At 43.3% G+C, this 243,793-nt stretch overlaps 6 protein-coding genes, 2 non-coding genes and 2 pseudogenes across 18 annotated transcripts in view; 4 read left to right on the forward strand and 6 right to left on the reverse strand.

Moving 5' to 3' along the window:
- Positions 1–7,861, reverse strand: part of EEF2K (eukaryotic elongation factor 2 kinase) — a 71,797-nt gene extending 63,936 nt beyond the window's left edge. Inside the window, exon 1 of one of the 5 annotated variants that reach the window (XM_070362660.1) lies at positions 7,565–7,859. The gene's annotated coding sequence lies outside the window, so the exon portion shown is untranslated. Of the gene's footprint in view, positions 1–6,823; positions 6,847–7,564 lie in introns of those variants that run through there. The other 4 variants (XM_070362657.1, XM_070362661.1, XM_070362659.1 and 1 more) reach the window with 4 other exon arrangements.
- Positions 7,862–20,953: 13,092 nt separating this feature from the next.
- LOC106700929 (large ribosomal subunit protein eL22 pseudogene) lies at positions 20,954–21,344 on the reverse strand (annotated as a pseudogene).
- A 711-nt stretch (positions 21,345–22,055) lies between these two features.
- On the forward strand, positions 22,056–22,137 carry TRNAL-UAG (transfer RNA leucine (anticodon UAG)). Its single transcript has one exon. It is a non-coding gene; the product is annotated as a tRNA-Leu (tRNA).
- Positions 22,138–27,538: 5,401 nt separating this feature from the next.
- SDR42E2 (short chain dehydrogenase/reductase family 42E, member 2) lies at positions 27,539–47,029 on the reverse strand. Its single transcript, XM_005898134.2, has 12 exons — positions 46,958–47,029; positions 46,208–46,384; positions 45,628–45,723; positions 44,341–44,398; positions 43,543–43,661; positions 42,800–42,875; positions 38,714–38,796; positions 36,764–36,901; positions 36,171–36,236; positions 34,354–34,417; positions 32,258–32,331; positions 27,539–28,036 (listed from the first exon to the last, which is right to left on the reverse strand). The coding sequence occupies exons 1-12, from the start codon at positions 47,027–47,029 to the stop codon at positions 27,797–27,799; spliced, it is 1,263 nt and encodes a 420-aa protein (XP_005898196.1). The 3' UTR covers positions 27,539–27,796.
- A 6,426-nt stretch (positions 47,030–53,455) lies between these two features.
- On the reverse strand, positions 53,456–109,722 carry VWA3A (von Willebrand factor A domain containing 3A). 6 transcript variants are annotated; one of them, XM_070362413.1, is made up of 36 exons: positions 109,586–109,663; positions 108,776–108,836; positions 103,580–103,667; positions 103,127–103,250; positions 100,703–100,801; positions 99,048–99,172; positions 98,877–98,954; positions 96,890–96,944; positions 93,863–93,961; positions 91,713–91,819; positions 89,399–89,524; positions 89,036–89,144; positions 88,758–88,823; positions 85,975–86,100; positions 82,710–82,845; positions 82,498–82,601; positions 81,038–81,118; positions 80,168–80,262; positions 77,831–77,950; positions 72,526–72,600; positions 72,160–72,304; positions 71,542–71,737; positions 69,964–70,034; positions 66,976–67,128; positions 65,435–65,522; positions 64,644–64,754; positions 63,984–64,081; positions 63,051–63,188; positions 62,019–62,127; positions 59,143–59,287; positions 58,039–58,183; positions 57,475–57,626; positions 56,600–56,723; positions 55,248–55,345; positions 55,032–55,097; positions 53,456–54,766 (listed from the first exon to the last, which is right to left on the reverse strand). In XM_070362413.1, exons 3-35 carry the CDS (start codon positions 103,639–103,641, stop codon positions 55,046–55,048), a joined length of 3,612 nt encoding a protein of 1,203 aa, XP_070218514.1. In that variant the 5' UTR covers positions 103,642–103,667; positions 108,776–108,836; positions 109,586–109,663; the 3' UTR covers positions 53,456–54,766; positions 55,032–55,045. The 6 variants fall into 6 exon arrangements, with proteins under 6 accessions (XP_070218514.1, XP_070218513.1, XP_070218517.1 ...); XM_070362412.1 differs by having other exon boundaries at positions 53,456–54,902; XM_070362411.1 differs by having other exon boundaries at positions 53,457–54,944.
- On the forward strand, positions 74,443–74,550 carry LOC138985664 (U6 spliceosomal RNA). Its single transcript, XR_011462709.1, has one exon. It is a non-coding gene; the product is annotated as a U6 spliceosomal RNA (small nuclear RNA).
- Positions 109,723–120,483: 10,761 nt separating the features above from the next.
- Positions 120,484–196,286, reverse strand: MOSMO (modulator of smoothened). 2 transcript variants are annotated; one of them, XR_011462677.1, is made up of 4 exons: positions 196,019–196,286; positions 156,357–156,456; positions 152,587–152,967; positions 121,383–126,097 (listed from the first exon to the last, which is right to left on the reverse strand). XR_011462677.1 is itself a non-coding variant. In XM_070362966.1 (3 exons), the coding sequence occupies exons 1-3, from the start codon at positions 196,122–196,124 to the stop codon at positions 121,135–121,137; spliced, it is 504 nt and encodes a 167-aa protein (XP_070219067.1). In that variant the 5' UTR covers positions 196,125–196,188; the 3' UTR covers positions 120,484–121,134. The 2 variants fall into 2 exon arrangements, 1 of the variants encoding a protein (XP_070219067.1); XM_070362966.1 differs by lacking the exons at positions 152,587–152,967; positions 156,357–156,456 and adding an exon at positions 120,484–121,319 and having other exon boundaries at positions 125,885–126,097; positions 196,019–196,188.
- LOC102282183 (large ribosomal subunit protein uL30 pseudogene) lies at positions 171,590–172,964 on the forward strand (annotated as a pseudogene).
- An 8,033-nt stretch (positions 196,287–204,319) lies between the features above and the next one.
- Positions 204,320–216,548, forward strand: PDZD9 (PDZ domain containing 9). Its single transcript, XM_005898131.3, has 3 exons — positions 204,320–204,483; positions 211,925–212,114; positions 215,748–216,548. The coding sequence occupies exons 1-3, from the start codon at positions 204,384–204,386 to the stop codon at positions 216,136–216,138; spliced, it is 681 nt and encodes a 226-aa protein (XP_005898193.3). The 5' UTR covers positions 204,320–204,383; the 3' UTR covers positions 216,139–216,548.
- Positions 216,549–216,646: 98 nt separating this feature from the next.
- On the reverse strand, positions 216,647–242,916 carry UQCRC2 (ubiquinol-cytochrome c reductase core protein 2). Its single transcript, XM_005898130.3, has 14 exons — positions 242,763–242,916; positions 239,397–239,480; positions 239,151–239,300; positions 238,027–238,091; positions 236,638–236,694; positions 236,290–236,414; positions 234,670–234,767; positions 233,016–233,073; positions 229,535–229,630; positions 229,013–229,212; positions 224,345–224,425; positions 222,441–222,517; positions 220,264–220,417; positions 216,647–216,914 (listed from the first exon to the last, which is right to left on the reverse strand). The coding sequence occupies exons 1-14, from the start codon at positions 242,793–242,795 to the stop codon at positions 216,831–216,833; spliced, it is 1,362 nt and encodes a 453-aa protein (XP_005898192.1). The 5' UTR covers positions 242,796–242,916; the 3' UTR covers positions 216,647–216,830.
- Between the last annotated feature and the right edge of the window lie 877 nt (positions 242,917–243,793).

Raw genomic sequence — 243,793 nt, forward strand, 5'->3', positions numbered from 1 at the left:
TACCTAGGTGTCTGACACATGAATGGATAAAGAAAATGTGGTATATCTATTTGTTGTTGTTGTTCAGTCATTAAGTCATACCTGGCTCTTTGCAACCCCACGGACTACAGCATGTCAGGCCTCCCTGTCCCTCACTAGCTCCTGGAGTTTGCCTAAGTTCATGTATTATGTACACAATGGGATATTACTCAGTCTTAAAAAAGAAGGAAATCCTGTCATTTGCAATAACATGGATAACCAGGAGGACATTATGTTAAGTGAAACAAGCCAGACACACAAAAATATTGTATGATCTCACTTACACGTGGAGTCTGTAAAAAGCCAAACTCAGAGAAGCGGAGAGTAGAGTGGTGGTTGCCAGGGGCTGGGGGTGGGGTGGAGGAAATGGAGAGAGAATGCCAAGGAGTACAAAGTTTCAGTTATACGATGAATTGAGGCCTGGAGATCTAGTGTACAGCCTGGTGACTATAGGTAATAATACTGAACTGTGTACTTGAAATTTGCTTAAGAGAGTAAATCTTAACTGTTCTCTCATACACACACACACACACAAAACCAAAATAAAACGAATGGTAACTATATGAGATTATGGATGCATTAATTAGGTTGATTGTGGTAACCATTTCACAAATACATGTATATCAATTCATCACATTGTATACCTTAAATATGTACAATTTTTATTTGTTAATTATACCTCATAAAGCTGGTGAAAAGGCACATAGGGTGCTCAACATCACTAATTGTTGGAGTGTGTGTGTTTAGTCACTCAGTCGTGTCCAACCCTTTGCAACCCTATGGACTGTAGCCCACCAGGCTCCTCTGCCCATGGGATTCTCCAGGCAAGAATACTGGAGTGGGTTGCCATGCCGTCTTTCAGGGGATCTTCCCAGCCCAGGGATGAACTCGCATCTGCCAGGTCTCCTACACTGCAGGCGGATTCTTTACCCACTGAGCTACCTGAGAAGCCCAATCGCTGGAGAAACGCAAATAAAAACAACGAGGGACTTTTCCAGTGGTCCAGTGGATAAGAATCCACCTCCAATGCGGGGAACGTGGGTTTGATCCCCGGTCAGAGAACCAAGATCCCACGTGCCACAGGGCAACACAGCTCACCAGCCACAACTAAGACCCAACACAGACAAATACATAAATAAATACATTTTTTAAAACCCATGATGAGATACCACCTCACACCTGTCAGGAGGGCTATCATCAAAAAGCCTACAGATAAAAATGTTGGCAAGGATGTGGAGAAAAGGTCCACTTTTGTGTGGGAATTTAATTGGTGAAGCCACCAATTACAAATTTGTAAGTATGTAACACAGTATAGGCTGTATAAATATGGAATATAGTATAAAAGCTAAAAATGGAACTGTAATAGGATCTAGCAATTCCACTCCTGGGTATATATCCAAAAAAAAAAAGAAAACAATTCAAAAAGATACAAGGATCCAATGTTCAACATTCATAGCAGCACTGTTTACAACAGCCTAGATACGGAAGCAACCTGTGTCCATCAACAGATGAACTGATAAATAAGATGGTGTGTGTGTGTGTGTGTGTGTGTGTGTGTGTGTGTGGTGGTGCTGGTTTAGTTTCTAAGTCAAGTCCAATTCTTGTGATTCCATGGATTGTAGCCCACCAGGCTCCTCTGTCCAGAGGATTTTCCAGGCAAGCATACTGGAGTGGGTTGCCACTTCCTTCTCCTGGGAATCTTTTCCACCCAGGGATCAAACCCAGGTCTCCTGCATGGCAGGTGGATTCTTTACTACTGAGCTATCAGGGAAGCCTATATAAATATATAAAAACATACACATATATACATACATATATACAATGGAATATTACCCAGCCACCAAAAAGTAAGGAAATTCTGCCATTTGCAATAATGTGGATGGACCTAGATATCATTATGCTTAGTGAACAAGTCAGAGAATACTGTATGTTAGCACTTATTTGTGGAATCTAAAAATATAACAAATGAATGTTTATAGCAAAACAGAAACAGACTCACAGACACAGAAAACATAGCGGGGAGAGGGTTAAAATGGAGAGGCACGTTAAAAGATCCAGACTACTATGTATAAACTAGAGAAACAACAAGGATATATTTACAGCACAGGGAATTATAGCCATTATCCTATAATAACTTTCAATAGAGTATAGTCTATAAAAAACATTCAATTACTAGGCTGTACACTTTAAACTAATATAATACTGTAAATCAACTATACTTCAATTTTAAAATAGTTGGGGAAAAAACAAAGCTCAGTGTTGTGCCCAAGACCCTGCATTCTGCAGTCACAGGACCCAGCTTGAATGCTGGCTCCCCAGCTAGGAGCCCGAAGTGCTCATCAAATGCCTTTCCAGGCTGCATTTCATTTATTTGCTGGGGGTGGGGATGATAACAAAAGTGTCGTATCAGGAGTTACTAAGTCAAGCCTCCAGCTAAAAATTCAGGTCAGTGTCTACCGTATCCCCGGCATACGGGTGGTATTCATAAATAAACATTTATTAAAACCATCTCAAGAAAGAATACAGTTCATGTCAGAATGCCAGAGTAAAAGGACTGATTTACAGATGTCTCCACCCAAGAACCACTCACTATTCATGACCAAGTCCTCATGTCCCTGCCCCTGCACCTGAAGGACCCTCTTTCTGGAATGCCTCTCCCAACTGCTGCCAAATCCTTCTGTTCCCTTCAAAATCCAGCTCAAATTTTTACCCCCTTGAGAAAGACTTCTCTGGGTTTCCATTATATCCAGAAACCCAAAAGTCTATGTGGTGGGCAGACTAATGCCCGCCTCCAACAAAGATATCCACACCCTAATTTCCAAAGCCTGCAAATATACTCCCTTATGTGGCAAAATCAACTTTGCAGGTAGGACTAAATGAAGGGTCTTGAGATGAAAGATTATCTGGGATCATCAAGTGAGTCTTTATAAAAAGGAGGCAGGAGTCAGAGCAAGAGACATGACAATGAAAAAGGAGTCATAGAGAAAGATTTGAAGATGCTACGCAGCTGGCCTGGAAGACAGGCGAAGGGACGAGAGGGGAAGTTATGCCATGCGGGAGGCCTGTAGAAGCTGGAAAAGGCAGAGAAACAGATTTTCCCTGCAGCCTCCAGACAGAACATAGCCCTGCTTTTGAACTTGACTACCCTGGCTTTTGAATTTCTCACCTCCAGAACCATAAGGAAAGAAATCTGTTGTTTTAAGGCACTAAATCTGTGGCAATTTGTTACAATAGCAACAGGAAACAAATACAGTCTAGACAGTAGGGCAATTTTGCCCTCACAGGGGATACTTGGCAATGACTGGAGACACCTCTGGCTGTCACAAGATAGCTCCCACAACAAAGAGCTATCCAGCCAAACTGTCAATAGTCCTGAGGCTGAGAAACCCCACTCTAGAATGACTCTGGTGGCATTCCAAGGAGATGTCCCCATCCACCTTCCCTCCTCTTCTCTTTTAAAAACACATCTCCATGCATACCAGAAAGAGACAGAGAAATCAGCTTACTCACTGACAAGAGCAGCAACCCACAGCTGAACCCAGGAAGACAAGTCAACATTCACTCTGCTAAGGCTCATAAAAACATCACTGCAGTTCACTGTGCTTCGTTCATATGAAGCCATTATGATTCAAAGGTTATTGTTTTAAAAACCAAAAATATGCCTTTTAGAATACAAAGCACAATATTGTAGGTATAGCTTCAATGAACAGAATGCACAAGAGGGCCTGAATTTTAATTTTTAATTATTTGCACCCTTCTCATGTTCCCAGGACACTCTGTACTCTTGGTGGCTCAGACCAGAGAGACAGCGTGTCTCACTTCTCAGGGCAACTCTGTGTTTACATAGCCTCTCGGTGCCCAGACCATGTGAGTGTCTGGAACAAAAGGGGCCGTGTCTTAGTCCTTCTAGTTCCTAGCCCAGAGTACAATGTCTGGCACACACGAGGTTCCCTAGAAATGCAGAGTGCATGAACGAATGAGTAACTGGAGAAAAGTGGGCCATTTTTGCAGATATAATGGGCATTGTAGGCATGGAGGAACAGAGAGACTATCAGGTTACAATTACAAGGCATCTAGGGGTTACTTAGCCAGGAGACACAGCTGAGTATGTGGGAAAACCTGAGTGGGAAAGCCTGGATCACGGGGAGGCCCTCAAAAAGCAGCCAAGACCAGGACTGGGCCCAACAAGCTTTGGAGATGAATGGATCTGGGTTCAAGTCTGGGCTATGCCACTACTAGCCGAGTGCAGTTGGGCAAATTACCTAACCTCTCTGAAACTCGGCTTTCTCATCTGCATAATTCACTCATCTATCAAGGTGGGGCAGTGTGAGCAAGGTGGAGAAGAGGTGAGAGAGCTGGTCTGTGGCACAGAAGCCAGCTGTCCACTGTGTTTTGCGCTCCCCTGCCCAAATCCTTTTGCATCTAGGTGAGGCCAGGGGGCTACGTGTGAGCCGGTGGAATGCGGACAGAAGTAACTTGCGCTGCAATCAGGCCCATCCCATCCCCGAGGCCCGTTTTCGGCACCCTGGTCAGCCTCCCCTGCACTGCATTCCTGTCCTGAGACACGTAGCCCAGAACAGAGTCACAGCTTTCCATCACCACGCACAAAGCTCCTGCTCCATCACTCCTCTCAGCCCCCTGGAGAGCAAGGGTTCCCGCTCCTGGGCTCACCCACACGGTGCCATCTGTTTGGCACACGGCCTAGCCTGCTCTCCCTACCCATCCCCGAGCCAATTCTGCTCATCCCTCAGGTCTCAGGTTAGATAGATGTCACCTCCTCCAGGAAGCCTCGCTGGAGCTCCAGGAGTTTGGCACCATTAGCTTCATCCTACAGATGAGGAAACTGAGGAACAGAGAGGTGAACTGACTTGCCCCAAATCATGTGGCTAGAAGGCAGGGGAGGGGGGTTTGCAGCCAGTGCAGATCCATCCAGGGTTTCGCTCAGCCCTGACTTGCTAAACCACTTTTAAACTGTGATTCCTGGGACAACTAGCAGGTCCCACTTTGTGCTTGTCACACGTGCAAATTCTGGGGCCCCCTCCCAGTCCTACTCAAGTAAACTCTGGGGGTGGGCCCGGCAAGCCGTGTTTAAACAATTCCTCCAGGTGATGTGGATATGCACCGAAATTCAAGAACCACTGACCCAGAGACATGTTCTCAGTTGAGCCTCCTGCATTTTGGCCACTCCCTGTGGAATCCTTGTGAGGTCTAGAAAGTGTCCCAGCTGGAGAACTGAACATTGTCTGCCCTCTGATTTTCTAGCCATCTGAAATGCTCCTCTGGGTGTTCCACAACCCTGGGTCTTTGGGGAACAAGAGACTGTCTTCTCCTTTATCATCAAGCCTGTTAGTGACTCACTTCTTTCTTTGTTTGAAGCCTGCTTCTTGTGCCCATGAGCCTTGGTGGCAGGAGTATAATTCAGCAACACTTGAAGGGCCAAGCCACTTTTATCCTACAGTGAGCACTACAGCCACTTTCTTCTAGAACATTCTCAGTTCACTGGGGTTACATCTGCAGCTTCTTGATCAGCAGAACTGATCTCCCCAGCACAAAAATGTTTATTTTTAAATCAGTCCAGCAAGCCACTATTACATTGAATGCGGTCCTGGTCATCAATACTTTCTGTATCAGCTTTAAGAATCAGACCAGAAAGAGTAAATCTTAAGAGAATGAGCCTGAACAAATCCAAGTTTCTGCTGTGACCCTCAGCTTTCTTCCACATTGCTCTGTGTCCTGGCACCTGGATGTCAACCCTACCAAAGACTGGACCAGATTTCTTTGGGGAATCTGATCAGTGTGAGAAAAAGGGCCTAAAGACACTCTCCCCTGTGGAACACCAGATCACCTGGAGGGAAAAGCCGCAACCAAGAAGCCCCTCTGATACCCACAGACTTTTCATAGGGCTTCCTGGAGCCCCAGTTTCTTCAGCAGATAGTCACAGACCACCAGAGAGGTGAAAGGAGAGCTCCCGTCAATCAGAGGCCCAGCCTCCTTCCAGGCTGTGGCTCTGCCCTCCACCAGGCCCTCACAGTCCTCTCAACTCTGCGGGTAAATGGGAGAATGGGGGAGGTTTTTAGGGTCCAGCCTTTGGGGAGACACACACTATTTCTGCTCACATTCCAACAAGCCAAAACTTAGTCATGTGGCCCAACAAATTGTAAGGGAGCCCACGAAATGCAACCAGGATGATATCCTAGGAAGAAGAGGACATGGTGACCAACAGCCATCTCTGCCACATAAAACATTAAAAATGTTTAAAGATCACATCAGTGATACATCCTTAGTCAGCCAGAAAGTACTGTCCTGTCACCCAAAGCACGCACACACACATGCACACACACACACACAATACCCTGCTGCAAATCACAGAATGTACACAAGTGATCATATGTAAACAGATCATTTCAAGGGATCCTCAGACCCTGACTTCCTCTCTCCCCACCCCCTACAAAAGATAATTTGGGACAGCAGCCCACATCCCTTCTTGAAGAAGAATAGGAGAGGAGCTGGGATGGCAATCCCAACCATCATGTTACCCCTGAAATCCCAGTAGCTTTATTGTATTTGTTGAATAAATGCCTGGAGTGAAAAATGAAAGGTGCTGTGGAGGCCAGGGAGAAGGACAGCTAGGAAACTCTAAATCTCACTTCCTCCCACAGGCATCCTTTCCATCACCACCTCCAGGAAGCCTTCCCCAATGACCCACCAAAAGACCTCCCCACTCCCCACGCCACACACACGGCATTATCAGCTCCCACCTGCTTGCTCTGTATTCCTTCACTTAGCCCACCTTGCTCATTAGTACCTGCTGTTAAGATTATCCTGGGCCTCAATTTCCTTCTCTGTAAAATCAGAGGGGTAGACAATTTCCTGGTTGAGCGGCCCCCAGGCAGCAGCTTCCAGGGCAGAGGACCCAGAAGTCAGGCTCCCACAGAACTTCCCCTCCGGCAGACTAGCCACCCTCCTCCCAGCAGCCCATGTGTCTCACCCGGGGCGCAGCTGGGCGGGTTCCCCGCAACCCCCGAGGCCGGCGCAGCGGATCTAGGCCGGGACTCACCCGGGGAGGCCCCCGCCCCGCCACTCCGCATACTGATGCCCGGCCCCTTGGCGCACTTGTCCACTGGGCCTGCCAACACCCGAAACTCTCGCAGTCAACAGTGCAGCAAGGGTGCGTCGACACTGTCCTTGAGGTTCCTGGAACTGGGGCCTCTTGTTTGGGGGCCCAGGTGGGGGATGAGGCTTCGGGCCCCGCGGGAAAGGAAGGCAGCCCTCCCCCACCTCTGCGGGCACCGAGGCGCCCCAGACGGAGGCCCCCAAGCTGCCTCCCCTACACCATCGAGTGCCAAGTATTTTCCCAATGGGCTCTGCCGTTAATCGGCACGACGCTCCCATTTTACAGAAGCAAACAGTGAAAGCCGAAGAGCTGAACCCTCACATTCTCCTTCCGCCTCGAGCCCCGCTTTTAAGCACCGGACCCTTGAGCGCTCCGGGCGCCGACGGCACCGGGGCGCGGAGGTTTGCAGCGCCGGATCCCTGCCCCACCTACCTGCCTCGGGCGGACCGGCGCGGCAGCCGCTGCCCACGGCCGCGAGGATCCAGAGGAGCTGGCAGAGGCTCGTGGCCCGGTGCTCCAGGGTGCAGGGCGGGCGGGCCCCCCGAAAATGCCGGGGAGCGGCGAGCCGGGCGCGCGGGCCGGCGCTCCGGGGAGGCGGCGGTGGCCGCAGGAACGATCCCGGGGCGCGAGGGGTGCGCGGAGCCGCTGGAATGACCCCGGGGCGCTAGGGGAGCGTTCCGAGGGCGACCATCAGCGGAGCTGGGGCAGCTGCAGCGGCAGCGCGGCTTGCGGGAGGCGGATCCCCACACTGGCAGAGCTGGGGCTGGGGCTGGAGGCGGCGGGCCGGGGCGGGGCCGCGGCGCTCACGTGGCCGCCCCCAGTGGCCGCCCGGACTCCTTCTGCCGCCGCGTGGACCTCCCGGCGCTGCGTCTGCGGCTCACTAGCCCGCTGAATACAGAGCTTCCGGATCTAACGCCTGGGGCGGGCCTGGCCACCTACTGGCAAAGGGGCCCCCCTCCCAGCGGGTAATTTGAGAGGGGGCAGCTAACCCCTTGCTCTCGTACCGCACCCTCCGGTTCTCCATCCGCTGCCTGTCTAGTTCCTGTATTCGAATCCTTTCCAAAATCAGTAATGATCTGATCTCATTGTACGTCTCTTAAAATATTTTTTTAATCAGAAATCGCTTTTTTTTTTTCCTGATCTCTGCTTTGCAAAAACTTAGGCATGTATGACTATGGCAATTATTTGTGTAATGATTTGTATAGTACGTTGCTGTAGTCCTCTTAGCAAGAGGCATCTGCGTGCGTGCTAAGTTGCTTCAGTTATGTCCGACTCTGTGTGACCCTGTGGACTGTAGCCCGCCAGGCTCCTATGTCCATGGGATTCTCCAGGCAAGAATACAGGCGTGGGTTGTCATGCTCTCCACCAGGGGATCCTTCCCGGCCTGGCATCTAGCAAGTGCTTAATAAATACCTGGGAAATGAACGAATAAATATGGAAAAGTATAACGAAAAAAAAGGAAATAAAACTAATGATAACCACTGTGAACAAGTTCATATTATATTCTTCCTATTTTTCTAGTGAAATTTTAGAATTTTATAACTCTTAAATTTAGAAATAAAAGACTTCGCTGGTTGTCCAGTGGTTCAGACTCTGGGCTTCCACTGCAGGGAGCACAGAAAAAAAGATAAAACAGTGATATGTATCAAGCGTTTTTTCTCGTACTATCTTCATGTCAACCTTTGTAGCTGTACTGTACAGATCATAAAACTGAGGCTTATAGAGATACACTTGCCCAGAAGATTTCCAAGGTAGGGACCCCAGGCAAACACAGAGAAACAAGTGCATGCAGGCAGGCCAGAAACAGAGAGACAGGGTTATCTAGGTATGATTGTGGGAGTGTTTACATTTTTCCTAACAAGAGTGGACTCTTACCTGTTTCTCCTATCCATTCAACACTAGGTTGTAAACATGTTCCTGTGGTCAAGGGCTACCTGTCATTTGCAATGCCTTTTTGATGAGCCTTTTTGGAGTTGTGATCAGATCAGATGAGATCAGATCAGTCGCTCAGTCGTGTCCGACTCTTTGCCACCCCGTGAATAGCAGCACGCCAGGCCTCCCTGTCCATCACCAACTCCCGGAGTTCACTCAGACTCACGTCCATCGAGTCAGCGATGCCATCCAGCCATCTCATCCTCTGTCGTCCCCTTCTCCTCCTGCCCCCAGTCCCTCCCAGCATCAGAGTCTTTTCCAATGAGTCAACTCTTCGCATGAGGTGGCCAAAGTACTGGAGTTTCAGCTTTAGCATCATTCCTTCCAAAGAAATCCCAGGGCTGATCTCCTTCAGAATGGACTGGTTGGATCTCCTTGCAGTCCAAGGGACTCTCAAGAGTCTTCTCCAACACCACAGTTCAAAAGCATCAATTCTTCGGCACTCAACCTTCTTCACAGTCCAACTGTCACACCCATACATGACCACAGGAAAAACCATAGCCTTGACTAGACGGACCTTTGTTGGCAAAGTAATGTCTCTGCTTTTGAATATACTATCTAGGTTGGTCATAACTTTCCTTCCAAGGAGTAAGCGTCTTTTAATTTCACGGCTGCAGTCAGCATCTGTAGTGATTTTGGAGCCCAGAAAAATAAAGTCTGACACTGTTTTCACTGTTTCCCCATCTATTTCCCATGAAGTGATGGGACCAGATGCCATGATCTTCGTTTTCTGAATGTTGAGCTTTAAGCCAACTTTTTCACTCTCTACTTTCACTTTCATCAAGAGGCTTTTGAGTTCCTCTTCACTTTCTGCCATAAGGGTAGTGTCATCTGCATATCTGAGGTTATTGATATTTCTCCCGGCAATCTTGATTCCAGTTTGTGTTTCTTCCAGTCCAGCATTTCTCATGATGTATTCTGCATATAAGTTAAATAAGCCCGGTGACAATATACAGCCTTAATGTACTCCTTTTCCTATTTGGAACCAGTCTGTTGTTCCATGTCCAGTTCTAACTGTTGCTTCCTGACCTGCATACAAATTTCTCAAGAGGCAGATCACGTGGTCTGGTATTCCCATCTCTTTCAGAATTTTCCACAGTTTATTGTGATCCACACAGTCAAAGGCTTTGGCATAGTCAATAAAGCAGAAATAGATGTTTTTCTGGAACTCTCTTGCTTTTTCCATGATCCAGAGGATGTTGGCAATTTGATCTCTGGTTCCTCTGCCTTTTCTAAAACCAGCTTGAACATCAGGAAGTTCACAGTTCACATATTGCTGAAGCCTGGCTTGGAGAATTTTGAGCATTACTTTACTAGCGTCTGAGATGAGAGCAATTGTGCGGTAGTTTGAGCATTCTTTGGCATTGCCTTTCTTTGGGATTGGAATGAAAACTGACCTTTTCCAGTCCTGTGGCCACTGCTGAGTTTTCCAAATTTGCTGCTTTATAGACATTATCTTTTTAGATTCTGGTCATAATCCTCTTATTGTCCCCACTTCATACACAGGGAGACTAAGGCAGGTTAAGTGACTCTCCCAAATTTACATAGGAAGTTGCACATTTTGACCCAGGTCTCGGTATATATTGACCAACCCCTAGAGTGTCCTGTCCATAAGTCTTGACTCTTCAGTTTTGTGTGTGTGCTCAGTTGCTTGACATGTCCAACTCTTTGCAACCCTATGGACTATAGCCTGCCAGGCTCCTCTTTCCATGGGATTTCCCAGGCAAGAATACTGGAGTGGGTTGCCATTTCCTATTTTAGGGGATCTTCCCAACCCAGGGATCAAACCCCTGTCTCTTGTGTCTCCTGCATTGGCATGAGGATTCTTTATCATTGTACCACCCGGGAAGGCCACTTCAGTTTTTGTGGCCCCTGAAAATTCAGATTCTGTTGGGAAAGTGAAGTCCTTCAACTTACCAGCTGCAGTGGTCTCTGTAGGGAGTAGTACAAGTTTATGAGGCTTGGGGAGAGGGTGACATTCAGGCAGTACCTCATAAGGTGGTGAAGGGAATGAAAAAAAAAGAAATGGTCCTGAAACCATTGGTCATCGAGTGTTTTACCCTTTGGCCTAAATACTACAAGTTTCAGAAAATGCAAGATCTAGAAGATATATATCATTTTTGTTTGAAATATTGGTTCCAGTAGTCACCCAAAACACTTTAGCTTTCAGCATAAAAAAATCATACCTGGAAATTTTAACCACGAGAAAGCTGAACAAGAACAGAGTCTGAGCTAGTCTGTTCAAGCCCAAAGAAAGGCCAAAAAAAAAAAAAAAAGACTGCTCTACTTATAGCTCTGTGGCTCTGGACAAAATTTGGCTTCTTTTTTCCTCTCTTTGGTGTATGAGCATCTTTTGTCTTTAAGGAATCAGTACACCCTATTCTCAGTTCATGAGAACAGCCCTCTCCACTCTCCTGGCTCTAAGATTGGACACATGACTAGACCTGGTCAGTCAGTATATTCCATCCCTTTTGCCCCGTTCATTGGTTCTGGGAAGAGAATGTGACCCAAGTCAAGCCAATGAGATACTAATTTGGGTTTTTTATAGCAGCCATTTTAAAAGAGAATCTCTTTGAAGTAATCTAAGTGTCCATCAGCAGATGAATGGATAAAGAAGATGTGGTGTGTGTATACGTACACACACATATGGGCTTTCCTGGTGGCTCAGATGGTAAAGAATCCTCCTGCAATGCCAGAGACCCGGGTTCCATCCCCGGGTCTTGTCTGGAAGATCCTCTGAAGGAGGGAATGGCTACCTACTCCAGTGTACTTGTCTGGAGAATTGCATGGACAGAGAAGCCTGGTGGGCTACAGTCCATGGGGTCACAAAGAGTTGAACAAGACTGAGTGAGTAACACTTTCACTTTTCATATATATACATATGTAATGGATTATTACTCAGCCATAATAAAGAATGAAATAATGCCATTTGAAGCAATATGGATGGATCTGGAGATTATCATACTAAGTGAAGTAAGTCAGAGAAAGACAAACATATGATATCACTTACATGTTGAACCTAAAAAAAAAAAAATTGTACAAACGAACTTATTTACAAAACAGAAATAGACACACAAACATAGAAAACATATCTAAGGTTCAGTTCAGTTCAGTTCAGTCGCTCAGTCGTGTCCGACTCTTTGTGACCCAATGAACCGCAGCACGCCAGGCCTCCCTGTCCATCACCAACTCCCGGAGTTTACCCAAACTCATGTCCATTGAGTCAGTGATGCCATCCATCCATCTCATCCTCTGTCGTCCCCTTCTCCTCCTGCCCCCAGTCCCTCCCAGCATCAGGGTCTTTTCCAAAGAGTCAGCTTTTCGCATGAAGTGGCCAAAGTATTGCAGTTTCAGCTTCAGCATCAGTCCTTCCAATGAACACCCAGGACTGATCTCCTTTAGCATGGACTGGTTGGATCTCCTTGCAGTCCAAGGGACTCTCAAGAGTCTTCTCCAACACCACAGTTCAAAAGCATCAATTCTTCAGCGCTCAGCCTTCTTCACAGTCCAATTCTCACATCCATACATGACCACTGGAAAAACCATAGCCTTGACTAAACAGACCTTTGTTGGCAAAGTAGTCTCTGCTTTTGAATATGCTATCTAGGTTGGTCATAACTTTCCTTCCAAGGAGTAAGCGTCTTTTAATTTCATGGCTGCAGTCACCATCTGCAGTGATTTTGGAGCCCCCCAAAATAAAGTCTGACACTGTTTTCACTGTTTCCCCATCTATTTGCTATGAAGTGATGGGACCAGATGCCATGATCTTTGTTTTCTGAATGTTGAGCTTTAAGCCAACTTTTTCACTCTCCACTTTCACTTTCATCAAGAGGCTTTTGAGTTCCTCTTCACTTTCTGCCATAAGGGTAGTGTCATCTGCATATCTGAGGTTATTGATATTTCTCCTGGCAATCTTGATTCCAGCTTGTGCTTCTTCTAGCACAGCGTTTCTCATGATGTACTCTGCATATAAGTTAAATAAGCAGGGTGACAATATACAGCCTTAACGTACTCCTTTTCCTATTTGGATCCAGTCTGTTGTTCCATGTCCAGTTCTAACTGTTGCTTCCTGACTTGCATATAGGTTTCTCAAGAGGCAGATCAGGTGGTCTGGTATTCCCATCTCTTGAAGAATTTTCCACAGTTTATTGTGATCCACACAGTCAAAGGCTTTGGCATAGTCAATAAAGCAGAAATAGATGTTTTTCTGGAACTCTCTTGCTTTTTCCATGATCCAGCGGATGTTGGCAATTTGATCTCTGGTTCCTCTGCCTTTTCTAAAATCAGGTTGAATATCTGGAAGTTCATGGTTCATGTATTGCTGAAGCCTGGCTTGGAGAATTTTAAGCATTACTTTACTAGCACGTGAGATGAGTGCAATTGTGCGGTAGTTTGAGCATTCTTTGGCATTGCCTTTCTTTGGGATTGGAATGAAAACTGACCTTTTCCAGTCCTGTGGCCACTGCTGAGTTTTCCAAATTTGCTAGCATATTGAGTGCAGCACTTTCAAAGCATCATCTTTCAGGATTTGAAAGAGCTCAACTGGAATTCCATCACCTCCACTAGCTTTGTTCGTAGTGATGCTTTCTAAGGCCCACTTGACTTCACATTCCAGCATGTCTGGCTCCAGGTGAGTGATCACACCATCATGATTATCTGGGTCATGAAGCTCTTTTTTGTACAGTTCTTCTGTGTATTCTTGCCACCTCTTCTTAATATCTTCTGCTTCTGTTAGGTCCATACCATTTCTGTCCTTTATCGAGCCCATCTTTGCATGAAATGTTCCCTTGGTATCTCTAATTTTCTTGAAGAGATCTCTAGTCTTTCCCATGCTGTTGTTTTCCTCTATTTCTTTGCATAGATCGCTGAAGAAGTCTTTCTTATCTCTTCTTGCTATTCTTTGGAACTCTGCATTCAGATGTTTATATCTTTCCTTTTCTCCTTTGCTTTTTGCTTCTCTTCTTTTCACAGCTATTTGTAAGGCCTCCTCAGACAGCCATTTTGCTTTTTTGCATTTCTTTTCCATGGGGATGGTCTTGATCCCTGTCTCCTGTACAATGTCACGAACCTCCGTCCAGAGTTCATCAGGCACTCTGTCTATCAGATCTAGTCCCTTAAATCTATTTCTCACTTCCACTGTATAATCATAAGGGATTTGATTTATGATATGATTTAAAACCACTGAATGGTCTAGTGGTTTTCCCTACTTTCTTCAATTTCAGTCTGAATTTGGCAGTAAGGAGTTCGTGATCTGAGCCACAGTCAGCTCCCGGTCTTGTTTTTGCTGACTGTATAGAGCTTCTCCATCTTTGGCTGCAAAGGTTATAATCAATCTGATTTCAGTGTTGACCATCTGGTGATGTCCATGTGTAGAGTCTTCTTTTGTGTTGTTGGAAGAGGGTGTTTGCTATGACCAGTGCGTTCTCTTGGCAAAACTCTATTAGCCTTTGCCCTGCTTCATTCCGTATTCCAAGGCCAAATTTGCCTGTTATTCCAGGTGTTTCTTGACTTCCTACTTTTGCATTCCAGTCCCCTATAATGAAAAGGACATCTTTTTTGGGTGTTAGTTCTAAAAGGTCTTGTAGGTCTTCATAGAGCTGTTCAACTTCAGGGTTACTGGTTGGGGCATAGGCTTGGATTACTGTGATATTGAATGGTTTGCCTTGGAAATGAACAAAGATCATTCTGTCATTTTTGAGATTGCATCCAAGTACTGCATTTCGGATTCTTTTGTTGACCACGATGGCTACTCCATTTCTTCTGAGGGATTCCTGCCCACAGTAGTAGATATAATGGTCATCTGAGTTAAATTCACTCATTCCAGTCCATTTTAGTTCACTGATTCCTAGAATGTCGATGTTCACTCTTGCTATCTCTTGTTTGACCACTTCCAGTTTGCCTTGATTCATGGACCTGACATTCTAGGTTCCTATGCAATATTGCTCTTTACAGCAATAAAAAGGAGTGAAGTACTGATAAATGCTAAAACATGGATAAAACTTAAAAACAACATGCTAAGTGAAAGAAGCCAGACACAAAAGGCAACAGATATATGATTTCATTTATATGGAATGGCCAAAATAAGGAAATCCTTTGAGATGGAAGGCAGATTAGTGGTTTCCTGGGGGGCTGGACCTTGCTTCTATCACCAGTCACATCCACAACTGGGTATTGTTTTTGCTTTTGCTCCATCCCTTCATTCTTTCTGGAGTTATTTCTCCACTGATCTCCAGTAGCATACTGGGCACTTACCTACCTGGGGAGTTCCTCTTTCAGTATCCTATCATTTTGCCTTTTCATAAAGGTTACCAAAGAGGAAAGGGATAAATTAGGAATTTACAGATATACACTACTATATATAAAATAGAGAAACAATCTGAAAAATAATATATATATGTGTGTGTAACTGAATCACTTTGTGTAACAATTGTGTTAGTTTCAAGTGTACAGCAAAGTGATATATATATATATATATATATTCTTTTTCACACTTTTCTATTATCAGTTATTATAAAATATTGAATATAGTTCTTGTGCTATCCTTGTTATTTATCTGTGGGTATTTGTTCTTAAAGCAATTAAGCAGTCATGATTCCCAATACAAACTGCAGGGTGTGCTATGAGAGAGAATTATAAGGGGCAATAAGAGATTATAAAGGCAAATGCAGTCAGAAAGGATTCTCTGATGAGATGACATTTGAGTTGCACTCTGAAGGCTTCCCAGGTGGCTCCAGCAGTGGAAAATCCAACTTTCAATGCAGAAATGCGGGTTTGATCCCCTGGAGTAGGAAGATCCCCTAGAGTAGGAAATGGCAACCCACTCCAGTATTCTTGCTTGGAGAATCCCATGGACAGAGGACCCTGGCGGGCTATAGTCCACGGGGTCGCAAAGAGTCGGCACTGAAGGTATCATTTCCATGAGCTTCAGGTGCCCGGGACCCAGAAGCAAGGTGATGAGAACCAGATCATTCTTGGTTTTAACTTGATCCTTAATCACCCCAGTTAACCACCACATAAAGCTGTTCGGACTTTACTGAAGAGTGTGGAATAACAGAATTAAACACAGGAGGATAAAAATGAAACTGTACCCTCATTTTGATAGTATCCAAGAGGAAAAATAAACCGCTCACAGTGTTTCTTGGCGCACTCTAGTTCCAAGCCTTACTCCATGTACTGAAGCCTGCCCTTTCTTCTCTCATGTGGACAAACATCTCCTCTCCAAGCACTGAAGGACAAAATCCCCACTTGTATTAGAAAAGCCCCTCTCCCTGCCCCCAGGATTTTTTTCCCCCTCTCTTTCCCTCCAGCAGAGTAATCACGGGACTCACTAACCCACAGGATGCAAAAAATATCATCAAGAAAGTAAAAAAACAATTCAGAGAATGGGAGAAAATATTCATAAATCATATATCTGATGAGGGATTTATAGCTAGAATATATAAAGAACTCATAACTCAAATAATAAAAAGATAACTCAATTTCAAAATGGGTTAAAGATTGGAACAGACAGTTCTACAAAGAAGATATACAAATGGCTAATAAGCACATGAGAACATCCTCAACATCATTAGTCATTGGAAAAATGCAACTCAAAACCTAATCTGCTAGGATGGCTATAATCAAAAGTCAGATAACAAGTGCCGCAAGGATGTGAAGAAACTGGGAAACTCATTCACTGCAAGCAGGAAAATGGAAAACCGCTTGACAGTTTCTCAAAAAAATTAAGCATGGGGTGACCATATAACGTAGGAATTCCACTCCCCAGTATATATCCAGGAGAAATGAAAATATATGTCTGCACAAAAACACCTGTAAAAATGTTCACAGCAGCATTATTCATAATAGGAGAAAGGTGAAGACAACCAAATGTCCATCAACCAATGAATGGATAATTAAAATGGGGCACATTATTCAGCAATAAAAAGGAGTGAAGTACTGATAAATGCTAAAACATGAATAAAACTTAAAAACAACATGCTAAGTGAAAGGAGCCAGACACAAAAGGCAACAGATATACGATTTCATTTATATGAAATGGCCAGAATAAGGAAATCCTTTGAGATGGAAGGCAGATTAGTGGTTGCCTGAGGGGCTGGGAAGGGAGTTTGTGGGGAATGGAGAGTGACTACTAACAGGTGTTCCTTTTTAGATGAAAATATCTTAAAATTGATTGTGGGGATGGTTGCATAATTATGTGAGTATACTTAACAATGAGCTATACACTTTAAAGAGGGGTCTTGTATGATATGTGAATTATATCATGATGAAACTGTTCGCCTTAAAAAAGGGCTCACGGTATCTTCAGGGTGCTTCAGGGTGTGACTCAGAAGAGAGCTCACCAGGAAGAGGGCTCTAGCCCAGTCTAGGTACCTGGCTGCTCCCCACTTCAAAGGATGTGAGTAATCCGCCCACAGGCTCAGGGAGGGTTGGAGAACCGCTCCAGCCACAAATGCCATGGAAACAAAATGCTTCTAAGTACAGGCTGCTCTGATTCCCTGTCCACAGGAGGCCGTGGGAGTTATAGAGCAGTTTTAGGTTCACAGTGGAACTGAATGGAAGGTACAGGAGATTTCCTGTATCCGTCCTGCCCCCACACAAGACAAGAATAGCCTCCCCCATTATCAACATCCCCCACCATGTGTTACAATTAATGAACCTACACTGACACATCACAGTCAGGTAGAGTCCACAGTTTATATTAGAATTCACTCTTGGCTGTATACCTTCTATGTGCACGAGTGCTCAGTCATGTCTGACTCTTTGCAAGTTGCAACCCCATGGACTGTAGCCTGCTGGGGCTAGCCCATCAGGCTCCTCTGTCCATGGGATTTTCCAGGCAAGAATAGTGGAGTGGGTTGCCATTTCCTACTCCAGGGGATCTTCCCAACGCATGGATGGAATCACATCTCTTGCATCTCCTGCATTGGCAGGTGGATTCTTTATCACTGTGCCACTTGGGAAGTCCCGTACATTCTATGAGTTTGGTCTAATTTACAGTGACATTCATCAAGTGTTATGTTTAGTATCATACAGAGCAGCTTCACTGTCTTAAAAACCCTTCATCTATTCATCCCCTACATCCCCCTCACCCCACCCCCCGGAACCACAATGGGATGCTTTTAAGCAGAAACTTAAAAAAAAAATCCTTGGAAGTCCTCCCTGGCTCAGGAGTTGTAGGGCCTACTGTGTACAAAGCCATCACAGGGCCATTCAATGACCTACCTGTAGCTACAGAAAGACTAGCAGAAGCTATGAAATGACTACTCTTCTATCTTTTGGACAGTGTCTTTCTTTCTCTTGCACAAGGCAAACTCCAGGACTAGGTGGGGCATGTGTGGACCTTTAGATACGTTTGCCCCGGTACTGTTACAGGCTTTCCTCGTGGTTCAGGCTGTAAAGAGTCTGCATGCAATGCAGGAGACCCAGGTTCAATCCCTGGGTTGGTCCCCTGGAGAAGTGAATGGTTACTCACTCCAGTGTTCTTGCCTGGAGAATTCCACGGACAGAGAATCCTGCTGCTACTGCTAAGTCACGTCAGTCGTGTCTGACTCTGTGTGACCCCACAGACGGCCACCCACCAGGCTCCTCCATCCCTGGGACTTTCCAGGCAAGAACACTGGAGTGGGTTGCCATTTCATTCTCCAATGCATGAGAGTGAAAAGTGAAAGTGAAGTCGCTCAGTCGTGCCCGACTCTTAGTGACCCCATGGACTGCAGCCCACCAGGCTCCTCTGTCCATGGGATTTTCCAGGCTAGAGTCCTGGAGTGGGTTGCCAGTGCCTTCTCCGCAGAGAATCCTGGTGGGCTATATAGTCCATGGAGTCACAGAAGATGGACATGACTAACACTTTTACTTTTTTCACTGCATAGGAAAAGATCTAGCAGGATACAGCTAAACTGTTACTCATTACAATGAGTTGTGGGATTTGGTTTCGAAGGAGGGACGTGGTGAGGAAGAGAACTTCCCTTTAACTTTATACAGATTTGACATTTGAAAAAAATTTACAATGAGCATGCATTACATTATATTTCACATTTAAAAAGACAAAAAAGCACCTTTCTTTACTGAAGTGTTGGCAGAGTTTAACTATGTGGAGAAATTAAAGATGATTTTATTCTTTTATTTGCGCTTTTCTTTTTTAGCCTCGAGTTTCTATAAGAAACACGTATTTATTGCTTTAGCAAAAGTTATTTTTAACTGTCACTTAAAAAAAAAAAAAGCAAAAGATAAACAGAGTCCAGTTGCCCTGGTTTCCAAGGCCTCCCCACCCTTGCCTGCCTGGGCCTGGGTTTTGCGTAGGAACTGTCCTCCCAGACTCACCCTTAAGGCAGAACTCACCAGGGAAGCTGAGTCAGCACTTCTGCGGAGGCCTGCAGGGAGTCAGGCCTGCTCACTGGAGCAGATAAGTCATGGCCTTGCTCCCACTGGATTTTTGTTCTGTTGAAGCAACTGGCATGAGGGTTCTGAGGCAGCTCTGGAAACAGCTTGTCTTCCAGAAGGCCTGATTTTTGCCTTATCTGGTCTAGGAGGTGCTGGATAAATGCTCACTTGAATTATGAGAGAGAGAGAGAGAGAGTGGGAAGGGCTAGGGGTGTGTCATGGAGTCCAAGTTCATACTGCTCACACACACAACAGGCCAATAGATCGAGAGAGGAGGTTCTGGGCCAAGGAACAGCAACTTTATTTGGAAAGCCCGCAGGCAGAGAAGACTGAAGAAGGCAATGGCACCCCACTCCAGTACTCTTGCCTGGAAAATCCCATGGATGGAGGAGCCTGGTAGGCTGCAGTCCATGGGGTCGCTGAGGGTTGGACACGACTGAGGGACTTCACTTTCACTTTTCACTTTCATGCATTGGAGAAGGAAATGGCAACCCACTCCAGTGTTCTTGCCTGGAGAATCCCAGGGACGGGGGAGCCTGGTGGGTTGCCGTCTATGGGGTCGCACAGAGTCGGCCACGACTGAAGTGACTTAGCAGTAGCAGCAGAGAAGACAGTGGACGAGTGTTCCAAAGAACCACCTTATTCGAGTTAGAATTCAGGTTTCTTTTATCCTAAAAGAGGAGGCGGGGGATGGCTGGTTGTTGCAAATTTCTTGGCACCAGAATCCTTTGTTCTTACAATTGTTCATGTGGGTCAAGTCAAAAAGTTCCCATAAACCTCCAACAGGACAAATGTTATTCTCTGTTCTGCAACTTTCTCTTGCCTTATGAATGGAAGCATGTTATACCTTTAAAGATCAGAGCCTTGAGAAGGGGATATCCTGTATATTTTGGGTTGTAGGCAGCAACCTTTTACAAAGATGCAGAGCCATTGTGACTGAGTACAAGAGACAGAACACAAAGGTTAGAGCTAAAGGAATAGATTCAATATGGAGTCAGGTTTGTTCTTCACTGCTACAGTTCCTGCTAGCAAATGGTCCAACTACTGGAGAAGACTTTGAGTCATTTGTTGGGGGATTACTCAAAGAGGGGCTTCTCTGGTGGCTCAGATGGTAAAGACTCTGCCTGCAAGGCAGGTAGACCTAGGTTGGGTCCCTAGGTCAGGATGATCCCCTGGAGAAAGGAATGGCTACCCACTCTTAATATTCTTGCCTGGAGAATTCCACGCATGGACAGAGGAGCCTGGTGGGCTACAGTCTATGGGGTCCCAAAGAGTGGGACACAACTGAGCAGCTAACACGGTCACTCACTTTACCCAAAGAGATCTCTGCTTCCTCCTTGTGGCCACACTGGGTGATCTTTCAGAAGAGTTGAACAAAATGAATTCTGGGTGGCAGGAACTGGAAGTTGATGTGTGATGTATTTGCTCTGAATTTACTGCATTTTATTTTTATAAGGAAAACCACCATTTTGGTTCCCAATATGTATTCAAGATCTTACACAAAATATTTCAGATAATTGAGTTTTGGTCCTCATCTTTCTCCTCTTCATTTTTGATTAATCTGTAAGTAGCAATTTGTAACTTCGCTTTTAGCAACTAGACATAACCAAGCACGTAGATTATTCTTCAAATATTTTTGGTGAGATATTTCAAATACCTTTTGGAAAAAGGCAGAATTACAATAATTTTGCTTTGCTTCTTCTATTGTTACAACCCCTCCACCAGGATTCCCAGCTTTCCCATTCACTTAGATTCTTTCCTGAAAAAAAACTACTCAAAATTGGCAGCATCCTTGATTCCATCTTCTCCAGGGTTGGTACAGTTCAAGGTAAATTTAGGACAGGATCTGCTACCTTTTTTTGTTGACGCGCTTCCCCACAGGCTTTTTCACCGGCTCCATGGCGGCAGTGGAGGCAGAAAAGGCTACAGTGTTTTTAATATCTCACTGAAAATAGTCTTCTACGTGGAGAACACTGGATCTTGGAAGCGTCAGGAATGCTGGCTCTACCTGGGGCAGCTAACACAAATTTTTTAGCCTCTCTGAGCCTCAGTTCCCCGTTCTGTAAAACAAAGTGGATACTCGTGATGACCGAGGGAGCCTACACAAGTCAATGATCTGTAAAAGCGTTCAGTGATATTCCTTCCTGGAATCACAGTGGCAAGTGCCAGGCCATGGGGCCGCCCAAGCCTGCAGAAGGACTAGAGAGTCCGCAGGATGGGGACCCTTAGTTCCCCGAAAACTGGGTGCCGCGCGGATCTGCAGCTCGGCCCTGAGCAAGCGCCAGTGCAACACTGCCCCCACGTGGTCGTAGGCAGTATGCCGCCTCACGGAAACCCAAACGCAAACAGATGACGATTGACTATTAACATTTTGGAACTCCTTTTTTTCCTTTTTCATGCTGCGTCTCGACTGTATTTACTACTGCGGATAACGAGAGCACTCCGATTCCGAAGCCCAGAAGGAAGCCACGAGGTGAGTACGTGGAAACTGGCGCCAGAGACGCCAGGCTGATATCTGGCAAACGTAGAACAATGGAGGCAGGGTTTGTAGAGAGCGAGGCGCCGCGTCATGAGACTAATATAGTACGTGTGGAACACCCTGTGAGCGGGAGGTAGCGTGGCCGAGTGGTCTAAGGCGCTGGATTTAGGCTCCAGTCATTTCGATGGCGTGGGTTCGAATCCCACCGCTGCCACACCTTGTGGGTTTCACTTTTTCAATTTCTGAATCATCCTCTCCCAGTTACTCTTAGCATTTTTTTGGTGTGTGTTTGTTTTTTAACCTTCTGACGCTCTTTTTTCTTTTTTAAAAATGGAATGAGGAAGGGAGGGGGAAAGGAGGAAACTGCAGCTCGGGGCACCTCACTCCGTTAGCCTAATACACAAACCCACGAATCCTGCTACCTAAAAGTACGAAAATGTCTCCCTATTTTCATAATAAAGCATCTGAGATACTTTAAGAAGCTCTCATCAGACTGCACCTTTGGTTTAAGGCTTCAAAGCCTGAGGCCCAGGGAGTGGGCATCTTTACCTTTCAGCGACAGAGATTAGGTGGGGGGGGATTTTAATCAAGACTTCACTTAGGAAGGGTCCCTTTCTGGCCTCTCTGGTCTGCAGAGAGCTCAGGCTGACTCCATAAATCCCTGTTGGTAGAAACTGTGTCAGGGGACCTTACGGAGGGTCTGGGGGCTCGAGAGCCCGCCCCAGCCGGGCTTATCAGCCTAGAGGTCCCAGCTTCACTGATCCACCTCCTGCCTAGTTTTTGTGCTTGTTTATTTACTCATTCAACAACAATTTATGAAGGGCCTACTATTAATATTTAGTCCTGGATTGGGCTTTCTAGGTGGCTCAGTGGTAAAGAATCTGCCTGCCAATGCCGGAGATGAAAGAGACACGGGTTCAATCCCTGGGTCGGGAAGATCCCATGGAGAAGGAAATGGCAACCTGCTCCAGTATTCGTGCCTGGGACACTCCATGGACAGAGGAGCCTGGCTGGGCTACAGTTCATGGGGTTGCAAAGAGTCGGACACGAAAACAGGAAGATCAACCTGAGGCTAAAGAGGAACGGGGCAGGTCTTGACACGCACGAAGTTCACAGCCACTGAACTTTCTTCTATTATACCTGATTATTAAGCAGCATGAGGAAGCTGATCCCTCAGAGATTACATTTAGTCATTATATCTCCTTTGACTTCTGTTGGCTGTGACAGCTTCTTAAACTTTCCTTGTTTTTGATGACCCCCGAGTTCTGAGTAAGACATTTTGTAGAAAGTTTCTCAATTACTTTGATTTCTTTTCATAATTAGTATTTGGGGACTTAGAATCTTAAGGGATTTTGAAAGGAAGACCGCAGAGGTAAAGCGCCATTCTCTTCCACATCAAGAGTACAGTCTATCAGGACTTCTCTGGAGGTCCAGTGGTTAGGACTCTGCCCTTCCAGTGCAGGGGGTGGCAGGCTCTATCCTTGGTGGGGAACTAATATCCCCCAAGTATGGCTAAAAAAAAAAGTACACATTATCCACATGACTTGTTCCTGTTGATGTTAACCTTGATCACCTGGCTGAGGTCTTATTTGCGGGTTTCTCCACTGGAAAGTCACCCCCCCCCAGTACTGTATGCTTTGGAATGAAGTCACTGTATACACTTAAAAAAAATTTTTTTTTATTGGAGTCTAGTTGATTTACAACGTTGTGTCACTGTTTGCTATAGGGCAAGGTGAATCAATTATACGTACACATATATCCACTCTTTTTCAGATTCTATTCCCACGTAGGTCATTGCAGAGTACTGAGTAGAGTTCCCTGTGCTATTGCAGTAGGTTCTTATTAGTTACCTATTTTATATATAGTAATGTGGAGTTGTGATATTAAGGGTGAAATGTTTACATCAGTTAATTGAAATACTATACAAAGAAATTGGTCTCTTCCCTCATTTACTAAATTTATTTATACCATTATGGACTCCTGGATATTCATTTTGGGACATAATCCAGTAATAATTTGTTCAAAGTGTTGTATCTTTAGCCACTGGGAGCTCTTACAGCTGGCTCAGGTGTCCTTTGAAATACCTCCATCATTGCGTGGTGGTTGTTTTTAAACACTTCTCACTTTGTGGCACCAAAAGATGCTCCAGGTTCATCTCACATGTTTCCTGTTCCAGAGTTTGCCGTTTATCTTAGGCGTCATGGGCCCTTTTTTGGAGAATGGTATAAGGAAACAAGATCTGGGTACAAGATGTAGTCTAGATACCAAGGTATTATTGCTTCTGCTGCTGCTGTTGCTGCTGCTAAGTCGCTTCAGTCGTGTCCGACTCTGTGCGACCCCATAGACCGCAGCCCACCAGGCTCCTCCGTCCCTCAATTGATAAAATAATGAAATTTCCCAGGTGGCTCACGGGTAAAGAACCTACCTGCAATGTAGGAGACGTGGGTTCAATCCCTGGGTCGGGAAGATCCCCCGGAGATGGAAATGGCAACTTACTCCAGTATGCTTGCCTGGGAAATTCCATGGACAGAGGAGCCTGGAGGCCTACAGTCTACGGGGTCTCAAAAAGAGCTGGTCACAATTTAGCCACTAAATAACGACAACAAATGCTTAAAAAATAAAAGGAATAGAGTCACAGATGTAGAAAACAAACTTATGGTTATTAGAGGCGAAGAGGGGAGAGATAAATTGGGAGACTGAGATTGACATACTACATATAAAATAGATAATAAGGACCTACAGTATAGCACAGGAAACTCAATACTCTAACAACTTATACAGGAAAAGAATCTTAAAAAGGTGGATATATGTATATGGATAACTAATTCACTTTGCTGTACACCTGAAACTAACACAACATTGTAAAACAACTATTCCCCAATAAAAATTTAAAATGAAATAAAATATGAAAAGTATTAAAAAAAAAAAAAGAAACTCATGAAGGGTGGGTTATCTGGGAAGCCTCTAAAACCCTCATGGGGGCTTGGTTTCTCTGCTGGGTGGAGGTGCCACCTCCTTTCCCATTGGTTAAAGACACTTGAGAGGAAGGAAGCTTTCTGATATAGTGACCTATACTGCCACCATCCGAGGGTTTAGACATTTTACTACCAGGGAAAGAGATGATTTAGAGAAACTCAGAAAACAAAGAAATTGATTTTGCTTTTGAGTTTCACAAGCTAAGGTTTGTCAGTAGAGAAAAGATTTACATTATGTCAACAGTAAAAGCCTATTTTCCTTCTGCTAAGAACAGATTTCTCAGAGAAAGTCAGAGAGGAAGGTGAATTTAAATGCAAGCATGTTACTGAGAAGAAAGAAATCCCAAGGGCTGCCAGTCCCAACTGGTCCAAGGTTTGTGGATCTGAGACTGAGATATGTCTCAGAGCTCAACCCAAGCCTTGGTCAAGGAGCAGAAAAGCAGAAATAACCTATGGGTCATGTTTAGGCCAGTGGGCCTGGGGCATCTCATCCACCTGCAGAGCAGTAACCCCCACCTTCCTCCACTCTTTCAAGTTAGACAACCCCAGTTTCTTCATTTAAAAATGAGAATAATAATAAGCCCTGTGTAAGAGTGGTCCTGAGAATTAAGTATTAGAGCATACAGATGAAAGCTCTTTCAAACTGTCAAGCATTAAGTATAAAGGATGAATCGTAAACAAAACATAAAGAATTATTGTTTTAAAAAATTATATGCACACATGCAATTCAACATAGTAAATAGGAGCACACATTTTTGAACTGCTTCACAAATTTTCTTAATTGTTCAGCAGAGAACACCCCACTAATACTCATACTGGGGCCATGTTGGCCCTAACTAACATATTTACTCCTCCCCATAACAGGTTTCTTTAGGTTTGTGATGGTTTCCTTCTCTGCTAGGATCCATAGTTTTATCAGCCAGTTCCACCTGTGTATATTATGATATATACACAGGTGTATATTATGATATATACACAGGTGTATTTACACACTAATATTTTGGTAACCACAATTGAAACCAAGATAATAGGGAGGCACTGCGTCTGTGGAGAGCAGGGCTGGATTAAGAAATATTGTGGTTTAAACATTAAAGACTATGGTGATCACTACTGGCCCCCTCAGGAACAAATAGAAGCAATACTAAATAAAAAAAGTATGACCAATTAATTTCTAAAAATGCCCATTATAATTTACTGCTATTTTCCCCAGAGATTCGATTCGTTTTTTAATTTTTTTAATTTATTTTTAATTGGAGAATAATTGCTTTACAATATTGCCTTGGTTTCTGCCATACAACAGATTCAGTTCTTTAAAAAGGGTGTGGTTTTTTTTTTTTTGAGATTTAATTGATATGTAACATTATATTAGTTTCTGGTATACAATATAATTATTTGCTATATGTATGTATTGTGAAATGGTCACAATGTGTAGTTAACTTCCATCACCACAGTTACAATTTTTCTTGTGATAAAAACTTAAGATCTACTCTCAGCAACATTCATATACACAATATAGCATTATTAGCTATAGTAACCATGCTGTATATTACACCCCCAGGATTTACTTTTAACTGGACGTTTTTATCTTTTTATCACCCTAAAAAATATATTTTTTCTTTTTGATGTCCCTCTGGTACCGAAATCTGTGCTTACTAAGCTGAATCTTCCCCAGACTTATACTCTGGAAACCCAAAAAGGCCAAGTAGGGCTAGGCAGAAGCCCGAGTCTCAGGTTTCCTTCCAACCCTGGCTATCAACACACAGGAGATCTGATGAGAGAGAGAACCCAAAACGTAAGCGTAGCAGAGGATCAAACACAGTTCTCCTAGAATGGGTCTAATCCAAGATCCCAATCTGAGGACAAGCCCAGGGAAGTTAGGGCAGCAAGGAGGCTCTGTGTCCCTAGAGAGGTAGCCACAGACAGTGAAAACTTGCAAACGTAAGCCCAGTTTACACAAGTGGCTGCAGTTCAGTTCAGTTCAGTCGCTCAGGCCCTAAGAACTCGCCTATGACATGTGACTGGAGCCAGACGGAAGGGGGCGGGGCTAGGACCGAATCTCAAGCAGAAGAGGGGAAGGACCCGACCCAGAGGGATAGGGCGTGCCTGCTTGCTCAGTCGTGTCGGACTTTTTGCGACGCTATGGACTGTAGTCCGCCAGGCTCCTCTGTCCATGGAATTCTTCAGGCAAGAATGCTGGTGTGGGTTGTCATTTCCTTCTCCAGGGGATCTTCTCGACCCGGGAATCAGACCCACTCTCTGATGTCTCCTGCATTGGCAGGCGGGTTCTTTACCACTAGCGCCACCTGGGAAGCCCCCACCCAAAGGGCTGAGCAAGGCTAATTCCCTGGGGAGAAACCAGGAGGCGGGCTCAAGCTTACTGGTAGAGCCAGGAAGAGGGCGGAACTAGAGCAGGAGAGAACCCTGGGGCGGGGCAGACCTGGGTAGGGACGGGGAAAAGGTCTGGAAGGCGGAGCAGGCTGCGAGGCTAGGACCTTCCCGTGGTATCCTCTCCAGGCCAGGGGGATCTCAAGACCAGAAGGGAGGAGCAGGGGCGTGGTCATGACCCAAGAGGCGGGGCAGGGGCGTGTCTAAACACAGGGGGCGGGGAATGGGCGGGGTCAGAACGCTGGGCCCCAGAGGATGATATTTAGTAGCTAAGTCGTGTCCAACTCTTGAGACTCCATGGACTGTGGCCCACCGGGCTCCTCTGTCCATAGAATTCTCCAGGCAAGAATACTGGAGTGGGTTGCCATTTGAGCCCCGGGCAGATCCAAGCCCAGAGGGCGTGGCAGGGGACAAGTCCAGGACTCCAGGGTGCGCCCAAGTCCGGAGGGCGGAGCAGGGTCTGGTCCGAGTCCTGAAGGCCAGGCGGGAGCAGGGATGGGCCGGCGACGACGGTCAGATGATGGACGGCTGCAGGCCTAGGAAGCGCAGGGCCAGGACGAGCAGGCCAAGGAACAGCAACAGCCCGAGCAGCAGCCGCAGGAGCGTCCGCGCGTTGGAGCCGCGGGTCCGCCCGGCTGTTGACTGCACATATCGCTCTACTGCATCCGCGAAGCTGAACTTGTCCGGCACGTAGCCAAGCTGGGCGCGGGCCTTGGCGATCTGGAAGGTGTGTGTCACGGCCACACTGCGCACCTGCGGGGAGAGCGGGACAGCCGCGGGGCGGGACTAGTGGGCGTGGGAGGCAACCTTGTTTCACTGGGACCGGAGAGGGTAGGGATTCCCCTTGCGTCGCACAGCGATTTAAAAGGACCTCCCAAAGTGTTGGATCTTGCGCCTTCCATGTCCTCATGGGGAGGACTTCCTTTCTCTCTTCCGCTCCCATTTTCTTTGAGGGCGTCGCCTCCCCGATGTCTTTTCGGCATCTCCTCACCTTACTGAATTTCTCAGTCCCCCAAAAATAAAGGCCCCACCTCTGCACTCCCTTCCTTGGCCTAGAAGATGCTGGGGCTCAGGAGAACCTTGATACATTCTGCCTATAGCCTGGGTGCAGCTCTCCGGAAACAAGTGTCTCCAGGGTATACCCTGAGCTTTTCAGCCCACAGCCCCAGATCGAGTCTGGGCAGGCAGGTCCCAGGGCACTCCCTTGCTTATTAACTGAGCTTCCCTAAGAGAGGAATTCAATTATGCAGAAGTGATGACTCTCCAGGGCCTGAGCAACCTTCCCTGCTGGCAGAAGTCCTGGGGCCCACAGGCTTCAAAGGAAGTACCGACAGCTAACAACTGCTGAGCTAGCACCCCGTGCCTGTCGGACTGAATTCTTTCTGGGCCTCCTCTCATTTAATCTTCTGAAATGCTAATACCACTGGCTCCTCTTGAAAATTGATCAGAGAGGTTAAGCGACTTGCCCAGGGTCACACAAGGGAGCTAAATTCTAGCCCATGCCTTTCCCTGCTATGTTAGGACTGGGAGGATACCCTCCCACTTAGTTCATTTCTTCTGCTTTAGTTCCTCAGCTGAACACTGGGAAGGAGTCCACTAGCTGCTTGATTCTGCTGTGGCCCTGTAACAGCCGTTGGGGTCAAGCCCCTGATCTTGGATGCTAGTGTGGGGAGAGAGGGAGAGAGGCCAGTTCTTGTCTCTTTTTGCCTCAGTTAGCAAGTTCAGGGCTTTGGGGGATACAGCTATGAAGTAGATAAACAGGGGTCCCAGATCTCAGGCTTGGATATCACCTCCTTTGGGAAACCCTCCCTAACTTCCTCAGAATTGATTTATGTGCCTCTTCTGTGTACTCTGAAGTTTCTCATCACTTCCCCCAATACAGTCTTTATCACAGTGTTTTGAGTTGCCTGATTGTTGGGCGGTCTTCCTCTTTGGATGGACTGTGAACTCGCCATTAAATGAGATAATACTCTTTTTGCCCTTCCTAACTTACCAGAGCATCAGGGACAGTCAAATCAGAGAGTGGACTGGAAGGATTTTGCATATAATACCAAACACCACTTGTTGCTTTACTGTTTGTGAAAGTGAAAGTTAGTCACTTAGTCATGTCCAACTCTTTGTGGACTGTAGCCCACCAGGCTCCTCTGTCCATGGAATTCTGTAGGCAAGAATACTGGAGTGGGTTGCCATTTCCTTCTCCAAGGGATCTTCCTGACCCAGGGATCGAACCCAGGATTCCCTCATTGCAGGTGGACTCTACTGGCTGAGCCACCAGGGATTAACAGATTATTACTGTTTATAATCTGCATTAAAACATCCTCTCTTAATAAACAACAAGGGCCTGTATAGCACAGAGAATTATATTCAATATTCTATGATATGGACATCCCTGGTGGTACAGTGGATAAGAATCCACCTGGCAATGCAGGGGACATGGGTTTGATCCCTGGTCCAGGAAGATTCCATGTGCCAAAGAGCAGCTAAAGCCTGTGGGCTCCAACTACTGAGCCCACACTCTAGGGCCCACAAGCTGCAAATACTGAAGCCTATATACCTACAGCCTGTGCTCCATAGCAAGAGAAGCCACTACAGTGAGAAGCATCAGAAAGAAGAGTAGTCCCCGCTCATTGCAATTAGAGAAAGCCTGCATGCAGCAACAAAGACCCAACACAACTCCCCCAAGATTATATATATATTTGAAAGTCGCTCAGTCGTGTCCAACTCTTTGCGACCCCATGGACTTATACAGTCCATGGAATTCTCCAGGCCAGAATATTGGAGTGGGTAGCCGTTCCCTTCTCCAGGGGATCTTCCCAACCCAGGGATCAAATCCAGGTCTCCCGCACTGCAGGCAGATTCTTTACTAGCTGAGCCACAAGGGAAGCCCCAAACCATAATGGAAAAGAATATTTAAAAAAGAATGTAAGGATATATAACAATCACTTTGCTATATAGCAGTAATTAAGACACTGTAAATCAACTATTCTTCAATAAAAAAAAAAATCCTCTTTTGAACAGTATATGTGAATAGGAAGTAAGGTCAGCCCTACCTTCATTCCTTAGAACAATGCCTGGCATACAGTAGGAGCTCAATACATGTGAAACGAATGAAAAAAGGCTAGGAAGTCAAACTAGAGGGCTGGTTAGTATGTAATAGATTGGCCAGCAGAGGGCGCCTGAGCCACGGTGCCCAGAAACTTCACAACTAACTAGGGATCCTTTGCTCCAAAATTGAACAAGGAAACCAGAGACAGACAGGGGAAAGACAGAGGAGCCAGCGCCCAGCCCGACCACAATTCAGCAGCACCTTGGCAGCTATTTTATGTGAATATGATTCCTGACATTTCACAAGCTAATGGTTAAGCTTGGAATCTTTTAGGTCTAGTCTGGGTTCAAATCTCAGTGCTGCTACATAAGTAAATAGTGATGGGCAGGTTATTTCACCCTCTCCCCCTCCCCTAACTGTGTGTTTCATTTCCTCCTCTGTACATGGAAGTGATAACAGAATCCACAGTGCGTAGTGGTTGTCAAGATTAAATGAGATAAACACAGTGCCTGGTATTTCATCATCACACAATAGATGGTCCCTATTTTTATTTTTCTCTTTTCTGTGCTAGTCCAGATGGTTAAAAGGAGAAACCATAGGGAACTGCTTCTTTTCATGGCCCATTCTTGATTCTCTGAGGTGGGGAGCACTGAGCTTTGAGTGTGAAGTCAATTCTAGGTGGGACCTTGGTATGTGTATGCATACTCAGTTGTGTCCAACTCTTTGGGACCCCATGGATGGTAGCCTACCAGGTTCCTCTGGCCATGGGATTTTCCAGGCAAAAATACAGTGTGGTTTGCCATTTCCTCCTCCAGGGGATCTTCTCGGCCCAGGGATCAAACCCACATCTCCTGCGTCTCCTGCATTGGCAGGCGGATTCTTTACCACTGAGCCACCTGGGAAGCCCTGAACCAATCAATGATTGGTTCACTCTAGTGCTCACAATTTTTCACCATTAAATGAGATACTAATCTTTTTGGCCTTCCTAACTTAGCAGTGCATCAGGGACAGTCAAGGGAGAAAGGAAGGATTTTGCAAGTAACACCGAACACCACTGTTGCTTTACTATTTACAATCTGCATTAAAACATCCTCTCTTTTAGGACTTCCCTGCTGGTACAGTGGATAAGAATGTGCCTGCTAATGCAGGGGACATGGGTTCAATCCCTGGTCTGGGAATGTTCCACATGCCTCAGAGCAACTAAAGCCCATGTGCCACAACTACTGGAGCCCATGTGCCCTAGGGTCCATGAGCCACAACTACTGAGCCTGTGTGTTGTTACTACTGAAGCCCCTGCACCTCGAGCCGATGCTCCTCAGGAAGAGTAGCCCCCGCTCATCACAACTAGAGAAAGCCTGCATATAGCGATGAAGACCTAGTGCACCTAAGAATAAAGAAAGAAATAAATGAAAAAGTAATGTTTAAATAAAAACAAAACATCTCTTTTAAACTCCATATGCAAATAGAAAATGCATCATTGTTATTTGAGAACAGTGTCGTTAACACAGTAGGTCCTTAATTAATATATACTTATTCAGTGAGCAGGAATTGTGAGCCTCAAACTGTGAGCCTTGAGTCAACAGGCGGTGTGTGCACAGTGACAGCTGTTGGGGAGTGGAGACATTCCAGAAGGTGAATGTCATGGAACCTGCCTTCGGGAGCCTCCAGTCTGGCTGGGAAGGCAAGCTGCTTATGAATGAAATGACAGTGATGAAGAATGGGCTTGGAGCTATCACCCTTCAGACCAAGAGAGCACAGCCTAAGCCAAAGCCCAGAGGCTGGGACATGATAAAAGAGCTGGCCCTAGATTTGGGCGCACATGGGAGATTCTGAGACCTCAGACAAGCATCCAGTTATGGTGTCAGAGTAGGAGTGGAGAAGGGGCAGGAAGAAGGGCACAGGGGCTCCCCTCACAGCAGCCCACTTACCTCACTCCGGGTGAGCAGCGGCGGGAGGCTGCAGATGGGCCTCAGGGCCAGATGCAAATACTCCATCACCGTGGCTGTGTGGGGAGAGAGGGACCAGTGAACAGGTGCCTGCTCTTCACAAACTCCAGGGAGGCTCTCAGGGGCAAGTCAGTTGGGGGGCATTATTTGCTTTGCTAGGAGTAGTCTTCACTTTGCCAACATTTTTCTGTCCTTGGGATTCCTTTAAATCAGTTTCTCAGCACAGCCTGGGGCACCTTGCTTGGTGATGAAATATGTCACAAGTAAGTTGTTATTAATATTAAAAGCCTGACATCTTAAAATCAATCTGAGCAGATTCAAAGTGATATCTACAATCATGTCTCTCTCACTGACTTCTATTCGGTATGCTCTCTTGAGTCAGAGAGAAAGAAGTTGGGGCAGTGATTGAACTCAACATGCGCTTTATACTGGATCACTTTTTTAAAAATATTCCAGCTTCCCCCACCCCTTTGTACCTGTAGAATGCTGAGATAATAGGTCTGGGATGTGGCTGAGGCATTTCTAGATTTTAAAAGCTCCCAGGTGATTCTACTGTGCAGCCAAGGGTAAGAAGCACTGAGTTACAGATAGCTCACTGGGAACTGGGAATTCATAGGTAATTCACTAAAACTGCCAGAACCTGCAGTTGAACTTTTCTCAGCTGGGAGTCAGGAGTGTCACTCTTGGAGATGCTGTGCAGGGGAAGCCGTTCTGTGCCGGTGCCCTGGGAGAGAGAAGTCTGCAAACCCCAGCTTTCAATGGCAAGCATGCCAGTGCTCTTAAAGAGCAACAGATCCAGCTGAGGTTTTCCAGGAACTCAATTATCTGTGACTGGAGGGCCACTTATCCCCTGGGGCTGATCACTCCATGCCTGACACACGCTCAGCATTCCAGTTGGAAGGAGGCCAGCAGAGAGACACCGGGCCGTGAGAGTAAAGACTGAGGAGGCGAAAGTGAAAGTGTTAGTCGCTCAGTCGTGTCTGACTCTTTGCAACCCTATGGACTGTAGCCTGCCAGGATCCTCTGTCCATGGAATTCTCCAAGCAAGAATACTGGAGTGGGTTGTCATTCCCTTCTCCAGGGGATCTTCCCAACCCAGGGATCAAGCCTGGGTCTCCTACACTGCAGGCAGACTTTTTTACTGTTGAGCCACCAGGAAAGGCCCAGGGTCAAAACTGAACCTCAACATGTCCCAAAGCAGCCTTAACTCCAGGTTGACCCTGGTGGATGGGGCAGCCTCTCCTCTACCTGGCTAAGCACCTTCCAGCACAGCAGAGGGGCTGGAAGTGGGCTATGGAGTCAGCCGAGCACAGTGTGAATTCTGCCTCTCCTGCTTTCTCAGCATGGCATTGTGGGCAGGCTGCTAACTTGTCGGGGCCTCAGTTGCCTCATCTTTACAATGGGCCTAATCATACCCACCTGGGAAGTGGGATAGACTTTAAACAGGGCCAGGACTAGGGTGAGGGGAGTAAGGTTCCTTGAGGGCAAATTTAAGGAGGCACTTGCTCTCAGGGCTGGGCAAGTGCAGATCAGGCTTGGAGCATTTGACTCCTGAGAGTGCGGGTTTCCTTAAATTTTGTGCCCTCATGGCCCCACTCATCCCAGCTAGGTCCTGGCTCTGGGTTTAAAATGAAGTAACGCATTGATGCTTTCTGAACTGTGGTGTTGGAGAAGATTCTTGAGAGTCCCTTAGACAGCAAGGAGATCAAACCAGTCAATCTTAAAGGAAATCAATCCTGAATATTCATTGTAAAGACTGATGCTGAAGCTGAAACTCCAATACTTTGGCCACCTGATATGAAGAGATGACTTATTAGAAAAGACCCTGATGCTGGGAAAGATTGAAGGCAGGAGGAGAAGGGGATGACAGAGGATAAGATAGTTGGATGGCATCACCAACTCGAGGGACATGAGTTTGAGCAAGCTCCGGGAGATAGTGAAGGACAGGGAAGCCTGGCGTGCTGCAGTCCATGGGTTTGCAAAGAGTCAGACACAACTGAGTGACTGAACATGGGGACGATAATGCATGTGCATCTGGCACATGGAGGGTTTTCTCACACACACACTCCCTTCCTTACCTGACAGGTAAACCCAGGAAGTAGGAACCTGGATCCACGGCTGGCTGTACCCCAGCTTCTCAAACTGCAAGGAAACATGGCTTGAGGCGAGAAAACAGAACCTGAAGGGCTAGCATGCAGAGACCACATACTGCCTTTACCCCAGAGTTATCAGAGCACCCCCTGGCCCCTCCTCAGCTGCCCACCAAAGCGGGCAGACCCCACAGCCAGCCCTACGTTTACACCAGTCTTTAAATGAAATCCATGCTATAACCTGGAAAATTAAGTGGGAGCTGGTTGCACAGAGTGGGTTTTTAAACTTGGGCTCATTCCCATCTAGTCATTTTTTACATCTGCTTCACCCAAACACACACTAAGGCACTTATATAGAATTTACGATAGCCCGCCAGGTTCCTCTGTCCATGGGGAGTCTCCAGGCAAGAATACTGGATGGGTTACCATGCCCTCCTTCAGGGGATCTTCCCGACCCAGGGATCAAACCCACATCTCTTGCCCTGGCAGGCAGATTCTTTACCACTAGCACCACCTGGGAATGTATGACCCAGGAATTCCACTCCCAGGTGTAGACCCAAGAGAAATGAGAATGTATGTCCACACAACTATTTATACACAAATGTTCATAATAGCATTACTGATAACACCCCCAAAGGGAAAACTGAAATTTCTATCAACTGATGAATGGATTAACAAAATTTGGCATATCCACTGAATGGAATATTTTTTTTTTGGTAATAAAAAAGAATGCAGCGCCGATATGACACATCCACAAGATGGATGAACCTGAAAACATTATGCTAAATGAGAGAAACTTAACACAGAGCCCAAATGTATGATTCTGTTCATAGGAAATGTCCAGAACAGGCAAGTCTATAGAAGCAGGGAGGAGGTTAGTGGTTGCCTATGGCTAGGGGTGGGGTGGGAGGAGAGGTAAACAGAAATGACAGCCAAAGAGTCTGGTTTTTGGAGGGGTTCTTTTTGGGACTTCCCTGGTGGCTCAGAAGGTAAAGCGTCTGTCTACAATGCAGGAGACCAGGGTTCAATCCCTGGGTTGGGAAGATCCCCTGGAGAAGGAAATGGCAATCCACTCTAGTACTATTGCCTAGAAAATCCCATGGACAGAGGAGCCTGGTAGGCTACAGTCCATAGTGTCACAACGAGTCGGACACGACTGAGCGACTTCACTTTCACTTTCTTTTTGGGGAAGGTGACAAAATGTTCTAAAATGTGTTTTGGTGATGGTCATACAACTCTTAAAATACTAAAAACCATTGGCTTGTATGCTTTCAATAGGTGAACTGTATGGCCTATAAATTATATCTTAATAAAGTTGTTAAAAGTTGACATGCAAAGGGCCTGAATACCCCAAAGATATATCCTCCAGTGTGGGGTTTCTGGTCGACCCCTTCAAGGAGTCTGTAGGCTGCTGGGAGAGGAGGCTGGGATTCTCAGCATGGGGGCTGTGCCTCCCTTTGTGAAGGCCAGCACCTCCCTTTGGGCTTTGTCCACCTCCTACTTACCTCTTTCAGGGCCTCCCTATATAGTACGGAGGTGGGGGGCCCACAAGGCAAACTTCACAAGACATCAACATAAATCAGGAAGCAGGCTGAGAGGGACCGTGGCAAACTCGGGGAGCTCCTGGCCTCCTAAATGGGTGGTCATGACCCAGGTCCAGTGTCTCCCAAATGGACACTGTTGCCAGAGCTGGCCTTTAATGTGAAACCTTCTGAGCTTTTGGAAGGAGGAAAAGGTGACAGGGAAAGAAGACGTGGGGATCCCGGAATTCTCACTTGAGTTGGTGGCGTTGTCTGGGCACCTACCAGTGGGGCCATCCACTCGAAGAGGTTGACGCTCTCCCCGTCATTGATGTAGTACGCCTGCCCACTCTGAGGGGACACGCGGGGAGGGGGATGTCAGGCACAGGCCATCACCTGACCCCGTCCTCTCTGACGGCTCCTAGAAGCTGCCCAACTCCCCATTCTCCCAAGCAGCCCTGGAGAAAGATCTGAACAAGTCCCTTTGGATTCCGGGGCTGCCAACTGACTAGCTGTATGACCTCGACAGAGTCACTTAAACTCTGTGCCTCAGTTTCTTCATCTGAGAAATGGGAGCATAATAATGGGATCTCCCTCTTGGGCTGCTCTAAAGGTGAACTATAACAATGTATGTAAGATGCTTAGCATTTGGTGACTGTCACTCTGGGATCAACACCACCTGCCTCCCAGGGTCATTTCAAGGAGCTAACAATGCTCTAAAAAGTATCAGCCACCCCCCAGCTTTCCTGGGCTGACAAGCCCATGAGGCAACTTGAGTTGGGGAGATCTGTTGTGTGTGAGCCAGGAATCCTGTAGGGATGGGGGGCACCTACCTGCAGCCTGGGGGGTAAGGAAGGGGAGCACTGCAGGAGACTCACAGCCACGTGGCCCTTGGCGGCAGTGAGGGCTTCGGCGGCTAGCACGTGTGCCTGCACCAGATTGCGAACATGGACCCAGTTCATCTGCGTCCGTCGGTCCCCAAATCGGAACATGAACAACCTCTTCTTAATGTAGCTCTGGTGGAGGGGGGACAGGGTAAGAAACACTGACAAAGCCTGGAATGGCTTTTAATTCCTTCTCTGTGCAGACAGCTCCCAAATTTCTAGCTTCAGGTCAGACCCCTCTGTCCCAGCCCCACTAAACCTTCCTGACAGACATCTCCACTTGGTGGCCCGTTTGGTTGCCAGATAGACAAGGCTGACTTGCCCTGTCCTGTGAGTGCCCGACCCCAACTGGCCACCCCTGCTTCCCCTCGGCCCACAGCACCCAGGGCTAAGGCCAAAGCTCTGCAGCCCACTCTGGCTGTCGCCTCCCTCCCTCCCTCTCTGCACCCAACCCATCTGCAAACCCAGTTGTCTCAGCTGTTACAATCAGTCCAGCGTCTAGCCACTGCTTACTGCCTTGACTGCCACCCCATCTCTCACCTGGACACTGAAATAGCCTCCTAACTGGTCCCCACTTCCACCCTCAGCCCCTGTGGGCTGTTCTCCATGCAGCTGGGGATCTTTTTTAATCCTAAGTCAAACCACGTCTCCTCTGCTCAGAACCTTTGAGACTCCTTTCCAGTAGGTCAGATGGCTAAGGAGACCCTTCTGCTCTGGACGCAGCTACTCTCTGACTTGTCTCCCACCAAACCCCTCGGTCTCACTCAGCTCTAGCCCTCGTCCTCCTGCCTGGAACATGCCAGCAGGTTCACACCTCAGGGCTTTGGACCTCCCGTGCCCTCTGCCTGGAAGGTTCTGCCTATCTGTGTGATACACCGGTCACCTCAAGGTGCTCAACGTCCCTGCTCGAAGAGGCTTCCTGACTGTTGGCACCCCAGCTTTCCCCCACCCCACAGCACTTTTCCTCTTTCTCCACAGTCCCCCCACCTTCGAATATTCCTTGTCATGTAAGGTGTTTATTCTGTCTCCCTTCCTGTGGGAATACAAAGCCCACAGGGAGGGGGGCAGAATTGTCTGTTTTGTTCACTGTTAGTCGCTCAGTTGTGTTCAGCTCTTTGTGACCCCATGGATTGGAGCCCACCAGGCTCCTCTGTCCATGGCATTTCCCAGGCAAGAATACTGTAATGGGTAGCCATTCTCTTCTCCAGGAATCTTCCCGACCTAGGGATTGAACCTGGGTCTCCTGCATTGCAGGCAGATTCTTTACTGTCTCACCCACCATGGAAGTACATCCCCAAACCTGGAACCGGTTTTCATTTCCAGCATTGTGCCCAAACTCTCTCCTCTATTTGGATCACCTTCTCTCCACTACCTGCTTTGCTTGGTTAGCTCATTCCCTATTCAAACAGCACAGGTGTCACTTCCTCCAGGAAGCCCTCCTGGACTCCCCCTGCCAGGCCCTCTCTGCTGTCTTCCCATCTTCTCCCTCTCACCTCAACCCATACCACCCTGAATCTGTGACTGTGGCACCTGTCTCCTTGACTAGGCTGTGAGAAATCTGAGGACAGGATCTAGAGCCCCTTGCAGCCATATCCCTGGCACCCAGCTTTGTTTGGAGAGAGGCTTTCTGTGTGGAGACCCTGGTGCCAGCAGCATGAGATGAGCCCTCTGGCCCTCAGGGAGCCCACATCTGGGCAGGGCAACAGTTTCTTCTGCCTCTCTGGGGTTGTAACTCCACGTCTTCTCTATGGGTACCAGGCCTGGCTGGAGTACCCCCAAGAACTCTGTTCCTGGTGGGCCTGGTGGGGGCAGGAGTTATCCCAGAACCGAGGGTCCCCCTCTGGGGCACTGACCCAAGACTGACATGGGGACCACGGGTCCTCATTCACACAATTCCAGCCGGGTTCCCCCCCGTGCCTCCGGCCTCAGGTGGGAACAACGTACCGCCACACGGGGCAGGTGCCTCTGCTCTTCGGGGCCGTAGATCCCTGGGGGCCGGAGCACACATGTCCTCAGAGAGCCTCCTCCTATGACACAGGGGAGCGCAGTCAGGGGCCTAGGAAGGGGTAGATGAGCAGGAAGGGGGATAGAAAGGCTGTCCACATCTCCTGGTCCTACCTGGACAGGTTAGTGGGATAGGCAGGTCCTTGGAGTTTTCTCATTCAATTAATTATTCTCTCAGTAGATCAGCTAGTCATTCAACAAACACTATTGAGAATCATCCCCCTCCCCACTCGCTCTGCACTGGGTCCTGGGATGGATGCTGTGAAGAATCCCAGGAGGACCAAGAAATGGTGCCTGAACTCACAAAACTCACAGGCCAGTAACAGAGGCAACACTTAAGTGCATGGCCCATGAGAGTTTAACCAGCTCTGATAGATGTGATCGCCTTTGACTCCCACGAGAGTCCTACTGTGCCCATTTTACAGATGTGCATGGACCCACATGCCCTCATGCCAATAGCTATAGCTCTTTCTTTCTTCTAGTCATTAGCTAAGGTCCATAGCGCTCTCAGAGAGGTTTTGCTACGTGTCTGGTGCCTTTATCTGATGCTCTGGTAAGCCTGGAATTTTCCCCTCCAGGCAGCCCTAGGAGGTGAGAGCTGTTATTATCCCTGTCTTATGGATAAAGGAGCCAAGGCTCAGAGAAGAGATGTGATTTGCCTAAGGGCACACAGCTCAACCTAGTGGAGCTGAGATGGAGATCCAGGTTCAAGCTGTTTCCACTCACACCTCTGGTGGCACAATACTAACAACTCAGCTCCCTGACCCTCAGCTCTCTCAGCCTTGGTCTCTTCACCTGGATGCTTTGTAACTAGTGGTTGCAGTTACCCTTTCCAGACAACCAGAAAGGAAGACTAGAGCCATCCGCATGAGAGCTGGAGGTCTGTCCCCCCTCTCTGCTGTGTCAGCAGAGTCTCCAGACTAAGATAGAGCTTGGTCCAGGGCTTCCCAAATTCTCTGCTGAGGGGTCCCCATTGGTGGAAGTGGGAGCCTGTCACCCTGTGGGGGGAGGTCTAGGGGTATATAGCCTGAAGAGCTGCCCCAAACATATTCAAGTCTTAAGAAAGTCTACAAAAATTTCAATTTATTCTAATTTATTTAAAATTTTTTTCAGTTACTATTTGTAAATTATTTGACTCCCAACCCCATCTCCTTAACTGAGATAGTGCCTCCTGGTAGATGTTCCACTTCCCCCAAGGCTCAGGTTCCCCAAGCAGCCTGCTCCCAGTTTGGGGAGCTGAGTGTATGCCATCCTCTGGGACCAGAAGCCCACCTTTCTTTGGAAGCTCCTTCCCCTTTGCACCAGGTTGGGGGTGGTGGAATGTCAGTGTAGATACATTTCTTTTCTCTGAGGTGGCGTTCCAAGACCCAGGCTGAGTCAATGCCATCTTCTCACCCAGGAACATAACTCTGTGCATCCCACTAACATGGATCTAAAATCCTTAGAGTGGGCTCACCCTGAGAGACTGATCACCAGATACTGCCTCCCAGCTCCCTAGAATCACCCCGACCCTGTCATTTCTAAACCCTGGTGGTCATTTTCTGGATGATATTTTCCAGAAGCTATCACATATCCTTCCAGTATAAATTCCCTTTTCTTCATAAATTAGCCAGGGACGGTATCACAGGGTCATAGCCTGCTCCTGACTGCTCTATAGCCATCCTGACTGTTCCTTCTCCAACACCCTCACTTAACAATAAAGCCCAGTGTAGTGGGTTGAATGGTGGGCCCGAAAAGTTATGTCTGTGTCCTGGAACCCATGGATGCTACCCTACTTGGAAAAGGGGTCTTTGCTGATGTAATTAAGGATCTAAACATGAAACTATCCTGGATTATCCTGCTGCCACTGCTAAGTCACTTCAGTCGCGTCCAACTCTGTGCGACCCCATAGACGGCCTCCCACCAGGCTCCTCTGTCCCTGGGATTCTCCAGGCAAGAACACTGGAGTGGGTTGCCATTTCCTTCTCCAATGCGTAAAAGTGAAAAGTGAAAGTGAAGTCGCTCAGTCGTGTCCGACTCTTAGCGACCTCATGGACTGCAGCCTACCAGGCTCCTCCGTCCACGGGATTTTCCAGGCAAGAGTACTGGAGTGGGGTCCCATTGCCTTCTCCATGGATTATCCTGTTGAGCCTTAAATCCAATGTCAGGTGGCTTTATAAGACACTCACAAAGGGAGAAGAGGAGAGGCCACATGAAGACAGAGGCGGAGACCAACGCCAAGTGATGCGGCCACATACCAAAGAAGGACCCCAAGCTCCTGGAGCCACCAGAGGCCGGAAGAGTCAAGGAAGGATTCTCCCACACACTTCTGGAGGGAGCGCAGCCCAAATGACACTTGGATTTCAGACATCTGACTGTGAACTATAGGAACTGTGAGAGAAGAAATTTCTGCTGTTTCGAGCCACCAGGTTAGTGGTGATTTGTGCTGGTGGCCCCAGGACACTCACACACCCAGAGACATAAAGACACAGAGCCTTCACATGGAGCTTGGGTCTGCAAGTCTGAAGACTCTGCTATAGGGCCCAGGCTGCTCCCTGCCAGGCTAGAGGCAGAGTCTCTCAGGGACCAGCTGGGGGAGCAGGGACTGGAAATCACCCAGGGAGACTGTGGCAGGCCTCCTGCGAGGCAGGTATCAGGTGAGCTTTTCTGTAGACAGCCTGGAGCTAATTTTAAACTCTGGGTCACCTGGGCATGGAGTGGGGGTTGGGGGAAGGCTGGTTGGGCTGCACCTGACATTGGCCAGTGGGGTACTGGGCGGCTACGTCACAGAGGGGTGGGGCCCAGGGTATCCATGACTGTCCTGACCATGGAAAGCTGGGGATGCTTGTATAAATAATTCTCAGCTGGAGGATTAGGTGTCTGACTTGTAGGAGCGCAGGTCCATCCAGGGGAGGCCCTGATAGAGAAGAGAGTTCTACTGCGCAGGCTCAAACTTCTGGGAAACACAGCTGGATATTCGTACTGGGATAAACAACTGAGGCCTGACAGGTCCAGGGTGAGGGGTGAGGTGTGGGGGATTTTAGGGGGAAGTGTTCATGCTCAGAGACCACTCAGCCACAGCTAAGTGGAGCACTAAGTGGAGCCTGGGGCTAAGTGGTTAGCCCCAGGCTCTGGTGTTAGACTCCCCTGGGGGGAGGTGCCTTTTCAAACCCTACGTCTGCCACCTAAGAGCCGTGTGACCTTGATCTAGGTCAGTTAACCTCTTAGCTTCGGTTTTCTGTCCTGTAAATTTGGGGATTATGATACCAAGCAACCTTCACCCTCTAAATCCACTTGGCTCCTGAGTGTAGACAGTGAGAGAAACCAGCTTTTCTGATTCTTTTTAGTTTCTGAATTTCAAAAAGCAAATATAATTTGGATAGCAAGGGCTTTTAATATATTTAACTCCTGAGTTTGGAAAGAAACTGGGTCTCTTGCCTTACACAGATGCTGTCAAGAGATAGGAGACTTTTGCTGAAAGGTGGTGGAGCTGGGGTTTGAACTCAGTTCAGTCTGATGCTGGTATGTGGGTGTTTAGCCACTGCACCATGCTGCCACCAGTCCTTATTCTATTATTATTCTTTATGACAATATGATAAGAAGAGGTAATCCAGTTGGGCAGCCAAGGCCAATTTTTCTGGGAGTTCCTGAAGCGTCCCTCACTTGCACAGCCCTTCCAGAGCACCACGCCTCACTGCATATTCATAAATTTGTACTCTTTTTATCTAGAAGAGGATTCCCCCATACTGGATGCCCACCTATGTGGCAGAAAAGAGGGCTAGACTTGGGCTAACCCAAGTGTCTCCCCACCAGACCATGAGCAACGTGAGGGCAGAGACTGGATCTGATGTTCTCCAGGCTGTATCCCTGTTGGGTGTGGGTGCTCAGAATGTGTTGGATGATGAATGTCCAAGGCCCTGGGGAAGTGTCCTTTAGAAGGAAGCTGGGCCTCAGAAACATACCAGCTAAAAGCGAGAATTGCTCATGTCCTTCAGGGAGGCAGTAGGGGACACGCATGTTGGCTGTGAGCAGGCCCCCAGTACTTACCTGGGAGAGGCGTCCCATTGGCCATGAGGATCAACTGGTCAGCGATGGCTTTGGTTCGGGAGTAGTGGTCCATGTGCTGTTCAAGGACAGGGAGAATAGAGCCACCAGATGGGGTCAGGGACACTGCTGATCACACCACCCAGCCCTCCTGGCCCCAGGGCTGCACTTTTGCTTCTGACCATACGGGAGTTCACTTCTGGGACCCTCACCGGAAATGGCCAAGCCCTGAGCCCTACTGCCGCTCCTCTCCCTCTGGGTGGGAGCCACGAACAGAGGAGAGAGTTCAGAGCAGTAACAATGGAGCTTCCCGTCAGCCACGTCGCCTGCACTGGGTCGTCGGCTGCGCTGGGATGTGGATGCTGGATGCATGTCAGATGGACTGTTTACATGGAATCCTTGTGCTCACGTGGCATTTTCACATAATCGTCTCATTTCCAGCTCTCCACATCCCCACAGAGTGGTGTTATCATGCCCAGGTGTAGAAGGAGAGCCTCCAAGTGAAGTGATCTGCTCAGGGTCCCACAGTAGAAAGTTGCTTTGCTGGTTCAAGGCCAGGTCGGTGTGATTTCAAAGCCCTTGCTGGCATGACTGAAGTAGGAGAGGGCTTGAACCATGCTGTTTGGGGACTTTTTGCTCCTGGGTCTCACCCTGAGTTGTGAAGTTGACCCTGGCTCTGCCCATCCCTACCCTTTGAACTGTGGGTCCCAGGTCCGCCCTGCCCACCTCTCCAGGAAGCCAGGTACCTTCTCCAGTGGGAAATATGGCACCGAGTCCTCATCGCCTTGTTCTATAGGCTTCCCGCCGAATGCGACATTGACGGTACTGGTGTAGACAAGCCTTGGAACCCGCTGGCGGACACAAACTGCAGCGACAGGTCACACAGCAACACACACACACACACACACACACACACACACAGCGCTGATGTGAGTAGGGAGTTGGCTGAGGGGTGCCCCTGGGGACCTCCTTGGATGAGTCCTCCACCCACCCTCCAGCACACATCCTGCCTCAGGAGGGAAGGGCCTCCTTCCCTTAACTTGGGGAGGGGTCAAGCCCCTGCTTTGAGAGTCCCTGGGGGCCAGGCTGCCTCACTCTTCCTTCTCAGTGTGGCCACCTTGCCAGGGACAGGTCAGAAGAAAGTCTCATTCAGTGGGGACATAAGGAAAACACACTCTAGAATCAGAGAGAAAAACAGGAGGGAGGATAAGGCAGGACATGCCCTGAGAGCCCAGAGGTGGGTCTTCTCATTTGGAACTTCAGCAGCGTTTCTTGCTCCCAACTGCTAAGCCCTCTGTGCAAACTCCACTCCTGTGTCCCCAGACACACTGAGGTCACACTGAGCCCCATGCCAGGGCCTGGGCACACCTGCAGAACAGGAAGGATGTGCTGCCCACAGACCCTCCATGGGGGAGGGCAGGGGGTGGGAGGAGGTTCCCACCTTTGTCCCCCTGCCCTGTCCCCCAGAGCTGGGCCTGCGGCAGCCCAGGTAAGAAAAGAAGCAGCAAACACACAGCGGGTCACACTCTGCTCTGAGCGCCTACCATCGATCACTAGTTTGGTGCCTCCAACGTTTATAGACTCAATCTGCTCTTTTTGTAGCTAAAAGGCAAGACGGAGGTGTGAGAGTCGAGGTGCTGTCTCAGCCCTGTAGCTGAGGGTGTGCGGCTGGGCTTGGGTGGGGCGGGGTGGGGGGCTGCAGCTCAGAGGCAGGGATTCCCAGGGGCCCCTGGTAGTGTGGGGGCCCTGGGCTCTAGTGCCCCTCTCTGCTCCCGTTTGCCTGGGCTACTGGGGATTTCCAGCCCCCATCTGGCAGTCAGCTCCCTCACCTATAAAGTGAGGGAAGAGTCCCTTGGATGGTTGGCAGGATTTAATAAGCCCCATGAGAGGACCTGATGCAGGGCTTCACACAGAAAAGAGCCTCAAATATGTTGGATTGCTTCCTGGCTCTAGAAGTTTCAGCTTCCTTATCCATAAGACAAAGACAGTAATACTGCCGTCTACCCTAGTGAGAGGGCGGGGGTGTGAAAAATAAAAACAACTGGGCCACAGTGAGAGTTGCTTGTGTGTCAGGGGCACAGCGAAGCCTTTACATCTCATTTAATCCCTACAACCACACAGGGAAGTGGGTTCCATACTGATTTTCAAGCTATATTTATTCTTGTTGCAGTTGTTTTCAATAGGTAATACAATCACAAGGTTAAAACTACTCAAACAGTAAAACTAGTATGCAACGAAGAAGAAATTTGCCTCCCATTTCTAATACAAATGTGAGTATATGCCTTTTATTTAAAAAAAAAAAAAAGTGTCAAATGCTGTTTTCCCCCACAGTACCTAGGAAATTGTTCTGTTATCAGCGCATATTGAGTTACCTCATTCTTTCGCCTTCTTTTGAATGGCTGCATAGAAGTTCATTGTTAGGCTATATCACAATTTATTTAAATAGTCCCCATTAGTTGGGCATTTTGGTTAGTTCCTGCTTTGTTATTAAAACCAATGCTGCAAATACATAAGTAAGTGTAGTTTCTGAGTCAAAGGCTGTTGCATGCGTTGACAGATACTGTTACACTGCTGTCTGGGGAGGTTGTGCCATTAGCTCTAGTTGTGTCCTCACTTAACAGATGAGGAAACAGAGGTGCAGAGAGGTTAACTTAACTTTCCTAGTCACACAGCTAGAAAATGGCAGAACTGGCACTTGGTCTCATGGGCCAAATGTAGGCTGGGTATAGCCCAAATCCTCCCTGGAATAGGTGAAGAGCATAATGAACACCCAGGGATTAGGGGGGCGGGCAGAGCCAGGACCTAAGCCCTGTGTGTGGGGGGTGTCTCACCTGCTCAGCACCAGACATTCCGTAGGAGGCCACGTGGAAAACACAGTCCACCCCTTCGAAGGTACGGTGCAGAGCCTCTGCATTGCGGACATCAGCCTGAAACAGAGGAGAAAGACACGGAGGTAGGAGGTCTGGGCCCAAGGTAATCAGACATTACAGCTGTGGCAGGTCCCAGAGCCAGCCCCCTGACCCCACCCAGGCCCAGCATCTGCAGAGCCCGGACAAGCTGTGGGGCAGGATTTACTAGATGATTCCACTGGGCGTCCGTCTTCATCATCATCAGCCCCGTCTATGGAGCTAAGTCACAGAGAACGCGCTCAGAGTTTTACACGCACTGTCTCAACTCCCCATAAGTCTCTAGTGAAGCAGATACTGTTGGTGTCCCCTTTCTGTGGATGAAGACGTGAGACTCAGAGGTGTGGGGCCCTGTGGCCGTGGCGGCTCAGCTGGGAGCTGGAGTCTGACTCTGAAGCCTGTGCTCTTCATTCACTACCAGCGACTGGTTACACATCAGACACCAACCTCTGACCTCCACCCCCACCCTGCCCCCCCGCCCATCCCCCAAGACTCATCACTGCACCTGGATGAACTCGGTCCCTGGGCACAGCTCCCACTGGGGTCTGCGGAGGTCGAGCAGGATGACAGAAGTGCCGCTCTTGGCCAGGCTGGAACCCAGGCTAAAGCCCAGGTAGCCTGCTCCTCCGGTGACCACAACCTTCTGCCTTGAGGCCTGCCCAGGGGTGGCCTGAGTCTTCTGCTGTTGAGCCGGTGTTGGGATTGTTATTGGCTCACTGGGTCTTTGCCCAGCCCCTGATCCCCGCCTGGGTCCAGGCCCTACCTCTCGGCCAGGGGAAGGTGAAGCTCCTAAAGCAGCAGTAGGCCACTGCCCAGGACCCGACATTGCTCCAGACCCTTGTCTGGGTCCCAGAACATCACTAGGCCCCTGCCCAGGACCCAACACTGCTCCAGACCCTTGTCTGGGTCCCAGAACATCACTAGGCCGCTGCCCAGGACCCAACACTGCTCCAGACCCTTGTCTGGGTCCCAGAACATCACTAGGCCCCTGCCCAGGACCCAACACTGCTCCAGACCCTTGTCTGGGTCCCAGAACATCACTAGGCCCCTGCCCAGGGCCTGACACTGCTCCAGACCCTTGTCTGGGTCCCAGAACATCACTAGGCCCCTGCCCAGGGCCTGACACTGCTCCAGTCCCTGGTCCATATTCTGTAGCAGCACCAGGCCTTGATCCACGTTCTGGAACTATACCAGGCCCCAGCCCAGGTCCAGACACATTCCCCAGGCCTGAGACCCCACCCCAGGCCTGACAGACGGGGCAGCTCTGCTGGCCCTGTCCTGCAGCTTTGCAGGCCTCTGGGGAGGAGACTGCCGGGTTGGGCTTCATCTTCTACTGAGCCATGTGGACCCGGGATCTATCCACCTGTAGGGAAAAACAGAAGAGCATATGCTCTAGAGTTGTCTTGAGTCATGTGGATTATCACACTCCTGGGGGCTTAGGGGACTTGCTGGTGGGAATTAGAGACCCTCTGAGTTCCCAAATCTATCCCTGTTGGAATCTTGAGAACTTCCAAGGTGGCTGCTGCCTTCCTCAGAGAGTCAGAGACAAAGCAGCCAAGGACTTGGGATTCACAGCTCAGGAACCCAGGGCCCAAAGCCACACCACATGGCTGAGATTTACACCAAGCATGCCTTACTTCTCTGCTGCTGCTGCTAAGTCGCTTCAGTCGTGTCCGACTCTGTGCGACCCCATAGACGGCAGCCCACCCGACTTCTCTACCAGCTCCTTAAAAGCCCAGTTCCCATGTAGTATTAGAGGGAGATGGATCAAATCATGCCACCTGATTGGGTTGGGTCGGGGGGAGGCACGGCGGTGACTGCTTTCTGATGGGGAAATGGGGAGGACTTCCTGGAGGAGGAAAGAAGGGAGGAGCCACATGGGATCCAAAGGGCCTTGGTAACTTGTCCAAGGGCTGGACCACCTCTGCCCTGGCAACTGCTGCCTCTGGTTCTCCCAGGTCCCCAGTAGTGCAGCTGGCTGACACCACAAGGCTTGCCCAACCCGCTGTGGGCTTCAGGATAAGGTCTGCGGTCCTTGGGGTCCGGCTCTGAGGATCCTGTCCTCCTCACTCAAGACTTAAAGCGAGCCAGGCTGTCAGTCACTGTCACCATCATCTCACCCCCTACCTCCTGCTCCACCTGAGGATAAGGCTGGACTACAGGCCGGATCACCATGATCATCATTAATAACAGCAGCAATGTGTACTGTGTATTCTGGGTCTACCAGAGTGTGCCAGGCCCTGCGGATACAGAGACAGGTAAACTCTGCTCCGCGTGGCACACAGTGGCTATAAAAAAAGAACAGGTGCGAGGGAGGGGACATATGTGTCCCTATGGCTGATACATGCTGCCGGATGGCAGAAACCAACACAAGGTTGTAAAGCAATTATCCTTCAATTTAAGATAAGTTAAAAAAAGAACAGGTGCAAATGTGTGACTGAGTGATGGGCGCACAGGTGTTGCTGGTGGTGGTCACAGGACAGAGTCTGGGACCGCTGTATGGTATCTTCTAGTCTCCTGTCACTGCCCTGCTGGCCATAGTTCTGAGTGAGGGATATAGTTAGGCGCCATACAAGCTCTGGCACTCACGGCTGTAACAGGGAGGGGAGACACCCCAGATCTCAGTCATCACAGAGTATGAGTCCAGTTCCCCCAGCAGGAGAGGGAAGGAACCGCAGAGTGGAACCCTTCTCTACCAGGCCTGGCACTCTGTGCTGGGAAACAGTCTGTGGCACCAGAGTATTTTTCTATCCTACGCGGATGCTTTCTGTGACAAAGGTTGGGACCCTGCCGCAGGTCGAATTTCCCGGGTGCGCCCTTGGGTAAGGTCCTTCTAACCTTACTGCACCTCAGCATCCACGTCTGCCTGATGAAACCACTAACCCTGTCCACCTTACCGATGGCAGGGCCCTCACAGGCCACCGGCACACATGCGCCAGGAGGGCTTGGATCAGGTAGTGTCCGTGGCCCCCACCCAGTCTTGTGCCTGGGACAAAGCAGGCTGTCACTAAACAGATGCTGAATGAAAGAATGAAACCCCTGGGAGCGGTTCTGCCTCTGGGAGCTTAGGGCTAAGAGAAGAGCTGGCCCCGGCACCGCCGCATTCAATCCTCCCAGCAGCCTTGTGCAGCGGAGGCTTACTGCCCCCATCATCAGGGAGGGAAACTGAGGCTCAGAGAACATTTGCGAACTCTGATAGAGTCTGAGTGAATGGCTGGCTCTGGATCCAGGTCGCTGGGGACTCAAAGCGGGGTCGGGTGAAAGGCAACAGGGAGAGGGGCAGGGACCACTCCAGACCCATCACTCACGCTGGGTGGGTAGGAGCGGGGCAACCCATCCCATGTTGAAAGCCTCCTGCTGGGCAGGTCCTGCCTGCTGCGGCTGCTGCGCGCGCCCCCTTCCCGTGCCCCGCGCCCGGCGCCCCAGCGGCGCTTACCTGGCCGGGCTCCCGCGGCGCTGAGTGATCTCGGCAGCGCCCGCGCTTCGGTTGGTCTAGATGCTGAGCCGGATGCTGCTGGGCCTCCGCCTCCACGGGGTCTCCGCCTCCAGGGGCGGAGCCGGCCGCGGCTTCGGGGACCGCCCCGCGCCCGCCCCTCGCCTGTTTCCCCTGATCCTGCTGCCCACTCCACAACCTTGGTCTCTAAGGCGGGGACACGCAGGCTCTCCCAGAGGGGAAACCGCGGCCGGTCGAGGGTGAAATGGGCCACGATGCTGGTGGGGAGAGGGCAGGAACGTCCTGCATGCTGGGCCCGATCCTGCCTGCAGAGACGTCTTGAACCCCAAGAAAGGGTGTTTCTTTCTTCCACCCACCTATCCATCCATGTCCTCTCCCACGCGGTCCCTTCTGTTCAGCCTGCCTCCTGCTTCTTTCCTCCTGCCCTCCTTCCTTCCCTCCCCGCTTCCTCTCTTTCCATCTATTCATTTCCCCACTTTTCCATCCATCTCTGTCTATTCATCCAGCCTTCTACCAATTTAAAACTGTTTTTTGTCCGTTCATCTATTCACCGACATTCTGCCTTTCCACTTAATCCATCCTGCTTTTCATCCATCCAGTTCATTCTGTATCTTTCTTTCCTCCCTTCCACCCATCTGTCTACCCTTCATTTCTTGCATCCTCCACCCAACTCTGGGTTATCCATTCTCCAATGCCATCGTTCCACATTTAATAGGTTATTCTTGTGCTGTCCTTTCCCTTGCACTGGGGACCCAGATGGATCACACCATCCCTGGAAAACTCATTCACAAGTGGCAGTGGCAGAGAGGCAAGAATGTGCCCAGGAGTGGGCACAGCTGATGAAGTGGAGCTAGGGGCGGGGCTGTACTCCAAGGCTGACCCAGAACACCAAGGGCTGCTTACTTTGGAGAGGGCTAGTGCAGAGGCTTCACCTGTATGAACCTCCTTTGTGTGCGTGGGTAGGAGCGGGGAAGAGAAAAACCTCAGCCAGCACGTGCTATGTGGCAAGTGGTAAGGTATCTTGCTCAATTCTCACAACTCTGTTTTAACGCTGCTTGCTTCATTAATCAGATTCAGAGAGATGAAAAGGGGCGTAGTGGGGGACTGTAGTGGGGCAAGGCCACTACATGGGGTCAGTTCAGTTCAGTCACTCAGTCGTGTCTGACTCTTTGTGACCCCATGGACCGCAGCATGCCAGGCCTCCCTGTCCATCACCAACTCCCGGAGTTTACCCAAACTCATGTCCATTGAGTCGGTGATGCCATCCAACCATCTCATCCTCTGTCATCCCCTTCTCCTCCTGCCCTCAATCTTTCCCAGCATCAGGGTCTTTTCAAATGAGTCAGCTCTTCATCAGGTGGCCAAAGTATTGGAGTTTCAGCTTCAACATCAGTCCTTCCAATGAACACCCAGGACTGATCTCCTTTAGGATTGACTAGTTGGATCTCCTTGCAATCCAAGGGACTCCCATGAGTCTTCTCCAACACCACAGTTCAAAAGCATCAGTTCTTTGGCACTCAGCTTTCTTTACAGTCCAGCTCTCACATCCATACATAACTATTGGAAAAACCATAGCTTTGACTAGACAGACCTTTGTTGGCAAAGTAATGTCTCTGCTTTTTAATATGTTGTCTAGGTTGGTCATAACTTTCTGTCTTCTAATTTCATGGCTGCAGTCACCAACTGCTGTGATTTTGGAGCCAAAAATAATAAAGCCAGCCACTGTTTCCACTGTTTCCCCATCTATTTGCCATGAAGTGATGGGACCAGATGCCATGATCTTAGTTTTCTGAATGTTGAATTTTAAGCTGACTTTTTCACTCTCCTCTTTCACTTTCATCAAGAGGCTTTTGAGTTCCTCTTCACTTTCTGCCATAAGGGTGGTGTTATCTGCATATCTGAGGTTATTGATATTTCTCCCAGCAATCTTGATTCCAGCTTGTGCTTCATCCAGCCCAGCATTTCTCATGATGTACTCTGCGTATAAGTTAAATAAGCAGGGTGACAATATACAGCCTTAATGTACTCCTTTTCCTATTTGGAACCAGTCTGTTGTTCCATGTCCAGTTCTAACTGTTGCTTCCTGACCTGCATACAAGTTTCTCAAGAGGCAGGTCAGATGGTCTGGTAGTCCCATCTCTTTCAGAATTTTCCACAGTTTATTGTGATCCACACAGTCAAAGGCTTTGGCATAGTCAATAAAGCAGAAATAGATGTTTTTCTGGAACTCTCTTGCTTTTTTGATGATCCAGTGGATGTTGGCAATTTGATTTCTGGTTCCTCTGCCTTTTCTAAAGCCAGCTTGAACATCTGGGGTCAGTCCTGGGTTTAAATCTTGGCTCTGTCACTTTCTCGTGTGTGTTTGGGCAGCTACAGGGCTCTGTTTCCTCATCCATAAACCAGAACTGGTGTGTATTTTACAGCTGTGGTGTTGTGAGACTTTGTGGCTAACAAGGTACCATAACAGAATGCCTAGTATCATGCCTGCCCAGTCAGCACTCAACCAATGGTAGCTGTTATCATTGTAATATGAGAGGTTGGGATTCAGTCCCAAGACCTGTGATTTGCTGCTTTGCAAACCATGCATCTGGTCTGTCCTTCCATTCGCAAAGACCAGCCTTTCCTCTCCCACCAGCAGGGCCAGAGGACTCTTGTTCTCCAGGCCTAAGTGTAGTCTCATTAGGAAAAGCATAGTTTGCAACTGTTAACAGGTGTTACAGTTGAATTGTGCCACCCTCAAGTTCATCAATTGAACACCCTTAAGTCCAACTGTGTCACCCTTGAAGTCCTAAGCCCCAGTGCCTCAGCATGTGACCTAGTTGGGAAGAGTCATTGCAGATGTAATTAAAGATGAGGTCATACTAGAGTATGGCCCTAACCCAGTATGACTGGCATCCTTGTAAAAAGGGGAAATTTGGACACAGACATGTGCACGAGGAGAGCATCATGGGAAGATTGGAAGCCTGCTGCCAGAAGCAAGGAACTGGTAGAAGCCAGGAGAGAGGCTTGTTCCAGGCCTTTCCCAGTGCCTTCGGAGGGAGCACTATACCTTGATTTCGGACTTCCAGCCTCCAGAGCTGGAGACAACACTTCAGCCCCTCAGTCTGTGGTACTTTGTCTCGACAGGCTGAGTGACATAATACAGTGACCACAGGTTGTTTTCTCTGCACGGATGGGGATGATGTGGAGGGCAGCTGTCCAAGACAGAGACCAGACTGATATCCACTGTGGCAGCAGGGACTGTAGTCACTGCTGTCTCCCTGGGCCGGTACAGAGCCTAGCCAAAGGCATGGCTTGTCAAGTTTTAGTAAACTGTGTTTTTAAACATTTTGATGAATTTTTACTTATCAGTGTAGCCACCCCCAGACTGAGATACAGCCCTGTGGCTCCAACACACACAAGGTAATCACCTCTGACTTCTATCACCAATAATAGTTTTGCCTATTTTTTTTTTTTTTGGTACATTGCACACTTTGTGGGATCCTAGCTCCCCAATCAGGGATTGAACCCAGGCCCACGGCAGTGAAAGTATTGAGTCTTAACCCCGGGACCACCAGGGAAGCCCCCAGTTTTGACTATTCTTGAACTTCATATAAATGGGATTACAGTGTATGTGCCCTTTTGTGTCCAGTTTCTTTTGCCCAATTTGTTCATAAAAGCTTGCTGAATATAGCTGTTCATTCTTTCTACATTGATGTGTAGTATTCCACTGCAAATATGTATCACAATCTATTTGTCCGTTCTACCACTGATGGGCACTTAATTAGTTTCCACATTCTGACTCTTATGAATAAAGATGTTATAAGCATTCTTATATATGTCTTTTGTCAAATGTGGGCACTTTTTTCTCTTGGAGTGGAATTGCTGGCAGAGAGGAAGCATACTTTTTAAAAACTTTATTTAACTAATTAATTTATTTTTGGCTGCACTGGGCCTTTGTTGCTACCCGCAGGACTTCTCTAGCTGCCAAGAGCAGGGGCTCCTCCCTAGTTGAGAGTGGCTACTCTCTCACTGTGGTGGCCTTCTCTTGCTGCGGGGCATGGGCTCTAGGGCGTGGGTTTCAGCAGTGGCGGTGCATGGACTTAGCTGCCCTGTGGCACGTGGCATCTTCCTGGACCAGGGATCGAACCTGTGTCCCCTCCCTTGGCAGGAGGATTTTTAACCGTTGGATCACCAGAGAAGTCCATATGTTTTACTTTAGTAAAATTTCCTTTATTCCATATGTTTTACTTTAGCAAAAATTGCCAAGCAGTTTTCCAGAGTGCTTGGATCAATTTACACTGCCCTACTTCCACCCCAGCAACATGTGAGAGTTCCAGTTGCTCCCTATCTTGATATTGTCAGTCTTTATTTTTAACCATTCTAGTGGGTGTTGTGGTGGTTCTCACTGTAGTTTTATTTTGCATTTCACTGATAGATAAGGCTGTTGAACACCTATATATATACCTATTTTCATATACATAAATTTCATTTATATTTGAAACTTTTGTCCATTAAAAAAAGTTAAGATGTTTATCTTATTGATTTGGAGTTCATATATCTAGAGATGAGTCTTTTTTTAAAGTGTGATTTTAATTTTATAGAAAAAATAAAAATTGCACACAATTTGAATATGTAAGTTTGCAATATCTAAAATAAGTTAGGTGTTACATGATATAAGAGCTAAAAGTATAAAAAATACTAGAAAGACCATGATCACAGTTTTTTTAAAGATGCAGATAAAATAAACATAGCTACATAGAAAAGCTCATATACCACTTTCTTGTAAAAAAAAAAGTTAAAACATAGATGAGTCTTTTAATAAAGTTTATCTCACCAAAAATTTACACACAGACACACACCGTAATGATCACATCAGTTTAAAAGTAGCTTTGATCCTATTAATTAAATAAAAGCAATTTTTCGTGTCTTAGAAATGACCCCCAATGATGTAATACATGACATATTCATTTCGTGTGTACACAGTGGGGCTGGCCCAGCAGATCTAGCCCAGTTTTCACAAGCTTGAGCCAAGCATTTGCTCTGGATTGGGCTCCAGAGCAGACTGCAGTCCAGTTTGGTTGAGCAGGGGTTGGGGTGGCGGTGAGACTCATTTATTTCTTCTTCCTCCAGGATGGGCTGACACTGAGTCTGTGTTGCACCCGTGGACTAAGGTGGTGGGAAAGCACAGAGCAAGAGGATCGAGGCTGAAACGATCCCATCTGGCCGGTCTCCAGAGCGGGGCTCTCATAACTAAGCTGCGAGCTCACAGTGTACCACGTGTCTGCCATGTGGCAGGTTCTGGGGACCCAGAGATGGTTAGGACACCAGCCTCGTCCTGGGGGAGCTCATGTTCAGGGAGAAGAGACGAAGAAGCCAGGAAGCATGATGTGGCATACTAAGTGTAGTAAGTGCCACCACTATAAAGAGAGATGAGGGGGCAGAATGCTTTGGGGGGAAGGCTGGAGGCTCCCAGCTCTTGATAGATCCCAGGGGCATCTTCACAGAGAACCTGATGTCATTTGCACTGTGCCTTGATGCATGAGAAGGAGTCACCAGGCAGAGGGTGGCAGAAGGATGCTCCAAACAGGGGGCTTGGTGCAGGACTTCCGGCAAGGAACAGTCTTGTGACTGAAGTACAGGGTTGTTGGGGACAAGGCAGGAACATTAGGGTGGACCCAGGGATAGACAGCTTTCCTCTTGCAGCTTCCAGGGAGTCCTGGTGTCTGATGATGCTGATCTGGGGGTTACAGCTTTCCGGAGCACCCTGTGCTCACAGCAAGATGTGGTTCTTTGTAGGATGGCCTTTCTGTGTAGAGGAATCCTTGTTTCTGATCCCTCCCCACAAAGCAGAGCATGCTGCCTGGCCCGCACAGGGTTTGTCCCCTCCCCTTACCTGAGAATGCTTCTCTAAATAAGAGTGACCTTCGGTTCTGGGTTGTTTTTCTTCTGGAGTTGGGACCTAGTGAACAGGAGATGAAGGAAGATGCCCAGATTTTTGGGCCTGGAAAGCAGGAACTCTTGGAGCAAGGGTGTCATGACTGGGGTGGTGCCCAGGGTCTGGGTGGGCTAGAGCTATGAGGCAGGGGGAGGGCCTGCTTGAAGGGCATACCTGATGGATTGGGCCTGCCAGAGGAAGCCTCTGGCCTTGGTGATCTCCTGCGCCAGTCTCCTTAAATCATCTCCTTCAAATACTGGCAGCGCAGGATCCTTGAAAGAGGGAAACGAGTCCGAAGTTAGATCCATCAAATGACTGGGTGGGACATGAAAATCCAAAATCTCAGGAGAAGAATTTTAGAGTGAACTCAGTGCCGCCTTCCTCCCAGTGCAGGAAATCTTGTGGGCCTCAGCTTGCATGTTTCCAGGGACAGAGAGCTTAATATATGTCAAGGCAGTCTTTCTGTAAAGGGGACACTTTGCAATAAGATGTCTGAGAGTCAGAGGAAACCAAGAGGGGCCCTGGACTTCACTGAAGTCAGCACTGCTCTGCCCTGTAGAACAGAAGTGGTATATACACCTTATCTCACTGTCAATCAGTAAAACCTATCCAGCCTCTTCTCTATTTCTTTTAGTAAAACAGCTCCACAGACATACCTTTTTCTTATGTCAACTATTGAAATTCCAGAGCTTAGCCTTAAAAATAAAAATTCTCACAATTAATAAGAGAATCTAAGAGAGATGAAAGTGTTCCTTCTCCCTGGAAGCAGTAGTGGGCAAAGGTCCCACTCTGCACCCAGAAACTATTCAAAGAATCTGATTTGATAAGGCATTAAACAGAGAACCTTCCCAATATCATCAAGTGTGTTTTCCTGTGTAGGATATGGATGAATATTTATTACTTTTACTTGTTCTGACCTCTATATCATTAGTAATATTTGCCCCAAAACTGTTACTTAAACAAAGAAATCATGCAAAGCACTCAACTTCAAAAATTTTGCCAAGTCCTGTGACAGTAAACTTTAATTAAAAAAAAAAAAAATCCAGAATTCTTGTTGATTGTTCTACTGGATTTGTTGGCCTGGAAATGTTATAATTCACAGCAGCACATCCCTAGAAAGTATGAATAGATACATAATCTTTCTAGCAGGTTGTAAAATCTTATTCCATATATGTGATAAAATCTTTGACTTTACTATATTTATTTTTAACAGATCACACATTTGAATATCTGTACTTTAATGAATTTATGGTGAGAAGACAGAAACATGCAGGAATTAAAGCATAGAACTTAGGAGCATGGATGTCTGGACTCCAGCTTTACCATTTACTCTGACTTTAGGTGTATTCCTAAACCTGGCTGAGCCTGTTCATTCATCTGTTAAATGAGTACAAAAATGGTTGGTAGGATTAAAAGAGGTAATTTACAAAGAGCTAATTGTTGGTTAGGAAGAAAAAACCACACCTGTTGACATTGTATTTATTGCACCGTTTCAACAGAACTCACCCAGCAGCTCTACAACCTACCCTTTGGTGGATGAAGCCCCTGGTCAGCAGGCCCTGCATTTCGAGAAGCGAGTCCTCACCAACAGGGCAGTGATAGCGCCCCCCGGTGAGGGCAGCCAGGTCTCTCAAGAAGCTAGCCGCAGTCCTGTGGGGAGGAACAGGGGGCTGGGGCCAGGCCCACCGAGCTCTCTGTGAGCCCCCAGCCCCTGGAGAAGTCACATCAGAGGGGTGATGGGTCTTGGACCCTGAGGCCGTGTGCCATTGAGACCGTGTCAGGATCACAAGCCCGCTCTCCCAGATGGTTTTTGGGTGGCAGTGGTGCTGCTGTGTGAATCGTATTCACCGTGTCAGGCTCGCCCTCTGAGCACATGGCCCCATTCCTCAATTTATCCAGGGCCGACTATGTGTCTGGCCTGGCAGGGAGACAGTGTGCCTTTTACGGAGCTCATGGTTTGGACAGAGAGATTAAATATGAATGTAAGTAATCACAGCTTTGCCAATTACATTAAATTTTTTTTTTTCAGAAGGAGCTGAATCTCTCTTGTTTAACACATGTTCTTTCTTCTATGGCGATTGTTTATGGAAATAGCCATAGCTACTTTAAACTTTTTCCCCTATTCACAAATGTGCCCCCAAGAAAGACAAAGTGGGAGAACACAGCATGTGACTGGGAACCGGTACAAGTCTGTTTCCACACTGGAGAAAGTTGGGATGCCCTGCTGACAGGTAGGCAGGGTTTCAGTGGGATTCTCCCTCTGGTGCAATGCCTGCCCAGGGGCCTCCTAGTGGCTGACCCACGGGACTTGGGCCCAGGATGGCTCAGCTCACGGCCACGTGCCCCTCAGACACGTGGTGGTAGCTAAGTGGTGCAACTCGGCCGCCTCCTCACTGCCCACCTGCAAGAGCAGTCCGGGGAGATGGTGTGCACTTTGATGTCTCTCTTCTCCTTGAGTCTCTGGACTTCACTGAGAATAAGACTACAGCTTGTGTCTGGCTTCCCGTCGGTCAGGAGATATAGTCCTTCTACATCAGGAAAACTGAAAGCTTTCTGAAAGAGCACGTAGGCGGTCTGGTTCAGAGGAGGGGCCAACCAGGATGCAGAAACCACTGACCTGCTGTCCCCAAGTCTGCTTGGATCCCACCAACTTGTCATTAAGACTGTGAGCCTCCCCTTTCACCTGATGACAGACCAGGAAGCTGTTGAAGTTTAGGAAAAAGAGTTCAGCTCACTCCAGAGCTGGTTAACCCCAAGAAAGTCACTTAACCTCTCTGAGCCTCTGTGTCGTCATTTATAAAGTCAGAAATTCGAGAAACTCATTCTCACTGGATTGTTGGAAAGATGCAATGATTGAACACTTAGTAAATTCTAAAGTGCTCTCTGTAAACTCTAAAGCATCATGCAATGTCAGGATTAGGAGTTAGGACAGTATTTCTGGGTTGGGCTTGGTGGTGGAACTTGCCAGGAGTGCTTGCAAGACTGAGGTGCTCCCCTGAGCTTGCAGGCAGGTCACCCACTGCATGGCCTTGTGACAAGCTGCGTCTGTGGTCTCCACCAGAGTGTCCTGCCACGGCTGTAGGCCCTCTGCAAAGCTGAGCAGGTTAAAACTGGGGAGCAGGGAGAAAAAGTGAGGGGTGGAGAGAGGAAAAAGAGATTTTTTAGCATGTGCCAGTCTATACTGAGGGCTTCACTGATGGCTCAGTGGTAAATCCACCTGCAATGCAGGAGACGTAGGTTCAATCGCTGGGTCAAAAAGATTCTCTGGAGGAGGAAATGGCAACCCGCTCCAGAATTTTTGCTTGAAAAACTCCATAGACAGAGGAGCCTGGCAGGCTACAGTGCATAGGGTCACAAAGTCAGACACGACTGAGCATGCACGCAGTCTATTTTGATCTTGGGGGAGTAACTTCCATGAGGACACATGCTTATCCCTGAAGACCCTACAGCAAGCCCTGGGCCCCCTGCAGACCAACCAAGTTTGAGAAGGTACACGGTGAAAATTCTAGATGCAGACAGATTTAAATCCGCACTCAGTAATTGCTACTTACTGGTTATATGACCTTGGGCAAATGCCTTAATCTCTAAGCCCTTGTTTCCTTTTCTGAAGAATGAGGATAATAACAGGATCATGGTGCAGGCTGAATGACCTCATGCATGTAAAGTGCTTGGCACAGGAAACAGCTCTATAAATGCCTGCTCATTTTAATATTAAGGCAAGAACGAGTCCCAGCCTGGGGTCTGAGTTTCCAGCTGTCCCTCCGGGGTCAACCCTTCTGGGTAGAGAGAACCAACCACACCAAAACCTCCTCTTGAAAAATCCACAATCCAAGGCGACCTGGTGGTTCCTCTGATCTGCTTGCAATTGTCACTGGGCCTGAGACGGATTTCTAAAAACCACTTTACTTCTACAGTAGAAGGCAGTGTTCCTTCCCGCTATTCAGCTGAGCAGTTAGGAACCCTCCAGGCCCTTTGGAAGCATGAGGAGGGAGTGGTCTTGGCCAGGGAAGCATCCAGAACTATCGCTTGGATCTTCCTGCCCACATCCACCCGCACCCCTGCCTCTTACCTGTCACAGTGCTTCCGCAGCTGTTCCCATATCAGCAGGGTAAGCTCCGTCTTCACCTGCTGCAGGTAGGGGCCCATGGATCCCGACGTGTCCAGCAGGATGCACACTTTGCTCTCCAAAATGACACCGAACAGTCGGCGGCTGCCTGCTCCAGGGTGGGTGGGGCAGAGGCCAGGGAGGAGCGAGGGTGGTTTTTCCCACTGCAGCTATCAAATATACCACACCCACCACCTGATCGGATGTGAACCCAGGGGGAGATAGCCTCTGTGGTGTTGCTAGAGTGGTCATCATTCAAAGGCAGAGCAGGTCGGTGGCCTGGGCTTTGGGAGGTCAAGGTTTCCTCTGTGACTTTGCCGGAGATTACCTGATTATAACCTCCCTGGGCTTGAGCTTCCTCACCTCTAATGTTAGGTGATTGAGTTAAGTGATGTCACAGCACAGTTTGGGGCTGGAAGCAATGTTACAGAACACAGGGTCTGCACGTTGGTCAACAGAAATCAAGTGGGCATCCACTGTGTGCCCGGCACTGAGCAAAGTGCAGTGGAGATGAGGAAGGGTCCCTGCCCTCACGGAGCTGCCAGTCCGTAAAGGAAAACAGATGTTATACTAACAGCTACCACTCTGCTGACGGTTCTGACAAACTTACAGGCATACACACTGGGGAGAATCTGAAACTGATGGATGTGGGGTGGGGAGCAGACAATCTACGGCTGAAGGATGAGGAGCAGTGGCCAAGGAGAGAAGGTAAGTGCGGAGCAGACAGACTGAGAAAAGCTCTGAGTGGGAGAAGAGTGTGCCATGCGTGTGGGACAGAGAGAAAGCTGGAGAGGCTGGTATAGGATTTGGGAATTATCCCAAGGGGAAACAGAGAGGGTCAGTGACTTGCCCACGGTCACACAGCCTGGCAGTGAAGCTGAGATTCACATCCAGGTCCTCTGATCTACATTTTAAGGCAACAGCTAGCCCCAGCCCTTCTGGTGCCCCAAGGCTAAATGGAAGTAACACGGAGGAAGCCAAAGAGCAGAAGATGGTGTGTCAAGCATTCCTGAATCACACCTCAGATCTCACTGGAGGCAGGAGTAGAAAAAACAGAAACCTGCTGTAAAATGGGCTCACTGCTCTCCAGGAAAAGGCGGCCTGAGCTGGCTGGACCCACCACCCAGGAATCTTCCAGGACTCACGTGGGATATTCTCTGGCCATCCTCATGGCCACATGAGGACAGGAGGGGAGCCATCCTAAAGCATGGGGGATGTTCTGTGAGGACAGCTAGCCAGCTGTCTGGGGGCCTCCCACACAAAAGGCCAGCCGATCCACCCTGGGAACCAGACAGCGGAAGAGAACACCCTGCAAGCCACTGAGCTCTGCGATTGTCTCCCTAATCTAACTCTGCTTTCTTCGTCTGTCTCCATCATCACTAACCTTCCCAGTTATCCTATTCTTATCCCCTGGATTCCTACTAGGTTCCCCTGATTGCACTCCATCCCCTCAACAATTGCTCTCCACACAGCAACCAGAGAGATTGGTTGTAACTTGATCACATTTCCCTTATTTAAAACCTCAGTGTCTTCCCATTGCTCTTAAGATAAAATCTGGACCATGGCTTCATCTTCTCGGGATGGATGCACCCTTTACTCTCAGCCAATCCAGCTTCCTTTCAGTCTTTGTACTCAGCCTGGTCCCCTGTTGAGCAGCTCAGCCACGTCCTGAGAGTCTTTCTTCTCTTTGCTCAGATGATGTCCATCCTTTAGATCACCTCCTCAGGGAAGCCCTTCATGATGTCCCTGTGCAGGCCCACTGCCCCCTCTCCCTGCACCACGCCTGTCTCCACCTTACACTCATCACTGCTGTTCTTTGGGTAACATCCTTCTCCTCTGGACCATATGCTCCATGAGCTCGGGGACCACGTGGGGTGTTTCCTCTACCACCGCCCCAGCACTGAGCAGGAGAACGACACTCTTTGCTGAATAATGAATGAGTGAATCAGCGCAGTGTCCTCTGGGTATGTTTTGAGGTGTTAGATGGTGTTGGGTGTGTAGCTGCGTGTGATGTGGAGGTGCAACTCGTACTACACCAGGAGCGACTGCACAGCTGGCCTTCACACTCTCCCGGCAGGAAGTGTGTGTCGGAGTGGGGAGTGCACACAATCTCATTGTTGCCCCACCTCAGCCTCTGACTTGACAGCTGCATCTGGGACTTTGCAGCTCCCTCCAGAGGCTTTGGAGAGCTGTGGCAGACCAAGGACTGTTTATACCAGGTTCTACTGCAGAGGACTGGACTTAATGAATCTGCACAGGAGCCCAAGCGGCCCACACTGGGATGCTTCCTCATATTGTCCCAGGAACTCTCCAGGCCCCAAAGCCTAAACACCCTCCTGTTCAGTTCTAGCCAACCACCCAGCCTTTTGGACATGATGCTTCAGACCATCCTGATTCCCACCCAAGCCGCCTCTGGGATGTGAGTCTCCCTCCCAGCCAGCCCGGCCACTGGCCTCTCCAGAGGGTCCTCAGCGCTCTCTGTAAAGAAGAACAGGAGCATCTTCTCTGCTGGAGACCCTCCTATCTCTACCTTCATGGACCAGTTCTTTGGAGCCCAATCAATGCTAAATTGAGGCTCCTGAGGGCCAGCCCCTCAGTCACACCCAGGAGGTGGGGTGTGGGAGGCCGCCTGGACAGACCTGGTTCTCTCTGATGCTCTGGTCCGTGCTCCACCTCCTTTTATCCAGCACAATGCTTGACCTCTGAACCCAGAAGTCATGTTGCCACTGGGTGACAGTTTGTGAGTGCTTAGTCTGGGAAGGAGTGATCCTGGGGTCCCTGGGGTTGTCCTCCCCCTGCCCTTCATGCCCCCCACCCTCCAGGACAGCGGGCAGTCTCACCAGACAGCAGCCACTGCAGCCTCTGGATGTAGCGGCGCATCAGCTTATCCAGGTGTATAATGTACTCCTCCATTTCCCTGGGGGTGCACTCAATGTGTCTCACTGTCCCCTGGATTAAAGCAAGCAAAGAAAAATACTCCCCTGCCAGCTCTGTCTCTTATCCCCATCACCCCCAGAGCACTTTAGTCTATTGTGGTTCACAATTTTTGCAACACTGTGAAAGCATTCATTTTTGTTTGTTTGTTTAAAAGCTTTTTTTTCTTTTATTAAACTATCAACTGCATGGGTTTAGGCAGGTGTGGGGGAATTGGTATGCTGGTTTTTGTGCCAAATGTGGTCACTGTCATAACTAAAAACTAAAATAGTCTCTCTAAATTTTAAATAGAAAACCCTTAATGGCAGAATGGGAGGTCGATAAATTTCACATTAAAAGATGACCTCGGATGGAGGAGGCAGGCAGCATGATTAAACTTCCATGAAACTTGGATGGTGGATAATTTTTAGCTTTACAGTTGACAATGTCACATTAAAGGGCAAGGAGAGAAAATGGGTTTTGTTTTTTTTTTAAAGCAGGATTAGATTTTAATTTTGTACTAAATTTACCTGTTCCAGTGTCAAAGAAATTTAAAAATCTACCTCAAAACTAAGAAGCCCCCCTGATCTCCTGCCATAACCCCTGTTTCTGGCCGTCTTAACAGAACCACCATCAGAATTGGGGTATAGAGTTCTTATTGGTGAGTATTCTAGCCACTGGTCTGTGATCTCAGCAACTGTCACTAATTCTCACCCCAGTGAGTCCCTAGAACCTTGACCATGGTCTCAGGCATTCTGAGGGGCTGGCTTCTCTTCCAACAGGGCTGTGTATCCTATTCCTTGAGGGAAGTCCCCCTTTGGAGGGTTGGGGTTCTTAGCAGGAGGAATAAAAGCTGGGGCTCATACATTCATGTGGACTTTGCCCTAACACACTCAGCCATCTGTGTCTGAGAAGAGAAAGGAGCTGGGAGTGAAAAAACAAAACCAATCTTGACTTACATTGATCTCTATGCTGGGGAAGACACTGCAGTGTTTGGCTGATGCTGACGTCTGTACTGATTTTTGATGAGTGCAGTTGGGACCAAGGTATCTGGAGACCTCCATCTTTAGTTTCTTTAGCCCATAATTTGCTACCCACTTTGGAATAAAGGAAAGAATGATTATCTTGGGTAATTTTGGCTTAATGGAATGATTGACTCATCTTTCAAAAACCTCATGTTTGAAATCTGTCATCTGAAATGTGGGGTTTCCCAGGTCCTCACTGAGATTACCTCACATGCACATTCCTGCCCTGGTGCAGGAGAGAGATGCAAAGAAATATGGGAACCAGAGAACAAAATTTACTGAGCACTTATTTACTCCCTGTCTAGTGAACCCTGTGGCTTCCTCCATTTCCATATCAGCCTCTTCCATGAAACTTGAATGGAAACCCTGATTGGTCTCAAGTTTACATCAATTAAGATATCACAATAAGAGATACAAGAATGATCAGGGTTAAAGCAATCAGAGTATGGCTTCCAGGACTGGACCAATCAGAACCAAGCTCAGACTGACTCACTGGTTGCCAGAAGAAAAGATATTCCTATCTTTGGATCCGAACAAGAAGGGGGGTTTCTGGTACTTGCATCCAAAAGGATCTGATACCACTGAGGACTTTACACAAAATATACTTCAATTAATCAGCAATCCTATTAAGTACAAGAGTCTTCATTTTATAAATGAAGACACTGAGATTGAGTGACTAGCTCAAGGTCACCCAGCTAGGAAGTGGCAGACTCAGGTTCCCACGTAGTTCTCTTTAATCCTTATCCTGACACTTGACACAGTCATTCTAAGCAGATTTGGTCTCAATTCCAAGTATGTCCACCTTCCCAGATATAACGGAAGGAATGATTGCTTGGGAGGCACGTGCTGGTACAAACAGCGTAATACCTCTTGGCTGGAGCAGACTGTATCCTTTCTGGGCAACTCAATAGACGATCTAGTCCTTCTTAGGCCCCTTCCTTGAGGGTACTTCTTGTATACCGAGCCTGGGAGAAAGAGAGCAGAGTTATCTTGTGCAATTCTCTTACCCTCTCCTCCCTTTTCCATGTCAGTTTCTGTCAGTCAAGTCAGTTGTAACATTCCTTAGGTGCAACTTGCTGAGAGATAGGAGGGACTCTTGGGGGGATCTAGGGAGGTCTTCTGGGTCCCCCTACCCAAACCCCACCCCACCCCACCCCCATGCTTCTCAATGAGTTGCTACTGGGACCTGTGCCTTTCCACAGTTATCAATCCTGCTGACTTGGGGGACTCATGCCCACTTCCTTCCCAGTCAGTCTGAGGACACTGCCCCTCGTGAACAGAGCCAAAGCGCTGTACCCAGGGACCTGGGGGAATACTGACATCACCTCTTCCCATTCTACTGCTTTGTGTCAAGACTTTGCGAGCTCACTTCCTTGGGTTGGGAGATCTGAGTGGTTTGAGGATAGGCCTGCTCTGGGGGCACTGCTGTCTGTGTCCTGGAGGGGTAACCCTCCCACGGGGCCTGATCACCTTGCAGGTCTTAAGGGGCAAGGGGCTGTCCAGACATCTGTGTAGCCGTCAACTCACCCACGTTATTCCCTGTCTCTGTGTAGAACAGTGAGAGAGCTATTTCTGCATCCCTTGATTGGGTCTTCTTCCTCCGCTCGGTAGTCCTTTCCTTCACTGGCGGGGCTGCAGCTAGAGGACATTTGGCCTGTTGTCTGGAGCAGCCTTGAGGGTTTATGCAGTGAAGCTATGCAGCTTGGCTTAGAGACTTGTCAACTTCAGCTATGTTCTGCCCTCAGAACTGGGGCTCCAAGGTGGCTTTGAGGTCCTTTGGGATGACTTGACTCTGGCCTCACTGGGATCAGCAAAGCTAGAGCTGCTATTACTTACCAGGCTTGGTGCAAGGTGCCTCCCGGTCCCTGTCTGGTTTTATCCTCACAGTCCCCCAGTTTACAGATGAGGCACAAGGGACTCAGTCAGTGAGAAGCAGAGCAAAGACTCTACCCAGGTCTTGCTGACTCCGGAACTCCAGAACTCTGCTCTGAACTGCTCTGCTCTGTTTCTGATGTTAGAAGTGAGACGCATGGTCTTAGGTTCTATGAGCTGAATACTTTCATAAAAATACCAGTGCCTTGTCATGATCGGCTGGCACTGGACACTCTCCTTAGTCGCTCTGAGCCTGAATTTCTTCATCAGTAAAACAGAGGAACTAATAGACTCCTTGCTGTATAGGATGGATGGTTACGAGCTTTAAAGGGGACAATCTTAGCAGAGGGCAGGTGCACGGTCACTGATCACTTTAGTGACTGCCATCACTCATCCATGTCTCAGCCGTGTTTGCCCGCCCCTCCCATCCCGTGGCCAGGCCTTACCTGGGGGGATGCCTGCTTTGCCACTGAGTGGACGCCATGGCAGAGCTTTCAAGGGGCTCTTCTCTCTGTCAGGGTCATCTTTAATGCTCTAGAAAACAGGCAGCCTTTCCCATCAGAGGCCTGTTGTCTGTGGTGGGCAGTACCCCCCATCACCCCAGCCCCAATATGTCAAGTAGGAGCCTTTGCATGGAGAGGCCTGAGGAAGAAGGTTTCTCATATGCTCAGCCCTCTCCTGCAGCAGATACAGAGAGGACCCTGGTGTTTGAAGTGAAAAATATGTGTGTGTGCATGTGTGTGTGTGTGCATATATATGAATGGGTAAATGCGTGTGTGTGTGTGTGTGTTATGAGAGAGGGCCTATGGAAGTTACCTGGTGATCAAGTGGTTAGGACTTGGAGCTGTCATTGCTGTGGCCTGGGTTCAATCCCTGTTCAGGGAACTGAGACCCCACAAGCCATGAAACATGGCCAGAGATAGAGAGCTTGCTAGGACAGCTGTGGGGATTTGCCTGAACCTTCTTCATCAATTACTTGCCCCTCTTCCTACTGGACTGGGATTTCTGGGCCTCCAGAATGACCAGCAACCACTCAGTAATTTCTCTGCCATGTCGGGCACCTCAGCTTTAAGGGAGGGGTTCCTTCATTACTGGGCACAACTGGAACGTGGCGACAGTTGCACGAAGTCACCCAGGCCCGGGACCAGTTGACACCCATCACCTACCCAGAGCCCCCTCCCTCGTTTCAGGAGGCCCATTAGGGGCCCTGGTGCAACCCAAACCCCCTCACACTGAAGGCCCAACCGGCAGACTCCGAGACCCTGGGGTTTCACCTCAGAATTTGGGAAGATGAGAAGGTGCTGGCTCCCGACTCCACCAGTACCCGTGTGGACAGAACCTCTCGAGAGTGCAGCCTCGGGAAGGGAGTGAGCTGGGTTCACCAGAGTCTGTCAGCTGGTGAAATGCTAAAGAGTTCACACACCTTACTGCGGCTGCTGCTCACAAGTGCTGAGGAATCTGGGGTCTTCCCCCAGGCACACCCCAGACGCCCCCTGTGTTGCTATGGTGGACACTTTATGCAGGACAGATTTTGATGGGCTGTGAACAAGGATCAATCCTGCGGAAGACCCAGGTCCAATCAGGCCCCTGTAAGCCTTGAGCTGAAGCAGCAAGAGCCCATTAGATGCCACACCACCCTTATTCCTTTGCCCCTGAGAGACCCTCCAAATGAGCCTTCCTGCCTTGTAACCAGCACGTGTAATAATGGGTGCCAGTTCCACGGAACCCTTAGTACCACGAGGTGGGGACAACCAGGCAGAGCCAAAGCTGGAGTGGACGGGGTGGCCAGAGCTGAGAAGCAGGCCCCGGGGGTCTCCTCCCTCTTGGAGGCTGGGCCACTGACCACTGAAGACGTTACCCCCGCATCCACTGGCCCTGGGATCTGGGGACCTGGCCCAGGCCACTTCACGATCTAGGAAAGACCATGAGACAAGGTGGAAACAAAATCCTCTGTGTGTTATTGGGGTGGGGGCGGGGGGAGTCAAACCATTCTGGCCACGGAGGGTGCTGTGGGCCTGGAAGGACAGAACTTCCTGGGCTGGCTTCTCGGCTTGAGCACATTCGGCTTCTCTTTCAGGAGGGCCACGCTTTGCTGTTCTTTTCCAGAGTGGTTCTTCAGGGAGGACACGAGTAAGGCACACTGCAGTGGGGATGGGGAGTCAGCCAGGTGCCTCCCCACAGGGAGTGTGTACACACACACACACACACACACACAGAGCAGGAGATGCTGAGGCCACTGGGGCCCCTGGATTTTTCTTTGAGAGTTCTATTCTCAAACCTACTAATAATAAGTACAGAGGTCCTGGGATGTATCAGGCTAGTTAGTGGGCTAGTTCGTGCCTGGGGGTCTCAAACCCTCTTGTCCACAAGGTGTGTGACTACACAGGCAGGGTAAGTGCCATCTTATCCCATTTTACAGGTGAGGAAGTAAATCTTACGAACTTAAAGGACTTGCCCAAGGCTACTATAAGTATACAGTGGATCTTCCATTCATTCTCAGGTGGACCTTGTCCCAAAGCCAGTTTCGCTCCATATGTGGACCCTGTGCCCATGGCCAACCCTGGGGGCCTGCAGAATGGTGGTGTAATACTTGGCTCCTTTGCCTACCTAGTTCTCAACTGCCTGAAAGATTCTTCAATAATTAGTCTCAATCAAAGCACTAGAAAGCACCACTCGAATGTAAATAACACCATATAAGGGTGGATTAAACCAGTATTGCCCATTAACACCTTGGGAACAAGTTTATCAAATGAGGGAGCAGGACTAATGCACACCTGAGAAGCAGTTTTTTCAAAACACCAAAAGAGGGGCCCTTTCAGGGTGGAAAGCTCAGACACATTTCGGGGAGCCACAGGTCTGCCAATCCATGGCCCCACCCTCCCAGGAGCTCACAACGTAGTTGGGGAGACAGGCAGTTTTGGCAATGGTGGAACTTGAAATGTGAGTCACCTACATGCTCTGTCCATCTCCTGGCTTCAACTGCCCGCACCTCTATGTCTGGCCCTCATCTTTATCCACCTGCCAGAAGGATGCCCCCACTTATTATCTCACAAGTCCCACAGACTCACCTTTGTTCTAGCCTCTCTGAACCCTGTCTTGATTTCTCTCTCTGGGTCTATGGCACCACTGTCTACCAGGTCCCCCAGCAAGTCACCCCAGGATTTCTTCTTCTTTCTCACCCCATGTATTCAATCAGCCACAAGTTTGGTCAATTCTTCCTTAAAAACATGATCTCAGGTTTGTTCCTTTGTTTCCATTCTCATTGTTCCTGATGCGATCTGGTCCCTCTCTCACCTCACCTTGAACTGCTCAACTCCTTCTCTGAGGAGGTGACACTCTAGTGAACCCTGAATAATACGGATGGCCTGGGAGGGGAACAGCTGGCAGAGGAAATAGCAGGTGCAAAGGCAAATTTGGGAATGAGCTTGATCTGCTCAAGGGTGTACAGGCCAGGATGCAGAGCACACAGACCCGAAACCAGTGACTTATAGGAAACCCTCACATTTCACTGGAAGCCTTTGGTGTCTGTGGATCAGCACAAAGGTGGAAAGCTGATGTGGGGGGAGTTGTGTCCTCCAAAAGACATGGTCCAAACTCCCGGTACCCGTCAACGTGACCTCACTTGGAAACATGGCCTTTGTAGATGTAATTAAGATGTAAGTTAATGAGGCTGTACTGGAAGGGTGGGCCCTTAATCCAATATGACTGATGTCCTTGGAAGAAAAGAGACACAGACACACACACAGAGGGAGGAGAGCCATGTGGAGATGGAGGCAGAAATTAGAGTGAGGCTGCCACAAGCCAAGGAATGCGAAGGAGTGCTGGTGATAAGGATGCCCTACTTGACCAAACTTTGGTCATGCTCCTCTGAGCCCTCTTCTTGACTGGATTTTGACTCCTCCAAAAACACTGCAGATGGTGATTGCAGCCATGAAATTAAAAGACACTTGCTCCTTGGAAGAAAAGTTATGACAAACCTAGACAGCATATTAAAAAGCAGAGACATTAGTGTGCCAACAAAGGTTCGTCTAGTCAAAGCTATGGTTTTTCCAGTGGTCATGTATGGATGTGAGTGATGGACTATAAAGAAAGCTTGAGTGCCCAAGAATTGATGCTTTTGAACTGTGGTGTTGGAGAAGACTCTTGAGAGTCCCTTGGACTGCAAGGAGATCCAACCAGTCCAACCAAAAGGAAATCAGTCCTGAATATTCATTGGAAGGACTGATGTTGAAGCTGAAAACTCAATACTTTGGCCACCTGATGCGAAGAGCTCACTCATTTGAAAAGACCCTGATGCTGGGAAAGATTGAAGGTGGGAGGAGAAGGGGACGACAGAGGATGAGATGGTTGGATGGCATCACTGACTCAGTGGATATGAGTTTGAGTAAACTCTGGGAGTTGGTGATGGAGACAGGGAGGCCTGGCGTGCTGCGGTTCATGGGGTCGCAAAGAGTCGGACACAACTGAGCAACTGAACTGAACTGAACTGTTGAACCTAGTTTTAGCAAAGAATCCTGTTAAGCTTGTTTAGCAAGAATCTCTCTACCCTTGACATTTAATCAACTTCATCTTAGTAACTTTCATTCCACTAACTCTCTCACTCTGCTCATTGGTTATAAATCCCCAGCTATCTTTGCTGTATAATCACAGTTGAGTTCAACCTCTCTCCCCTGATTGCAGTCATCTTGAACAGTATCTTCCTTGCCATTTTTAACAAGCATCCAGTGAAATTTCATTTCTTTAAGAGCAGTCACCACCAGAAGCTACGAAAAGGTAAAGAGAGATTCTACTCAGAGTCTTTGGGGACATGGGTCATGGCTCTTTAGACATCTTGATTTTAGGCTCTAGCCTCTGGAACTGTGAGGGAATAAATATCTGTCATTTTAAGCCACCTCTTTTGTGGTCCTTTAATGACAGCCCCAGGACTCTAACAGAAGCCAGTGTAGTCATTGATTGTCCCATACGTAAGGCATACCTTTTGGGAGTAGTTGAGAGCCTTTTCCATCTCAGACGTGATGGCATTGATATCATCACTTTCATAAATACCTGGAAACAAAGCACGTCATGAATGTGGGGGAGGGGTACAGATTCTGGCAAGTGTCCATATCTCTAAACGCAAGGGCCACGTGGAGGTGACCTCAGCCCAGGGGGCAGGCTGGGGTGTTAATAGGCTGAGCTGACCAGCCCCTACCCCACACTATCTGGTGGTAAAGGAGATGGGCGGGTACAGTGAGGGTACCAAGAGTGGAGCCAGCTTGGGACCCAGCACCCTGGCACCCAGCCAAGAGCTCTCACCCACAGAAGAGTAGGTCAGGGAAAGGTCCCGCTCCTCCAGTAAATAAGATCCACCTTGAGGTTACTTAAAGTAGCTAATGTCTGCAGTGAATAATGTCTGTAGTAACATCTCAAATATAACTCATTTGAGTGGGACTAGAGTGTGATGCCTAAGAAGTAAGACTCTGGGTTCAGCTCCTGGTTCCTTACTTACTACCTCTGTGCTCTGGGTTCTGTGTCTCAGCTTCACTAGCTGCAAAATGGGGTAATAATCATAACCCATTTCATAGGGTTATTGTGAGAAATGAATCACAACATGTTTAAAACACTTAAAACCGAGTTTAGCATATAATAACTATTTTATAAATGCTTGCTATTATCAATAATAATCACCAATAATAACTTAAATGTATGTGCCTGGCACTTTTCATGAGTTCCAGCCCCAGCTATGCCACTCATGTCCCTGAGAGTCATTTCTTCATTTGTAAATCAGAGAGATCAGTCTTGTGTCCCAAGCTTTGATCCCTCCTGAATCACGTCACAATTTTGCCTTGCCTGCATATCACCTAAACCATAATTTACTTAATCAGTTCAGTTCAGTTCAGTTGGTCAGTCGTGTCCGACTCTTTGTGACCCCATGAATTGCAGCATGCCGGGCCTCCCTGTCCATCACCATCTCCCGGAGTTCACTCAAACTCATGTCTATCAAGTCGGTGATGCCATCCAGCCATCTCATCCTCTGTCATCCCCTTCTCCTCCTGCCCTCCCAGCATCAGGGTGTTTTCCAATGAATCAACTCTTCGCATGAGGTGGCCAAAGAATTGGAGTTTCAGCTTCAGCATCAGTCCTTCCAATGAACACCCAGGAGTGATCTCCTTTAGAATGGACTGGTTGGATCTCCTTGCAGTGCAAGGGACTCTCAAGAGTCTTCTCCAACACCACAGTTCAAAAGCATCAGTTCTTCAGCGCTCAGCTTTCTTCACAGTCCAACTCTCACATCTACACATGACCACTGGAAAAACCATAGCCTTGACGAGATGGACCTTATTATGTATTTAAAAAATTTTTAATTGGAGCATAATTGCTTTACAATGAATGCTGTGTTAGTTTCTACTGTACAACAACATGAGTCAGTGATAATTATGCAAATATCCCCTCCCTTTTTCGCCTCCCTCCCCACCGCTACCCTATCCCTATGTTTATGGCATAGAGAGCTATGTCGGTACCAAGACTACCGTCTGCAAAGACAGAGGTGGAGGGACCGGCACCACTCGCTCACCTGTGTCTCCAAACCAGTGGAAGCGCCCACCAGCAGCCCGGGTGACCTCCCTGTAGGCGGCGGCCGTGTCCGTGCGGCTGGCATAGCAGGCAGGGGGCATGGTGTCCGTCTGTGACTCACCCACATAGAAGAGACACACGTTCAGATGGAAGTCGCAGCCCCCGCAGGCCTCGGCCATGTAGGCGCTGAGCATGGCCTGTGGGCAGAGAGGGAGGAGGGGCCCAGGCCTGAGGGCTTTTCCAGCTGCTGGTCTCGGGTCAGTTCAGCCCAGTCTCTTTCTTGTGGACCTACTGTGTACCGGGTCTAGTACGTGGCACTGAGGAGGGAAAGACGGAAGAGCCTGGGTCACCATTTCTCTTACTATCTTCATAGATCTTGGCGGGGAGCTGGGCCTGAGATCTTAGACCGGCAGCCTCTAATCCCCTGGGAGCTCATTAGAAATGCAGATTCTCAGGCCCCTGGGAGGCAGGTCTAACCACCTCTGCATTTGAACAACATCTCCAGGTGAGAAAGTCTAGATGGGAAAATCATGCTGGAGAAACTGGTCACTAGGCGTCCACCCAGGGGAAGATGTGGGAGTCCTAGAGGATAAAGGAGGACGTGACGAGGCTCACCCACCATGTCCTGGTCAGGGATGCCCCCCGTGAAGAGGTAGATGCCCTGTGACTGCTGTTCTTCTTTGTCCTTGAAGTCCACCTCCACAGCCTTCCGCAGGGCGCTGAGGACGTTCCTGCTGCCCTGACACTGCAGGTTCAGGACCCACCTGGGAGGCAGGGAGGCCATGCTGAGGCGGTGGGGGGGCGGGGGGCGGTGCTGCCAGGCCCCAGAGGGGAGGGTGGGGGATGGAAGGCGGATGTTTCCCGATTCACGTCTGTGCCATCTGTCGGAGGGCAAAGGTTCTAGAGAGAGCTACTTTCTGGGGGAGGGAGGGGGCCAGAAAAAGTAGCACCAGGGAGGCTGCTGTCAGACCAGCAGGTCACCTACCGCCAGGCGCTTTGTAAGTTGCTGTGGCTGGCGGCAACCATCTCGGGCCTCCAGCTTTCGATGGTGCTTCCGAACCTTGGAGGGAGGGAAAGAGGGCTTGTTCTTAGTGGGGAGATATGTGCCCCAGCTCACTGGGCTTCCCAGGATTTTAAGGGGGCAAAATTCTGGTTGAAAGTGAAAGTTGCCCAGTCATGTCCGACTCTTTGCAACCCCATGGACTATACAGTCCATGGAATTCTTTAGGCCAGAATACTGGAGTGGGTAGCTGTTTCCTTCTCCAGGGGATCTTCCCAACTCAGGGACTGAACCCAGGTCTCCCACATTGCGGGAGGATTCTTTACCAGCTGAGCCACCAGGGGAGCCCAAAATTCTGGTTACATCCCCAAAATGTTAGGATGTCACCCACGAGCTCCTTGCTGGTCAGGACACGTCCCAGCATATTTATGGTGGGAGCAGAGCAGGGGCCCTCAGTGTCAACCCGCCAGGACCGGTTTAGCCAGACCTCTCCCCTGAGGAAGGTACTCCCTCCCCTGTGTGAACTTCCCCACCTCCAGGGAAGGAGTCACTGCTCCCTTTATGGCTCCCCTAGCATGGATTCAGGGCTTCTCAGGTATCTCAGATGGTAAAGCGTCTGCCTGCAATGCGGGAGACCCAGGTTGATCCCTGGGTTGGGAAGATCTCCTGGAGAAGGAGATGGCAACCCACTCCTGTACCTTTGCCTGGAAAATCCCATGGACGGAGGAGCCTGGTAGGCTACAGTCCATGGGGTCACAAAGAGCACAGATTCATTCTCAAAGCTTTCACTCTCCACCTGTATTACAGTTTCTCTTTTATATGCATCAGCTCATTCTCTCTATGAGACAGAATTTAAATCTTTGAGAAGAAGATTTATCTCCTTTATCAAGGAAAAGCCGTCCCCTCTCTGGTTCGAGAGCAATTCCTCCTCCTGGGTTCTTGACTTGACCACCGCCAACCTGTCTGAGATGCTGCCCTGTGCTGACCTCCCTCCCACGCCCACTCCTAAATCTACTTCCCTCGTCCCCTCTGCCTCTCTTAGCTATCATTCCACCAGGGTCCACTCTGCCAGCCACTCCTCTGTCTTTCCTTTTCTCCTTCACAGACAGGCTCCCTGGAAAAACAATGTTACTACCACTTCCTCATTATCTGCTTCTCAACCCTCTGCAGTCAAGCTTCCACCCTGGGCAGTTCTCTGGCAAATATTAATGATGACCTCCTTTTCCTAATCCCATGGAAATATCTCTTATTATAGTTGGATAATAAATCCTCTATTATAGTTGAATAAAAATTCTAACAATATACAGAGAGTGAAAATTCCTTCAGTTTTATCCCTCCCTCCAAATTTCTGTTAACTCTTTGTTCTATATTCTTTTGGATTAAAAATTGTTAGATAAAGATATATTGACAGAAGTGGAATTATAGCCTTTCTTCCCACCCTGGTGACCTTGTTTTCTACCATAAATCAGTGTTACAGCCTAATGGATAGAAACTGCAAGTTTGTGAAGAGAGTTTGGAAACCTGGGGGTACTGAGAAAGAGGGTGAGCACCAGCTTAACATGGTTATTTTTTCACTTTACACAATAATTAAAAAAAAGTTTTCCAGCAAAATACAAGAAATGTAATTATATAACCTATCCTATTTATTTCCTTTCATTTGGACTTACTGAGGAAGTTTTCTAAATGTACTCACGTAACTCTCTCACATTCTTTTGAATAGTTGCATAGAATTCTACAGTCAGGTTTATTTTACCAATTCCCTCTTGTTTTTCTCCAGGTTTGACAATTATCAGAACGCTGCATTGAAAATCCCTTCAAGGCTATCTTTGCACAGTCATCTTAATATTTCCTTTGGATATTTCATAAAGGTTTAATTGAAGGAACAAAGACCATACTGATTCAGTGCTTGTTTCAGTAGCACATATACTAAAATTGGAACCATACAGAGAAGATTAGCATGGCCCCTGTGTGAAGATGATACACAAAATATTAGGCACTTGGGATTAACATATACACATTATTATACAGAAAACAAATAATCAACAAGACCTATTGTCTTGTTGACCTACTGTTTAGCACAGGGAACTATACTCAATATTTTGTAATAACTTAGAAGGGAAATGAATCTGAAAAACAATGTATGTATATATATAGAGGGGGGGGGAAGAATATAACTAAATCACTTTGCTGTACACCTGAAACTCACGTTACATTGTAAATCAACTATGTGTGTGTGTGCTCTGTTGTGTCTGATTTTTTGCCACCCTGGACTAGAGCCTGCCAGGCCCCTCTGTCCATGGGATTCTCCAGGCAAGAATACTGGAGTGGGTTGCCATTTCCTCCTCCAGGGAATCTTCTTGACAAGGGTCCAAACACACATTTCTTGTGCCTCCTGCATTGGCAGGTGGAATTTTTACCACGGAGCCACCTGGGAAGCCCAAATCAACTATGCTGCTGTGCTTAGTTGCTCAGTCGTGTCCGACTCTTTGCAACCTCGTGGACTGTAGCCCACCAGACTCCTCTGTCCATGGAGATTCTCCAGGCAAGAATACTGGAGTGGGTTGCCATGCCTTCTTTCAGGGGAACTTCCCGATCCAGGGATTGAACCCAGGTCTCCAGCACTGCAGGCAGATTCTTTACTGCCTGAGCCACCAGGGAAGCCCAAGAATACTGGAGTGGGTAGCCTATCCCTTCTCCAGGGGATCTTCCTGACCCAGAAATCAAACGGGTCTCCTGCATTGCAGGCAAACTCTTTACCAGCTGAGCTACCAGGGAAGCACCAAATCAACTATACTTCCAATTTAAAAAAATTTAATACAAGAGCTGTACCAAATTGCATTTCCAACAATACTTTCCAGGAGTGCCCTTTTCACCAAATTATCATCAGCATTGGGTACTATCAATCTTTTAAATGTTTGCTGAACTGAATTGCAAAACCATTATGTCTCATTGCTTTCCAATCAGGGAGCTCTATTGCCAGATTCGGTGAATTCCTTCTTTCTTCTTCTTCCTACTTTGCTTCTGCAGGCCCTAACTCTGTTTCTTTCCAAGATCCTCCTTCCCTTGGGAAAGGGGAAAACACCTTTCTCTCCAGGTTTTCCTCCTGCCTCTTGGACTGCTCCTCTTGTTTCTTAGGTGGTTCCCTTTCTCTGCCATCCAAATGGCAGCTTCTCCCAAATTCTCTCCTTGGTTGGCATCTCTCCAGCATCGTGTCTCCACAGGTGCAATGCATGCCCTCCTGTCTTCAACTTATGCTGATGGCTAGAGTTCCAACCAGGAGAATCTCCAAACTCTTAAGGATCTCAGACTATGTCTGTCTTCCAAACTCTGCTCCACCTGGCACACCTCTTCACCATTCCCTCGTCCCCTACAGCCAAGCAGTGACTACATTCTGCTTATGCAACTCTGTGCACCCTTCACAGGCCACCCTGTCTTTCATTCCCACTGCCTTGGCTCAGGTCTCCCCTCCAGTATTGCATCCCTTCAGCCTGTCCTTCACCTTGTAACTCAAGTGTCTCAAGATTATTATCTTGCTTAAAATCCTTCAGTACCTATATGTCCTATAGTATAAAAGCTCCTGCTTAAAGCCTCCATCAGCAGGTGTTTCCTTTCGTTTCTGGGCCATCCGGTTCTCCTTCTCACCCTTTGTTCACACTCAACTACTCACACTGCAGGTCCCCCAAGGTTGTGTGACACACCTCTGTGTGTGTGACATCACACCTCTGTGCTCTGCTCATGCTGCTCCCTGCACCAGAAGGCCATTCTCCACATTCCCTGTCTCTTCTGTGTGCTGGGAAACACCTGCTCTTTGTCAAGACTCAGCTAAGATTTCCTGACCTCACTCTTCCCAGGTGAATGGACTGACTCCACCTTTGAGTCGATATGGGACTTGCAGTCCCATATCCTGCCTTCTACTTATTTCTTCAGAAAACATTTAATAGGATTCATATTTTAACATTCCTGCTTCCTACTACTAGGTCATAAGTTCCTTAAGGACAGGTATCATGTGTGTTAACTTCTATATCCCTAATGCCTAGCATACCTACAGTACATGGCAGCCTTTCAATAAAAGTTTGTTAAATGAATGAATGGGATGAGTGAATGAAAATATTGTCCAAAATGCTTCTCTAAGCATTTTTCTGTAGAATTTATTAGGGAATGACTAGGCTCTGGTACAGTTTAATATATAATATTAACTGCTGACTTATTAGGTTTAGAACACTCCCTATATGATGTGAAGTTATGTAAAAAATATTATATATAACTACATATATTTAAATTATATATACTTTATAGATAAAAATATAAGTAACTATGTAGATAGACCTATAACTTAAATATTTATACTATTATATATAGTCATATATAATTTAAACATATGTAGTAAAACATACTACATATTATTATACTTTACTTTAAATTTACTTATAGTTAAAATTTATATACATAATTATGTATAAAATACATAATTTAAATATATAGCTATATAGTATTAATTTATATTATATATACTTATATAAGGGCTTCCCAGGTGTTCTAGTGGTTAAAAAAACCCAACTGCCATTGCAGGAGACATAAGAGACATGGGTTTGATTCTGGGATCAGGAAGATCCCTTAGAGAAGGAAATGGGGACCCATTCCAGTATTCTTGCCTGGAGAAGCCCATGGACAGAGAAGCCTGGTGGGTTACAGTCCATGGGGTCCATAGGGTCTCAAAGAGTCAGACACAACTGAAGCTATTTAACATGCAGCACGCACACCTACTTATATATAACTTAAATACATAGTTTTATATATATAATGGAACCATGTAGTTTTATATATAAAGGTATAATTTAATTCTATATAGCTCTATATAATTTATATAACATATAATTATATATAATAATAATATTGATAGATCTGTGTACAATTAAAATTTATAATTGGAATTCTGAATGTTTAAAATATCATGGCTTGCTAGAACTGAGGTAGGAGCCAAGCCTGGGGACCCGTCTTTTTCTCTTTTGTGTTTATCAGCTTGGGAGCCAAATGGGGCGACGGGCTGAGTTACTTTATCCTGGCTGATCAAACAGTGTGTTTTGGGGCCGCTTATCACCTTCAGCCCAGGGGGACTGTCCTACAACCATTTAATTATTCAATGCCCCAAACAAGATGGTTCAAATGAGATAAACGGACAGCCTTCCTAGGAGGCCAGCTGCCCATACATCTGTGGTCCTGCCAGAAGCCTCAGCCTGGCGATGGCGGCCTAGTGCCCACAACCTCCCCACCAGGAGAAGCCGCTGCGTACGCAATGATGTTGAAGCAGTCCTTGTTGGACAGCTGCTCCTCCAGCAGGCGTCGCAGGGAGTGCTGGATATGAATAATGTACATGGAATTGGTCACGGAGATATCGAGCAGTATAACCACCCTAAAAAGAAACACAAGCTTTAAGAGGAGAACCGAATCTCTCAGATAATGTTTATTCTGTTCCATTTTACTATTTAACGTTTTTTCCAGGGGAGTTCTGCAAGCCAAATTCACCCCTGGCCAAATCTTCTCCGTGGTTTGAGGTCAACATAGGCAGTAGCCTGAGGGGTCATGGAACCTTCTCTGCAGGAGGGTCTATCATGGAATAAAGCCTTGTGGTGGACAGTTTAAGGGCAGGACTGCATATAGTGATTTCATACATTTCCTTGTTTTAAATCACTAGCATTCGATAATACAGTAGGTTGGGGTCTGTGAAGGGAAAACAAACAAGCTAAGCAAGTTAAATGGGGAATTAGGTATAACTGGGGCCTTTGAGGAAATGTATCTTTTTGTTTTCTCTCTCTGTTTTAAGATCTCTTGCAGTGGAAAAGGCAATGGCACCCCTCTCCAGTACTCTTGCCTGGAAAATCCCATGGATGGAGGTAGCCTGGTAGGCTGCAGTCCATGGGGTCGTTGAGAGTCAGACACGATGGAGTGACTTCACTTTCACTTTTCACTTTCATGCATTGGAGAAGGAAATGGCAACCCACTCCAGTGTTCTTGCCTGGAGAATCCCAGGGATGGGGGAGCCTGGTGGGCTGCCGTCTATGGGGTCACACAGAGTTGGACACAACTGAAGTGACTTAGCAGCAGCAGCAGCAACAGTGTTGAGCCTTCTCTTTAGATCTTATAGTCCTATCTCATCCCCTCATTCTCATTTTGAGACAGCTATGGATTACCAAAAGAAAATTCACCTGATATAGCATCTGAAGACCTTAGTTCAAGGTCTTCACAAGTCACAGCACCTCTCTGATCCTTGCCATGCGTTTGTGTGTGTGCTCAGTCATGTCTGACTCTTTGCCACCCCATGGACTGTAGTCTGCCAGATTCCTCTGTCCACGGAATTCTCCATGCAAGAATACTGGAATGGGCTACCATTTCCTACTCCAGGGGATCTTCCCGACTCAGGGATTGAACCTGAGTCTCTTGCATCTCCTGCATTAGCAGTCAGATTCTTTACTACTGCACCACCTTGGAAGCCTGTTCCTTGGCATATTTAACTATATAAACTATAATGAGACTCTTCAAGGGGTTGCTTTGAGAGTTAAAAAATAGAGCAGATGAATGATATTACAAACTTCTAATACATGATAAATGGTAATGCATTAAGTAAGGTATGGAATGGTAATGATATAATGCTGCTGCTGCTGCTAAGTCGCTTCAGTTGTGTCCAACTCTGTGTGACCCCATAGACGGCAGCCCACCAGGCATCCCCATCCCTGGGATTCTCCAGGCAAGAACATTGGAGTGGGTTGCCATTTCCTTCTCCAATGCATGAAAAGTGAAAAGTGAAAAGTGAAAGTGAAGTCACTCAGTCGTGTCCGACTCCTAGCGACCCCATGGACTGCAGCCTACCAGGCTCCTCTGTCCATGGGATTCTCCAGGCAAGAGTACTGGAGTGGGGTGCCATTGCCTTCTTCGAATGATATAATAGATACCTACAATTTCTTCCTCCTCAGCATCCATTACCTCTGCTCAAAACAGTATCTTGGTCTTTTTTTCTGGTGTGGGGGGGAATATGTTTGTCTCTAATGGTCCACTTGAGTTGAGTAGAGCTTACCCCAGTCCAAGCTTTAAAGTGGACATTAGACCCCAGGCAATCAGAACATCAAATTCTCTTGGCCCAAGTGGCTCACGGATGGGCCCATGCTCTAAACCCTGGAAGTGCTAAACTGGAAGGAAGGAAGTTGGGAACTTTGGGTGGCTATCTTGCTACCTAGAGGGGAGCCTGCCTGAAAACAAAGCCAAGAAAGAGGAAAATGGAACTGAGGGTTGGAAAGAAATTCCTGACATGTATGAATCTCTGGATCAAGCCAGGCCTGAAGACAGCTACCAAATCTACTTTAGAATATACTTACCTTAACCAGACTTCCCTGATTTGTTTCAGTCAATTTGCACTTAGTTTCTTTTGCTTTTTAACAAAGACTCCTGAGTGACACAGTGATGCTATTCTTGAGGTTGCAGTTAATGGTGGTGACTTTTCCCTCCAGGGGTTCTGCTGAGCCATTACTGATCCTTAATCTAAATGATGGATTCTGATGCTACCAACAGGAAATTCATAAGTTGGATGAGTGCTGTGTCACACATGAAGGACAAGAACACTACTGGGAGAAGTTACCTTTTTTCACATACGGTGCCCCAGATTCTTCTGCTGGCCAAGGAGAGCCACTCAATCCGTCTCTCATACATCCGCATCGCTCTGCTGAGCTGTTTCTGCAAACTCATGGGTCACACACAGTCAGCACTGCACAGAGCATGTGGGGGAAGAGGGTGTACCCCACGTGGCTTCTGGGAATGGTGTGTCAAGGCCATGGGTATCCAGGCAGAACAAAAATCCCTCTAAAGCATGTATTAGGACTTCCCTTGTGGCCCAGAGGTTAAGAATCTGCCTGCCAATGCAGGGAACACCAGTTCGATACCTGGTGCAGAAAGATTCCACATGCCACAGGGCAACTAAACCCATGCGCTACAACTACTGAGCCCCCACTCTGGAGCCCGTGAGCCACAACCACTGAAGACTGTGCACCTAGAGCCCATGCTCTGCAATAAGAGAAATCATTGCAATGAGAAGACCCAGCAATACAACTAGGGAGCAGCCCCCACTTGCTGCACTAGAGAAAGCCCGTATGCAGCAACAAAGACCCATCATAGCCAAAAATAGATAAATAAATAAACATTTGTTTAAAGATATATATATAAGCATGTACTTGTCTGTCACAAGCCTAGGAGGGGAAGAGTCAGAGTATTTCATTGCCTCAAATGGGGAGGAGGTAAATCTTGACCAAAAGGATTAGAGGTTTTTGTTTAAGGCATCCAGGTTCCTGCCTGGAGAGGAGGTGGAGAAAGCTCCAGAAGGGCCTGTGGGTGGAGCACAGTCTGTTTACGGGAGGGGGTTCTGTCACTGGCTTGGTGCCTCCACATTCCACGACACCTTCCTCCCACCCCCTCCCCACACCCCACATTCTGACTGATGGGACCCAGCACTGACCTGGTACTCATACAGGAAGGGCAAGTCCACATGAATATTCTTCACTGTCCCGTCATGCCATTCAAATTGCACCATTGCCTTCTGCACGCAGGTGTGGCCAGGAGGGGAGCAGGTGAACAGAAGCACAAGTGAGGAAGGATTTTAAGTTTAAATCGGTCACTGGGTTCTCCAAGTCAGATGCAAGAGAGGGAAATGGGCTCTTAACACATCTGCGGGTGGATTGTGCCCCTCCCCATCACCAGGCCATTGCCTTGTCTGGAGCTGGCAGCTGAGGGACTTCAGGACACAGTCCCCTGAATGCACCAGGTCTGACCACAAGCTGGCTCCCTTCTCAGGAGGCTCTTCTGAACATCAATGTCCTTATTACAAGATATGGTTAGAAGTTTTGGTAATAGCAGAGTTGGAGATTTAAAACATACCATAGTCATAAATTCTAAGATTTGGAAACCCACATGGGCCTTCACGGACACTTTGAAAATCAAATTTGTTCATTCTGTTCATTCCTCCATCAAGTTGTCATATCTCTATCTCTGTCACTCCTTCCATCTAGTCATTCATCTATGGGCTGCCAGAACTAGACATCCCCTGTCTCTTTCCTCTCACTCTTCTGTCTTTCCACTGATCTTCTCTTCTCTGGCCTTGCCTCGCTGCCTGTGGGATCATAGTCCCCTGACCAGGGATTGGACCCATGCCCCCTGTAATGGGAGTGCAGAGTCTCAGCCACTGCACCACCAGGGAAGTCTCTCCACTGACTGACCTTTCTGTTCACCTATTATGCTGTCCTTCCACGTCTCCATCCTTTATCCTTCATTTAATCTTGACTTTTATCCTTTCATCTGTTTATTCTATCCTGTTATCTATCCTTCCATCTGTTAATATTTCCATCCATCCATCCATTCTTTTACCTATTCACTTATCATTTCCATCCATCCACTCACTCAGCCTTTTCCTCCCTCTTTCCATCCTTCTGTCCACGCACGCAGACATTCCTTGACTGATTACTTGTACTACATATAAGGGACAGAGTGTTGGGGAAGAGGTTTTTCTTTTATAGGGCTCATACCCCGGTGGGCATTAGACGTGTAACAAATGCACACATACGCGCATCATAGGAGCAATAGGAGAAGTCTGTATCAGGTAGAGCGAGGGCCCAAAGAGAGAGTGTGTTCTGAATGACGAGGAGGAAACCTTCATGAAGGAGGTGATCATGGTGCCCAATATACCCCCTCTTTCCCCAATCTCCCAAGTTTCATTTTTCGTATCTTTGAAAAACAGCAGCTAGAGTAGATTTGATGAGAGTTCTAGAGTCCTGGGTGGAAAGCCTGCATCCCACTCCAAGCCCTCAGCTCCTGCTCCTTGGGCTCTGTCTCACGACCTCTATTTCTTGAACATTTCAGAAAGGAAATACCACACAGGAGCTCCACAGCAAAGGACTGGACAGAACTCTGAATCTGAGTTACCTCATGGATAGTTGATGATACTGTTTTCCGGAGAATAGGCACATATTCCTCCACAGGAGAGAATGCATTGGGTGCCAGAACCTGATAAAGGCTTAGCTTCTTGGCTGTAAAAATAAATGGTGGGGCTTGAGGCACCGCTCATGAAGCCCCAAAGGGTTCATGCCTTTGGTCAGTCATCTGCATCTTGGGTTCTTCCCTCTCTGGGGATTTACCTTTCAGGCTATTGGTCTTTAGCCATTCTGCAGAAGTCATGTCCAAGTTTGGGAACTCAATCATGAGGGGATCCTCATGTTTTGGGGGTTTAGGCAAGAGACTCATGAGTGAACTCTTTGCAACCTCTGTGGAAATCTAAATTGAAATGAAAAATCATCATTACATAATCATATTATAGACCTGGAAAGTCCCCAGTCTTCCCCCACCCACCCAAGGGAGCATCTTAAAACATTGTGCTTAGTCTTTCAGTTGTGTCTGACTCTGTGACCCCATGGGCTCCCCAGAGTGGAGGCACCAAGCCAGTGACAGAACCAGTGCCCACCAGGTTCCTCTGTCTGTGGGGATTCTCCAGGCAAGAATACTGGAATGCGTTGCCATGCCCTCCTCCAGGGGATCTTCCCAACCCAGGGATCAAACCCAGGTCTCCCACATTGCAGGCAGATTCTTTGCTGTCTGAGCTATCAGGGAAGCCCAAGAATATTGGAGTGGGTAGCTTATCCCTTCCTTCTCCAGGGGATCTTCCTGACCCAGGAATTGAACTGGGGTCTCCTGCATTGCAGGCAGATTCTTTATCAGCTGAGCTACCAGGGAAGCTCTCTTAAAACATTTCCTGTTAAATTACAGGCAGTTTTGCCTTTCCCTTCCATAGTCCCATCACCATCTAGAGAGATGTGTGGAATTTCTAGGAGAAGACAGAACTGTACCCAGCAACTCACTTTCTCTGTCATCTGTCCATCCTCCTAACCCCTTCCCACCCTTGCCATTTGAATCAGCACCAAGGACTCCAAGATGACAAGTGGCCCTGCCGTGGGCACAAAACACAAGCTCCAGGGAACTAAAAAGCAACTCCTGTACCAAATCATTTAGGGAGCCCTGATCTAGCCTAGACTCCCTTGCCCACATTTACAACTGAAAACCTGAGGTTCTGAGAGGTTAAGTCACATAGCTTGTGTATGAGGAAAGCACGAAACAGCAATTTCCAAACTTCAGACATTCGAGAACCACCTTCATGAAATTTGCTATATCTGAGTATCACCGTACTGTTATTTGTTGTTGTTGTTTAGTCACTAGGTCGTGTCCGACTCTTTTGTGACCCCATGGGCTGTAGCCCACCAGGCCCCTCTGTCCATGGGATTTCCCAGGCAAAAATTACTGGAGTGGGTTGCCATTTTCCACTCTAGGGAATTTTCCTGACCCAGGGATTAAACTCGTGTCTCCTGCATTTGCAGGTGGATTCTTTACCACTAAACCACCAGGGAAGCCCTATATTGTTATTTACTCAATATTTTAAAAATCAAACAAGTAACACTAAGTCTTTTTAATTATTAGTTTTATTAACATTAATTGAAATTAATATTAATTTCAATTTTGATTTTAATGGACCCTTTTTTGTACTTAAATTATATATATATATATATATATATATATATATATATATAAAACACACATACACATATATACTTTGCTTGTTTGTTTTTGGACATGCCTTACAGAATGTGGGCTCTTAGTTCCCTGACCAGGGATTGAATCTGGGCTCTTGGCAATGAACGCACCAAGTCTGAAACATTGAAATTGTCAGAGAATTCCTAGTACTTAAATAATTTCAGAAAGCTCTATTTCTACCATAATGAGCTAGTTTTAAATATATAACATTTAAAAGAATGTTAATCTGCATATCACCTTATCATTATTTTGCAAACTACAAGTAGTATATGCATTTCATTTTGGGAAACTCCTGGCAAGATTCTGACATCAAGCAGACCTAAGTTCAATCGAGACTAATCAGCTTTTATCTCTGCGATCTCAGGCAAATTATTTAAACTCAACTTCTGTTTTCTCATCTGTAAAATAACATATCTGCTGGAGACCATTGCTGTAAGATAAAATAAGGCATTTAAAAAGATTAAGCCTTGTGCCTATCTTAAGTGCCTACACACTCAGCAAATGAAAACCATTAATTATTGTTATTGTTTATAGACAATCACATGGTCCCGGAGGCTGTGGAGTTGGAGAAGACTCTTGAGAGTCTCTTGGACAGCAAGGAGATCAAACCAGTCAATCCTAAAGGAAATCAGTCCTGAATACTCATTGGAAGGACTGATGCTGAAGCTGAAACTCCAATATTTTGGCTACCTGATGCGAAGAACTGACTAATTGGAAAAGACCCTGATGCTGGGAAAGATTGAAGGCAGGAGGACAAGGGGCGACAGAGGATGAGAGATCATCGACTCGATGAATATGAGTTTGAGCAAGGTCTGGGAGTTGGTGAAGGACAGGGAAGCCTGACGTGCCACAGTTCACAGAGTCACAAAGAGTCGGACACGACTGAGCAACTGAACTGAACTGATAGATAATCAGTTGCTGCTAAGTCACTCCAGTTGTGTCCGACTCTGTGCGACCCCACAGACGGCAGCCCACCAGGCTCCCCCATCCCTGGGATTCTCCAGGCAAGAACACTGAAGTGGGTTGCCATTTCCTTCTCCAATGCATGAAAGTGAAAAGTGAAAATTGAAAGTGAAGTCACTCAGTCGTATCCGACTCTTAGTGACCCCAGGGACTGCAGCCTACCAGGCTCCTCCGTCCATAGGGTTTTCCAGGCAAGAGTACTAGAGTGGGGTGCCACTGCCTTCTCCGAGATAATCAGTAGAAGAGCTGAAACTAAAATTCAAGACCTCAATCTAAGTGCTGTGTTTCTTTTACGACAGCTAGCCAGGTCAAAACGTGTGGTACCCCAAGTCCATACCTTCACTCTGTGATGCTGTAAAAGCGTTTCCAATTCTTTTCTGTCCACAGCTAAGTTGTCTGTGCTGTCTAAACAGAGCACAGCTTTTATGGCACTTGTGTCCATAAACTTTCTGAGTTATTCTGCTGATAAATTAAACGCCCTCAAGCAGGGCCTTTGCCCGGAATGAATGAGATGCTGGTGAGATGTCTCCAGACAGCCTACCCTGTGTAGCTGAGGTTTTCATCATTTTCCAAACTGGGGGGAAGGGAGGGACAGTGTTTAAGTGGAAGGGGTGGCAGAGGCCTGATGGCCTTTCTCTGAAATAATTTTTTTTTTTCAGTTAGAAAATCCACCAGGATCCTTCCAGCAGAGGCTGGGGCAGTTCAGAGCTGTGGAGGCTGCGAGGGGGCGGGGCCTCGCCTCACTCCACTTTTAGGGGCCTGGCAGTAGCGCCCTTGAGTGACAGGTGAGACAGGAGAGCATGGCGAGGCCAGCTGCGCGCCTCCCGGAAGGTCTGAGCTCCGGCTCTCAGCACCTACCTCCTGCATCACACTGGTGGGCTCCTCACAGCGGGCGTTGGGGTGCAGGGCTTGCACGTGGTCCCGGAGGCTCTGGGCCTTTTGGATTTCTGCCAGGAGCTCATCCACCTCCCGGCTGCTGCAGATCTGGGGGTGGTGGGGGCAATCAGGCACCCAGTAGTCACCTGGTTACCGGCAGTGGCCGAGGTGGGAAATGGCAGGCAGCCACGTGAATCCCTAGGGCGGAGTGGCATGCTCTTCAAAGCGGACGTTATAAACAGGATCCGTGTGTAGGACAGAGCCTGCCAATGCGTGTTCCATTTGTACATTATTGGCTTGCAGTGTTTTAAATAGTTGAAAGTTTGTCTAACCTTATAGATGTGAAGAAACACTTTATACCCTCGGAGAGTCCCTTGGACTGCAAGGAGGTCCAACCAGTCCATTCTGAAGGAGATCAGCCCTGGGTGTTCTTTGGAAGGACTGATGCTAAAGCTGAAACTCCAGTACTTTGGCCACCTCATGCGAAGAGTTGACTCATTGGGAAAGACTCTGATGCTGGGAGGGATTGGGGTCAGGAGGAGAAGGGGATGGCATCACCGACTCGATGGACAGGAGTTTGAGTGAACTCCGGGAGTTGGTGATGGACAGGGAGGCCTGGCGTGCTGCAATTCATGGGGTTGCAAAGAGTCGGACACGACTGAGTGACTAAACTGAACTGAACTAGCTATAATATTAAAGGACTATAACAAGTGTTGGCAAACACTGGAGAATTGGAACTTGAGGGGTGCGGGTGGAACTGTAAAATGGTGCAGCTGCTGTGGAGAACAGTTTGGTGGCTCCTCAAAAAATTAAACAGAATTACTACATGACCTAGCATTTCTACTCCTAGTTACGTACCTACAATAATTGAAAACAGGGACTCAGATACTTATCCACCAATTAATCATACCAGCTCACAGCAGCTAAAATATCCATTGACTGATGAATGGGTAAACAAGAGGTAATATATTCAGAAAATGGAATATTATTCAACCATAAAAAGAATTAAGTTCTGATACATGTCAGAACACAGATGCATCTTGAAAACATGATGCTGAGTGAAAAAAGATGGACACGAAATATCCACAATGGGTAAATCCCAAGAGAGGGAAAGCAGATTGACAATGAGCTGGGGCTGCAGGGGAGGGGGAATGGGGAGTAATTGTTTTAAGGGTGCAGAGTTTCCTTTTGGGGAGATGGAAGTGTTTTGGAGCTAAATAAAGGTGGTGGTTGCACAACATTGTGAGTATAAAAAGTGCCACTGTTGTTCACTTTATTTATGAGAATTTTCTCCATTTTTAAAAATTTATTTATTTATCTGGCTGCTCTGGGTCTTGGTTGTGGTATGTCAGATCTAGCTCCCTGACCAGAGATCAAACCCAGGCCCCCTGCATTGGGAGCATGGAGTCTTAGCCACTGGACCAGCAGGGAAGTCCCTCAATTGTTTACAAATGAAAGGAAATCACACACACACACACACAAAGCCAGATTTCTGACTCTTGTTGGAAAATCAGAAGACTGGTAACACTGGGGGTCACTCCTGCAGAACAAATAAATAACGGGCTAGGGCTGAGCAGAGGCGTCTCACTCACTGGGGCAAGTGCTGTTTTGTTCTTTACACTCCTTACCACTCTCTGTTCTCATTAGAATCAGTTGTAATTTTTTGTCATCTTTGCACTGTTGTTTTGCTCATAATAAAGAAAACAATGAAATTTGTTTTACCCATACCTCCACCAAGAGTGGAAAAACAACAACTAAGCCAAGAGGCTCACAGGTTTTTAAGAGAAAATATTTCTTAAACCAGCCAGTTTCATTCACTCACCCATAGTATCTTCCTAGCCCTGGAGTATGTCACTCCTACAGAGTCTGGCCAGTGAGGTAACAAGGGGTTTTGCCCAAGGAAAATGTTGCCTGACCTACACTTTGTAACACTAGAACATACTTGTGAGATGCAAATATTCATTTACTCTTGGCAATTGGTAGTTAGCAGGCAAGGCACAGCCTGTAGCTCAACAGACAGCTGGATTCTCAATCTGCCATATGGATCTACAACACACATTTGCTGTCATCTCCATTACAGACACAGAGTGTGTGATGTTATTATTAACTGCGACAAGGACTAATGGATGGATTGGTACAGAATTAACTTGCTCATTCAGAATTGATTGCTGTGTGTCTCTTGCAGTAAATGGGATCTATCTAGGAGAGAGAACTGAAGCAGCTGCTTCAGACTCAGAGCTTTGGTGGGAGCAGAGGTGGGGTGGGGCCCATGTTGATGGCAACTGGGTAGGAATTCAGAATTCTGTCAGCATGCAACCAGCTCATTGTGTGCATGCTCAGTTGCTCAGACGTGTCCAACTCTTTGCGACCCCATGGACTGTAGCCTGCCAGGCTCCTCTGTCCATGGGATTCTCCAGGCAAGAATACTGAAGTGGGTTGTCATTTCCTCCTCCAGTGGATCTTGCTGACCCAGGGATTGAACCCATGTCTCCTGCATTTGCAGGCAAATTCTTCACCACTGAGTGACCTGGGTAGCCCAATCAACTCATCATACACCCTGACAAAAGAATCTCTTGTGACTTTTTGTTGTTTCTGTTCTTCCCTCATACTCTTTTTAATCTGATTTTACTTGAGTAAACCCACTGAGTAGGGGAGAAGGGAAGCCAGTACACACAAAGAATCATTCTGGCCCAGATTCCCCAGGCACAACCTTGGAAGCAGGCAGGGATAGGAGGAGGGGGCAGTGTGTTGGCCCAAGAGCTTACCTCTGTCTCTGGACTGTAGCAGTGATAATAGCCCCCAAAAGCTTCTACAAGGTTCTTCAGAACAGCCTATGGGGATGGAGACAGAGTCAGCCCTCCCTAGGGCAATGCCGTTAGTCTTACAAGCTTTTTCCTTGTCTGAGCCTCCCACCTGGGCTGACCAATGGGAGAACTAGATACAAGGAGAGTTGTATTCTAATCCATAACTTGGGGGCCTCAAAGGCTGGCCCAGCTCACTATCACCAATCCAAGGGAAGCCTTGAAGATTCTTGGGTACTTACGGGCGGCACCTGATCATCACATTTGTAGGTGATAATGTGGGTAATGAGGTCCCTTCCCGTGGTAGACTGTTGGATGTAATCGGACAGGATTTCAGAAGGCTGATCTGGGCTGGGAAGAAGAAGGAAGAAGAGAAGGGGGCACTCCAGCAAGATGGTAATTCCCAAAGAACCTCTACCAAATCTAACCAATCATCTGTGTCCCAGGTCACCTGTGTTAAGATGTAAGGCATAGTGGGCCTCAGGCCCCCTGACATAAAAATCTGTAGATTAATGGCCTGGAAGAGTCACGCTTGATGGTCTTTTCTCGGTTTGGTTCTCTAATCCCTTCCTGGGTCAGTTATCAGCTTAGAAAAGGAGACCTACCAGCTTCCCATGATGGTCACCAGAGAATTCAGCCCCTTCAGAACGAAAACTTTCTTCAGGGCTTGTAGCAGATTGCTGCCTCTGTCTGGCTTCAGCTTTTTCACCCAAAGCTTGAGTTCCTGGAGACTAGGCAAAATGATAAAACCTAATAACAGTACTCATACTAGGGACCAGGCCCGGGACAAACACGGGCTGGTGTGAGCCTAACAATAATTCTTTGATAGGGATACCTTATTCCCATTTTATAGATGAGGAAACTGAGACTCAGAGATAGGACTTGCCCAAGGGGATACTGTAAGCAACTGGAAACGCTGAGACTTCAATCCAGGTATGACTCAAGGGCCTGAATTTCCAGTTACTCTGTTATGTGGGGGCTGGGACCTAGCTCCTTTCCCCTCCAACTCTTCTGGAGGCAGATCTCAGCCTGAAACATGGGGTTAATCCCCAACCCAAAGAGTCTTGAAGAGAAGACACTATGGCTGTGTGGCTACATCCCACACAGGTTGGAATACACACTACTGGGAATACAGGAAGGACTCAATTCAGAGCTCTCCTGGTTCACTGTCTCACGTGGCACTGGTGAGACAGCTCTGGTCTCCCCCTTTCTCTTTCATTCTGACACCCACCCCCCAAAAAACCCCCTCAGCTCACTGCCAGTAAGTCTCTTTCATTATTATAACGGTTGAATTTGCCTTTTTAACAAAGAGAACAAATCCCAGGCCTGGCGCCATCTCTAGTCAATAGGTTTCAAGCTGGAATTTAATCTTACTGTTTTGTCTGCGTTCATTCTATTTATTTTATAGCAACTTGCTAATTATGGCAAGTGATACAGGCTTCTCAGTTATGGCATTGATAGTTTCGTTCAGAACAAATATTGGGTTATTTTAAAAATCAATAGTACTACAAGTTGAACAGAGTAAATAATCGTACAAGTGGCAGGGGATATGACAAAAATCACAAGGGAAATCCAGGAATAATTGCAGTTGAGGAACTCTTGGCTAGATGGTCTCAAGGTGACTTCCAGGTCTGACATCCTGGAGCTTTGAGGTTGAAATCATCGTTAAAAAATAAAACAAACAAACAATCTTATCTGCTGAGTACCTTCCCGTGCCAAGCACTTCCCGTGCCAACAACTCTGTGAGAAGCAGGTATCCTCACCTTATTCTGCTAATGAGAGAGTTAAAGGATGAGTCAGGATCCCCCAGTAACTGTCAGAGCTGGGATTCAAAGCCCATGCTGCCCGAACGGGCACTTCTTTACCCAGAAGGGCGCCCCTCTACAGCCAGTGCTGGACAAGGGAACCTCCGTTCCAGAAACCCAAGCATATGGCTTTCCCTGGGATCCGCTCTGTGCTTTGGAATCCAATCCTGACTACCATTTCAGAAACGTTCCCTAACTTGAGTCTCAGTTTCCTCGTCAGCAAAATTGGGATAGTAATCCTATTCCATGTGTTGGCTATAAATATTAAGTAAGAGAGTACATGTGAAGTGCCAAGCATGGTGGATAATCAAGGCTATTCCCTTCCTGGAAAAGAGATGTCTACTTTCAGGCATAACTTAGTAGAAATTCTTAGTTGTTTAGTTACATCTAAGTTGTTAAGTTGCATCTGATTCTTTGAGACCCCATGGACTGTAGCCCACCAGACCACTCTGTCCATGGGATTTCCTAGGCAAGAATGCTGGAGTGGGTTGCTATTTCCTTCTCCAGGGGATCTTGCCAACCCAGGGATTGAGCCCAAGTCTCCTGCATTGGCAGGTGGATTCTTTGCCACTGAGCCACCAGGGAAGCACTAAACAGTGGAATTGTAGGTAGCTATTAACAAGAAAGAGGCTGATCTCTGCATACTGAGAGAAAATTAGGTGCAAAGCCAAGATGAAAAAAAGTGCAATGTTCTCTTGATTATGTTTAAGTAAAAGAGGATAAACACACAGATGTATATATGTGCAAAGACTGTGGAAGTAGATTGAAGAAACTATCATTGGGAGATGAGGGAGGGGAAACTAGGGTGAGAGGGAGACTCATCTGCTATTTTTTATCCTTTTATACTGTTGTAATTTCTGAAAATCAGCATGTATCATTTTCATAATAATAAAACGATCTTTGTTAGATTTCTGGGTAGAAATGGTATCTTGTCTTTTCATTTTGTGGTGCTCGTGGGGTGATGACTTTTCCAAAAGTTATTGGCTCCCTGTGTTTCTGTTTTTGAGAACTGTCTCATTTATTTTGTGCATTAATCATCTGATAAAGACACTAACACTTTTAGGGAGGAGAATGATCAGGTAAACACCCAGGCCAAGGCCGGGCACTCACTCACCTGGAGGTGCTGACTTCTGTCGGGTTGGGCCAGAGGGTGCTGGTGGTGGCACCGAAGGACAGGATGTACAGCTTCTCTTTGTGGCTCAGCTGCTCGTCAATGAGGTTCTGGCAGGCAAGAGGACATCAGTGGCTCCCAGAGTCATATGGAGCCTGCCTTCACCTCTCATGCTGTGGTTGGGCCCTCTGGGCTGAGATGTGAACTGTGCTGAAACAGGGTCGCTTAAGACTCAGCTTAGCAGCCCCAAGTCGACATTTGCTTGCTGCCCCTGGGGTCACAGGGGTCTAGGTGGAGCACCCTAGCTGCCCATCCCAGCCTGTCCCTGGCTGTGCGTGGTCGGGGTGGGGCCTGGGTGGTCAGCCAGTTCTGGAGATTGGCTTTCACTCCCACTGACTGCAGACCCAAGATCTCTTCTGGAGCAACTGCCACACACTTGGGTCATGGGTGTGAGTGGGATGAGCACCCACTTCAGCATGTGCAATGGCTGAACCCTGACCGTGGCATTTACACGTGGCACCCAGGGAGGAGCAAAGAGGTGGGGGGCAGTGGTTGCTGTCCTGGCCATGTGAGTTGGGGATGGAGTGATGGGTGCAGGGCCAGCCTATTGGGTGTTCTCAGGCTCAGCCTGGTGAGTATCCAACAGTAAGATAACTCTTCCCTCTCCTTCCCGGTGAGAGAGCTTATTCTTAGGTACATTGATAAGGAGACCAGGGTCCTCAAGGAGGAGGAAGGGACAAACTTTTTTTTCTACATTCTCTCATCTTAGTCACATAAGACTTTTCTCCCCTTAAACTTTGCATTGTTATGACAACAATCTATTTCGCCTAAGACTAACTTTCTTTAAGCCCAGAGCTAATGATTGCACACCAAAACAACCCATCTTGCTCAAGGGTACGTTTTTCCTTAAGCTCTGTACTAATGATTATATAACAACAATGTATCTTGCTCAAGGGCATGTTTCTCCTTCTTAACAAAAACTTTCTGACTAATCCTGCTATCTTAAGATGTATGTTGTGGGAGTGGGCCTGGTAAGACTTTTACAACCTTGAGATACTCTTTTGATCTATTGTTGGTAACCAACTGAAAAAGTATATAAAGCCCCACTCAAACCAGCGGGGCACTCTCTGTCCCCTTCTGATGTCTATGTCAGAAGCTTTCTCTGTCCCATTTTTACTGTAATAAAACAAAGCTCTGAGTGACTGAAGCTCAGTCTTTGGTCCCAAAGAGAAATTTTCTCCTTCAGAGATCACAAATCCAACACCGTTCACCATAAGCTATCATCGGCCACCTAGAAACATTACCTGTTACCGCGAACATGAGCTCTGCGTTGGTTAATACTGAACCAGCCCACCAGGGGTATCTCTGGAAACTGGGCCCTGGGGATGTTGTGAAGGGCAGTCTGCACTGACACCGGTTCCCTGACACCTGGTGAGACCAGGAACGGGGACAGGTCTGGAAACTGGCCCATCCTGATCCCTCTGTAGGATTCTGGGACCAGCTACTGCTGCTCATTCAAAGCTTAGAGGTTCCTCTAAGAAAACAGACCCTCCACATCACTTCTCAGAGACTACAGGGGCTTTTGTCAATGCCAGCCTCTTGTACTGAGCGCTTCATTTGCTTGGGCTCCTTTTGTCCTCTGGCGACCCTGTGAGGTGGCGAGAGTCATCATTCCTATTTCACAGATGAGATGACAGAGTCACACAGCCCAGAAGTGGTGGAGGTGCCTGGGATTTAGCCCTCGAGCTCTTAGCTTCTCAGTTACGACCAAAGCAACCAGGATCGCTCCTCATCAGGAAAAGGCTAGAAGCCTGTGCTGGAGTCGGTCCAACTGATTTTCGTCTCCACCACCTCTTTCCAGGGAGCACAGGCTCTTGAGACAGTTGAGTTGGTAGGGACTGCCACAATGTGAATACTAGAGGCTCACACGGCAACTGCGAATGACTCTGAGGCTGGGTTTCGCAGAACTTAACATATTTTTTTAACTGTAGGTGCTAATTAAGTGTGAACTGTTCTTTGTAAAACACTCCATTTTGCGCTTGCTATCAACAAAGCCATTAGCAAGCTCCCAAGGGAGGGTGGGGAGGAAGTAGGGATAGAGGGTGGGGAGGAGGTGGTGGTTCCAGGTACTTCTTTGTGCCAGAGAGACTTACCATGAGGTCATTTTGGAACTCCTCTTTCTGAGGGTCATTGCTGACAGCTGCCACGTCAATGAGAATGCCGACTCTGGCCCCCTTGATGAGGCCAAATGCCTAAAATCAGAGAGGGCATGCAGAACAACCAGCACAGCTCTGTGCTTCTGCAAACCTTTCACTGGGCAGCTTGTTGAAGCAGAAATTCAAGCACACCCCAGCCTCAACAAGAGGCCACAAAAGGAAGACCCGTTTTGTAGAGCAGAGTGCAAAACTAGGTGTCTTGGTTTTAGTGGTGGGCATTATCTGCTTCTATTTGTGACAACTTATTTAAAATTTTTTCCCCTTAATACTTACTGTCCACTTTTATAAAGTAATTTGTGCTCATTAAAGAAAGTTTGGAGACTGTAGAAAAGCAGCCTTTGTAAGATAGTTTGACATCTAATTACATCAGCTTATCTTATTTCATTTCCTTATATCCTTATTTATTTTCTGCCTATTCTACCAATCAAAAGCAGATGTGTTAAGTTCTCTAGCTGCAGCGGTATTTCTGTGAATTTCTAATTATGTTTCTAACAGCTATTTCTAGCTACATGTCAATGCTGTTTGATTCACCTTGTAACTGTTCTTCCTGTTATAGCCGCATTGTAAATTGGAATTGTCATTCATATGAAATTGATAGTTCTCTAGAGCAGTAGGTTCCTCTGGATGCTTGCCTTAAATCTTGCTTTATTGGATATCTAAGTTATTGCTCCTCCTTAAACCTGTTCCATACTTAGTTTTCCCCACCTCAGTAAATGGCATTTAACATTCACCTATGCAATGGCACCCCACTCCAGTACTCTTGCCTGGAAAATCCCATGGACAGAGGAGCCTGGTGGCCTGCAGTCCATGGGGTTGCTAAGAGTCGGACACGACTGAGTGACTGCACTTTTACTTTTCACTTTCATGCATTGGAGAAGGAAATGGCAACCCACTCCAGTGTTCTTGCCTGGAGAACCCCAGGGACGGGGGAGCCTGGTAGAAGGCCGTCTGTGGGGTCGCACAGAGTCAGACACGACTGAAGTGACTTAGCAGTAGCAGCAGCAGCAGGCACTCTGGCCCTAAACTTAGCCAATCCATCAGCAAGTCCTGCCGGTTCTGCCTCCAAACCATACCCTGAATCCGTCAGTTCTCATCCCATCCCCCTACCTGCCCCTTGGATCTAAGCCACCAACATTTCCTCCTAGATTTTGTTGTCTACGGTCAATTTATGAAGCATCCAGAAGATTCATGAGTTGATTTACAAGTGATTGCTACCCTGGAATCCAATTGGGGCTTATTCCCTGGCTCCTCAATAACTCCATCGGAAAAGGATAAAGGGAAGAAGGACCCAACCAGCAATCCTGCCCCTCTGTCGAAAGTGCCAGGACAAGTGTGATGGGAGTAGCTGGGTGAGAGAGCTGCGTTCCCTGAACTGATGTTTACGGAGAAGGTGAGGCTCTTGTCCCTCTCTGCCTGTGTTACCGCGACCGACCAGAGGGGGCGTGCTACAGCTGGAGATGTGCATCTGTCGACCTGTCTTAAGCGAGAGAAGAGGGTTCTGGATCTGAGATGTAGACTACACCCTGGAATCGGCTCAGGCAGCTCGCCTGTATTGTCACCTACTGGGCTTGTATACAGGTGGGGTTTGGGGCTGGGGAGCATGAATTTCAGCACTCACCTATCTCAGGCTTTAAAACAAGACTTTGGTATTGGACTTCCCTGGTGGCCCAGTGGTTAGGAATCTGCCTACCAATGCAGGGGACATGGGTTCAATCCCTGGTCTGGGAAGATTTCACATGCTACGGGGCAATTAAGCCTGTGTACCACAACTACTGAAATCCGAAGGAGCAACTACTGAATTCTGCAATAAGAGAGGCCTACATACTGCACTCAAGAATAGCCCCCATTCGCCGCAGCTAGAGAAAACCCATGGACAGCAACAAAGACCCAGCACAACCAAAAGTAAATTAGAAGTAAATAAATAAATAAAGAGTTGAGGATTGCCTGTCACATCATCACATCATGCAGTTAGTCAGTCATGTTTGACTCTTTGCCACCTCATTGTTCGCCAGACTCCTCTGTCCATGGGATTTTCCAGGGAAGAATACTGGAGTGGGTTGCAGGTTCCTTCTCCAGGGGATCTTCCTGACCTAGGGATGGAACCCGGTCTCCCACATTGCAGGCAGATTTTTTACCATCTGAGTGACCAAGGAAGCCACAAGTTGGCTAAGGATTGCCTACGGTGAAAGCAACGGTGGGCCAGAAAGGCAGCAATTGGAAGAACATAGGCTAAAACAAATAAGAAAGCAAAATGAAGGTTAATTTGCTTATGAACACCCTTCTTCCCTTTGGGCCTGAGGAAAACATTTAATCAAACTTTCATAAGTTCTGTCTGGATGATCAGCCTTAGCTGTAAATTTCACTAAAGGCCTGACCTTAAATGGTCCAGGGGAGCTTCAGGTGTTCTCACCCAGGATGTTTCCTGTCCTGGTAACAGCTCTCTGGCTTTCCATGTGCAACCATCTGTCTCCCTTTCTCAGTCTGTGATGTTTGGGGAGAGCCCACCCATTCTCCCCAACTACCCTGACCCCTGTCTTTCCCCAGGAGTGAGCACTAGTTCCAGGCCTAAGCAGGTAGTGTATCTCACCCCGTTGGCTATAGTGATTGGTCTAAATTGGCCCAGAGAGAGTCAGTCCCAGGACTTGGGAGGGTGCAGTGGGAAAAGAAGGCCACCACTACAGTGACATATAAGCTGAGAGCTGCTGGTGACCCCATCTTCCCAAGACTGGGGAGAGCCTTATGGAGGGTAAAACCAACCCAGAGGAAAGCAGAGCTCAGAGACAAAGAATAACATCATTTGAACCCTAGGATACAGCTGTGTTTGGGCTTTTCATTTCTGTAGGTCTAGAAAGTCCTTTTTTAGCTTTGGTTAATGTAAATTGGAGGTCTGTTACTTGCAACAGAAAGGGTTCTAACAAATACAGATGCAATGACGGAAAGGAGGCAAAGAAAGAAATCTATTACCTTCTTGCTGTTTTCTGTGAGCCACTGAATTCTCTGTTGATAGAGTTCAATAGCTCTGTTAAAACACCAGGAAGACTTGTCACCCAAGGTCAGTTCCAGCACCGAGCAATGCCCACTCACATACTGAAGGAAAATGCAGTGGGAATTTTTTTCTTTTAATGTGTCTAAGGCACTGGGAGAATATAAGGCAAAATCTAGCCCGGAAAAAACTGAAGGTCTTTGTTTGCTGGGGCAAATGATGAGGGGGGATTGTGGAAAGGTCTCTTAGTGTTGCAGCAAGCACTGTAAACGGTGGAGCCAGAGGTGGGCTTCAAGGGAGGGTCAGTCTGTGCGGGATGGGGGAGAGTTCTCATGAGGAAGGTGGAAGAACATTCTTGCTCTTCTCAAATCTGTGTCTTCTCAGGTGAGACTTCTAGTCACTTGGACATAATCATAAGTGCACAACTGAGACTGCTCAGCGTCGGTTTCTCAGTGGATTGATGAACAAAAAATTTTGTTTTTGAATAGTAAGTGGCCAGGGGAACTTCTAGAGTTTCCCTCATTGCAGACTATTCCTATGGCTATTTGAAGATCAGCCTGTAACAGGTGCTCAAGTGAAGGGCTCAGTCATCTGAATTTAACTGAATTGCCCTCACTGAGGTAGGTGGGATTTGGGGGCCCAGAAATGGGCCTCTGGGCATGAACTCATGGATGGGGAGCAGTGGGCAGAGTCATAAGACACATAAGTAGGTGCAGGCAAAGAGCATGGCCTCCATGATGAGATGTTCTTGTCTTTGAGACCCAGCTTTGTTGTTTACTAGCTGTGTGACTTGGACAGGTATGGTAAACTCTGCAGTTTCAACATCTCCAATGTGAAGATAATAATAAGACTTTATTCAAGTCAATTTGCTGAAATTTACTTTACTTGAAACTAATTCTCTGAAAATCAATTTCCCAAATGACCAGTTAACTGAATAGAACATTCCTTAGAATGCTGGATTCACAATTAAAACCAATCAACCAAAAATACTACAGAAATCTTTAAAATCTGTTTAAACTTCCAACTCAATAAAATATGCTATAAAAGTTACAGTTAAAATGCTTTGATAAATTTGACAAATTGGTCACTCAGCAATTGATTTTCCATTAACTGTCTTGAGAATAATGCTATTTTTTGAGTCATGAAGATTAAATAAGATAATGCGTACAGCCTTTAGCAGAATTCCTGACACATGAATAACTGTTGGTTCTTGATTATTATTCTAGCCTTTGAAGAAATCTCAGGCAAGCAGTAATCAAGCAAGCAATTGCTACACAGGGGATGGAGCTAACAAAATCTAGTTTGGGGAAATTCCATGGTGGTTCAGGAATTAGGACACTGCTCTTTTGCTGCTGAGGGCCTGGGTTCGATTCCTGATCGGGGAACTAGGATGCCACAGGCTGTGAAGTGAGGCCGAAAAAAGTAAAGAGAAGCTTTAAAAAAATCTGGTTTAGGGACTTCCCTGATGGTCCAGTGGTTAAGACTTTGCCTTCCTATGCAAGGGGTGCGAGTTCAACCTCTGGTTGGGGAACTAAGATCCCATATACCTTATGACCCAAAAACCAAAATGCAAAACAGAAGTAATATTGTAACAAATTCAATAAAGACTTTAAAAATGGTCCACATTAAAACAAACAAACACTGGTTTGGAAGTGGGGGGACCTGAATATTTTTAACATACATCTGTAAAGATATGAACCCAATCAATCTGTCACTCTTAATTGTTACACATCAGATGAGGCAGTGAGGTTTCATCCAAAGGGGCCATGGGTTTTAAGAGGGTGAGAAAAACTGATATAGTTCAACCTTCTTTATTTGAAAAAAGAAGACATTGGAGCCAGAAGTGGGAAGAGAACTGTCCACAGGCCCAACAGAGCCTGTCGTTTGAACAAAGTCACTTTCAGAGAGCTGAAACCAGGTAATTCTTGAGCTCTGGGCTTGTTGGGAGGACATGAGAAACATACTTACTCAGAAAGCTTGGCTTCAAATTGGTGGACGGTCTGGGTGGGGAAGTGCATTTTCTTCGTGACACTGCTGGCCTCCTCCCTGAAGAAGCAAAGTCTCATGAAAGGGTCTCTTGGGCTCAGGAGGCTGGATGTGTCTCACAGGCTTGGGGGAGGGGAGTGGCTTCCGACTTACAGCACGGCTGTGCCCTGGCATAGCAGGTCAGCCAAAGTGAGTTTCTTAGACTTTAAACTGTGCGCTGAAAGCCAATCTTCTGAATTCTCCCAGACTGAAGGCTGGGTCTCATCCCCCTGCAGCCTCTGTGAAACAGAAGCCAGAGTCAGGAGAAAACAGTGAAAAGAGAAGACAAAGCTCAGGGTGTTTTAGGTCCCTCCACGGGGACCCCCAGGGGGTGCCAGCCTGACTGGTCCTACCCAAGAGAGTCTGTTCAGGAACTCGCCTTGCTGAGGCAACAGATGTGTGCAGAGAGGCCTGTGTTGTGGGCCACCTGCCCCTGATCGTACTGGTGCCCATCCCTCACCTCATCCCCAGTATGTCCCCAGAGGAGTCAAGGGGTCACTCCCCGCATCCTGCCTTGTGAGAGACTGAATACACGGACACACAGTTGCTAGACCCCTCGTGACTACAGAACTCTGACCCACAACCTTTGTAGCAACCAGTCCATGGAACCAAACCGTAACCTCTCCAGCAACTGGATCAGGAGGTCAGGACTGTGACGGGGCTGCCACCGTTCCTATGTTCAGCCCTTTTCAGCTCAGGACCAGCCAGAGAAAGCCAAACATGCTCCCAAACCAATCACAGGAGATACCCAGCTTCTAGTGAGCTCATCTCTGGCTTCTGTGTGCTTGCTCCTTCAGGGCACACCTGACGCTTCCTCATTCTTTTCACTCTAAAGTTTACCCATTTCCCTGTCTGCCTTTGAGTCTTTGCCAAACACAAGTGATGGTGGTGTGTTTATTTCTGTATTTGCATTCTCTGTATCTTTTCAGATATATGAGTTTTGCCTCCGTCTCAGTCCGAGGGATCCTCCACAAATATTTGTTGACTAATGGAAGCGGGAATAAGTTTCCCTGTCTATTCCAGAGGCCAGAACCAAGAGCAGAGGATAGAAATTTTAGCGGAAGAATTTCCTAGTCATCACAGGAGTCTGCCATGAAATGAACAAGCCTCCTTGCTTGTGCCTGGTGATGCCTGTGTCACTTACATAATGCTAAGCTCAGGATGTGGGTGGTGGCCTTGGTGATAGAGCTGAAGTCATTGACAGCAAGCTTTCAACATCGCTGATACGTTCTGGGAGCCAGAAGGTGGGAGAGAGCTGACATAAGGCTCGGAGCCCGTTTTCCTTGTTCTGAGCCCTGTTTTGAGGTGCTAGGGCTGCAGTGTGAACAAGATAGAAATGTTCCTGTCTTCTTAGAGCTCACATTCTAGTGTGGACAGAGGGTCAGTAAAGAAAAGCAAAATCAACGTACATAATTTTAGCAAGGAACAGTTATATTAAGAAAGTGGGGCAAGGGAATGTGACAGAAAATGACTAGGGTGGAGATGTGGAGTCGCTTTAGCTGAGATGGGGTCAGAGACGGTCCTTCTGGAAGTTCAGGAGGCAGCCCTGTGCAACCCTGGGAACGCACGTTCCAGGCAGAGGCAGACCTGGGGCTGGGTCAGAGTTCTCCCAGAACAGAAAGGTGGCCACAGTGACTGGAGTGCGCAGTGGACACAGGGTATGTGTGACACGAGAGGAGCCTGGAAAGGTGCAAGGCCTGGCACAGACAGGGATTCTGTGAGAGCTTCCAGCACAAGCACCATTGTTTGAATGAATCAATGGGCCTTACGTGTTGCCAGGGTTGGCCATCACTCGGGGTGAGGAATCCCATCGTCAGGGGAGGCTGGCTCAGACCCACAGTGAGAAACCATCCTGCCGTGTCCGATGACTGTGGAAAAGACACGCACTGCTTAGCCCGCCGCGGCCCTGTCTACACCCAAGGATGGCTTTGCCCGTCTCCTGTGCACCTGCTGAAACCCTGAGTGAGTCCTGCTCGGGCTTGTCTTTGTCGGGCTGTCGCTGCAGAGGGTGAGGTGGTGGACAAGGGGATGCAATTATCTGCTGTGGCTGACTGAGCTGCATTAGACAGAATTAGATCCGATAGAGGATTCTGAAGGAGGAACGGGCAGAGGAAGAGAGGAAAGAAGGGGGTTCAGTCCTAGGCCTCCCACTTACTAGCTTGTGATGCTGGGCAAGCCATGCATCTCCTTCTTCACCAAACAGTGCTTAACAATGACTCTTGTTTCCGCTCAGATTTGGTGGACAGAAGACTACAGTCCATGGAATCGCAAGGAGTTGGACTTGACTGAGTGACCAACACACACATACAGGAGGTAACAAACAAATGGACAATGAAAATAAACTGCTGCTGCCCCATTCCAGCTAGATAGCATTGGGTGCCCTACATCTGTGCCTGAGGCCTGCTCACCCTCTGTTTCAAAAGGAAATTAGCAACTGTTAAACACTAATAATTAGAGCAAACACTTAATAGCGCTGCTTTAATGCGACAAGCACTTCACATATATTATTTATGTCTGTGAAATAGGTTTCATCATTGATAACCTCATTTAACTGACAAGGAAACTGAAGTACTGAGAATAAAGTAATTTGTTCAAAGTCACACAGCTAGTAAGTGGTGGATTCAGACCCAAGCAGTATAGCTTGAGTCATGCGCACAATCACCATACTATATGGCCTTTAGATTTACCACCAAACTCTGAATGTCTTTGTGAAGGATCGAGAGAGAACTGACTGAAAAGACAATTTCCTCATTATTTCTCTCCGCTAATTAATGTCGCCCCTGTAATCTTAGCCCCAGCCCCACACTTAGGGAGCTGCTGCTCTGCATCATGTAACCACTAGATGTCACTCTTCTCATCTTTCAGGACAACCACCTCCCTAGTTTGTAACAGAAACAGGTAGACTTCCCATTCAGCTTTTTCTTCTATTTTACTTGCATTTGAAATGCTCCATCATGCTTTAGGACATGGATTTTGTATTGTTGATATTTGAAGAGCTAATATTAAATACAGGCTTCCCTGGTGGCTCAGTTTTAAAGAACCCACCTGCCAATACAGGAGACTCGGGTTCAATCCCTGGATCAGGAAGATCCCTTGGAGAAGGGAATGACAACCCACTCCAGTATTCTTGCCTGGGAAATGCCATGAACAGAGGAGCCATGGAGTGGCAAAGAGTCGGACACGACTGAGCATCTGAGCACCATTAAACACATTATGGATTTTGACTGTAGACATACTGATTATACACTAAAGGGTGTGCTTGACATACAGAGTACGATCTTTGTTGGGGCAATCCATTCTCTCTTTCCTACTGCAATTTGAGAGGTAAATGAGGCCCCGGTTGTGGCTGATAAGTAAGAGTGGTCCTTGTACACCTGGGAAGTCATGTATTTGATAAGAAATTAGGTGAAATAGATACTCACAGGATCAACATCTAAGGTCACTGAGAGAATGCTTCAGAATCTCCAGACTGTACTGACCTTTGCTCATTTCCTCGTAATTAAACTTGCTTTCCTGTTAGTGCCAATACTTGAGAAAAGTAAAACACAACTATTTTCCTGATTTTTAACCACCAGCATTAAAATTGTATTGTTTTTGACTGATTATCATTTCAAAAGATTTTTGTTAAACTCTAGTATAGGTAGAGAGTTATGGGCCAGACTTGCGCTGACAGCCCCCCGATGACAATTGTTTCTACGGTAGAGTGAGCTGTGAGTTCTAGACAATCCACTCACCACCGCAAGAAGACAGCTCATCAACATGATGAGAGTCAGCCAAGACCACAGTACTAGTACTATTCTAGAGGTTAATTCTCCTGCCGCAACTCTCTCGCTCCAATAGCACTTCCCAAAACTGAATTTTGGATTTAGATTTTTTAGGAAATCCTACAAGAAAAACAAATCTCAGGAAGGAGCATCTTAGAATTAAATTCCTTAGTCTTCAAGCTTTGATAACAAGGACAGCATCTTCACACCCTCCTGAATATTTGATGATATGGCCAAGAAGGCTATACTGTTTCTATAAATAGCATAGAGATTCTTTAGTAATTTTTAAAGACAGGAGACTAGAGATGAATTCTTAACTAGTCCTGAGATCCTACATGAAGAAAGAAATACCCACAATTTAACACAGTCTGCATTCCCGGCTATGATTTGTGAGCACGGCTGCACAGTAGAAGCACTTATGGTTTTTACCAGTAAGTCCTGTGTCTGGTTAACGTGCGTAACCAGGAGTCCATTGTCTAGCTTTTGGCCAAGTTCGTTGATATTCTTCTGGTTCAACTGCTTCTGTGGATCTCTGTCATTGCTTCTCCTCATGCTACAAAACACAAAGTCATTTGGTCAATGCCCTGGTGCCAGACGTTGATGCCAGACTGTCAGGGCCTGCAGAAGCATTTTTATTTCTGTGTAGTAACTGGGGGAGTTTCTTGTGTAGATCTTGATAAAATGTGGATGCCAAGTTCATAAGACATTTTATTTTATTGTTTTGGTAGTTAGGTAACTGAAGCCCTCAGGTGTAAGATGATGCAATTATCATTTACCCAGTCTCCCTTAAAGGCACGTATTTCCCCCTCAACTCTCATGAAAAAAAAAACAATGTTGTTATTGTTGTTGCTTTCATTTGGAAAAATCAGAGAAGATGCTTACCAGTGGTTTTCCAGAAATGTACTGTCTTGACCATGGAAGACATCACTAATTTGTGTGGCCATTGTAAAAACATCCAGTGCTTATTTTCCTAGAGAGCAAAATAATACCAGAAAGGGATGAGTGCAACACGTAGACAATGGCCTTGGAGGGCATCTATATGCAGCTCAACTCTTCTTTAATTCATTCATTCAGTAAGCCCTCATTGAACGCCTACTTGATGTTGTGGATATAATGGTGAACAAGGTGACAAAAGGTTTCTCAACTTCAGAGTTTCTGACGTTTTGGACGATTCTTTGTCATGGGGTCATCCTGTGCACTGAAGAATGCTCTACCTATCAGATGCCAGGAGCGTCCCTGCCCCTTGGGTTGTAACAACAGCAACTGCTGCTGCTGCTGCTAAGTCACTTCAGTCGTGTCTGACTCTTAGCGAAACCCATGGACTGCAGCCTACCAGGCTCCTCCGTCCATGGGATTTTACAGGCAAGAGTACTGGAGTGGGGTGCCACTGCCTTCTCCAAATACTGTCTCTAAGCATGGCCTAATGTCTCCAGGGAGCATAGTCGTCCCCAGCTGACAATCATGGAGCTAGACATTGTCCTTGTCCTGCCAGAAGGAGAGACTGATGTTAAAAATTAAATATAGTAGGGGCTTCCCTTGTGGCTCAATGGTAAAGAATCTGCCTGCCAATGCAGAAGACACAGGTTCAACCCCTGGTCCAGGAAATTCCCACATGCCATGGAACAACTAAGCCCTCACACCACAACTACTGAGCCTGCGCTCTAGAGCCCAGGAGCCACAACTACTGAGCTCTCGAGCCCGAGAGCCTGTGCTCCAAACAAGAGAAGCCACTGCACGGCAACTAGAGAGTAGGCCCCGCTCGCCCAAACTAGAGAAAGCCTGTGCAGCAGTGAAGACCCAGGGCAGCCAAAATAAATAAATGAATTCAAAAAATTAAATATAGTAATAACAAATTGTGGAACGTGTTGTGAAGGAAGGATAGAGAGTAATCAGGAATCTCCTTTGCGTAGGTAAGGTGGTCAGTGAAGGTGTCTTTTGAGCTTAGACCTTTTTGTTGTTGTTAATTTTTGGCCCATGGTATGTGGGCCCTTAGCTCACCAACCAGGGATCTAACTCCCTGAACTGGAAGGTGGAGTCAACCACTGGACCACCAGGGGAGGCTTGAGCTTAGGCTTTCTTGAAGGATGAAAAGGAGGTGGCCATGGTGAAGTCTGGCAGAGAGGACAGCAAGTGAACTAGGCAGAGAAGACAACAAGTGCCCATAACGATTTAGAGGATGAGGGAGTGGAGAGGGAAAACATTAAGATGAGGCCGAGTTTTCCCTCTGACAACTGCCACTCAGAGGGTGGGTCCCTGCAGCTACTGCTCGCAGCTTATGGGGGTCAGTAGATGTGGGCCTGACAGATCAATCAGATCCTCCCTCTGGGAGTTCAGAATGAAGAGCTGTGAGGCCACCATGTACATTGAGAAGCAGGGAAAGACCATCTTCAGAGCCAAGTTGAGGGCAGGGCCATTCCCGGCCTTGGTTTCCCTGGGGCCTTTCTCTCCTGGCTTCTTCCTCTCTCTGCTCCTTCCTAGTCTCTTTTGCAGGCTCACCTCTACCTGAGCATTTTAAGTTTTATCCTCAAGGATAAATCATGCACACAGGTCTCCTCTCACTTTCTCCTCTTTTCCTAGGCAAACATCCTTGTCCTTGACTTCAACTGTCATCTGTATATCAGTGACTCCCCATTGTACGTCAAAAGCCCAGACCTCTCACTTTGACTCCAGACCTTGTGTTCAATTACATTGAATATTTCCATGTGGAGCAACTTAAACTCAGCATGTCCAAGACTGAATTCAAATTTTCTACACACTAGCCTCTGGTCTTTGTTCCCTAACTTAGAGAAAAGAACCACCATCCATCTACTTATATGAGTCAGAAATGAATTATTCTTGATAACCTCATTCCGCATATCCTCTCTATCATCTAATCTTGCTTTTTTTTTTCTTTTTTTGGCCATGCTGTGCCACATGTGGGATCTTACTTCTGCCACCAGAGATCGAACCTGTGCCCCCTGCAGTGGAAGCCAGAGTCCTAACCACCAGACTGTCAGGGAAGTCCCTAATCTTGTAAATTTTACCTCTCTCAAATCTCACCACTTCTGTCTCCACTGACATTTCTCACATCTAGGCCACTGTCACCTGTGCCATAGATGACTGCAGTAGATCCTAACTGGCCTCCCTATATCCCCTCAGTTCGCCCATCTAATCTCTTCTCACTGAAGTCAGAGTGATTTTTTAAAAACAGAAATCCAGGGCAGTCTCTGGTGAACTCGCAGTTAGGATACTGTGCACTCACTGCCACGTCTGGGTTCAATCCCTGGTCAGGGAACTAACATCCCACAAGGCATAAGTTGCTGCCAAAAAACCCCACAGACCCAACGTCACACCCCCTCTTCTGCCTCTTGATTAAAACTGTTTAAAGTCTTCCCTTTATTTCTAGAATAAAGATTAAGATCATAATGATGGCATTTGAGGCTCACAGGCTCTGGCCACTGTCCACCGATCTCTCCAGCTTTTCTGCTCCACCACCCTTCACCATGTCTGTGTTCCACAGCTCCCCTTCCCCTTCAGGCCCTGGCATGCTGCGCATTTCCTTTAGTCACAGGACTTTTTCATGGGCTGGCTTTGCTCTGAACATTCTCTTCCCCTCCTTGCCCCCAGTCACTCATCCTTGACTCTTCCGCTCACACTTCACTTCTTCTGCAAAGTCTTCCCCACCATCCCACTCTATTCCAGGTTTCTTGTGTTATGTAAACTATCACAGAACTTGCTCCTTTCTTTGAAAGTACTTAATTTAGAATAATACATTCATTAGTGTGATTTTTTAAAGTTGGCATCTTTCTCCTGTGAGACTATAAATCACATGAGAGCAGGGACTCAGTTCAGTTCAGTCGCTCAGTCGTGTCTGACTCTGCGACCCCACGAACCGCAGGACACCAGGCCTCCCTGTCCATCACCAACTCCCGGAGTTCACTCAAACTCATGTCCATTGAGTCAGTGATGCCATCCCGCCATCTCATCCTCTGTCGTCCCCTTCTCCTCTTGCCCCCAATCCCCCCCAGCATCAGAGTCTTTTCCAATGAGTCAGCTCTTCGCATGAGGTGGCCAAAGTACTGGAGTTTCAGCTTTAGCATCATTCCTTTCAAAGAACACCCAGGGCTGATCTCCTTTAGAATGGACAGGTTGGATCTTGACTGCTGCTGCTGCTGCTAAGTCGCTTCAGTCATGTCCGACGCTGTGCGACCCCATAGACGGCAGCCCACCAGGCTCCCCTGTCCCTGGGATTCTCCAGGCAAAAACACTGGAGTGGGTTGCCATTTCCTTCTCCAGTGCATGAAAGTGAAAAGTGAAAGGGAAGTCGCTCAGTTGTGTCCGACTCTTAGCGACCCCATGGACTGCAGCCCACCAGGCTCCTCAGTCCATGGGATTTTCCAGGCAAGAGTACTGGAGTGGGGTGCCTTTGCCTTCTCCAGGATCTCAACTGGTAGACAGTAAATATTTTGAGGAGGGGAGGTAAACCTTGGTTCTTGAAGAACTGACCTCACTTCCTGCTCTTGGGTTCCATTAGATACTTGTTCCTACTAATTCCTCCCTTTTTGCAGGAATTCCTTCTAATTCCTCCCTTTTTGCTTTCTGCATGCTAAGTTGCTTCAGCCATTTCCGACTCTGACCTCTTGTCACCCCTTGTGACTCTTCGTGACAGGCTCCTCTGTCTGTGGGATACTCCAGGCAAGAATTAGGGAGTGGGTTGCACTCCACTTCCCAACCCAGGGATCAAACCCATATCACTAGTGCCGCCTGGCAACTTCATTTAGGTTTCCTGTTATTTGAAACCAAAAAAAAAAAAAAAAAATTGCCTAAAACACAGCCAGTGGGAATCTCCAGATGGAGTTGAAGCTTAACATTGGAGTGGGTGTTCTCATGAAAACATTAAATAGTTTAATGATGGTTCAGGGACTTTCCAGGTGGCTCAGGGGTAAAGGGGCTTCCCTGGTGGCTCAGACAGTAAAGCATCTGTCTGCACTGTGGGACACCCGGATTCAATCCCTGGGTCGGGAAGATTCGCTGGAGAAGGAAATGGCAACCCACCCCAGTACTCTTGCCTGGAAAATTCCATGGACTGAGGAGCCTGGTAGGCCACAGTCCATGGGGTCACAAAGAGTCAGACACGAATAAGCACACACACAGCAACATAATGATGGTTCAGCAACTTCTTTTTCTCTTTTGGGTCTTTAATCTCTTATTCAGAAGAGTTTTCTTTTCTGGGAAGCACCAAGATAATGTGGCAATGTCTCAAAAAATAGCTGGCTCTACTTACAGTTAGCTGGGAAACTCTCGGTGGCCGAGACTGTTGGAATAGAAAGGCCTCGTGAACACTGGATGCCCCTCAGGCTCAGTTCCCTCTTTTCTAACAACCTAATGGACTCAGAGGCTTGCACAACTGGATTCCGGGGTGACTTGTGTTGGCTGATGGAGGAGTATTTGGGCTGCATAAAACTAACATAACAATGTGGCGTGCTAAAAGGAGCACTGGACCTTTGGTTTCTCCATCTGCAGAATGGCGTGGGGATAATAGTAACTGTGCTGTCTACTTCAACTCCATCAAGAGGCTCCGATGAAACTGAGAATATATAAGAGCTTTGGAAAATACAAAGTACTATATGAATGAGGAATACCATTTTAAAACCCACCACATCTTCAAGCACTTCAGCATATGACTCAAGCACTCATTCATTCTGTGTACATCTATAGAGTGCCTCTTCAGAGCCAGAGAGACCCGGAATGGGGAGGCAGAGCTGGACAGCCCTTGCCCTCAGGCCTTTGCTCAATGAAACCTTCTCAGAGACGTCTTCTTTGATTGCTCCTCCTCAGACAGGACCTCCTCTGCCCTATTTAGTTTTCTCTGTAGCACATTTCATCATCTGATATTCTATATATTTATTATGTCTCTGCCTCACTCTCCCCTCCCCATCAGTCCACTAGAAGATCCTTGACGGCAGGGACTTAGTTAACATAACTAAGTTAGAATGGTTCTTTGTAATCATCGCCTAAAAAAACATTGGCCTCCAAACATTTGTTGAATAAATGTACTCAGGGCAGGTCTGGAGTTTAGACAAAGGTGGGCCACGTTACCTCGGGAGACTGGTCACAGGAGGGGAAGAGAACATGCAAACAGGTCCTCAGGAAACGGCACCTTGTCAAAGGGAGAGAGGTAGCCCTGATTAGCGGATAAAAGAGAATCTTCAGCTAAGTTCCTGGTGTGCTAAATCTGGATCTAGGATTCTCCTAACTATCCAGGATAAAGCCATCCCCAGGGTTTGTATTTTTAACTGCCTAGTAACCTCTAGTCTTGTCCTGATCCAACCCATTTTACAATCTGCTGCCAGAATGATTTTCTGATATGCAGAACTGTCTGTATTATTACCTGTTTAGAACCCTGCCATGGCTCCTCAGTACCTAGACAAGCAAACCAGATCTTCTTCAAAGACTTTTCACTCCTTTTGCCTCTATTCTTTACTCACCTCTCTACCTCATCTTGCATCCTTTTGTGCACCCTGATAACCCCACTTATACACCTTGCTAATTCATCCTCTTCTTTGCTCAAGTTGGATCTACTTCTAGAAATGCCTTTGCAACAAAAAGTTGTTTGATAAGAAAGCCCAAGAAGTTTTTCCTGAACCCCATTTGCTGCCCCCAACCCCTAAGGAGGAAATAATTTCCTCCTAGTCCTGCCCTATGGCTGTCTCATACCAAATTGTCACAGTTCTTCTCCCTTTTTTACTGCTGTACCCCCAGCATCTAGCACAATGCCTGGCATGTAGACAGCAGGTGCTCAAGACCCAGGCTCCCTGAGTCTTTCTCACTCAGTCCAGAGCTTAGTGTCTGGGCCTCCCCCACCCTCTCTCTTACCACCCTATCAATACTTGTGACTCTCAACCTCACCTGCATTTCTCTATTTCTCCAACTCTGGCAGAAGGGCCCTGGTCATCCCAGGACTCTGTTTTTCCTGGTTCCCACTTCTAGTTCCTCCAAGCAACAGTGAAGCTTGGTTTGTCGGGAAGTGTTAGCCGGTATCCAAGGTAACAGACTGCACCACTGCAGCTAGAGGCAGGGACAGGGAAAAACGTTCCTCACCCTGGGGAAGAAATTACCACTTTGTTGCTTGTAACAACCTCTCCCTGGGCACTCTGCTTTTCTCCACCCCCACAAAAGCCAGGAACAGGATTTGGAACTCTTCTCTAGTTTTAGAACCTCTGGGTCATTGGAAAACTATGGTTTAGGCCAGTGGAGCCCTGGTGCCTGCTGCCTTCCTGTGCTAGGAACTGAAGACAGACAGCAGAGGACCTGTGACATGCGTGAAAGCTGATGACCTTCCTTCTCTTCTGCAGATTCCCTGGGGCCCTCCAAACACACTCCCTGGGAGAGGTCTGGCAGTCCCTCACCCCCACCAGCTCCAGCTCCACCCAAACCTGGCTAATGCAACAGCAGGCTCAGTGATCTCTTAGCATAAGAGGAGATCACCTACTACAGTGGTTCCCAAGCCCAGGTGCCCATCACAATCATCTAGGTTGTTTGCTAAGAAAACATACCTACATTCCCATCCGGCAGACTGATACAAAACTGTAGCAAAGTATGGGAACATGAATCTTTAACAGTGGTTCCAGGTGATTATGATGTAACCAGCTCTTAGCCCACAGTTGGGGACCTTTCCAGCTCCTTCTATGGAAGTCAAGAGAGATGAAGTGATGTACTCAATGTCAACTAACTAGCTTGTAGTAGCGAAGGGATCTGCACTTAGTTTTTCTTCTCCAGGTCATTCCTCAAATCACGATCTTCACTTACTGAATCTTTAATTCGTAATTTAGAACATGTGCTACTTGTGGTAGTCACTATGTGATAGAGAACCCCTTCAGATGTCGACCCCAAGATCCCTCTATAGGTCAGATCAGAAACAACAAAATTCTTCAAAACAGAGACAGCTCACTTATCACCTCTCACTCTGGGCAGACTAGTTATGGGTGAGAATAGCAGCTATAAATCATGGCATTTGGTCAACACCAACGAGGCACAAGTGGAGGAGCCTAGAAAGAGGAAAGGAAGTCAGAAGAGGGAAGTCACAAGATGCCAAGAGAAACCAGCCAAAGGCTACCCTGTGAGCAAGAGGTGAGGGTCCTTGGGCCCACCTGATTGGAAATCCTGGGTGGAAGGGGCTGGCTAGCTTTGATACACCATTTTTGGAGACACAAGGGCTCAAGATAGATGGTTTACTGCCCTCACAACATCCTTTGCTCCTGGATAACGGATTTTCAACATTTTACAAGAAGTAAAACCCAACATTGAAAAGTTCATTGTTACTACTTTTTTCTATTTGAGTTTACATGACTCATCTCACACGCTAGTAAAGTAATGCTCAAAATTCTCCAAGCCAGGCTTCAGCAATATGTGAACCGTGGACTTCCAGATGTTCAAGCTGGTTTTAGAAAAGGCAGAGGAACCAGAGATCAAATTGCCAACATCCGCTGGATCATGGAAAAAGCAAGAGTTCCAGAAAAACATCCATTTCTGCTTTATTGACTATGCCAAAGCCTTTGACTGTGTGGATCACAATAAGCTGTGGAAAATTCTGAAAGAGATAGGAATACCAGACCACCTGACCTGCCTCTTGAGAAACCTGTATGCAGGTCAGGAAGCAACAGTTAGAACTTGACAGGGAACAACAGACTGGTTCCAAATAGGAAAAGGAGTACATCAAGGCTGTATACTGTCACCCTGCTTATTTAACTTATATGCAGAGTACATCATGAGAAACGCTGGGCTGGAAGAAGCACAAGCTGGAATCAAGACTGCCGGGAGAAATATCAATAACCTCAGATATGCAGATGACACCACCCTTATGGCAGAAGTTAGTTAGAAAGTGAAGTCGCTCAGTCGTGTCTGACTCTTCGCGACCCCATGGACTGCAGCCCTCCAGTCTCCTCCATCCATGGGATTTCCCAGGCAAGAGTACTGGAGTGGGGTGCCATCGCCTTCTCTGTTGTAAAAGCCTAAGTTACTTAAAAGATTAAAATGACATGCCAAAGCATGGGAAGTGATGGATGTATTCAATGTCAAGAGGAAAGTGGGAAAGTATAAAGATTCTTTAAGAGACAAAAACACAACTCAAACTGGCTTAAGGAAAAAAGGGAATTTATTTACTCAGAAGACAGAAAAAATTCGGGAATAATTTTGGCCTTGGGCATGGCTTGATCCAAAGGCTAAAATTATGTTAACAGAAATTTGTTTCCATTTCTTTGTGATGGCTGTGTTCTTAGGTAGGCTCTTTAGGAGCGTTTGGCAAACTTGGGACGTCAGCCCTCAGCTTTCCCCTCTACAGCCTTCAGCACCCTAAAGGAAGGAGAACAACCCTTTTCCAGGAGAGTCCCAGGCTTGGCTTGGTCACAGGACATACTCATTCCTGAACCGATCACTGTGACTCTGATTGGCCACATCTGGCTTCTGCATCTAGTCCTGGAGCCAGAGGGTGAAATTAGCCTCATGAAAAGATCTGATTTTGTTGTGGTTTAACCAAAGAAGGGGACACTAGGCAAACATGACTGAGGAAAGCCAAAGCAAGAGAGAACAGTCCCCAGAAAAAGAGGTCAAGAAATCAGATCTGAAATCAGAGGGAGGAGGGACCTGCACAGTGTTTGGGAGCCATAGTGGTGAGATGGCAAGACCTAAGGGGAAACGTGTCCTTGGTACATCCAGGAAGAAAGTCCAGAGGCATAGGGGCTCCTGCCTCACCAAAGGTCACCATGCCCCAAGTGTGGGGATTATTGCACCATTCGGCCTGGAGGAGCTGATGTTTGAGCAGCAACGAGTATAGGGGCTCACCACCAGAGGGGTCAGTCAAACCGCCGGAGGGGACTTTCTAAAGTTTCAGCCATGGGTCTCTGCACAACTCTAGGGTGTCCCCAATGGCCAATAAATTTCCTACCAACAAGGAAGAAGAGATCTAGTTGATTTTTTAAAGTGCTATAGGTAGGATAGGGGATGGCCTTTTTGGGAAAATTTCCCTATGTGCTCAATTCTCAAAAGGGTTCCGATAAAACCATTGGATGACATGATGTAATTCACTAGTTAAGGAAGTAAGCATTATAAAATACCAATTAGCAATGATTGCAGAAAGCTTGACAATGAGCAGTGAATAGTGGCAGATTAAAGACAGTAACTTATGTAATTTTTTATTTCAATATGTAATGTTTATAAGTAGAGACTACCTTTTATGGTTGTTTGCATTCCACATCCAGAAGAAGCAAACCATAGATTTAGCTGCTCATGTCTGAGCCAAGGAATCATGCATCTGGGACAAGCTATTTTTATTTTCTTTAGACTAGCCAAACTAGCAATGTGGGACAGCAGCAGTTCTAGATTTGAAGTCAGGGAACCTAGGTTTGAAACCCCAATTCACTAATGAAACTTTGGGTAAATCGTTCACCATTCTGATTCTCAGTGTTTTCTAATTTATAAAATACTGTCTCCCACCTCATAGGAGTATTAATCGACATATGGAAAAACACAACATGGATTTAATGTTAGTTTCTTTCTCTAAACTCTTACGAATGCCACTATTTTTTTAACCAGTTTTTTTTTTTTTTAAATATGAATTGCATTAATAGAGTAATTGATGTGCTTCAGTTAGAATGTCAGATTATCATATTTGGCAAGATATTTGGGGAGTTTCTGTTATCTAAGGATTAAGTTCACAGCTGCATTATTTGTAATAGCAAAGACTTGGAGACAAATGTACAATAGGAAAGGAGAAATATATCTATATTATACAGTGTGTAAGAGATGTATCTATCTATACAGTCATTAAAAATGAGGACGATCTATATTTACTGACACAGAAAGATAGTCATCATAAATTAAGTTAAAAAAGAAAGCAGTGCTACTCATGTATAATGTGATCTTGCTTTTGTTAAAACAGTTGAACAGGATACATCCACATAAATATACGCAAATACCACACACACACACACACACACACACACACACACACTCTGTAAAGAAAGCAGTCTCTGAAGAATACCTAGTAAAGTGTCAACAGTGGTACTCTCTGGAAGGTGGAATGTCAGGAAGGAACTTTAATTTCCTATATTCATTTAAAAATTACAGACGTGTTACTGTTAAAAGAAAAAATATTTTGTCCCAATTTAGGGTCATGGTTAACTTTCTTCTTCACAGCAGCACTGAGGGCAAGAAAAAGTTGCCAGTGGCCCTGAAAGCAGAAATGAGCTAAAGTGTCTGAGTGGTGTGTGTGTGTCGGGGGGCACTGCAACACCCAAGTCCATTTTGCACTAACTACATTAGCAAAATATGTAGAAGATGAGGTAGTTAAAAACTTTCTTAGATATGTGGATTACTTTTTCCCCTCTAACACGACTTATCAAGGATAGTGGGAGAGGTTTTCTTTGGTGGTTCTTCAACTACATTTGCATTTTGCCACAGAAAACAAAGCAATGTGAAAGAAAAAGGTTTTAAGTTTTTTTATTTAAGAAAATACTTGAACTGTCTTACACAACTAAATTGAGTATTTAAACAACATGAAGAGTGCCAGCGTCAGGACATAAGCATTAATTTTACTGACTTGCCTCAAAAGATAATAAATATTGATTTAATGGTGACCAAACACATTGGCAATAGCAACTAAAGTGCCATACGATGGTCAGTTGGGGATAATCTCCTCTAAAATGAGAACAAATCCTTGAGTCCATTCCTTTTAGCAGAAACAATTAAAACCATCTTGGTAGAACCAGGTCTCGGCAAAACACACCACATGTATGGAAGGCTTCAAGAGAATGAAGAACCCACAAGCTTGAAGAAGCCTCCAGAGTTCTCTTCAGGATCAACAAGGTGCTTGTTATCATCGTGGTCCTCTGTATGAGTATGAATATTAGAGCACTGTGAATGTAGTAGTAAAGGGTGTTGAGTCCAGAGAAATCCTAGGGGGGTCAGCAAGACTGGCACGTTACACAGTCCAATACTTACCAATAAAATAACCACACTCACCCATAAAGGCTGCTGATCTATGCATGTCTCTGCTTTCAGGAAAAAGTTCACTGAAACAATCCTGGAAGATAGGTGAGTGGGCCTTTCACATCTCCAGGAAATAGTTTCATAGTTTTCCTTTATAACCTAGCCCCAAGTTTAATCATGGTAATTCATGTAAAGCACCGTGTCAGGTCTCTGGACTATGAGAAAGCCACATTCCTTGAATTCAGAAGTTTGATCAAATTATAGAGAAGTGTTTAATAACAGCAGCAACTACCACTTGAAGGTTTACTATGTACCAGGAACTTTCCGTGCTTTACCTCATTTAAACCAACAATACCCTATGAGGTAGGTACTATCAGACCCGGGCTACAGATAAGAAAACCAAAGTGCACAGAGATTAAGTGATTTATTACGTGATTTATTGTGGAACTGAGACTTGAATCCAGGCAGTCTGGATTAGTTAGTTAGTTAGTTCTGTTACAGAGGTACAAGCAAAAGAGAAACACAGCACAAAGAATTAGATTATTTAAAATACAAGAGGGATTAAAGAAACTGCAAGGGGGAGGTCATACAGGCACAGCGAAGACAGAGAGCAAGGTGTAGTAAAAGAAAGAAGATGGTTTGTCAGTAAAAAGTGAAAAGAGAATGATGGGAAATCAAACTGAAGAGACAGCCTGAAGTCAGGTCATTAAGCGTTTTCAATATTATGCTAAAGAAGCTTGGCTTTCATTCTGTAACTGTGGGCATAACAGGAACTCAAGTGAAGAAATGAAAAGTGTTCTGTGTTAAGATTATTTTGGCAGAAATGATTTGGGCCAACTGACTTAGATGGAGATTAGTTGAAGAAACACTAATTCAAGTGGCTATAGAATTTGAAGAACTGTCCTAGGTCAACAACTGCCCAAGGCCTATTTGTCAAACACATTCTTTTCTACAGTATTGAGTGTCCCGCTGAGACCTAGTTATGTGACTTTGGGAAAGTTAAGAAGCCTTTGAATCCTTGATTACTTCATCTGGAAAATGGAAACACTGAACATGCTTTTAGATTTCATCCAGCTCTGAAAATTTCAGTCTCCTGAAGAATTTCATCTTGAGATTTAATCTTGGGTGGTCTTAGTCTTTAGAACTGGGCTTATTTGTAGAAACCTTCAATGTGCTTGAAAATATCCCAGTGTTTTTTTTTTCTTGCTGGGAAAAGAACCAAAATTCTAAAAAATAATACATTATGCTTTCTATCTTTAATACAACTTATAAATAACTACTTTTATTTTGTTGCTGGGTAACTGTGACCCAGAAGAGTTGACTTTGCATAAAAGGAACCCACAGTCCTCTAGTCTTGGTGTTTTTCCTATAATCTTCTCATACAGTGGTTAGAAGAGAGTTGATGGAAGACTAACTCAAAGTATTTTTTAACTCATATTATTGTTCTTAAAAGACAGTGTGTTGCCTTTTCCTACAAAGAGAAGAAAAAGGCGTTTTTTTCCCCTCTCTTAGAAGTTCAGTATTTAGTCAACCACTGCAATTTCCAGTTGACCTATTCATTGATATTTATAGAAAATAACCCTTCAAATACCTCAAATCTGTGTTATAAATTGGGGTAAGATCTGAATGGTGCAAAAGTAGGGTGACCAATTAATTTCTTTTTGCCTGGAACTTTCTCAGTTACAGCACTGAACATCTCATGTCCCAGAAAAGCCCTGTCTCAAACAAACCAGGATGGTTGGTCATCCTAAGAAGATGCTGTTAAGGTCCAGAAGCCAAGAACATCCAAATCCTACCTTGTCTTAAACTCCCAATTCCCCATGAGGCTCCTGCAGAAGTCATACAGATAAACAGCAGTGAAGGGTAAACCTAGTGTTTTATTTGATTACTAGTTATTAGGCTGCTGCTGCTGCTAAGTCGCTTCAGTTGTGTCCGACTCTGTGTGACCCCATAGACAGCAGCCCACCAGGCTCCCCTGTCCCTGGGATTCTCCAGGCAAGAACACTGGAGTGGGTTGCCATTTCCTTCTCCAATGCATGAAAGTGAAAAGTGAAAGTGAAGTCGCTCAGTCGTATCCGACTCTTCGAGACCCCACGGACTGCAGCCTACCAGGCTCCTCCGTCCATGGGATTTTCCAGGCAAGAGTGCTGGAGTGCGGTGCCATTGCCTTCTCCGATTATTAGGCGAGGCTACTCCCAATACTCCTAAACAGAGTTACAGTAAAGCTGGGATGGAGCATGTGAATGAGTCTGGAAACCAAAGGGCTCTACATTGCTCCTTCAAGCCCTATTTTAAAATCTTACAAGCTAAGAGTCTTTGGCCTGAAACAAAGTAGAAACAGAAGACTGAAGCAAAGATGAAAGGCTTTAGGTCAATGTACAAGGAAAAAACAAAAGATGAGAGCGCCTTGGCTCAGTACCTCTCTTCAAGTCCATGGAAATATGATATAGAAGAGAGTGCCACATGTATGGTCTTTTATTGCTGAGTGCCTCTTCTTATTGGTAAACACACACTAACCCATGTTGTAGAATATTAATAGCATCTCTTCCCTAGGGGGTAGGTAGGAGAGTGGGAGAGGGGAGACCTTTCCCTGGCACAATGCTAACAACAAAATCAAACCAAGAGGCATCGAAGTGTCACTGTGTGAGTATGTGAAACCTCTATAAGAAATTTATTTCTAAAATAAAGTTTTAAATTAAAATCTTGTTTCAAAGTAATAGAAGCCTTTTTAGTTTCTTTAGTAGACAATTTATTTTGATAAACTTGCTCAATAACAAAAATACAAGTGAAGAAAAATTATGTTCATTTTATACAGTTTGTATTAACAATTTGTTTTTAAACTATTAATTGAAAAATGCTATAACCAATTAGAAAACAATCCTTAATAAAGTTTGGGGTAATATACAGGCCTTGATCATAAACTTTAAAATCTCTTGAGGTGATATAACTAATAAGTCCTGTGTAGGGAATCCAACCTACACAGGCCACTTTTTTCCTTCATATGCTTTTATCCTTCAAAAATTAGTTCTGAAAGACAGCTTACTATTTTGAATTGTGAATGTAAATTTAATATTTTAAAAGAAGATCAAAGTGGGTTGATAAAACAGCTACTATAATCAGAGTAACTTGTGGCTAGTAGTCTTTTAATAAAGACAAAATAAATGCAACATGTTCTTCCCATGAAGCCCACGATGCAAAATCATAGCTAAGAGTAGTATATTCAAAGTTAGTTTCCAATACCTTTTCAGGGTCTTTCCTCAAAATCAATAGATTGTATGTCACCAGGACTGTTCACTATTTTACTTGAGAGATTAAGTGAATTCACAGAACATCAAAAGGGATATCAAAGATTTAGGCAAAAGAGTAAAAATCAATGAAGTATTTTGGTCATCTAGAAGATTAAAAAGAAAAAAAAAGGAGCCATCCTTCAAAAGCAAAACAAATGAAACAGAAAATAGGTTTATAAGAAATAGAAGAGTCAGAAAAATTACATACACACGTTAACAACATAGAACATGGATTACCTTTGGAAAGAATCATACTGAAATATTTGCTTTTAATGAATTGAAGATTTTTCATGTTAACAGATGTTTAGGCATGTTCAATAGGAGCTTCCAAAAATTTCAAACTAATTAAGTCTTGTGCAAATAAAACCTATAAATATTTTTCAGCAGATTTTACAGTGATGTTCTTAGGTATGAAAAGAATGCACACACTCTAAAAACAATGTAACAGACAAAAGTTTGACAAATGATTGCACCATTAAACAGTGTTTTATATACAGTTTACAAGATATGATTTCCTGCTATAAATTAATACTGTACTCTATAGTACTTATTATAGTGACTGTTTTAAAAGCAACTGCTGACAATTGTCTATCTTTTCACTTACAGGATTTATAGAATTTTATATGAATGAGTCCATTTCAATGTTTGGTCTGGAAGAGTACAAAGATGTGACTTCACATACTACTTGATGGGATGGTTTTCATCCTGGGTTAGAGTGCGGACTGGTTAGAGGGAGTTTCCCCCATCAGTCCTTTGTGCACTGGACCTCCAAGACAGTGATGAAATTAAAGACAAGTTTATGGTTTGTGTAATAGATACAAATAAAACCTTCAATTCTGCATTCTTATATGCGATACCACTGTAAGTGAAAGAAGTAAACAGTGGGGAAATTCTTAGCAGCTGAGAAACTTTCTCTCCCCATGCTCTTGATCCAGTTAGAAATACTTTGAGAAACTATTTACAATAAAATTCATCTTTTGGAAGAGAAAAGCTCTTGGTCATTATCATAAATTAATTTGAACCATACTTTGCTAAAAACACTTTACTTCAGTGGTATAATGGCGACAACCAAAGCTTTCCTTCAAAGTGATCCACTTGACTGAGGTCCAATCAGGTCACAATGAGAACTGCAATCCCTCCACAGCACATGTCCAGTGGTATTCTTAGAATGGACTAGACACCATAATACTTGGGGAAAATTAGTCTTCCTCAGGCATTTCCTAGAGATTTCTTTGACCCTGGGAAGGAAATGTGTGACATTCCCCCAGTACACTCAAGGAACACACCACAGTGGTGGCCCACCTCTTACCCTGACTCCTGAGTGAGCTGAAACACTGGGGTTTTCTTCTACAATCAAATACTGCTGAATTAACAGTAAGAAATATGAATGTCAAACAAGCCAGTGTGAAACACATCAGGCTCCTCCATTTCATACCTTGAATAACTGAGGAGGCAGCCCCATCTCTGAAGTAATCATTAAAAAACAAACAAACAACAAACAAAAAAAACCAGTGCATTCATTTCCATTTGTGTGAAACAAGGGACCTAACACTCTACTGAGAGGGACACTTGGGTTGCCATTGCCATGAAAGACTCTCCTGCCCCACATTTCAAACAGGAGATTATCTATCGTGTTTATCTAGAAAAACAACTAGGCATGAAGGCATGGAAATGTGGAGAAGAGAAATACTGTATTTTAAAATGATCTGTGGGCTCAAAGGTTAGCTGCAATGTTGCTTTCAGGAAGAAATATAAAGCTGTGAGGTTAGTACAGCTCTTTAAACTAAATGCAAAAATGTTAGCTTTTAGCAAACAAGGCATAAAGCATTTAAAGAAAATATTGTATTGCTCATGTTTTTGGTAAAGGAGATTATTAATAATGCTTACAGATGAAAAGTATTAATTTTATGGCAGAGTGAAGTTAGTGTTATAAATAGCCAAAATATTGTAAATTGATCTTCCTAGTAGATTTTGAACTTATGTAAAGTTGTGTGCTTCAACATATACAATGCATTATTAATGTAACAGACCAAGCCAGTTGAAAAAGAGAACCTCTGTACAACAGACAACAGTTGCCAATAATTTAAATAGTGTCAGATTCCCCAAATTATAAGATTTGACATGATCTTACCTTCTACTATCATGTACAAATAAATTAACCCTACAAAGAATTTTAGCTTAACTTAAAATTGCACCTAGAAAGGTATGGGATTATTTGTACCTATTACAAAAACCAGTTAAAATCAAGGGCTGCTACAAAGAATGAGGTAAACTGAAGACTCTCTCCACTATGCAGCCTTCAGATAAATGGCTTTTTTTTCTATTGGGTTCTAGGTTTGCACACCACAGTGTTTTGCTAGCAAAGCATTCAGAGTTCTCTTCCAGGAACTGTTTGCATGTGTGTGTATATAAATTTACACACACACATACACACACACACATATATACACACTGTATACTGCATCAGCAAAATATATATATTATATATATATTTATATAAATATAAGAAACATTTCCCCACCCACCCACCCCCAACATGTTTCTTAGTGTTTAAATTTTTTTTTTTTGTACACAGAGAATAGGGAATTTCAGAATTTTTACATACATTTTAGCAAACAAGTTTTGATCTATTGGCTTCTTGGTGTAGTGATGCAATGGCAATCCATTCTGGTACCAAAGACTCATACCATTACAAGGAAGCTGTGAACACTAATTTCTTAGGAGGTGAGGCCAGCCCCACATGAACATCTTTTGCATCCCTCTGGTCCGCCATGATTCATAAATACTTAGACTTTTTTCTTTTCCTCCCTCAAATGAATCATTAGACGTTAAAAATGGAACAACAGAGTACAAAGGGCCACATGCTTTTCAGTATAAAGCATTCTCCTTCACTAGGTTGCTATCACAGTGCAGACCTGACTGCCTGAATATGCTCAGGAGATTTAGTCAATATTGTCTGTATTTGGTTATGGAAAAGGCTCTCCTTATTTTTTGTTTTTAAATCCAAAGTGCATAGTGAGAACAAATCAAAGCATTTGTTTTTTTCTTTTCAGCATCAGTTTCATCTAAGCATCTTCCTATGTGAGGACTACTCAGATGCCTTGCCTTTGTCCTCCCCACCCTCCAAAAATAAAAAAATAAAATAAAATTAAAAATAATAAAAGAGTCAAGCGATTTAGACATTCATCAGCCTGGTAAACAAACTTTGCCGGCAAATAGAAGTCCTACTATTGTAAAGAAAATTGATAAGACAAAAAGTACATATGATGACCCAACTACTGTGTTGTTGGGTAATTTATAAGGTTGACCTCCGACTTCATTGATGTAAAATCCTATTGGAAATATTAGGGCAGCCATACAGAAAAGGATCACTGTAAAACAAACCAAAACATAACATTAGTAACATGGTTTGGTGATTAAGAAAACAATGAAAATTTGGCACAAAGGAAGTTTATAAGCAGGGTTGTGGATTGATGACAACATGGTCAAATCTGTTGCAACATGGACCACTTATAAAAAGGTTTGCATATACTACAGATCCTCCAAGCTTAACAATTAAATACAACAAAAGCTGGTTTAGCCTTTTACATACAGTTTTGAATACAAGCATTAAGAAAGGCCACCAAACCTACTAAATAATTGTATATACAATTCTTGACGATTTAAAGTAGTGGCAAAGGGCTCGGTCAGACAGGGGCTAAGTTCTGGCTCTACTAGTGTAATCTTAGTCTTCTGAAATTCTGAAAATGGCTAAGTTGTAGAAGAATAAACAAAACAATTTTAAGTCCTTTGCACAGTGCCAGGTTGATATTAAGTGCTGAATAAATGTTGATTATCATCCTAGTATTATTTTCCCAATTCTCTGCTCTTCTCAGTTGATATTAGTTATAAGGAACTGAGAAAAGGTACATACAAATATAGATACTATTTATCTTACCCAGTGTTTGGGCAGAAGTTATTCCACAGTTGGTTGTTTTAGAAACAGCGTGCTCCCCTGTGCTACCAAAGAAAATCTCTTCTTAAGAAACACAAATTACCTATAGATAGGCTGGCTCTTCCAAGAAAATATTTTGTGCTTTTTAAAGCATATTCATAGTCTTTCAACTTTCTCTGAAGGCAGAAATATTTCCTCAGCATATTGTGAAGGCAGATTACTGTAGAATCCCCATTACTAACTGAATGAGAAAACTCTGTGTTAAACCCATTCCCAGCAATAATGACAAAATCCTGGATAAATATACCAGTTGACACTTGTCCTAAATTGTTTGTATTACTCAACCAACAAAATTTAATAGGAGAGTTCTGAAAAGGCCAATTATAAATATATCCTGGAAGGAATAGCTCCAGAAATGTAGTAAAAGGCAACATTTTCTTAGGTAATACACTAACTTAAGAAACACACCAGCACGCTTGTTTGCTTTGCACCATTTACGTGACTATTTTATATTAAATCAACACAGAGTTTGTTTTCATTTTGGGCATATGACCACACCAAATAATGTTCCATAAGCATATTTAGTTTCTTTTAGATACCTACTACAAAACGAATGAAAAATTCAGGTATTAAGTACTAGATTTTTTGGCCTTTCTGTTGTATAGTTAGCAATACACAACTTTATTAGCGCTGCCAATGTCCCCTCATCAGTGTTATTTGTCACCAACCTTTAATGGTTCTTGTATCTTAATATCGGAGAAGGCAATGGCACCCCACTCCAGTACTCTTGCCTGGAAAATCCCATGGATGGAGGAGCCTGGTAGGCTGCAGTCCATGGGGTCGCTGGGAGTTGGACACGACTGAGCGACTTCACTTTTTAATATGGTTTGATAAGTAAAATGAAACCACAATCTAAATAGCTATAGACAATCTAATAAAAGCAATGGGAAGACATTATTGTCTTAAAAACAATTTGTTCTTTAATATAGATTAATCTAACCTCAGGAAACACTAAAATAATTTAGAAGTGCTTCAGACATATGCAGATGTTACTCTTGTTCATTCTGTTAACTGATGTGCCAACTTAATTCCTATCCTTTACTATTTTCTACTGTAAAATAAAAATCTATCTTTTATAGTAATCATTTACCACTTAATGACTGTATTTAAAGCAGGGTTTAATATTTTACAAGTGTTAAATATTTTCCAAATTGGTTAGGAACAGCTTAATCAAATTTCTAGGAAGCAATGAACACCTGATGGTATCCAACAGTGATTTCTAATCCAAGGAATCAAGTTATCTATACTTCCTGAGGAGTTTTTAATGCTGGTGGATGAGATTTTTTTAAGCTCTTGAGATCTGAGAAGTTACTTCAGATCTTAAATACTGTTAATGCTGAAAATATCTATCAACTTTTGACAATTAAGTTCTGGGTCCTAAAAAAAGTCTGTAAAGACATAACTTCATATCCTGTATGGCATAGATTTCTTGGTGGTGAGAGCCAGATATCAGGTGTACTGGCAGACAAGTAAATTAAGGTGGCGAAAGCAAGGACAAGAGTCAGACTTGAAGAAAAAGACACGTCTTTTTGTCACTCTTGCCGCCACAGGTGAGTCCCTCATGTGCGGCTCTCCTTTGAGCACTTCCTCTGTGTAAACCCATTAGAAAATTAAGTTTATATTCTTAACAAAACTACTGAGAAGTACATTTTCAAAGGCTGAATGGCAACACTAGGGGGAGTCCAACCCCCTCTTCTGACTGCCACCCCAGCAGACTAGCTGGGGTAACAAAAACAATGCATTTAAGGAAGAGAAAGGCTCTATGCTTCCTTAGATGACATCAACCCTAAGATACACTGTTGAACCAAAAAACCTAGATACAGAATAGTATAAATAGAATAAATATGTATTTATAGAACACTCACACATATACATATACGTTTCTATACATAGAACACCTCTGGTAGGAAACCCCAGGAACTGGTGAGAATGGTTGCTTCCAGGAAGGGAGTCGTGGATAACTGGGCAACAGGCCACAAATGAGATTTACTTTTCACTTGGTCACCCTTTCACAGGCTCTGAATTATATATCACACACATATTTTAAGAAGTTAAATTATTTAACCTGAAAAATAAAGGAAAAAATTCTATATTTCAAGGTAGTTCATTTAAATACATATGTAAATATTCTCTCTTGAAGAGGAATGGAAAACAAGATAATCAAAGTTCTTTCCTTTTATTGAGTCACAGAATCAATGGCTCATGTGAGTAACTTGGTGCTTTTCTTTGACTCATACTACTTTGCTAACTTACATTTTAGATTTTTGATATTCAGAGCATGGAAAGTGAAACTGTTAAGTCACTCAGCCGTGTCTGACTCTTTGTGACCCCAAGGACTGTAGCCTCTGTCCATGGAATTTTCCAGGCAAGAATACTGGAGTGGGTCGCCATTTCCTTCCCCAGGGGATCTTCCCAATCCAGGGACTGAACCCAAGTCTCCTGCATTACAGGCAGATTCTTTACTGTCTGAGCCATCAAGGAATATGCACTCCCAAATTTTAACTAAATCCTTCTGGATGTTATTTAACTCCTAAAGAGTGAATTCTATCTGGATAAGTAACTGTATCTGTAAGTAAAGATTCTCTTTAAATTCCTCATCAGTACCCTTTAATTTAGTAGCCCCATCTTTGTAACTGCCTCTAGACCCTACTATTTAGAAAACTGTCTCAGGCGGTCTGACCTCAAACAAGATCATCAACTTGTTTTACATTTCTTAACAAGGTTGAAGAAGCATTTTTATGTCAACTGCAACTTGATCTAGATTTTAAAATTAAGGGAGAAATAGAGATGAAAATAAAACAATAGATCTGGAAATGTATACATTCTCTAAAGAGAAAGAGCTTCATAGAGAGATAGGGAGAAAAAAAGACTCATGAACGAATATCCCTATCCTATGATCTTTAAGAATAAATTGAGTTGTAACATTAATAGGAATATATGGGATTATGCCTGCCCCTATAAATTCTACATGACAATATCAAGGCAGAGTAAGCTGTACTATAATATTTATTTTTTAAAAAATCTTAAGAAAACCTGAGATGATTATAAGATATTGAATTAGAAACTAAATCCTGTATTATTTGGCATAGGTATAGTTATGTTGTTCTTTAGTGCAGAGTTTCTTAACAGGCCCTATTGGCATCCGGGGCCAGATAAGTCTTTGTTGTGAGGCTATTCTGTGCATCTGTACCCTTCTTAGCAGCATCCTTGGACTCTGCTCACTACACGCCAGTAGCATCCCCTTAGCTGGGACAATCTAAAATGTCCCCTGGGGGATAAAACTGCTTTAGAAAGAAGAAAGCAAAATTATAGGAATCTTTCCTTTGTGCATTTTTGTTGCTTTTAGCTTGGGAAAAGCCTGTGTTGTGTTTTGAAATTAAACCAATTTTGCAAAGTACAAGAGAATGTGTAATATATGTATCATACCCTTGGGCATAGCTTAATGGCATAAGAAATGTTGAGAAACAATTGTTAGATAGCTAAATGTGTTGATTTTTCAATGATCACACAACAACTTACAGTAGAAACTCAAATCAATGATATTAAAAAGCAAATCACCACCTTAAACTAATTTATATTTCTGTATATATTTTTCTAGATTTATCTTTATTTGACAGAAGATTCCAATACTTTTAAGAAGAGGAAAAGACTCAGGTTAGTGGTAGCTCTGAGTCACAGGCCTGGAAAACTTATGTCACAGTGTGAGCAAAAATAAAATTCATTAAAATAGCACTTTATTCAAAGCAATTAAGGTCTGGATGTCCTGGTCTTGTGGTGAGAATTCTGAAGAGCTGATGGGACTGCGTGGAGTCTATCTGATGGCCGTACACAAATGGTGCTCTTTGATGATTAGAGAGTCCTTATTACTGAGACTTGAATATCTTCATAAAAATACCAGTGTGAGTGCCTTCTAGACAAATTTACTTAGCACAGGTTACTTACTTCCAGTGAATGCTATCCATCGAGCATATTTTGTGGCTTCTCTTCGCCAGTGGGAAGCCACCAACAAACCACAAGTGACAGTCAATGAAATGATTCCCATGATGATAAAAAACAGTGTGGTGACCCACTCTGGGGGAAGCCGAGGTGGGATGCATGTCCGGTCTCGTCCATGGATTGTTTGACACTGTCGCACAAGGCCCACAGTGAGTGCTCCTGGGGAGAGGCAAAACATAGGAATATGTTAGTGGGTTTGGCACACCCAGGGAACAGTCCCTACCAACACCCCTTAAATCTTATTTCTCTCTGAGTGGGTCATCCCAGCACTTAATTCCACTGGGTCCTACTCCGCAGCATTATGCTGTAGTCCGCTACGTAGAAATATTTCGTTTAACATGCAAAGTAAACTTAAACAAACCCCACAAGTCATAGAAGGCAATCACTCAGTCATTTTTTACTTTTCTGGGTGCTTGAGTCAAGCACTGTTCTAGGCTCCAGGGAAATAAGTGAACGAGAGAGATGAGGTTCCTGCTCTCGCTGGGCTTATCATTCTAACAGAAAGAATTGAAACTTTTCTATTTCCAGATCTAAGTCTCACCGTATATTGTTCTGGCTGAGAAGAAACACACTTTTAAAAAAATTAAAGGCAAACTTGAAATATTTCTAAGTGTAATATGTAGATAAAATTAAATAATGGATAAAATACTAGAACCAATATTATTTTATTAAATTTAAAAGGTCTAAGAATATTACAATATAAGCATTTTTCCATGAAATTCAAGAAAATGCTAGAAAAACTAGTAAGTTCACCCTGTTTGGTAAGTTCAACAATTTTTGTACAATGTGAAAGTGCTCACATTGCTAAATCATTACTAGCATGCTTCAGCAAAAAAGCATAGAGGCATCAGTGCTAACTTTTAAAGCACTTCTCTCCCATTTAAATAAACGAAAGCGTTTTTTGTAAAACATTAAGTGCTATTTTTAAACAAACATGTTTTCATGTCAAACCCAAGGAACCCCTCTATCAAATTTGGGGTAAATTAATTTACAGAAATCTAGACAAGGAAGATGAAAAAGTAATTATTTTATCCTTTTCTCCACTAAGAAGAACAATTAAAATGTTACTTCTGAGTAAAACTTGCTTGCTTCTCCCTTTTAAGAGCAACTGCAAATGGGAAAACAGCTGCCAAAAATACAAGAAATTTCTGGAGCCACTGAAAACATAATAGATTTCTGCATCTTTTGTTGGTCTTATTTTCTCATTATGAACAAGAGCTACAACAAAAAGACAGTAACCTCAAAATCACAGCATGTGCCATGAACAAGTTCCTTTGTGAGGCATTTTGGGGAGCTGCCCTTAGTGGGAGAAGACAGACCAGGGCTGGAGCTGTATATATACGTGCATATGTGGGGCTGTTGGTCGGGTGCTGCTTTCCTGCAAGTTGCCTTTGCCATTAGTACATTTTTAGAAATAATCAATGCGTTCAAAGAAAACAAAGAAAAAAAACAGCTCTGCTCTCAAAATTGAGTTGTGGTCTTTTTTTTCCTCTAAGGCTAACTTTGTAACTTTTCAAGAGTGGAAGACAATAACTCAAATAAGCTGGACTTTTTCTCTCAAATCATCTGGTAATTAGGTGCTTCTTGTGATCTCCGAAGAGGTGCAAAGAGAGTTATAATTATGGGATCATCTCCAGCAAGGTGGAGGAGGTGAGGGGGGAGAGGGGCAGAAAGTAAGCAAGCCTTCACAGTAATGCCACACTATCCGCCTTCTATAGCCGCTGTTTGGAGTGGAGTGAGTTCATAGGCTCAGTTCAAAGTTTCGGACAATCACTAACCCCCCAGATCACGGATTGAACCTGTGTCTCCTGCTCTGGCAGGCAGACGGATTCTTTACCACTGAGCCACCAGGGGAAGCCCAACCTTTTTAGTATCTGGTAATTGCTTGAGACCAGAAAAGGTGCAACAACAGGGGTGAGGAGGTAGCAGGGAGTTGCGTAATTGTTCTTAAAATGAAACACTATAAAGTTTTCTTGAAAAGGAAACTTGGGGGAGAGAGTGTGTCTTATTATGACAAGCCATTTTATAGTAATTTGGGAAATAAAGCATTCACAGCAGTGCTCAAGCACTTCTATCAGGAAACCATTCCTGATCACTCAGCAAAAAACTTCTAACAAATTACCCTCTGTAGTCACTATTTCATTTATAAAAGCTCTAATTACTGTGAGAATAGACAACAGGCAATAAAAGACCCTCTGGAAAAATTCAATATTATGGATTCTGATTACAGTAACAACTTTCTTCACGACTTAAATATCAGTACAAAGACACTTTCATCAGTAACTCTAAACAGCCAGCACAGTGAAATTTAAATTTGAGAATTATTCTTTGCTGGTAAATATTTGAGGCTGTAGGTTCAATACATCTCTCCTTCAAAATATTTCAGAGTATCCTTTTATTGCCCCTCTTACTTTCCATTTATGGGCATGGCAAAGAGGACTCAAATTTAATTTTCTGTGCCTGTAGATTGTTACGCTTTCTGAGTAGGACTGCTTTTTCTTCCTCTCCTGAGAGGCACACCACACCAAATGAATACAAAGATAATAAGTAAGAAAATGAAAATTATAGCTATCAGTTTAGTTCAGTTGCTCAGTCGTGTGCGACTCTTTGCGACTCCATGGACTGCAGCATGCTAGGCTTCCCTGTCCATCACCAACTCCCAGAGCTTGCTCAAACTCATGACCATCGAGTCCACTGAGATAGCTATACTTCCTAGAAATCAAATGGAGATAACCTGACAGATGTTCAGCTTTGAAAGAGGAGTTATGCTCCTATATTTACAAAAGGCCTTATCACTACAAATCAAGACCTAATATTCAACAGCTACATTCTGAAAGAAAAGAAAGCTAATACTAACAGGAAGGTATACTGTATATAAGAAAATCAACTCACAAATATTTTATTGAATGTCTTTTACATGCCCACATTTCTGTAGTGGTTTGAGATTACAAAACTAATACTCTGCCACACTTTCAGTTAAAATAGATTTTTTCTTAAATTATGCAAGCGTTAGTGCAAACAGTGGTGGGTCAACATTGTTGCTAATATTCATTTTCCTAAGACTCTAGGGCAATATAATTTATATCAGAGTTACATATTTTCCATAAGCTGTCTGGATGTAGGGAACTGCAAGGGTAATTGTGCTGCTATTGTTGAATGTTGTAAATTCAGGTACTCTGAGTACCCGAACTTTCACCAGGTCTTTAAATTTCATCTTTTACCTCAAAGTATTATCTCCTACCTGCAGATTCAAGTCCACCACTCACACTGACTAGCCAAGATCCTTTACATCCTCCAAACTCTCTGAACACACTTATAGACTATATCACATAATTGTGCACTTGATTTTTTAAAAATAACTTTTATTTATCTATTATTTTTGGCTTTGCTGGGTCTTCATTCCTGTGTGGGCCTTTCTCTAGATGCGGTGTGTAGGCTCATCATTGTGGTGGCTTCAGGGCACGCAGGCTTCAGTAGTTGTGGGCACGCAGGCTTCAGTAGTTGTGGGCACACAGGCTTCAGCAGTTGGCTTCAGTAGTTGTGGGCACGCAGGCTTCAGCAGTTGGTTTCAGTAGCTGCGGGCACGCAGGCTTCAGCAGTTGTGGCTCCTGGGCTCTAGAGCACAGGCGCAATAGTTATGGTGCATGGGCTTAGTTGCTCCGTGGCATGTGAATATTCCCAGATCAGGGATCGAACCTGTGTCTCCTGCATTAGCAGGATTCTTTATCAGTGAGCCACCAGGGAAGCCCCATGCACTTGATTTTAAGGTAGCTTCTTTTAGACCCAAACAGAAAATGAGGGAACTGAACGTTTTACTTCACTGAAAGCCCTCAGAATGGCCTGCGGCAGTGGGCACAAAGCAGGAATTAACAAACATTTGGTGAAATTAAAAAATAAATTTAAAAATCATATTGCATTAATTAAATTTTCTATAGAACTCAGTGTGATTTCTTGAAGCACACTAAATTAAGCATACACTTAGCCATTCACTAATTTTTTTGCTTTATCCAACAGGTCTTCTGTTTCTTGAAGGGGTCTGTAATTCCATTTCCCAAACAGCCAATCCATCTTTACCCTGCAGCTGTTTCCTAGGTAACCAGTCTAGCCAAATAAAAGACTTGCACACAACAGGAAAAAGGAAATCAACCAGGAACTATAGCATGCCATATGCCTCTTAGTATCTCACCGGTGTATCAAAACACAGAAAAAGAAGTCATAATTTCCTGTTAAGTGGGGAATCTTAACTGAGGAGGCTTTTGACACCCATCATCTATGGATCCAAACACTACTGAAATGATTTAACACAGCCAGTTTGAGCACGAGGATGATTACAAGGCACGTCATCACCACGTGTAAAAGCTGTGTTACAGAAAATCTGAAACACAGGAGTTGTAAAGCACTAAGGCACACATACCCACCAATCCGTCAGAGCAAATCGGGTACAGTAACCGTTCAATAAACTGGCCACAGATTGGGTTTTCCAATATAGGTTTGAATTTGAACAAAACGGTGAAGTTATTTAACGTTTGCTATTGCCCTCTTCACCCACTCCAGTGTTCTTGCCTGGAGAATCCCAGGGACGGCGGAGCCTGGTGGGCTGCTGTCTATAGGGTCGTACAGAGACACGACTGAAGCGACTTAGCAAGCAGCAGCAGCACCATTGCCCTCTTCCATCTTCCCCTTGAATTTTCTTTCTATAAGTGTTCTCTTCATCTCATGGGGCTCTCTTTGTTAATGAAAGGAACTGGCCCACCCAATCGCTACCACTGATGTGGATCTCTTACTCTACTTTCTCTCTGGGGATATAAACATCTGATCTTGGCAAGCTAGCCTACTAGTAACGTAATGGTCTTAATGATTGATAAAGGTTTAACATATTGCCCTTTTCAAGAGCATCTGTTTAAGTAAGGGACAATATTCCAACCAAACTGAAACTTAGTTTTATGTTTTAGTGACAGGTTGGTTGAGGAAATTTAGGAGAATCTGGAGGCAGGTGAGAAGAAGCCTGGCAGCCCAATGTGGGCAGTGATATACACCTTCTTGTGTAAGTCATACCCCGGCAGCTCATACTTTAAATGAGTAGGGACACAAGCACAGAAAATGATAGTCCACAGGTAACTTAAAAACTTCACATATTTAATTTTTTCCTCCAGAAGCACTGCTAGTGATGATTATTTTTTTATTAGCTGTGATTTCTGGGTTCTACCTTAAGAAGTTGTTTACTTGCAAAGTTGGGTCTGACTCTTTGCGGCCCCATGGACTGTAGCCTGCCAGGCAAGAATACTGGAGAGGGTTGCCATTCCCTTCTCTAGGGGTTCTTCCCAACCCAGGGATTGAACCTGCATCTCCTGCATTGGTAGGCCAGTTCTTTACCATTTGAGCCACCTGGGAAGCCCACCTTTAGAGGTGGGTACTTATAAATAGTGAACTGGCCAAAAAGAGTGAACAGGTAAAACGAGGAATCTAATGAACCATACAATGGCAGTGTCTGAAAACCCTAGTGACATAACACTTAGGTTTATTAGGCCAGTCACCAGTGTCTGCTTTAGTAACAGTGTCCCTTCCTGTTACTTCCACCTGTTCTTATATCTCCCTGGCACTTTCTGCTATTTTCTTGGCATCCATCACTCTCCTACCATCTTCACTTCTTCCCTTATCCAGCCTAGAGTCCTTGATCCATCATATTACCACCTTTCTATCCTTTCACTGTACCCACCTGGCAAAAACCATAACCCTGATTCAATCTAAGTTTTGCCCTTGCACTTACCTCCAGGATGCTGATGCTCAGAGCAGAGGGGTGACACTAAGTTCCTATTGAGAAACCATCACTATCTCAGGGCCATTATTATCCAGAAACAAATTAGATGTCCCTAATGCACCACTTCCCCATTCTCTCCTGTGCCCATTTCAAGTCCACTGCACACTATATGAGAACGATCCACACCCCCGCCCCCCCATCACTTCAGTAGATGCCTTGGTCTGTTACTTTGCAGAAAAGATAGGGGCCATCATACAGCAACTCCTTAACTGTTCACCATGAGAACTTATGAATTTATCTGTGTATACTTGTTCTTTCATCTTATTGATCTTTCTACCTTTGTTTTGGATCCTATTCCCTCTTACTTTCTCTGGGAGCTTGCCTAACATTATTTTCTTTCTTTTCTGGACTGCAAAAGTCTCCCCTATTTTTTTTTTAAGACCTGTTTACTTCTTACTTTTTGGCTGCACCGCCTGGTGTGTGGGATCCTAATTCCCTGACCAGGGATGAAACCCATGCCCCTTGAATTAGACATGGAGAGTATTAACTACTGGACAGCCAGGAAAGCCCCCGAAGTCTCCCCTATTATAAAACAAGAACACCCCATCATGTCAAGTCATCCTCTGGTCTCAACATGCCTGTGTTTCTGTCTGCTCTGCCTAGCATCCTTTGTCCCCGAGCCTGGCCAAGAGTTCCTATCTCCACTTCCCTGAGTCTTATTCACCCTTTAATCTACTGTAGCTTGGCTTTTACCCCAACCACCCCCTGGCACAGCTCTTGCCAGGTTCATCATTCATTCCACTCTGCTGACTTTGATGGGTATTTCTAAGTCTTTTCTCAATATTTTAGCAGCATCTGATATAACTTCATTTCCTCTGGTTTTAGTGACTCCGTATTCTATTTATTTTCCTCTGGCCTCTCTGGTTTTTCTTTCTTTTTTTCCACAGGCACTTTGTTCTCTGCCACGGTGTTTCTTAGGGATCTTTGTTGGACTTGTTTGTCTTCTATACACGGTTTCTTCGATTAAGTCCAAGTGGCTTACAAAAGTCTGGATGATATTGCTTCTTTTTTCCCATTTTTTCATATTTGGTGCTCAAGTTCTTAAGTTAATTCTTAAATCATCTCTAACAAGCATGAGCACACCAGGCTTTCATATATGCGTTCCCTCTGCTTAAACTACTCTTTCAAACGGTTAGTACCTACAATTCCAAATCCCAGTCACAGTTTAAAAGTCACCTCTGGCAAGTCTTCCTCGACAAGCTCTTACACTCCCATTCTGGGCGGATTGCTCCTCTATGCTTCCATGCCCCCAATCATAGCATTATAACTGTCTCTTTATCGAACTTGAGGGAAATCCTAAATTTATAGCCAGTAGGTGAGAAATGCCCCCTCACCTCAAACTTGTGGCAGTGTCTGAACTAGAGGCAATCTTGTCGAAGACAGAGCCCTTAATCTGTGGGATCTGTGCTAACTCTAGGTGGCTACTGTCAGAATTGAAGTGTATTATAGTGTACCCAGGAGTTAGAATACATACATTTACACAAAAACTTGTATATGAATGTCCAAAGCATTATTCAGAATAACAAGGAAAGTGGAAACAACCCAAATGTCCATCAAATGATAAACAAAATCCATAGAATATTATTCAAAAAAATTTTTAAAAAGTACTAACACAAGCTACATGTATAAACCCTATGTTAAGTTTACAAAAAAGCCAGACACAAAAGGCTATATGGCGTATTATTTCATGTATATGAAATATAACAAATAGGTAAATCCACAGAGACAGAGATTAGTTGCTGCCAGGGGCTAGGGGAGGAGGAATTGGGAAGTTCGGGGTTTCTTTTTCCTGGGCTGATGCAAATACTCTGGAACTAGATATTGGCAATGATTGCACAGCATTATGGATATACTAAAAATCACTGAATTGCACACTTAAAAATGATGGATTTTATCTCAGACAAAACCCAACAGATTAGATTTACCAACTTAATTTCAATAGTATACCAAAATTTTTGCCCCAATATCCCTCTATTACCTCCCTTTCTTTTGTACTTATTACCATGTAAATTACATCTTTATATACTGTAAGCCCATCAACACAGTTTTATAATTATTACCCTATTTTAAAGAGGAAAAGAGGACTTCCCTGGTAGCTCAGTGGTAAAAGAATCTGCCTGCCAATGCAGGGGACACGGGTTTAATCCCTGGTCCAGGAAGAGCCCACATGCTGCAGAGCAACTACGCTTGTGCACCACAACTACTGAAGCCCAAGCGCCTAGAGCCTGTGCTCCACCAGAGAAGCAGCTGCAACGCAAAGCCTGCGCACTGCGCCTGGGGAACAGTCCCCCGCGCGCTGCAACTGAAGAAGGCCCACACAAAGCAATGAAGACCCAGCGCAGCCTAAACAAATAAATGAACCTTTTAAAGAGGAAAGGATTACTCGCAAAAAGACATTTATACTGACTTTTATATTCACCTCTGTAGTTACTTTTACTGGTGGATTTCTTCAAGTGGATCCAAAACAGTGCCTCATGCCCTTTTATTTCAATTTGAAGAAAACTCCCCTCAGTATTTCTTACAGGACAAGTCTGTGATGAATTTTCTCAGTTTTTGTTTTTTTAGAATACCTTGATTTCTCTTTTGTTTCTGAAGGATAGTTTTGCAGAATTTTTAGTTGACAGTCTGTTTCTTGCAGCATTTTGAATGTGTCATCCCACTGCTCTCTGGCCTCATGGTTTCTGATGAGAAGTCAGTTGCTAATGGTTTTGAGGATCCCTTGTACATGAGGATTCACTTTTCCCCTGCTGTTTTCAAGATGCTCTTCATGTCTTTGGACTGTATGACTATGATGTAGCTAGGTGTGAATTACTTTGAGTCTATCCTGCTTGGAATTTGTTGAGGTTCTTCAATGTGGAGATTAAAGTTTTTCATTAAACCTGGAGAGATTTTGGTCATTATTTCTTCAAATATTCTTTAAGCCCCTTCTCTGTTCCCCTTCTGAGACCTGTCATGTGTGTGCTAGAATACAGTATTCCCCCTTAACCACAGTTTTGCTTTCCAGTTTGTTACCTGCAGTTGACCGCAGTCCAAAAATATTAAACGGAAAATTCTACAAGTAAACAATTCTAAACTAAATAAAATTGTTCAAATTTTTGGGGGTCACAAAGAGTCAGACACGACTGAGTGACTGAAAAACAAAATGAAATAAACAATTAGTTTTAAATTGTGAGCTGTTTTGAGTAGCATGATGAAATCTCATAGCACCTGCTCTGGCCCACCTAGGACATGAATCATCCCGTTGTCCAGTGGGCACACGCTGTATGGGCTACCGCCTGTTAGTCACTTGTTGTTCAGTCACTGTCATGTCTAACTCTTTGTGACTCCATGGACTGCAACATGCTAGGCTTCCCTGTCCTTCACTATCTCCCAGAGCTTGCCCAAACTCACGTCCAGTAAGTCAATGATGCCATCCAACCATCTCATCCTCTGTCGTCCCCTTTTCCTACTTTGCCAGCATCAGGGTCTTTTCCAACGAGATGGCTTTTTGTATCATGTAGCCAAAGTACTGGAGCCTCAAGCATCAGCATCAGTCCTTCCAATGAATATTCAGGGTTGATTTCCTTTAGGATTTTTGGTCATGTAAGTTATCCAACAGACTGTCGAGGTATCCCAGTGCTTCTATTCAGGTACCCTTATTTTACTTAATAATAGCCCCAAAGTACAAGACTAGTGATGCTGCCAATTAGGCTATGCCAAAGTGAAACCATAAACAGCTTCTTTTACATGAAAGGTGACAGTTTTCAGTAAGAAAAAAAATTGTATGCCAAAATTGCTAAGATCTATAGTATGAATGAATCTTCTATCTGTGAACTGTGAAGATGGAAGAGAAATTCATGCTATTTTTTGCTGTTGTACCTCAAACTGCATAAGTTATGGCCATAGTGTGTTAAGTACTTAGCTAAGATGGAAAAGGCATTAAACTTGTAGGTAGAAAACTTGCCAATTGATGGCAATGTGTTACATCAGAAAGCACAGAGTCTATAGGAAAACATCAGCAAAGGATTCCCTAAAACAAATGGTACCAAGCCATTTACTGCCAGTAAAGGATGATTACATAGCTCCAGGAATAGGTCTGGACAGAAGAATATAAAAACTACTAAAGAAGTTGTATCTGCAAATGAAGAATTCTGGCAATGTTGAAGTTAAAGACAGAGATAACATTTACATAACTTTTACTCAATATATTGTTATAATTGTTCTCTTTTAGTTCTTGTTTTTATGCTCTTACTTTGCCTTATTTATAAATTAAACTTTATCACACAGGTGTTTATGTATAGGGAAAAACATAGGATAGAGGGTGGAGTACTATCTGCAGTTTCCAGCATTCACTGGGGGTCTTGGAACATACCCCTTCGTAGGGGAGATAAGGCAGGAACTACTGCATTTCCCTTACTGAAGTATAAGAGCTCTTTAAATATTAAAGTAATCAGCTATTTATCTGTGATTTGAGCTACAGATATTTTATCCCAGATATCCTGAGAACTCCTGCTTTTTTTCTAGAGATAGGTTTACCTTCAAAACTTGCTTCTTTTTTTTTTTTTTAATAAAATAAAAAAAAAAAGAAAGAAAGAAAGCAAGCAAGCAAGCTAGAAAAAAAAAAAAAAAAAACTTGCTTCTTGTCAAAGAGATGATCAGACCTAAAGAGTAACATTCAATTACACTTGGCAAGAAGTGTTTCTTAAATCCTGGAATTATTTTCTTTTGGAGTTTAATATTTTAAATCACCACATAAAGCCTCTGGTGCTAGAGATATAGTGAAGTGTGCTATTTAAAGACCACAAGGCAGAATAAAGGAACACAAGCAGAACCCAAGTCACTTCACTTCACTTACTCTAGCTTAAGAGAGGATTTCCTTTTAACTTCCAAAACTAAAGTGTTTGAAAATACTTCCACAGAGTGTTTTCTTTCCAAAGTACATTTTCCAGCCACAAAACAGATGTAAACAACCTCAATCAATAAATCAATAAAACAGAATCAAATAACCTCAACAGATCAAATATATATATGATGGCATTAGAAATCAATGGAAATAATGGATTAAGAATTAGAAAAGAACTTTTTAGAAAGTTAAAAAAATAAATTTCTAATTAGAAAAGAATTAAGATAGATTCCTATTAATACCCTGTATCAAAATAAGATAGCAGAAATATAAAAACTAAAATCATAAAATAAAAAGAAAAAAGAAAATGGGGCTTCCCTGGTGGCTCAGTGGTGAAGAATCCACCTGCCAATGTAAGAGACATGATTCAATCCCTGGTTCGGGAAGATCCCATGTGTCCCGGAGACACTAAGCCTGTGTGCCACAACTATTGAGCCTGTACTCTGGAGCCCAGGAGCCCCAACTCCTGAGCCCACATGCTACAACTACTGAAGCCCACGTATCCTAGAATCTGCATTCAACAAGAAGAAAAGCCACAGCAATGAGAAGGAACCACAACGAACCGTAGTCCTTGCTCATCACAACTAGAGAAATGCCCACGCAGCAGCAAAGACCCAGCACAACCAAAAATAAACAAATAAATACAATTATTTTTTAAAAAAGGAAAATATTCAAGTTGACTGTGTGGTCTTAGGAATGGGGAAGACCCTTCAACTATATATGCAAAGTCAGATTCTATAAAGAAAAAGATCATGATTGTAATTTAAAAGTAAATAATAACCACATGCAATACATATGAAGGGGTAATATTCTTTATATATAGTGAGTCCTTTCAAATCAATGTGAAATTGAATATCAAAATTGAAAAATGGACAAAGGATATGAATAAGCAATTCATATAAGATGGCATACAGGATATCTAAAGTACATATACTTTAAAGTTCATGCTTTCCAGTAATCAAAGAAATGCAGACCAAAACAATATTTCTATTTTTTGGCTACAGCAAAAAAAACAAAAACAAAAACAAAAACACAAACACAAACACCAGGTTGAGGAGGTGAAGTAAGATATTCTCCAATAAGATAAATTTCTAAATGTATTCTTCAGGGCAATTTGGCAACACACATTAAAACCTTCAAAAATATATCCCTATCTTCCGATCTAATACATACAAGAATTTAGAATACGGTAAAGGTGGCATTTCAAAATATCAGGGAAAAAAACGTGCCAGTCAATGAATAGCGCTGGGGCAATGCCCATTATTGGGGGAAAAAATAAAAGTTAATATTTAAAATTATGGATAAAAATAAATTCAAAATATTATACATAGCTAAATATAAAAAAAAACCTCAAAAACGATAACCCTGAAAAGACTTAAAAAAAAAAAAAAAAAGACACAAAACCCTCGCTCATAAAGAAAAAAGATAAAACTTTAGGGACTTCCCACCACCACCGGTGGGGCAGTGGTTAAGAATTTGCTTTGCAACGTAGAAGACCCGGGTTTGATCCCTAGTCATGGAACTAAGATTCCACATGCTGCAGAGCAAACAAGCCTGCGTGTGGCAACTACTGAGCCCGAGCACTGCAACTACTGAGCCCGAGCACTGCAACTGGAGAGTCTGTTCGCCATCAATGAAAGATCCCAAGTGGCACAACCAAGACCTGACACAGCCAAATAAATAAATAAATACTTCAAAAAACCTTTAAACTTCTTTATGACAAAAGAAACCATAAATGATAATGAAAAATAAATCTGAAAAACAAAGTGAGGCTGGGAGAAAATATTTTCAACTATATGACAGTTTAATATTTGGAATATATGAAAAAGTATCAGAAATCAATGAGGAAAAATTAAATACTTCAAGTATACAAACAGAAGAGTGGCCAATAAGATGAAAAGATGTTCAGGGAATTCCCTGGCAGTCTTTTGGTTGGGACTCCAAGTTCTCACTGCCAAGGGTGTAGGTTTTATCCCTGGTCAGGGAACTAAGATCCCACATGACTTTGGGATGGCTAGAAAAAAAGCTCAACTTCATAAAAAACAAACACAAATTAAGATAAAATACCATGTGTTGGCCATTAAACTGGTAAAAACTAAGAAAATTTGTATTATCCAGTACTGGAAAAGGTATGGGGAAGTGAATACTAATTTACACACTGTTGGGATGGTGGGAAGAAAAGTGGTGCAGTCTTTTGGGAGACCAATTTGAAATAATAACAGCAACCACATCAGTTAATGCTTATGCAGTACATGTCTCAGGTAATATTCTAAGTGCTTAAGATAAACTAGCTCATTTCATCTCTTTATAATACTATGTGTGTGTTAGTTGCTCAGTTGTGTCTGACTCTTTGCAACCCCGTAGACTATAACCTCTGTCCATGGAATTCTCCAGGTAAGGATATTGGAGTGAGTAGCCATTCCCTTCTCCAGGGGATTTTCCTAACCTAGGGATAGAATCCAGGTCTCCCATACTACAGGCAGATACTTTACCATCTGAGCCACCAGATCTGAGTCCGTGTAAAACTATGAGGTAAGTACTATTATTTCTCCAGCTTATAGATGAAAAAACTGAGCCACAGAGATGTTGTATAAAATCATACACAAAGATGCTGAACCTAGGAAGTTTGGCTCTAGACTATTATCCATTATGCTATATTATAGGGCTTCCCGGGTGGCTCAGCAGTAAAGAATCCGCCTGTCAATGCAGGAGATGTGAGTTCAATCCCTGGGTCAAGAAGATCCCCTGGAGAATGAAATGGCAACCCACTCTATTATTCTTGCCTGGGAAATCCCATGGACAGAGGAGCTTGGCAGGCTACAGTCTATGGGGTCACAAAACAGCTGGACGTGACTGAGTGAATAAATAACAACAACAACAAAATGCTATATTATACAGCAGTAGCAGCCTTGGAAATACACTGCTTAGATTTCCCTTGAGAACACCTTGAAGTTTAACTCCCAAATGCAGTTAGCCTACAGCTGTTAATACTTTTTAAGATTCACCTCATTTTTCAAGATGAAGCCGTTTTTTTTTTTTTTCTTAAGAAGCCTCTGGTCAATAACGCAGGATGAAGGAGTTCGAGGGCCTAGCCATTTCTGCCCAACACAGCATTACTCCTCTAAAAGGTAATCTTTACTTCAGAGCGTCCCACTGAGTTGGCTGACTCTGATAGATCTGTATCATGCTCTGACCACTGTCTCTCACCTTTTGTGTCTGTTCCCTTGTTTTTCACAAGCACTAATTCTCAAATACTATTTGCAGTTCTAATTCCGTCTCAGTGGCCAGCTTCCCAGAGGACCCAACTGATACAACTGCCTTTCTGGCAAAATTTTAAGCAAAGCTGCCTTTTACCCAGCAGTTTCATTTTTACATATGTAATCCAGAGAAAATTCTGCATATACAAAGAAAAAGGTGCAGATGTTCATTGCATTATTATTTATAATAGTGAAAGAAACCTAAACACCGACAGATAGAGGAATGGTTAATTACAGTACACACACCATAGAATACTGAAAAGAATGAGATAATTCTGTGCATACTAGTGTGGAAAGATTTCTTAAGACATCACGAGAAAAAAGCAAACCATAGAACAATACGTATCATGAGATTCATTTATTTAAAAATGCATATTTCTGTAAGTACACATATATGTAGATGCATAGGAAACTGAGTAACCACTCTTCTGGAAAGGAAAGATGGAGTGGGGCGGGGTAGGAAAGTTAGATATGAGCAAGAAAACCTGTATTTTCTTTTTTTTTTTGGCCATGCTGCATGGTTTGCAGGATTTTAGCTGCCCCCCTCAGGGATTGAACGTGGGCCCCAGCAGTGAAAGTTCCGAGTCCTAACCATTGGACTCCCAGGGAATTCTCTCAGTTTCACTTTAAAATTTAAAATGCATTCACATACAGTTGATCCTAATTATTTGCAGATTTCATACTTGCAAATATGCTCACCCACTAAAATTTATTTGTAACCCTCAAATCAACAATTGAGGCACTTTAGTGGGCATCCAAAGACAACAGCATGTGTGCAGGATGGCAAAACGCTGAGTCACCTGACATACACATTTTCAGTTGAAGTCAAACCAGGTGATGCTCTGCCTTGCTTCAGCTCTCATATGGAAAGCAAGTGTCCTTTCCATGGTCTCTTTATGCCATGCTTTTACATTTGTGAGGTTTTTATTGGTGATTTTACTGTTCATTTTTAATTTTTTTGGCTGTGCTTCAGGGCAGGTAGGATCTTAGTTCCTCGACCAGGGACCAAATTGGAGCCTCCTACATTGGAACTGCAGTCCTAACCACTAGACCCTCAGGGAAGTCCGGAACTGGCTGTTTAAAAGGGCCCCCAAGTATAATGCCCAAGTGCTGCCTAGTGTTCCTAGCACAGGGAGGCTGTGGTGTGACTTTCAGAGAAAAAACATGTGTCAGATACACTCTGTTCAGACACGAGTTATAGTGCAGTTGGCACTATATTATTATATATTATTAGTAGTGTATAATATTTATATATTAATATATCATTGATGTATTGAATCCTTAAGGGGTCCTTTGGAGAAGGCGATGGCACCCCACTCCACTACTCTTGCCTGGAAAATTCCATGGACTGGAGGAGTCAGGTAGGCTGCAGTCCATGGGGTCTCGAACAGTTGGACACGACTGGGCGACTTCACTTTCACTTTTCACTTTCATGCATTGGAGAAGGAAATGGCAACCCACTCCAGTGTTCTTGCCTTGAGAATCCCAGGGACGGGGGAGCCTGGTGGGATGCCGGCTATGGGGTCGCACAGAGACAGACACGACTAAAGCGACTTAGCAGCAGTAGCAGCAGCAAGGCATCTTTAAACAGAAACATGAAACTAGGTAATGAATTGACTGGTTGATGAAATGTAACCATAGGCTCACAGTAACCTAACCCTTAGGGACAATAATCCACTATTTACTAATCCAGCGTTTGCAGTGACTTTATAGAACATAACTACCAAATGAGAATCAAATCAAAGTAAAAAAAAAAAAAAAGGCACAGGAGTTATGTTAACCAGAGTCCATTAAAAATAGAGAAATAAAGTCCTCAACAGGGGTCATGTCCTTTTAGTTCTCCTGTGCACTCAAATTCCACATCCCTGACCTTCCTACTTTTCACGTGGTGATAATAGAGCTGTCTGGACTTTTCTAAACTTAAGTTTTTTTTTCACAAGGCCCCAAATAAAAGAATTAAAGAAATCAGAACAAATTACTACTGACAACCTAGGTTCATTCAAAAAGACTGAAGATTTTACTATGAAAATGACACCTTGGTCAGCTTGAACCTGAACCAATATATTAGCCACTAGACATATTTGGTTATTAAGAACTTGAAATACATCTATCATAACATTTTTTAAACACTAACCAAAAATCTTTTTAAATTTAAGAAATGCAGAGGGCAAATTTTTATTTTCAGGATCCAATAACTACTCATTTTTGTTGTTGTTCAGTCACTAAGTCACATCTGACTCTTTGCAACTCAGTGGACTATAGCATGCCACGCCCCTGTCCTTCACTATCTTCTGGAGTTTGCTCAAATTCATGTCCATCTGCCGCCCCCTTTTCCTTTTGCCTTCAATCTTTCCCAGCATCAGAGTCTTTTCCAGTGAGTCAGCTTGTTGCATCAGGTGGCCAAAGTACTGGAGCTTCAGCTTCAGGATCAGTCCTTCCAATGAATATTAAGGACTGAATTCCTTTAGGATGGACTGGTTGGATCTTCTTGTTGTCCAAAGGAGTCCCAAGAGTCTTCTCCAGCATCACAGTTCAAAACATCAATTCTTTGGCACTCAGCCTTCTTTACGGTCTAACTCTCACAACCATACATGACTACTGGAAAAATCATAGCTTTGACCATATGGACCTTTGTCGGCAAAGTGATGTCTCTGCTTTTTAATATGCTATCTAGGTTTGTCACAGTTTTCTTTGCAAGGAGCAAGCATCTTTTCATTTCATGGCTGCAGTCACTGTCTGCAGTGATTTTGGAGCCCAAGAAAAGAAAATCTGTCACTGTTTCCACCTTTTCCCCTTCTAATTGCCATGAAATGATGGGACCAGATGCCATGATCTTAGTTTTATTTTAATCTCTTTAAATTATGAAAGTATGATAACACATTTATAGGAGACTTGGAAGATACAGAACAAGGTTACATATAGTTCCACTATATATTACAATTATTTTTAAGTAGATAAATTAAGATTTTTAGTTGGAATTTCAATAACAAACTCTCAAAAATTAATAGAAGCAATATACAGAAAAGTAGAAGGATACAGTTGATGTGAAAAGCACTGTGAACCAATTCAACATAATTAACATTTATACAATCTTTGCACAACAGCAGGATACACATTCTACTCAAGTACCCACAGACTGTAAACTAGGAGACACTGGATCATATCCAGGGACATAAAACAAGGTGCAAAAATTTCATGGTCTAAAGGTACTGACTGGGAAAGGAGTATGTCAAGGCTGTATATTGTCACCCTATTGATTTAACCTATATGACGAGTACATGATGTGAAATGCCACGCTGGATGAAGCACAAGCTGGAATCAAAATTGCTGGAAGAAATATCAATAACCTCAAATATGCAGATGACACCACCCTTATGGCAGAAAGCAAAGAGGAACTAAAGAGCCTCTTGATGAAGGTGAAAAAGGAGAGTGAAAAAGTCAGCTTAAAACTCAACATTCAAAAAACTAAGATCATGGCATCTGGTCCCACAAAATCACAGCAGATGGTGACTGCAGCCATGAAAGTAAAAGATGCTTGCTCAATGGAAGAAAAGCTATGACAAACCTAGAGAACATATTAAAAAGCAGAGACACTACTTGGCCGACAAAGGTCCGTATAGTCAAAGCTATGGTTTTTCCAGTGGTCAGGTATGGATGTGAGAGATGGACCATAAAGAAAGCTGAGTGCTGAAGAATTGATGCTTTTGAACTGTGGTGTTGGAGAAGACTCTTAAGAGTCCCTTGGACTGCAAGGACAACCAACCAGTCCATCCTAAAGGAAATCAGTCCTGAATATTCATTGGAAAGACTGATGTTGGAGCTGAAGCTCCAAAGTATTGGAGTTCTCCAATCAGTTCCACCTGATGCGAAGAACTGACTCATTGGCAAAGACTCTGATGCTGGGAAAGATCGAAGGCAGGAGAAGAAGAGGATGACAGAGGGTAAGATGGCTGATGATATCACTGACTCAATGGACATGAGTTTGAACAAGCTCTGGGAGTTGGTAATGGACAGGGAAGCCTGGTGTGCTGCAGTCCATGGGGTCGCAAAGAGTCGGACACGACTGAGCAACTGAACTGAACTGAGAAAGATACTGAAATCATACAGAGTCAGTTCTCTTATCATCGCGGAATTATGTTAGAAATCAGTATCAAAAGATATTTGAAAATAACCCACATATTTTCAAGTCAATGTGACATTTACCAAGAGAGATCTTTGACTTAGCTATTGAAAGCCTTAAGTTAGACTGAAAAAAACAGAGGGTAATTGCAGAGAAGAAAGCATTTAAATGAGAAATTACTATCAAAATGAGAAATTAATATTAAAGATAATTTAAACAATATCCCATGCATTTGGAAATTAAATATCCAATTTAAGTAATGGGTGTATCTAAGAAGTCATAATAAGGAAAATTAGAAAATATCTGTAAAAGAATAAAAATGAAGAGAATTTACCAGAATGTGCTGCATGTAGCTGAAGCTGCTCAACACAATTAAATATAATATGGAGTCTTAAATACGGTATGAAAACAAATAATAGACATGAGCGTAAAATTCTGTGAAATTTGAACAAAACCTGTACTTTAGTTAGTACTACTATATCACCTGTTAACTACTTTTTCTTTTTGTATAACATAGTATTTCTCTATTTTCTCAGAAATGCATTAGAAGTTTCAAGACTCATTCAATTTTTTTTAATCACTAAGATTATAAATTTTCTAGATTTTTAGCAGTAATACTAGATGTTAAAATACATGGAACTACATAAAAATTTTGAGTGAACATATATTAGAAATCTAGCATTCTATTCACACTAAGTCAAAAAAGTGGAATCAAAATGTCATAAAATTTGTTAGCTAGGTAAAATTTCATAAATGTTTTAAAATATATTATACATATTATATATACACAGACACAAGCTTTTCTACTAGGCTTGAGAAAGAACAATAACAAAAATAAAGATATGGAGAGATTTGAAAACATAAATAAAATGAGAACACTGAATGTAAAATAGGAAAAGTGAAACAAACTAGATAAAAATAAAAGGTCATCATATAGTCTAGTTGTTTTTAAACATGGCTGCTCATTAGAAACATACCTGGAGGCATCTGTATTTTTTAAAAAATTCAAGATCATTCCGTTATGCATGTGGATTTTAAATGGTGATAAGTTTTTCTATTAAAGGAAGTTTTAGTGATATACAATTCTACTATTTTCTGTTGAAGAATCATGATACAGTGGTATTAACTGAATAATACTTATTATATTATCACAATAGTAAAAGATGTTTATCAGTTGTCATAATCAATAGCCACACAAAAAATAAAAGATAATTACAATTGCCATAATCACAGATAACTAACCAATCTGATCACATGGACCACAGCCTTGTCTAACTCAATGAAACTATGAGCCATGCTGTGTAGGGCCACCCAAGATGGACAGGTCATAGTGGAGAGTTCTGACAAAATGTGGTCCACCGGAGAAGGGAATGGCAAATCACTTCAGTATTCTTGCCTTGAGAACCCCATGAACAGTATGAAAAGGCAAAAAGATAGGACACTGAAAGATGAACTCCTCAGGTCGGTAGGTGCCCAATATGCTCCTGGAGATCAGTGGAGAAATAACTCCAGAAAGAATGAAGGGAGCCAAAGCAAAACCACCACCCAGCTGTGGATGTGACTGGTGATGGAAGTAAAGTCCTATGCTGTAAAGAGCAATATTGCAAAGGAACCTGGAATGTCAGGTCCATGAATCAAGGCAAATTGAAGTGGTCAAACAGGAGATGGCAAGAGTGAACGTCGACATTTTAGGAATCAGTGAACTAAAATGGACTGGAATGGGTGAATTTAACTCAGATGACCATTATATCTGCTACTGTGGGCAAGAATCCCTTAGAAGAAATGGAGTAGCCATCATAGTCAACAGAAGAGTCTGAAATGCAGTACTTAGATGCAATCTCAAAAACGACAGAATGATGTTTCTGAGGCAAACCATTCAGTATCACAGTAATCCAAGTCTATGCCTAGACCAGTAACGCTGAAGAAGCTGAAGTTGAACGGTTCTGTGAAGATCTACAAAACCTTCTAGAACACCCAAAAAAGATATCCGTTTTATTATAAGGGACTGGAATTCAAAAGTAGGAAGTCAAGAAACACCTGGAGTAACAGGAAAATTTGGCCTTGGAGTACAGAATGAAGCAAGGCAAAGGATAACAAGAGTTTGCCAAGAGAACGCACTGGTCAAAACAAGCACCCTCTTCCAACAACACAAGAGAAGACTCTACACTTGGACATCACCAGATGGTCAATACCAAAATCAGATTGATTATATTCTTTGCAGCCAAAGATGGAGAAGCTCTATACAGTCAGCAAAAACAAGACAGGGAGCTGACTGTGGCTCAGATCATGAGCTCCTTATTGCCAAATTCAGACTTAAATCGAAGAAAGTAAGGAAAACCACTAGAGCATGTATGACCTAAATCAAATCCCTTACAATTATACAGTGGAAGTGACAAACAGATTCAAGGGATTAGATATGATAGACAGAGTGCCTGAAGAACTATGGACGGAGATTCGTGACATTGTACAGGAGGCAGGGATGAAGACCATCTGCAAGAAAAAGAAATGCAAAAAGGCAAAATGGTTGTCTGAGGAGGCCTTACAAATAGCTGTGAAAAGAAGAGAAGCGAAGGCAAAGGAGAAAAGGAAAGATATATCCATTTGAATGCAGATGGGTATATATTCCCAAAGAATAGCAAGGAGAGATAAGAACGCCCTCCTCAGTGATCAGTGCAAAGAAATAGAGGAAAACAATAGAATGGGAAAGACTAGAGATCTCTTCAAGAAAATTAGAGATACCAAGGGAACATTTCATGCAAAGGTGGGCACAATAAAGGACAGAAATGGTATGGACCTAACAGAAGCAGACGATATTAAGAGGTGGCAAGAATACACTGAAGAACTGTACAAAAAAGATCTTCATGACCCAGATAATCATGATGGTGTGTTCTCTCACATACAGCCAGACATCCTGGAATGAGAAATCAAGTGGGCCTCAGGAAGCATCACTACAAACAAAACTAGTGGGGGTAATGAAATTCCAGTTGAGCTATTTCAAATCCTGAAAGATGATGCTGTGAAAGTGCTGCACTCATTATGCCAGCAAATTTGGAAAATTCAGCAGTGGCCACAGGACTTTTGGAAAAGATCAGTTTTCATTCCAATTCCAAAGAAAGGTAATGCCAAAGAATGCTCAATCTACTGCACAATCTCACACGCTAGTAATGTTTAAAATTCTCCAAGCCAGGCTTCAGCAATACGTGAACCATGAACTTCCAGATGTTCAAGGTTTTAGAAAAGGCAGAGGAACCAGAGATCAAATTGCCAACATCCGCTGGATCATGGAAAAAGCAAGAGAGCTCCAGAAAAATGTCTATTTCTGCTTTAATCACTATGCCAAAGCCTCTGACTGTGTGGATCACAACAAACTGTAGAAAATTCTTCAAGAGATGGGAATACCAGACCAGCTGACCTGCCTCTTGAGAAATCTGTATGCAGGTCAGGAAGCAACAATTAGAACTAGACATGGAACAACAGACTGGTTCCAAATAGGAAAAGGAATACGTCAAAGCTGTATACTGTCACCCTGCTTATTTAACTTATATGCAGAGTACATCAAGGGAAATGCTGGGCTGGATTAAGCACAAGTTGGAATCAAGACTGCTGGGAGAAATACCAAATAACCTCAGACATGTAGATGACACCACCCTCATGGCATAAAGCGAAGACCAACTAAAGAGCCTCTTGATGAAAGTGAAAGAGGAGAGTGAAAAAGTCAGCTTAAAACTCAACATTCAGAAAACTGAGATCATGGCATCTGGTCCCATCACTTTATGGCAAATAGATGGGGAAATAATGGAAACAGTGACAGACTTCATTTTTTTGGGCTCTAAAATCACTGCAGATGGTGATTGCAGCCATGAATTTAAAAGACACTTGCTACTTGGAAAAAAGTTATGACCAACCTAGACAGCATGTTGAAAAGTAGAGACATTGCTTTGCCAACAAAGGTCCATATAGTCAAAGCTATCCTTTTTCCAGTAGTCAGGTATGGATGTGAGAGTTGGACTATAAAGAAATCTGAGCGCCGAAGAATTGGTGTTTTTGAACTGTGGTGTTGCAGAAGACTCTCGAGAGTCCCCTGGACTGCAAGGAGATCCAACTAGTCCATCCTAAAGGAAATCAGTTCTGAATATTCACTGGAAGGACTGATGCTGAAGCTGAAGCTCCAATACTTTGGCCACCTGATACAAAGAACTGACTCATTGGAAAAGACCCTGATGCTGGGAAAGACTGAAGGTGGGAGGAGAAGAGGACGACAGAGGATGAGATGGTTGGATGGTACCACTGACTCAGTGGAGATGAGTCTGAGTAAACTCAGGGAGTTGGTGATGGACAGGGAGGCCTGGGGTGCTGCAGTCCATGGGGTCGCAAAGAGTTGGACATGACTGACCAACTGAATGGAACTGAATTACAATTGCAAGCTATAATGGAAACATGATTAACCTAAGAATATAAAATAATTACATGCAATACAGGGGGTTAAGTAGAGTGATGTAGTGACCTCAGTGTTTTTGAATGTTGAGTTTCAAGCCAGCTTTTTCACTCTTCTCTTTCACTCTCATCAAGAGGCTCTTTAGTTCCTCTTCACTTTCTGCCGTTGAAGTGATACCATCTGTATATTGGAGTTGCTGATAATTTCTCCCAGCAATCTTGATTCCAGCTTGTAATTCATTCAGTTTGGCATTTTGCGTAATGTACTCTGCATGTAGGGCTTCCCACGTGGTGCTAGTTTAAAGAACCTGCCTGCGAGTGCAGGAGACATAAGAGATGCAGGTTCAATCCCTGGGTCCAGAAGATCCCCTGGAAGGGGGCCATGGCAACTCACTCCAGTATTCTTGCCCGGAGAACTCCATGGTCAGAGGAGCCTGGCGGGCTACAGTCCACAGGATCACAAAGAGTTGGACACGACCGAAGTGACTTAGCATACACACCCTCTGCATATAAGTCAACAGGGTGACCATATACAGCCTTCTCATACTCTTTTCCCAATTTTGAACCAGTCCATTCTAACTGCTGCTTCTTGACCCACATACAGGTTTCTCAGGAGACAGGTAAGGTGGTCTGGTATTTCCATCTAAGAATTTTCCACAGTTTGTAGTGATCCATACAGTCAAAGCTTTTAGTGTAGTCAGTGAAGCAGATTTTTTTTCTGGAATTCCTTTGCTTTGTCCCTAATCCAATGAATGTTGGCAACTGGATCTCTAGTTCTTCAGCCTTTTTGAAACACAGCTTGTAGGTATCTGGAAGTTCTTGGTTCACATACTACTGAAACCTACCTACCTTGAAGGATTTTGAGTATAACCTAGTTAGCATGTGAAATGAGTATAATTGTATGGTAGTTTGAACATTCTTTGGCACTGCCCTTCTTTGGGACTGGAATGAAAACTGACCTCCAATCCTGGCCACTGCTGAGTTCCAAATTTGCTGACGTGTTGAGTGCAACACCTCAGCAGCATTATCTTTTAGAGTTTAAGTAGCTCAGCTGGAATTCCATCACCTCCATTAGCTTTGTTCATAGTGATGCTTCCTAAGGCCCACTTGACTTCACGTGACAGGATGTCCGGCTCTAAGGGAGTAAGCACACCATCCTGGCCATCTGAGTCATTAAGGCCTGTTTTGTATTGTTCTTCTGTGTATTCTTGCCAACTCTTCTTAATCTTTTCTGCTTCTGTTAGGTCTTTACTGTTTCTGTCCTTTATCATGCCCATTCTTTCCTGAAATGTTCCCTTGGTATCTCTCATTTTCAAGAGATCTCTAGTCTTTCCCATTTTATTGTTTTCCTCTGTTTCTTTGCATTGTTCACTTAAGAAAGCCTTCTTATATCTCCTTGCTCTTCTGTGGAATTCTGCAGTCGGGTATATCTTTCCTTTTCTCCTTTGCCTTGTGCTTCTCTTTTCTCAGCAATTTGTAAAGCCTCCTCAGACAACCACTTTGACTTCCTGCATTTCTTTTTCTTTGGGATGGTTTTGGTCACTGCCTCCTGTACAATGTTACAAACCTCTGTTCATAGATCTTCAGGCACTCTACCACGTCTAATCCCTTGAATCTATTTGTCACCTTCACAGTATAATCATGAGGGATTTGATTTAGGTCATACCTGAATGGCCTAGTAGTTTTCCCTGCTTTCTTCAATTTAAGTTTGAATTTTGCAAAAAGGAGCTCTTGATCTGAGCCACAGTCAGCACCAGGTCTTATTGTTGCTGACTGTATAGCACTTCTCCGTCTTTGGCTGCAAAGAATATAATCAATCTGATTTTGGTATTGACCATCTGGTGATGTCCATGTGTTGGGTCGGCTCTTATGTTGCTGGAAAGGGGTGTTTGCTATGAGCAATGTGTTCTCACTCTTGCCATTTCCTGCTTGACCACATCCAATTTACCTTGATTCATGTACCTAACAGTCCAGATTCCAATGCAATACTGTTCTTTACAGCATTGGACTTTAGTTTCACCACCAGATACATCCACAACTGAGCATCATTCCTGCTTTGGCCCAGCTGTTTCGTTCTTACTGGAGCTCGTAGAAATTGCCCTCCACTCTTCCCCAGTAGCAAACCGGACACTTTCCAACCTGGGGCGGGGGTGGGGGGGTGGGGGGAGGTGGTGCACATCTTCCAGTGTCGTATCTTTTTGCCTCTTTTTACAATTCATGGGGTTCTCGTGGCAAGAATACTGGAGTGGGTTGCCATTTCCTTCTCCAGTGGACCACATTTTTTGTCAGAACTCTTCACTATGACCTGTATGTCTTGGGTGGCCGTGCAGGGCAAGTCTCATAGCTTCACTGAGCTACGCAAGGCCCTTCACCATGACAAGGCTGTGAGCAATGATGTGGATTCTTTTTTGTCAGTTACCAAATATTATACTACCCACCAACGACCACAGCCAACATTAGAGAATTCAATACAATTTATTTATAACATCTTATGGGAAAACACAAATGAACAATGAACTTTTTGGCCAACCCAATACAAATGTCATGGGAGATCTAGTCCAAATATTGTTCTTCTGGAAATCCTCTGGTGGTCCAGAGGTTACGACTCGGAGGTTTCCCTGCTGTGGCCTGGGTTTAATCTCTGACCAGGATCTAAGATCCTGCAAGCCACAAGGGGAGGTAAAAAATACCAAAACAAATACTATTCTTCTTGTGATTTTCCCACTCTGGTAAAGTGTCATGAGAAAATATGCGGCATTTTTCTCAAATACCCAAACTTCACACTCTGAATTAACTACAGATGATAGACAGAATCTTGACTGTGTGATAAGAGATTACAGCAAACACCAGATTCTTTCCTTTCACTTAGTTATATTATTGCTATTAAACATACGTTCATCAGATAATGCAGAATAACTTGTTAAGCTATTTGAAAGCTATCCTTATTTAACATGAGGGCCAGTGAAGGGCAGCACAGGATACTGGCTAACAGCATAGTAAGCCATAGTAAGTCTGTTTGGGGTACTGTCACTAGCTCTGCAGCTTCGGGCAAGTAACTTACCCTCTCTCACTTTCTTCATCTGTAAAATGGAGATGCTAAAGAGTACCTATCTTACAGGCTACTGCAGATTAAATGAGTTTAATATTATAAAAAGCTTAGGACAATGTGTGATACACAGAAGTGCTTAATAAATTAGTTATTAACACTGAGAAGATGTTTCATACAAACAAGACATTTCTGGCTACCTAACTTGGGGAATAGGTAACTAAACCCTTTCAAGGGGTTACATTCTATACAACTATTTTTAGAGAATTGATATTTCAGAATTTCTCAAACCTACCTCAACTGAATACATATTTGAGGCAATCGAGGCATCTTAGGCTATCTCCTCATTTGTAAATAGAGATCTTCTATTATCTACATGGGCTTCCCGGGTGGCTCAGTGGTAAAGCATCTGCCTGCCAATGCAAGAGACTCAGGTTCAATCCCTGGGTGAGGAAGATCCTTTGAGGGAGGAACTGACAACCCACTCAGTATTCCTGCCTGGAGAATCCCATGGGCAGAGAAGCCTGGCGGGCTACAGTCTATGGGGTTGCAAAGAGTCACACAAGAAGGATTAAGCGATTGAGCAGGCACGTGTGCACACATTATAATACAGGGTTGCTAGAAGTATTTAGGAAGTTAAATACAGTATAAACAGCATAGTGCCTAGGTGTTCCTCCCACTTAGTTTCAACTGATTCCTACGGATCCAAATCTAGAGAAAGCTGAGCAGACTGGTTTCCTTTGCCCTGGGCCAGGGCCCTGCATTCACTTGGTAACTTCTGGTGCTCAGGTGAAAATAAAGACCCTCCATGTGTAAAATGCCAGCAAGCACCATATGAATTGTGATCAAAGTCCATAAAAACTTGAGTATGGAGAAAATCAATGTAATTATGAGTGAAAATTATATAGGAACTATCTTTTGAGTTGAAGGGTAAATTTTAAATACTTATAAAATACTCTGTATATGCAGTTTATTATTCCATGAAGTGAGATAGGTTAAAAGCATTAAAAAAAGGTGTAAGTAAATCTCCAGATGACAGAGTCATGATGAATTATCAAGAGAAGAAACATGTTTTTAGGATTATTTCTTACTTTGAAAACTGTCAGGTCCACCAGTCAGAAGCCTAATGCTGCTTGTGCATGCATGTTTAGCCGCTCAGTGGTGTCCAACTCTTTGTCATCCTTTAGACTGTATCCGGCCAGCCTCCTCTGTCCATGGAATTTTTCAGCCAAGGATACTGGAGTGGGTTGCCATTCCCTCCTTCAGGGTATCTTCCTGACCAGGGACTGAACCCACATCTCCTGTGTCTCCTGCACTGAGTGTTTCTTTACACACTGAGGCCCAATGCTCCTCAGAGGGGCTTAAATTCCTCCTCGGCGAGTCTGTTGCATCTCCCAGAGCAGCTGTTTTGGACCTTTCCATTCTTTTCAAATTCTCTTATGCCTGGCCAGAGTAGATGAAGTTTCTTCTCACTTAAAGGTAAAAAAAAAAACCGAGGTCATGTAAATGAAGCAACCACATTTGCCCTCGTTTTCACCTGAAAACATCTGTGAAGCTCAGTGCATAATCTCAGAATTTCTCTATACTTCCTCTTCCTGTGTGTTTTTGTTATTGTTGCTGTTGTTTTAAGAGCTTAACAGCAATTTTCATAGTGATCTTTTAATTGTGTATAGTTGATGTAACTTCCGATTTCTTTGAAAGGAGATGAACTCCTCCCTCCCAAAGCTTTCCTGTTGTTCAGTCACTCTGTCCTGTCTAACTCTGCAACCCCATGGACTGCAGCACGCCAGGCTTCCCTGTCCATCACCATCTCCCAGAACTTGCTCAAACTCATGTCCATTGAGTCAGGGATGCCATCCAACCATCCTGTCCTCTGTTGTCTTCTTCTCCTCCTGGCCTCAATCTTTCCCAGCATCAGGGTCTTTTCTAATAGTCAGATCTTTGCATCACGTGGCTGAAGTATTGAAGCTTCAGCATCAGTCCTTCCAATAAATATTCAGGGTTGATTTCCTTTACGATTGACTGGTTTGATCTCCTTGCAGTCCCAGGGCCTCTCAAGAGTCTTCTCCAACACCACAGTTCAAAAGCATCAATTTTTTCGGCATTCAGCCTTCTTTATGGTCCAACTCTCACATCCATACATGACTAATGGAAAAACCATAGCTTTGACCAGACAGACCTTAGTTGGCAAAAGAACGTCTCTGCTTTTTAATACCCTGCCTAGGTTTGTCATAGGAGAAGGCAATGGCAGCCCACTTCAGTACTCTTGCCTGGAAAATCCCATGGACGGAGGAGCCTGGTGGGCTGCAGTCCATGGGATCGCTAGGAGTCAGACACTACTGAGCAAATTCACTTTCACTTTTCACTTTTGTGCACTGGAGAAGGAAATGGCAGCCCACTCCACTATTCTTGCTGGAGAATCCCAGGGACGGTGGAGCCTGGTGGGCTGCCATCTATGGGGTCGCACAGAGTCGGACACGACTGAAGCGACTTAGATGCAGCAGCAGCAGGTTTGTCATAGCTTTACTTCCAAGGAGCAAGCATCTTTTAATTTTGGGGCTGCAGTAACCATCTGCAGTAATTTTGGAGCCCAAGAAGATCAAGTCTGTCACTGTTTCCATTGTTTTCCCATCTATTTGTCACGAAGTGATGGGACCAGATACCATGATCTTAGTTTTCTGAATGTTGAGTTTTAAGCCAGCTTTTTTACTCTCCTTTTTGACCTTCATCAAGAGGCTCTTTAGTTCCTCTGCTTTCTGCGGTAAGGGTGGTGTCACCTGTATATCTGAGGTTATTGGTATTTCTCCTGGCAATCTGGATTCCAGCTTGTGTTTCATCCAACCTGACATTTTGCATGACGTACTCTGCATATAAATTAAATAAGCAGGGTGACAATATACAGCCATGACATACTCCTTTCCCAATTTTGAGCCAGTCCATTTCAAACTGTTGCTTCTTGACATGCATACAGGTTTCTCAGGAGGCAGGTAAAGTGGTCTGGTATTCCCATCTCTTTAAGCTTAACCTTTACCTAATTTCCTTCCCACCCTTTCTTTTGACTTCAGTTGCCTCCTGGACCAGAGTGTCTTAGTATTTAACCATATCAGCATCTCTTTAATGGTGCATGTATGCACCTTGGGGGGTGTAGAGGGGGTTTGCTGTCATTGTTCTTTAGTTGCTAAGTGATGTCTGACTCTTTGGAGACCCCATGGACTGTAGCCCGCCAGGCTCCTCTGTCCATGGGATTTCTCAGGCAAGAATACTGGCGTGGGTTGCCATATCCTTCTCCAGGGTATCTTCCTGACCCAGGGATCAGACCCATGTCTCCTGCATTGGCAGGTGGACTCTTTACTGCTGAGCCATCAGGAAAGTACAAGGAGGGGGTACTTGTTTTAAAATGCTGATTATCTGGTTCTCAGACCTATTGAATCAGATTCTCCTTATATGGAACATTTTAAAGAAAATCCTCTTTTTTTTTTTTCGCCATGAGGCAAGTGGAATCTTAGTTCCCTGACCAGCGAACAGTGGACCAAACCTGTGCCTCCTGCAGTGGAAATGCAGAGTCTTAACCACTGGACCACCAGGGAAGTCCCAGTAAAATCCTCTTGTTGTCCTTATGCACACTAAAATTTGATAACTGTCTTAGACTATGGATCTTTCTTCTCTCTACAAATGTAATGTTTATGTTTTTATATAAAAAAAAAACAAAACAAACTATACTTCTTTTAAATGAGTATTCAGACTGCCACACTGTTTCTCTTCCTTTATTTTAAAAATTGTTTATTTATTTTTAGTTGCGCTCTCTCTAGTTGCAATGAGCCAGAGCTACTCTTTTCTATGGTACACAGGCTTCTCACTGCGGTGGCTTCCCTTGTTGTGGAGGACAGGCTCTGTCACACGAGTGGACTCCAGCAGATGCAGCATATGGGCTTAGTAGTTGTGGCTGCAGGCCCAAGAGTGAACAGGCTCCAGTAGTTGGAGCGCATGGGCTTAGATGCGCTGAGCCTTGTGGAATCCTCCCAGACCAGGCATCAAACCCTCATCCCCTGCACTGGCAGGAGGATTCTTATTCACTGTACTACCACTTCTCTACCTTCAGCTCTGGGAGGTGGAGAGGAGGGGTAATTTATCTCATTAACTCATTCCTTACACCCTCTGTAACATGATTTTCACTTAATTGCTCTATGTAGGTTGTTCTTTCCAAGATCGTTCTTGTCCTCTCAGTTTCTACATCCAAAGATCTTTTCCAGTCCTCATTTTCTTTAGCTTTTCTGTAGCTTGTGACACTGGCACGTCCTTCTTCCTGGCTCTGTCTTTGCCATCCTGAAACCCTACTCCTGGTGTTCTTCCGTCTCTGGGGCTGCCTCTTCTGTTTAGTTGCATCTTCCCCCTTAAATGTCATAAATCCCAAAGCCTTTAATTCTTTACAGAATTTTAGCCTCATCTTCTACCTGCTTGGGTGTCTTACTATTACTTCAGACACACAATGCATATAAGAGGTAACTTTCTGATTTCCCGGTTTTCTTCATTCATTCAAATATTTACTGCCCATCACTATATATGCTAGGCACTGTCCTAAGTATCGGACATAAAAAGTTGTGAAAGGAGATGAATGCAGACACTCTTAATAATGAAACTGTCACTGCTTCAATCACCATTTTGGAAATCATGAAACTATCCTGTTGCTTGCCTCATTCTGTCCCTTCTAATATATTAAAAATTATTCTTTCTTTGCAATTTTTGTTTGTTCCTTCCATATACACTACTATCATCTGTATCTAGATCTTCTAATATTGAAATTATTCTAATAACTTAACTAGTTCCTCTTCTTCTAGTCCCTCCTTCTATTTCATTTATTCACCATATATTTACTAAATGCCTTCTGTGGGCAAGGCACTCTTCTGGGTACTGGGATACAGCAGTAAGGCAAAGAACATCCTTGTTTTCATGAAGAATATATCCTGGTGGAGAGAGAAAGGAAAAAAAAAAAGAATTGTAGATAGTCACAAATGTCACTATAATCCTAGAAAATTATATGGGGTTAGGGGTTAAAGAAGAAGAGGAAGCAAATCTTAGATTCTCAGAGTGGTTAGGGAAGGCCTCTGTGAAAGGCTGGTATCCGGCTTAGATCCTATCACATGACTGATTAATTTCCTCAAAACACCACTTTCATGTTATCTCTCTGCTAATTGTTCTTTTTGCTTTTATTGTAAATGCAATCATTACTTTCTTAATTTTTACAGGCTATCTACTAATTATAAAACAAAGGCCAAAATTCCCACCTAACTTTCCAATTTAATTTTCTAAAAATCTACAGATTCTGCTTCAACTCAAAGTTACTGAGTGCTGAATAGGATATGTCTGCCATTGTATTCTTTTCCCTTCAAAAAATACCCAACTGAATGCATATTCCCAACAAGTATTGTCATGTCCTTTTTACAAATAAAAAGGAAAGAAACTTGCCTAAGATCATTCAGCTAGTAAGTGACAGGACTGGCCCACAAATAACAATAAAAGCTGCTATTTATTAACACTTATGTGCCAAACTATGTGTTAAGGGACTTACTTGTTTGTCTTTTTTATTCCTTATCACTGAGAGAGGCATTATTATGATTAGAAAATTGATATGATTAGGTGTTGATTTAATTATTAGGAAACTGAGGCTTAGAAAAGCATAAGTAATCTTCAGAAATCACTAGTGGTCAAAATAGGATTAAAACTGAGACATGTCTGATTTAAAAGTCTATTAAACAACTATGCTTAATCAATTCAATGTCATGTGGAAAACTCCAACCCTGGATCAACATAATGATCTCCTTTTCCCACATCTCCACTTACTCTGCTGAACTCTACTAGGAAAAAATATATAATCAGAAGACTGGGATCATTAAAAAAATTTATGTCCCATAGGCCCAGCTAGGCCTTCATTATGACCTAGAAATCTTCCTGCTTTTCTACCCAGCTCACTCTCTCCCACTCTCTACAGTGGCTATCTCAACCTTTTCCACTCTCCTAAAACTTCCAACCTTATCATCCCCTTTTCACTCCTAACAAATGATACCTTCCATTACACTGCAAAGAAAATATAAGCCACTGGAAGTAAACTCCCTGAAATTTTTACCATCATATCTAGAAATTAACTTTATCTGCTTGATTCTTACTTCCTTTCCTTTTGTCACAAAGGAAAGTGTACCTTGTCTCCTGAAGTCTATCCCTCTGCTATGCTATCTACCACTCTGCCTTGTATCATCAGGATCCTTACTCAAACAGGAATTCCTTCTCAGACTTTCCTGGTAGCCCAGTGGTTAAGAATCCTCCTGCCAATGCAAGGGACATGGGTTTGATCCCTGGTTGGGGAAGATTCCACATGCCTGTGTGCCACAACTACTAAAGCCCGTGAGCCTAGAGCCCATTTTCTGCAACAAGAGAAGCCCCCACTCCCCACAACTAGAAAGAAGCCCCCACGCCCCACAACTAGAGAAAGCCTGTGTGCAGCAACGAAGACCTAGTGCAGCAAAAAATAAATAAGAATTCCTTCTCTTTGAAGCATTATCAACCCCTCCCTTTCTACTGACTCCTTAGTACCATCAAGATAAGCTCAACTCTTCTCTAGCTAAAACTGACCCACCCCAGACCCCACATTCTTTTCTATTTAACTTACCTCCCTCTCCCTTTCACTGGCAAAATTCCATCTCCACTGCTATCTTACTTCACCTATTAGTCATTTCTCAACCCACTATGAATGAGGCTCTTACTCTACCACTTCACTAAAATGTTTCACCAAGGCTATTAAAAATATCTTTAAAACTAATTTAACTTTACTTTGCTAACACTGCTGACCATTTCTTTCTTCTTGAGGGCTCTTTCTCCCCAAGATCGAGATCTTCTTCCACAAGATCAAATTTTCTTTTGGTTTTCCTCTTAAGTCTAGCACATGGACACATGAAACTACACAGGTGATAAAACTGCAGAACTTATTAATACATAAACACAAGTGACTACAAGTAAAAGTAAGGAAATATAGATAAGATCTGTGGAATACATCAATGTCAATCATCTAGTTGTGATATGATACCACAGTTTTGCAAAAATGTAGATACAGAATAGGAATAGACTAGGAATAGAAATGAACTTCCTCAACCTGATAAATATCATACATGTATATTATAAATGTAACAGTAGGATATATGTACATATATCAGTGTTAGCATACTTAATGGAGAAAGACTGAATGTTTCTGCATAAGATCAGGAATAAGACAAGGATATCTATTCTTGCTGCTTCTATTCCGCACTGTTAAGCTAAGGCAACTGGGCAAGAAAAATAAATTTATGGAAACACTATTAGAATAAACGACTGTAAAAAGATTGTAGGATATAATATCAATATATAAAAATTGTGTTCCCATATACTAGTAATGAACAATCTGAAAATTAAGAAAGTAAAGATTGCATTTACAATAACAGCAAAAAGAACAAAACACTAAGGAACAAACTTAACAAAATAAATGGTTAACTTCTGGTTTTTGGACCAGTATGTAAGGAACTCAGATGTTGTCACTCTTGCCCACAGAACAAGAAAGTGACAAACTCAATGTCAACAACTTTTCATAGATCCATCAGAGAACTGAGGACACAGGACAACTACAACTACTGAATCCCGTGCGCCTAGAGTTCATGCTCCACAGCAAGAAGCCCACCTCAATGAGTGCCTGTGCACTGCAACTAGAGAAAAGCTGGAGCAGCAGTGAAGACCAGCACGGCCAAAAATAAATAAAATAAAAAACCCTGAAACAGAAATGAAGACTGTCTTTGATGGGCTCATCAATACAGTACACACAGCTGAAGAAAGAATCAGCAAGCTGGAAATGTCTATAGAAAGTGTTTGAACTGCAAGGAGAAAAGAGAATGAAAAAGATAGAATATCTAAGAGCTGTGAGACAATGACCAAAGATATAACATAGCATAGTGAGAACACAGAAGGAGAAGAAAGAAAAAAAGGAACAAAAGAAACATCCGAAGTAATGGCCAAGAATTTCCCAAAATTAGTGACAAGTGGCAACCATAGATATAGGAAACTCAAAAAATCAAGCAGGATAAGTATCAAAAAACATATAAGAGACTTCCTTGGTGGTCCAGTGGTTAAGCATCCACTTTCCAATGCAGGGGATGCAGGTTCGATCCCTGGTCAGAGAACTAAGATCCACATGCCATGGGGCAACTAAGCCCTTACACCATAATGGCTGAAGCCTAGGAACTCTACAGCCTGTGCTCTGCAACTAGAGAAGTCCTGGCACGACCCAGCACAGACAAAAAAAAAAAAAAAAGAGAGAGAAAGAAAACAGTCTGTGCAAAGTAATAACATTCAGTGAAGTGAATGACAGTGATGTTGCAAGGAGGAACTGGGAATTTAATACTCTATAATAAGGTAGCTGCACTGCCTCTGAAGCGGTATTCAACATACTATTATTTAAAGAGGCCTTGGATTAGCTATAAATATACACTACAAACTTGAGGTCAGCCACTAAAAAATTTTTTTAACTATAACTCTTTTACACTGAACACTACAAAATGTTGCTGAAATTAACAAAGTTTTAAATAGATAGTAAGATGTCCCATACCCATGGATTGGAAGATTTATTAGATAATAGTTGCCCAATTGATTTATAGATTCAATGTGATCTTTATCACAATTCCCCGATGGGTTTTTTGTTTTCTGTTGTAACAATCAATAAGATGACCCTAAAATTTATATGGAAATACAAGGGACTTACGAATGGTCACAAACATCTTGAAAAAGAACAAAGTTCAAAGATACACTTTTTGATTTCAAAATCTACTATAAAACTATAGTAATCAAGACTGTGTAACAATGGCACAAAGACAGACAGTGATCAATGGAGTAGAATTGACAGTCCCAAAATAAACACTCACATTTATGGCCAGCTGATTTTTAACAACAGTGCCAAGACTATTCAGTGAAGAAAGAATAGTCTTTTCAACAAGTAGTGATGGGACATATGTGAAAAAATAAATGCAGACTCTTGCTTCACACCATATACAAAAATTAACTCAAAATTGAAAAGAAATCTGAATGTAACAGTTAAATCTCTGAGAAGAAACTCAGGAAAAGACCTTCATGACAATGGATTCTTAGATATGACATCAAAAGCACAAGCAATAAAACAAACAGTAGATAGAATGGACTTCACAGTTAAAAACATCTGTGCATCAAAGGATTCCATGAAGAAAGTGAAAAGATAACCCACAGGACAGAGGAAAATATTTTCAAGTCAAATGTCTAATAATTATCTTTTATAACTCAATAATAAAAAGACAATTCAATATAAAAATGGGCAGAGGATCAGACATTTTTCCAAAGACAGAATAGAAATGGCCAAAAGCATATGAAAAGTGCTTACCATTATTAGTCATCAGGGAAATGGAAATCAAAAGCACAATGACAAACTACTTCATATCCACTAGGATGGCTATAATCAAAAACACAAGTAACAAGTATTGGTGAAATGTAGAGAAATCAGAATCCTCATACATTGTTGGTAGAAATGTACATTGGTGCAACCACTTTGGAAAACAGCCTGTCAGTTCCACATAAAGATATGATCAACAATGGAACAAAATAGAAAGCCCAGAGATAAATCCACACACATATGGACACCTTATCTTTGACAAAGGAGGCAAGAATATACAATGGATTAAAGACAATCTCTTTAACAAGTGGTGCTGGGAAAACTGGTCAACCGCTTGTAAAAGAATGAAACTAGAACACTTTCTAACACCATACACAAAAATAAACTCAAAACGGATTAAAGATCTCAACCTAAGACCAGAAACTATAAAACTCCTAGAGGAGAACATAGGCAAAACACTCTCCGACATACATCACAGCAGGATCCTCTATGACCCACCTCCCAGAAGATTGGAAATAAAAGCAAAAATAAACAAATGGGACCTAATTAAACTTAAAAGCTTCTGCACATCAAAGGAAACTATTAGCAAGGTGAAAAGACAGCCTTCAGAATGGGAGAAAATAATAGCAAATGAAGCAATGGACAAACAACTAATCTCAAAAATATACAAGCAACTCCTACAGCTCAACTCCAGAAAAATAAATGACCCAATCAAAAAATGGGCCAAAGAACTAAATAGACATTTCTCCAAAGAAGACATACAGATGGCTAACAAACACATGAAAAGATGCTCAACATCACTCATTATCAGAGAAATGCAAATCAAAACCACTATGAGGTACCATTTCACGCCAGTCAGAATGGCTGCAATCCATACCCAGAGGGAGGGTATGGGGAGGGAGGAGGGAGGAGGGTTCAGGATGGGGAACACAGGTATACCTGTGGCGGATTCATTTCGATATTTGGCAAAACTAATACAATATTGTAAAGTTTAAAAATAAAATAAAATTAAAAAAATAAAAGAAGCTTTTAAGTAAAAAAAAAAAAAAAAAAAGATATGATCAAGCAATTTCACTCCTAGGAAAGCAAGAGAACTGAAAACATATGTCCACATAAAAATGTGTATGTTAGTGTTCATAGTAGCATCACTCATAATAGCTACAAAAGGTAGAAACAACCCAAATGCTCATCAATTGATGAATTACTGAACAAAATGAAGTTTATCTATACAATGGAACATTATTTGGCCATAAAAAGAAGTGAAATACTGATACATGTTATGACATTGGATAAACAGGAAAGAAGCCAGTCACAAAAGGGTTATATGATTCTATTTACATAAAACCTGCAGAATAGGTTAGGGCTGGAATATTTGAGGGGGTGGTGATAGTTGAGGGCACAGGGTTTCTTTCAGAGGTGACAAAAATGTTCTAAAGCTGACTGGTGATGGTTGTACAACACTGAATATACTAAAAATTGTACACTTTAAAGGGACGCACTATGTAGCACGCAAAATATCTCAATAAATCTGTTTTTTTTTTTTAAAGAAAGAGATGGAAAAAATAAGCTCTTCATCATCTAGTCCCTATTTCCCCATCATCCTTGACACTACTCTTCCCTTCAAACTACAGTAATCAGGCACACTGAGCTTTCAGGTTCCCCAAATACAACTTTAAAACAAACAAACAAACAAAACAAACTTCTGAGACTTTAAACTTGCTTTTCCTTCTACCTGGAACACTCTTACATCCTTCCGTCTCTGGTCAACTTATTCTTTAGATCAACTTATTCTTTAGATGTCACTCTTCCATGTTCCTAGCCATTTCTAACATTTCAAGCCTGAGTTAGAGGCATTCCAGTGTGCTCCCACAGCAATATGCATTTACTACTATTTTAGCACTCTTCTAGCATGTGAGATGAGTGCAATTGTGCGGCAGTTTGAGCATTCTTTGGCATTGCCTTTCTTTGGGATTGGAATGAAAACTGACCTTTTCCAGTCCTGTGGCCACTGCTGAGTTTTCCAAATTTGCTGGCATGTTGAGTGCAGTACTTTCACAGCATCATCTTTCCGGATTTGAAATAGCTCAACTGGAATTCCATCACCTCCATCAGCTTTGTTCGTAGTGGTGCTTTCTAAAGCCCACTTGACTTCACATTCCAGGATGTCTGGCTCTAGGTGAGTGATCACACCATCGTGATTATCTTGGTTGTGAATATCTTTTTTGTACAGTACTTCTGTGTATTCTTGCCACCTCTTCTTAATATCTTCTGCTTCTGTTAGGTCCATACCATTTCTGTCCTTTATCGAGCCCATCTTTGCATGAAACGTTCCCTTGGTATCTCTAATTTTCTTGAAGAGATCTCTAGTCTTTTCCATTCTGTTGTTTTCTTCTATTTCTTTGCATTGATTGCTGAGGAAGGCTTTCTTATCTCTTCTTGCTATTCTTTGGAATTCTGCATTCACATGCTTATATCTTTCCTTTTCTCCTTTGCTTTTCGCTTCTTTTCTTTTCACAGCTATGTGTAAGGCCTCCCCAGACAGCCATCTTGCTTTTTTGCATTTCTTTTCCATGGGGATGGTCTTGATCCCTGTCTCCTGTACAATGTTACGAACCTCATTCCATAGTTCATCAGGCACTCTATCTATCAGATCTAGGCCCTTAAATGTATTTCTCACTTCCACTGTATAATCATAAGGGATCTGATTTAGGTCATACCTGAATGGTCTAGTGGTTTTCCCTACTTTCTTCAATTTAAGTCTGAATTTGGTAATAAGGAGTTCATGATCTGAGCCACAGTCAGCTCCTGGTCTTGTTTTTGTTGACTGTATAGAGCTTCTCCATCTTTGGCTGCAAAGAATATAATCAATCTGATTTTGGTGTTGACCATCTGGTGACGTCCATGTGTAGAGTCTTCCCTTGTGTTGTTTGAAGAGGGTGTTTGTTCTGACCAGTGCATTTTCTTGGCAAAACTCTATTAGTCTTTGCCCTGCTTCATTCCATATTCCAAGGCCGAATTTGCCTGTTACTCCAGGTGTTTCTTGACTTCCTACTTTTGCATTCCAGTCCTGTAAAATGAAAAGGACATCTTTTTTGGGTGTTAGTTCTAAAAGGTCTTGTAGGTCTTCACAGAACCGTTCAACTTCAGCTTGATAATGCTGTTCAACTTCAGAAAGGCAATGCCAAAGAATGCTCAAACTACCGCACAATTGCACTCATCTCACATGCTAGTAAAGTAATGCTTAAAATTCTCCAAGACAGGCTTCAGCAATACGTGAACCGTGAACTTCCTGATGTTCAAGCTGGTTTTAGAAAAGGCAGAGGAACCAGAGATCAAATTGCCAACATCTGCTGGATCATGGAAAAAGCAAGAGAGTTCCAGAAAAACATCTATTTCTGCTTTACTGACTATGCCAAAGCCTTTGACTGTGTGGATCACAATAAACTGTGGAAAATTCTGAAAGAGATGGGAATACCAGACCACCTGACCTGCCTCTTGAGAAATCTGTATGCAGGTCAGGAAGCAATAGTTAGAACTGGACATGGAACAACAGACTGGTTCCAAATAGGAAAAGGAGCATGTCAAGGATATATATTGTCACCCTGCTTATTTAACTTATATGCAGAGCACATCATGGAAACGCTTGACTGGAAGGAACACAAGCTGGAATCAAGATTGCCGGGAGAAATATCAATAACCTCAGATATGCAGATGACACCACCCTTATGGCAGAAAGTGAAGAGGAACTCAAAAGCCTCTTGATGAAAGTGAAAGAGGAGCATGAAAAAGTTGGCTTAAAGCTCAACATTCAGAAAACGAAGATCATGGCATCCGGTCCCATCACTTCATGGGAAATAGATGGGGAAACAGTGAAAACAGTGTCAGACTTTATTTTGGGGGGCTCCAAAATCACTGCAGATGGTGACTGCAGCCATGAAATTAAAAGACGCTTACTCCTTGGAAGGAAAGTTATGACCAACCTAGATAGCACATTCAAAAGCAGAGACATTACTTTGCCAACAAAGGTCCGTCTAGTCAAGGCTATGGTTTTTCCTGTGGTCATGTATGCATGTGAGAGTTGGACTGTGAAGAAGGCTGAGGGCCAAAGAATTGATGCTTTTGAACTGTGGTGTTGGAGAAGACTCTTGAGGGTCCCTTGGACTGCAAGGAGATCCAACCAGTCCATTCTGAAGGAGATCAGCCCTGGGATTTCTTTGGAAGGAATGATGCTAAAGCTGAAACTCAGTACTTTGGCCACCTCATGCGAAGAGTTGACTCATTGGAAAAGACTCTGATGCTGGGAGGGATTGGGGGCAGGAGGAGGAGGGGATGACAGAGGATGAGATGGCTGGATGGCATCACTGACTCGATGGATGTGAGTCTGAGTGAACTGTGGGAGTTGGTGATGGACAGGGAGGCCTGGCGTGCTGAGATTTATGGGGTTGTAAAAGAGTCGGACACGACTGAACGACTGAACTGAGCTAGCACTCTTCTTACTGAATTCCAACTAACTGTTTGTTTGTCGCTTTCACTAAAACTGAGTCTTTATTGCATCTTATCCTAGAGTAGGTAAAAAATACTTTGTAAAAAATGGAATAAGTTAAGTCAGAATCACTTTTGTGACCATTTGTCAGCTCAACAGAATACTTAAAAAAAAAGTTCTGAACTGGAAATCTTTAATTGTAAAGAGAAAGGCACTGGTACATAATTTGCCTAGAAATATGCATGAAACACTCATGTTATGACACTTGAAGCAAGTTTTCAAGTGGAAAAACAGTGACCTGCCTTAGCTGGTTTAGCTTTACATAGAGATACACGTTTACCCTGTTGGAAAAATAAAGTTTTGATTTTCACATACAACTGCATTTGAACCTTTTCCTGCAGAGATGCATGATAGGTTCTGAACCGCAGTGAATAGTCAATCTACAGGTAAGTCTGCAAAATAAAAGACCCAAGAGAATACTGAGGCTCAGAGCACTCTAACCAATTCTGAATCTGGATGAAGTTTGAGCAGATAGTATGAATTCCGTATGGAGTCCAAAGCAACATGGTGACACACTTTGAATAGATTTCTTCTAATATAAGAATGGATATCAGAAACAATTTTGCTAGGAAACATCCCAAACCTGGGGGGCTGGACAGAGAAACATGGGTTTACGGGGAAGGAATCTGAGAAAATGGTCTTTATAGCCAAACATAAATTTTTGTGTGAAGCTGTTTAACAATCCAGTGATTTCAAAATTTCTATGAGAGGTCCAAATAACTGAGGAAAAGCCCTTAAGAACACAACAGCATTTTCTGTCCAGAAGATTTTAGTGTCTAAAGTTCAAATCAACTGATTACCAAACTACATTTTGGTGGCACACTGAAAGGAGAGGTAAAAGCTTTAAAACTGGAAAGGAGATTGAAGAAAGGAGAATTTTCCCAAATTGTAAGATCTATGATAATCTATATGACATTAAACTATGTTAGATATTTTTCCCCTAGACAGATAAGGGGCTTCCCTGGTGGATCAGACAGTAAAGAATCTGCCTGCAATACGGGAGACCTGAGTTTGATCCCTGGGTTGGGAAGATCCCCTGGAGGAGGAAATGGCAACCCACTCCTGTCTTGCCAGGAGAAAAATCTGGCGTGCTACAGTCCATAGGGTTGCAAAGAGTCGGACACAACTGAGCAGCTAAGTACAGACAGGAAAGACCAGAAGACTTTAAATGTCAACTTAATTGAGAAAGAACAGGCAACCCTGTTTCATGTTATGAGTCATACACATACCTAACAGCCTTGGGAAAAAAATTCTTTTGAACTTGCAAGTATTCAAAATGGTAGGAATTTACACTTAACGATCTGTACTTTATAACTTTTAAAAACATGAGCATCACAGAAAGTGTAAAGGAAGTAATACTCTGATCATACGTACTAATTCACATATATAGTAGTGATGCAATGGTAAATGGAAAGTAAATGTAGAACATGAAATATTATTTATCACCTTTGGGAAAATACAGTTTTAGAAAAAAAAATTAAAGGAAATATGACTAAGAAGAGTATATATATGGTGCAATAGCTCAGTCATGTTGCTCTTTGTGGCCCCATGGACTGTAGCCTGCCAGGCTCCTCTGCCCACGGAATTTTCCAGGCAAGAAAACTGGAGTGGGTACCATTTCCTAGGAAATATTCCTGACCCAGGGACTGAACCCGAGCTTATTGCATTTCTTGCATTGGCAGGCAGATTCTTTATCACTAACACCAGCTGGGAAGCCTCAAGAAGATTATATATAACAATTCCTACAAGAAAGAGGTTCAGTATAGTAAAAGGTAATTTAGGACTTCCCTGGTGGTCCACTGGTTAAGAATCTACCTGCCAATGCAGGGGACATGGGTTTGATTCCTGCTCTAGCGAGATTCCACACGCTGTGGGGCAACTAAGCTCTACTGACACAACCACAGAGCCCATGAGCCCTAGTGCTCTGCTCTGCAACAAGAGAAACCGCCACAACGAGAAGCCCACACCTTACAACGAGGGCAGCTGCTGCTTGCTGCAACTAGAGAAAGCCTGCGCACAGCAACGACGACCCAGTGCAGCCAAAAATAAAAATAACCTAAAAAAATTTTTTTTTAAAGGGTAATTTGAAAAAGGAAATAGAGTCATGGATATAGAAAAACTAGTGGTTACCAAAGGGAAGAGGGGAAAATTAGGAGTATGGGATTAAAAACTATAAGCAGCTATATAAAATAGATAAGCAACAAGGATATATTGTTTAGCACCAGGAATTATAGCCATTATATTGTAGTAAGTTTTTAACGGAGCATATCTATAAAACGTTGAATCAATATGCATACACCTGAAAGTAATACTGTTAATCAACTATGCATCAACTTAATGTTATTTTTAGAAATGAGTTTAAAACACCCTTCTGGGGGTTCCCTGGTGGCTCAGTGGTGAAGGGTCCGGTCTGGGAGGATTCTACGTGCTGTGGAACAAATGAATCCGTGTGCCACAAATATTGAGACTATGCTCTGGAGCCCAGAAGCCACAACTGCTGGAGCCCACAAGCCCTAAAGCACTTGCTCTGCAATGGGAAGCCTGAGCACCGCAGCTGAGAGGAGGCCCCAGCTCACTAAAGCTGGAGAAGGGCCCAGGCAGCAGTGAAGACCCAACACAGACAAAAAAGAATGAATAAATAAAATTATTTTAAAAAAAGAATGTCTTTTGATGAAGCAGGAAAAATGACCATTTTAAAAACAAACAAAACCACCATCTGATACTTACAAAGTATTAATTATGCACTTCTGATGTCAGCATCTGCTCTCAATTTTTTTGGCCAAGATGTGTGGCATGACGGATCTTAGTTCCCTGACCAAGGATCAAAGCTGTGCCTCCCTGCATCTGAAGAACAGAGTCTTAACCACTCAACTGCCAGGTAAGCCCCGGATTCTCTCTCTTTAAAGACCAGGGTCCAGGGGACTTCCTTGGTGGTCCAGTGGTTAAGAATCCACCTTCTTATGCAGGTGACACAGCTTCCATCCCTGGTCAGGGGACTAAGATCCCACATGCTGTGGGGCAGCTAAGCCCACACCACAACTAGAGAGCCTGCATGCCACAACGAAAGATCCTGCAATCTGCAACTAAGACCTAATGTAGTCAAATAAAAAAAAAAAAAAAGACCAGGGTTCAGCAGCTTATCTATGACACTGATGTGAAAGTGAAAGTGTTAGTTGTTCAGCTGTGTCCGACTCTGCCAACCCATGGACTGCAGCCCACCAGGGTCTTCTGTCCATGGGATTCTTCAGGCAAGAATACTGGCGTGGATTGCCATTCCCTTCTCCAGGGGATTTTCCTGACCCAGGAATCGAACTCAGGTCTCCTGCATTGCAGGCAGATTCTTTACCATCTGACTGAGCCACCAGGGATGCCCATGACACTGATGAAATGATTATAATAATAATAATAAATCATAACTTCTACTACATAAAGCAATTGAGTAATCACAATAAATAAAGTTTACATTTGCATGTATGGGTATATATGTATGTGCATGTATGTGTTTGGGGTAATGATTATATTCTGAAACTGAGATAAGGGAAAGCTCGAGTAGTTTAATTGATAATAATTTTTATTGATAGTCAACTATATACTTACATTTTCTGCATAAAATGTGTATTTCTTAAGATGAACGGGCACAACTTAGGAAAAGAACGGAAAGAAATTTAATGTCATAAAATATGATAGGCTTTAAAAATTGCAACTGCATCCAGATAGTCTTCCAGAAAGTTATGGTTAGCTAGCCATACTAAAACTGCTGGAAGCTGTTCTCTGTTGTTTCAGTCAGACAAGGATCTCCAAACGAACACAGAAATTTTCATATTGAGACAAAGGATCGAAGGCAAGCACTTGAGGCAGGAAACACACTAGAAATTCAATCTTCTTGCCACTGCACAAGTAGAGTAGACATTTGGCAGCTTTCTCACTTCCCAAACAGAATCTCAAGTGTTTGGGTTCAGAAAAATATGATTTTGTCCTAACCTCTACTTTAAAACCTTAGCATTAGAATAAAGGGTGCTCAAAATAAATTTTGCTTCCCTATCACTTGTAAATCTAGGGGCGGGGGAAGGATAAATAGTAATAGCTGCCACTATATTCTGGGCACTTATTTAGTGCCAGTCATAGTATTATTAACTGTTTTACATATACTTATTTAATTCTCAAAATAATACAAATGAGGAAACTGAATAACAGGTTAAATGACTAGGTACCCGCTGGAAAAAAGTCTGATTCGATACTTCGTGAACAGTTTACTATTTAGGCATATTTTGGTAGAATAGTGTTTTTTTTTTTTTGGTAAGTTTGTCCAGAGAGTTAACCTTTAGAAACATCAGCAAAGAGGTCTCATGACTCTGATTCCACAGACAAAGGCACATTCTTCACAAACTCTGCACAGGAAATACTAAAATAATTTTCTTCAGGTGTTTAGAAACTCAGTTAATCCAATAAAAGACTATAACATTATTTTACTGTCTTAATTCTGATAAAACATAAATTAAAAAAAATTAATCTGATTGCTAATCTTATTTCTTTTTAACATTATACTGAAATTCTGGGCCTAGGTTTTCTGGACAATTTCTCTGATATGTGCTGTGCTTAGTTGCTCAGTCATGTCCAACTCTTTGTGACCTCATGGACTGTAGCCCGTCAGGCACCTCTGTCCATGGGAATTCTCCAGGCAACAATACTGAAGTGGGTTGCCATGCCCTCCTTCAGGGGATCTTCCCAACCCAGGGATCGAACCCAGATCTCCTGCATTGCAGGCGGATTCTTCACTGTCTGAGCAACCAGGGAAGCCCAAGAATACTGGAGTGGGTATCCCTTCTCCAGGGGATCTACCCAACCTAGGAATTGAACTGGGGTCTCCTGCATTGCAGGCAGATGATTTACCAGCTGAGTTACTATGCTGCTAAGTCGCTTCAGTGTCTGACTCTGTGCGACCCCATAGACGGCAGCCCACCAGGCTCCCCCGTCCCTGGGATTCTGCAGGCAAGAACACTGGAGTGGGTTGCCATTTCCTTCTCCAATGCATGAAAGTGGAAAGTGAAAATGAAGTCGCTCAGTCGTGTCCGAGTCTTAGCGACCCCATGGACTGCAGCCTACCAGGCTCCTCCGCCCATGGGATTTTCCAGGCAGGAGTACTGGAGTGGGGTGCCATTGCCTTCTCCAGAGATGGACCTAGAGATTGTTATATTGCATGAAGTCAGACAGAGAAGGAGAAATATCATATGGTATCCCTTGTATGTGGAATCTAAAAAGAAATAATAGAAATGAAGTTATTTACAAACTAGTAACAGACTCCCAGACTTTGAGAATGAACTTATGGTTGCCAGGTGGTAAGAATGGGAGGAAGAGATAGTCAGTTTGGGATGACATGCATACACTGCTGTATCTGAAATGGATAACCAACAAGGACCTACTGTACAGCACAGAGAACTTTGCTCAATGTTATGTGGCAGCCTGGATGGGAAGGTGGTTTGGAGGAGAATGGATACATGTATTGGGTATGGCTGAGTCCCTCTGCTGTTTACCTGACACTATCACAGTATTGTTAATTGGCTATATTCCAATATAAAATTAAAAAAATTTTTTTTAAAAGACGGGGCCAACTGGAATAATCCAGAATTTTTAAAAAAATTAAAGACAGTAATTCAGGAATGATTAAAAAATAGAATGAATTCCATTTTGATTGTGCTAATTCAAGAAGAGGTTCTTTAAATGCTGTAGTTTAAAAGTTTGGAGATTTACAACACAAAGTACTTTAAGCAAGATCCAACTAAATTCTTGAATAGTTTAATTCTTCCCATCAGTTTTACCCAGCAAAATCTCAAATAGCAGCTTATGTACTCAAATTATTTACATATTTTCTTCCTTAATCAGTCCCTTTTCAAAGAACAGAAAGTTCATTTAACTAGTTATTATGTTTTGTTTCACTGCTATTTTTACTTGCCTTCTTTAATGAATCAATCATTTTAAAATCACAGTTTATAAACTGATATTTGTTTCGACTATTTCTCATAGAAAAAATGCAGGTCCAACAATTGCATTCTCTATCACTTTCCCCACCACATGTCTCACCAAATCCCCATAAGATATTTCAAGTTACAAACAGATAGATGTCTTTAGGAATGAAGCTTTCACCTCTTTCCCAGCTGGAACCATAGAGGGTGCAGAAGAGAAGAAAAAGAAGGTTCCTGCTGTGCCAGAAACCCTTAAGAAAAAGCGAAAGAATTTCATAGAGCTTAAGATCAAGCGCCTGAGAAAGAAGTTTGCCCAAAAGATGCTTTGAAAGGCAAGGAGGAAGCTTATCTATGAAAAAGCCAAGCATTACCACAAGGAATATAGGCAGATGTACAGAACTGAAATTCAAATGGCTAGGATGGCACGAAAAGCCGGCAACTTCTATGTACCCGCAGAACCCAAACTGGCATTTGTCATCAGGATCACAGGTATCAACGGTGTGAGCCCAAAAGTTTGAAAGGTGCTGCAGCTCCTTTGCCTCCGGCAGATCTTCAATGGCACCTTTGTGAAGCTCAACAAGGCATCAATTAACATGCTGAGAATTGTGGAGCCATACATTACATGGGGGTACCCAAATCTGAAGTCTGTAAATGAACTGATCTACAAGCGTGGTTATGGCAAAATGAACAAGAAGTGAATGCCCTGACATACAATGCACTGATTGCTCGGTCTCTTGGGAAATACGGAATCATCTGCACGCAGGATCTGATTCATGAGATCTATACCATTGGAAAACGTTTCAAAGCGGCAAACAACTTCCTGCGGCCCTTTAAATTGTCTTCTCCATGAAGGGGAATGAAGAAAAAGACCACCCATTTTGTAGAAGGTGGAGACGCTGGCAACAGGGAAGACCAGATCAAGAGGCTTATTGGAAGGATGAACTAAGGTATCTACCAGGATTATTTCTGCAATCTGGCCAGTTAATAAACGAAACAAACTGAAAAAAAAAAAAGACTGAAGCTCTCTCATTTACAACTTTCAGGATCAGTTATCAATACAGACTATGCCTGTAAGTAATCATGACTTTGACACTAGCTATAATTCAGCAGGAAACTAATTATTGACAAAGTAGGAGGAATGAGAATCAAGAGAAAATCTTTCAGGCCACCTTGGAATTCATAATGAAAAGCGTGGGAAGTGTCACACACCCTTTAATTTAGGAAGGCAGATTTCAAAAAGGTAGGCATGATGGCATGGAATGAAATTCTTGAAGGAAAGGAGATACAAGAGGCCAAGAAGCTCTTGAAAATGAGGTTCTGACTAATATTACAGATGATAAAGAAAAGAAATAATAAAAGATACAGGGAAGGGAAGAACAATAAACGAAAGGTAAGAACTAAAGAAACCAGGGACTCATCTAACAGCGCACTATAACAATTTTAAAAAGTAGTGTGGTATAATGAACAGGTTATGGGCTTTTAAATTCAGCTCTCCCACCTTATTAAAAGATGCCAAACAAATCATTCCCTTCTTCAACTATACTTCTTCATCAGCAAAATGGGAATAACAGTTCTTGTGAAGACCTACTATAGGGGGTTCGCTACCTACCAAGACCAACAATGGTCTCTCTGTCCTTAGGTATGGTCCACTAAGAGAACACAGCCACAGCACTGTATTCAAAAGTTACTTTATTATTTTTTCCTGGGTAGTTACATTATCCATCTGACATGCACTTAGGCTCACTGGTTTCAATTTGTACTCAACAGTAGGACTTACTTTCTTGCTATCACTTTTGTTTTTTGTGAGTATGTGAAACATATACATGGTTCAAGCAAAGCTTTCTTTTAGCATTTCATTATAGTGGTATTATTCTTTATATAAGGTAAAAAAAAAAGTCCGTTTGTCCATGGGCTAGATTCTATATTCTAGTATGGTGACATTTATATCTACAACCAAAAACTACACAGCATTTATGATCAATTTTAAGATAACTGCCTATGACTACTGAAAAGATTATAGCAAAAAATCTCCAAAAGTCAGTCCCGTTAATTTTAGCTGATATGCAGTGCTATGTGCCAAGCACTGTTTTTTTTATATACATGATGCTTTAACCTTTAAAGAGGCCCCAGAAGTACGTCAGCCAAGACCATGCCATTAGCAAATAGCACAGGGAGAATTTGAATCCAGATTCCAGAGTCTGTGTTATTAGTCACTTAACTAATGTAATGTCTCCTGCATTCTAACCAGTCACCCAATGTTCTTACCATTTGGGGACTACAGAATTTAAGCCTCTTTTTGTTGCTGTTTAGTTGCTAAGTCATGTCCAACTATTTGGCGACTCCATGGACTGCAGCCCACCGGACTCCTCTGTCCATGGGATTTCCCAGGCAAGAATACTGTAGCAGGTTGCCATTTCCTTCTCCAGGAGTTAGTCCCAACCCAGGGATGGAACCCACGATTCCTGCATTTGGCAGGTAGATTCTTTACCACTGAGGCACCAGGGAAGCCAAATCTTTCCTAGCTTACCTTAAAAAAAAAAAAAAAAAAAAAAAAAAGTGTGACTTAGGAAAATTACTATATTACAACTTTTCTGAGTATTAATAAAAATTTAAAAGACAATAAATTAATATGGACTAAATCTCTTTTGATTTCTCTCATTCAGTTAGCATTTATTACACACCTTTGGGCTTCTTAGTAAAGAATCTGCCTGCAATTCAGGAGACCTGGGTTTGATCCTTGGGTTGGGACAATCCCCTGGAGGAGGGCATGGCTACCCACTCCAGTATTCTTGTCTGGAGAATTCCATGGATAGAGGAGCCTGACAAGCTATAGTCCATGGGGTCACAAAACAGCTGGACACCACTTAGCGACTAACTAACACCTTCACTTGGGGGATAAAGTGAGTCAGTTTGCCCTTCTTCCTTCTCCAAATCTCAATGAAATGACCCAAGCAATTTACATTTAGAAAAATTCTATAACAGCATGGGAAAATGTCAATAACAGAGCAGAATCGTTAAAGAATTTCTGGAATGCAGAAGAGAATAAGTTCACAAAAAAGGAGCAAGTGCTTCTGTAGTTTATAATCATACAGTCAAAAGACAGTCCTGTTCTTCAAAGAAGTGGGTGGATTCTCCCCCCAAAAAAAAACAACACCCCAAATCAGAAAATCGGAGCCCTTAACCACATTAGAGGTCTTTGGTTGTACACCTAAGGGGATACAAGAAAAGTCACGGGGAACTGCACCATTTGGGACGGCTGATGACACTTGCAACCCGGACTTTTTCAACTGGATGTGAACTGCCTGAATGGTCAAGTTGGGGATTTGCCACAAGTTCCTAAAGAGGGAGGGCAGACGGCAAAAGGAGGCGATATATAAGGGATAAAGTATTTAAGTATTTATGGGAAAAGTATTTAGGTATTTTCATTAACTCTAGGCTAACAAAGAGAACAAAAGCACTGGCCAACAACTTAACAGAGACAAAAATAAAAAAAGAAACAGCACAGCAGGAAAAACCAAAATGTACCAACCTCCCTGATAACTCTGAAGATATTCACAATAACATTAATTAAAATCTTAAGTGGTGAGGGATCAATTGGGAGATTGGAATTGACATGTATACACTACTAGAGATAAAACAGATACATAATAAGGACCTACTGTATAGCACAGGGAACTCTACTCAATACTCTGTAATGACCTATATGGGTAAAGAACCTGTAAGAAGAGTGGATATATGTGTACGCATAACTGATTCACTTTGCTGTAAGCGGAAACTAACACGACACTGAAAATCAACTATACTCCAATTTAAAAAATAAAACTTGAAAGTCAAAAAAATAAAATCTTAAATACAAGGTGGTGCACTTAAAGCAAGCATCTTACTGGCTACTAGTGTGAGTCTAAATGGTTAATGGATGATAACTACCTGCTGGATGGTTAGTAGGCAAATACTCCCGAAAGAAAGCTCTGGGAGTTAGTCCTATACCAGCAACACTTCAACATAAGGGTTTGTTTTCTGATCCTAACCCACTAAATCTTGTGAAAGTGGGAGTCCTAAAGGTGATCTTACATGCCTACATACATCTGTTATTTAAAGAAGATTCATTGCTATGGGTTTTTCAGTGATTCAATTAATGATTTTAAAAATTTAAACTCTCAATATAATTATTTTATCTACAGATAGGAAAATACAGAGTTTCTCATTTTATGTCTAATAATAAGCAAACGAAGAGGACTATAACAAATTATAGGTTACCTGTGATTATCAATCATCCTTTACTTTTAGAACACTTTATACTTGGTTACTGACTTCAACTAAGGAGGTCAAGGTCATGGCTTATACAGTTGGCTGGTTAGGGGAAAATCTATTCTTGGGCCACAAACTACATCCATAGCGCACTTAGCAAACATTACAGTAAAAAGGCTGACAGAAATATGGTTTAGTATATTCTGTCATCATTACTAGAGAATCCCCAAATACATGTTACCTTTAATATGCAGAACAGAACTTGTATATAAGCATTTAAATAGGCTACCTGAGACGTCCCTGGTCGTCCAGTGGTTAAGAATCCACCTGCCAATTCAGGGGGCATGGGTTTGTCCCTGGTCTGGAAAGATTCCACATGCTGAGGAGCAGCGAAGCCTGTGCGCCACAACTACTGAATCTGGCTACCCTAGAAGCAGGCACTGTAACAGCAGAAGTCACTGCAAGGAGAAGCCTGCACACTGCAACCAACAGTGGCCTCCGCTAACCGCCACTAGCAGAAGCTTGCGTGCAGCAATGAAGACCCAGGGCAGCCAAAAGCAAATACATAAATACACAATAAATAGGCTGCCTGGTATTTTTTTTCTCTTAGTGCACTAAACTGGAAGGAAGACGACAGCAATCCAGGTTAAGTATCAGGCATGTATGGTAAAAATGATATGGGCAACCAGGTCTAACAGTGATATATCCGAGTTGGAAAAAAAAAAAAATCAGATTGCTTTTGGTGACTACATGAGGGGTAAATAGCCAATCTCAACATTATATTATGCATTGTGATGTGATAAGAGATTAACCCATTTAGTTCTTTAACAACAACAGCCACCTATCATAGGTGCCTGCACATAGGTGTGGCAGGTGGTCCAGGTGTATTGATCTGTCCAGCCACTTTGCAAGGTAATAGGTATTATCCCCATTTACAGACGAACAGTATAAAAAGGCAAAAAGCGAAGACACTTGGAGAAGGAAATGGCAACCCACTCCAGTATTTTTGCCTGGAAAATCTCATGGACAGAGGAGCCTGGTAGGCTACAGTCCATGGGGTCGCAAAGAGTCGGACATGACTGAGCGACTTCACTTTCTTTTTTCTTTCTTAGAGATACAGAAAATAAGAATATTTAAAAATCCATGTTATCTTAAACTTGATAAAAATGGATGGTAGGTGTTTGATGTTTATTGAAAAAAAAAAAAAAAAAAGCGAAGACACTGAAAGATGAACCCCCCAGACTGGCAGGTGTCCAATATGCTACTGGAGAAAAGCAGAGAAATTGCTCCAGAAAGAATAAAGACGCTGAGCCAAAGAGGAATGGACGCCCAGGTGTGGATGTGTCTGGTGGTGAAAGTAAAGTCCAATGCTGTCAGAACAATATTGCATAGAAACCTGGAATTGCATACAAACCTAACGGTCCATGAATCAAGGTAAATCAAAAGTGGTCAAATAGGAGATAGCAAGAGTGAACATTAATATTTTAGTAATGAGTGAACTAAGTGGACAGAAATGTGCTGTGCTGTGCTTAGTCACTCAGTCGTGTCTGACTCTTTGTGACCTCATGGACTGTAGCTGCCAGGCTCCTTTGTCCATGGGGATTCTCCAGGTAAGAATACTGGAGTGGCTTGCCATGCCCTCCTCCAGGGAATCTTCCCAACCCAGGGATCGAACCCAGGTCTCGTGCATTGCAGGCAGATGCTTTACTATCTAAGCCACCAGGGAAGCCCAAGAATACTGGAGTGGGTATCCTCTCCAGAGGATCTTACTGACCAAGGAATCACACCGGGGTCTCCTGCATTGTAGGTGGATTCTTTTCCAGCTGAGCTACCAAGGAAGCCCCCTTCTCTGCCTTCTACCCAGCTATTCCCATTCCCAGACAGTCACCTAGCAGGCACAATGCAGCTAAAAGTCCAATGAGGCCCGTCCCAACTGGCCCAACCCAATATGCTTCCGGAACACCGACTCCACCCCAAACAATGGTTAGGAGGTTCCATCTTCCTCAACCATTTCCAGGTTTTGTGTTTGTAGAAGACAATGCTCTCAGGGAGGAGGGACAGGAATGAGCGAATTTAACTCAGATGACTATTATGTCTACTACTGTGGGCAAGAATCCCTTAGAAGAAATGGAGTATCTCTCATAGTCAAGAAAAGAGTCCAAAATGCAGTACTTGGGGTGCAATCTCAAAAATGACAGAACGATTTCAGTTCATTTCCAAAGCAAATCATTCAACATTACAGTAATCCAAGCCTACACCCCAACCACTAATGCTGAAGAAGATGAAGCTGAATGGTTCTATGAAGATCCACAAGACCTTCTAGAACTAACACCAAAATAAGATGTCCTTTTCATCACAGGGGACTGAAATGCAAAAGTAAGAAGTGAAGAGATACCTGGAATAACAGGCAAGTTTGGCCGTGGAGTATAAAATGAAGCAGGGCAAAGGCTAACAAAGTTTTGCCAAGAGAATGCACTGGTCACAGCAACCCTCTTCCAACAACAAAAGAGATGACTCTACCCATGGACATCACCAAATGGTCAATACCAAAATCAGACTGATTATACTGATTGAATATATTGATTATATTCTGTGCAGCCAAAGATGGAGAAGCTCTGTACAGTCAGCAAAACAAGACCGGGAGCTGACTGTGGCTCAGATCATGAGTTCCTTATTGCAAAATTCAGACTTAAAATTGACGAAAGTAGGGAAAACCACTAGGCCATTTAGGCATGATCTAAATCAAATCCCTTATGATTATACAGAGGAAATGAAAAACAGATTCAAGGGATTAGATCTGAGAAACAGAGTGCCTGAAGAACTATGGTCGGAGGTTCATAACACTGTACAGGAGGCTGTGACCAAAACCATCCCCAAGAAAAAGAAATGTAAGAAGGCAAAATGGTTGTTTGAGGATGTCTTAGAATAATGCAAAGATATCAGTTGAGTTCAGTTCAGTTGCTGAGTCGTGTCTGACTCTTTGCCACCCTGTGGACTACATCATGACAGGCCTCCCTGTCCATCACCAACTTTCAGGGTTTACTCAAACTCATGCCCATTGATTTGGTGATGCCATCCAACCATCTCAACCTCTGTTGTCCCCTTTTCCTACTGCCTTCAATCTTTCCCAGCATCAGGGTCTTTTCCAGTGAGTCAGCTCTTTGCATCAGGTGGCCAAAGTATTGGAGTTTCAGCTTCAACATCAGTCCTTCCAACGAATATTCAGGACTAATTTCCTTTAGGATGGACTAGTTGGATCTCCTTGCAGTCCAAAGGACTCTCAAGAGTCTTCTGCAACGCCACAGTTCAGTAGCATCAATTCTTTGGTGCTCAGCTTTCTTTATAGTCCAACTCTCACATGCATACATGACTACTGGAAAAATCATAGCTTTGATGAGACGGATCTTTGTTGGCAAAGTAATGTCTCTGCTTTTTAATATGCTGTCTAGGTGGGTCATAACTTTTCTTCCAAGGAGTAAACGTCTTTTAATTTCATGGCTGCAGTCACCATCTGCAGTGATTTTGGAGTCCCCAAAAATAAAGTCTGCCACTGAAAACAATAGAATGGGAAAGTCTAGAGATCTCTTCAAGAAAATTAGAGCTACCAAGGGAACATTTCATGCAAAGATGGGCTCGATAAAGGACAAAAATGGTATGGACCTAACAGAAGCAGAAGACATTAAGAAGAGGTGGCAAGAATACACAGAAGTACTGTACAAAAAAGATATTCACAACCAAGATAATCACGATGGTGTGATCACTCACCTAGAGCCAGACATCCTGGAATGTGAAGTCAAGTGGGCCTTAGGAAGCATCACTATGAACAAAGCTAGTGGAGGTGATGGAATTCCAGTTGAGCTATTTCAAATCCGGAAAGATGATGCTGTGAAAGTGCTGCACTCAATATGCCAACAAATTTGGAAAACTCAGCAGTGGCCACAGGACTGGAAAAGGTCAGTTTTCATTCCAATTCCAAAGAAAGGCAATGCCAAAGAATGCTCAAACTACCTCACAATTGCACTCATCTCATACGCTGCTGCTGCTGCTGCTAAATCACTTCAGTCATGTCCGACTCTGTGTGACCCCATAGACGGCAGCCCACCAGGCTCCCCGTCCCTGGAATTCTCCAGGCAAGAACACTGGAGTGGGTTGCCATTTCCTTCTCCATTGCATGAAAGTGAAAAGTGAAAGTGAAGTCGCTCAGTCGTGTCTGACTTTTAGCAACCCCATGGACTGCAGCCTACCAGGCTCCTCTGTCCATAGGATTTTCCAGGCAAGAGTACTGGAGTGGGGTGCCATTGCCTTCTCCTACGCTAGTAATGCTCAAAATTCTCCAAGCCAGGCTTCAACAGTATGTGAACCATGAACTTTCAGATGTTCAAGCTGGTTTTAGAAAAGGCAGAGGAACCAGAGATCAAATAAATTGCCAACATCCGCTGGACCATGGAAAATGCAAAGAGAGTTCCAGAAAAACATCTATTTCTGCTTTATTGATTAAGCCAAAGCCTTTGACTGTGGATCACAATAAACTGTGGAAAATTCTGAAAGAGATGGGAATACCAGACCATCTGAACTGCCTCTTGAGAAATCTGTATGCAGGTCAAGAAGGAATAGTTAGAACTGGACATGAACAACAGACTGGTTCCAAATAGGAAAAGGAGTACGTCAAGGCTATATATTGACACCGTGCTTATTCAACTTATATGCAGAGTACATCATGAGAAATGCTGGGCTGGAAGAAGCACAAGCTGGAATCAAGATTGCCGGGAGAAATATTAATAATCTCAGATATGCAGATGATACCATCCTTATGGCAGAAAGTGAAGAACTAAAAAGCCTCTTGATGAAAGTGAAAGAGGAGCATGAAAAAGTTGGCTTAAAGCTCAACATTCAGAAAACAAAAGATCATGGCATCTGGTCCCATCACTTCATGGCAAAGAAATAGAGGAAAGCAATACAATGGGGAAGATTAGAGATCTCTTCAAAAAAATGAGAGATACCAAAGAAATATTTCATGCAAATGTGGACACAATTAAATGACAGAAACACTAAGACCTAAAAGAAGCAGAAGATATTAAGAACAGGTGGTATGAATACACAGAAGAACCATACAAAAAAGACCTTAATGACCCACATAACCACGATGGTGTGATCACTTGCCCAGAGCCAGACATCCTGGAATATGAAGTCAAGTGGGCCTTAGGAAGCACTACTATGAACAAAGCTAGTGGAGGTGTTGGAATTCCAGCTGAGCTACTTTAAATCCTAAAAGATGATGCTGTGTAAGTGTTGCACTCAATATGTCAAATACCTGAGATATGCCAATAAATTTGGAAAACTCACCAGTGGCCATAGGACTGGAAAAAGTCAATTTTCATTTCAATCCCAAAGGAGAGCAATGCCAAAGAATGTTCAAACTACCACACAACAGCGCTCATTTCACATGCTAGCAAGGTCATGCTCAAAATCCTCCAAGCTAGGCCTCAACTGAGAACTTACAGGTTGTCAAGTTGGGTTTAGAAAAGGCAGAGGAATCAGAGGTCAAATTGCTAACATCCATCAGATCAAAAAAAAGCCAGCAAGGGAATTTCAAAATTCATTGACTATGGTAAAGCCTTTAACTGTGTGGGTCACAACAACCTGTGGAAAATTCTTAAAGAGATGGGAATACCAGATATCTCACCTGCCTACTGAGAAACCTGTATACAGGTCAAGAAGCAACAGTTAGAAATAGACATGGAACAACAGACTGGTTCCAAACTTGGAAAGGAGTACATCAAGGCTATTATCACCCTCCTTATTTAACTTATACGCAGTACGTCATGCAAAATGCCAGGTGGATGAAGCATAAGGTGGAATCAAGACTGCCAGGAGGAATATCAATAACTTCAGATATGCAGATGATACTACTTTTATGGCAGAAAGCAAAGAGGAACTAAAGAGCCTCTTGATGAAGGTGAAAGAGGAGAGTGAAAAAGTTAGCTTAAAACTCAACATTCAAAAAAGGAATATCATGGCATCTGGTCCCATCACTTCATGGCAAACACATAGGGGAAACGATGCAAACAGGGACAGACTTAATTTTCTTGCTTCAAAATCACTGTGGACAGTGACTGCACCCATGAAACTAAAAGACGCTTGTTCCTTGAAAGAAAAACTATGACAAACCTAAGCAGCATATTAAAGAGCAGAGACATCATGTATGGATGTGAGAGTTGGACTATAAAGAAGGCTGAGTGCCGAAGAATTGATGCTTTTGAACTGTGGTGTTGGAGAAGACTCTTGAGGGTCCCTTGGACTGCAAGGAGATCTAACCAGCAATCCTACAGGAAATCAGTCCTGAATATTCATTGGAAGGACTGAACTGAAAGTCCAATAATTTGGCCGCCTGATGCAAAGAGCTGACTCATTGGAAAAGACTCTAATGCTAGAAAGATTGAGGACAGGAAGAGAAGGAGGCCCCAGAGCATGGGATGGTTGGATGGCATCATTGACTCAATGGACATGAGTTTGAGCAAACTTTTGGAGGACACTTAGGGAAAGGGAAGCCTAGGGTGCTGCAGTCCAAGGGGTCACAAAGAGTCAGACATAACTGAGCAACTGAACAACAACAAACAGATGAGGAAACTAAACTCAGAGGTCAAGCAAGAAGTCCAAAGCCACATAGCTCAAAAGTGGCAGAGCCAGAATTTGAACTGAATTCTGGCTTCACCCCTGTATTCCTTTCACAACATCTTTATTAATAATTTCCCAAGAATTCAATATATGATATCATATATACTCACTTTTATTTTAAATCAAGAGACGGATGGTGAAAGAGGAGCATGGAACTATTTTTTGGTTGGGAAAAATATAAAGAAAAAGCATTCAGGTAATTTTTCAAGCACAAACAAAACATCTACAGCGCAAAGCCTAAATTAGAAGCCAAGTATCAACAGAAATACTCTTCAAGTTAAAAACACTTAATTTGTACCATTTGTACCCCAACTGACACACAAAATACTATTTTCCTCCTTATTCCATTCATTCATAGGGACCTTCAACAAACAGTAACCACACTAGCCAGGACTAACGGTCCCTCTCATGGGGGTTGGATGAGGAACTTGGATCCAGCTTATTCTGTTTCACTTTGCTTTCCCAGGGAGAGATCATTCATCCACTACAAGTTCCTTATCTTCCCCATGTCTACTTCCTACCATCGCACACCACACAAATCACACATCCATTCATGCACTCATACAAATCTTCCTCACCTCCACTGAGTTAATTCTATCTCTGGATATTCTATCTCAAGAAATCTCTTAAACATACATTTTCTGCAAGTCTTCTTTTTCTTCCTCTGCCAGGGCGATTTGTAAGTAAAAAATGACTCAGAATATTGTTGACAAATGTTAAGAAGAATCTCAATGAAGCACTTCTGTCACATAGAAGAAATCTCATGTTTTAAAGTCAAATTGACAAAGGATCAGAGATACAAGGTATTTCTACTTTTTAACTTTTAAAAAGCTTTTTATTAGTAATGTAACTGTATTGCTTTCTACTGTATTTTTTAATACAGAAGTAAGTAGTTCAGTCATGACATGGTCTTACTGACTAGCCTAGTAACCTAATTTCTGCATTGACCCAGAGAATCAACTAATCAACCTACAAATTAACTTTCACCTTAAAATACTTTTCAAAGTTGGGAATAACTAGACAGTAGCTGGACCTTACTTTCCAAAACAAAAACCAACTGACATGTAAAAAAAATTATGAATTTTGTGGACATACAGCTATTGAAAGAAAGCCATTAAAATATAAATATCATATTTGTGAAAATGAGACATGACAACCAGGGATGCCAAATCCCTCTTTCCTGATTAGCCCCTTTCTGCTTCAATATTTTACTCTCACTTGAAATATAACCTCTAAACCAAAATCATCACTTCTGCCCTTAAAGCGGCTCACTGTCCAAAGTTCCCAATTCTGTTCCCTACTCCAGGTTTAAAGACTTCGTGTCAACCGTAACACTTCCTCTTTCCTGCCAAGCACAAAATGGAGAGTGCTAAGGTATAGAGATCAATAAATTTTATGCCCTGTTCTTTTTTTATATATAAAATTAAAAAAAAATTATTTATTTTTGTCTGTGCTGGGTCTTCGATGCTGCGTGGGCTTTTCTCGAGTTGTGGAGAGTGGGGGCTACTCTTTAGTTGCGGTGTGAAGGCATCTCATTGTGGAGCACAGGCTCTAGAGTGTGCAGGCTTCAGTACTTGTGGCACGTGGGCTCAGTAGTTGTGGCTCAGTATAAAGTACACGCTCAGTAGTTGTGGTGTGTGGGCTTAGTCGCTCCATGACATGTGGGATGTTCCCAGACCAGGGAACGAATCTGTGTCTCTGGCAATGGCGGGTGGATTCTTTACCACTGAGCCGTGGAGGAAGCCCTATTCTTATAGAACTTTAAAAATCTACACTAGAAAGCAGGGAAAGTAACATACAAATAACCATAATACAGATATGCTACCATGAAAAACACACAAGAGGGAAAAATCATGTGAGGTAGGGGATCAAAAAAGATTTTTATGAAGACAGCAGTTGACATATGCTTGGAAGATGGGCAGGACACTGAACGGACAGGAACTGCTAAGTGTGAGAGCATCACACTGACAACAGACAAAGATTCAGAGATAAATAAAGAGATGACAGATTATATTTAGGAAACAAAGTAATACAGAGGGGCTGGAATGTAGATCCATGTAGGGAAAAAGTAGGATCAAAAGTTGGAAAGATAAGCCGGAGGCATGTTGTGAAGATCATTAAGGGCCTTCTGTGCTATGGTAGATGAAGGGTCACTGAAGGTTTCTGGTCCAAATATATGCAGTGGTTAAAAGCCAGGACTCTGGAGCTAGATCCAAATCTCAGCTTTTCCACTTAGCAGCTGTGTGACCCTGGGCAAGTTACTTAATTTCTTTGTATCTCTGTGGGGCTAATAGCAGCGCTTAGGGATGTTGTGAGGATTAAATTGGTTCACACATGTAAAAAGTGTCTAGAAAAGTAGCTGTCATAAAGCAAGTACTTATAAGTATTTGCAACTATTTAATATTACCATCCTATCCTTTAGAAAGATAAATTTAGCAGCGATGTATAGAAATGAACTGAAATGAGTCTTCCCAAACACTTTACAGGTTTCCCAAAGATAAAATACTTTTTCATTTGCTTAAAAGAAATCCCTCAGAATATTTAGTACACTTCCTTACAGACCACACGTATCTTAATAAGCATTTATTGTGAGACTGTCTGTAATAAAGTACAGTGGTATAGGGAATATCTATGTGAAGATTTAAGGAATACTCACGGTAAATGAAAGATTTCTTAAAATGGATGGTAATTTATAAGTGAAATGGTCATAAATGAAATGGCCTTGGAGATCTTTGCCTTACTTTGAACATGTCCTATTTTTGAAAAAAATTTCTGTATTATAGCTGAAAGTAGACCCAATAATGTTCCATATAACTTATTGTGAATATACCACAAATGGGGAGACCCAATGAAATTCCCCTCTCCCATTTTCTTTCTTGACCCAACCAACTGCATTTTCTTTACTTTTTTTAATCTCTAATGATAGCAGTATACGGTCTCTGTTGAACAGATCTATATTAAAAGTCAACAGCTGCCTTTTTGCTCAATATACACAACAGCAAGTGTCAAAATACCAAATGTGACCTTTTATTTATAGCAAAGCTAGTAAAAAGAGACACACAAAAAGTGCAGTCTTTTCATCTCAATTAAAAAGAAAAAAAAAGCAATTCAAAGAACTGTCAGTTTGCTTCAAAACTGAAGTCATAAACTGAAATGTAAGTAAACTACACATTCTGGTTTATACATACTCATAAATACATGTAAGTATCATTGATAGCAACACCCAAATCTTTATGCTTCTTTGTCAACTCTAAAGCAATAAATCCCAAAGGACTATTTCATTCTACTTGCCCATGGCATTTCCAGTAAGCATATTCAATTTAGCTGTGACTTACAGGAAATAAGAGAATACATAATAAATTTTAGAGAGGTATGTTATTGAAAAGTGATTTTGATCCAAATACTTAGTTTTAGGTACTTGGATTTTCAAGGATCCTTAGGTTCCCTCATTCTCTTATTTAACCTCTCTACTATTTCAACAATACGTTTGCTAAATATTGGGGTTCCCTGGTGGCTTGGACTGTAAAGAATCTGCGTGCAATGCAGAATACCCAAGTTCGACCCCTGGGTTGGGAAGATCCCCTAGAGGGAGTGGCTATACACTCCAGTATTCTTGCTTGGAGAATTCCATGGATAGAGAAGTTGGTGGACTACAGTCCATGAGGTCACAAAGAGTCAGACTCAACTGAGCAACTAACACTTTTTCACCTTGATTTTCAAAGATCCTTAGGTTCCTTCATGCTCTTAGCTCACCTCTCTATTTCAACAATGTTGTGTTAGTTAGCTATTCCAACAGTAACTTTGCTAAATATTACCCTTTCATTAGTCTACAGTCAATAAAAAATAAAATAATGTTACCACTACCCATAATCTATTATTACCAAGTACAGCATGCTTTTTAAGCATCAAACTTATCAGCAGCTACTTGCTAGCTGGGCAAAGAATTCTAAAAAGCACCTGGAAAAACATGTGTAACTTCAGAGCTTAACAATAAAACATTCTGACAACCAAAAAAATATGAATGTTATGTTTATATAAATAATCATAAATAAGTAAAGTTGTAGATATGAGATTTACACCTATATATTACCACTGCTGTCACTGTACAACCTAATTTCTTGGGTTATTCAGAGGATATAAAACAAGGTCACTATGTAAACAATTATCCATTCAAGTTGCATGATTAAGCTATTTATAACTCAATAATTTCATGAACAGCAATACTTTATTACATGTCTAAATTTCCCCTTAAGATTATGTAATATGGCCCACTGCTTAAGTACGCACTGAAATGGGGTATGAAAAAATTCATAAACTCTCAGGTACATTGAAGAAGCTAATGACAACTACAAGAAATTTTATTTCATAAATGAAAACTGAAGAATTTTCAGTTGTACTATTTGCCAGGTTTCTATCAAGAAACAACTATCTCATATATCTCAAACTTATTTTCAGCCTTTGAGGTGAGACTAATTGACTATACTCTAACTGAAAGCTTTACAAATCACTATGGTCCTTTAAAAATAATTTGCGAAATATATGATTTTCATAATTCGCTGCAGATACTACTCTTTAACATATTTGTTGTTCACTCAGCAAACCAGTCAATCTTTAATATATAGAACAGAAAGTTGGGGTCTGAACCTGTGCAGCAATTGGAAGTTCTACAAGAGGTATTAACCATATCTGAATGATATAATTTTGATTAATAAAAAATCATCAACTACAACTTGTCTAAGATCAATTACATGGCTAGCAAACTGTGGGACTGGGATCTGACTACATGTTGATCTAACCCAAAACCTGTGTGCTCTTTCCACTACGGTAGGCTGTCTTTCACTTAGAAAACCTCTTTAGTCTGTTCCAGAAACATATAAACTCATGCATTCCTTGGTTTTGGTACTTACATATATCCCATGAAGTTCACATCACCACTACAACTGACTTCACAGTCTGTATTCCTGGAAAGCTCCCTTCCCCATGCTGGATTTCAGAAATACTCACCACAGACACACTATTGCCTTAAATCTCTTTTTAGAACAAGGCAGGACACAGGTAAATAAATAAAACAGATAATACAAAAGGGAAACATTTTTAAATTAGAATGTTTTGACCTTTCATATAACAATGACTAACATTTGAGCATTTGCTATATATTAGGCCATGTGCTAATTCTTCATATGCCATATTTTATTTTCTCACAACCATCCTTTGAGATAAATATATTATTTCCAATTTTATAGCTGAGGAATCAAATTACATGCCTCAAATCATAAAATTCATAAAAAGGGAATCAAAAAACCGAATATAGATACGTCTGACTCAAATCTCATGGGACTATTTTACTACACTACAACTCCAATACAAACTCAACATTTATGAGGAAAGGGGTTAACAACAGAACTATTTTAGGTTTATACTAAGCTGAACAGTGGAGGACTGATGTATATTACTCCTACATGCCAGCTTTGAAAGGGGTTCTGGCAGCCAAGTGAGGAAGAACTCAACAAGTCTGGTCAGTCTAATAAATGCAACGGCTGTCATCACTCTGCAATACCTTTTTCAGAATTTCCTTCCTCTTAGATTTTTCTACTCTCTCATGACTTCTGTCTATGTTCTTGGTCCCAAATTTCCCTTCACCAAATCTTTTAGGTCAACTAGTTTATATCCTTTATCCTGAAGTGCCTATATCTCTGTTGATAATAGTAAAAAGAGGGGCTTTTTGGAACTAAGGTTGTAAAAAAAATATATAAATGCTTTGTTCAGGAAATCTCATCTCAAATTGGAAAATCTGGACTATGCTGTGAAATTCACAGTATTATAAATTATTTCAAGCTTCAAGTATGACCTGTGAACACTGTAAAAAGACTGGTCTTTGAATTTTTATTCAAAGTTCTTTTTGAAATAAGAATAATAAATAAATAATAAATAATACTGATGATGTTACTTTTTTAAAAAATCAAGGAAAAAATTTTATACCACTTTACCATTATGAAGAAGTGGTATTCTTGGAAGGCAAAAAATTTACTGGCCCCAATATCCATCAACTGATGAATGGATAGATAAATGGGGATACACCACACAATTTGGCAGTAAGAGGAAATGAACTACTGATATTTGCTATAATATGGATGAACATTGAAAACATTATGTTAGGTGAAATAAGCCAATCACAAAAGACTGCATGATTCCATTTATATGAAATACCTAGAATAAGCAAATCTACAAAGACAGAAAGCAGTGTGCCTAAGAACCAGGAAGTTGGCAGGTGATGGCGAAGGGATCTGGGGTTTCTTTCTGGAGTACTGAGAATGCTCTTAAATTGACTGTGGCACAACTTTATGGTTATACAAACCACTTCACTGTACACTTTAAATAGGCGCATCTTACGGTTAATGAAATGATGTCTCAAAAAGGCTGTTTTAAAAAAGAAATTTACTGGAAAAAGACTCAAAAGGCCATTGAAGAAGTTTTGTTAATGCTTTTTAAGTTAAAAAGAGCACAGTCTCAAGATTTTTGCTCTCTGAGGTAAGCCAGTTTTGTCCTTCTCTACAAGTCACGTCCAAAATGATTAACACGACACAGTTCTAGATAGTTTAGTTTAACAAATGAGGTTACAAAGCTCCTTCGCACCAAACCAACTCTGCTTACTGAAGTTGTCACAGGTCAGGAAAAGGGCTTATCATTTAATAACTTTCTACTATTTAATAACAGATGTGCTTCGGAAGCGTTAATTTTAATGTTTTAAACCAGAGGCTACCAACTTATAGGCTAGGATTTACCTGAAGATCTTGAACTCTTATGCGACAGAGGTCAAGCCCACAGTGTCCTATCTGAGGTTTACCAGGATTTTCTGTGGAGAGAGCAGTGGTAACAGAATGGGAAATGAAACCCTTCCTCATCTTTCTCAATCATCTGCCAGTCTTCATACTTGAGAAAAAAGAAAATTCTTCCTTACAAAAGGCTAGCTATCTCCTAGGTTTCAACCAGCTAAGGCTTTCTTCCCACTTCTGATGTTTTTATCCATGAGGGATGGGGTGGAGGTACGGCTGTTAAGAACATCTAAGTTTATCTGTGTCCCCTCACTCAATCTTTCTCAGGTCAGGAGGAAAGATTTAATTTGACTGGCAGTTTAAGATAAAAAACTGGGCATAAGTGGTCCAACTTTTTGCCCTTAGGAGCAAGTTGCCTAAAGGGAGCACTCATCTCTTTCGTTCTTTCCCACTGGAAGTCCTACAGAGCAGGTCCCCCAATCCTGCCTGGGATTGGACAATTAAGTCTGTTCAATTTTGAGGCCCAGTAAGAGGAAGCTGGAGAAGGGAAAGGCTACCCACTCCAGTATTCTGGCCTAGAGAATTCCATGGACAGTCCATGGGGTCGCAAAGAGTCGGACACGACTGAACAACTTTCACTTTCAAGAGGAAGTTACTTGTCCAAGGATAAGTCACATTCTCCAATATCCTCTTTATCAATATTAAATAATATTTTGGCTCCTAATTATCTTACTCTGTTTTTCTCAATTAGTTCACAATATAAATAGGGAAGAGGATGATAACGAGACTCCTTAAAAACTCTCACATCCAATCTAATTTTAAAAAGAACAAGAGTGAAGATATTTTCAGGAATAAATACACTATGACCGGAGAAGGCAATGGCACCCCACTCCAGTACTCTTGCCTGGAAAATCCTATGGATGGAGGAGCCTGGTGGGCTGCAGTCCACGGGGTCGCTGGGAGTCGGACGCGACTGAGCGACTTCACTTTCACTTTTCACTTTCATGCATTGGAGAAGGAAATGGCAGCCCACTCCAGTGTTCTTGCCTGGAGAATCCCAGGGACGGGGGAGCCTGGTGGGCTGCCGTCTATGGGGTCGCACAGAGTCGGACACGACTGAAGTGACTTAGCAGCAGCAGTAGCAGTATACACTATGACAGACTACAGTCTGAATAAGAGAACTAATTCTAGAGAGAAAAATTTTGCTTAGATAGAAGGAAGAGGTTCAAGTTCCTTCATGTGCTAGAAGACTCCTGGGAAACACTTGGAAATTTTCATAAAGAACACTAAGTAAACCCATCTAGGATGATACAGGATGGTAATAATCCTCAATGGTCGGGCTTCCCCAGTGGCTCAGCAGTAAAAAATCTGCCTGCAATGCAGGAAACACAAGGTTGATCCCTGGGTCAGGAAGATCCCCTGAAGGAGGGCATGGCAACCCACTCCAGAATTCCTGCCTGGAGAATCCCATGGACAAAGGAGCCTGGCAGGCTACAGTCCATAGTTACAGAGTCGGGCACGACTGAAGCGACTGAGCATGCACAATCCTAAATGGTCACTGAAATCTGTGCCGGAAAGGAATGATGCCTCAGTAAAAGGATCTCTAGATCACTTACATTTATCAGGAGCAGCTTTGTTTGTTGATCTGGTTAAAAAAATTTTTTTTTCACTAAAAATTAGTCTCTTGAGGGATGAGAAAACAGTAACTGTGAGGTTAAGGTATTTGTACAAAGTGCAGGGCATCCCTTTAATACTGAAACCCAAATCTCCTTTACCTCTTCTGTATTCTGGCAAAAATTTTAGCCACTGATGTGTGCACAAATTCCTACATAGGTAGTGTTCTTGAAGGGAGACTTTGCAACCTGGAAACTCAAATCTCATGCGCAAAACACCGACTCATGGGGGAAAATGTAGAAATGACTATTTAACATTGGCTAAATATAAGAACCTTAGGGAATCAAATCAGGTGATAGATGTCAAAGTGCTTCAAAAACTATAAAGCGCTACATAAAATATTGTCTTGATACTGAGTTCCAGTAACCAGTAGAAATTTGACCCTAGTATAGCAGAATTAATGTAATTCTGCCATTATATTTACTATCATTTAATACTTTTTATTACATTAATAGAAACTCCTAAGGGTCCTTACTAAAGTATCCCCCCACGTATATTCCCCGTATAAACGATATCCATTTCTGTTACACTGTATCTTTAGAGTTTATTCGTGGTCCAGTGGTTAGGAATTGGGGTTTTCACTGCCATGGCCTGGGTTCAATCTCTGGTTGGGGAACTAAGGTCCTGCAAGCCAGTCAGCTTATGGCACAGCCAAAAAAAAAGGGGGGGTGGCAGTCATCATATGTTTAAAAGTTTGTGCACCATCCACAAGCTATTAGAACAAATTCAGGAAATGCTATCACACGCAGATGAAAATTAAAGGAATATAGTTTCTCTGTATTTGGGCCAATACTATAAAAACAAATAAAAAACTGCCAGTATAGGACTTCCCAGGTGGCTCAGTGGTAAAGAATCTGTCTGCCAATGCAGGAGACACTGGTTCAATCCCTAGGTTGGGAAGATCCCCTGGAGGAAATAGCAACCACTCCAGTATTCTTGCCAAGAAAATCCCATGGACAAGAGGAGCCTGGCATGCTAGAGTCCATGGGGTTGCAGAGTCAGACAAGATTGAGCATGCCAATGCAGGGGACATGGGTTCGATTCTTGCTCCAAGATTCTACATGCTGTGGGGCAACCAAGCCTGTAAGCCACAACTACTAAAAGCCCACATGCTCTAGATCCCAGGCTCTGCAACAAGACAAGCCACCCCAATGAGCAGCCCACACACCACAAGAAGAGTATTGAGCCAAAGAGGAGCCTCTGCTCACTGCAACTAGAGAAAGCCCATGTGCAGCAACGAAGAACCAGCGCAGCCAAAAAAAAAAGTCTTAAAAAATGGTAAATTAAAAAAAAACCAAACTTCCAAACTTCCAGCATGAAACGTGGCTCATAATCTCATAGTAATACAGTTTATTACTTGGGATTTAAAGAAGTTATTTTACTCAGCTTTTTGTTTTGGAATATTTCATTTCCTTTTGTGGTAGTTCAAGTAGAAGCTGAGGAGTACAGAGACTAGAAGTTGGAGATGAGAGACTAAAAGAGGAGAAACAGTGATGGTGGAGTCCAAAGCTAAGAGGGAAGACAAATTTATTAGACTTGTGCTAAGCCTTGATGTTTTCTCACTTCCAAGCATCTAATAAAGAAATGGTGTCAGTTCTCAGTAATAAGTTCTGAGCTTCAGTTTCAAAACTGGGATTCTGACACCTGTTATAAACTCAAACAGCAATACAACGATATCTAACTTTTACTGAGCACTTACCATGTATCAGGCACTGTTCTAAATGTTTTACATGGATTAACTCAATCATTAAAATAACTCACTGAGATGTTATCTCTATTTTTACAGAAGGGGAACTTTATAGAGAAAGGCCAGGTAAGTTAACCAAAGTAACAGAGCTACTAAGAGGTAAGGTTTGGATTTGAATCCTAAACTTCCCCGTTCTAGTTTACTGCAGTGGTTTTCAAACTACATTCTGAGGAACTTTTCAGCTCCAGGAGTTCTATTTTCAAAATAGACTTTGTTCATTTAAAAAGCTGCAGTAAAAACATCACAATCAAGACTTTTAGTATGATGTTTAATGCACCAAAGGGAATCAACAACATATTAACTTTTTGCTGCCAGGTAAAGTCACTTTTTTGCAGATCTTAGCATAAAGCCAGTCCTGCCACCTCTGAAATCTTAACTGAACTTCCTGTAAATGTTTCATTGATTTGGAAAGTGTAACTCTGCACTGATTTTTTTTTTTTTTTTTAACTCAAGACTAGATCTGTTTGTTCAGGTAAAAAGTACAGTGAGCAATACAAGCTCAAACACTAGGCAAGATTCAGGTACATCTTACCACAAAGCAAAGGCACAAGAGTGAACAAAGAAACATACCACTTCATTCATTTTAAATTTTGGGGAGCTCACTGTCTGACATATTTTAACCTTAAGAAATACAGGTTAGGGAATTCCCTGGTGATCCAGTGGTTAGGGTTCCATGCTCTCACTGCCAAGGGCCCTGGTTCAGTCTCTAACTGGGAAATGAAAATTCCATAAGGCACGGCCAGAAAAAAAAAGGAGAAAGAAAAATGAAAAAAAAGAAAGAAATACCGGGTAGATATGATTTTGAAAAAATCTCCGGTGTTCTTATTATCTCCTCTTATTCCTCTTGCTAAACAGAATATTTAACTGAAAGGTATCTTGAGATGGCAAGCGAAACTGATAGCGGAAAAAAAATTAACCTCCTCCATTCCCACTTCAGCCACACAGCACCAGTGTCACAGTCTGGACCTTGTGCCCCCAATCCCCTGCCCTTCCACTCTGCTGTATCAATAACTCTCAGTGACTCCTCAACTCTATGGGTCTAAGTCAACTATTCCACTGACCGTATGCCATCTGGTATTCAATGACTAAAAGAGATATAACAGCTTTCTTTTTCACTTTTTCTCCTTATCCAGCTGAGATTTAATGAGCTATCATTACAATATTTTGACCGATGCCCTAAACACTTTTGCGCCTGTCATTCTGTTGCATGCATCTGGCAAACCACAACTCTGAACGAAGCTGTCCACTGGCTTTCTTCATACACTGGTGCCAGAGTAGCTGAGCACCAGAGGGTCAACAAAGCACAGGTCGGTTATCACACTTACGTTCATGACCACCGACTTCAATGACGTCTCCACGCTGCTAGATAATCCTACTGTCTCCAGCTGTCTCTCACAACTATTATTTCAAACATTTTCTACTTCTTTCAAACCTTGGGACTTCTGTCCCTCCCATCTCCAAGGCAACTCACAGCTGATGACTTTGCCTAATTTAAATGAGTTGTATGCATCTTATTCTTGTTTTCTTTCAAATATAATAGAGTATAACATCTTCTCGGGAAAGTTATGAGATTACTTCTCTCTCTCTCCTCCCTCTCTAAGCTGTTTCCTTCCCATGGACATTCAGTCTATTTTATACACTGGGATTCCACTTGAAACTTCTTTACAAAAGGAGTCACTGCACACATAATCAGATTAAAAACAAGTCAGGAACTGGATGTCACACACACAACTAGTAACACTGACATTACTAACATTTTCAGAAACAAAGCCTGCAGTTTCACCAAATTTGAAATCATTCTGATATTTTCTTTATATGCTTTACAGTTTAAAAAAACACATATAATTAACATATAAGATTATGTATGTTTAAGGTGCACAAAGTGTTTATTTGATACATTTATAAATTGCAACATTATCACTGTAGCAATAGCTAACACTGCTACAGGGTCACATAATAATCATACATATTTTACACTTAAGAGCTGTGCTGACTCTATAGGCAAGAAAAGGAGCAGAAATTCTTAGAGTGTTATTTTAATAACCAGTAAATCTGACAGCATGATTTTGTGTTACTAGGTCTAGATGGGGGAGAGAAAGGAGGAGGAAGCAACAAATGTCCCAGCCACGGCTTTTTTTAAGGGCTAAAAATACTGCAGGATAAATACAGAATCATAAGCAATACTTAAGAAGTAAGTCTGACAGCACAGTGATACATTCTTACAACAAAATATTCATGGAGGGAGTCTGATAGTCCCAACTCTCATTATTCCCTTCACCTGCACTGAACAAGCAGTTAGAAAAGAAGTTTATTCCTTTACTCCCATCAGCTCTCCTGGCAGCTGTTACATTAATTAAAGTTTTGGTCTTACAGGTCTGGGTGAGTGTGAGTGAGTGAGTGTGTGTGTGTATGTGTGTGTGGGGTGTAGTTGGTGGCCCAAGCCAGGAAAAATCCTGCAAAGGCATTCACCTGGGATACCCTTCAGAAAGATGCTTTCCTCTTTCCTGAGGGCACCACCTCGTCGCTGCTGCCCACAGTTCGGTGGTGTTACAGCAGGCACTGTTTGCTACTGGGCTGCCTACAACTCTAATGTGTTACTTAATTTTGTAACTACTATTAGGATCTCGAAAGCGTTTTGTGATGCGCTGGAATGAAAGATGCTCCATAAAATGAAGTTTATTATTAGGATTATTACAGCTCCGGGGCCTAAAATAAAGCAAAATTATAACCACAGAGGCTTCAAAGGGAAAATCGGAAGCCACATGCATGTCAAATACTGCCAAGTGGGCAGGGGCTGGGCAGGGGCGCGGGTCTGCGGCTCTCATCCGGCGCCCCCACCGCCACCAGCTCTCGCGGCACCATTAACCCGGTCCTGCCCGGACCTCTATCCCGGACGCCGCTTCTCAGGGTGGGGGAACAAGGGTCAGCGGTCGGCCCCGACTCCTTTCGGCCTCTTGTCGCCCGTCAGCTCTCTGGGGACCCTCACACCCCACAGGCTGCCTCGCTCCGGGCCCCAGTCTCACCGCCTGGTTTCTAATTCCTTCACAGGCGCCTCAGTTTCCTCCAAATCGGTTTCCTCCTGTCTCCCACCTTGACTTTTTTTTTTTTTTTTTTAATCCAGGACGACGCTCGTTCCTCTCTCCGCTGTCCCTCAGGTTGGCGGCTGTCTCCCTTCACCCTCTCTCCCAGGTCTAGGACCACCAGCCCGGTCCAGATCTCCTCGCCCCTCGGCCACTTCGCACTCAGCCCGTGGTGCCGTTCCCTTCCGTCCGGGGGTCCGGCTCGCGACCCGCGTGTCCCCTTCGCCAGCCCCTCGGCCAGGCAGCCCGGGTCGCCTCACCGCCCCCTTCTTCTCAGGCTGGCCGCCGCCGCGCATCCTCCAGCTCCGTCTTCTCCTGAGCCGGGTCTCCCCTCCCCTCCCTTCGCCCTCAGCCAATCCCCCGCCCGGCCCCGCGCGCCTGCCGCTCGCTCACCCGCGGACTCCCCGGTGTTGATCCAGTCCGGGTTGGCGATGCTGGCGATGGCGAAGATATCGGCGGCCAGAAAGAGACATCCTGAGATGATGGTCAGTTTATCCATCTCCCCGCCCCGTCCCCCCACCCCCCGAGCCCCGGGCAGGCCGCGGCCTCACGCCTCCCGCCCCATGGGCCGCCGCCGGGGCCAGAAGACCCCACGCCGCCGCCTCGCTCCCCTGGGCCCCCGCGCGCCGCTCGCGCCCTCCGCGCGCCCGGGACTAGCAGCCGCGGCGCGGCCCGCACAGCCGGAACCGCCACCCGCCCCGGAACTGCTCCTCCCGCCCGCCCCTCACCCGGAAGCGAAGCCGAGGCGCTGGCGCGGCCGGCTCCGGCTCTGGGCCCCTGACGACCCCGTTCTGTCCTCTCGGTCCAGCCCAGGCTCGCAGCCCCAGTCCTTCCTCCCGCCCGCCTCAGGCCTTGCTCCGCCCGGCTTCTTCTCGGCCGCCCGCCTCGTTGCCCTGGACTGGGCAGGAGCCGCTTTTCTTCCGGCAGGAGGCGGCCTCGGGACCGCCGATGGAGCCGGTGACAGGCTCTTGTCACCTTGTATTATCGTAGCCTCTGCCGTATCCGTCAGCCCGGGACTGCCCCATTTAGGGAATGATTATGGACTCCTGCTTGCAGCAGGCACTGTAGGTGCTGGGGGTGCCGGAGTGGACAGGAGAAAGAAGTTTCCCGCTCTCAGAAAGCTTACCTTCTAGTCGGGGAAGAGACGGAAACTTTGTTAAAAACTGATCTTTAATGCTAGGTGTTAATCGGTTAATTAAATTGGGGGTCGGTCTGATGAGAGGTTTAAGGGGCGGCGGTTTGATGATACTTAGGATAACCAGGGAAGGTTTCATTGAAAACGCCACCTTCATAAAGACCTCATGCGTGAAGATCTGGGCAAGACTGTTCCAGATAGAAAAGAAAGTTCAAAGAACATTAGGGAAGCGGGCAAGGAAGTGGTTGGGCTGTTCAAGGAACTGCAAAACGGCCCATGTGGCTGGAGAAAAAGAGAGATCAAATGTAGGACTTCGAGAGCCGTGATAAAGAGTTTGGATTTTGTTCTAAATGCAACAGGAAAGCACTGGAGGGTTTAAAGCAAGAGAGTGATAGGTCTTAGTCTGTAAAAAGAGTATAGATTGTAGGTGGGGAGGGGCGAGAACAAAAGCAGAGATACCAGTTTAGAGGCACAGTAGTCTAGGAGAGAGAGAAATGTAGCTTTAGCTAGGATAAGAGTAGTGAGGATGGGGGACAATGGGCAGATAGGGATGTTTTTTAGGCAGAGGAAAGGACGTGCTGATAAATGGGGGTAGGGAGGAATTGAAACAAAGAGGATTCAGGGAATGACTCCTACATTTTTGGCCTGAGTAACTGGGCGTTTGATGATACTATTTACTGAGGTGGGATGTGGGGAGGGGCTTAAGTTGGATGGAGAAACAGAAAAAGAGAGGGTTGGCAAAATTTGTTAGCGACACATATGGTCTACCACAAACGATTTTGCTATCTAGTAGAGGTTTCCTTTTCTTCCATGACTCATGTACTAAATCACTATTAACCCTGACGTTGAGTCCAGCTCTTTCTTTCCCAGATAGTTCCCCATGCAGCGAACAGGAAATGAGATGCTCATTTTCTCCATAAAGGCCACGTAGGTCATCTCTAGAAAGACCTAGAAGAGTGATATCTGTCTCTATTTTTGGAATGCCTACATGTCCACAGAACTCAGCAGGTTTCAAATTCCACCAGACGAACAGCTTTGCAGAAATGCACAGAGTTATCAGTATCACCACATAGATTGGGTAAGGAAGTTCAATTGCTAGCCTATAGACTTTCCTGTCCAAACATTGGTCTCTTATGGGGGGGGGGAGGGAAGGGTAGGGTTTTTATTATTATTATTAAATCATATATTTTTCTTCTGCCACAGAAATTGACACAAGCTGATTTATATGTTCCAGGGACTTAGACATAATGCATATCACATTACTGCAGGAATTTTTCACTGTTTGTTGTTTAAACATTGGAGAACTTTGGCGGAGTCATTTTCTTGGCTTCTTTCTAGTGTTTCTGTTGCCAAGTGATAGAAACTCCAACTGTACAGTTCTGAATTCTCAAACAATGTCCATGGATGTTTACCATTGACCAGTTGAGAATCTTAGGGTGAAATGTTGGAACACTTGCCTATTCTAACTCCAACTAAGTGGAATTATGACTTGATTCTTGTATTTTAAAAATACAAGCATAAATTCCTCCCTCTACCCAGGCATCCCTTCCTGTCCCTCCTACCTTTGCCCCTCCATGAGAGGTCTGAATCTAAGATTAAAACACAAAAACAACTATTACAAAGGTAAAATAATTTAAAACTTTTTTTTCTACTGGATTAATAGCTGCACATCACTATAGACAACAGCCACCTATCCCATTCCTTACCAGTCAGGATGTGGGATGAGAGAGGTGGGCAGGAACCAAATACTCTGTTTACAGATTTCCTATTAGTCCCAATAATTTGGGGCTGGTTTTAGCCCCCAGTTTCATTCTTGCTTGCCAATGTAGTGTTTCAGAGTCCCAAGACTCTCAGGACAGGACAGATCAGTCTGTTCTCTGTATCTCAGTCTAGATTTTAGTAGAGGCACACCCTAGGGGTTAGGGAGACATGGTGTGATGGAGTGAAAAAGAATACAGAACCATATTTCAGTCCCACCCATGCTACTAACTTGAACTTGGGAAAGTCACATCACCTCTCTGGGCCTCTTTCCTGTGTGTGACCAATAGACTCCCAGAGTCAGGCACTCCGTTTCAGTGATAGAACCTCCCCATCCTCTCACCTCTGTGCAGAGCAGCTAGAACTTTTGTATCCAGAGAGAAGATGAGCCATGAGGCTCCAACAGGCAGAAAGTCCTTAAGGACCCAGGAAAACAGAAGGTCCCCAGGAGGGAGCGATGCTAGCACCCTGAAGTCATAGATAGTAATTCTGTGGTTTTTAAAGGGCTCTGGACATAGCATGTCTTGTCATGATGGATGTTAGGCCTCAGCCCAGCAGAGGCTGAATCCAGAGGCGACCTCAAGGAAAGCTGTGGAGGGGACCGTGCGATCACTCTTCTCTTTAAGGAGGATCTTTGGCCTGACAGGATAAAGAACACACCGCCTCCCTGGGGATCAGGTTTACCATGCAGGCTGAGGATGTGGTGACTGCACCATACATGTTCACCTGGGGTTTCTGGGATTAGATGAAATGAAAGAGCTAAATCCAGAGGCTAGTAACTTGTGCTGGGGGCTCAAATATCATTTAGTCTCTTGGATTGGGTTCTGTTGAAGCTGACTTAGGGACAGATTATTGATTATAGTACAAGAAGTTTATTAGGGAGTATTCTTAGGATCAACTCCTGTGGAGGAAGGGAAGGAAGCAGGACTGGGCAGAGGAAGCAGTTTGACTATGGTGCAGTCACAGGAGGCTTTGGCAAGCCCACAGGGAACTCTGAAGTGGTAATGGCTGTTCTGAGTTCTGAGCTGGGGTAAAAGGGCCAACAAAGCCTTGGTATCTCTGCTTGGACCAGTCATTGGATGCTAGACATGAGGCATGACCTAGGGTAATGTGGCTCTTCAGCCAAAGACAATTCCTTGAGAGGGCTGACCGCTGAGAGCTGTCAACCTACAACCTCCCCAGGAGCTGGGGCATTGGTCCTCCAGTCCTGAAGGGGGACTTGGTAGGACGGTGCAGCATTTGCAACAGTGTACCCATTGTGCTGAACAGATCCACTTGCTTCTGTTTAGTTCTGAGCGCATCACCTTCAGGACCCAGTGGAGTCTTTTCCTGTGGGACAGTTATAACAGGAAGGTTAATGGGACAAAATAGAACTCTTGCTGCTGCTGCTGCTGCTGTAGCTCACCTTGATGTATAACTGACATACTCATCGTTTCCTGCCTCTCCTATCCATCCTAGATTTCTCTCACCCTCAGCACCTCTAGGTGGCTTACATGGTGGCATGGCCCAGACCTCCATCCCTAAGGGGGTTGAGCCTCTGGTTGCCATGTACCTCTCAGGCTGTGGCTGCTGAGTTTGTCTATTTACTATAAAATAGGGCAAAGGAGAACTGAGGCACCCAGGTAGATCATATGGGTGCCAAGCCATTTTACTACCATTGAAAAACAACCATCTTAATGCTTCCCTGTGCCCAAGGCTATGTATGCTCCTCCTCTATGGGGGATGGGGTCCTCATTATTACCTGGGCAGCAGGTCCAGCTCCAGAATCCCATTGTAGCATCTACTCGTTCATGCTGTCCCTGGCATAAGCTGTTGCAGGTTGGGTTCTCTGGGAATACTCTGAGTTGCAGGGCATTTACTGGGGCATACTCTCCATCAGTGGACAGAAGGAAGCAAGGCCTTGCAGAGGGAGAAGCTGGGTTGCCGAGCAGCGATAGAAGGACCTCAGCAGGTCCCTTAGGGGGCTCTGAAGCTGAGATGGCCCTTTACAGTTGTTCAAGTTGGGCTGAGGGAGCCAGGTTTTTTACCCTGCATCGATCGGTCACTGGATACTAGCTGCCCTGGTTAGGTGTGATCTCAGGCAAGGGCTCTCTTCAGCCAGTGGCAGATTTGAGGTAGAAGAGAACGAACAGATCCTTCAGTCCTGAGGGGGATCTGGGCAGCACAGCATAGCATCCACAACAGTTGGTACCTTTCAGTTCCACCAGTCAGTGTGATCTTGGCATTCACTATGAAGAGTTTTCAGTCTGGAATAGAAGGAAGGTCCAGGAACCCCTGTGCGCCAGGTCCCACATAGGACCTTGAAGGCTGACGTACTTGATTCCTGTAAATGCTCACCATTCTCTACTGATAGGAAAATGGAGGGAAAGGATGCATTTTATGATAGAATTAATTTAGTGTCTGGACAGAAGCCTCGCCAGACTGAAGGAGGAATCAGGCAATCTATCACAAGGAGCTACCTGCAGGAGATGCCTTGAGGCTGAGAGTGACAGGGAACAGGATGACATTTCCTTCTGAATCAGCCACCTGAGCACAAAATGTATCCAACAAGAAGTCTGCTCTGGGTAACTGGGTAAAGCCACAGAAGCAGCTGAATAAGCTGGGACCTCCCAGTTTACCATGGAAATCTTTGGTCAGTGCCACACCTCACAGGTGCTTGATTACTGTTTGTTGAAGGCATGAACACGAGAGACTTTGCCTTTTGGTTTTATCAGAGTCATATGACAGTGCGTGTGTGCGTGTTAAGTCGCTTCTGTCGTGTCTGACTCTGCAGCCCTGTGGACTGTAACTTGCCAGGTTTTTCTATCCATGGGATTCTCCAGACAAGGATGCTGGATTGGGTTCCAAGGGATCTTCCCAACCTGGGGATCGAACCCTTGTCTCCAGTATCTACCTGCATTGGCAGGAGAGTTCTTTACCATTAGTGCTGCCTGGGAAGCCCAGGGATGACAGTAGTACTGTGTTATTACATTGTTTTCTATTTCTTATAGAATTTATTTTTGATAATTTATACTTTCCTAAAATTGTTCACTTCATCTGTTTTTTAAATCTAAGTTCCAGGAGGATAGAGCCTATGTTTGTTTTGTCTACTGTTGTGTCCTTTGCATCAGCAAAAACCATGCAGCAGGCTTCCAGTAAATATTTGTTGTGTGAGTCAATGTGTGTGTGTGTGTGGGGAGGTGGTGAGTTATTTTGGAAAAAAAGAAGGAAGAATTAATTCCTCTCCTAATCATGACTCATTTTTTTCAGGCCACCCTTGGCCTTTTCTCATTCAAAACATTCATGAATAAAGTGCAGTTCCAAAGCAGTTGGCGCTGTTGATGTAACAGTGTGAAAATACCATTATTGGGAGCTCAGCAGGACATCTGTGCTCATCTATGAACTAGTCATGATATTCTGCAGACCATTCACATCTTTGAGGCCCCCTCTTAGGTTTCCTCCACCCTCTCCATTTCAGTAATTTCCCAAGAATGGGTGATGAACCCAGTATGAGCCAGGCACTGTGTTAGTCCCGCAGAAGTTTTGTTTTTCTGCACCAAAATTTTCACGTACTGCATTTTCCAGGGTTTCCTGAAGCATTGTGGTGACCACACTGCCGCGCAACGTCGGGAATGCGGCGTCGCAGCGCCCCCTGGGGGCCAGCTCGAGATCTCCTCGCCACTGGCGATCGATCCGCAGGGCGCCGGCTTCTGGTTCGAAACAGTTGGGAGATGGACTGACTCCAGCTTCCGCTCAGGGAGGCCCTCCTGAGCGGTCTGGCCTCCCAGGGCCATGAAGAAGTCCGTCCAGAAAAACGTTAAAGGTAACTGGGTATGTTCTGGAGACCAAGACTCCTTCACTTTTCCTTGTCTGTAAAATGGGGACATCACACTCTTGGCTTCTGAGACAGCGTCTCACCATCCTTTGTTTACCAAACTATAATTTGCGTACAGGAAGATTCCCCCCCCCCGCCCTTTTTTTTTAGTGTACAGCTCTGTGAATTTTGATAGTCATATATCCGCATTTAACCCCCTACAATCAGGACGTGGCGGTTCCACAACCCCTGAAGCTACCTTGTGATGCCCGTTTACTGCCAACCCCCTTTCCACCCCAGCTCCCGACACTTCTGATCTGTTTTCTGTAGTTTTGCCCTTTCTACTGAGACTGTCACAAAAATGGAAGCATACAGTATGGAGTCTTTTGAATCTGGCTTCTTTCACTTAACCCTGCTGTCTTCTGTGACTGGGCTTCATAGATTATATCAGGAGCATGTTTAATTTGCAAGCTGAGGTTGGAACTCAGACCCTGTCTATGATGCCAGTTCTCTGTTTGCTCAGGAGCCATAGATTTGAGGAGGGGATGACCTGTTCCAAATTGCTCCTATAATCCTGAAAAGTCTCAAAGATGGTGCCTTCTTTATACTAGGATTCTTGCCTGGAGAATCGCCATGGACAAGAGGAGCCTGGCGGGCTATAGTCCACGGGGTCGCAAAGAGTCGGACATGACTGAGCGACTGAGCACACCCTTAATTTTTCAGTCAGAGAGCATCTGTGGTTGTGGGGAGGGTGAGGCTGGAGACAGGCAAGGACACTTGCGTGAAGTTGAAAGGACTGTGAAACCCCTGGAGATGTGGGAAATGCCCCCTCCTCTAGCAGTGGGGAGGACTCCTGGACCCACTCCCCCCACCCACAAACACTACAGTCACCTGGATTTGGCAAAGGTTTGGCAAGTAGCAGTTTGTCACTTCTCCTTAAGGAAACGTGCTGGTGTGTGAAATGCTGGAAGAGTGTGCTGAAAGCAGGTTTCCCCAGAAGCTTCCTGTGAACCGAAAATGAATCTCAGAAGCTTCCTCTTGGAAAAATAACTTGTTGTTCTAAATCACTCCTCAGTCTTTGAAACTTTTCTTGTGAGATTTAGTTCTGTGTAAAACATATTTCAATTCCTCACTACCCGTTTTCCTGGATTTTCCTTCCAAATGCTTATTTTCTACTGTCCATTTCCACTGACATTGTCATGACATGCTTGGGTGAATGCAGTAACACTTTGTCTCTTCCAGTCTGGACCCCACAATCCATATAGCAGCCTGAGGTGTTTGATTCTTTCTTTGAATGCAGATCTTAGCTTGTCCTGCCAAGATCACTTTGAAGCTTTTCCAGTGAGGTAAAATGCTGAGCAGCCTGTCTGCGACGGATTTGCTCCTCCTGTCTGGCCCCTACTGATCTCCTTTTATGTTCTTTCCTGCCTCAGAATCTTATTTGTTCCCTTCCACCATACTTTGCTTAAAGCTCTCATATTGGGTCCTTCGACCTCAATTCAAATTTTACCTCTTCTGTGAAGCCTTGACCCCTCTTCCCCACAGGAGACTTAACCTGTTGGTCACCCTCAGAACTCTCTGTATTTTTCCTTCATGGCATGTGTTACAGTTTGTTGTTCAACGTATGTTTACACAGCTCATTGATATTTGTCTCCTCCACTAGGCTGGAAGATTCATGAGGGCAAGAAACACTTCAGTTTCTAGCCCACTGCCTGTATCAATAAATACTTGTTAAGTGAATGGATAATAATAACTAACTTTAATTAAACATGCACAGTGTGCTAGGCACTGTGCAAAAGCCCTTTACCTGTCTCCTTTAATTCTCATAACAACCCTCTGAGTGGGTATCTTTATTATCCTCTCTTTACTGATGCAGAAACTAAGGCAGAGAGAGGTTAAGTAACTGCCCTAAGATTCTGGCGTTAAGACCCCAGTTACTACTGTCATGCTGATATCTAGCAGAAAGACTAAAACAAATCTCTCCATTTCTAGGAAAACAAGTCAACCTCAAGGTCAAGCCATCTGTACACGACTTGAGCAAAACTCAACAGACCAAACTCACTGTGGGTAGTATGGGATTAGGCCTGATCATCATCCAGCATGGGCCCTACCTTCAGATCAGCCATCTCATTACAAAGGGAGCTGCAGCAAGGGATGGCACACTCCAGCCAGGTGACTGTGGTTTCCCCAGGCCTCCCGACCCCTCTACTTCTGCCTCCCTTTCATCTGCCTTCAGGGAGACTCAGGTTATTAGGTTCCAGTGTAACAGTGCTGATGGTGACATTGTTTGAGAGCTTTCAGTGGGCAAGCCAGCTGCTACTACTTGTATAACCCTCACTGTATTTACTCGTTGAATTCTTTCACTATTTATTTTTGGCTGTGCTGTTTCTGTGCGGGCTCTTCTGTAGTTGTGAGCACGGGTTACTCTCTTGTTGCAGTGGTTGAGCTTCTCGCTGGTAGCGGCTTCTCTTGCTGTGAAGCATGGGCTCTAGGGTGCACATGCTTCAGTCGTGGCTCCAGGGCTCAAGAGCACAGGCTCAGTAGCTGTGGGATACGAACTTAGTGCTTCACGGCACATGGAATCTTCGCAGCTCAGGAATTGAACCCAGGACTCCTGCTTTGGTAGGCGGATTCTTTACCACTGAGCCATCAGGGAAGCCCTATTTATTGAATTCTTATAATAACCCTTTCGGTAGGAACTATGAGAAGGCAATGGCACCCCACTCCAGTAGTCTTGCCTGGAAAATCCCATGAATGGAGGAGCCTGGTGGGCTGCAGTCCATGGGGTCGCTAAGAGTCAGACACACTGAGCGACTTCACTTTCACTTTTCACTTTCATGCATTGGAGAAGGAAATGGCAACCTACTCCAGTGTTCTTGCCTGGAGAATCCCAGGGACGGGGGAGTCTGGTGGGCTGCTGTCTATGGGGTCGCACAGAGTCAGACACGACTGAAGCGACTTAGCAGCAGCAGCAGCATGATTATCATCTGCCTTTTACAGATGAGGAAACTAAGCCTCAGTGAGACTGAGTTCCTTGTCAAGGTTCACCCCCATCTAGAAGGGATTCATATACAGGAATAGTGTCACTCCAGAGTTTATGGCTCTGTATGGATAAGGCTTTCTTCTTTTGTAGGCAGTATGAATCATCATTAACATTTAGATGTGTGATCTCATTTCACCTGACTGACAATCCCCAAGGTAGATTCTACATTAAACCGATATACGGATGAATCAGATATTTGGTAACTTGTACGTTGTCACACCAAGGAGTGGAGATGTGAACGCTGTCTTTGTCAGTACTGCCCTGCTTCTCTTGTCTTTAGATGAATGAATTTTCCATCCAATTCAAGACATTTCCCCAGTGCCTTCTCTGGGCTGTGCTCAGGAGTCAGGGACGCACAATGGGATGGTAAGGTGGTGGAAGGAAAAACCATTCAGGCGAGCTGGCCTGAATTCAGGCCCAGGCTGTACCTCTTTTTGGTTCTTTGACCTTGGACAGAGTCCTTTAACTTTCCTGGCCTTAGTCACCTCATCTCTAAATTGGGATAATACCACCTTGGAGAGCCACAGTGCTATGGAAATATTGGCAATCCTTTCTCTAAGGCTGTTCTTAGAGATTCTCCAGACTTGTATCTTGTTTTGTTGTTAACCAAAAATGATTGTGTATTGGCCAAAGTATTGGCTAATATTTTTGCATCAGGTCACCTGATGCAAAGAGCCGACTCATTGGAAAGGACCCTGATGCTGAGAAAGATTGAGGGCAGGAGGAGAAGGGGATGACAGAGGATGAGATATTAGGATGGCATCATCGACTCAATGGACATGAGTTTGAGCAACCTCCAGGAGATGGTGAGGGACAGGGAAGCCTGGCATGCTGCAGTCCATAGGGTTGCAAAGAGTAGGACATGACTTAGCGACTGAACAACAACAACAAAAATGATTGTGGTACCACAGCCCTAGTGGATTAAACCACTGGTTTGCAACGCTGGTTACTTATTAGAATCACCTGGAGACCTTTTAAAATAAAAATGGATTGGCCCCATCTCCCCAGAGATTCTGATTCAGTTGGTTTGGGGACAGGGCAGTTCATGGTTTAAAAGCTTCTCAGGTTATTCTAGTTGTAGTTAGGGTTAAATGCAGTGGATTAAAGAATTAAGTGGATCAATGATGCTGTTATGAAAGTTTACCTCACCTTAAAATCCAAAGCATTTTCTCCACGTATCACTATTTGGTGCTAGGGAACAGCCTTCCAGAAAGAAAGTTCTGGACTTTCCATCCAAAAGAATTCTAGGCCAGGTCCCATGGGCCTATTCTGCTTGTTCTCCGTAGGTTTTTTGGAGTTAGGGGACAGATGCTGGTTGATAAGCAGAGAGCACACTCACTGGAGTGGGATGGGAGTATGCTTTCATGAAACAGAATCTCCGGGTGAGGTCATAGTGTGCTCCTGGAGGTCAGAGGCAGTCTTGAATTCATCTTTTAATGAACTCAAGGGACTTACCATTCGAACTGGTGCATTTATTATGTCTGTGCTTGATAAATGAAGAGTAAGTGAGCATTTGTTCTAGGCATTTTGCAAGGTGTTTCCATGTCTATTATCTAATCTTTGCAACACTCCTAGAAGGTAGATAACGAAATACAGAGGCTCAGAGAGATGAAGTAAATTGTTTAGTACAGAGCTAAGTGGGTGGTCAGAGCTGATTTGAACCCATGTCTGCTTAGAAAGCTCATACCTTTGACTAGAAAAGAGATTGCAATATGGAGTAAGTCCCATATCTCTTCATTACAAGTCAGGCACTTCTCTTCAAGGTCTGGGATTCAAAGGCTCTGTAACTCAGTCCCTTTGACAATGATGATGAGATTTGGAGAGGTGATGGTCCTAGAAACCTGATTTTTTTTTTTTTTTTACCCCATTACCTCCCAGCCCCATTATTTCTTACATGCTTTGCATTTCTCTTCTTTTGCTGTTTCTTAATAGGGCTTCATCTTGATTTCCTAATTTATTTTGGCTAAACTTTAAAATCCTTTTGGCCAGCATAGTTTTAGCAAACTCTGATATCCAAAATCTTAAGAAATTAATACAGCATTTTTCTTTTCTTGGAGAAATTAATATAGATTGGAAGGTAAACAAAGTTATGTACCGGTCACCACCCTTACTAGGCCACATTAATTCAGTAAGCATTTCCTGAATGCCTGCTGTGTGCAGACATCAGGCACGGGGTGTGATGGTGAGCCAGTCATGTGTGGTCTCTAACCACACAGAGCTTATGGAATTTACAGCCTAGTTGAGAGAAATGGGAGAAGACTAAAATCTACTTTTCGGTAGTGGCTTGGCTGCTGAAAAGTTGATTAAATATAGATAACTGGGACAGTCTATACAATGTGGTTCCTACAGCCCATTAAAACAGAAAAAAATGTATAATATTAATATTTATAAATACCAAATTGGTGCTTCTTTATGAAAGGCAATGTTAATGTCTCTTGCTAGAATAATCACATTCATACAATGACACCTTTGGTTTATAGTCAGGATGGTCAGGCAATTAAGCTGTTTATTTTCTGCCCTCTCGATAAGTCACCTTTTTAACAACATAATTAAGCAGCATGTCAAGCCATAGCTTTCAGCTATAAACACCCCTTTTAACATTAGGCAAGTAAGCTTATCCCATGAGGGTTTCTTTTTTTTTTTGACATTTTAATTAACCTCTATATGGTGAACAGCTGTTTCGGATTACACAATCTGCAGGTAGTTGGGAGAAGCCCTGTTTCATTCTGAAGTTAGCCACAGCTGTCTTTAAAGACCAAAGTAGAAGCTTTTCTCCACCCATCTCAGTATTCATTTTCTTTAAAACTGTGACCTTTCATTTTGGATAGAATCTAGCAATATGGAAATTTGTCTTTGGCGTTCCTTGGAGGCTTCCTTTAGGATCAGCGTAATTCCAATTACAGCAGAGTACAGAGTAGTGCTTCCCAGGTGAGTCTCAGTGGTAAAGAATCCACCTGCTGATGCAGGAGACATGGCAGATGCAGGTTTGACACCTGGGTTGGGAAAAACCTCTGGAGGAGGAAATTGCAACCCACTCCAGTATTCTTGCCTGGAAAATTCCATGGACAGAGAAGCCTGGTGGACTACAGTCCATGGGGTTGCAAAGAGTTGGGGAGTAGTAATAGAGAAAGTACTTAATCTTGACTCTTTTCTACTCTGAGGTTAGACCTCAGCTGTCTTAGAATGAGGTGATTGAGGGATCCCTAGCTTCCCATGCATAGTGGGGTAAACATTCTTTGGGACTTATTAGGGTCACTTTATCTGGTGTTAGCTCTGAAGTCTCCATGACCATTTGGCAGGATGATAGTACTTGTATGATCTGATAACTAAGATTTTATTTACCCAATGTGAATCTGTCCTTAAGAATCAATTTCCCTGTATTTCTTCTTCTCTTGCTAGATGCCCTTATAGCAGTCAGGGGTCTTAACTGCAAGCAATAAAAAGTTCTATTGTTGTTGTTGTTCAGTCTCTTAAAAAAGTCATGTCCAAATCTTTGCAACCCCATAGACTGTAGCACGCCGGGCTTCCTTGTCATTTACCATCTCCCAGAGTTTGCTCAAACTCATATCCTTTGAGTCAGTGATGCCATCCAACCATCTCATCCTCTGTTGTCTCCTTCTCCTGCCCTCAATCTTTCCCAGTATCAGGGTCTTTTCAAATGAGTTGGCTCTTTGCATCAGGTGGCCAAAGTATTGCCCTTCCAGCATTAGTCCTTCAAATGAATATTGAGGGTTGATGTCCTTTAGGATTGACTGGTTTGATTTCCTTTCTGTTCAAGGAACCCTCAAGAGTCTTCTCCAATACCACATTTCTAAAGCGTCAGTTCTTCAGCACTCAGCCTTCTTCATAGTCCCACTCTCACATCCATACATGACTACTGGAAAAACTAGCTTTGATCATACAGATCTTTGTTGGCAAACTGATGTCTCTGATTTTTAATACTCTTGTCTAGCTCTGTCATAGCTTTTCTTCCCAGGAACAAACAAACGTCTTCTAATTTCATGGCTGTAGTCACTGTCTGCAGTAAATTTGGAGTCCAATAAAATAAAGTCTGTCACTGTTTCCATTGTTTCCTCATCTATTTGCCATGAAGTGATGGAACTGGAACCCATGATCTTAGTTTTTTGAATGTTGAGTTTTAAGCCAGCTTTTTCACTTTCCTCTTTCACTTTCATCAAGAGGCTCTTAGTTCCTCTTCACTTTCTGCCATAAGGATGATGTCATCTGCATATCTGAGGCTATTCATATTTCTCCCAGCAATCCAGCTTGTAATTCATCCAGCCCAACATTTCACATAATATACTCTGCATAGAAGTTCAATAAGCAGGGTGACAATATACAGCCTTCTCGTACTCCTTAACCAATTTAGAACCAGTCTGTTGTTTCATGTCCGGTTCTAACTGTTGCTTCTTGACATGCATATAGATTTTGGAGGAGGCACATAAGGTGATCTGATGTTCCCATCTCTTTAAGAATTTTTCACAGTTTGTTGTGACCCACACAGTTAGTCAAAGGCTTTGGTGTAGTCAGTGAAACATGTTTTTCTGGAATTCTCTGGCTTTTCTATGATCCAGAGGATGTTGGCAATTTGATCTCTGGTTCCTCTGCCCTTTCTAAATCCAGCTTGAACATCTCAAAGTTCTTGGTTCACATACTGTTGAAGCCTAGCTTGGAGAATTTTGAGCATTACTTTGCTAGCATGTGAGATGAGTGCAGTTGTGCAGTAGTTTGAGCATTCTTTGGCATTTCTTTTCTTTGGGAGTGGAATGAAAACTGACGTTTTCCAGTCCTGTGGCCACTGCTGAGTTTTCCAAATTTGCTGGCATATTGAGTGCAGCACTTTCACAACATCATTTTTTAGGATTTGAAATAGCTCAGCTGGAATTCTATCATCTCCACTAGCTTTGTTCATAGTAATGCTTTCTAAGGCCCACTTGACTTTGCACTACAGGATGTCTGGCTCTAGCTGAGTGATCACACCATCATGGGTTATCTGGGTCATGAAGATCTTTTTTGTATAGTTCTGTGTATTTTTGCCACCTCTTCTGAATCTCTTCTGCTTCTGTTAGGTCCATACTGTTTCTGTCCTTTATCAAGGCCATCTTGGCATGAAATGTTCCCTTGTTATCTCTAATTGTCTTGAAGGGAGCTCTAGTCTTTCCCATTCTGTTGTTTTCCTCCATTTGCATTGTTCACTTAAGAAGGCTTTGTTATCTCTCCCTGCTGTTCTTTGGAACTGTACATTCAGATGGTTATATCTTTCCTTTTCTCCTTTTCCTTTGGCTTCACTTCTTTTCTCAGCTATTAATAAGGCCTCCTCAGACAAGCATTTTGCCGTTTTGCATTTCTTTTTCTTGGGGATTATTTTGGTTGTTGCCTCCTGTACAATGTAACGAATCTCCATCCATAGTTCTTCAGGCATTCTATCAGATCTAATACCTTGAATCTATTTGTCACTTCCACTGTATAATCATAAGGGATTTGATTTAGGTCATACCTAAATGGCCTAATGGTTTTTCCTGCTTTCTTCAAGCTCTCCCTTGAAGTTTAAAGAACTTCAAGTTCTGTAAAGGCACTGAATTTAGAACATTTAATCTGACAGAATTCCTGGAAGGCCTTGACCACCAGGTTTGGAAAATGATGAGAGAACAAAAGGCCATGGAAACTGGATGCTCCTGTCGCTTCTCTGTATCTCCTGCTCCAGGTTTAGTGACCCAGAGGGACTGACCAATAGCTGGACCTAGTCTACATGTCCATGCCTTAGCTGCTGGTTACAAATGAATAAATTGGGTCTATTTATCATTCAGTTGGGAGGTTCAGGGACTTGGCTGTCAAGATGTGGTTCTCTTTCCATTTTTGGGGGGCTCAGAAGCTGCACGGCTGGCTATCATACTCCCCTTCCTGTTCAACTCTGTCCTACGATAGGGGACCTAGGTGTCAAATCCCTTTGAACTTCCATGCTCTGTATACACATCTTCAACTTAATTAAAGCATGCTAAATGTCCAGTGTTATATGTAGAATTACTTGCTCAATGAATACTGCATAAGGAAAGTATTAATCTGTAAGGCTTGATGTTTAGTATGGTCTGCTTACTGTGGAGGGCATTGGCAATGGCCAGGCAGGTATAATAAAAATAGGTTATTTGTTCACTTAGTGGAAGTGATTTTTTTCTTTAATAGTAGTAGCCATTTATTTTACTTGAAACAAGCACATTTTTAGAATCTTCAAGGATGGTTCAGATTCTAAATCCTTTTTAGCCTCTGTCACACCAAGGACTTCAGAAATGTTCTAAAATGTTATAATATTTACCATTACACTGACTATTAAGAAACATCTTGCATGTATTCATTATTCACTGAGAGGATCATTTTTTTTTGTTTTCATTAAATAAAATTTGAAGCCTGGTTTTGGTTCAAAATGAACCAACAATATGAACCTATAAAATGAAATACCTCACCAAAAAAAAAAAAAAAAAAAAAAAAAAAGAGACATTGCACAATGCAGACAGAAATGGCATGATCTTTTTTAAACCATCATCGTAATTTTACTGAATTTTTTCCCTTTTTCAGGTGATGTTTTGATTAGTGTTGGCTATGCAAATGTGTTAGGTTATACTCTTCGAGAATTTTTAAAGCTTCTGCAACACATCACCATAGGAACAATACTACAAATAAAAGTTTACCGAGATTTTATAGACATACCCCAAGAATGGCAAGAAATATATGATTTAATCCCTGAGACCAAATTCCCAATCACACGGTAAGTAGTTAAGTTTAGGAAATCTTTGTTATACTACAGAATTCCCCAGGGTCTATGAAGCAGTCTTAGTTAAATGTGAGAATTATCAATTGGACCATGTAGGAGGAATTTATGACACTGTCACAGTTCAGTGGGTTTCTAAATCCTTTTGGAAAGCACAATCTGTAGGACCTAATATGAGGCAGAATGATAAAGGCAAGAAAGAGCCTTGGACATGGAGTTTAAGGACCAAACTACCTAGTGGCAACTCTCCTTCAAACCTGGATATGCGACTCCCCCTTTCCCAAAGTGAGCCCTGAAGCACGTGCTGTGACTGCCTTTCCTCATTTGTCTCCAGCATATTCAGTTCTCTCTCTGGATCCTTCTCAATAACCGGTAAAACTCTTCCATCTTAGCAAAGCCCACTTTACTTCCACTCCCCTCTCCTTTCCTTACCAGCCACTGTCCTGTCTCTTGACTCCAAAGCTGTTCAAAGAGTTGTATTAGACATTACCAATTCCTCAGCAGACACCACATGCCACCTCGGTGCAGACCTTGGCTGAGAGCCCTTTACCCCAAGGTCACCTGCAACCTTCATACTGCTGATTTCAGTGGACTCCTCTCAGTCTCTAATTTTGCTTGGCTTCTGAGCAGCAACAGGCACTTTACAGCCTCCCACCTCAACTCTTGTTGAAATATAATTTTCCCCAGACTTCTGGAATACCACACTCCCATATCTCCTTTTGTCACTTCCTCGTGATTGCCTTTTACCAAGCCTTGTCTTTGGCTTTCTTCTCTCAATCTTCTAAGCAAACTCCTTGGTTTCTATTCGTATTCATACATTAATTATTTCCAAATTGTATTATCTCCAAACTTGTATAAACACCCACTTGATATCTGTATTATAAACCCCTTAAACTCATTATGCCTAAAATTAAAAGCCAGTTTGCCATTGTCTTAGTGGGAGAGCATTTGCTTAGTCAAACAAGTCAGAACTTTAAGGGCTGGCTTGATTTCTCTATCTTGTTTAAGTGGCACATTTAGTATTCTGATCCAAGAGTTATTGTTATTAATTCTGACCAGATCCCTGAGCACTAGATGTACAGCTGTGTACCTTTGCTTATTGGGATGTGCTCAAAGAAATATGGCTAGGGGCTCTTTACTAGGATTAAAAAATGGCCCATATTACTTCAGAGTCCAACTTGTGGCCACAGGGACTGATATGATTCACAGATATGCTTTGTTTATCTCCCTCACTGTTTTAGACAGTGTTGAGAGCAAGGAGGATATATAGGAGGGCTTTTTCCAGGGGCCAGTAATACTCTATTTCTTGACCTGGGTGGTAGCTAACAAGGTGTTTAGAATTTTTTTTTCTTTCAACTTATTTGCATTTTTCTGTTTCAGAAAAATTTTAATGAAAAAAAAATTGAATTGCTAAATTTACAAATCTCTGGTTTCTCCTGAAAAACAAGATGGGCTTGCATCCCCACATGCTAACAGTGGACTAGAGCTGGATAGCAGTTGTTCCCTTCAGATCAAATACAGAATGGGGAAAAATTTTCTCCCAATAACTAAACCAATCCTGCTTTGATTAAAAACCATTAATGATAATACTGAACTTGTTTACTATGTGATGGACACCGCTTTACAAGCGTTGTACCATTTAATCCTCATGACAGTTCTATTTATCCTCGTTTTACAGATAAGAAAACTAAAGCCAACAGAGGAGTACGTAAACTTGCCAGAGGCCACAGGGCTAAGTAGTTTACGTCTGTTTTCAGAGCAGCAACACCCAATAAGAATTCTCTATGCTAGTGGAAAAGACCTATATCTGTGCCATCCCGTGTGGTAACCATTAGCCACAGGTGGCTACTAAGCCCCTGAAATGTGAAGATTTGTAACTGAGGAATTTTAAATTTATTCAAGTTTAACCAGTTTAAATTTAACAGCCACACGTAGCTGGTGGACCCTGTATTGGAGAGCTCAGCTTCCAAAACTGAGCTCTTCACCATTTGCTTATGGAACTACATTCTAAGTAGAGTTTGTGATTCAGAATATTAAAAACCTAGGGATGGCAGGTTGACCATTCAAAAGCAAACACAGAATACCACAACTTATGAGGCTAAAATTCACAAACTTAGGAATACCACCAATCATGTTCTGTAAGGCATGTTAGCATCTTATGTGGAAAAGGGTAAGGAAGGGGCAGAAGGGGAACTAAAGGTTTATTTCACAAAGTTGTAAGGCTTCTTTCAGGAGCAGATAGCACCGAGTGCACAATTCGCCATGTGATGCTCTGGGCAGGCCTCCTGATATTAAAAACTGTTTCCAGCGAACCCTGACCTCTGCTGGCTTGTGGCATTTCTATCTAATGCCAATTTAATAAGAACCTGGCTCTGCCACCTGTCTTTATGGTGATCTAACAGAGCTACAAAGAAGGTCCTTTGAGTCTTGAAGGCAAACTGTTGTAGTCCTGAGATCTTCTGAATCTCCTTGCACAGCACTACATCAAGGATTAAAGAAAATCATACAATTTAAGACTAGTGGCTTTCAGAAAAAAATGACTCAATACCAAATGCCATTACCAGAAGAGAGAAACTTTAGGGAAGATCTGTTCAGATCCTTAGGAGCAAGCAAACAAACAACAAAAAAAACCCACAAGCAGGCCTCCAAGGATGTTAGGGAAAACACTAGTAAGTGGGAAAGGTTGGAGGGACTAGGGTAGGGAAGAAATCCGTTTCCTACTAGCAGGACAGACGGTAATGGAAGTTCATAATTGCAAAGATCTAGTTTTGGATCTGCTGGGTAATAGCACCAGAATGAGGGGTAGCACGTGACAGCATTTGTTCAGGAAAATAATAGCAGGCGCAGGTGCTACAGGCATTAGAAAAGTTCAAGAACCCTGTTGTTGGCAAACTGAAAAATAAAAAAGAATCTTCACAAGTTTTTGGATGGCAACAGCAAGGTGGAATAGTGCATGATGAGACATCTGGGTGGAAGGGTGTTCTACAGATCCACATTCGTAAACCCAATTAAGAAGCAAAGAATGATGCTCAGGGGCAAAAATAAAAAGATTCAAAGGAATAACCAATGATAAGCATATTGAAGATCTTTGAGGCCCATTATTTCTGGATGCCTCCTTGGAAATCAGTAATATTCTATTATTGCTGATCCCAAGAGACCCATGAAAACTGAGTTCCGTGGATGAGACGGCCACACTGACCTGTTATTCTGTGTGAGGTGAAATCAACCCACTCTTTAAGGCCTGCTAACATTCTGGTCAGTAGTCTCGCTTAAGTCTGTGCAAAGCTTTTTAAAGTAATGTGAAATAATTTAGGGCAGAATTTGATTTCCATTTAGGAATGTAAACAAATTTAAAGGTAATTTAAACAAATTTAAAGAGGATATTAGTTCCCCTACCAGGGACTGAACCTGAGCCCTTGACAGTGAAAGTATGGAGCTCTAACCACTGGGATGCCAGGGAATTCCGTAAAGGTAATTTTTAAAGGAGAAGATTTTTAATAACACAGACAGGTAGTGCTAAACTGTATTTTTTCTTTTATGAACCAAAGCAGGTTATGAGATATCTTGTTAGGTGAGAATGAATGTGTAGACATTAAGAATCCATTTCATTCACTAGTCTTTCCATTTCAGCACAACAAAGAAAACTGAGGAGGCAAAAGATGGATCTGTCACAAGCAGTGATGATGATGAAGCTTTCGATACAAGACTTAAGTACTACAAATATCCACGGTCCACTGGACATTACCCTGTAAGGAGACCAATGTCTATCTCCAGAGAATGGCATGGATATAAAAAGAAGAACCATGTAATGCGTGTAGGAAAAGACATTAACTGTGACGTGATGATTCACAGAGATCACAAGAAAGAAGTGAGGGCCCCTTCTCCATACTGGACCATGGTGAAGCAAGACAACGAAATCTCCTCCTCCTCCTCAGCCTCCTCTACCTCAGATGCATTTTGGCTGGAAGACTGTACCCCCGTTGAAAAGGGCAGCAGTGAACCAGTATCACGAGTTGGCTAGGCAGCAGTTTTCAAATCTGTGACCACAGAAGCATTTATCTTGAGAACACCCATTTTTTTTGTGCACTGCCTTACTTTTGAGTGTTAGGTTGATAATTACTTGAAAGAGACAGAATAGAAACAGAAGAGGGAGAAGATGAGGGGAAAAAAAACACACACCAAAATTGTGCCACAGTGAAGATAAACATAAAAAATGAAGCAGTGCAAATATAGGCCACAGCTAACAGGTAATATATATTTTGCACAAATAACTCTTTTGGAAAAAAGGCAAAAGGGGGTAAAACCCAGATCATTTAACTGTTCTTACCCAAGAATACAGACTTTTCACTGCTTTTATCTTTAAAAGCCAATAACAATCTGGAGATAGTTACTCTGATAGCCACTTAAGCCTTAATTTTAATAGTTTCTCATGCTTCTGTACTTTATATTCCTGTTCTCCTTAAAAGCATCTAAAACAAAAACTCAACATAAACACCTGTTGATTAACTGATTAGCAAAAATGCAAGAAAAACATTTAAATAGAATGCTTTATTGACTTTAGGTCAGTTGGGAACAATTACCTATATTTATGCTTTATATTTCCTCTCACTGGAAGAAAAGATAAATGTTACATTAGGACTTTTCACTTTCATGTTATTTGCTGCTATGGGTTCACAAAACGTTCAGTTCTTTCCTGCAATATGGGATTCAGTATTACAACTCATCCATGAAAGGTGTATGCCCCAAATTTCCACTTGCTGCCATTGACTTCCGGCCAGAAACAAACTTCTTTGCAGCCTTTAAGACAGAAAGAAAGAAAGAAAGTTAATACAAATAAGCAAATAGACAAACTTCTGTTACTCTGAATATTTCATCCTTTATGTGACTGAGCAAGCGTAATGCTCTAATGATGACAGCTGTTAAAGAGGGAAAAGGAATTTCTGACACTGCAAAATAGGGTAGTCTCCTGGAGCACAGCTGTCCGCCTCTGTGTCTGTATTACAATGGCAAATAGTCTGAGTCAATGACAATACACTGATTGTTAACTTGTCAAAGTTACACTATATCCTAGTGTTCTTTATGCCACTGCTTTAGAGTCCAAAGTCTGTTAGTTTACGTCAAGTGCAGTACCAGGAAGTACTCAGGTACTCAGATCAGCTTTTTAAATAAAGATGGTGTTGGAGGCAGCTGGGTTGGACTCATGACAGTACAGTATATAAGACAAGGACAACCATTTGGAAGAGTATACAATGATGAAGGCTCCATACAGTCAGCAAAAACAAGACTTGGAGCTGACTGTGGCTCAGATCATGAACTCCTTATTGCAAAATTCAGACTTAAACTGAAGAAAAGTAGGGAAAACCACTAGGCCATTCAGGTATGACCTAAATCAAATCCCTTACAATTATGCAGTGGAAGTGACAAATAGATTCAAGGGATTAGATCTGATACACAGAGTGCCTGAAGAACTATGGACGAAGGTTTGTAACACTGCACAGGAGGTGGTGATCAAAACTATCCTCCAGAAAAAGAAATGCAAAATGGCAAAATGGTTGTCTGAAGAGGCCTTATAAATAGCTGAGAAAGGAAGAGAAGCGAAAGGCAAAGGAGAAAAGGAAAGATATATCCATCTGAATGCAGAGTTCCAAAGAATAGCAAGGAGAGATAAGAAAGACTTCCTCAATGATTAATGCAAAGAGAGAGAGGAAAACAATAGAATGGGAAAGACTAGAGCTCTCTTCAAGAAAATTAGAGATAACAAGGGAACATTTCATGCAAAGACAGGCACAATAAAGGACAGAAATGGTGTGGACCTAACAGAAGCAGAGGATATTAAGAAGAGGCGGCAAGAATACAAAGAACTATACAAAAAAGATCTTCATGACCCAGATAACCCATGATGGTGTGATCACTCAGCTAGAGCCAGACATCCTAGAGTGCAAAGTCAAGTGGGCCTTAGGAAGCATTACTAGGGGCAAAGCTAGTGGAGATGATGGAGTTCCAGCTGAGCTATTTCAAATCCTAAAAGATGATGCTGTGAAAGTGCTGCACTCAATATGCCAGCAAATTTGGAAAACTCAGCAGTGGCCACAGGACTGGAAAAAGTCAATTTTCATTCCACTTCCAAAGAAAAGAAATGCCAAAGAATGTTCAAACTATCACACAATTGCACTCATCTCACATGCTAGCAAAGTAATGCTCAAAATTCTCCAAGCTAGGCTTCAACAGTATGTGAACCAAGAACTTTGAGATGTTCAAGCTGGATTTAGAAAGGGCAGAGGAACCAGAGATCAAATTGCCAACATCTGTTGGATCACAGAAAAAGCCAGAGAATTCCAGAAAAACATCTACTTCTGCTTCATTATACTATGCCAGAGCCTTTAACTCTGTGTGCACAACAAACTGTGGAAAATCCTTAAAGAGATGGGAATACCAGGCCACCTTACCTGCCTCCTTTGAAACTTGTATGCAGGTCAAGAAGCAACAGTTAGAACTAGACATTAAACAATGGACTGGTTCCAGATTGGGAAAGGAGTACATAGGCTGTATATCGTCACCCTGCTTATTTAACTTCTATGCAGAGTATATCATGCAAAATGCCAAGCTGGATGAAGCACAAGCTGGAATCAAGACTGCCGGCAGAAATATCAATAATCTCAGGTATGCAGATGACATCACCCTTATGGCAGAAAGGGAAGAAGAACTAAAGAGCTTCCTGATGAAGGTGAAAGAGGAGAGTGAAAAAGCTGGCTTAAAACTCAACATTCAAAAGACTAAGATCACGGCATCTGGTCCCATCCCATCACTAATGGCAGATAGATGGGCAGACAATGAAAACAGTGACAGACTTTATTTTCTTGGGCTCCAGAATTACTGCAGATGGTGACTGCAGACATGAAATTAAAAGATGCTTGCTCCTTGAAAGAAAAACTATGACAAACTTAGAAAGTGTATTAAAAAGCACAGACAATTGCCAACAATGTTTCGTATAGTCAAAGCTATGGTTTCTCCAGTAGTCACGTATGGATGTGAGAGTGGGACCATAAAGAAGGCTGAGTGCTGAAGAGTTGATGCTTTTGAACAGTGGTATTGGAGAAGACTTTTGAGAGTCCCTTGGACTGCAAGGAGATCAAACCAGTCAATCCGAAAAGAAATCAATCCTGAATATTCTTTGGAAGGACTGATGCTGAAGCTGAAACTCCAATTACTTTGGCTACCTGATGCAAAGAGCTGACTCATTTGAAAAACCCTGATGCCGGCAAAGATTGAAGGCAGAAGGAGAAGGGGACAGCAGACGATGAGATGGTTGGATGGCATCACTGACTCAGTGGACATGAGTTTGAGCAACCTCCAGGAGATGGTGAAGGACAGAGAAGCCTGGCGTGTTGCAGTTCACGGGGTCACAGTCAGACACAACCGAGTGATTGAACAACAACAACAACAATGATGAACTTAGGCGCCAAGTGAAATCAAGTCAGGACTGCTATCTTCCAACAGCCTTCATTTTTTTTTCTATCCACAAGGATAGACCCCTTGGTGAGAAGATGGTTGAGATTGTGACATGAAAGGGGAGTTGGCATTTTTAATACAGAAAGGACTGATTTAGGGTTCATATTATAGTTCATGTACTTGTTAGGTATAGTAGGGAATACAAAGAGGTATAACACATAGTCCTTGCCCTCAAAACTGGTCAATTTTATAGGAAACAATAAGTGAAAAATAAAAGAAAAAAATAGAACAAGGGCAGGAGAATGTCTTAGGCTGAGAAGACTAAAGAAAATCTTGAGATGGTGGACTGTGAAGGGTTGGCAGGATAGAAAGTTTATTTCAGAGTGAGGAGGAAAAATACCAAACTTGACAATTAGGTTCAGTGGTATGAAACTGCCAATATTTCACTCTTGACCTTTAAAAATTTAAAACAGTTTAACCTAATGGTAAACTATTAGTTGAATGAGGAAGATACACAGACTTCCTGAGTTGACAAGGAAGCTATTTGCAGATCTGATGGGACTGAGCCTCTGCCTCCACACCAGGCAGACAGATACCAAATACCCTGAGAATAGCATATACAGGCCTTATGCATTCCTTCTGAAATGGCATCATTAAGGACAAGTTATGTGTGTTAAACAGATTTTCATTTGCTTACATTTATGACATCAGCGTCAGCTACTGCATCAATCTGCTGAAGGACTGTGGATGGCGGCGTGTATGAACCAGCAGCTAGAGCCTGGGACCCAACTTCATCCAGGAAACCCTCAGAAGACTCCACTGACATCAGGTACCCAGCTTTCAGCTTGTTCCTGTCCAGTGAAAGGTGTGTAAGTAAGGCAGAAGGCAGTTTTATGGAGCAAGTTAAAGTATGTTCCTAAATCCTTAAACATGTTGGAGTAAATATGCAAACTAACAGCTTTGAAACTTTAAGAGTGCTAAAGATCTTCATTCCCTTTCTTCAGTTTACCAACTATTTTATTATTTACATTATCATTTTGAAAGCTGTCATTATAAGATTATACTAAAAACCCAACAGAATGCATTTTGCTTTTAGATTAGAACTCAGATCTAGTTAAAAATATTTTAGTGTGAAGTCTTGATTACTGAAGGAATTCTAGCTTCCTGATACACTTTTGGTGATATTAGACATCTCTACTAAAGAAAATACCTGTTTAGTCTTCTCATTGTCCCTTTAGCAGAATGCTGTGGACTGGGATTTGTCTCATTGAGGACAGAACAAGTGGGGAAGGAGAATATAGGTCTTTATAAGCTCCTATAGCTTAAATATGGGCACAAAAGCATCAATTTGAAATAAAATCCAATTCATAATTATCCCAGAAAGAAACTGGTGTTCAATAAGGCACTTGAGTTATTTAACTCAAACTCTGTAGCAAGACCTCCATTTAAATATAATTACAATTTAATGTAGCAATTTTATCACACTGTCAGCTTAACTGAAAAAAGATTTTACCTGCAGTAAACTTTACCAAGAGATTATTAGTTTGTCCCTTCAGCAATGACACCTCACTTTCTCTCTTTCAATACAGGAGGACTAAGAACCTTACCAAAAACGTATAAACTCCATCAAAATGGCAGCAAAGAAACAGAACTTGGCATTAATAACCAAAATTCTACACTTATTAAGAAAATACATTTTCTTAAATAAATTAAGACTTGAAACAGACTTTTCCTGAGTTTATCCAGTGTTTCAGTTTGTTGTAAGCATGTGTTTCTGAGGCAGTCATGTGGAGCTGCACCCTATCAGTCCCTGGTTCCATGTATACAACATTTAATAAAGTGTGTTGTACTTACTTCAGAGATGCACTTTTCAGTGTGTACAGTATGAAAAATGTAATAGTACTAATGAGAAGAGAAATGGTAAAAGGTTGTTCCCTCCTAGGTTGTAATTCACCATCATAACTTCCTTTGTGGACAATACTAAATGATCTTTGAATACTAAAAGACTGCCTGAGTTTTAGGATTCACGTTTTGATTTGTCCTAAATGGATGAAGTCAAATTTAAATGTTTTAATATCCTGTATGAAAATGCAAGCTGATTTGTAACTCTGTCCACAGTTTGTCTCTTTTAGAGAAACTCCCGGAGGTACTGAGTTAACAGGTGTTTGTTGTTAGCACTCGCTGTTAGCACAGTGAAGACAGTAGGATTTAAAAATCACCAAATAGATGGATGTTGCAGTTTTTTAAACAGGTATCTTTTTTTGTCTATCAAATCAGTAAAGAGGAAAAAATAAAGCTGCTAGTGGTTATGGTGTAACAGGCACTCCTGATGATGTGATTATAAACTGGTACAACCTTTTAATACTGTGATTGCAAAATATATAAACACAAACATATATTTTAATGCAGAGCCTTTCATTATAATATTTATAACTCTTGGCTCAATTGCAAATCTATACCAAAAAGTAATGTGAAATACGAAATTTTTTTAAGGCTAAAGATATCCTTTATAGTTTACAATTTCCAACTGTCAACAAGTATATTCTGACATACCAATTAATTCAGTAATCTGAATAAATGAAAACAGCATTATAAAGAGAAATCATTGGTTAGTAACGATAGATAATTATTAACAACTATATATGTTAATTATTTATTAACAACTATATATGCAGTATTAACAATTATGTCTAAAAATGGTGAGGAAGATATTCAAAATGTTAACAACTATATCTCTAGGTGGTAGGAATATATTTCCCTCTCCTTTAAATACTTTTTTATACTTTTCAATCCTATTGTACCTTTGTTACAATAGTATTGTACCTAGAAAAAAATACAACTTGCAAATAATTGAAAGTTAATATTGAAACTTACTTGGCAGCTTGGACATCTGGATTAGAAAGGTTTCCTTGAGCAATTGTTTTTACTTGGTTATAAGCAGCCTTTATAACCTAGGATAGAGAAGTAAAAGCTGGTCATCTTTGATCAGTGCCAGAGTCTCCTGCAGTATTCCAGATGCTCCTCTATGAGGCAGAAACACAAGATGGAAATCGTTGTGTCCCTCTGGAATTCCTAAGTCACTAGGTGCTGCTTACACTTCCGATAAAAGTAGCTGTTTGTACAATATCCAAGTAGCCAAGCTTCTTATAAACATTAAGGGGCAGGGGGCAGAGGATGGCAGTAGGGTTTAGGAAAAGAAAACTCAGGGATTTATAATTGCTTATGAAGAATAAGCACCTTTTAAAGTTCCCCAGGCTCTCAAAGTATCATGTAATTAATATTGCTTTCTCTTACTATTCACTAAGAAGAAAGCAGTAAACCGTAAGGAGCCAATCTGTAAAGACTGTCCATGCCTGGAATGCTGGGGTCATGAAGGAATCAAGTTCTAGTGATGTGAGTGGGTATAATAAACCTGGCCCATGATTTGCTCCATCCCAACCGTGGCATCATTCGGGGTCTGTAAACTTACTTTACCCTCCAAGTGAGCTACCTATTTCCATAGCCATACCCCAGACCTGAACTGAAATCCTCAATTCCAAGACCTCTGGCCTGTCTTTAATATGCTCTCCATATCTTCCATTTTTGCCAACATCTCTAGTTCCTTGATTTGTCCACTTTCAATCTATCATGTCCCTCTGGGTTTACTTCTTTAGCCTAAATCCATGAATTATCCTTTCAGCCACTCCTACCAGTGTTTCCAACTTCCTGCCACCTCTTCATACTTCTGACCAGTCTACTTTGCAAGATTCCAACCTGGGATCAACCCTACAGCTTGCCTCCTCCATTTTTCCATGAGGCTAGCCATCTGACTATACTATGAATCCGCTGCTCTGCTCATTCTGTGTGCATCTAGGCACTCATCTGTCCCCAACCTCTTACTTTCTTTAAACTCCTTCTTTCTCTTATTCTCAAAACATGATTTAGCTTCCTACCGCACCAGGGATCTACTTCCTCATCTCTGACATCCTGTTCTCCCAACAGCCTTTATGTCCAAGGATAAAATGTCTATTTATACTTTGGATCCTGCTTGCTCTTGCTTCTATAGATTTAATCCACCTATAATTTCCTACCTCCTATATTCACTCCAATTTCTTTCCTTTCAGTATGAATATCTGTCTCTTCCTACTTAATCTCTCAGAGTAAACTCTACTAAAACCCCACCCACTCCCCTATACCTGCACCAACTTTGCATTTATTTCTTCTCATTCATTTCTTAATATTGTAAATTTTAGTTCACTTCCAACAGTCTTGTAAAAACTGATACTGTCCAAGTTTGCTAAAACTACCGGACTTCCCTGTGGTAACTAAAGGGACGTTAATATAGAGTAGATCAAAAGATTGTTAACCAGTCTCTTTCTTGGTCTCCAAATATACCAGTTTCTCTTTTTTTTTTTTTCTTGGCCATTTCCCCTAGCTTGACCTTCAGTTTTCTTCTTCTACCAACTTTCATATGTAACCCTGATTTCAACACACTTTTTCTGTTGAGGACGCCCAGTATACATCTTTGCCTTGACCTCACTTGAGTTCTCCATTTAGATACCCTAGAGGTAACTTAATGCCACATGTCCACACAGAACCAAAATACCAAGGAAGCATTTCCTCCCTCTTTCCCGGAAGGATTAGTATATACATTTTCCATTTTTAACTTTCTTCCATAGCAGATAACACTTTAATGATATTACACTAGACAGAGATGTATTCGAACATTCTATATTTTTACTAAAAAAATGTTAACAGGAGAAAAAAATCTTGTGAGAATTTTTCAGTTTGCAACTTACGTCTCCAGCAGATGCAGCTTGTGAGATAGTGTAGAACCCAAAGAGTCCAGAGTCTGAGTAACTGGCATTAAAAGCAGAAACCTGAAATATAATGAAACTTTACTATATGTCACTCTACCAGGTAAAACAGTACAGTTTTCCTAAGGTTGTCTAGAAAAAATATGTACCTTCACAGTATAAGCAAAGAGATGAATTAATATTTCACGTAACTGGTTCTATTAAGGACTGAAGTGTTCTGTACACAGGTTACCTTTTTCAGAACTATAATGGTTTTAACTTTTCTCATTTAACTTTTTCTAAAATGGATTGCTCATTTTCCTTGGTATTTTCTAACCTTTTGATGATTAAGGGTTAATGCAAACAGTAACCTGTAAACATTACTACATTACTACTATAGATTCAGTACAGCTGAGTGATGCAGATCATGGTCCTTGATATTAGACAAACATGTTTTCTTCCCTCTGCTGTTGGTGGTGACTTCCTTTTCACCAATTCACTTTTACTTTTTCTACAGACGAAAGTCAAAGGGTTAGAAATTTTTTTCTGCTTAGTAGCAGGTGTCCAGGGGAGTAAGAAGTTTAGCCTCTGGCAAACAGGGGTATTTCTGTGTGTAGTCCGAGTAGAGTGTTAAGCTCCTTGAGGCGGATATGACATCCTAGTAAAGTGCTTTTCAGTGTTTATGTGGACCAATAACCTAAGGAGCACTCATGTGTGTCTGAGTACTGTGTGCCCAGCTGTATCTGACTCTTTGCAACCTCATGGATTGTAGCCCGCCAGGCTGCTCTGTCCATGGAAATTTTCTAGGCAAGAATAATGGAGTGCGTTGCCATTTCCTATTCCAGGGGATCTTCTGGACCCAGGGATCAAAACCACATCTCTTGCACCTCATGCTTTGGGAGGTGGGTTCTTCACCAGTAGCGACACATGGGAAGTCCAAGGATCACTTGAGTTGTTATAAAACACACACTTTCAGGTTCCCACAACAGATCCACTCACTCAGATCACTATGGATGAAGTCTGGGAGCCTGAATTTTAAACTATATTCCAGGTGAAGTTTGAAAACCATGGGTCTGGTCCATATGAAGCACACAAAGATATGCACTTCAATCACTTGAAGTTTAATTACAATTCTGAGACTAACCTAGTCATTCTCCAAATTTCTGGCCAAATTCTAAAGTAGGAATTCCTGTTAAATTATGTCACTGGGTTAAACTCCAACTATCTAAAGCATCATTAATGTTCAATAGAAAAGAGTAAAGCATGAAAAAAAGAAAACAGAGTAGACCACAGACTGGAAGAAAGACCATTTGGAGGAACTCTAATTTAGGACTAATTTAAGATAATGGTTTGAAAACTGTGCTCCATGGACCCCTAAGGCTCTGTTTAGAAGATTCCAAGGGTTTCACTGTCAAGTAAGCCTTCTACTTTTTAAAAGCAAAAGCTTTTGTGTTGGGCATTGCAGGTGGGAAATGGAATTGGATTAAAAAGGCTCCTCTGCTTAAAAATAAAAGTTTGACACAACCACTCAAGTATTAAAAGGAAGGATAAAAAGAGAAGACTGATTTAATTTCCACTGTTAAATGTCAAAAGGCCAAAGACTTACTAAAGCATAACCTACCTGTGCCATGCGCTGTTGCTGAAATTATGAACAATACTTAACCCTACAATTTTGTGTTACTTTTTAAAGATATCATTGAGTACGGCACTTTAACAGCATCATCTTTTAGGATTTTAAAAGCTCAGCTGAGTTCCTTCACCTCTACTACCTTTGTTTGTAGTAGTAATGCCTCCTAAAGCCCACTTGACTTCACATTCCAGGATGTACAGCTCTAGGTGAATAGCCACACCATCATGATTATCCAGTCATTAAGACCTTTATTGTATAGTTCTTCTGTGTATTCTTTCCACCCCTTCTTTATCTCGTCTACTCCTGTTAGGTCCACTGTTTCTGTCCTTTATGGTATCCATTCTTGCATGAAATGTTCACTTAGTATCTCCAATTTTCTTGAAGAGGTTGCTGGTCTTTTCCATTCTAGTGTTTTCCTCTATTTCATTGTCCATTTAAGAAGGCCTTCTTATCTCTCTCCTCGTTGTTCTCTGGAACTGTGCATTCAGTTTTGGGTACATCTTTCCCTTTCTCCCTTGCCTTTCACTCTCTTCTTTGCTGAGCTATTTGTAAAGCCTCCTCACCACGCTGCATTCCTGCATTTCTTTTTCTTTGGGACAGTTTTGGTCACTGCCTCCTATATAATGTTACAAAGCTACATCCATAGTTCTTCAGGCACTCTGTCTACTAGATATAATCCTCTGAATCTATTTATCACCTCCATTGTGTAATCATAGGGGATTTGATTTAGGTCATACCTGAATGGCCAGTGGTTTTCCCTATTGTCTTCAATTTAAGCCTGAATTTTGCAATAAGGAGCTCATGATTTGAGCCACAGTCAGCTCTAGGTCTTATTTTTGCTGACTGTACAGAGCTTCTTCATCTTTGGCTGCAAAGAATATAATCAATCTGATTTTGGTATTAACCATCTAGTGATGTCCATGTGAAGAGCCTTCTCTTGTGTTGCTAGAAAGGGTGTTTGCTATGACTAAAGTGTTCTCTTGACACAACTCTGTTAGCCTTTGCCCTGTTTCATTTTGTACTCCAAGGCCAAATTTGCATGTTATTCTAGGTATCTCTGGACTCCCTACTTTTGCATTCCAATCCCCTATGATGAAAAGGACACCTTTTTTTGATGTTAGTTCAAAATTGGGAAAGGAGTGCAGCCAAGGCTATATATTGTCACCCTGCTTATTTTACTTATATGCAGAGTGCATCATGCGAAATGCCAGTCTGGATATATCACAAGCTGAAGATACCACTGTAATGGTAGAAAGCAAACAGAATGAGGGTGAAAGAGGAGGATGAAAAAACTGGCTTAAAACGCAATGTCCAGAAAACTGAGATCGTAGGATCCAGTCCCATCACTTCATGGCAAACAGAAGGGGAAAAAGTAGAAGCAGTGACAGATTTTATTTTCTTGGGCTCTTACACCACTGTGGACGGTGACTGAAGCCATGAAAGTAAGATGCTTGTCCCAGGGCAGGAAAACTAAGACAAACCTAGACAGCTATTAAAAAGTGGAGACATCACTTTGCTGACAAAGGTCCATATAGTCAAAGCTATTGTTTTTCCTGTAGTCATATATGGATATGAGAGTTGGACCATAAAGAAGGCTGAGAGCCGAAGAATTGATGTTTTTGAACTGTGGTGTTAGAGAAGACTCTTGAGAGTCCCTTGGACTGCAAGGAGATCAAACCAGTCAATTCTAAACTATTGCTGAAGCTTAAGCTCCGATTAAGTTCACTGAACTGAGCTCAAGCTCCAATACTTTGGCCACCTGATGCGAACAACTGAAAAGATTCTGATGCTTGGAAAGATTGAAGGCAAAAGGAGAAGGGGGCAGCAGAGGATGAGTCTGTTAGGCAGAACCACTGACTTAATGGACATTCAGTTCAGTTCAGTCTCTCAGTAGCGTCTGACTCTCTGTGACCTCATGAACCGCAGCACACCAGGCCTCCCTGTCCATCACCAACCCCGGAGTCCACCCAAACCCATGTCTGTTGAGTTGGTGATGCCATCCAACCATCTCATCCTCTGTCGTCCCCTTCTCCTCCTGCCCTTAATCTTTCCCAGTATCAGGGTCTTTTCAAATGAGTCAGCTCTTTGCATCAGGTGGCCAAAGTATTAGTTTCAGCTTCAACATGAGTCCTTCCAGTGAACATCCAGGACTGATCTTTAGGATGGACTGGTTGGATCTCCTTGTGGTCCAAAGGACTCTCAAGAGTCTTCTCCAACATCACAGTTCAAAAGCATCAATTCTTCGGTGCTCAGCTTTCCTTATAGTCCAACTCTCACATCCATACATGACCACTGGAAGAACCATAGCCTTGACTAGACGGACCTTTGTTGACAAAGTGATGTCTCTGCTTTTTAATATGCTGTCTAGGGTGGTCATAACTTTCCTTCCACGGAGTAAGTGTCTTTTAATTTCATGGCTGCAGTCACCATCTGCAGTGATTTTGGTGCCCAGAAAAATAGTCAGCCACTGTTTCTCCATCTGTTTGCCATGAAGTGATGGGACCGGATGCCATGATCTTAGTTTTCTGAATATTGGGTTTTAAGCCAATTTTTTCCACTCTCCTTTTTCACTTTCATCAAGAGGCTCTTTAGTTCTTCTTCACTTTCTGCCATAAGGGTGGTGTCACCTGCATATCTGAGGTTATTGATATTTCTCCCGGCAATCTTGATTCCTTCCAGCTTGTGCTTCTTCCAGCCCAGCGTTTCTCATCATGTACTCTGCATGTAAGTTAAATAAGCAGGGTGACATGAACATGAAGTTCATGAACATGAAGTTGAGCAAACTCCAAGAGAGAGTGGGGATTTTGGATTTTTTGGAATTTTTAAGCATTCAATTCTTTTTATATTAGAATAACAGTAAGTTTTTGATAGACCCACTAAGGTACTAAAATTAAGCCTGGCTGCCTCTTCAATTTTACAAAGATTTTCTTTGTGCCATCTTAAATTTTAAAAGCAGTTTAATACTAAGATCAAGTTTCCAGGACAACATTGTAAACATTAAGCCTTTGAAAACAAAAGAAAGATGTTCACTGTTCACTCACATCAAATGGCTGGTGAACTCCCTTGGCAACAGCCTGGTACAGAGAGCTGGTGGCATTGCTGCCCCTCTTAACGTGTGGTCCAGCACCGAGGACGTGCTGGAGAACACTGAACGCGTTTGCTTCTGCACTTCCTATGGCTGCACTCTCTGCTACAAGAGCGGCATGGACGAGACTGTCTCCATTCTGTTCCCGAATTTCACCTGGGGCCATGTAAAGAAAGAGCAAGGAAGAAACCATTTTTTGGTTTTATTCTTCAATACTCTCTATGAGACAGTATTACTGCATTAAGATGAAGCTCTTCTCTGGCCTGGTCCTCTCCTTGCTACCCTGCCCTTCCCGCAACACATTCACAAATATACTTAACACATAATACCCAAGCAATTGATACTTTCCACAATGATTCTCTCTCTTTCCACATTGATACTGTTTGGTAGTAAACAATCAGGCCTATTATACTCCAATATCTATTGTGGGGGAGAGGCGGCATCCTGGTAAACTAACCTTACAGAACAAAATGCTTACCTCCATGGTACTTGGCTTTTGCACCAGATAAACCAAGGCCACCCCTTATGTTAAGAAACTGTTCAGCAACTTGCTTTAGGACAGGATGACTCACACCTATGTCAGTAGAAACAAACAAACAAAAAACTGTAGAACCAGAATTTCTAAAACACAATTGTAGAATACCTACTATTTTAAAAATGCTTCATTATATAATTAAAATATTATAATGCTCTTACAGAGATATGCATTTACAGCTTTATTATGTATTCATCTAGAACCTTTTTTTATGTAAATACTAATATTATTCTTTTTATTTTTAAAATGGTATCTTCTATTGATACTGTTTCTAACTTGTCTGTTGTAATTTACTTCTGAGTGGACTACACCAAACATGTAATGGTTATAAAGAATTCTATTATACTGATGTACCATTATTTATTTAATCAATCTCTTCCTGATGGACATGTTTCTAATAACTGGCTATTAAAACAATACTGCAATATGCATCAAGAGGCATTTTTAAAAGGAACGAAGAGATACTCCACAAAATGGGAAAAATATTTGCAAATCATGTATCTGGTAAGGATTAGTATCCAGAATATATAAAATACTCTTACAACTCAACAATGAAGAATAAACAACCCAATTAAAAACTGGCCAACGCACTTGAATGAACATTTCTCCAAAGGAGACACAAAAACAGCCAAAAAGCATAAAAAAAGTTGTTCAATGTTATCAATCACTACAATGGGATACCACTTCCTAAGACATATGATAGTACATATTGGTGAGGATGTGGAGAAGTTGGAATCCTTATACACTGTTGGTGGGAAAATAAAATGGTTCAACTGCTTTGGAAAACAGTTTCATAGTTCTTCAAAGGGTTAAATAGAGAGATATCCTATATCCTAATCCTAGCAATTCTACTCCTAGGTACACACCCAAAAGAATGAAAAAGGTATTTTGTTAAAAAACTTACACATGAATGTTTATATTCTTAATAGCTCTAAACCATGCAGAACAACCCAAATGTCCAACTGGTGAATGAACAAAATGTGGTATTGAAATATTTTTCAGCCAGAAAAGGGAATGGAACATTGGTACATGCTATAATATGGATGTACCTTAAACACATTATGCTAAGTGACTAAGTGAAAGCAGTCAGTTACAGAGGCTATTACTGTAAAATTCTCTTTGTATGAAATGTCCAGAGTAGTCAGCTCTCTACAGAGAGAAAGTAGACTGCCGGTTGTCAGATGCAAGGAGGTGGAATGAGGAGTGACTGCTACTGAGTACGGGGTTTCTTCTGGGGATGATGAAAATGTTCTGAGATTAGACAGTGGCAATAGCTGCACAACTCTGACTATGCTAAAACCCACAAACTGCACACTTCAGAACGGTGAATTTTACACAGTGTGAATTATACTCAATTATTATTTATAAAACAAACGAACAAAATCCAACTACTGCAAACAAAATTCTCATGCAAGTATTTTGTAAACTTATCAAAATATTTCTGAACGATAAATTCTTAAAATAGACCTCCAAAAATGTACCAGTTTGCACTCCTGCCAATAATTTTTGAGTGCCTATTTTTCCATACCTTGGTTAATACTGGGTAGTGTCTATCTTTTAATTTTTGCCAACTTAACAGATTAAAAATTTCTTAGTTATTACATCTTTTACAATAATTGTATACACACATAACACACTTTCTGCATGAACTGTTTGTTCATCCCTTTGTCGATTTTTTTATTAAACTGTACTTAAAACAAAAGCTCTTTGTAAAAAGCTCTTTGCTTAGAGAAATTTGCCCTTTGTCATAGGTTTTGCAAATACTGTAATGAATTTAAAAATTAGTACTTAAAAAAAAGGACTAGCTTTTTTCTTTTCAGAGTTGTGGAGGATTTATTTATATGCTATAAAACTGTGTTGGGGATATTTTAAAAATTTTATTGATGTATAGCTGATTTACAATGTTGTGTTAATTTCTGTTGTACAGGAAAGTGATTCAGTTATACATATACTTTTTCATTATGGTTTATCACAGGAAATTGAATATAGTTCTCTGTGCTATGTAGTAGGACCTTGTTGCTTATACATTCTATCTATACTAGTCTGCATCTACTAATCCCAAATTCCCCATCTTCCCTCCCCGACACCCCTCAGCAAGTGCAATTCTGTTCTCTAGGAGTCTGTTTCTGTTTCACAGATATGTTCATTAGTGTTGTATTTTAGATTCCATGTATAAGTGATATCATGTGGTACTTTTCTCTTTCTGACTTACTTCACTTAGTATGGTAATGTTTACATCCATTCATGTTGCTGCAAGTGGCACTATTTGATTCTTTTTAATGGCTGAATAATATTCTATTGAATATATGTACCATATCTTCCTTATCCATTCATTTGTCAGTGGACATTCAGGTTGTTTCCATGAAAGACTAGCTATTAAAATCCTATCAGGGTTTCCCTGGTGGCTCAGTGATAAAGAGTCTGCCTGCGAATGCAGGAGACACAGGTCTGGGACTGATCCTTGATCTGGGAAGATCCCAAGTGCTGCGGGGCTCCTAAGCCTGTAGGCCACACCTACTGTACTGTACGCCACACGTACAGCCTGTGCTCTGCAACAAGAGAAGTCACAACAGCGAGAAGCCTGTGCACTGCCACTAGAGAGTAGCCCCCGCTCTCTGCAACTAGAGAAAAGCCTGTGCAGCAACAAAGATCCAGCACAGCCAAATAAATTTTTAAAATTATGTATATAAAAATCCTATCACATACTGACTTTCTGACCTAACACAGGGTAAGTTCTCAAATTTTGTTCAATCCAGTAATCACATAATTATAGCTTAAGGGACTACTCTTTTTTAAAGTAACTCATACAGAGACAGTGAAACAGTATCTTTATTCTTAACTATAAGTGCAACATCTACTAGGAGTGCACCTTAGTTTCTCTTTTTTCAATTAACCACTTTCTAAAATGAGACAGACCATAAAGAATTGTGTAATCAGAATTTAAGAAAATACCCAAGGGAGTATATTATAAATTGAGGCTGGTTACCAATATAGTGATAGACTTACAATGTACTGGAAAGGTGTCCCCTTCACTACCCCAACAATTACAAAAGGAAAAGTCAGCAACCTCAGGGAATTTCCTGATTATCTACCACTTTCTCTGGGAGCCAAGAAACATGGAACTGTAAGTTATCTAGATATTGATATAACTGTAAAAGATGTATATATACACAGTTACATATGATAGTATCTGATTTTACAGTTTCAAGGATAATTCTACCTTCTCATTGAATATAGCTTCCTGTGCTATAACAGGATCTTGCTGTTTATCTATTCTATACATAATAGGTTGCATCTGCTCTTCCCAAACCAACCCTTTCCCGTGCTTCCCCCTTGGCAACCATAAGTCTGTTTTCTATGTTTGTGAGTTAAAAGAACTACTCTTAAAAGAAGCAAACTGACATGCAGGTAATTGCCAACTTACCAAGTCCAATCAAAGCCATTCTTGCACTTGTAAAATGATTCTGTACATAGTCATGTAACTGAGAAAGTGAAAACATTTATCTGGTTATACTGGTATAAATATAAAGAACTATAAAAATATCAAAGTGCAGTTTAGCAGAGAATAAACAGGCTTAAAAGCTGCTGTAATGAACTATAAGGGACTACCTAGTACTGAATTAAATTGAGCTTTTAAAAACCATTGCTAGAACTGAATGTGGTGATGGTTATGTAACTCTGTGAACAGAATAAAAACCTGAATCGTGCATTTTAAATGGTGAACTGTATGGTATGTAAATTACATCTCAGTGAAGCTGTTAATGAAAAAAAACATACAAAAATTAGAGCACATATTGGCTTGAACTTGAAATGGGACTAAGTTTATGATTTTTATTATAATGTGGTTTAAGTAGTACATCAGGTTCATCTTTATACAGGTAGTAATAAAGCACTGTTAACATTCTATAGTAGAGCTAACAGTTATATCACTATATTCCTCTTGCCTGTCTTTGAATATTTTTTGCTAATAAGTTAGTGTCTATACCAGGGTTTCCAACCTGGATGATTACAGAATTATTTTGGGAGCTTAAAAAAAAATTCATCAATGTCTCCCTACTAATATAGGTTAATACAGTAGATTCAATGTGAAATCTTGGAATCTTTATATAAAAGTAGGGCTAAAACATGCATTCTCAACTATACTACTGCTCCCAAGAGAGTGAAAATTACTTCTTGGGGGAAGAAAAAAAAAAAAGAAAATCCTTTATATATAAAGTACAAATATATATACAGTGCATAAACAGATATACAGTATATCTGTGGTGTTAAAAATTCATGGTGGGGGGGGGGGGCAGCTAAAAAGGTTCCCTGAGTAATGTTTAGACTTGCTGAAGCTCAGTTTATTTAGAATTTGTGCCCTAAAACGAATGCTGTCTCCATCTATTGAGCCATCTTGGAAAGTCATACTCTTATTTTTTCCTGGTGATGTTTTTCTACTGAATGCTGCTTCTGCTTAAAGTGTTCCAGCACCAATTTCTTTAGAATTTCCTTTAGCCTAGGGATACATTTTAAAAATGCTAGTAACTTTGATAATCATGGTTAATATCTTGGTATTTGTCTACACACACCTTACTTTTTGAAAAATGGGACCCTTTAATACATCCTATTCATAAATTATGAATGAAATTTCTGTAATGAATTCATAAAGTATGAATGAATGAAATGTCTGGTCAGAATGTAATTCTGAAATTTCTGTAATTCCCCACCAGGGAATTGCCCCTTTCATAATAAACACTTTTTTTTTTTTTTTAGTTGAAAGATACACAAAAACTGTTCAGACAGAATTTTAGTCAAAAAGCAAGTTGATGAATGGGCAATTTCCTGGTGGTTCAGGACTCTGCTCTTTACTGCAGGGGACATGGGTTTGATCCCTGGTAGGGGAACTAAGCTCCCACAAGCTGTGTAGTATAGCCAAAAAAAAAAAAAAAAAGGCAGCAAAGTGATGGAAAAAAAAGCAAGCAAGAGACTCTCTTAAATTAGACGACAAGAAAATTAGCAAACAAAACTGAGTGGTAGATGAACATTCAAATTAATGTGAAAATGAGCACATTTAAAAATGTAAGGTGTTTTATCAGTACCTCAACTGGTGTCACTTTTCCAATCCTATAATCAGGACAATATAAGGAATTAGCCAAGGCATTTCTGTAAGCGGCAGCATGCAAATTTTCAATGACGTCTGTAACATAAGTAAAGAAGCAGTTACAGAAACATTGTTTAAATAAAGACAACACCATGTAGAGAGCCTCGAAAACAACTATACAACTTTGGTCATCGCATTCAAGCATCGAAAATTTATTATCATTTAATCTCTAGCAACTTCTAAAATTCTGCCAGTCAAATGTGCTGAGAAAAATAAGATTCTCTGATAGCAACCTGTAAATGTCAGAATCCACCTGAAGAGGCACGCCAGGGCAGAGAGACACCAGCCAGGAGACTACAATAACTGTTCAGGCACAAAGGACGAGGGCTGGAGCCTCACTGCTGCCAGTGGGGAAGGAAGCTACTCAGGACACAGAAGTCATCTTTTCTACAATTTTACTATTCTATTTCTTTTACCAAAGGCCTGGGGTAACAAAGTTATCACGATGAAATATAATATGAGCAAACAGGAGCCAAGCACTCACTATGTTCCAGACACTTGACAGGCCTGCATGTGAGTGAAGTCCGTGCCATTCTGAGCCCCTGCAGTTGACCGCCTGCTTATACCTCAGTGGGCTACCTGCACGTTTCTGCTCCTACCACAAGTTCTTGACTTCTGAGAATCAGTGGTGCTTTTTTTATCTTACAGATTTGTTCTGCCAGGTATGCTTGTCAAGATTATATAACCAAACATTCTATAAACACAAACATGAATACAAAAAGGTTTTTTTTAAATTAAGCTGATTGCTTTGGAAAAACCCAATAAAAGGGAGCTGGCTAAACAACAACAGCAATATATAACAGTAAAAGTAGCAGCAGCAGCAATAAACTGCTGCCAGATTTGGTGTAAGTAAAACAACCATTAAAAAACACCAGGGGGTGCTCTGATACAACCTAGAGGGGTGGGATAAGGAGGGAGGTATAAGAGGGAGGGGACATATATATACATATGGCTGATTCATGTTGATTTAAGGCAGAAACCACCACAATACTATAAAGTAATTATCCTCCAACTAAAAATAAAAGACTGTTAAAAAACAAAAAACACCAGGGAACTTCCCAGGTGGCACAGTGCTAAGAATCCATCTGCCAATGCAGGGTACATGGGTTTGATCCCTGGTCTGGGAAGATTCCACATGCTGAGGAGCAACTAAGCCTGTGTGCCACAACTCCTGAACCTGCGAGCCTGGAGCCCATGCTCCACAGCAAGAGAAGCCCGCTCCCCCAAACTAGACAAAATCTGCGCACAGCACAGAAGATCCAGTGCAACCAATAAAAAAACAACAAAAAAAATCAGCGGTGGGAGGATGGGCATAAAACACAGGTGAAAGGCCTAGGATTCTGTAATAAATTTACATATTAACATGATGAAAAATAATCAATAATACAAATGTTTAGAAATGAACAATGTTTTAAAAAGTGGACAAATTTTTGGAAAGCGTATTTTCAAACCCAAGGAGAAAAAGAATTTCAACAGCAGTTTTATTCCTCTACAAATTGATTTTCTTGAAATCCCAGTATCTTAGAAACAATGGAATATAATCTAAAAGTGCACTTACGAGCCTGTGGATTCTGAAGAGCCACAGCTTTGTCAATCCTTAGCTGAGGCTGAAGGGCAGCTACCTCCCAGCGTCGAAATTCTGGTGCTGTGGTGACATTGAGCAGGAACTCCATTAGAATATCACTACAGAAGACATGAAGCTCAGAGTTACCAGTCAAAAATTTAAAACGAACATCCATTCTACATAACTGTAATGCTTTTTATTAAACTTTAGGCAGTTTGTGAATAACAATCCAAAACCAACATCAGAGGTCATGCCACACTGAAAAAAAAAAAAAAAAGAGTAGAACTGAGCATCTAAGTACTTCTTTAAAAGCAGATCTTCTAAATAAACACAGGTACTCACACATCATCCCGCAGGCATTCCACAGTATAGGCCATGTTTTCCCTTGTTGACGTCACGCTGAGTCAAAAATAAATTACAGTGAATTATCTAAATCAGAAGAATAAGCTTTCTCTTATATCTTCATGAAATCAATCTTTTGGAAAAAATATTTTGAAGTACAAAAAGTATAAGTAATAGTAAACAAAAATATGCACACTCAACTGAAGATTTAACTATTTAAAAAAATCTTAAATAAGAAAACAGTTAAGTATTTCAACTTGACAAAAAGGAAGAAAGTCCTGACATATTACACTTGGATAAACCTTGAAAACATTTTGCTCAGTGAAGTCAGTCAGTCATGAAAAGGTAACACGTACTATTTGATTCCACTGATATGAGGTACCTAGAGTAGTCAAAATCATGGGAACAACACAGAATGCCGCTTGCCTGGGGCTGAGGGAAGGGAAGGTGGTGTTTCATAGCTACAGAGTTTGGGCTGGGGAAGATGAAAACATTCTGGAGATGGGTGGTGGTGATGGTTGCTCACTGACACTTATTGTTACAGAACTATACATGTTAAAGGTGGTACATTTTATCCTATATGTATTTTACCACAACTTAAAAAAGGCAATTTTAAAGTTGAAGATCTCTTTGTATTCTTCCCAGGCTCTCACACTTTCTCCCACTTGAGACAAACATAATTATAAGCGTTACATATTATTTTGTTAAAAACCTCCTCATACCTTCAAAAAATCTTAAAAATTGTTTTCCAAAAAACATTTTGTTAAGTCTGCCATGTTGATACAGACTGAATTCATCTCTTAACTGCTGTTCGTTCCTAACTGTAGTAGTCCCAGCATATTATTGTATCATACTTTACTTATCCACCTCTTTAAAGACAGGCATTTAGATTGTTTCCAGTCACAATATAAAGAATTCCTTTGTGCATGTAGATTAAAAACTGTTAGGTTGAAGAATATGCTCATTTTTAATATTAATTGATATTTCTTGATTCTTTCCTAAGTAGCTGTATCAACTTATACTCCCACCAGCAGTATAAAATGGTTTTGAACTGTTGATTTAAGATCATTGTTTCTGGGCTCTTCTGGGAACAGCCTATTCCTATCTTTGTTCCTATCCATTTACTCTTTGGTTGTTTTCCTAATTTGCAGTTCTTTATTTTTCCAAATAATCCTCTCCATATTACATATGTTACAAATACCTACTTTTAGTTACTTAGATTTTTACTTTCAGGCATAAAGATGTTTTACATTTACGCAGTCAAATTCATCAGTCTTTTCCTTCTTGTGCCTTAAGAAACTGTTAACCACTTTGATAACAGAAAAGTTCCTTTACAACTGATCATCTTATGGTGTTTTCACTATTTCCGATTATTTATTTTTAACAAACCTTAATTTACCACCAACTGCTTCAATTCCACGGGTTATCTTGAAAGATGAAGCTCCTTTTGTAGTCTTGGAAAAGAAAAAAACAACCATTTTTGGTATTTTTTAATGCCAAGTTTGCCAAACATGACTTTATGTCAAAATCTAATGTCTGTCATTAAATTCAAAGGAACACTAACTAAAAATACTGCCTCTTTTTAAGAAATGCCCAACAAAGTTGACCCAAAGGCACAAGTATAGATTTTTATATAAAGTATTTAGATAAAAATTCAATTATCAAATACATGCTTGTTGGATTCATCAATCTATTGTGAAAGAGATTTGCATATGGGAAAAATAATTTTCAATTTCTGGCACTTCTTTTTAAAAATTAAAAATCTTGTCCTTTTTTTGGTACATGATTCTTTTATTTTTTAAAAAATTAATTAATTTTAATTGGAGGCTAATTACTTTACAATATTGTGGCGGTTTTTGCCATACGTTGACATGAGTCAGCCATGGATGTACATGTGTCTCACTATCCTAAAAATGTTGTCTTTTTACTGATTTCTTATGCTCTGGATGGACACTAATTTACTGCTTCCCTGTGATAAGTATCCTGTGATTTTTCACGCTATATTAGGGGACTGTATTTGAAAACATGCCCAAAATTCATGTCTACCCAAGAACCTACAAAAGTGACCCTGTTTGGAAATAGCCTTTGCAGATGTAAATATTTAAAATGAGGTCATGCTGGATAAGTGTGCCCTTCAGTAAAAGGGATATTTGGACACAGAAACACAGACAGACAGGGCCACGTGAAATCAGGGGCAGATATTGGAATGATGCAGCCGCAAGCCAAGGAATGAAAAGGACTGCTGGCAACCACCAGAAGCTGTGGGAGAAACAAAGGCAAGATTCTTCCTAGAGCCTTCAGAGGGAGTATGGCTCTACTGACACCATGACTTTGACTTCTAGCCTCTAAAACTGTGACAGGATAAACTCCTGGTGTTTAAGCCAGACTGTGTGAAGTAATTTGTTATGGCAGCTCCAGGAAACTAACATAGGGGTGTTGCTTTTAGTTCTTCTTTTCTGTAGGACCAAGATATCACAGATTTCTAAACACACGGAAGTAGTCAAGATGCTTACCAAACTGGATGCAAGACGAAGCAAATGAGAAGTTCCTAAATTGTTGGAGTTCTCATATCTGCTGCCTGCTTTAATGAACAAACCAATTCTTGATGCAGGAGCATAGTTTTCGAGAGAAGCAATCACTAAACCATTTGGTAACCTGGTAAACTGTATATAAGATAAAGCAGGATGTGATTAATGTCTTTATATTACCAAGAACAGTAAGGCGTGTATGTGTCCAGTGAGTAACTCAGGGGGACTAACCTCAAGGTCCTGAGGATGTGGAGGCACTCCTGCAGGGGCTGCTGTGGCTTTAACTTTAGGAGCAACTTTGAGGGAATAAAATCTCTAAACACAAAAAAAGACAGGTTACTACATTTCTCAAAAGAATAGTGCATTGTATCTGAGTTGGCCCAAGCAATAGAGGCTGTTCGGTGGTAAATAAACTCCATGGGAGGAGTCAGCTGATTAACCTATTAACTCACCCACCAGTTTACCATGCCACTCTTCAATCTCTATTGTTGATCTGTATAGCTTGAAGGAACGCTGAGTTGAACATGTTCATTTCTTATATCAAGATTCACTGCATTTTCTTTTACCTTTTAACTACCTTATTAGAGCTCCAAGTGGTCCTTTCTAGGCTCTAACGCTTTGGAACTTTTTGGAAAAGTGTGGAATAGCCACATTCATACCTTTTTATAGATTTTAGCATTACTGCTTCTCTTATCTGCCTAAAGAGTCTCATCTTTTTAGTCTACTTTCCAATACGACTTCATTTCCTTAATCATTTTAGTAACCTTTAAAAAGCATATCAAAGAAAACTTCATCCAAGCGCCCAAATATTTCCCATAGTATCTTCACTCTCTTTTGTGCTACATTAAGACTACACAACTAAAGGTTTTTTTTTTAATCTTCTTTGACTAATATACCCTGAGATTAACGATAGGTACACCCACAGCAGATTCTCAAAATGTAATATGCAGCCATGGGAAGGGATCCTCTTAAACGTCAGATAATGGATCCAAAATGTGTAATTTTATTCAGCTTTTTTTTTTGGCGAATGATATACAATACCACAGAATTAATTCTGATTATGTCTAAGGATCATAAGGTTACTAGTGGAGATGTTGAGAATTAAACCTTAGTACTCCCAGGATTAAATGAACATGCTGCCTGAGTTTCCCAAGGAGCCCCTCAGAGGCTGCATTGTTCCTACTTCATGTTGTCCAGGAGGGCTGCTGGTTGTGCATTCAGCTCCAATGCTGTACTATCGAAAAGTTGGTTCCTAGTTTACATTTGCTGTTCAGTTCAGTTCAGTCGCTCAGTCGTGTCCGACTCTCTGCGACCACATGACCACCAGGCCTCCCTGTCCATCACTGACTACTGAAGTTTACCCAAACTCTTGTCCATTGAGTTGGTGATGCCATCTAACCAACTCATCCTCGGTCGTCCACCCTTTTCCTCCTCCCTTCAATCTTTCCTAATATCAGGGTCTTTTCAAATGAGTCAGCTCTATGCATCAGATGGCCAAAGTATTGGAGTTTCAGCTTCAACATCAATCCTTCCAATGAACACTCAGGACTGATCTCCTTTAGGATGGACTCCTTGCAGTCCAAGGGACTTTCAAGAGTCTTCTCCAACACCACAGTTCAGAAGCGTCAATTCTTCTGTGCTCAGCTTTCTTTATAGTCTAATTCTCACATCCATACATGACTACTGGAAAAACCATAGCCTTGACTAGATGGACCTTTGTTGACAAAGTGATGTCTCTGCTTTTTAATATATTGTCTGCTGCTGCTGCCGCTAAGTCGCATCAGTCATGTCTGACTCTGTGCGACCCCATAGACGGCAGCCCACCAGGCTCCCCCGTCCCTGGGATTCTCCAGGCAAGAACACTGGAGTGGGTTGCCATTTCCTTCTCCAATACATGAAAGTGAAAAGGGAAAGTGAAGTCGCTCAGTCGTGTCTGACTCTTAGCGACCCCATGGACTGCAGCCCACCAGGCTCCTCTGTCCATGGGATTTTCCAGGCAAGAGTACTGGAGTGGGGTGCCACTGCCTTCTCCAACATGTTGTCTAGGTTGGTCATAACTTTCCTTAGCTCTTTCAAATTATACATTACAATTAGCTTTGCTTTATTATCATCAATTTCATTTGCTGGGTGTGGTACAGTTAACTCTACTAGTGATTCTAGCTTTTGATTTTTCCAGAAAGTAAAAAATTTAAGATATGTAGGCACATCAGATGCTAAGGCAGATTTAGGTGCTCTCCTCTCAAATGTGCCTGAGCAGTGACACTTTGTTGATAATGTACTTTCTATAATTCGTTCCATTCAAACTTGTTGCAAAGAATTATCCTAGTAACTGTCCATACAATTACTGTTTTAATAACAAAAGATGTATACATTTATTCTTATGTAAAGTAAGTGCTGTAAGTAGAAACAACAATTGCTTTCAAGCTTACTGCAATTTGCTTACACTGGTCCTCTTCAACTCTGTTACCTTTGAGTTCTTTTTTCTACTGAAAGGTGAGGATGGAATGAATGAGGAGGTTTTGAGGTCTTTGGCTAGTCCAACTGGACTTCCCTCTAAGGGTTATTAAAATCACCGGTTAGTTTAGGGGTGCTAAGAAGGCTAAGAGAATTACAGTCTAAATCATGGTCATTTGTATAATTCATAGTTTATCTATTTAAATATTAAGTTCCCGGAAACTCCATTCCCTGGTTTTTCCAACCTTCTAGTAGATTACTACGTTACTTAGCAACCCAGGCTCTCTTGGTATTTCGAGCTGGATAATTCTGCTGTGGATGTTCAGCAGTAGCACTCCTCCGGCCCTCAGGTTGTCACAACCAAAATCGTCTCTAGATATTGCCAAATGTCCCCTGGGGGCAAAATTGGCCTCGAAGAGTTGTTTTAAACTCAGAGGTTGAGACTGTCCCCTCTTGATAACCACCAGTCCACAATGATATAACACTGATACTGGAGTTTTCCCCAAGTGACAGCTATGTGTCAGTCGGACAAGGAGGAGGAGCCTTAAGAAGCTCTAAAGGGAAGGCCAAGAACCTCTCCTGGATAATATTAAAACAAGATCAAGAAAAGCACACTTTATGCAGCCAGGACACGACAGTAACAATCAAGTTCCAGGTTCACTGAAAAACGCTATACAGGTATTAGCTCATTTTTTCCCTTATGATTTTACTCATAACCCCGCTTAACAGTTGGAACAGCTGATGCTACATGATGTGCCAAGAAACAGGCAGCAGCTGATAGGGTAGGGATGGGGGACTAGGTCTACACCGGCCTCCTGTGACCCATATCTCATGGTCTCCTTCACCTGCACGCAAGTGCAGCAATGACCTTCAAAGGTGTCTCCACCGAGTCGCTTCATCTCTGCTCTCAAGCCCCCTCTCTCTCTGCACGTTTTCCTGCATTAGGTCTCCTCTGCTCAGAGCATGAGCGGGCCTTCCAAAGCCTGACCCATCCAGCCTGGAGCCCAGTTGGCCTCCAGGGTTCTGCTGAAGGGCAGAACGAAGCCCAGGGCCCAGGGGCCCCAAACCAGGCAACTCCGGTCCGTATGACCTTGCTGACCATCTGCTTTCCAACCCTTCCCCAAGCCCGCCAGCTGTGCTCACCGAGAGGGACCCGGCTCTGGTTAACAGCTTCATTGCTCAAGATTGTTCTGAGCCTCGGTCACTGCCGCCTTAGAGGAAAGCAAGATGGTGGCGGACAGCGGCAGTGGCCCAGCTTTCCCTGCGACACTCTTTCCCACGTCTCTTACGTGAGGGACTCTCTAGACGACCGGCTGCGCTCTACTGCTCCTTGGAGGTTGGGCCAGTCCAATTCCTCCAAGACATAGGATGCGGAGACGCATAATTTCATAAGGGAGTATTTAGAAGATAGTTTCAGTTACCGATTTTTTAGTTCTCTTCCTGGCCTGGATATCCACTCTGTAATCTTCTGACTACTCCTGCGACAGCACATAGCAGCCTCTCTCCCTCCCCCCCGCCACTTTGGATTCTCCCGATCCGGACTGTCCAATGAAAGAGTCGGGTTCCGCGATTCCTCCCGCGGCGTCTGGGCTCGAGCCATCTGAACTCCAGGACTTCCCGCTCCGTAGGAGCCGGCGGCTTTAGAAGACCTTCCTGTATCTGCTCTTCTGCAGATAGGCTTCGAAACCGGGTGTGATCGCCTGTTGCTTGGTGAAGTCGTCATTAGATCATTAGCTCCATGAGAACTTAGGCCTTGTCCAATTCTCTTCTCTAACTGCCAGACCACGCCGGGGATACACCTAGGTGAGACGGAAGCTTAGGCAATCAGTACAACTAAGGTCTCTGCTGTCCTGGAGTTAATAATCTAGGCTGGGTTTACGTAGAAAATAAAAACTGCACTATAGTTTTAGAAAAATTAAAATGTTTTGAATAGTAGTGGTGTGCGTGTGAGTGGGTGAGAGAGACTTCTAAGCTGAAGCTTGCATATGGAGAGTCATGTGATTGCTGAGAAAGTGAAGTGAAAGTCGCTCAGTCGTGTCCGACCCCACGGACTGTACAGTCCATGGAATTCTCCAGGCCAAAATCCTGGAGTGGGTAGCCTTTCCCTTCTCCAGGGGATCTTCCCAACCCAGGAATGGAACCGAGGTCTCCTGCATTGCAGGCAGAGTCTTTAC

The sequence above is a fragment of the Bos mutus genome, chromosome 25 (genome assembly GCF_027580195.1).
Source record: "Bos mutus isolate GX-2022 chromosome 25, NWIPB_WYAK_1.1, whole genome shotgun sequence".
NCBI classification, from domain to species: Eukaryota; Metazoa; Chordata; class Mammalia; order Artiodactyla; family Bovidae; genus Bos; species Bos mutus.

Coding starts and splice junctions, on each gene's coding strand:
- MOSMO (XM_070362966.1), bottom strand. CDS start 196,124: ATGGATAAACTGACCATCATCTCAGGATGTCTCTTTCTGGCCGCCGAT. Junction 126,098..196,018: donor CAACACCGGGGAGTCCGCGG/GTGAGCGAGCGG, acceptor GCCTCTCCCCAG/GAGCACTCACTGTGGGCCTT. Junction 121,320..125,884: donor ATGGATAGCATTCACTGGAA/GTAAGTAACCTG, acceptor TTTGTTTTACAG/TGATCCTTTTCTGTATGGCT.
- SDR42E2 (XM_005898134.2), bottom strand. CDS start 47,029: ATGAAGCCCAACCCGGCAGTCTCCTCCCCAGAGGCCTGCAAAGCTGCA. Junction 43,662..44,340: donor CACCAAACTAGTGATCGATG/GTAGGCGCTCAG, acceptor CTGTCGCTGCAG/TTTGTGTCCGCCAGCGGGTT. Junction 38,797..42,799: donor CAATGGGACGCCTCTCCCAG/GTAAGTACTGGG, acceptor CCTGTGTCATAG/GAGGAGGCTCTCTGAGGACA.
- PDZD9 (XM_005898131.3), top strand. CDS start 204,384: ATGGGATTAGGCCTGATCATCATCCAGCATGGGCCCTACCTTCAGATC. Junction 204,484..211,924: donor GGATGGCACACTCCAGCCAG/GTGACTGTGGTT, acceptor TCCCTTTTTCAG/GTGATGTTTTGATTAGTGTT. Junction 212,115..215,747: donor ACCAAATTCCCAATCACACG/GTAAGTAGTTAA, acceptor TTTCCATTTCAG/CACAACAAAGAAAACTGAGG.
- UQCRC2 (XM_005898130.3), bottom strand. CDS start 242,795: ATGAAGCTGTTAACCAGAGCCGGGTCCCTCTCG. Junction 229,213..229,534: donor AAAAGCCAAGTACCATGGAG/GTAAGCATTTTG, acceptor ACATGGCCCCAG/GTGAAATTCGGGAACAGAAT. Junction 216,915..220,263: donor CTGACGCTGATGTCATAAAT/GTAAGCAAATGA, acceptor TCTGTCTTAAAG/GCTGCAAAGAAGTTTGTTTC.
- VWA3A (XM_070362413.1), bottom strand. CDS start 103,641: ATGGCCACACAAATTAGTGATGTCTTCCATGGTCAAGACAGTACATTT. Junction 89,525..91,712: donor ACAGAAGTCAGCACCTCCAG/GTGAGTGAGTGC, acceptor CATTTTGCCTAG/TCTCCAGGAACTCAAGCTTT. Junction 82,602..82,709: donor AAAGACCAATAGCCTGAAAG/GTAAATCCCCAG, acceptor TTATTTTTACAG/CCAAGAAGCTAAGCCTTTAT.